At 46.3% G+C, this 247995-nt stretch overlaps 13 protein-coding genes and 1 non-coding gene across 26 annotated transcripts; 6 read left to right on the forward strand and 8 right to left on the reverse strand.

The window, feature by feature from the left end:
- Positions 1–14927: 14927 nt before the first annotated feature.
- On the reverse strand, positions 14928–91956 carry LOC120893337 (BMP-binding endothelial regulator protein). 6 transcript variants are annotated; one of them, XM_040295148.1, is made up of 10 exons: positions 91510–91956; positions 91238–91425; positions 91022–91122; positions 81110–81518; positions 60154–60387; positions 55113–55189; positions 39295–39394; positions 39006–39182; positions 19398–19834; positions 14928–19313 (listed from the first exon to the last, which is right to left on the reverse strand). In XM_040295148.1, exons 5-10 carry the CDS (start codon positions 60251–60253, stop codon positions 17994–17996), a joined length of 2211 nt encoding a protein of 736 aa, XP_040151082.1. In that variant the 5' UTR covers positions 60254–60387; positions 81110–81518; positions 91022–91122; positions 91238–91425; positions 91510–91956; the 3' UTR covers positions 14928–17993. The 6 variants fall into 6 exon arrangements, with proteins under 6 accessions (XP_040151082.1, XP_040151081.1, XP_040151080.1 ...); XM_040295147.1 differs by having other exon boundaries at positions 91238–91956; XM_040295146.1 differs by lacking the exons at positions 91022–91122; positions 91238–91425; positions 91510–91956 and adding an exon at positions 82661–82822.
- A 12141-nt stretch (positions 91957–104097) lies between these two features.
- On the reverse strand, positions 104098–106788 carry LOC120897765 (odorant receptor 4-like). The gene is made up of 6 exons (XM_040302849.1): positions 106364–106788; positions 105850–106298; positions 105680–105776; positions 105124–105225; positions 104899–105057; positions 104098–104835 (listed from the first exon to the last, which is right to left on the reverse strand). Exons 1-6 carry the CDS (start codon positions 106706–106708, stop codon positions 104776–104778), a joined length of 1212 nt encoding a protein of 403 aa, XP_040158783.1. The 5' UTR covers positions 106709–106788; the 3' UTR covers positions 104098–104775.
- Positions 106789–111395: 4607 nt separating this feature from the next.
- LOC120894491 (protein PTHB1) lies at positions 111396–116095 on the forward strand. 3 transcript variants are annotated; one of them, XM_040297106.1, is made up of 6 exons: positions 112260–112591; positions 112656–113129; positions 113209–113342; positions 113415–114565; positions 114631–114806; positions 114886–116095. In XM_040297106.1, the coding sequence occupies exons 1-6, from the start codon at positions 112260–112262 to the stop codon at positions 115478–115480; spliced, it is 2862 nt and encodes a 953-aa protein (XP_040153040.1). In that variant the 3' UTR covers positions 115481–116095. The 3 variants fall into 3 exon arrangements, with proteins under 3 accessions (XP_040153038.1, XP_040153039.1, XP_040153040.1); XM_040297104.1 differs by having other exon boundaries at positions 111396–112591; positions 113209–114565; XM_040297105.1 differs by having other exon boundaries at positions 111396–112591; positions 113209–114565; positions 114937–116095.
- A 191-nt stretch (positions 116096–116286) lies between these two features.
- On the reverse strand, positions 116287–143803 carry LOC120894489 (helicase domino). 4 transcript variants are annotated; one of them, XM_040297100.1, is made up of 17 exons: positions 143447–143803; positions 142098–142207; positions 140989–142025; positions 140505–140676; positions 140143–140374; positions 139132–139233; positions 136973–138447; positions 135882–136894; positions 135410–135596; positions 134760–134896; positions 134458–134644; positions 132792–134360; positions 131516–132430; positions 130737–130961; positions 124065–124100; positions 120553–123846; positions 116287–120458 (listed from the first exon to the last, which is right to left on the reverse strand). In XM_040297100.1, exons 2-17 carry the CDS (start codon positions 142194–142196, stop codon positions 119727–119729), a joined length of 11412 nt encoding a protein of 3803 aa, XP_040153034.1. In that variant the 5' UTR covers positions 142197–142207; positions 143447–143803; the 3' UTR covers positions 116287–119726. The 4 variants fall into 4 exon arrangements, with proteins under 4 accessions (XP_040153034.1, XP_040153035.1, XP_040153036.1 ...); XM_040297101.1 differs by lacking the exon at positions 143447–143803 and adding an exon at positions 143226–143349; XM_040297102.1 differs by lacking the exon at positions 139132–139233.
- On the reverse strand, positions 135699–135804 carry LOC120899241. The gene has a single exon (XR_005739044.1). It is a non-coding gene; the product is annotated as a small nucleolar RNA Me28S-Am2589 (small nucleolar RNA).
- A 597-nt stretch (positions 143804–144400) lies between the features above and the next one.
- Positions 144401–145578, forward strand: LOC120895486 (DNA repair protein RAD51 homolog 4). Its single transcript, XM_040298926.1, has one exon. The coding sequence runs from the start codon at positions 144568–144570 to the stop codon at positions 145555–145557; it is 990 nt and encodes a 329-aa protein (XP_040154860.1). The 5' UTR covers positions 144401–144567; the 3' UTR covers positions 145558–145578.
- On the reverse strand, positions 145567–146612 carry LOC120895488. Its single transcript, XM_040298928.1, has 2 exons — positions 146252–146612; positions 145567–146179 (listed from the first exon to the last, which is right to left on the reverse strand). The coding sequence occupies exons 1-2, from the start codon at positions 146398–146400 to the stop codon at positions 145732–145734; spliced, it is 597 nt and encodes a 198-aa protein (XP_040154862.1). The 5' UTR covers positions 146401–146612; the 3' UTR covers positions 145567–145731.
- Positions 146613–146841: 229 nt separating this feature from the next.
- Positions 146842–148172, forward strand: LOC120895487 (putative deoxyribonuclease TATDN1). Its single transcript, XM_040298927.1, has 4 exons — positions 146842–146973; positions 147030–147209; positions 147298–147895; positions 147983–148172. The coding sequence occupies exons 1-4, from the start codon at positions 146925–146927 to the stop codon at positions 148092–148094; spliced, it is 939 nt and encodes a 312-aa protein (XP_040154861.1). The 5' UTR covers positions 146842–146924; the 3' UTR covers positions 148095–148172.
- On the reverse strand, positions 147948–149163 carry LOC120895489 (protein SGT1 homolog). The gene is made up of 2 exons (XM_040298929.1): positions 148568–149163; positions 147948–148471 (listed from the first exon to the last, which is right to left on the reverse strand). The coding sequence occupies exons 1-2, from the start codon at positions 148925–148927 to the stop codon at positions 148286–148288; spliced, it is 546 nt and encodes a 181-aa protein (XP_040154863.1). The 5' UTR covers positions 148928–149163; the 3' UTR covers positions 147948–148285.
- A 445-nt stretch (positions 149164–149608) lies between these two features.
- LOC120896867 (deubiquitinase OTUD6B) lies at positions 149609–150922 on the reverse strand. The gene has a single exon (XM_040301367.1). The coding sequence runs from the start codon at positions 150639–150641 to the stop codon at positions 149724–149726; it is 918 nt and encodes a 305-aa protein (XP_040157301.1). The 5' UTR covers positions 150642–150922; the 3' UTR covers positions 149609–149723.
- Positions 150923–151198: 276 nt separating this feature from the next.
- On the forward strand, positions 151199–155859 carry LOC120895287 (vacuolar protein sorting-associated protein 21). Its single transcript, XM_040298483.1, has 5 exons — positions 151199–152295; positions 154559–154686; positions 154760–155047; positions 155136–155259; positions 155331–155859. The coding sequence occupies exons 1-5, from the start codon at positions 152253–152255 to the stop codon at positions 155474–155476; spliced, it is 729 nt and encodes a 242-aa protein (XP_040154417.1). The 5' UTR covers positions 151199–152252; the 3' UTR covers positions 155477–155859.
- A 1365-nt stretch (positions 155860–157224) lies between these two features.
- On the forward strand, positions 157225–165083 carry LOC120896963 (TBC1 domain family member 31). The gene is made up of 9 exons (XM_040301503.1): positions 157225–157467; positions 157536–157655; positions 157725–157873; positions 157951–159056; positions 160296–161493; positions 163941–164143; positions 164351–164539; positions 164646–164822; positions 164901–165083. Exons 1-9 carry the CDS (start codon positions 157388–157390, stop codon positions 164979–164981), a joined length of 3303 nt encoding a protein of 1100 aa, XP_040157437.1. The 5' UTR covers positions 157225–157387; the 3' UTR covers positions 164982–165083.
- A 27312-nt stretch (positions 165084–192395) lies between these two features.
- On the reverse strand, positions 192396–194337 carry LOC120894449. The gene is made up of 3 exons (XM_040297043.1): positions 194048–194337; positions 193823–193960; positions 192396–193680 (listed from the first exon to the last, which is right to left on the reverse strand). The coding sequence occupies exons 1-3, from the start codon at positions 194265–194267 to the stop codon at positions 193673–193675; spliced, it is 366 nt and encodes a 121-aa protein (XP_040152977.1). The 5' UTR covers positions 194268–194337; the 3' UTR covers positions 192396–193672.
- A 28058-nt stretch (positions 194338–222395) lies between these two features.
- Positions 222396–223752, forward strand: LOC120894012. Of its 3 annotated transcripts, none has more exons than XM_040296329.1 (2): positions 222396–222519; positions 222700–223752. In XM_040296329.1, the coding sequence occupies exon 2, from the start codon at positions 222727–222729 to the stop codon at positions 223591–223593; it is 867 nt and encodes a 288-aa protein (XP_040152263.1). In that variant the 5' UTR covers positions 222396–222519; positions 222700–222726; the 3' UTR covers positions 223594–223752. The 3 variants fall into 3 exon arrangements, with proteins under 3 accessions (XP_040152263.1, XP_040152265.1, XP_040152266.1); XM_040296331.1 differs by having other exon boundaries at positions 222405–222519; positions 222697–223752; XM_040296332.1 differs by lacking the exon at positions 222396–222519 and adding an exon at positions 222540–222619 and having other exon boundaries at positions 222697–223752.
- The last annotated feature ends 24243 nt before the right edge of the window (positions 223753–247995 follow it).

The following is a 247995-nucleotide window of genomic DNA, read 5'->3' on the forward strand; positions in this document are numbered from 1 at the left end:
GCGTGACCGGAACGACATGTGTGAGTCCCACCGCTGTTTGGGGTCGTAAAATACGGCCGTACTCTGCAGAATGTAGCACAGAAGAATTAATAGCAACAAAAAAGGAAGCCAGTCCAACACCCAAAACCCATCCTATCAATTTATGGTACAATTTTAAAACCTCACCACACACCTCAACACCCATGCATGAATGTGTGTGTGTGTGTGTGTGTGTGTGTGTGTGTGTGTGTGTGTGTGTGTGTGTGTGTGTGTGTGTGTGTGTGTGTGTGTGTGTGTGTGTGTGTGTGTGTGTGTGTGTGTGTGCGTAAAGCTGATGCTGCTGCTATTTTACGAACACGCTGATGGACAAACGACACTGGTTGCAGCTCTAAATGGGGAAAAAATGCTGCAAAACTGCAAAAAGCTCAACGCGATGACAAAAGAAGTGCGGAAGATTAATGCTGCAAATATATTATCATTCCTCCCGGTTTTGTGTTTTTTTTTTTTTGCCATGTGATATGGTACGGGGGAAAAAGGAAACATACGCAAAAAAGCAATGGCGCCACATTTTTACGTGCCTCGCGTATGGTCGCGTAGCCTCAAGCTGCGAGGTTTGGAGTGAAGTGGATTTGCATTTTGAGTGGAGTGAGCGGCAGCAAAACCTTCCCATAGCAAAAGCGTGTGTATGTGTGAGTATGTGGATGGAAATTTTAAACGAATTTTACACATTATTTCTTGCCACCCATGCTACTACCAACCTACCCACTTCGCTATACGCAGCTGTCTGGGTAGGTGCAGCGTAGTGCGATGTAATTTAGGAACAACCGTGCCACTGGTTGGCGGGAACGAGCCTGAAGGGGCCGCTGTAACCCACCGAGTACCGAGAGGCAAAGTAACCGACAAAAAAAAAATGCGGCGTATGATTCATGTCCCCGAGCACTGGGGAGCACTGTGAATACCCCATAGCCCCCTCCAGTGAGTTTACGCGAGCGTAACAGAACGGATAATCGAAAGCCAACGGAAATATTTATGAACATTACATCCCTGTGCACGATTTTATCGAAAATCCGTGTTTCAAAAACAGGATTTGTAATGGAAGGTGAGGATGATGGGGAGAAAGGAGTCGTTCCACCCCACTTTTACTACTGCGCCGCAACGAAACGAGACAATAGACAAAGTGGGGCGAAAAAATTCGTGCTTCTGCACGGGAAAAGCTCGTCCTAAGCTTCGCGGAGCGATGTGTGCAGAACCACACAGTGGGATCGAAGCCAGTAATCCAACATAATTACTGCAAAACAATTCACACAGCCCGGTTTCCACCCCCGGTGAATACTGATTTCGATTTCGATACGGGTAGTAGGGAACATAAATTTCTCCTTCCGCACCTGGGTTTGGAAACTCCAGCAATCGAATGGATGCTGCACACGGTTACCTGGTGGTAGTGGTGGTGATGCACAGCACTGTTAGTAGATGGGTTTATCTTGTTGCTTTGCTGCTACGGTGTAGCGCGCCCAACCCACAGCCATTCTACGGTGAAAGGTGTACAATGAACTCTTAGTGCTAAAACAAGTCACCGGGATTTGGCCGATTTCTGCCCCGTTACCCACTGACACAGCTCAGGCGGTTCCCGGTAGCGTACAATTTCCAGGTCAGCCTGGGTGATGGGGCCAACAGTTTTGCTCCTGTTTAAATCGCGCACACAGTCGAGCTACAGATGCCCTACTTTGTACTGTTGCATACAAAATTACATCCTTGTGCAGTGCCGGCTCAAAAAAGGGTCGAAGAAAACGGTAATGGTTGGACGCTGGCAGCTGGCTCCCTCTCTCTCTCTCTAATTTGAAATAAATTGCCGGGGCTGTGGTTTTGCACAAGCGGGCTTTGGGTTTGAAACAGCTTTAACGTTAACGTATCCCACACTATTACTAGCCAGGTATTGCTAGGGTGAAGTGGCTTAGTTTCTGTGCCCCTGGATTCACCGAACGGAAGGGCCTACGCAGTGGGCTTACAGGTAAAGCCAGTTTTTTTTCCCCGGGGACCGTGATTGAAGTGGGCTGTACGCAACAGGTCATCAATCATGTTTTCGTCGTAATTGATCGACCGTTTTGGGGAGGGAAATCTGTTTCAAAGTTCTAACAAAAAAAACCCAAAAGGGAATGATTAACATGTTGTAAGACGCTTCGGGGTAATATCGTAAGGCGGAAAGTTTGATCGGCCCTTTACATATTTCTCGGTACGCAAACGGACATATCCTTAATGATGATGGCTTGCGTTAGGGTGCGTTTACACTGCTTGAAATTGGGAAGCACAAGCTAATGCTGTCAACAATCGGTGTTGTGCCTTTTTTTTTTGGTTATTGTATGTATCTTTTAAGGTTCTTTTTTAAATATTCTAAGATAACGTTATTTCTCAATGCTCTTAACCGATTTTGTCTCTTTAGATGATATATTAAAAGTTTGGCATTTTCATTTCTTTTAATTTGTAACATTTTTATATCCAATTGGAAAATAATGGCCCGTTCGAGATTTCAAGTCAGAAAGCTGAAATTTTCAGCTAGCCATTGGAACAGTACTCATCATACAGGTTGTATCCATGTGACAGTTACTGTCCGCCATATTGGATTTAACAAATCTTGACAAAATATTTATCGTTTAACAAAAAAAAAAATCAATCCTTCCAGAGCTAACCTGATTGCGCCCGCGGCGAATAGGCGTTTGTTTACATATATTTCATGCTGAGCTGAGTTTTTTGTGGGGATTTGTATAGAGTGTTGACAAGATTTCAACCTCCAACTGTCAAAATCCATATAAAACAGCTGGCTGATATCATAAAAGCTCCCAATAGGAAATAGAAAATATTGCATAACTTTAGGCGTTTATCATTGCTTCATTTAATAATGTCGTTTGTACATGCCGTTGCTATGTCTTTTATCAATTCCGACCTCTTAAAAACCTCCCTTAAATCGTTTCGTGTAGTGTAGACGTACCTCGAGAAAAGCCCAAACTCTTATTCTCCATTAACGCTAGCGACCGGATTTCCAGTGGCATGTTAGCTGGCTGAACAGCGAAATGCAAACGGTTTTAACAAGATCGCCGGCCATGCGATCGATTAAAGCGTGCCGTGTTCTGTTTTGTTGATTTAAGCGTCCGCAGCCGCACAAATAAAAGCCGAAATACGTTCCACCACGCACACTTATTAAAATAAACAAACAAACAAACAGCAGCCCACAATCCGCAATCGATAATAATTCCGTTAGCAATGCTGGGGGATTGGGGATTGGGTTTGATGGGGGCCCTGGCGCCCTTATCTGCCGCTGCCGATGGTACCAGATGCTTATCCCAGCGCTGGCGCGTACCGGCGCTGCGTGGTTTTGATGTGGAAACTCAATTTATTTTATTTTCTTCGTCCCTACCCCGGCCCCACCCTGGACAAGCATCTTCCGGAAGAACGCAATACCCCGCGAACAGGTACGTGACGCGGGGCCTCTTCGTGCCGCAAACTGTCGTGAGCTAAAGTTTGGAAACGTCAGCAAAAGCCGAAGAAGCACGAGAAGCAAAAGAAACAACTAAAAAAACCTTAAGTGACATGTTGGCGTAGAGATGGCAAAATGATGTCAATATTTGCATGCCCTTCACTACCACACCACCACTACCATCAGCGGTTTGTTTCTAGTCAGCGCCCGGCTTTACGGAATTTGACTTTCCGATCCGATCTTATCGCGCTAGATGGTGCTGGCAACGGCTACATGGGCTGCAAGAGCAAGAGCTTGGCTACGGCCACGCCGCTCGGATGTGATGTAATTTCCGGATAAGAGGCACGCTTTCCAATTATCGAAAAGTTATGCCAAAAAAAAAAGAAACCCCACTACCACTACAGAATGCTTGGAGTGCTTGCCCGTCCGCTCGCGCCCGTTTCAATGCGAGCGATGAATGCTAATTCATTGCAGCAGTGTTTTAAGGTGGAAGCTTTTCGTGAGCTTAAGCCTTGCGTGGTTTTACAATTAATTGGACGCCGCTTGGTGCTGTCCGGGGCATTTATTTTAAAGCGACTAAAACTCGAATGATCTAAAAACGAGGGGAGAGTATAATTAAAATAATTGATTGTGGGGCAAACGGTGAACAGTGTGTTTAAAACGATTCAAACGGTTCTAATATAATTGGTGGGTATTTTAAGGTTATTTTATTGTCAGTCTTTTAAAGTTTAAATTGCTAGTAGAATTATTTTTTTCAATTGCTCTAGAAAGCATAATTAATTATTGATCAAACAACTTATATAAAGATAACTTTTGTTTAGCAATCTTGCGAGTAATTTAAACTGCTTCTATTTAATTTGGATTCACAAAATGTTTTGCTATAACTTCCCATTTTAAAATGAATTCAATTTAATGGTCTTGCCAAAGGTTCTCAAACTCTTTTACAAATGCTTTATTAGCTTCCTCAAACTTAAGCACATTTAAAGAGCCACCAAATGATACGATGTTTGTGTGACAAACTTTGGCAGTAAAACACACTCAACCTCCACCGAGTCGACAGACAGGGCAAGGAATTAATTTCCTTCGGGCGACGGGTACGGGACCGGGCTTGCTGTATCCAACCCTATCATACATCAGGCGCAAAAAGTTTGCTCTTGTACCCCAAAACATTCCGTAATCAGAATCCGATCCGGCACCCCGAAATCGAAAGGAATCGCCCGTGCCTCCGATCGCGGCGCAAGTGGAGCAAGTGAAACAGATTAATATCCTCGTTTTATGCACAAAACCCGTCAAAACCATTCGAGATTGTCGTTTCGCTTGCGGGCAGGTGCTTTAATTTTGCTCCTCCTTGTCGTCGTCGTCGTCGTCGTCGGCTGATAGCAAGAGCTTGAGACTTGTGAGCGCGAAACGTTAAAAAGGGATAACGACCGACTCGATTCGAATACGGAACGGAAAATACGGGAAACGATTAACTTTCGCATCGTTCGCCTTCAAACACATACAATCATTCCCATTTTCCCAACCATTTCTTATCACGGAGCAAGCGAGGCGGAGTGTACGGGGGACGGGGGCCGTCAGACAAGGAACTGTCTGAAGTGGCTCTCCCTCTCACTACCTAGCCCTTCTAGCCCTACACTAGCAGTGTACAGTGAGCGGGACCCGAAAAGTTTGGGCGGGAAATGCGGAAACTTTGCACATATTTCGCCCTGCCGACAGTATCGTAAATAATTTATAACCCTCCTCAATACACTAACTCCCCCCTTGCTGCCACATCCAGCTCTGTGTTTGTGGGGTGAAATTCATCGACAAAAACACACCGACAAACACACAGAGAGAAAACGGCCAACGTCAAAACAGAGGGATCCAAATCGAAGAAGTAACGCGGTCCTTTTGTCGGCTGCCCTCTCTTGTTATTACTGTTTGTTCCGGGTTTTTGTGCAAGGCCACCCCCTTCCCCATCCGGATAAGGCGGGGGGGGGGCTGGAAACATATTTTATTTCCAACTAACCTTTGTGGAGCTCTCGCCCTGCCATGCTGCACTGTTTCTGGGGGTTGGATGGCCCCATCTCTAAGGGTACAGTACGAGCTGGAGCGAAACATAGAAAATTCGCACCACCTTACACACTCTCCTTGTTTGCTTCGGGCAATTGGCCATTTGGGAGCCGATTTTCACCTCAAATTCTCAAGCCGTTTTAATACATTTTCTATTTTTTTTGTAATTTTGTAAAACGCATTTGATTTTAAATGGACCCTCCAGCTAAAGCAACCTCTCATTTCAAGATGCTTTTCCCGAAAAACTACTTCAACTGCCACTTATTCCGCTGCCTTGTATTCCACGGTTTGTTTTGAGCTTTAAGCTACACTACGTGCAACTTCAACAGTAGTCCGATAAACACACACACACACACACACCTCCCAATGCCCTGCTGGAGTGTTGCCTTCTGCCACCATCACCATCGTTCGATGTGCACCAAAAAGCGCACACGGAAAACGGAACGATGATCACGATTTTTTCCCCGCGCTACCTCCTCCCGGAGGAAAAACAAAAGGCACCCGCAATAAAAATGGTAGCTTTGAGCTGGAGGTAAAGCGAAACACCATTCACCCCCCACACGCCCCATAACCCGGAAACGATCCGTCCTCCAAACCGTCGTCGTCGATCGTAAAAAGGAACAACGAACGGTGCTGGGAAAGCTTTCTTCCCTTTTTTTTTCGTTCCGTTTTATTCATTCGCCCTTTAGTAAAATTCGATTGGTTGTTGGTAGTTTGGTAGGTGTAAGGGTTGTAATGTGAGTTTCGGTTTTTTCTGTTTTTTTTTTTTTTTGTTGTTGTTTGGTGCTATTGAATGGTAGGGAGGCTCATTTTCCGTTTCGCCAGTCGATTGATATTTACGTGATGTAACGTAACCGCCGCTTTTCCGAGATATGCAGGGCGAGTACCGGCTTCGAACGACGAAATCCGTTCGACGCTCATGAGAGAATGAGAATCATGAGATACAACTGTCAAGCATTTAAAGACGTTTATATCTACGATTTAAGGATAGTTATGTTTTGAATTTAGATTTTTTTTTGCCGTTGGTATTGGATTTCATTCGATACATCATTATTGGATGGCAGCTTTATAATTATAATTATAAGGCAGCTTTACTCACTTTCTTGAAATATATATATATATATATATATATATATATATATATATATATATATATATATATATATATATATATATATATATATATATATATATATATATATATATATATATATATATATATATATTTATATATTTATATTTATATATATTTATATATTTTTATATACATTTTCAAAACTGATGAAAATTTATTTCATTGGAAATTGATCACAAAACATTTTCAAAATGTTACATACCTCTAAGTTCAATTCACTTCAATCATTTAAAGCAAAATTTAAAGCAAAACGTTACATTGAAAACAACATACGTTCCAAATCCGCAGCGCAAAACCTCGCGGATTTCTCCCCATACAAACGGGAACGTTCGACCCCGGCAGGTAGAACTCATTCTTTCACGCGCTTCTTACAGGCTCTCAATGGTACGTTATTTTAAAACTGAGCGCCAAGTGAGCGCCTTCTGACAACCGCGGCGAACGGATCTCGTCGTTCGAAGCCCATAGTCGCCCCGATGGTTAAAAAATACCGCCCGAAAGTCGATTGGAAAGGTGGAATAAACCAGGACCGGGCGATGCTTGGAGTGGAGGTGAAAGTTTCGAACAAAAACCAAAACGAAAACAAAAAAACAACTTCCAACCTCCCGAAATGAAAACGTGTGTGTGTGTGTTTTGTTGTTGTTTTCGTTCGTTATTTTCGCTAGTGGCCGCTTACCCTCTTGTTTTGATCATCACCACGATGCGTTTATGCTTTAGTTTTATGCTACTCGAACGCAGCAGCAAAAAAAAACAAAGCAACCTCCAAAGCTACCTTTCCACGAACAGCACCCTAAACTAACATGGCTGGCTGTGTTAGGGGCGTCTTTCTTTTTTTGGGCCACCATTCGGATTGTTTTTCTTCGGCCACACACACTTTCAGAACAGAGAGGACGTTTTAAAAACATGGTAAGCGCGGCCGATTTCGAGGCAAAAGTTTGCCTCGGCCGGGCATATATTCATTCGAACGGAGCAGTTGTCTTCAACGCTCCAGAAAGCGGTAGGGGTTGACGGGGCAAAATGGGCACCCGTTAATTTAAACATTACTTCACAGCATGTAGAAAGTGCAAGGCAATTAAATGCGTTTTTTTATATATAACAAAACACAAAAAATATCAAAATGCTGCACGTGGGGTAAAATGGTCAAATGCTTTACGACACATGGCGCTTGGTGAGGCGTTGAGGTGTTGTATTTACCACATTTGACACAATGATGTTGCCAGTCACAGGATCAAAATAATCTATTTCGTCGATTGAAACGTGTAAAAAATGTTTTAATTTTAATAATTTATTTTTGGATACATTTAAATTGCTTTCCTGAAGAGCAAAACAAAAGATAGGAAGAGGAATGCATTTCACAAAACGTGCGCAAAATCTTTGACCTTTTGATCCATCTCGTGAAACATCAACATCAACATCAATCATATTTTAAGGCTATGTTGCAATTTTAATCCAAAGATAAATGGTGCATATGCATATAGTAATGTAAGAAGAATTGTGTTTTGTGGAAAATTCAAACGAATATTCACTAAACTGCTCAACATGCCCATTTTGCCCCGCTTTCCCCCTATTCCCTGTTCACCGGTAACGCATTCGGTATGGGGCCGATTTTTGCCCGTTTATTCAAACTTTAAGTAAACATTTCAACCTGGGTCGGGTTCGGGCTTACCTGGTCGGCGGGCGAACGGGGAAACGGTTTGTTTTATGGATGTTTGTGTAAATTAGCCAACAGTAGCTCAACTTAAAATTGTTAATTTTGCTGTGGCAATTTTCCGAGCGTGACAATCTGTTATTATATGGCGAATTTTACAAACAATCCCTTGCACAGACACAAATCGAATCTTTTCTTTCTTTAAAATTCTGTGGAAATTCAGATACCAAGCCATCTAAATTATTCATTCAAAAATTGATATAAAACACACACATAAGCGCATAAAACGAAGTAGAGTCAAAACTGAAGCCTGTTCAAGCTTAAAGGCTCAAGCCCATCAAACTTCACCTTAAATCACCCATGCAAAGGCGGAGCGTGGTCGGGCGCAATAGGGGAAAGCTTCCATTTCCCTACGGGACGTTGCGTTTACTAGGTTGCCTGGTGGTGTCTCTGGTTAGCTGGAAATTGGATTGAGTGAAATAAGATTTTTCCGCATGTGGTGTCCCCTACTGTCATCGTGTACTCGAGGAAAAACACCCCGTCGCGTGTTTTCCTTTACGTGTACAGCAGCAGCAGCAGCATTTCGCTTTCGTTGCCTTTAATTCCATTAAGAACGGTTCCACAACTTGGTCTGTATCTATTGGATTTGATCTGCGCCTTCTGAAAGCTGCGCTGTTTGATCGTAAAGCTTGCAGCTTTTATTTCTTATTCCCTTTTGAGACTCTCATTACGGTATAATTTTATTCCTTTCTTCTTAATTGTGCCGCCTTCTTTAAAAAAAAGAAGAACAAGGCAAAGGTGACACTCGCCTTCAAAACCAGTTAATGTGGAAAATGTGTGGATGAGCAGAAAAAAAAGGAAACATAACCTGGAAAGCTGGTACGGCATCATGTTTATTTTATCTCTCGAACCCTCGAGTTTCGTTTGAAGCCCGGAAGTGTAACAAAATCAGTTAAATCAACAGCAAGCGCAAAGCATGGCAAAGATGTAAAGATATGAAAAATGCATTGCGCATAGGGGGGGGGGAGTGAAAAGAAGGAGGGGAAAAGGACACACCTCACAGCCTAACGGTGCCGGTTTAAATCAAAAGAAACCCGTGCAAACCTACTTCGGCAGGCAGCCACGCGTTGACCGTCTCCGCACATTTGAAGGCGTTTGAAGTCACACGCTTCAGTTTGGCTCCCCCCCCCCCGCATTCAGGTCCCTCTCACTTCACCTCACACGATTACTCCATGTACTTAGGGCTCCCGTGGCAGTGGGTTCACATTCCGTCACGTTTAAGTGGCTCCTTCATCCTGTGTGGGTTTTTTTTTTAAATATTTCCCTTCCTAATACAGACCCTTACATCCCATCTTTAACATCGCATCTTGCCACTTTACATTATTGGTCGTTAAATCATACATAGATTTGAAATGTTCAAAGATCTTCTGGCGGAAGTAAATGGCAAATTAAAAAAACTGTGTTCGAAAGAAAGGTAAAAAATACAGCCCACAGTTAATTTCACCCTTAAAAAGCACCTTCCACCTTCTCAGCGACTGATTTTGGGGCCGGCTGCTTCTGCTGCTGCTCTTACTCTGCTGGGCGCTTCAAAAGAAATTACGTTGTTGAGTAACAGCAACAAAATATACATATCAAAAGGCAAAAGCTATTAGCAAAAAAAGAACGGAAAATGAGACAGTGCAAAGCAAAGCCTATATTTTGTGTTTCAATTTTTTGCTTCCTTTCCCGGCTAATGATACTGGTTGGAGAATGATAAAAGATTAAAGGGCGGGGAAAGATGGAGTAAAATATGAGAGCACAGAGAAAAAAAAACACACACTCACACACATTCGTACACTAAGAGTTAGAAAGGAAATACGAACGGAAAAGTAACAGCTTTCGGTTGTTGTGAAGGTTCGAAACATGTGAGCAATAGAAGCATTTTGAAACGGTGTAATTAGCGTGTAGCGGCATTAAGGCATTATTACGCGATATTATATTAGGCGATAAACCAAAAAAACAAACTTGTGTAAAGGAGGAAGATTGGCAATCGAGCTGGGGGTTTATCAAAGCAAAAACGAAAAAGTGTAACTTGATGCCAGTTCTATAATTAATGAGGAAGAGGATCCGTGTTCATTGCAATGGATTTCAGTGTTGCCAGCTGGTAAGCAACCGGCGACAACCTTTAGCGTGTAAGTGGATCCTGTTCGATCGAAGCGTGCGATCTTCATTCGTGTTCGGGTTTTTTTTCTGTTTCATTATTGCCATTTGTTAACCATTTTAAGCTTTTTAAGCGTAATATTTCATTGCAGCTGCGCTTCGGTTGTTTCTTTTTTCTTCCTCCAAGTAGTTAGCATTCAAAGTCGCTCAAAAACATTCCAAAGAAATGGCCTTTGGAAAGGACACCAAGCCATCCATCGCTAGTTTTGTTTCATTAAACTGTTTTTGTTGAGCACTGTTTGGGGGGGATTTTGACCTGAAACTGGCACACTCATCACGAAAAGTCATTATTCATACTCAATGGCTTCGTTGTCCTCGTTATCAGCAACCATAAAGCATTCTGTTTGTGAGACAGACAGCTCAAATCAAAGGCAGAGATAACCCTTCTATTGTTTCTCGTTTTTTTCTTTCCTTCCAAGAACATTGAATCGCATAATCGTGCAGGCCCATTGAAAGCATGAGTTAGCAAACGCCAGCCTAGAGAAAGCAGAAGGCCAGCAATCAGAGTTCCTACAAATGTATATCGTTAGCGTTTAAGTCAACATAAGGCGTCCCCTGTATCCCCCAGGTCCCTTTGCGGCTTATCCTAATGCTGTAGTTGGTTTGATTTTGTTTCCCTTTAATTATTTTAATTGTAAACGATTTGTCAAAGATTTCGCTATTTCCAGAGCCTTAAAGAAGGGTTTTAGTTTACTGGATTTGATTTTTAGAATAACAGAAGCATTCAGCATACTTTCTGCCTCCACATTTTGCCAAACCTTCTAAAACACTATTCCTTTTCGTGCAATCACTGTATTAGGTTAGCGGTAGAGCATCGTTTATTTTGCATCGAATTTCGGAAGCAAAACAATCACAAGAAGTATCTGCTTTATTGCTGCTGTTACGATGGTGGAGCTGTAAAAAAAATGAAACAAAAACTAAACCACGATAAATGCTATTTTTGGATGTTGTAATTAACTGATGTAACTCTTCAAACATTTTCACAAAACTTTCACTGTGCTAGTAATGATAGTGTGGCCGCAATGAAGCAAAAGATACAAGCGTGTTGTTTCGAAATTCCCTCCCAACAAAAAAGAAGAAAGACAGCAGGCAACCGAAAATTTAAACTACTATCACTAAACTATAAGAAATCGCTTTAGAACTATAAGAAAGACTAGATGTGCAGATGTGGTTCGGAATTCGCATGAAATGATTTTTGTTTTGTGAAAGTTCCAAAGCAAACAACGTGCAACCTTGTAATACATATCATTCAAAAGAAAACATAGAAAACGGATCCAAAAGATGGTCCGTTGCAGGTGATACTATATCGGAAAATGATTGGAGGAAGCTAAGGAAGAAGGAAAGGGAAACAAAACTCTCAAAAATGGAAACGAAAACATATCATAAAGCAACCCAAATTGCGGCAAACGAACAAACAAAACAAAACAAACAACACAGACATATCAAAACCAAACCAAATGATTTAGCTTTCTATCAAATGGAAAGAAGAAAACGCATGTACATATACACATATAAGTATATATATACACACACACGCAGTATTGAGCCATAAGAAGTGTCGTGCGTTTAACGTTTTACGCACCGTAATCGGGTACGGTTAAGCTTGTTAAGACAAAGAGAAAATCGATGTATAGCTTAAGAAAAGACGAGAAAAGAGAAGAAAAAACAACCACATGAATGACACGTTAGCGTTTAGTGGTACGATTTATTTAAGCTCACGTTGCGATGGCGACGATGAAGAAAGCAAGCAAAATGGAAAATGATCAGTAGTTAGGGTTAAACACTATGAGAACGAGAAAAAACAAGGATGGAAAGAGAATGGTAATAGAAAAATGAACATGTTGGATAGTTTCGTTGGTATTGTAAGCAGAGAAATTTAATAGAAAAAAATTAGAACGCAAACAAAAACAACCAAAACGACGAGAGACCGCAAACATACAAAGTTGAACGATATCTGTTAAATGCGTGGAAAAATGTTTGAAAAATAAAACGGAAACAATATAAAACAGCAGAGAAAACGTAAAACGAAGAAAAAGAAATGACGAAAAACCAAACAACCAAACAAACACACACACACAGACATGACAGGACACATCAGCTTCAGCGAATGTTGAAATGTGATGCAAAACACCTTTTTGTACATTATTGTGATTGAATTCATATTCATATTGAATATAATTAGGGCCAAAAGGGTGACGGTGGAGTGCGATAGTGTGTGTAAGATTGGAACAGATTGGCAGCGGAACACTCACTACAAGTAGGCATTGGTTTATTGCAAAATTGAAAAAAAAAAAAACATTAAGCAAGTATGCTTTAAGTAAAACAAACAAGGGGGCAAACGGGGAGTAAGTAATAAGAAGACGATAGAAAAAGAAGAAAAAAAACAATAGAAACTAAACAGCCCAAACACCGCGTTGTGTTTCAGTTTCAGCAATAAGGCATGTTTCCGTGAAATCCCCCCTTTATCAGAATTAGGAATTTTTCAATTACGGTGTACCCAATAAAATGCAATGGAAAAGCAATGAATAGCACAATTTTTACAACAAAATGAAATCAAATCTTTAACGGAAAACGAAACCAAGCAAGCAGCAAACAAAAAAGGGGAAAATCCCGCGTCTGGTGAATGCATGTTCTGTTTCTGGAGGTCCAAAGCATATCCTGTTGGATTTAAATATATTGTTGCGTTAAGGCGTTTGTTTGTAGACAAAAGAGAGAGAGAGAGAGAGAGAAGCATACTAACAAGCAGATTAATCAACACACGTTGTGAGATGATCGTTAATGGCGTTGAGTTTATAAAATCAGTACATATCAGATGCATGGTTCGTGGTGTATACATAATTTATAAGCAAAATGAGGCCCGTTAAACTGTCAACGCGCGGAATGAGAAGCGAGAAATCACACACTCCATACACAGTGAAGCGTTTTGCTTTCGTTTGCTCTGTGCGTATGCTCTGTACTTGTTCAATCACTTGTTACAATCACTACCAAACCGGCCGGGCTTCGGGCGTTGGTTGGGTTTTTTTAGATGTATGAAAGCTATTCTATTTACCTGTTTGCTTAAATTTCGTTCGCTGGTTAGAGGAGTATATGAGTCGTTCTAATGGATGCAATAATGTATTATAAAAAAATTGTTTTTAAGTCGTATTTTTCAATAGAATATACAGATTTTCCCCTTATATTTACCCCTCTTATATTAGTTCCGTTGATTGAGGCGTTAATTGTGCTGTTTTGGTGTACAAAAGTTTAAAAGAGCACTTGGACGAACGCTTGACCGTTTAAAACGAGATTAAACACGAACACATATACACACACCCACAGCAAGACTTCTGACTGCTAACTTAAGCTTAACTTCTTGTCTCTTTACTCGTTGTCGTGAATCAAAAGGAATGAAAAGGAAAATTCAAAACCAAATGGAAAAGCTAGAAGAAGGAACGATACCAAAAAAGGCTATACTCTAAACCTTCGTGTTTCACTTTATGGTTTTGCTTCGAAGCTGTTTAATGAAAACTAAAAAAAACACCTGTTAAGCATTAACAAGCCCGAACGCAAACAACCCGCAAGAACCCGTGTACAGCACAAACAAAAAAAAAACAAAAACAGTGAGCAAAGTATTCGACAATGCCTGTACGAAAAGTGTAAAATAGTTTCAACAACCTATTGCGATGCGAACATTCATTTCTTCCATCCTATAGCGACTCGAGCGCATGCTTTCGGTACATCTCATCATTACCTTACTCAGCCGATGATCACATCATCTACAGAAGCAGAAGAAAGAAAAGAAGGAAAGCATACACGAAACATTCTAGCGAAAGTATCAGAAAACAGTAAGGTAAAAAGAAACAAATTGCAAGCGACCCCATACATATCTCATATCTCGTCTTCGTAGTTATGTAAAGAATACTATTACTAAAACTGCTATCAACTGTACGGTGCAAACGGGCAAGAGGGAAAGAAAAAGGCAGAAGAAAAAATAAAATGAACCACACGAGGAGAATGAACATTGAAAGGTTTTCTTTTTGAGTGTACCGGGTGTAACGAAAGAAGTATGGATATAATAATGCAAATAAGTAAGTATTTTATCATGATAAATGGTTAATTTGCATGTAATTAACTGGGTAAGATTTTGATTAAAAACATACATTTGAGTTTGTTAAAAAAAATGCATACAACCAGGCGCTGAAGCATTTCATTGCATACTCACAGGGTAGTAGCGAAAGCGAAAGATAGATGGCGTGCGGCTATATTCTCACATTCTCACTCATAGATGGCGCTAGCCTCGTTTCATTTTAATGAGACGTTTGTGCCCATGCAGCATAAGGTACGAGCTCTTTCTTTTTTTTAAGCATAATTGAAAGGATTCTAGTAAGGTTATGTAATTTATATTAAGTGGCCAAAATGTGATATAAACACAAAAACAAAAAAAAACTTAGATAATACAACAACAAACATGATTTTGTCACATACACTGTATTTTATTACTGGTTGGTCATTTTCACTCACAATACGCACAAGAGCGCCCTCCTCGGGGCAGTTTATCATTGCCTCGGGGCCACGCTTGAACAGAGCGCCATTTTCCTATGCTGGTTTTGGCAAAACACCAGGAAACAAATACCGGATCAACGGTGATTTGGAGGGGGGGGGGAGAAGGAGACTGTTTCATTAAATTTAGCTTCTTCGCTAACTTCGAGTCTGTACAATAAATTAGAATAACCTTTACTGCTTTTTTATGTGTTCTTTTCTCCATTAGTTCATTAGGCTTAACCGTACACTGCTCGCTTCTTAAGCCTAGTTTTTGTTCCGTAACTTTTTGATTTTTGAGTGTAAGCATGAATGTGTATCGATGTGTGTAATGTGGCTCCTACGCGCTTGTAGCCGCCGCTTGGCTCCGTGTTTATGTGTGTGTGTGTCTGTGTTTCGGTGTGCAATGTTGGTATGTATGTAGGAACCATTAGAGATACTTTAAAAACAAATCATCGATCACCAGTTCAATCGTTGTAAAAGTTTTGCATTTATGGGTGCGTGTATTGGTGCGTTGCACGTTTAACATGTTTGCGCTTCTCATTTAATTTTCTTTTTTTAATCGAACTCGCTCGTCCCTTCCCTACATTTTCCAATTTTAACATCATTACCTACGCATGAAATTTGAGTAACGTTTTTTGTTTTTCGAAATCCTTTTAATAACCATTTTCTCCCTTACAACCCGCAACACACGTACGCAACACATTATCGTTCGATTTTCTAGCTTTTCACCCAGCTTTCGTTCGCCCATCTTTCGCACGCCACGCCACGGTTTTGTTCAAATTCAATTAACTAATTCACTCACGAGATCACATATTTTTTCACGCTCCGCTTCATTGCCAGCATTTACTTCTAGCTTTTACCTTTTTTTCACATTCTCTTTCGCTTCTATCTTTCTATTGTATCTTCTTTCCTCTTGCCTTCTTTATCCTTCCTTAAACCTCCTTACCTAAAGCAGTTTACACCTAGAACAGTTTAGTATCATTTTCACTGGAGAGTTGGTTTGTGGCCTTGTTTGTAGTAATTTATTGTTTCTTTAATGTTATGTTTAATAAAGTCGTACCTTAACTACTTCTAACACGTTCCGTTCATCCTTTCAGCATCCTTTCAGCTCGGCCCCTTTCTAGCTCAGCGAGATTGGCTTAAGTAATCATTCGTTGCGCCTCTTCAAACTCATCGCCCTTTACGCAAAAAAGCATGATGCGCAGCGCAGCAAATTAAGTATCCAATTAAGTATCAGCAAAGGATTGTTTCTATCCTGTTGGCACGCAAAGCAAAACCAAAACAATACAGAAAATGCAAAGAAAAAAAAATCCCATGGCAACGGTCAATGATGGAATGTTGAGATTTTCTTCTCTTTTTTTCACACGTGCACACCTCATTTTTCGCATCCAAGTAGCTCTCGCTATTGTTTCCAAAATTGCTAGCTAAACATTTCCTTCCCAGCGTGCGGGCGCTAGAGGCGGTCGATTCTTTCTACGACGGGGAGTGGCCCGGCCCAAGGGGACAAGATAAACTTCCGGGGGCCAAATAATGGCCAGACTAAACACGTACGCAAGCGATAAACACAATGTAGGGGGGAGGGGGGGGAGGGTAAAGGAAAGGGGTAAAGGTAAGATTAACCTTTTCACAATTATAGCAATATCGTCGGAAAAGCGCGACGAGCCAAGAAAAAAAAGGATGTTGAGCGATGAACGTAACGGTTATGTGTTTGTGTGGACAGTTTAAAAACACGCAAAAAATAAATACTGATGAACTGTCACAAGAGTAAGAAGTTTACTAGTTAGCGTTCTTAATCGTAGTAATAGGCGCTTAGCAACCTTTCACAAAACTTGGGGCTGAATGTTTCGCTAGGATGAGTTTAATATAAAACAAAATACAATTACATACTAAGATAATAAAGTTACTAAGCTAGGCGCGATTCGAAGAAGCAGATAAAGCAAATGTTGGAAGGCACAAGGACAAATTGTAAAATGCTACTAATAATGAAAAACCATTAAAAGAAGGCTTCTATATAGAATGTTTCCAGAATATAGAATAAAAACCATTACAAAAAAAAAGATTTAAAGTGGTGTAATTCCGAACCTGAATCGCAAAACCATTCTCAATCACCTCGCGACGGTCGGTGACTGTTCGCTTTTTTTTGTACTTAAAAATAGAAGACTTCCAGCCCCCGCTTCAATCCCCTATCCATATTTCCTCTCCATTCCCTATTTTCCTCTAATCAGTACGGAAATTAAAAAAAAAGTAAAAAAAACGGACGAATAAGCTCCCTAAATGCTCCCCTTTTTGGGTTGCTCTGGCAACCGTTTTGTGGGTTACCTATTTGAGGCCGGTTAAGGACTGTGTTTGCTTGGATTGGTTTTGGTCGTTCATTTGCACTCTTCCATACATACAAACATTCATTCAAACACACACATACACACACACATTCATTCCCTTTTTTCATTCTGTTTTGTTTAGTGAGATTATTCATGTTACTCGCGCAGATTCATCATCGTCCTATTATTTCCCCCCTTTTCTTCTACTTTCTTCGGTGTAAAACACCACGAGGGAGGGAGAGGAGAGCAAAACGGGGCGGGGGCCAGATTGTTCACACAAACACACATGTTTTCCCTTGTTGTTAACTAATATGTACAAAAAAAAACCCAGAAGTGGCCGGGTGTGCCTGACGGCACATTAAACTACGGACCTTAGTAAGCAAACAAATAATCCTAAACGATCCTGCTACAAAGTGTTAAAGTAAAGGTGCAATACAACACAAGCGAGAATTGCGGGGGAGGGGGAGGAGAGAGGGGGGGGGTCATTTTCTTCTGCTTCGGCAATGTGAGTAGAGAGAGACAGAGACAGAGAGAGATAGAATGAGGGAATATACTGGGGTTGATGTATGGCATGAGGAGTTGTTGCAGATCAGATTGACCACCCTGTGTTCGCTTCCAGAGCAAACCAGAGGGGAGGGTGAAGTTCAGGAAAGGAGACGACTCTGGGAAGGGACCTTAGCGCTGCAGTGGTGGCGGTGTCCGACGATTGCCACTGATCGGTTGCAATGGGATGTTGTTTTGCTGTTGCTTTTGCTGCTGCTGCTGCTGCAACTGCTGCTTCCGGTACAGTGGATGATGCAGCAGCTTGTGATGCTTCCGGTCGTGCGTGAGATGCAGCGGCAGATCCAGCTCCAGCCCCTGCCCCTGCTCCCTCTGCTCGATCAGCTTCGGCCGGCGCAATCGCTTCGGATGGCGCCGTATGCTGTTGCCACCCGGCAGCTGCTGCTGCAAGATGCCGGCATCGATCGCGTTCGGCTCGAGCAGCAGCAATGGTCCACCGCCTGCTCGAGCTGCCGGTGGCAGCAACCCGGACGCATTGCGGCTGCACCCGGTCAGCGTGCGCCAGTCGGGCAGCTGGACGCCCTGCCGGACGCACTCGTGCGCGTACGCCGCCATACTGTCGCAGTAGCACTGCCGATGCGGACACTCGCACATGTCGAACTTGCAGGACGCGAAGTAGTTGTCGGGGTTGAGCAGCGAGTTGCACCGCCCAAACACTTCCGCCGTCCGGAGCGGCTTGCACAGCGGGTACAGCTTCTTCGTTTTGCACTGCGGATGGCGGGCGGCCAGCTCCTTCTTGCGCTGGCGCGTACACGCCTTCGGACCGCCGACGGCCCACGATCGGGCAAAGCGCCACACGTTGTGCGTCATGTTGAGCCCGGCCCGGGTGAACAGATCGTCCCGGAAGATGCTGTTGTAGTTACCGCACAGCCCGCACAGCTTGCCCTTGTACGCGGTCGGTACCTGCACCTGGATGAAGTTTAGCCCGTCCCAGGACAGCTTCACGCCCAGCGCCGTCTCCACGATCACCTCCGTGCCGTCCGCGCTGCGATGGATGTCGAGCGTTTGGTTTAACCGGTACGGTGGCTCGACCCGCGTCCCGTTCACCTTCACGCGCATCCGGTGGCCCAGGTTCACCTTCACGCCCTCCAGCTTGAGCGTGACCGTTTTCGTCCAGGAGGAGTACTTCGTCAGCCGCGCATCGTTCGTGACGCGTATCGAGAACGTGTGGCCGACGCAGTCCGCCGTCAGCTGGTACTTGCACGAGCCCTGGAAGCTGTAAAAGTTCCCGTCGAACGTTTTGTAGTGCGGATCGCCGAACACGGTACAGACGGCCGGGCTTTCGACGCACCGCGGGCAGCATTCGCCCGACACGGAGAGGAGCGTTTCGTTCGGGCCACACTTTTTCTTCGGACACTGGATGTTGGCACAGCGGACCTCGCCCGCCCGGCACTCGCAGGACGTGCACGCGTTCAGACTCCAGGTCTCGTTGTTCTGGGGCGGTTGTTCGGGGAAGAGAAATTTGAGAATTCAAAATGAGTAAAGTTGTCTTGCTGATTCATCTCCACTCTCACTCACCTGATAAACCTTCCCTGCCGCAGCACAAGTGCTCCGGAACTCGGCCGGCATCGGACAGGACGGACAGCATTCGCCCGGCTCCCGTTGCTGATCCTCCAGCGCACACTCCAGTATCGGGCAGGTGCTCTTCTCGCACACGGACGTCCCATTCTGGCAGGTACAGTTCGAGCACTGATCTCCATGGTACGGTTTGCCCGGGAAGTGAACCGCCTTGCCAAGGATGCACATCGGCGAGCCGCGATGGATTTCCTCCCGCCGGTCGTTACACCGCGGACAGCATTCGCCCGGCGTGCGGATCTGCTTGGACAGTGGGCACTGCAGCACCGGACAGGAGCGCTTCGTGCAGGTCAGCTTGTGCCCGCTGCACGTACACTTCACGCACGGATCCTCGCTGAGTGTCGCCTCCCCAAGCACCTTCTGTCCGTTCAGTCGGCAACCTACAAATAAAGAGAGAGAGAGAAGAAAAGGGAAGGCTAAAGCATGAAACTCGACTCTACACGAAACGAACGGTACGGGATCGACCTACAACGAAGTAGGCCTTGTGCGTCTATGCCCCAAGCAAGCAAGCAAGCAAAAAAGGTCACCGTTAATAGGGGAATAGTGGGAAAAGAAGGGGCACGTGTTGCTTGGATGGAGTGTTGCTCTCCTCCCCTCTGGACCGACAAGTTCAATGTCACACGGAATTGAATCAGAAAATATGCTAAACATCTAACCAGCCGTCGACGTCTCCGGCTTCAAGTTGTTATTGAGTGTCTGTATGCGCGCGCGCGCCTGGCGCGTCTCAGGATCGCTGCGTAGGTGTCACCGATGCCAGAGCCGGCCCCTACCAGAAAGCACCGGAGAGCAGTTAATCAATCTTCATCTAATTTAAATCGATTTTATAATCGACGCCGGTGGCGCGCACTTGAATCCGCCCTCTCCCCCGTTTCCGAGCGCGGTGGTAACGCGTGCTGACAGATTTGGTCAAGGTAATGGAGGCGATTCCGGGCTGGAATTTCGAGACGGAACAATTTGACATTTTGCCTACAAGCAGGAAGTCTACGGGCCCATAACTACCAGCCTACACACAAGTACGCACACGGTCGTTGGAGGTATTACAACTGCCCGCCCGGGTCGGGATTTGGAGAAAGCCAGGCCACACTGGAGGAATGTGTTTGCTGCTGCTGCTGCTGCTGCTGCTGCTGCAAGTACTTCCAACCTGCTCCGAAACCGGCGGACTTCCTTAAGACTACCAAAATAGGGGGATTATGTCGCACAAGATCACGACACGGCTGGTTCAAGAGCGCGCTACATTGTTGCGCGGGATGTGGGCTTGAACTTTTTGAATGTCTTCCCCTTGTTTGGGTCTGACTTAGTCGGTTAAGGTATGTGATCTTGGAGTTGGATCTTCAAGAGCTTTGGCTGACAAATGACACCATCGTTCCAGTCTACGAAAGGATTCCTAAGCTACTCCACATAGAAAATCAGTGCAGAATGCTCGAAAATCTTCTGGAAATTGCAGATTCTACCTTCTAACAGTGCACAGATTTTGAAGAGATCTTCATATTATGATCTCTGTAGCATTGAAGATCACCAATCGACGCAAACAGCGGTCTCAAGAAAAGACCTACCGGACTAACAATGAGCCATTCTGAGCAAATCTGAAGCAAATGCAAGAATTGCTCAAAGCAAGGGCAAACCTGACTTAATGGCCCTGACTTCGTGTCTGTGATGTTGGAGTTGTCTTTTCTAGCGTTTTGGCTCAAGTGACACCTTCAAATCAGTTGCAGAATGCTCGCAGCTCTGTCATATTGACGATCACCAATCGACACAAAAAGCAGTCTTGAGAAAAGACCTATCAAACAAAGAATTATAGATGTATTCTGACGAAAGTGAACGAATTGAACTTTTCGTTTTCAAGTTTTCAAGATGTTTGAAAGAATTGCAATTAGTAGGATAAGGTCTATGATCATGAAGTTGGATCTTCACGTGTTTTCGCTCAAATGACACCATCCTTCCGGTCTACCAAAGGCCTCCGAAGGTACTCCACGCAAGAAATGTGTGTAGAATACACGAAAACCTTCCAAACATTGCAGATTCTACCTACAGCAGCGCGCAGATATTGAAGGTATCTTCACAAGCCATTGAGGATCACCGATCGGATGCAAAAGGGTGGTGTCATGAAAGGACCTACCAACCTTCCAGGGAGGCATTCTGGAAGAATTGCACAAAGCGGATCTCCAACAAAACGGTACACAAAAAAGAAAACCCCCAGAAAGCAGGAAAAGGCAAATAAAAACTATTTCAATTCCTTTCAACAAGACCACCTGAAGCTGCCTTTACGCGTGTGGCGGATTCCCCTTCCCCGTATTCGATCTGGCGAACCGTTGCATGCGAACACTTTGAAATATGTTTCGTGTGCGCTAAGCTGTGCGCGATGTCTTTTTTCTTCAGTTTTCGTTGCTCATGGATTGTTGCTTTAATCTTTTGCTTCCCTCTTCCCACTGGCCAAAACGAGGCGGTAGGTCAACCGTTTTCGGTATTTTATTGACTGCTTAAAACAATAGAGTGAAACACTAACAACAACAACAAAACAAACCCCCCGAAGAACATTGAAGCCCATCCATGGGCTCCACGAGCCTGCCAAAATGAATGGACTCCCAATCCCAAAGAAGCGGGAAGGCGAGGTCTTTCGGGGGCATTTCACCGACATACCGACAATCGAGGGAGAGGGAAGTGAGGGCAGTGGTTGCACCCGAACGAAACAAGTCCCACCGTCGTACCCGGTCAACCTGTCTCTTCGAACCTTTCGGTGGGCAGTTCAGGCGGCGAAACGCAGGACGAGATGTCGTGAGTAACGCATCAGCGCAGACCACCGACAGCGCAGACTGCGGATTTTGTTCTGTCCCTTCCCATGTTCTGTTCCCTTGTGTTCCTCCTTCCCTTCCCCGCTCCTTCCTGGTGAGACTAGCACACACGAGGAGCCAGCGCCATTAAAGGAAGGGCGCAAACGGCAAACAACACACGTGAGGGCCCCCGGTGAACTGTCAGTACCGGGTGGGTTCGGGGCGTACGTTTCGGGCATGGGGAGGCCCCGTGTTCTACGTCCAGCACCGGACACTCGGAACGGACGACACAGAGGCAAAGTACAGGCAACAAACAAACAAAAAAACAAGAAACAAAACGCCACCATCAAACCCCCGGCCCGGCCAAAGTTGGCTAAAGAAAACGGTTAGTTACATGCTTTTCCAAACCGTTTGTTTTATTCGTTCTGCTCGAGCTGCGCTTATTTTATTATGTGGTATTGTGTGGTTAAGGGATGACGACTGAGGTGAAGGATGGGAGAGGGCTCTATTACGGAGTCTGCCCTTTCAATCTGTTCCCACCCCTCGCAGGAAGGGAGCAGAGGAGGGAGGAAATACAGTGAAGAAACATTCCACCTGGGTCTCGACGCGGCCCGTACTAAGTGGGGAAGCAGGAGCAAACAGGAGGAGGCAGAACAGAAAGAGATTTTACTTTATATCTTAATTGCATGTTTCACGTTCGACCACCACTCACAGTGGTGCTTCCCCCGGGTCAGGGAAGATGGGAAGCAATAAGATGGGGGGAGCGCCAAGCAGACCGGCTTTCACAATGGACCATCGGAATCGGTGGGACTGTAACTGACGGTGGACCATGGGGCGTTTCGGATAATCCAACCACGATAATACGGAAGGAAGAGCTTTTAGTGGGGGGGGGGGCACGTTTGCTTCGATATGACTGTAATCGGTGCGCCGATGAGCACAATTTTCCAACCGTGAGCGGCTCGAACCTTTCTTACAATGTATGGTATTGATACGATCACTGCCAAGGGATCTTGAGGATGAGACTTTGCAGACTGTAAAAACTGAGCAAGGTAATCAGGATGTAGTGTAGTAAATATTGCTTTTGTCTTACAGCCAATCATCAGTTGTGTTGTTAAAAGTATTATAAAAATTCCCTTAATACTTAACAACCACTTCTCAGCTGAAGAAGATCATGAAGATCAATTTCACAACCATCCCTTAAGACATCTCCTATCCCATTCCGGTTGGCCCGGCACAGCGCAACGACCTTCAGCTGATGGCTCTATTTGCATGTCGCTCCCTGGTCTCACCCTCCTTCGCTTCACAACCACTCTGCCCACTTAATCTACTTAGAGAGTGTGCAGCAAAGCAAAACAAATAACATAAAATGTAACAACATGCCACCCCCTTGCGTGCAATTCCCCGGACTTAAAAGCACCTACCGCAAAGCAAAAAACTGTGTACAAAAAAAAAAAAAACCACAAAACCGCAACTTCGATCTGCGGTGGAGGGCAGCTTCCCGGGACGACTCGGGACGACTTCTGCCGGTGCGTTTTTCCACGCCACGACCGCACACGGTGCTCGACGCACACCGGGGTCTGCAAACACAAATCGGCGCGCATTGATTTGATATGCTGATTAAATATGAAAAACATAAAAAATAAATCCACCAAAACTGCCCAGCCAACGGAGCCAAGGGAGCGCAGGACACGACCGTTTGGGGGGGAAAATGGTATTTAGGAATTTAAGGCTCTAACAAAAAAAAAAGAAAACCTAACAATAAAGCGGCATCTGCGAATCGATCGTGCAACAAACTTTGCAGCAAAACGGCAAAAAGGAAAGCCGCAAAACTTCTTAACAAAAAAAACATGCAAACAAAATAAAAGTCTCAATCTACTTAAAGGATCAGCTTTTTAGCAAGCGGCAACTGGGGGTTATTTTTACAACTTAAAGTAAAATTAACGACACAGAGAAGCCTGCGCCCGTTTGGCTCGATTTTGAATGCCAATAATCTCGTAATGGTAATATTATGGTAATGATATTATAATCAGTCAATCACCGTTCGAGTGATGAGCGAGAATCGTACTGAGAGATCAATTGGTCCATTGTCCAAAGCGTCACCAAAACACACCTGTCAAATTGTATCCTTTTCGCTGCTGGAACTAGCATAATTTGGTCTTTTTACGGGGTCAAAAGGTCGCTCGATCCGATTAATGCTAGCGCTAATTTGCACAGGAATGCTACTCCACCTTCACTGATAAGGCGGGAATTGTTCCTTCTCCAAAAAACAGCTTATTGAATAACACGTCGTCTTCCTCCACCGTTTGCCTGCCTGACTGCCTGCCTGTCTCCGACAAAAACCGGTACGGACGGGTGTGGAAGAGATATTCGATTTTTTATCGCTTTTATGGAGATGTTTATCATAAATTAGCCGAGTCCGAGAGCGCGGTCTCGGCTACACGGCAACCTACACCCGCACGGGCCGCACGGAGCACGAGCGCGGGCAGGCGGACATTAGCAACATCACCAGCCACAGAACAGTGTAGAAGTTAAAACATAATCATAAAATACTCACTCACGAAATGGCAACCCAAAACAAAAAAAAAACGACAAAACCGATGATCGTTCGGGAGGTGACAACCACCAACACCCTCCCGGAGCCGGAAGAATACTTGCCCCGAAGGTGGTGGTTTAGGTGTATGGAGGGGTGTATGGTGCGATAAATCTCGCCAACTCCACTCCACACACGCACTGTACACATCCGCCAGTAGTGTCACACGTGTAAGCTTGCCGGCTCCTGATTTGTTTGTCATATTTGCAATCAATTTTTCGCGCCCCGCTACGTCGTCGTCGTGATCGCGGCCTTTATTTTTTATTAAAATATTGCATCTGGCACGCGCTGGGCCCACATCATCATCGTTAAATCATCTGCCGCAACCGAACTGGAACCCGGAGCGCTCCAAAACCGTCCAATGGTTGCTCGGAATGTGGTTCTGTTTCTCCACTCTCTCCCCCCTCTCTCTCTCTCTCTCGCTCCTTCACTTCGTCCGAGTTGTCACGATCTGCACAGTCAGCCAGCCAAAGCTCATTCCTGTCTATCGGCGCGCGATCGCGCGGTTTGTTTTCTTCATCATCACTAAACGGGCTAGAGGGGTATGAAGGGCGGGACACAAAACACAGAACGTGCACGCGAGTGCTCGGGAAGCTCGTTAGCGATAAAATATTATCACTCGCTGGTTTTGGTTTTTCGTCCCGCCTTTACCGCTTCCCTCCACCGCAACGTGTTCCCACAGGGTGCGTCGGCAAGGTGTCGAAACGAAAAATAGTCTCATTTCACCGGTGACCGGTGGGGTCGTGAGTTTTCCCGTTTCCACCCCACCCCGCCCCGTCCTTCCATGGAATTCCAACACACAAACTCCGAACACACGACCCGGACACACGAAACACACAGGCTGCTCTCCGGCTGCTGGATTTTGGTTCTATTTTGTATTATTGCAAGATGGTTGGGAAGATCTCCCAGCCGAGTCCGGTAACAACCGGCCCCAACCGGCCGGCTGACCCCACGTCGCATGGCAACAGCGCACATGGAAATGTCACCGCTGCTCCTGGTGGATGGCGGCAAACCGGCGAAAAACAACAGCAAAAACATGCTGCCCGTGTGTGTCTTCTACCTTTGGAGCGAAATTTTGTTCTCTAATTTATGTGCCAAAATTTATCATTCCACTCCGAGGCGAGGACTAGAGTAGAATAAATGTGCTCGTGTGTGTGTGTGTGTGTGTGAGACGAAACGATAAGCTTGGAATGCAAAAAAAGCAGCCAACACGGACGACGAAAAACAGCTGAAAACACTTTCGCCGTATCAGAGAGCGCTTTTTGAGTTTGTTTGGAAATGTCATTGGGTTTGGACAGGATCCCGTGCCACAGGGATTGCCGTGCCGAGAAAACAATTCCCTCCGGATGATGAAGAAGTTAAAGAAAGAGAGAGAGAGAGATCAAGAGAAAGAGCAGGATGCTGGAATTTCGTGAAATAATAATTCTTAGCAGCACTTATTTTATTGTTGTGTTTTGTTTTTTTGTTTCCTTTCCCCTTTGGCTCGAGTGGAAAGAGGAGAAAATTAGTTTCGTGCCTTATTATGCCATCGTTTTGGAAGCGTTCATCCGTCCACTCCACATGATCGATGATGCAACGCGTGCTTCCAAAAGTGCACCAACGACACATCGTGCCAATTGCAGCAAAGCAGATATTTACAGGGGCTCTCTGCCCAACCTCGGCAAATGGTTATGGTCAACATTGTATACTGTTTGCTCGAAGCAGATCCAGAAGTAACCAGATCGCAGATGCATTTTCCACGATTAAAATTGAATTACTTGTAGTATTGTGATCGAGAAACCCTGTGAATCTCCTTTGCGTTCCTTCTTGCAAGCCAAAAGGCAATGGTAGCAGCGAAAGCAGTATTTACTGCCCTAACCACCTCATAAAAGGGCATAAAATCGATCACCAAAACCAGCGCATACAATGTTGAGACCAAACCCCCCCCCCCCCACTGGTTTACCCAATGGTGAGGGGAATCGTTGAACCTGCTGCCCTGTTTGTTTTGTGCAAAACGGGGAGTACAATCACGTACACTGCGCAATTAACATGTGTGTTAGCGGTGGGTCCCGCCTGGACTGTGCGGACGAAGATGAACAGCCAATCCATCAAACGCATCTGCCGGCACTTCGGCCCCTGTCCCATCGAACCAGAGGAGCAATAAACAGCGATGCGAAATTTATGTTTGTTTGTTTGTTGGTATGTGTGTGTGTGTGCTTTTTTGTATGGGCAGTGCAACATAATAAATCATTACGAAACATAAATAACTTGTGAGCATGATTGTTTGCAAAACATCGCGCAAGCACAAGCAAAAGTGCGATTCATATCGAGGTGGTCGTTGTGTGCGATTCAAAAATCATACAAAATTCGTTCATAAACATTTAAAAGAATTCACTCAATTGAAAACACGAATAAATATATAAAATTTAATTACAGGGTTTCTCTGCCAATGATTTAAAAATATACGCTCGGATATTTGTGATTTTTGAAGAAAAAACACAAAAAAGTGTAACAAATGTACAAAAAACAAAAAGTTGTATTATTATAACCCTAGATAAATCATTTGAAAAGGCGTATAGCTTAAGCATTTGTATTAGTTTCTAAATATTGCATTTTTTCCTTCTTACGTTCTTGTTTTCTGATATCATAATGATAACTCTAAATCTGTATTCTTTGGTTCTCATTATCATCTTTTTCTTGCAAAATTTATACCAAAACATTAAACGCTAGCATTCGTTTGGATTTTTTTTCTTCAGGAATGCCAAGCTAAGAGACCAAGAAACGACCTTATCTTACAACATTTCCACACACCACACTCCATTGCATCAAACAGATTCAAATCAGTGCTTAACCGAATCCAAACAAAACAGCTAACGACACCATCTAACGACGATGACAAACCGGCGATAAACCCCCCCCTCCCACTCCCTAGTCTAGTGGGCCACCTGTTCGGCCCACTCGCCCCATACCACCAACCGGTGCGTGCGTGTGTGGTGAGCTGGTATGCGCCTTATTTTATCACTCAGCCAGCCGTTTTGGTGGCCACCCTCTACGCGCAAGTGTGCGGTAATTCGGGTTCAGCAAACATTCGAATCAAACCCCCCCATCCCCCATCCCACCACTAACATCCTCCACTACCTTCGCCCCGCCAACCGGTTCGGCCTCATTAAAAGCGTATAAATTATAAATTCATAATTCGCTTCGCCGCCCCGTGGTCGTCATGGGGATGATGGCTAGAGCCAACGGAGCCAGCCAACTGGGAGACAGCGCACACATATAAACACACACACACACATGGGTGCCCCCTCGAGCTAGCAGGAAAAGGGGGGAGGGGGGAGCAAAACTCCTACGGCTTATCAACCCCCACGGGGTGGACTCAGCAAACTTGTGGTGCCCCGAGCCGTTGCCGCAGTCGCGCTGTCTGACAGTCGCCGGTACGCCAACTGTGCCGGGCCGGCGGCCGGGTGTGCCGAAGTGGAGACGCAGCTTGGGGAAACCCGGGTTTCGTCAAGTGGAAAGATAACGCCCGCCTTTGACGGTCGTTGCTGTTGCTGTTGGACTGCCCGTCAGATGTCAGGAGAAATTAGCGTTTCTCGTTGGAGCGAGGCCTGCTCCCAGGGGTCTGCTGCGGACACACAAACTCGAGGTAAGATTTCGACGAACGATTTCCAACTAATTGGTGAGCGGGAGGGGGGGCTATTTCCACCCAACGGAGGATTACCACGGACCACGGATCACCTTTGGGAGGATGTTATGCGTGCGGACCGCCCCTAAAGGATGCCCCACATGTGCGTCCGGTACGAGAGAATTAACGACCAAACAAGCTACAACAGCCCGTTAGGATCCGTCTTCGCGCGGAATGCGGTCTCGCTCTCACCCTTACATCCATTGAAGCGGGCGACATTTTTGGCAGGCTCGTCCGAACGATCCGTTGTTGTCGTCTGCGCTCGAGAGAGCTTTTCCGAATGGATTTCAATAAATTTCACCACCAACGAAAAGAAAAAAAAAAGATCAACATGTTCATCAAGCTTTATGAGCGCGAGCGGGCGCGCGCGCGCCCAGCGACCCCCGGTGTCTGGCTGGTAATGTGTTATTTTGCTGCGCTGTGTTGTCCGGGCCTTCTTCTTGATCCCCTTCCACCCCCCCCCCCCCCCCTGCCGCTTTACCATGCGCGGGCGCGGTACAATTCAAGCACCCGAGAGCTTATGGGTTTTCGCGCCAAAACCGGATCGTTTATCGGTTTTGAAACGACCGCAAATTCGCTGTTAAAAATCGGCATTGGTGGTCTTATGGTGCGTATTTTTTTTCTTATAAAAAAGGGAGAAAGAGATAGAAAGAGAGAGAGAGAGAGAGAGAGAGAGAGAGAGAGAGAGAGATGGCAGTGGAGATGTTCCAACCATTTTTTGAGGGATTTTTTCAATAAAAATAAGCACCAAAACACAAAAAACCATTAGCCGCTCTTCACATTTTGCTGCCTGTATGTGTCTCTATCTATGTATGTGTTTGTGTGCGTGTGTGTTGGTGCAAAAGCAGCACAAAAATACCACAGCGAGCTTAATTTCTCAACTTAAAAAGATTACAGCACACAAAACAAACAAGAAACTTTTGCGGCTTTTTTTGTTGCTTTTCTCAACTCTCCATGGTTCAAGCCTGATTGGAAATTCATCAATCTCTTCCAAGCATAAAACAAAACAGCAACGAAGAGGAAAACAAAAACGCGCGCTAAGGAGGCTTCAGCGCAAGCAAACGAAAATCAAATTCCAGAAGCTACAAAAACTACGCCAAAACAAATTAATATCATCGGATTAAATACGCTAAACATGAAAAACGCATCGTTTGAACAAGCGAGCTAGCAAAAAAAAAAAAAAAATACATGCGAAACAAAACAAAACCAACCAGACAAACCGACAGCACGGAACGCGGTTTCCTACCGCCCCATAAGCTTCCCATTATTAGCATCAAAAGCCTTTCGCTTTGCAGCGAAAAGTTTCACCCAAGGAGGCTCCCAAATGGAGGGAGAGAAGCCACAACAAAAAAGACAGAAAAACAAACCCTCCTCGAAAGGTATTTGCATTCATTAAGGGCAAAAACAAATGATGGGCCCACAGGGACCACACGTTCCCGTCGGCGGCGGGCTAATGGATCACCCGGGATACTGTTTTTTTTTTTTTTTGTTTTGCGCCCAGTCGGCAGTAAATCGCGATAAAGCTTTTTCCACTTCACCCACCGAGCTCATACGTCAATAAATCGGGTAATTTGTATTCAATTTAGATTGAGAGCTGCGAGAATCCTTCAAAACTGATTACGCGCACTGGATGCACTGGGAAGTCCAGGGCGGAATGCGGAAACTATGCTGCTAAGGTCAACCTGCGGGCCTGTGATCGTTAATTCTTTCCCTGGTCCACACAGTTCCCTGCCAATCGACTCGATAAGCTGCCAAACCCCGCAGAGCCCGCTGGGACGGGGGGGGGGGGGGGGGGTCGTGTAATAAATGATAATCCGTTGCGAGCGCACTGAAACGTTTGCCATTGGTCGACAGGAATGCAGTGTCGATTGCGGGAAAGGATATGCACGAATATCGGCACCCGCGCAAATGGCATTTGCCTTTTATTGGGTTACATTTTTACGATCGAGCATTCAAACGATCGATCGGTGCGCGCTCGCTCGATCAATCGGTCGCAGGAAGCTCTGCACTATCTGCGTATGCGACAGCGATGGACGGTAAGGGTAAGAGCGTACGTACTTGCCGGTATGGAAATCGGCCGTAAAGTGGTTTAAAAAATAAACATAATAATGCCGTTTGGTGAGTGTAATAAAATTGTAATGTGTTTTTAAATGCTGTGGCGCACAAGGCGTGTAATACTGGGTGCTCTTTTGATTAAATTGTGCTACAAAGTTTGTATAGAAAATATGAAAAACCGTTTTCAAAATCAACTTAGTGTTTCAAAATTAACTATTATTTATTTTTTCACTTATTAGAGCGTGTTTTACCAACAAAAATTAATATAAATTTCAAATATTTTTATTTTAATTTAATGATTTTCATGTTTTGTTATTAATTTAAAGGTGTTTCTATAAAAAGGAACGTTTTATTATTTCACAAATCACGAACATTCCATTTAAATTAGTACTTGTATTTTCTGCTGATTTTTTTTACAAAAACCTACCAATAATCGATGAAAATTTGAACAAAATATGATTTGAGAAAAGATATTGAATATCATTTAAAATAAACAAGTAAATAAAGAATAGTAAAGAAAAGAGAGTAAGAATACATTAAAAACATTCAAAGTCATCAACAGAGAATTATGCAAAACTTATTACAACAAAGACAACTTGTTAAAAAATATCACAAGAAATTTCTTTAAACCTCAAAGCAAAACCAACAAATCAAATAAAACCATAACCAAACGCAAAAGAAAAACTCCTGTCTGTTCATGTTGAAGCATTCCTCTCCTTATAATTTACCAAAACCGCACCACAAATGCCTCACCGAAGATACAATCGAAATTAGTTAATGACTTCTTCAGCGGGTCGTCCAAAGCCGCTCATTCGAAAACACTGCCACTTAAGACCACACCGACCGTTCGCTCAGGTCGGTCTCATCTCGCCGCGGCAGCCCAGAACGTACGACCCTGCTTGAGAATGCCCCTTTCTCTGCGTCTTCCACTTCTAAGCGCCAACCATGTGCATTTGTTTTACGACTCCCATAATTTTCTCCATAATCAAACAATCACCTCACCCCGCTGTTCGTCCGCCCAACGAATGACGCATGATTCATCCTGCATCGGGACCGCCAACCGACCGAACCGCTTGTCGTAACAAGCGGGCCGACGGGCGGACAGCAACCATAAAATCGATTCGTAGCGCGTTAGACTCCCCCTCTCGGCCCGAAAAGGGCATCCGACACACGGGACGCACAGGTTGGACGAAACAAAACGGTCAGAAAAGATCCCAACAAAAAGCGTCTTCGTTCCGGTTTTCGGTCCGGTCGAATACGGGACGGAAAAAGAGGCAAAAGCTCATCGAAAAAAAAATGGTTCGTTTCCATGCAAGATAAGCCCTTGGAGGTTTGGATTTGCCCGATCGGTTTATTATTAACATTTCTATTTGCTAAAATGAGCAATAATTGAGGGTTAGCGTTGTAGTTGTGCGGTGTCCCTTGCGGGTAGATGGAGCAGACAGCAAACGACAGCAGCAGCTGCTCCATTGAGGATTTGCCATTCCTCCAGACTGTTTCCCTCGTATAAACCCGAATAGTGGTTGTGTTTGTCTTGGTTTTGAAGGATACGATCAAACTCAAAACGAAACCAATTGCCCAAACATCCCTCGTCCAATCGCGTGGTTCACGCAGGTCAACCCCACTGCTGCTTCCCTTACAATCTGGTATCTCAATCTCCTCAATAGTCATCGAGGAGGATGGACAGGCCCGAAAAGGAACTTCGGACACATCGATGCAAAAATGTTAAAATACTTTCCGCACTACAGCATCCCCCCGAGCGGCAAACCCATTGGACACGCGGAACCCCAAGAATGGCCTTTTAATGTTTTCATCTGCACACGACCCAACATGACGGATTGCCGAGATGACCACCGGTGGGCTCCTTCCCAAAACAAAACCCAAAAAAAGAAGAAGCACATAATGATCTAAAGAGGAACCACAAAAGAACGGCCCAAAGCAAACAAACGGACCGACCGCGCAGCCAATTTCGGACCGCCCAGGATGACTTGAAGGATATGGGACCGGAGAGAGGCCCATGCCCCGGAGCTCATAATCATACCTCAGCCTCTCTTCGCTGATTTGCCTCTGATTTCACCGCTTCACGTCGATTATTACATGGTGCGTGTGCGTGTTTATATGCTTTCGGTGCGCGCCGTACCCCTTGTCGCTCGCCTTGTCCATCTTGTCGATTGCATTAATCAGATCCTTATTTTGTTCAATCGGGAAGAACATCCTCCCCTCGTGATTGTTCTTGGAGTCCAGTGAGGGCCAGGAGACCGGAGGGGGAACGGGGAAGAAATCAAACAAATCATGCTCATCATTCTCATCATCATTACGCGAATCGCGATGATGGTGGCTGCTTTCAATCAACAGCAGCAGAAGCTGTAGCTCACTTATTGGTAGTTATGATCCAATTATGTTCGGTGCGTTTATTTCAATTAAAATCAAGAGCTCGGGAATTGGGACCGGCCCCTCCGGCAATGGAACGATGAGAAAATGGGAAAACATGCAATAGAAGGGAGATCAAAAGCCAACAAAGAGCTTCATATGCACACAGAACTTCTCATCTCCATCACATTTCGAGTTGGAGCAGCCTCGGAGCAACATCGCGAGGAATTATTGCAACCTGGCTAAAGTGTGGCCACAAAAAAAGACACCGTTTAACAGCCACATAAACTAGCATTAGGTAATATCGTGCCAAAAAGGCGAAGGCTATCGGCGCACACACACACACATAAAATCATGATGATTTCCATATTTGTCCCTAGGTGTTTATTACACGCCAGTATCGGAATTCCGGATTTAACAGAGTTTTGTTTTTCCCACACCTCTTACACTACCCCATCCCCAACCCAGCACCTTCGGGCCCCAGATGGGTTATCTCCACCCCATCCGCAGAGTGGTGCGCATAAATTAGCGTGCGGAATTCCGTACGAGCCGCCAAGGTCGCACAAATTCATCACACCTCGTTTCTGAACACTCCACGCCTCCGCGGACATTTTTAAGCGATCGTTTGCGTGTGGTGTTGTGTGATTGTTGCTGTTTTGCTTTCCATCCATGATGCTTTTGGGCACACTCTCTAACAATATCTCAATATCGATGTGATCACTGGTTGATCGTAGGGGGCACACGGTCGCGTAGAAATGGCAAGACAAATCCATGCGCCATGTTGCTTTCCCTTCTTTACCCAAAGCACAGCATTTCATTTCTATCTGTCAGACGCGAAATGTTAAGTGATAAATCAAGCAGAATGTGTGTTTGTGTTTGTACGCTGCTGGAAGCACAAAACAAATCCACTAAGGCGCAGTTGCGCGATTAGATTGAATCATCAAGCGACTTGCTGAACGTTTTGTCTATTCTCGAACAAAGCATTCTCCCATGCTGCGCACAACAGCAACAGAAAAAAGCAGCCTCCCCCGTTTGTCACGAATCTATCAACGGGGCTGTCCCGATCGGAGAGGGTGCGTTGAAAACCCTGACTCCGAAATCGATTAATATTGCAGATCACCCGTGTCCGTCCGGCTGTCGACAGTAAATAAATCGATAAATAAATGTCAAACATTTATGAGGAATCTATCCCGCTGCTCCGGTCAGAGTGTCTCTGTGTATGTCCTTTTGTTGTTTCAACGTTCCAGTCCCTGGAGATGAAGGGGAAGCAACGGGGATCAACAACGCTTGTGCAACGCGCTGGGTAAGAGAACGGAACTTGAAAAAGGCCTAGGCCCTCGACACACTAGCTCGGACGGCATGCGCGGCCGGACCCCGAATCGTATATTAATGCGCTTGTTAATTATAGATTAAGCATATAATTAAGATCTCGCTCGGGAGATAAAAATCAATTCCGAGAAAACGGAAGATGCTGTCGAGGAACGATTTGTAGAGCAAGCGCAGCGAACCATTCATTTCACAGCCCGCTGGAGAACGGGGCCGAACTAAACTATTCCCGGGACGGGCGAATAGAAGTTCGAATGGAATTCTCCATGATCTCCCGTTCGTTCGGTGCAACAAAAGCTTGCATCGTTTGTTTTTTCACTAGACCCTGGATAGATTCCAGGTATCAAGCATCTCACCGCTCACCAACGGGAGGTCCCTGCTGCTTGTTGGAATGTCCGAGCGCCCGGGCAAGAACACACGCGCAGCACCAATCATAGTCAAATTAGCCTGACAGCTTGACAAAGCCCGAGGCGCAATCGGGTAGGTAGGCAGCAAGATAAAGAAACACTAGAAATTGAGATACCGAAAGAGATGAAGACAACGTAAGATCTAGCAGTTGCAGGTATCGACGATACGGGAGACCCCAACATTCGGGCAGCGATACAATCAAACGAAAATTAATGATAACCCAGGGAGCGTAGAACACACCCTGGAGATACTTGGGTAGAAGAACGGGTAGGCTCCTAGCTGCTCCCATCAGAAAAGGGTGCCCATCGTTGACATGATGATGGGAAGAACTGCTTCTTCTTGTGCCGGAGCCGCACCCGCGATCCCGCGCTGGCGGAAGACAAATTGAGGTCTCGAAGGTTGGAGGAGCGGAACAGTTCAACACTGAACCAACATGAAACTCCGCAAGGTTCTATCTCAATTTCGGGTGTACCGCACCGAAAAGCTCAAGCTTCCAGAGCCTCCAGAAATGAATTGATGAATCAATTTCGTTCGGTGAAGGACGGGGCGCGTGTTTTATGAAATTCACGGTCGTAACGGGCGCGTCCGTGTCTGTCAAAGGCGAAGGCGCTTTTGTAGACGCGTTAGTTTTCTTCCTGCTCTTCACCCATTGGTGTCGTTTTTGTGTTACTAGACAAATGCGTTGACAAATTGGAAGCCACGAGGAATTGGTTGTGTGCCTGTGTGTGTGTTTTTATTGCCATATTTTGCCCCCGAACCGAGTCGTGTGTGATCTTACGAATCGCGGCCTGTGTGGCGTGACATTTCGCAGGGTCAGCAATTGTTAACCCCATCGAAAGCGGTTTGCTATTCCACTGAAGGTTCTGAATTTCGTGGCTTTTTTCATCCCTGTTCCTACCATAGCTATTAGCAATATAGCGTGATCATCACTAGACAAGACACTTGTCATTGCACGAACACGCTATGAGGAAGAAATCTTGACGTTTGCAGACCGTCTCTAGGGGTATTCGTTTTATTGCGTGTGTCAGTGTGTGCAGGACCACATCAGGGTCGCCCTGTACCAACCTGCGCAGATCTTCAAAGACATACATTTATCTGACAACCGCATACGCGATAACTAACCCGCAATGCTGACACACTATCAAACCTGCTCTCGCCAACCTATTCATTTACAACACCGCCACACACCGCCACACAAAGAACTATCAGAATCAGAGAGCCTGGTGAATCGACACTGAAGAAGCGGAAAGAATCATCTTAAGGGATTGTCTCACGAGATTGTCACGCACTTTTCTTGGGTGGGCCCCAACAGTGCCAGGGTGAAAGTGTGAACAACTGCTGCCAAGCGCAAAACCGTCAAAAATGAAGAAATGAAACAAGAAGCGAAGAAGCAAACCGATCGCAACCAACCAACCCAACGCGGTCATACGCACGAAACCAAGGGAGATTACCGAACCCCACCCCCCTATTCGCCCTGTACAGTTTGCGATAGGAAATATTTTATCGCAGAAAGATATTTCTTATGTAAATACGACATTTTTATAGCGCGATCTCAAAGGCAGCGGAGCGCTATCGTAAATTTTACCATCTTATTGCCCGCGCGCACCGACCTAATACATCCCAACCTGGGGGGATAGGAACTCCACGCACGGGTTGGGGGACGGTTTGTTAATGGTTGTGCTGGTCATCGAGGAGCGCGCGAACTTGTTTGAGGCTTCGAAGAGGCCTTACTCGAGGTCCAATTGGTGATTGCGATAAAAATTTACAGCCTCAGCAATGGGAAGACATGCTGCTGCTGCGGGTTAGAGGGCGCTGTGAAGGCAGACCCAAGAACTCTCTGACAAGAACCGAGGAAATAATCAATATCCTTTCAGCTCGGGATGTCCTAGAGAGGGAATCCAATGAGATATCACCAAACGATCAACGAGCAAAACACTTAACGATCGACGAACGTTGCAAGCGACGAACTCGATCGATCTGTCCTCTGGCCCTCCGTCGTCACCAAAGCATCTCTCCCGCGCAGGCGTTCGGAAAAGGTGTTGATTTAATTTATCACAAATCGATCTCTTGCTCACCTCCAGCCAACCTAGGCCGAGCAGAGTGATCAAATAAAACATATTCTACACCCTGTGGTTGCTGCGATCGTTTTGCTCCGACCGCGTCGCGATTAGCATAGTAAGTGTGGATAATTACTTCTTCGAACAAGTGCGAGCGGGAATAATTATCTGCTGGGCGCGCACACCCTGAAGAGACACCCCCCTGCCGATCGAGTCTCCAAGATCGAGGTGTGTAATAGAACGGTGTGTTGTGGGGAGTTTTTTTTTATTATTTTAATTTATAGTCCGTCGTGTAATGGGCACTCTTCAACGAAGCAATAAATTACCGCATTATATGGATTACTCTCGCACACACGCGCGCGCGTTTTTTACGCAAAAGGTTTTGCATTTCGATCTTATCGGCCAGCATGGTCAGCACGGTTGTGATCGTTCCGTTTGCGACCAAGACCAAGGTGGTAAAGTTCACAATTTATTCCGCGGTCTTAAGCGGCACACAGCGAGAGCGAGGAGAGGCTACAGAGATTACATCTTGCACTGATCTTGCTGTAGCACTGTGGCCGTTAATTTATCGCACTGGACAGGTATTGAATTTATTGAAGCTACACTTACGGGAAACATTGTTACAAAGCTGCTAAGGCACAATGTTACAGGACAAAAATGTTACAAATTTCTTTTGTAAAGAAAGAGTTCCCTTTCAGTGTAACTTCTTTATAGGAAATAACGCTCCAAGGTAATGGCAAATCGCCCGATCGCTCATCTCATCATGTGCGTAAGCACTGACCCCACCACCACCAAGCACGTGCTTTCCGTCGTGCTGTCAGCTCGCAGGAACGGAGAAAGGCCTTCAGCTGTCACGCGGGGCTAACCGGCGCGAGATGATGCGCGTGATTTGTTCTCTCTTTCTCTACAGATTTTTTGCCATTGCCTCCAGTCGCTTAATCATCACCTCATTGCAGGCGATAGAGAGCCCGACCAGCAACGGTGGCGTTGATGAGCCGCGCACAGTTTGAAAACAATGCGCCAACGGCTGCTGGACCACCCAGCGCGCGCCAGGTTCAAATCGAAAAATTATCAACATAAAAACAACAAACGCCATACAAACTGTTGCAGCGAGCGAACGAACGGTGGTTTGCCCGCTATAAGGCGCGATACCGTTTGCTGCGGAAGTTGCTGCTTAGCGCTCTGTGTGTGTGCTATGTGACCCTTAGGGGAGACCGGTAACTGGCAACACTCATCACCAGCGGCGTTCAAGCGTACGCGGAGCGGTTTATTTGCTAATTTCTGCCGACCCTGCCAAACGTTGGAGTGGGTCGGCGGGCAACTGGGGCGTGCGATCGCGCTCGCTACTTCATAAATCTTCTTCGACCCCACCACCGGGTCGACAGACTTTCCCATGGCAAGCTGCGTGGTCATAAAATCGAAAGCTCTCGCACAGTTCTCGTAGCAGATAACGATGGTTCGGCCAAATGCCATCGAAATACCTTCTTTTAAAAGGTAAACCGACCAACCGACCGGCCGGCTTGCTCGCGGACATCAATCATCAAACGCGGGCCTCCATGGGAGCTTCCTGCGCCTCTCGGAGGTCGTTTCGGAGGCTCACTCGGGGACACCAGAGAACGGGAGGCTGCGAGGGGCTGATTAGAGCAGATTGGTTAATAAATCATCGACTCGTGACTCGGGACCAAGGATTTGGAAAGCTTTGCCCTCTTCTCCCATCAAAACATTCCAGAACTTCGTCCCAAAGAAGGCACAGCCTAGAAAAGGGATTTAGAGTGTCTTCTCGAGCGTCCTCCGCTTTCCTTTTCCCCCAGGTGTTTCTAGCTTGTTCTAGATTAGGAAGAACAAAATTCCATTCCACGGTTTTGGGTTTTATTGATGATTTTACGCTTTATCTAGTTATCTACACCTTTCTTCCAAACTCCACTTCTTCCCCAGCATCGTCACTAACAGCACCGAAGAACATGAAGAAACTATTCCCATTCTGGTGGCGCTTGTGTTATGCTTATTATCCATTCTCACCCCAGCGGGACATTCCCCTGGTGCTCTTCCGCCAGAGTGATCCATCCATCAGCAAGATCTTTACGCGGCGACCAGCACGACGAGCTAATCGATGAGCGTAATGACCCCTACGGAGCAATCTCGAAGCCTCCCCCCCTCACTTTTCCGGTGCATTTGGGCAGCCGACGTGATAATGAGCGCACACTAGACCACCCAGCAGGAACGAACGCTCCTGACCTTCTAGGCCGGGAACGCACACACACACACACACAGAGCGAAAATATGATGTTCTGGCAGGAAATTTCTGCAACTCACCTAAACAGGTCGGACAGCACTGGCCTTTGCGCGGTGGACTCGGATCCGAGCACGGTGCGTAACATTTCATCTCCGAGCGCGTTACCACACCGGAAACGCATTTGTAGTGCATGCAGGGATCGTCCGGATCGGTCCACTCGGTACCGCTGTCGATGTGTCGGCCCTGGTATAAACATCCTGTCGTTTGAAGGAAGAGCAAGAGCCGAAAACGCCAAGAAAGGGTGTTAGCGAATTTTATGGTTTTTTTATAGCTTGTGTCTCTAGATTGCCCCATGGAGAGCTAACTTACCGATACACTTGTCGCAGCATTCGTCCGGACCTTTCTTTTTGTAGATGTAGCAATCGTCCACCGCCGGGCAGCTTTCCTGCTCACATTCCACGAAGCCGTTCTGCCGTTAAAGAGAAGAAACAAAAAGTGCGAAAGAAAGGAATGAAAATTTGCTGTCATATTGTTTAATGATTTGTTTGCTTTTCCGTGTGGTTCCGGAATTGTTGTTTTTTTTTTTTGCTGCACTTGCTTGTGCTTACAAGAATCTAAGTACTATAAGAGATATGTTCCTTTCACTGGCGCGCTCCAAGCGCGTTTGTAAACTCTTTTATTGCTGGCGACAGCTTGCAGTAATAAAGCGCATCACCATGACAATGCGTCGCCTCCCTGTACTACCATTACTACCACATTGCATCGCATGGCTGGAGACGCACTGAGCCATTCCGAGTATTCCAGTAGCGAAATTGGACTCCTGCTGCCAACTCCGTATGCTTTCATGTGAAATGTGCATTTTTCCCCGTAAGAACGACTGGCACACTTTCAAGCAGTACTATCCCCCCTTTTGCGGCACATACACGAGGTTTATCTCGCAAGTTTATCCGTTTTGCTTTCAACCCCTCCAATTCTGTGACAGCTTCCGTTCGGATCGAAACTCACTGACAGTGCTGCAGTATAATCAATTGGACGTGGTCATGACTACCGAGTCCGTAAATCATCCCTTTCTACGGTTACATCTGTGGCACGGTACGTTGAAAGGTTTGCTATTCATGCTGCTCATGCTTAAGGAAGTTACTGGGTCACAGTAGCGTCCGTGTATCTAACAGCTAATAGGGCTTCACGTCTTTCTCATCGATTGTTCGGAGCATGCAAAGTAAAGTTAAAATTTGAATCCATTTAATGCTCGTTGTCAAAAAGTTTTCAATTCATTTGCATCACCAAATCGAATCCACTGTTTGTAGCCTTCCTCTGGCAACGAACTTCCGGTAAAAAATACACACAAATCGACACTTTTCGTGCCCTGCGATTGCGATATTTCCACATCAGCGAGCTTTAAGCTGTGAATGTTTGATTGAACTTGCTGCTTTATGATTATTTTACTGCTTCCCAGGTCAGTGAGCATTATCCCAGATGTGGCCCAGAAACTGCTCCGAACTTTTGCCAATCCTTGCTGGAAGGACTACAAACAAACACAGGCGACAGTTGACAGTTTCATTGGTTTCATGGCATTACTTTGCAAACCAGTTTTATTGTTCAATTTTTTGAATAACAATTAAAATGCTATTACCGTCATTAAATTGTATCTTTTGTCTTGATTTAATTGAAGCAAGCAAGAACATCTTCCCCAAAATTAAGCCACCGTTTCAAAAGCTCCTGGTCCAACTTTTGTCCTTCACTGTGTCTCGTCCGCTTCGCTTCGATTCGGCAGGCGGCAAAACTCAAAAGACTTTGCTCTTACGGGGGCAATAAAAGGCAACCAACACTGGCCTCTTCCACACACGCCCGCATTGTCATTCCGCACGCATTGCCGCATCCGTAATTGCGAAACACTTTCCGGACCAACTGGCCACCGCCGCCGCCGCCGCCGCTAGGACTGTTATGAAGGCAGCATAACCGCTTCGTACGCTTCGCGACATAAAATCTCGTTCTGCCAGAAGGCATTATTGTTTTGCATTAGAATATTCTCTTTCCCTCAATTTTTCTCCCCGATCTGCTCTTCACCCCTTTTTTCGGCTATTTTTCCATTATTTCTACTTCACTGAGCCCAACTTGAGTTCGTCTTTAATCGTGCGGAACGGACAAAGTTTGGGCCAAAGTGTGGGGAGGGATGATATTGGAATAGATGTTTTGTTTTATTGCGCTCCTATCCTCCTTTCGTATTCCCAGCACGTGCAATTTCTCTGCCTAAATCACAATCCTTTCGAGGGCTCGCTCGTACCCTATCGCTCCCACGACTATAATATGGAGGAGCGCATTAAAACCGAACGGACACCATCCAGACACAAAAATGGGGAGCAAGAAGTAGGAAGACAACCGTACTGAGAAGCATCTATTTCAAGGTTTTTCGATTAATTTTTCTTCTATAGCCCCGATGCGTCTGTATTGTGAATGTTCTTGGCCTTTTGTGCTGAGTGATAATGAACCATAAAGTGGTAGTCTAAACGGCAGAACGTGCCACACAGCAAAAGCTTATCCAAACGCAACACACAACACACCATACACCACGCCAATCTGCAATCGGAAGTTTCTTTCGTTTTTTTTTTTTTTTGCTGGACTCATAAAGTTCTTCTACTCCCTTTTTAGCACTGATAAGCGTCCGGTCCGATCCAGTTAAGCATTTAAACTTGACCCGTCGTTAACCGGGGGGGTAGAGAAGGCCTTACTATATGCTTTGCCTTTCAGAAGAAAAGAACAAACCAAGCCACCCTCGCAAATGTGCGACACAAAACGGGATGGCGCCATTTTTGCTGGCCGCCGCCGGTAGTGTGGTGCGTTATCATGACGTCGCTTTGCAGGCGTGCGATGGGTCGAAAGGCATGAACCGATGCAGGCATGTGTACATTGTAGATAAAACAGGGGCAACCATGCAGCATGTGGAAGACAACGAGCGGAACTGTGCACTGCTAGTGCAGTGCATTGCTATTAACCAAACTCCAACGCTCCATAAATCCATCAAATGCGACTTTTGTTGACTAAACATTTGCTTTCGCCCATGAAACACAGCTTAATTTCCCTTTAATCACCACAACAAACGCGCATTATCGATCCGACGGATCTTGGACGGTTCAGGCCGACGATGGTGTTGCCGCACCATGATGATCATGATCAAGTGTTTTGTGTGTGTGTGTAATTGCAAAATTTATATGAATCCTAAACAGCGCCAGCCTCGCGCACACCTTCGCACCATCGGGTGTGTTTAGTAATTTATATTACAACATTTTTACTTCTGTTGTGCCGAGAGACTGTGTATGATGCTTCACAAGTAGCCTCCCGGCGGCGGTGGCGGCGGCGGCTGCTACCACGTTATGATTACTTACCGGTAGGAGCAATTACGAGCGATTTTAATTACAAACAACACAATCTTTATGAACCCTGTGTGTTGTTGCAAGCTGCAACGATTCCCCGATCCGTGCACCAACTGTGCAACTTAATGCAGTCCGAAATGGCGAAACCCCGGGTTCCTACTGTACAGCAAATCTAATCCACTTCGGAAGATCGAGGGAACGCCACGGCGCCACGCTGGAAGGGAAGCGGTGCGGCCAACGGGTGGCACCTATTAAGCCGTCACTTTAAGCTGCGCTTAATCGTACATGTATATCATCATCATCAGCAGCAGCGGCAGCAGCAGCGCCGACAACTCCGCAACAGGATGACGATCATTGGGTCGGCATCAATAACATCATCATTATCATTATCGCCAACAGCATCGAAGGTGGTGGTGGCGAGAGAGAGAGAGGGGTAGGAGATGGTAATGCAGTCCCTTTTTTTTAAACCACAAACCGCTCCTAGAAAACGCATGATCGACCGTTCGATATCGCGCCCATTAATAATATTATCAACGTTTTCATCGTCGTCGCCGTCGTCGTCGTCGCTGTCGTCGCCAATGTGCCAAGAGCCAAGTTCGTCGTCACTACCGGCACCATAGTCACCGGTCGCCTTCCCTTGGTGGCGGGTTAGGGTGTGCGAAGGTAGGTGTACGGTGACGAGCCTGACACCGACAGACAGGCCACCAGCTCGGATCAAATGGGGCTCCGAGAACGAATGGGGGTTTGGCAAACCCTTCTTCCATTTTCCCTGTAAACACACATACACACTTCGCACACACACACACACACACACATACACAGGCACATATTTGACGCCGGGCTTTGCGATTAACGCGGGTGCTACCGTGCGAAACTAATCGTGTCGTCGCCGTTTGGCGCGGAAACTGTACATTAGCGTCATTCCAATGCAGATCATATATCGGGTCTCCAGTGGCGGGAACGGGGGTGTAAGTACTTACCCCCCCTTCAGCCTTCCCCAGCCCTATCCCACTCACTCACGTCTGTGCTATCCATTGCTATCTTTGCCATCTCATTACGGGCCGGGCCGGATAGTGAAGTGGAGAAGGCAAAGAGTGGAGCGGGAAAAAAATGCGCGCAGAGACGGGACAAAACTAAAACTAAACACCGAGCGGGTAGATTAGTGACAAGGAGGGGGGACGCGGAGGGTGGTAGAGATAGACAGGCCGATCATTCCAATGCTATCACGCCGTGGTGGTAATGGAACACTCGGTCAAACTCAACATCGGCTGGCAAGGGGTAAAAAATGGACCTGCTGGTTGCCCTTTTCCCGTCCCACCTACTGGTTGGATAAAACAATCGCGGCGCGAGGTTCTAGCACAGGCCCGTTAAATACACGCTCGTTGAACGGCCATTTCCCCCCCCCCCAATCCGTTCCCACCCCTGAGAGCACCACTCGTTTGTGCGCGGGTGGTGGCGCCAAGCCGTGAGACTAATACGCGAACACAATACGCAATTCGAAAGGGAAACCCATAATTGGCTCGGGGACGTGTTAGTAATGCACCACACAATCAACACACACACACACACACACACGGCAGCGGTCGGTGATGTGTTGCTGCTGCTGTTGCCAGTGCATAAGCAGACGTGTACTGGGTAATTTGCAAAGTGGTGGTGCTTCATTCAACTGGCAGTGGGAGGAAATAATTTGATCGGAAAAAACATTCAATTTCCTATTCAATTGATGCACTTTGTATCGAAAATATATAAATTAACTAATTTACACTCGTTTTGATTCAGCCAGCAGTGAATACAATATTCATCGTCTAGGGTATATCCATGTGACAAATACGTTCCACCATACTGAATTTCACCATCGTTTCTTTACAAACAAAGATGCATTTAAAAATCGTTTTATTTACGTTTTTTCTATGCAAAATGGGTTAAAGTACTTTTAATAAATTTAAATATAACGATTCAAGCCATTTGAAACCTTTCTCGACGAAATATTACTCTTGTTTGGCACAGCAACAGTTGTCGATCAAGGCCTGCCTCTACCACTGACTGGGCATGGCTTTCAGTGACTTACTTACACATAGCAGGATAGTCAGTCCTTCGTATGGAGGTCCAAGTGGGACTTGAACCCATGACAAATCATGTACATTTATTTTTTAAAAAAGCTATCCTAATCAAAACGGTTTAAATGAACTTAGTACTCCTATCTGCTTTATTTTAGACTTGAATTCAGGAAAAAAATCATAAACTTTTTCGAGAATTTAACTCAATTTTCCGATGAAATCAATCAAAAATCAAAAACTCTTCGTAACCAAGAATTATGTTCTATTTGCTATGTTTCGTTCACGCAATGGTGTGGTTAACGGTTTTAAAATGATGATAAACTGAGATGTTGACCCCCAAAGACGCTTTTTTACCGCTTAATCTGTTTAGTTCACCTTGAGCGAATCGGCGTTTGTTAACAATTGATTCAAATTTGTGGCTAGTTTTGCGTGTGGTTTTGTATGACAGTGTTGACAGGGTTGCGGCCCCCAACTATCAAACTCCATATAAAAAAGTCTGGCTAGTATCGTAAAACTCCCCTTAATTAGATTTCTTTTTCGATTGTGTAATTTTGATGATGTTTACATCAACTGATATTACATGTTTCCTTGTCAGTATGTTTTTTACTTGTTTGTCAATCTATTTTTAAATTTTTAGACCACTTATATTTTTAAAAAGGTATTTTCTTATGTTCATAAGTTTGTTTTGCGTCATCTCTAAAAAGAGGTATAGGTTTTCATGTTAATCCGATTAAGATTTTTTTTAATTAAATTAAATCTTTTGAATTATTCCACTTGTTTGTATTTATCAGCTCCTAACAGCAAACACCATTTCAAATGATAAATCATTTTCTGCAGTTGCTACGAACCCCTGAACCCCCACACCTCCCCCCGCCCAAACATCAACTTGTTCATGTCCTGTCAAACTAATTTCTATAAAGTAGCCATTAACGATGGAGCGGCCTGATTGCACGATGCACTTCACTGCAGCCCGCGTTCAAGCAATTCCCGCTCATCCAGTAATCACCCGAACAAACACACACGCACGCACGCACACACATTCCATCGGTGCTTTGATTGACATCCGTGGAATTAAATATGTTAATTGCCCGCACGTTCCTCGAAACTGACTACCGAAAGCACCGCCCTCGCGCGCGCGCCCCCCGGGAATGTGCACACTACAAACGCACGTTCGCGAAGAAGAATAAGAAGAATAAGAAGAGGAAGAAGAATAAGAAGAAGAGGTTACAAATTATATACCTCGCTCACGTAACTCATCTGCGGGCAATCAAATGCAACATTGCAGCAGGCCCCACGTCCGTGCACGGTGCAAGCGTGTGGTGCTGCATCGTACCACAGCACAGACCGAGGGGGGGCCGCAGCAAAGAGGAAACGGTACGGGGCAGCGGAGCCATGGTGTGGAATGGAATTATTCATTTTGCTGTCGAACGTTTGTCCCATTGATTGAAAGCGACATTTGTCGATTTGCTATTCAATTGCCTGCTAGCGCAAAACCGATATTAATCTAGCGGCGGTTGTAATGGCATATTAAAATCGGCAATATTTCACAGCACTGGGCCACCGAGAGAAGTTTGTCGTTTATTTTGCTCACTGCTGCTGTTGTTGTTGTTGTTGTTGCTGTCACCCTGTCGCCTAACCTTGTTCGACTAGAAAGAGCTGCTGCTGGTGGTGCAAATCGCTTTGCCTGCGTTTTTTTTTTTTTCTAAGAAGGACACCGGACCAATACACAAGCGCCATAACGCCAGTGCTACAATAAATACGCTTAATGTTGTCGTAAATATTCTATGGAAGAAGCAAACACACGATACAGAATCGATTTGTGTGTGTGTTTGTGTATGTGTGTGTGTGTTTCTTTTTCCAGCAAAACTTCATTCCCTCTACAGCCAGCAAGATCACTTAAACTATGAATTCTCGATAAAAGGAATCCACCCAGCTCGTCCTTTGGCGGTTCACAGTTCTTCCCGCACTGCCAAGAAGCTCCACCGGAAGCTCGGGCTAAACTACGAGTGCACTAATGCTAAGTGTTATGTTCTTGGAAAAACCAGCAGGACCAAACCCCCGGGACGAGGGTAAAGTGCTTTCGGTGGAATCGTTTTTTTCTTATTCTTATCCTTCTCCCACTCCGGCCACACCCCTAGTACACGAAGAAGACGGGCGATATTTATGTGCTGTAAAATGGATTTAAATTTTACCCGGAAATACGCAGCCTTCAGGAGCGCAGCCTTTTGTCCTTCGATGGGGGGAGGAAGGGTTTGTCTGTGCCACTTCGGTGCCAACTCTGCACGGGAACGCACGCACCGCTCTGCCCCAGTGGCAATGGTGCACAAGCGTGCAAAGAACTTTACTGCCCTGGATGGTGGATGGGTTTGTCCCGTTTCTTCGGGCCACCACTTTATGACGCAGTGCATGTTGCATCCGGCAACCGGCATTTCGAGGCCCCATACAGGGCCTCGCGCAACAGCCCCGTCCGTTTCGATTCGATGCGCCTGGGTGAGCAGTGACCCAGATGGGGTTTGCCCGATGATTTATGCACCGAAAAAAAACCCGTACACTTCCGACATGTCCAGCCCGGGGGGGTGAAGTATTCCGTTTTGGTCACAGTGTGTCCTTCTTGGAAAATCGAGCCTCCTTGTGATCAATGTCTAGAATTACAGTTTTAAGACTGTCAATAGAATGGTTCCGGTGGAGCTTTCTGCAAGTGGTTGAGTCGTTTTTCAGAAAATTCCAGGCAACTTCTTGACCAATGAAGGTTTACTAGTCACTTGATGGGAATTTAAAATGACAAAATGGAGTAGAATTTTCCTAATTTTCAGATTCATGAAATGTACCATGCGTCTCCACGGAGCACTTTTAAAGATCAAAAAACCCAAAAATGCTTCTAAGAAAATCGTTTCTTGGCATAAATTGAGTTTTTTTAGATACAGTGAATTTAAAATTATTTACTAGTATTTGAAACTTCAATTTTTGCTACGATTCACGCAATAAAGAGGTTTTTTACTCTTTTGTTTATTAAGTGTTATTGCATACTTTGCTTGTTTCTTCTTTTTATCACTTTCAATTATTACATATTATGCTTTATTCTAACATTATCTACTAAACTCTTCCTCTTACACATTCTTTCAAGCGATACAATCAACCGCAAAGCAAACTTCGCACTTCCTGTATCAACACACCTGCGCAATATCGGCTAAACCGCTAAAAACGTGACGCCAATGCCGCTTCCGTCAGCGCGCTGCAATCACTGCTGCAACTGAATGCAACCCGCATCTGCATGTTGCACACCGGCTTCACCTCAACTACCCACCCACCCACGCAACGTGCTCCCCATGCGAGACAATACCGCTCGGCAGGCGGGCGAACGGTTCAAGCGTCGCGGCTCCAGACGTTTGCGCCTGACGTCGTTTCGCTGCTTGTTGTAGCATTCTTTCCGGCACACTAGCACCTTCCCCCACACGTCTCATATTCCACTCGTAGGGTGTAGTGAATTTCCTCCTCTCCCAGCCCATCGATCAACAAGACACCTCTATTCATCAGCGAGCGGGCGGATGCAACGCGCAATCAAAAGCTCTTAACACGTCTGGACCGACGAAGCTTAAATGTCAGGTCCGAGCCATTTCTCTGTGGACCCTGGGCATGGTTCTCGGCTCAGCGCGAAATTACAGGTGCCAATGAAGTGGTGTCCGCTAAAGTGTCTCGTAATTTTATAAAAAGGGTGCTGCTGCTGCTGCTGCTGATACCTGGTGGCATTTCACGAAACCGAAGGTGTGCGAAACCGTCGCCATTTAATAATGAGCTCGGTTGTGATAATCGACTCAAAACAATTGCTCGATACACACACACAGGGAGGCGTCAGGGATCTGTATCAGCCAGACTCTCGTGCGAAATGGAATAAATTCGTTGCAAGAATGCCTTTCTCTCTTCGGTGCTGGAAGCTGGCAGCTCCACCAGAAAGTCACCAGACATAGACAGGCTTGCCAGACGGCTATCGAACACGCTATCGACATTCTATCAGAAGCATTGCTATCAAACACCAATCCAAAGGCAGTCCGAGAACCACTGGTACCGGAAGCACCGGAAAGGAAAAGGAAAGTTTCGCTCGTGGCTGGCTAAAAATAATCCTCTGTCTTGCAGCATCGCTGCAGCTCTCGCTCGTCTGCCAATCAGCTGCAATGGCTGCTTGTGTGTATGTGTGTCTGTGCACACCGTCTATCCGTCTTGTCTATCTCACTAGCTATCCTCTCCCGCTCCTTCCACTTTCCCCCGCAGCTCTTTATCTTCCACGACAAGGCCACAACAACAGCGGACAAACGGTCCCATCGCCGGCAGGCAAGAGAGACCGGATCTTGCCAACCGATTGGTGGTAAGCTCGATGCTCCATCATCTTCCAGCGGGCTTATTTTGCCCTTGCAAGCACACACACACACACACACACACACACACACACACACACACACACACACTCTTTTTGCGCCCTCCCAATCTCCAATCTATTCATATGCGTGCATGGGTGTATGGGTAGTCTGTGTATTTATGCTGACCTACCGTCAGTCCAGCCTTCGCGCTCTCTCTCTCTCTGCGCGAGACAGTACGGCATAACTCGTCCAAAGGGGGCTTGGGGCTTGGAAATCATGATATGCAAATGACTTTCTACGAAATTTATTTATTTTCATACAATATTCATCAACGTCAATCATTAATCGTTACGTCGGGGACCGATCGTGGCCGGGCTCGAGGCCGCCGTGCTTTGCGCGTCGACGTGAGCGCGGTGGCTTACACATGCATCATATGCCTAGCATAATCTCCCGCTCCGTTCCATGCCGCTCCCTCTCCTCCACACAGAAGGTGACATTTTGTGGGGCAGCGTTGGCCGGCTTGGAGCCTTTTTTTCTCTGGACAGGAAAGGATGGCGAGCGAAGCCCCACAACGAAAAACACAAACATGGCTGTGATTGGACGCGCTGAAAGAGTGTCCAGCCAGTCGAAATGTGGTCCACCAGTGTTTCGTTGGCCAGGAGAAATGGAAGGAGGTAATGCATGTAAATGAATAGCAATTGTTCAGCCATTCGATTTTGTGCATTGTGCCTTTTTTGAGTGGTGAACGTTCCAAAACGTCAAGGACTGGGGTGCCCCCCAAAAAAATGTTCTTGTTACCGCAAACAACTTTGTTTTTTTCTGTAAGTTTATGTTCATTACATGAAATAATAAAAAGCAAACACACACACACACACACACACACACACACACACACACACACACAAATGGCAAACTCAAAGCTCGTCTGTGAAGGGATGGCGATCGAGAAACGCAATCACAGCATCAACCACAACTGGCAACTAGCCGCGCGAGTTAAACTCAACAGTGAGGTGAAATGGAATGCGCTACCCTTTCCCCTTATCAGTGGTGGACCCCGCTTAGTATGAAACGATCGCACCAGAAGTATGCACAGCCCCGGCAGGGCACGGTATGGCAAAACGAAAAACCGAAAAGCATTAAAACGAAGCACAGCAACATTCAAAACAAAACCGCACACGCACACGGGTAAGGGAAACCCGAAAATTCGATGACCCACATTCTCGCTCCGCTTTGACTTGATCACTTGGTTCTCCAGCACCACCAGCAGGGATGGCAAAGGGGCGTCTGGAGAGGCAGTAGATCAGCGGCACAGAACGCAGCAAGCGAGCAAAGCAATGTAGCCCCACGGGAAAGAGTGTGGCACCAGCATGGCTCAATCGGGTGGAATATGTAACCCAAAGGAAGGGCGGATGGGGTTGAAAAATGGCGCACATGGGCCCCATTAAGCGCAAAAGTAACTCAACGCAAACAAATAAAACCACGTGCTGGATGCAAAAAAAATATATTTAGAGCCCCTCACAACAAATCACAACATCTTTATCAATCCAGTTCGCCCAATAAGCACGCGGGGGCTAGTCTAAATCGGCCTAGTTTAACTCCCCCGGCATTTCATCCCAACCACAGCATGATCTTGGAGAAGGTTGATCACACACACGCACACACCTTGCAGATGAGCCACCTGTGTGTGCCTGTGGTGCGATTGGGGAAGAAGGCCCGCTTTGCTGAGATGAAAGCGAGACGGTCCCCCCAATCCCCGGGCGACCAAAGGCGGGCAAGGGAAATGTGTTGCATGCCTTTCGCATGTGCACCGCCACCAGTGCCTTCCCCTCCCCGCACCAGGGGTTGTTTTCACCCCTCTGCAGAAGTGAAAAGAAGAGAAGAGGGAAAAAAAATACGCAACCACCACACAACCACCACGTCGACCCCAAACGGAATGGCACAGCGCGGAGTAGTGTGTGTCTGTGTGTGCGCGCGCGCGCTCGAACGGCCTTTATCGACCTTGTTCATTGTATAATAACACTCGGCCATATTTTTATGTGTGTTTCTCTTTTGCTGCCTTCTTCTACTTCTACACTTTGCCGCCCCGCTTGGTCCAGCCCTTCCTACCAGCTTGTGCGTTGGGGTTTGGGGTGTTATGGACCGGTTTTTTGCTTTGCACCTATGTGCAGCGTCGCTCCGGGAAGGGGGTTAACCTTACCTAAGGGGGGAGGTGAAAGGGGTGGTCAAGTCGTACAGCAAGAGTCATATAAGAGAGAGAGAGAAGGAGTAACTCTTCACTGTCGCGCACGTGGCCGTTGCGATCGTGGTGTCCCGCTCGCGGCCGACGCGACGCTCGTTTGCGCTTACTCTTAATGTCACTACCGTCGCACCCCGCCGCCCGCTCCCTACGTGCATCCCTTCTTGGTGGTTTCGGTTAAGGCCCTCGCCGTGTACTAGCGACACACACACGCACAGCATGCAGCCATAAAACCTTTCTCTTCGCCGGGATGCCGAGGCACCTGTTTCGCAGATTCGCCCGTCCAGCTTATCGTGCGCGGCCCTCTGTTGTTGCTGCTGTTGTTTCTCTCCCCCTTTTCCTAGGTTCTGCTATTTCGCATTCCAGGCGTGCACAGCCCCCCTCTGATGGCTGATCTTTATCGCCCCGTCGGCTGCCAATTGCATTATCATCGTCCCGACCGCGAGTTCGCGAGGGTTGTTCGCCCAATTTGCGAATTATTCGATTAGACGCTGATGCAAAGTCGCGGCCACCCTGTGCCCTGTCCTGCGTATGATAATCGCGTGCGAAAGACGCACGTCTTGTCGAACGACACGATAGTGGACGGTCCCGAGCGATCGTAAAACCTTTATCGGCTTTATAGGATCGCTTCGAGCGCGCGCGCGCGCGCTTGTTTTCGAACCCGCCAGCAGGAGGTGACTATGACATTTTCCTAGTCGCTGCCTGCCGGTGGCCAGTGTTGCCAGGCAGAAAAAAGCACACACACACACACGGTAGCAGAAGAATTGAAATGTAGGGCGGGGGGAAGAGGGGGAGCGGCCCGTGGGGAGCCGTGATTCGAAACAATTCCGAGCCGCATAAACATAAATAAATAAATAAAACCTATCCGAAACGATCATCATCTGCATGCCGGCGCGCTTCGCTTTATCGAAATAGGGACGGGGATAGTAGGAGAAAGGGAATAGAGGGGGTGTGGAATAAAAATCCCGCGAGACACCTGTGCCTCTGAAGCGTCTTTTTTTCCTCAAGAGCACACACATGGTGAACGGATGATGATGATGATGATGATGGGACCGAAGCGATCTCGAAACCCCGCAGGTGGATCGCGGATGTTTTGGCTCCTTTTGTTGTTGTTTTTGTTGCTGCTGCTGTGCGTTTATCCCCTTGACACTATCACGCTTTTTCTAGTTTTTTTGGCTGCCTTGTCACCGACACGTTACGCAGGGAGAAACATCTTTCTCTTCAAAGCATGCGTTTTTTTTCGGCTTTTCAAAACATCGTCTCCGTGTCTCGATCTTCGAAAAACACGCACGATACGGCTTAATTTCCCCCTTACCCCCCCCCCCTCCCCTGCTAGTCGACGAAAAAAAACACACATTCCCAATCTGCTAAATAGCGTGGAGCAACATTCTTCTTCGCCGTCGGTAGTAACAATGTGTGAGACCTGGACTGGACTAGCCGGCCGCCCGAACGGTTTTGGCTCCCTCGCAAAATCCGGCTTTGCGTGCGGAGTTTCACCGTAAGCGGCTGCCGGCAAACCCAGCCGTCCAGACACACAAACATACACACGCGCAGAAGGATTGTGTGTGTGTATGTCGGTGTGCGTTGGCAGAGCTAACGAGAAGCAGCAGCCAGCAGCCGCACACAGGAAGCGAGCGAAACTATCGCCGGAACGGGACGGGAATCGTGGCCCGCACGCGGAACATTCCACCCGATGAATACTAATGCCCGTGTGTGTGTGTGTGTTTTTTTTAAATGTATGCAAAGATTTTAATTCTCCCCCAGCGATGGGGTAGCGCGATGCGCGGACACATCGATAAAAAGAACATTCTCTACCTCAAGCGGCCCTCACCCACGCTCTCTCTCTCTCTCACACACACAACGGGGAGGGCGAAACAGCTGGCCGAACACCTCCTCCGATACACGGTTGGTTAGTCACATGATCTGGATGCTGGCTTTTCTTTTCGACCGGTTGGGACCGTGGGCCAGCTGATGATGCTGATGCCCTGCGACACATAGGGAGGAAAGGTTTGGGGCTGCCCCCGGAGCACGATCGTACATTCTTGCGCTCGTCGTACCGCGCATCAAGATCAAGAGAGCGCTACTGAAGGCGGACGACGGACGGACACACACACACACACACACACGACCTGATACTCTTTGCGTTACTACCGTCGAGGGTTGGGGGATCTTTTCTGCATGATTGCCGATCAAGAATCTCTCCCAAGACATCGCTGAGAACACTGGCGCGTAAACATTGGAGCTGGATTGGAATGCTTGTTCAATGAAGGCAGCGATCGGTTTGCAAGAGGCACACAGACGAATCGCTTATCGTAGTAACGTATACCTAGACCTATTGGCAATGTCGAGTTGAGACGCTTATAATAAGAAACGTATGTGCTTAGTACCTCTGCATGCAGTCCGAATGTAACGCTTTGAGATCCGAGCTGCTCCTTAGCAAAGATGGTAGCTCTCCGTTTTAGTAAGAACACGGGTATGCGATCAAATCTCAAATATGAACTAGATCCACAACTAGTTCAGAACTGCATTCAAAATGGTTTTAGGGTGTATGATATTAGTTTCAATTGTTTCGAGGGAAGTTTCAAAACCGGTACGGGTTTAGGAAAAGGATTGCTATGAGTTCTTTATAAGATCCAAGGACAATGTGTGTTCAGTCTCAATTTCAAGGTTGGTATGGATTGGAAATCTGTTCCAAGATTGGTATAGGCTAAGGATCCAGTACCATAATGAGTTCAAGCTCAATCCCATGAAGAGATTAGGAACAGTTTAATTTCCGCTGATAAAACAGTCTGTGGAACCAGGCCAAAGGAACTAGTTAAGAATAAATAGGATTTTGAGGTAATAATACATTGGAACTTAAGGATCTTGGATGATAGACTTCAACTTAAGGATCTTGGAATTTTAAATATCCAATAAGAATAACCTGTGCTAAGTAACTCAAGCGTAGGTAACTCTCTCTTTTATTATTCCTTTCATTTATTCTTTAAATTGTAATACAATTCCAACACATATCATCGAGCAGAGAGATACCCAAATGCCGTTCCTTCTTTCTTGTGACAGGTCCACACTGAAACACATTAGCTCAAAGCTGCATCTACCTGCAACGTAAAAACTCGGCAGGAAGGGGAGTTTGCCTACAACCAACAACCGGGGCGTTGGAAGGGAACCACATCGGTGTGCTACCGCCCAACGCGTTCGGTCTGTTGTTAGCTTTTCATTTAGGTTATTTGTTCGACACAAGTGGCAAAAGGAAAAAGTTAACACACTACCGTCTCCGAACCGGTCGGTGTGTGTGTGTGTGTGCGTGTGTCTGGCTGGCGCGTCATGCGTTGCCCATATTTACCGTGCGGTTGCTCCTGCTCCGCGCGGTGGTCCGAATGTGTGTACCCGCTCTGTCTGCGCGTTTGTCAACAAGCGGCAACGCCACTGTGGCCCTCGCCGCAGAACGTGGCCACTGTGGAGGGTCCCCGAGCGCATCGCGCTATTTCAAAAGGATGGAAAACAATAACGAAACGGAGATGGCGCCCAACGGATCGGGGCTCGGTTGCGATCGGTTCGATCAGCTGCAGCGGTGTGCAAGTAGTAAACAGTTTTTTTTTTCTTGGGATAGAAGAGAAGCTCTAGGAAGGAGAAAAATCAACAACTCAACACATGAGAGATGAGTTTCCACAGCTGAGCGTCGGCTCAGCGCCGTCCGGCGGCTCAGGTAATAATGGGATAACTGTTCCGTCCGAATCTGCCAGTTATCAATGAAATGGACAGAATGAAGGGAAACACGCCCTTTGCAAGAAGGTCCACAGGCAGGAAAGGTTTCGGTCATTAAGATGCTGGCGCCGAAGCTGATCGAGACCTGCCGACCAGCGGGTGCTGGCGTCAGCAAACAAAAACCCATCCCAAACGCCACCCGCTGAGACGTCCTGAGGTGAATCCTTTTTGTCGTCTCTCTACCTATCACACACCGATTGTCTCGAAAGTCCTTAAGCTAATAAAAGCACAGCAGGACAACAACAACCTGCCCGATGCGATGTAAGGAGCAGCGGACTTTCCACTTGACTTTGGCAATTACCGAGAAATCCTCTTCCTCTCTCTCTCTGTCTCTCAAACCGGAATGAATCGCTAGGGACCTGGGGGGAAAATGGTTAAATCAACACTGGCGGCTGTCCAGACTTACCTTGCAGATACACTTGAAGCACGGCATGCTGATCCTAACCTCTTCGCCCTCGTTTGTGCACGGTTCCCGATATCCAGCTGTGAAAGAGAGTGAGAGAGAAACAAAAGCAAACGAAGACATTAGACAACATCCTAACTATTCTCGAAAAAATAAACCCTTGGGACATTCAATAAACAAACCTAAACGAGGGAGAAAAACAGACTTGAATCAACAAAGACGTTCCTACCGGAGTTGGCAGAAGGCTCTTTTTTGTACTGAACTATTAGTGCTTCATTCATAAAAAAGGTAGGTCTGCGTTCGACAATAGGCATCAAAACCCGAAACGCCGACTCGTAAATTATCGCTACAATTCCGTCACACCAACGAACGATTTGCACCGTAGCGAAAACTTCACTGTTGACTGTGCCGTGGCTCAAAATTCTGAATAAAGCTGCCTACCGCAACAATGTAACAGGGCCGTGCTCCTGGCCACAAAAGCCGGTCTTACACAGAGCCGCTAAGTAGACACGGAGCATTAGACGGGCGTGCGCACATTAGCACATTAGCACACGCTCTGCAACACACCCGATTCGCCTTCACCGCAAATGATTGCTGACAGTATGGGGATCAATTCTGAATTTGCTCCGTTTTTGCAGACAATCCTACCGAAAGCCACTTCAACCTGACAGTGACCAAATGACCGAGTTGAGACTTCAAAAAGCGAATGCCGCCCGAGCTGCACCCGCATATTAGCGTATTAGTTAGCAACTTTTTGCGGCCGAACAAAAAACTACTGCCCTAACACGTGAACTGGAGTGGAATTGGAATTGGAATGCATCGGGAGCGGATGGCCCATCCCGCCATGAAGTCATCACCGTCCCCGGGAGTCTGCAAGGTGTGGTTCTTGCTCCAACCGAGTCGTCCAATCGTGATCGGGTTTAAGTTCAATCCGATTGGGCGTCATCGGGCCCAGCTGGACGGTTTTGGCCACAGCACACAGCATCCAAGGAAGATCGACAACAAAAAACACGACCCGATGCCATATTCCCGTCCCCATGCGGTCAGCGTTCCCTGTTATGGATGTACTGTCGAGACCATTTGTCAACTTCTCGCCCATGTTGGAGCACACAGTACGGGTTTTGGTGACGAGCTGTCACGACAAGTCAGGCCAAACGTTGGTGGTGGTGGTGGTGGGCCTGGGTTCACCTGCCTTCTCGCCATATTCCAACCGCGGCCGATGACGACGATATTTCGGGGTTCCGAAAATAAATCAATGTATTTATTTTTAATTCTCCGTGGTCGATATTTTTAGCGCATGATACAGCGTTTAGTTTCCATTTCGAATAGGGAGAACAGCGGAGGGCGGTGGTGGCCAGTTTGCTGACGTTATGGTTTGCTGTTCTTCTTTTTGTTGTGATTTTATACCTCCCTCGTCGGCTTGTTTGTTGCTTTCTTCTGCATTCTTCGATACATGGAGTGGGTCGATTGAGTTCACGCCGTTCACGCTCGCTACGCGTACGGAGTTTTGTTTCTTCAAACATTACTTAAAGATCAGTCTCCAGAGGGGAATAAGAAGGCGGGGGGGGGTGTTTACAAGCCCACAGGAAGAGTGTAATCCCACACTCCCGGACATTTAACCCGTTTTGCCAATCCCGTTTGCCTATTGTCTGCTGACGTCACACACAAAATACAACAAGGTTCGTCATAGCTTCGACGCCACCGGCAAGGCATGCCTGTTTGCGGTCGGGTCTACGTTTGCCTCCCCCCACTCTCTCCACTCAAACCCGTACGAGAAATTCACTATCACGCACGCACGCCCAGCAGCGCGATGCGATAGCGATGGCAAACAAGATTATCCTCAACCGGCGGGATTCTCCTCGGCAGACACCACCGACCCGGATTGGGAAGAAGTAAAGGTTCGCACCAGAAGACATTTGTGCACATATTTGCTGTTCACACTTCGGGTGGAACGCACTGCAAAACGGGTGGAGGGGGGGGGATAGACTTATACTGGGTCGGAAGTTGAATTCTCTGATAACGAACCTCCCTTAAACACACCTATCTCTTCGCTCCGGCCACACTTTCCAGCGAATTAACGACATCATTCGTGCAACAAAGTGCAGCAGATGAATGAATGAACCGAACGACATCCTCAATTCCGGTTCCGGTGACGCCAACGCACACCCCTTCCTTCCTCTACTACCTCTTTCTCTGTGTGTGTGTGTATGTGTCAATACACACCTACAGAGAGCGCCATGTTTACCGACCGGCACGTCGTCGTCGTCGGTGTACAAGCAACGTTTCGGGGAGTAAACAAAACCCACCAAGCGATGACTACACCCCGGTCGAGGGGGCAGGGAGGACACGCGTAGAAGCAGGCAAATAGTAACGCGGCCACAATAACAACAACCACACACACACACACACACACACTGGTTGTAACTGTGTGAAATAACGCGCAACAACACACCGCGGCTGTGGTGACTCACGGGACGGTGGATGACGTTGGCCGGAGGACGTCGGTCACACATCGCCGTAAAGCGCCATCTCATCGTCCAAACGACCGCCACCCATCAGCGCCGTCAACAAGAAACTGGCGGCATTTTTGGCAAATATTTACATCCTCTTTGCAGGCCGCTTCATACTACGCTTCCTATTAAGCGGGGAAAGGGGTTTAGGAGCGCTTAGAAGCAGCTCCGGCAAGGGCAGCTTCTTTTTTCCCACACACCGGAACGTCTACCTAGACCCAAACCGGAAGCAGGACCCAAACAAACGTGCGCCGGAAGTTTGCACAAGTTTGCCGCGGTTTGATCCGCGTCAATGGTCACGTTTATCGTCACGAGCTCATCCTCTGGAGGTGGTGAGAAAATGCTTCTGCTCGTGTGCTTGTTTGTGCAGCGCCATCTAGGGCACGAAAGACACCAGATCGCACACCTGCGATAGTGCACGATCGCTGGCAAGAAAATCGTGATAGGGCTGGCATATCGTCTTCCCCCTTTTTTACACGAACTGGGCAAAGTGCAATGGACTGTCACCGATGCACCGGTGCAGATGTGCAGAGCGACCGAAAGACACTGAATTACGGCTAGTTGGACCCCAAGATAAGCATCGCGGACGACACCAACCCCGGCGGGGGTTTTGCAACAACATCCTAGTATCCAGCACCTACTGGTACTTGTTTATCATCACTGCCCGATCTCTCCATCTCTCCGCACAAGGGGAAACACACCTCATTGGCAAGTTAATTGCCAAGTTTCCCGCCCAGCCCCTGCAGGACCTGCAGCAACTGGTGAAAACGGGCGTCAGCGGGACATGCGAAATGTGGTTTTGGCACAAAGGCACAACGAGTTCCATCGATACCCCGCACAACATGCAACACAGCAAACGGTCATTAAAAGTAGCCTTCCATCGTCACCTACCATCAGGGCGACAAAAACAACACACACTCACACAGACACCAAAACCCTCGAGGTGCTGTACCTTTTTTTTAATCAAAAAACATTAACCATCTTTACGGCGGTTACGTGTAGTTTCCGCGCGGGTTCCCAATGAGGCGGGATGAATCGGCCAACAAAAACGGGCTGAAATGCACGTACACGACACATTACGGATCGTCGCATGGATGCAGCTTGCGATAAGATGCTGCAACGGATAAGGCAGCCAGTTGGCGGCACTGGGCGCTGGAGGTTCTCTAGTAGTGAGAAACTGAAACAGTGGATTCATCACTTCAGAAGTGCAAACATTTTCTTGGAATTGTAACCTCTTACTAATTCATCATATCTTAACGTACCAACGACAATTTAGAGCAAGAGTGACTCATCAAACTTCCTCCAAAACTATCCCAACAAAAGCTCTCTCCAATAGTCATCTCTCTGGACCCTTCCATCTAGACACGAAAGGCACCTCGAAATACAGCTTCCACTTCAGTGATTAATTTAAGCGTCCTTTTTTCCTTCCAAATACGTCCTCCACACGGCACAGGTGTGTGTGTGTATATGCACAGCACAACAGCTGCACCACAAACGGATTCACAGTAACCGTAAGAGCGTAAGAAACCACATTCTTCAGCCGATGACGATGCCCCGCGATGCCTGAGCAGTGTATTCCCTGGCAACGAGAGAATCTCATCCGGGACGAGTTTTTTTTTCGGGGGGTTTCGTCGCAGTTTTGTACATTTCTTTGTTTTTTTTTTCGTTTTTTTGCTGCGCTTGTTGTCGTACACATTATTGGACCATCATGCGCGATTCACGGTGTGCGCAATCGTTCGCTTGTCACCAGGATAGAAAGGCAACATGCAATCGCTTGCGCCCAAACTTCAGCAACAAAACTGCACCCAGGTACTGGTTACGAGAAGCGAATGGCCGCTGGCAGCAACAGGATCCTGTTTGAGGATATATCTGTGTGTGTGTGTGTGTGTGTGTGTGTGTGTGTGTGTCTGTGTGTAAGTGAGGGCAATATTTTCTCCAATCCCCGCACCCAACCCTACACACTCCACACCAACATCGAAGTTGTATCGAAATCGCGTTGGCTTTGGTTTCAGGATCCAGCACCAAAAAAAAACGTACAAACTGTCGTCAACTGTCCGCCAAGGGGCTCAATTTCGGGTTCCCCAATTCACCTTCAACTCCGGGTCGTTCCTCTTCCCTCATACACTACGCGTCGGATGGGGAACTTGTCACCGACATCCATCGACGAACCTGTACCTGTGTCCGTGGAGACGTCATTAAGGAGTTTTATTTATATTTTCAGATGATGTTTTTTTAACCCCCCCCCCCCCCATTCCTATTTTTTCTCCTTCTCTCTCTCTCCTTCTCTTTCACCTTATTAACTTTCATGCACTTGTTGAAACTTTCGCGCATTTCCGATGCAAGGCAGTGAAAGGAATGCAACGCGTGTCTCGATTTTTTAGATTTTTTGTCGCAATGTTTTACTTCCGCCGTTCGCCGTCTGTCGTTTGAGCAAAAAGAAATTACTGTAAACTGTAACAGGTACCACAAGCCAAGAGTCTTTTGATCCCAAAAACTTCCCGTAAAAACTGAAAAAAAACCCACAAAATACTTACACAACGAAGCGCTGGCAGTGGCTTGTCGCATCGAGATCGCGAGGATCACGATCGCACCGAGCAGGATGCGACTGTTTCGGGATGCGTCGACCGGACGCATGGTGCTGTACAGGGGTGTTGGTTTTTTGTGGCCGCTGGTCGAATTATTCGTTGCCACTCGTTACACGGCCCGTGTGCCGTGTCACGCTGGAAATTAATGGCCCGTTGTTCCGTCGTCGTAGCCGTCTCGTCGCACTGTAGTGATGGGAGAGAGATAGAGCAGAAAACGGGAATGATTAGTTCACCTTTTCGGTTCTTGTTCTTTTCATTAATTAGCGGAAGTTATCCCCCCGTATGCCTTCTTTATATGCCGCCATCGTACTGTATGCAATTCCCTCTGGACATCAAACCCGGTCCAAGAACCGGCTAGCATCATCATCGTCGAGCGAACAAGAGCCAAAAAAAACACCAAAAAACAATTACATAAATCTGACTTTTCATCGCCGTCAATGAAGATTGAGCACGCTTGAGCCGGAGGCTGATGGGCCGGCACCGTGCCGAGAAGTACCATCCAGGCCCCACAACAGCCCCGCTTTGCCGTTATAGGCGCACTTACAACCTGGAATTCAAAACAAATCCTCAAAAAAACAGCGCTTCCACCAAACCCCTTTCGCCTGCATTCGTTTCTGAAGTGGCGAGAAGTTTAAACGGAGGAACTCATTGAGATTTCGGTTGCCGGCTGGTTGCCGGGTTGTTGGGGTTTTTCCACCAACCGATCTACCGGATGTCAGCAAACGCTGGTCGGGTGTCGAGGATTTTCGAGTGACTTTTCGAACGCAAATACTCCAACCGACCAACGACGTTGGGTTCTTGAGGTTGGCTTTAGTGCCGTCTTTCCAGCACCGTCTCCATCGTCTTCATCGCCTGTTTCCCCGTGTTTTATTTCCGCTTCACACAAACGGCGGCCGTCTAATTTGGCTGCCAAAACCGAACGCCAACGTCGAAACGATAGATGATTAATAGGCCGTAACCGAAACATGCCGTACCGCCCTGAGGCCGTAGAAACCTCTTGAGCCGCTCACAGTGTCCGCCGGTACAGCCCTCGAACCATATTGACATATCAGTGTCAAGGCGCAGCGATAACAAGTGAAATAAACCGCACAAAAATCGGCGTATTGAAGTTGTCCGTTGCACCGTTCTCTAAAACCCTTCTAATTGAAACGTACGCAACCCTACGTAAGCGAGAGCACGCTACGCGACCTTTCAAAGAGTTGGACGAGGAAACACCTGTACCACCAGTGCCAATAAAAAGGCTACCATTGCCGCCTAGAATGGGAAAATCAATCAAATGTTTGGATGACTGTAAACCTGCCACCGATCAAGGGTAAGAGAATGCACACGCACACGATCACTTGAGGGAGAAATAAAGGTAAAAGAGTAATGTCCAACACACTATAAGTACAAAGTAGCTATGAGCACATGAGAATTATGATGCATTCGTCTCTAACCAGGCAAATTTACATCCACGACACATACCACACTGAGCGTAAAAACAATTAGCAGCGAGCACGTTGTCTTTCCGTTGGATTTGCTAATAACCTCCCTCTCTTACATAATCTCTCAAGCCCACCGATTCGGTAGGCTCGAAAGGTGACTTCTGCACTGCACTGCTGGTAGTAGTAAGCATCCAGTATGCATCGTTTACTAACGCAAAACGAGCTGCAGTGCACACGCGGTCGGCGGTCGGCACACAGAAAGCAACGATTAGTAGCGGTTTCCAGCTCCAGCAGACCCCGTGCAGAGTCGGTGTGCGGTGCCAACACACACACGGGAACATGGGAAAAGAAATCTTGTTTCACTTGAAATTTATTATACCGCGTGCGTGTGTGCGTTTGATGAAGAAACCGTACCGCGACGGTTCGGTTTTACACTGCCACGGTATTACAAGCCGTGGTTCTAACCGTTTCGGCAGGCAAATCTCAAGTCTCACCGACCAATTCTACGTTCACACGCGTTTCTTCCCTTCGCGAGCATTAACACAGTTCGGGGCAGGAGGTATGAGAGAGGCGGTGTGCGCATTAAGCCACACACACACAAAAAAACCCGGCTGAGCTGCCGCGAGGTGTTGTTTTCCCTCTGTCGACACTGTTCTTGCTTACTGCGAGGCCTTCCCCATACCCTATTTTCAAGATGATGACCAATAAATCGTCGACGATTAGACGATGCGGATGCGGGCGCAGCAGCGGGGGTTGGAAAATCTAATACCTTCACCTAGCCCTTCCCCTTCTCAATCGGTGTTCCAATAATCAAATCAATTACCGTTGCCGAGCCCTGAAACTACCGACGTACCGAGTTGGCCGGTGATTGCCGATCGGCAAAGACTCCAAATATCCGGTTGATGGAAACGATGCGAGCTGATGGGGATTGGGAGGAAAGCAGAATCAAACTCCTTCCCGGACAGGTGAATGCTTCGCTTGGAAACAAAAGCGGCTCTCAAACTCAATGACCAAATTAAGCCTTGATTGCCCAGTGCTGGCTCAGTTTCAGCGTGCTATTAAGCGACGAGCCGCACGGCTCGAAACACCGGAATGGAGACGCGGATCTTGCGCACGCTACACCATACCATCGTTTGCGTCGTCAGTTCGCCAGCCTGCAAAGCGTGGGAGCCCCGGACACGGACTACTAATCTCCGGGACAGGAAACCATACTCCCGAACCACCAGCGCCATGTGTCCTCCCCCGGGTGTTCTTTGTGCGATCATCCTCCGTCCTCCTTCTGCGCCACGGTCACAATGTCTGAAGTCATACAGTCTCGCTGGCAAATCAACTATCTCATCAAAACCGAGTGCGCACACACACACACACCAAACTGCACGGGGCCCTGCATGGGGGTGGCGTGCGCGAGCGCGCACACACGGCGCACAGATTAGAGATCGTTTTGAAAGCCCGACCGGGGCACAAAGAACGAAACATACACACATCCAGCACACCCACTCTCTTTCCCTCTGGTCTCGAGCTCCGCGTGTGTTAAAAGGCGCGCATCGTAGACTAAACACCATTTCAGATAAGTGGCCCGGAGGGTAATTACAAGCAAATGACTGGGAGGAACTGAGCGTTGAGGTGGGTGGCGCTGAACAACGAACGCTATTTAAGACACTGTTTTGCTCGGAAGGCACGTCGATGCCCCGCGGGCTGCGGACGACGCTCGGTTAATGTCCTTTGTCTTGGGTCCTCTGCTGGGTGAATGTGCATGGGACATTAAGTGTTGCTAATGTTCTACGGCCAATAGCTAACGCAACGCTGTGCAAGTGGTCGCTTCCACAAGGTGCATTCTGTAAGCAACAAGACCCATTGAACAGTAACACTAGTGCCTTGTGACATCAAACATCAGATATCTTGGTAAATTGGGAATATACAGTGAAGTTTTGTCAATTATATGATCAAAAGAGGTCATATTTAAATACTCGGTTACTTGGATGCTCCATAGCAACACGTAAAGTTAGCCGCTCTTAACTGGTGATCCATTCGAGGATCACCTCCTAATGAGCTCGCTCTATTCTTCAGTATCATCTGGATGCTTCCTCACACAAGCCTAAGACACATGGACATGAAGACTTAAATTTAGTCTTAAATTGGTACTTCAACATTGAAACAAAATAACTTTATATTGATTCCAACGAATTCCAACCCAACCAGCATTGTTGTATGTATCGTAACATAATGTATCGGGAGATGTATCGTAACAGAATAAGAATTAATGTCTACAATTATGGCATCCAAGATTTCGGTCGATCTGGAAATCAGTTTTCTTTCCCTACCGTCCCATGAAACACACAAATTGCTCACGCCCACCGTCTGAACAGTGGATTAGATTTCCTAATCTTCCCAACGCAAACGCAATAGCATTCCAGACAAACACCACCGTAACAAAAAAAACACCACGCTTTCAAGCAGCAGCTGCCGGTGAAGAAAGTATTGCTTTAGCTGATTACCACGCCCGGGAATGTCTTACACCACCAACGGGACGAATGGAATGCTGCCGCGTGTGCAACGAGCGGAAAACATATTACCAATAGTGGCCAGTAGTAACAATAAAAATAACAATTAGCATTAAAATCTCTGCTTCGTCTCTGGTCCCTGCCATTTCTCTCATCCACGCCATCAGCCGGCAGCACTTCACTCTCCTAACACAAATCTCCCGCTTCACCACGCATCTTCACCGACCGGGGCTTGTCGGGGTCGTTAATTAAGACATTAAATGCGAACGAGTGTGCATGCATAAATGTATCTCGTCTCTGAAGCATCATCTTAATTGCCGTTTTGGGGTTGAACCGGGTCGAGACGCACCATCCATCCATCCATCCATCCATCCATCCACGGTCGCTGTACAGGCGATTATTGCTGGGACCCCGAAAAAAACTCCCTTCTGTTTTTTACTCACTGGCACACGGGTTCGGCGGTTTTACTATAGTTGCCCTATAGTGCAGTGCTAAAACGGCCCGGGCATTTCTCTGCACACCGCCGTCTCGCAGTCTGTCTCGGTTTTGCACAGGCGGCACGTTCCACACCTTCCTCACGCCACCCCGACGCTTTAGCGTTTTGATAAGTTTGTATGCGGCCATATTTTCCTGGGCCGGTGGCATCGCCCTTTTTCCCATGGCGGTTCATCATCGCCGCACTGCTGCGAAAGGCCACCGTTTGCTTGCGCGCTTTGACGGAGTCATCGAACATGGCGAGGTATTTTGCTGGCGGTGTGTACACATTTTTCACACACCATTCTTTTCTTTTCCTGATCGTGATCTTCCGGGACCGCGGGAAAGCATGGTCGGCAGCGGGTATGATGCTGTTGTTTCACATATTTTCTTCATTTCCTCACTCACGCTACGTAATAAATTGTGCCCTGATGTGGCCGTACAGGAAGGCTCTGCGGTTGCGAGATGGATTGTTTTAAGCCACTACTCTCACGAGAGGCATGCTTAATTTGACAACACTTGTTAGAACACTTGTCTGATCAATCATCAGAACCGGTGACTTGCAGGTTTTGGAGCATTCAAATGCGACGAAACAGAAAAGACTGATTGCTTCATCACGATTTATTGATTCTTACTGCTCTCTGCCTTTTTATTCAAAGATGCCTCATCCACCAGAAGCGAAAATCAATACACTCTTTCCTACACGTACTCGTACGCAATGAAAACAAACACAGCCTGTTCTATACCACAAAACACTTAAAGTTTGTGCTTGACTGGACATTAAATGTCCCCTCCCTAAATAATTTACATTGATTAACCGTCAGCTCTGCTTAGCGTAGCCGTGCGGTCCTCCTCGGTGGCGTATCGAACCGATTAGCAAAACGTAGCTCCCCGCAAAAACCGCCAGCCCGCCAGCCACGAGGCGGCTGATCATCTTGCATTAAAATTCAGATAAAATACGACCCGGGTTGGCGACTCTGCCTGTATTAGACACACGCAGACACACACACGCACATACGCTTGGGTTCATGTTTTCGCATCGGTTTTACATCATGCTCGTGTCGTCTCGTATCGCGCAGATGAAAAGATGATACCGCACATTTCCCAACAATCTCAGCCTCCTCCTCCATCATCTTGGTCTTGCAACGATCAGGAAATATCAAATCGAATCATAACTTATGCCGGTTTCAGTTTTATGATACCACCGAATAGCGTGCGCGCGTGAAATAAATGCGTCGTGCGTCGTGGCCACGGTAAATCAGTGCCGGCTCGCAAAACCATCCACCAGCCAGAGCGATATTTAACGAACGTATCCTCGCCAGTTTGTGACACAAGAGGGAGAGAGGGAGGGAGGGGGGGAAGCTAATTCTGCCGGATGATATTTAGCGTGCCATCTGTGTGTGCTACTGTTGTACGCTGTACGCACCACGGTCGTAAAAGGGTCGCATCGGCCACGTTAAGACGCAGACGACACGACGTCACCTCTGCACGAAACGAGCGCAACGCAAACAGGATCATTCATCATCGGGAAGAGAGCGCGCGAGATGAGAGAGCTAGAGAGAGAAAGAGAGAGAGGCAACAGTAACCACTCGAGACGACGCGGCAGAACACCTGACCGTGCGAATCATCGCACCGAGCGCGCGTCCTCTTCAGCAGCTGAACCCCTGCATCCAAACACACTAGCGCTAACACGATCTCCTTCCCTTTGCGCACAAACACACACACACAGAGCACACAGTTGGGCTGCAGGAATTATGAGGAAGTAAATATTTATACACCTGTTAATTATTCCACGTCGCAGCAGTCGTTGCGGTTCCTCCCGGCCTCTGCACTTCGGCTCACACCACCATCCGGAGCAGCCCGGTCCTTCGGCCAACACGTTTCGCAGCGCGTTAGGATGGTGCTAGATATAGGCGAGCTTGCTGTAGCACAGACCGCGGCAGACAGTGCGTAGCCGGTGCCGTCGAGGTCAGTGCGAGCTCGAGGCGAGTTGCGACGACCGTCGCAACGGGGTCAACATTACGACTGCTGCTATCGTGATGGCAGGTTCCCCCTGTGTCGAAAAAATACTCTACCACACACTAGAAAAGTGTACTCTCCAGAGACATTGAAAAGACCCGTGTCTGCCATCCTTCAAACCGGACCAACAAGTGCCACACTGTTGCCCCCTTGCGGTGCGGTACGTGACGGATGCTGAGCTAGTAGCACCGGCACCGGCAACCGCAGAAGGTCAATGTTTATTTGGAGAACACGAGTGTGTGTGTATGAAGATGCGCACCCCAACGCATATCATCGGGCCGAGTACGGCGGTACACGGCGGTGTTTAGAATGCGGCTGGCTTACCTACTTCGGCTGCTAATTCGCAACAACTGCGCGAAGAGTGGATCTCCCACCGGCAGCAGGCATTAATGCAGCACTTCACTCAGCCAGTCGGTCCAATTTGCTTACGCTTAATTAGGTACCGAAACACGAGTTGCCCATCTCCTTGGCTTTCGCCAAAACAAGGTGGTAGACGTGGTACATCCGCGTTTGAAGTGTTGTAGCTCCGCGTAGGTTCTTGCGCGTGCACTGACATGCCATCTCGCAACCCTGCCTCAGTCTCGGTCATGTTAAGTCAGTCCCCAACTCTTCCGGTCGAGACAGTCGTTAGTGACCGACGAAACATCTTTTAATGGCCAAATTTACGCATCTCCACTATAGCTTTGATATAGCTATAAATCTGACCCCGCACAGTTTACTACCGACTAGTTTGGCGTCCTTTTTATCAGACTTTTATCGTCACACACAACTCACTCTCCGGACCCGTGCTCACGTTTGCAGAGAGTACTAAAACTTTACTCCATAATCGACCCCAACCCGAGATGGATGGTGAAACTTTTTCGCCCATTTCGCTGCACCGCATCACTGATAAATGACCAAACACAAACACACACACACACACCGAACCTTCCAATCGGGTCAATGGACGTGAGACATCCGGAAAGTTGGGGAGAAGCAGTGCACTATTTCGGAGTATTTGGGAACCTCAAAAATACTATCGATATATATGTCACCGGTCGTTAATGGTGGTTACGATAGTTACCAATTCCAGCACAAAAAAAAAACTGGAGTTCCCTCCACAGTCGATAACGAATCGCAGAACAATCGCTACCGACCCGAACTGGCGCTCATAAATTGCGCTTTCAGCATGCATTTGCTCGTTCCATAAATTACGCGTTCTGGGTGCAAACACATTCCACCCGACATATTCCGCTGGGCACTGGCTGGCCCGCTGGCTGGGCTTTGTCCACTGCCGTTTCGGTACAAAGTAGTCAACCGTTGGACTAGCTCGTAAATTGAAACGTACGTCGTTCGAACCAAAAAAAGTAACACTACAAGCGCATGGGAGTCCCTTTTTTCACCAATGCCAGAGCTGTGCACTATCTTTACATTATTTATGGAGCTTTGGCAAAAAGGAGGAGCGACACGCTACTCGTTGGACCACACCATCCATAGACACCAACCATCAGCCACTTTGTAAAGATAAACGTTGACTTTCTGCCCGATAGCTGTGAAGCATGTTTCTACGTCTTTTTTAATGCGCTTTTCTGACTTCGGGACACATTAGTGGGACAATGCTTCTTTCGCATTGCTAGGACAGTATCACCTGAACCTAGCCCCATAGTGCCTCTTTTGCTTTGTAACTACACAACAGCGTGACACTGCTGAGTGGAGTTGGAATTCAATACAACCAGTACCGTGTTTCCATAGCTTCGTGCCGTCCATCAAAACCGATCATCTTCCAGCAGGCGAGATGTTGCGATGGGAAACATTTGTAATGTTTCATCGCACCGCAGACCACCACAGCGGTACCATGGGCCGAGCTGGTTTTAGTACATCACCGACACCGGTTGCTACTGGAGAGTTGCTCCTGCTGTCTGCATTGACAAAAAACCGCAAAACCAAGCCAAATCCAGTTTGATAGGGAGCAACTCTGGGCAGGTGAAAAGGATATCATCAAACCATCAAAACCCGCACTGCCCGGGACATTCAAGAACGTGCAGTCGAGTACAAAAGCAATGACACCTCGCCTATCTTCTCGCCTGCTCCGGTTGTCCTTCTTGTGGTGCTAACTCTTACAAAGTAAAACCTTGCCGATAATGAGCAGTAACTCTAGTCGGACCATTCAAACCAGAACAAACTCCATTAGCGCACCGAGCATCGCCCCGAGGTCAAGTGTGCGCTAGAGTTACTCCTAGCGTTACCTGGGAACCAACCCCATCTAGTATGACCTTTATATGAGCTCCCGCTCCCGATTGCTATTTGCACTAGGCCTTGTGTTTATTTTAGTTTCCTCCCCCATCTGCCCTAATGGTATCAGATTAACACCTTCACGGGGCGAAACCATGGCCACGCAAAAACACATTGTGTATCGCAACAAAGTCTGCATCGGTCGCCTACGTTACACACCGGTTTCACCAGTACTGTAATTCTGTGCTGTGCGTGTGTGAGTGTTTTTTTTTTTGCTTATTATTTTGCCAACCTCCCCCCACATTCCCATTAGATCTTTCCCTTATAGGTTATAGCGCAGTTGGATACACGGCCCCCAGGATGCAGCAGTGGCTGTCCGGATCGGCGGGCCGGGACCACGCCCGGGTGCGAATTCAATTTTTGGCCCCCGGGCTTTGCCCATCTGCATAGTGTAAATGTTTAGATAAATGGAAATTATCTAATACCGGACCCGAACGGTGCCGGAGGAGTGAATTGTTTTGCCTGTGCCGTTAGTCTGTGTGGCTTGCACAAGTGTGCATGTCTGTTTTTTTATTTCGTATTTGCTGTACGGTAACATTCAGTTTGCTCTTTGGGAGGAAAGGTGAGTTTGAACATTAGCTTGAAATAGCACATCAGCATATCTTGCTCCGGAATGCTCCGGAGTGCAATTTTGTGCATGATAAGAGCATTTGTTAAGTTCACATTCGCATGATATATTGTTCGATTAAGATTAGAAATCTTTTTATGAGAACAGAGTCATTTTGTCTGGTAGACGGTGGCATACTTTGGTACATACCAGACTAGACTTGAGCTCTTATCGATTATTGTTTGCATATATTCATGCAGCTGTGTGACATTTAATTTGCGATACAGCTGAATTATGTTATGCACACAAACATTCCTCCAATTACCACAAAAAAGACATCCTTTGTTGTTGTAGCTCCAACTTCACCCATACATCAGGGAGTTCAGAATTGCTGGGAAATCATTAAAACAAAACTTCCCCATCATTTCTCAACCTTACGTACGCTCTACCAATCGCAAAGGATTTTCCACTGTGCTGCGTGGTGTGTCAATGCCAATGAATTGCACTGTCTTGTGACGTCACTGTTCGATCGACCCAAAATAAAACCTGCCACCAACACCAACACCACAGCAGAGAGCAACATAAACTAACCCGCCACACTACCGGGAAATCAGTTGGCTTTTCTGCCGAACTCACCCTACGAAAAGCCGATAAAATACTCGGAACAATCGAAATAGAAACACACACACACCGTGCACCCGGAGGACAGCGCCCCGTTTACCGTTTCGTAGTAAGAAAACTTTCTCACGTGTAAACAGCACCGCCATTACACGCCACGCTGAGTACGCACAGCAAGGGAAGCTAACGCTAACCAGCCAAATCTGGATGGAGGGGGGAGGGGGGTCTCGGGGCCAAAACCCCGTGAGGGCGGAACTTTTGTAAATCACTTCTAATTGCTTGTTTACACCATTAAATTAGTAGTGCATTAGAGAAGTCCACTGAACGTACACGCGGCTCCGGACGCGATTATCCATCCTCGTGCGCTGGTCGCGTCGAGCGCGCGCGCGCTCAAGCTGCATTCGTAAGTGCTCAAGTGTCTTGACAACCCCCGTAACATACCTTCTCGGTCTTTTCTGCACACAAAAAACGGTGTGCAATTGAGTCTTGTGCTTTTACTTCCCCCTTCTCGAGCTCAAATAATCACACTTTATAAAACGCAATATAGAGAGGACTCGGTGCGCACGCGGTGCACCACACGTGCACCACACCGATGAGATATGGTTGTTTTGGCAAGAGGATGAAGAGAGAGAGAGAGAGATAGATAGAGAGCGGAGTATAAAGAGAGCAAATACATTATGGTCCAGCTGAGGCGAGGGAAATTTATCGAGTAAATAAACCGAACAAAAAACCGTGGTCTCTACCCAAGATGTGTTTCCCATCAAGCGTTGGACAGTCGAAAGCTGAGTCTCGAGTCTGCCCTCTACACCAAAGGGACGTCGTTCGCGTCGAGCGAGCTGACGGTGCAAGTGCACCTGATGATGCTGGGGCCAACCGTTCGTTCGGTCTCCCTCCCGGAGGGTTTACACAGTTGATTTCAATCGCTACACACTTTCGAACGTACCGGCCATCGTGTGCCTCCATGTACACCTTTGATCATTTTTGCTCTCGTTCACGTTTATCGTTCACACAGCTCTACAGCTAAAGCTACGATCTGATCAGATCTGATCCGTGGCAGTGGTACGTTCGCTAGGCTAATGGGGGACGAGACAAGCAATGGATGCAATTGATCAATCGACGATTTACGGGCACGGTTTGATCGGAGCAGAAAGGGAGCAAAAATAGCTACGATCGAGTAGCCGTGTTTCACCCGCCAGCCACAGCAAATAGCACCAGGAAGTGGTGGTTGTATCAATTTACCATTACGATCGCTTCGGGCTCTTCGTCTGCCCTGGGACAAGCGGCTGAAGATTTACCTCGAGCTCTTCTCCTTGACCAGTCAATCTGCTACGGGAGGCGCGCAATAAAAAAAACTTCACCTGAGCTTGCAGTTGACAGAGCGGAGGGAGTTTTAGCACGAGGTCGATAAAACATATTTAATGTTTTGCATTATGTAAAAGGGGGGTTGAATTATTACAGCCGCTATTACGGGTGATGACTTTTGGATGGTAACAACACCTATATGGCAATAGTTTATCTGCGCATAAAATGCTTGTAAGATCATAAAAGAAGCCCAACTCCTTGTCAGATGGCAACGTAATCACTTTCAAAAAATAACTCCAATCCGCCCTCAAACGTCACCGTAATCTGTGACGAATATCTGCGAAAACTAGCAGCAAAAACAACGACAACTCCTATCGACTGCGGCAACCAAAAGGGAGCGCGATCAAGAGCGCTAAACGGTCCAAACTCCGTTCGCCCCCAAAAGATTCCCGTTCCCACCCGCGAGATCTCGAACCTGCGGATCCGTAAAGCGCCCCGACGCGGCATCGTCTCACTTCAAACGCAATTAGTGATATTTATTTTCTCTAGATCAGTTACTAATTTATTCTGCCGTGCGCGCATCAAGCAAAACCAGACCCGAGCCGCCGAACTGCGTCGTCGTCGTCGTCGCCGTAGTCGTCCGCCAGCCATCCATCGTCATCGTTGACGCCAGCGGATACACTACCCCGGTCAGCCGACAAGGGGGGAAGGGTACGATTGTTTACGATTCTTCGCTCGGCGAAACCGACATCCATTTTTTTTTTTTTGTTCGAACGGAACGCGTATTCCCCCGATCAAGGGCACCTGATCGACCACACATTGCTATATTACCCACAGTTTGCTGCAGCCGGCAGGTTACGCGCGATCGGACGCTGCAACGCAACGGTTATGTTTGTGTGTCTAAGAGAGTGTACGTGTGGATGTATGTGTGTGTGTTTTTTTTTTTTCTTCATCCAATTTATGCTCAACATTTGACGGACGAAGGTGTGAAACTCAAACCCCATATCAAACACACCCGCACGCCGCTTCAAGATTGCTCCTCATAAGGGTTTACCATTTGTTAATCGCTTTATTTAGTAGTGCCTCGTCTTTTTTTCATCACACACACACAGAGAGTTTGAGATTGAGAATTCATAAATTTCCATTCGTCGACGTGTGTGCAAGCTGCGGTTTGAAAAACGATAATTGCCATTGAGTGTGGAAAAATTTATGAACCCAACACAAGACAGTGACTTAATTATGAACCGATTCCATCCTGTCGATAGTCGATATCTGTGGACGTTTCGGTGGCAGGAAGGGAGAGAACTGAGTCCCTCTACACATGTACAGATCATGTTTCAGTTTAATTGCAAACAAAATTCTCCCCCGGGGCCTACTGATAAGCGTTTTTCGGGGGGAGAAAAATAAGATATACATAGCGCCAAAACGAAGCGCCAACTTCAACAAGAAGCAGAGAATTCAGATTTAAGTGAAATGGTAATTAATCAACCAGTCAACCAAAAAGCAAAGGCCTGATACGATAAGGTAGTACCTTTCCTTGTTAATACTTTCAGGAGCAAAAGATCATTTCTCAGGGAAATTATGCTTATGATTTTGAGTATGCACAGAGCTCTCGCGCACCAAGCACGTCCCATTGGAAGTGCGATTTCGTGACAATGTCTAGCATGTGGTCAAATCAAACCACACTATTGATTTAGTTAATTGATCATACAGCGGACACACACGCGCACACAGAAACGTTTGATCGTGCTTTACGAAATACCTCCCGGCACGCAAGTTCTGGTCACGAGAACTCCGAATCCAAAATCGGTGTGAGCTGTCGATAGTCGGCCTTCCTAATTGTTCGACACTCTGGCAAGCTGGTGCACTATTGCCGCCCCGGTAGCCAATTAGCAGCCCGATCACGTACACGCACGGATCTTGAGCACTGCTCCTGGCCCATCATCCCCCCTTTCGATGGCACGTTTTCGGATCGGATCGAGGAAGCATTCGGTTAGGTGACAAAATTCACCCACCACGCGTGAAACAATGAAGCGATAAAAATTCAAACGGTCTCCCGGCACCCGGTTTTGGAAACAACCCCACGGGACCGGGACCGGAGCTCTTTTGGCCAGCTTGTGACGCAACGCGGATCCGAAACATGGTGTTCACTGCCGCGTGTAATCTCTTCGCCTGGATTAACGCTCTGAATTTGCCAGCACTCGAGTGCGGTTCCCTCGCCCGGCCCTGATTAATGAGCGTTATTTACCGCTTCGGGGCGGACATCTATCGGCTTTTCGCCGTTTCCCACCGCCGGCACAGCAGCAGCTTGCGCAGTGCGGATGATTTGCGCGGCATTCCAGAGAGCGCGTAAAAGCGCGGAGCATGTGTGTTGTTTGTTGTTTTGCTTTATTTCACATGTTTTAATTTGCTTGCCATTCGAGCCACGCGGGATTTGGTTGTGTTCATTGCACCGTGCCCTTTTTGTCGTTTGTGTTCACATTGCCGCGATTAACCTTTCACCCCGCTCGGTGTAATTCTCCGACCAAGCGAGCAAAGCAATACCCCCAATTTCGGCGCTCTCGATCATTCTGCCTCGACCGTTGCCAACACAACACGGGAGGACAGACGGGCAGACGGCAAATCAGCTGTGCTAATCGGCCGGCAGCCTGGTGCGCATGGGTGCAATTATGCTCCCGTCGCGTTGCGCGGAGGGAGGGCATGACGCGCTCACTGGCGACTGGTGTGCGTGTGCCAGATCCGGTAACATTTGCTGCGGTGTGGTGTAATTTGTTACCGGCGGACCGATCAAGTTTACGGATGTGACTGCTACTGCTGCTGGGAGCCAGAAAAACTGCACCGATCAGCTGGAGAGCGCAGCTGGAGCTGGCTGACTTGGAAATCGGAACTAGCGCACGAGGACGCCAGACTACGTCAGACATTTGAGCTGTGCGCTGGGACGTTTCGAGGCATATCTTCCGATTGTTCCAATTAGGTGGCACAGGGGACAAGAAGGAAGAGCCCCAAGATCCGAGACGAGACTGACATCAGAATACATCTGATCCAAATCACTTTCCAATTTGGACGATCTAAACCAGCGAAAAGGAAACGATCGGACAACTAAAGGACACCCCCCCCCCTCCTCTCACACCCATCCAAAAAGTCCCAAGCCCTCGCATAATCGTAATTCATGGTAATTTGAGCGCTCGGTACGAGTTTACGTCACCCTGCTTCTTACCCACGGTGAACCCTTTATTGGGCGCTTTTTTGTTTTCTTTTTCGCACAACAAAACCTTAAGTTAGCACAATTACTTGCGCGTGCAAAATGCAACCCCCGCGCGGAAGCGGGCTGGCCCCAAGATGGCATGCGAAGTCACTCCGCCAGTCGGTACAATACAAAGTCCGTAATTTGAGTCCCGCGGCTGGATAAAGTTTCCTGTAGTGAGGGTTTTCTTTTCTTTTTTCGCTTCGCTTCGCGCTTGTTACCCTCTTGAGCGCCACCAAATGTTCATTGGTAGCATCCAAACTTCTTCAATCGAGCGTAACACACGCGCGCGCACGATAAAAAAAGGGAATTCCTTCACCTCAGCAGGGCGGCAGGCTTCCAAGTTGAGTGGAAAACTGATGACGGCCGGTGTTTACTACCGGAACTGATGGACGCTGCGTAGGCAGCGCACGACGTCACACACGCCTCGTTTGCGTGAGGAGGCAATTTTGTTGCAATGCTTTCAGCATTGTTGGCGATTAGCATTGCAAAGGGATGTCTCATCCTTTCGGAGGATGTGCTACTGAATTGAGTGACCCCCCACACAAGTCGACAAATCCCACTGACAAGCGAATGATAAACGAGCCCGAGCGGCTGGGAGCTCGTTTCCATCTGGTCACTCTGTGTGCTCCTGTTTGCTGCCTCTCCAGTGCGCCAAAAATAGAACCAATTTCCTAGGAACTTTGAGCCTACGCTCACGGAAAAGCCGGCAGCTTCGCGTAATGTAAATCTTCCTGCTCTAAAAGCTTCCCAAGGCTGTTTGGCCCACGCAAAACCATCAACAGGGAGGAGACAATCTTGCTGCATCATCATTTGGAACGATTTTTCTTGATTTTTAGGTTCTTTGTTGCTTTTTGGAGAGTGATCTACCCCGTGGTTAGCTGGACCTCTTCTCGGGCGTCATGGAGAAGCTCGTTTTGAGGGCCCCCCAAGCTAATCGTTAGGAAGTTAGACGGCCGGAAGACACGTCCTAAAACAATCAACAAGAAAGACAAAACTTTGCACACACAAAAGAAGCAAAAGTGCAACCATGCTCAGGAGAATTTACAGAAAACACTTGGACATAAATAAACCCAGACACAATCATAACAAACAGTAGTGCCACAGGACAAAGCGACGCAGCAACAACAGTGCCCTGATGGCAACACAGACAGTTGTTTTAAACTTTGGCTTGGCTTTGGAATTCTTTTCCAATCTTCGGCCGTCTGGTGAGTCGCTGCCCTGTGAGGTTAGGAGCACTGGTGGGTTCCCGCGTGACATCATTTGCGGCTGTCTTAAACTCAAATACACAGAGAGTGAGAAAGAGAGTGAGAAAAAAGAGAGATATAGAGAGCTTAATCGCGTAACGCTGGCGGCAGACGAGTTTGGTTTAGATTTCCTAATCCCAGCTCTATCCTACCGTTCTAACCTTCCCCGCCAGTTGTCCAGTATTCCGGATCGGGTCCGACTGTCAAAACAAAAGCTTCAACCTCAATTCCAGCACACTGCCGCCCCCTCGGCGGTTTTGTTGACGATGGTGTTGCTTGCTTTTTGTTGTATGCGCTTGGGGGCGCTTCCCGACAGACCCCGTCGTCCCCATGGTCGCGGTGAAGATGAAACCGCGCGCCGGCAAAAGTTCTCCAAACTGGATCCGGTGGGACTCACGTTTGGCGCCAGGCGCCAACTCAACCAGCGTGACAGCTTTTAAGTGCCCGGTTCTGCTGCCTCCCCGTCCTTCCCAATCGGTGGAATCGACTCCCAGCCGTCGGGGGAGTTAGGGTGACAAGAATCCAGTGAGTGTCCCCCCTTTGGCCGTGCTAATAAGGGGTTATATAAACACTACCCCTAATGCTATCACTGTGCACCAAGAAGAGGAGCGAAGGGGAGGTGGGATGTTGGGACGATATCCTCTTTCATGAATGTTTGCTGCGAGGCGACCATGGGGACCACTCTTTGCAGTCATAATCGCAAATATTTCAATATCCATGATGAGAAGACCGACCCAGTGCTTTTCTACAATCTTGCAAAACTCCCCTGGAACGGTGAATCATTCGTGTCCGTGACAATCGAACCAGTTCGATTAAATAAACACCACCGCGAGGAAGCGTCGTCTGGAAGCGTGAAGCGGGTGCAATGTGATCCAGCGATCTCGATCCGCCTGCACCAGGCACCGGCATGAGGCTTGGTTTGCCGTACAATACGAGCTGCGAGATGCGAGAATCAAAGCACACGAAACGCACGGTGACACATGAGTAAATAAACAAACAAACCCCCTTCTTACACGCCACGCTCGCCCAGAACATGTCGGGAAGATGCGCGGCTGGCGCGGCTGACACGATTAGGAGGTGCGAAACGGAATAGGAAGGCAGGAGGCACCCGGTACACTCTCGCGTGTCGCGTTCCGTTAATAGTTAGATGGTGAATCAATTCGATTGAGGCGTCCACACCTCCTCCCCCACCCCTTCGGATGGTGATACATGTGTACTGAGGGATGGTGCACATTGCACACACAGACACACACACACACAGACATGGTAAATGTTAGGATGTGGTGAACTGATTTCACTCCGGCATCGAGATGGCGCTAATTAACAATGAAATAGTTTCAATTAATGGACGAGCGAGAAAACAGGGCCATCAGCAGCAGCAGCAGCACACACATATAAGCAGACAAATCACGGACGAACCCTGCTGTCCACCGTCCTTGGTTTAGAACCGTGAACCGGTCAACCGGTATTGACTGCCCGTGTGCGTATGTTATACTAGTTTTATAGGGCTTTTGGGGTTTATGTAGTAATTTTGATCATTTCTGGAGTGAATAACTTTGTTGCACTGTTACGAATATGATATCTGGAGCTTTAGAAAGCAGTAACATATTAAGAGAGCAGTTTGGAAACTATATTATTGACTTCTTCTACTTCTTTACGACCCACGTAAATCATGGTCGTCCTCTATACAGTCTTCCTTACACCACACCACAGTTGGATAGACACACACAGTCCATGCTCTTGGAGAGAATTGAACCCATCCGACCTTGTGGGTGCCGGCGCGCCTATCAAACAGACCACTAGACCACACAGGTACACATGGAGTTATAATTGCAATAAAAGACATTCAGAGTCCATCTAATTAGTTCTAAATACCATTTAATGCTCAAATTACTTGTGTTAGAAGAGGATTACTTATCCAAATTTAAGAGAAAATAGTTCTATTTCTATTCTTTATGTCTTTAACCTGGTAAGCTATACATGTCATGTACATGATAGAGGACGTTTTTCAAGAACAAAAATAACTTAACATCCAAAAGGTTTAAATGTATATTTCCTGCTGTGAAGACTCATTACCGCAATGTATCTCTGGTTCCAGGATTCATTTAGATATTCAAGAAGTATATGGATGTTTGCTGTACACCCATAGACAGTTATCTTATTAAAATTTTAAAAAAACTTTTGGCTCTTTTTTTCAAATGTTACGTTATCATTATCCAAAAGCTAGACTACATCTACAAGCAGCACAGTACACTACAAAAAAGAACCCTCACCGAGCAACATGAATAAACATGTTTCGCTAGTGCCCCCGGACAGGCCCTTTAGGAGTTCACCATTTTGCTGGGAACCGATTTAAAAAGGGTAAACGCAACAAACACGCGAAATGTGGAAAAAACCAACTCACTCCAAAATGAAATCCCTCCCTCCTCTTCTTGTCAACCCGGGACGGACCTTGCACAAGCATTTGTCACACAGCTTCCGTGCCGCGACTGGCAACTCGTTTTCGGCACAAACATTCGCCACGCTCACGCTTGGTCACTTTACTAATTTGATTAGAACGTCTTTGTACGCACTGGGCGTTGTCGTGCTCATCGCCGAAATTGAGCCGGTTTTTTTATTTTTTTTTCTTCATCATTTTTGTTTCATTTCACATCTAGCGGTTGTGGCCGCTCCCGAGAGTGGCCGGTCCCACCACTTAGCAACTCGTGGCACGTTTTTCACGTTGACGCCCCTGGGGGAGTCGGGCTGGAGGTTTTGTAGTGTTGAGCGCCACGCTAAATCCCGCCACAAAGCGGTGGTCCCACATGAATTCCGGGGTCGGCTGGGTTTTTCGTTAATCCTTTGCTCTATTTGTTGAATAACACATCACAGACACGGGCGGGGAGATGGGGGATCGTTTTCACTCGACATTTTTGGTGTGGTTCGTGTGAGGATTAAACGGGTTCTTTATTTTCTCTCTCTCTCACTCGCTCTGGAGTGTGAGAATAATTTTCACGATTATATTCGGAGCTGGTTGAAGGTATGGGGGCATTTTTCGATACACCAAATTAAGGGTAAGCTGTTAGTGTTTCCCCGGTGGACACATGTGTCGGAGCGCAAAAATGACAACACAATCATCTTCTAAGGCTAGGCGCTTCACGGAACGGCACTCGGAAATCTCATTCAAATCATCCCAATTTGCTCGATCATACTTCAACGTCGTATGTTCTCGAAGCTGCAGATTGAAAGTCCAGATGCGTTCCTCCACATGATAAGGACCCTCTGCCCGCTCGCGTTTCGCTCAACCCTCGCCAAACGTTCATTTTGCGACCGTCTTTCTTGTATAAATTGTGTCCCCATGTTATAACCACAGCCACACCATCGAACAGCTGTTCCAGAGGACATCGGAGCTCGTTTGCGAACACACATACAGACACAAAGACACACAAAATCTTGTGTCCCCCAAGCAACCGATCTCGACGGTTTTGTCTCCCTCGTCATATGCGAAAAGAAATTAAGCCCGCGATAAGGTTCCTGCCTGACGCTCGGCCTGACTGCGGTTACACGCTGCACAGTTTTGATAGTGCAAGCCGAACGACACATCACGAAACTGTAAGCACCCACAAAAAAAAAACAAACAAACAAAATTCCACCAGCCAACAACGAGCAGCAAGCAGCAGCAGTCAGCGGGCACCCAAAAACCGCACCGATTGCGGAACGGCGAAATCACTGCAAACGGGCCCGCAAATCGCCCGCAAAGAAGCACCAAACAATTTGTTCAACATGGAACCTAAATTGATTGTTTCCATATTTCATCTCCTTACGACCGCCAGATCCCCCGCCCCTCCCTTCCACCACTCTCAAAGGTACATACCACTCATTGGGGGATGACGGAGGGATAGGTCAACGCTTTCATCTTTTGCGTTCGCCCCAAAAACCATTCGATGCGGCGATCGCATCCAGAGGGCGCCAAGATCACCCAAGCCACTCTCTCTTTCTCTCACACACCCTCAGGCGGCACATTCATTGAATGGTTTTGGGTGGTTGTGAAATCGGGTAAGGGCACTGGCCCACGATGTTGATTACAGTGCGCCCCACAAACATAAATCAACCAGGAAGAAGGGCTTCCTTCCCTGCTTTGAGTTGGGGCGGGTGACCCATCGAAGATGAGCTGGCCGGCAGGGCCGGTGTTATCAAATTCGCATGACCTGCCTATTGCCAGTGCCAGAAAAGCCGACGGCAACTCGGGTCGATCATCACATCACGATTCAAAAGCGACAAAAATCCAAAAATCGTTGCGTCAAACTAGTTTTTTTGTTTTGTTTCCTTTGTCCGTATTGTTTGCTCGTTATCAAATTCCAAACAAGTGAATGACTTTTGCGTGACAATGGTAAGGTATTATCACTGCTTTGCGAAGCTAATTGTGAGCCATTTTTATTTATTTTTTGCTTCGTTTGCTAGCTTGCTTCTTACCGTCTTCGCCGAGTCCTGGTGGAAGCTCTCGCGTTCCCAGAAAGCAAACCACAGCAAAGCTAGTTGCTCCATCGGCATTGGCCCGCCTCGATTGAAAGGGGGTGGAGCAGTTGGCAGCGACCCTAGCGCTACGGTGGGCGGGATCCCGCGAGTCCTTGTAAGGGGCTGCCCAGTTCTCTGGGCGGTTGTGCCAATCGGTGGGCCGTTTGCGGTCTCGCACGCGCGCGCGCACGTAGCCATTGTGGCAGGTCGATCGTGCTGCTCGTGATCACCTGCTGCAATTAAGCCGTCCAGGGAAGGCAGTTCGCAACAGACAGCTCGATCAGCACTGCTTGGAGCATCCAGACAAATGACGAGAAAAAGGATTTGCCGTTCTGTGACCTGTTCTTGTGTGAAACAGGTACCAAGGTCCCTGATGGTTGAGCCTTTACCAGAAATAGTTCTAACAAGTACCTGTGTGATACCAGAGAAAAGCTAGACACCTGTACCCTTCGAGTTGGGGTAGACCTGTATACCTCCAGCGTTCCAGCGTCCAATTAACGTATAACACCTTCAAATCAATGAAGTTCGCCCGCACCGGGGAACAACGGAGCGTACTATTGAGCGGCCGGAAAGCGACCGGGAGGATACCATTGCACCTCACACACACACACACTCCTACTTCACTGCAACAGGGTATACATTCCTTCCACCTTGCTCTAATCTGAAGGTCTCAGCAGTGTTTGTGTGCCTCAGCTGCCGCTACGATTACAATTACCATCATGTCAAACATGACCCAACACAAATCGTCCTTTCGGGTGACTTACCTTCGGTTTCGGTTGACGAGAGCGTTCGAGCGAAGACGATGGACGAAGAAACATAAACCGGGTACGGTACGAGGGATCGTTCCGGTAGACTACAGATGCGATCTCGGCGATGCAAAACCGAATCACCTGCAGTCAACCGGCGGCGGCGACCGCAGCTTGATAGAGAGAACTCGCTGCCGATGCAAACACTGCACAATCGATCACTTGTAGCTTTACACACACACACACACGCACAAACACTCGTTTTTACACACTAGCACACTAACACTTATATCTCCCCATTCACGCGCACGCACGCACGCACGCAAAAAATGCACAAATTCGCACACGAGACAGGGGAGCACAAACAGGAACTACAATAACTTCACTACTGACAAAAAGCGCAAGATCACACACTGTGTGCAACCGGCTGGAAACATGGAAACATACAAGATACATTAAATAGGTATACTATAACGTCTTTGCCCACTTGCTCGAATCGAATCGCGCAGCTCGCAAACCAATTGTCCGTTCGTCGCCTGATGACCCCGGATCGGAGGAGCTAACCGGCAGGAAAGTGGGCTGAGGGGGGGGGGGGAGGGGTAGATTCAGGGCAGAATCAATCAAAATTACGGGCAGGCCGGACGGATTCGGGCTGTCAATAAACGTCACTCTTCATTAAAGCGAGCAACCCCACCCCAAGCAACCCCCAAGCATTTGGCCGGTTTGGGCTTCCTTCGGGGGCCCGTTTGCTGACTGGCTGCTGGCGATTGATTTGCCTCTCACAAGACACCAAGCACAAGTTCCAGGTTTCAGTGGACCAACGAAGAGACCTCGTTTAGATCTTCCGATGGGTCGATTGGAGGAAAAAGGCGGTTAAGCTACCAACGAACCGATATTGGAGCAGTTGCTTGTCGAGGCTGTGAAAGATCACCTTAACACACAGATGCACTCACAAACACACGCGCACACAAACACTAGCAGTACTCACGCAACACTTAGCGCCGAACGAACTTCGAAACCTCGCGATCACGTGTGTGAGTGATTGTGAAAGGGTGGAAAAAGTAACACCCCGTACGGAGCCGCCCAAGTGGGGAGCGAGAGAAGAAAAACACAAGGGAAGGCCTGCAGGGCTTGGCAGGTCGGTTGGCGCGAACAGGTCTGTGCGCGTATTGCGTGCAGCTTTCGTGTCCGGCGCTGGGAGAGACTTTGCCCGTCCTATCAGCGAAATGTTTGATAATTGTTTAAAGTATCTATTTCAGATCACTTATTAAGGAAAGCGCCACTGTGAATCAAACGCTTCGATACCAACACGAAACCATCACACCAACTGCTGCATTATCCAATCTTTCCCACCGACGCTACGCAATGTTTACCACCGTCGACGTCCTTAAAGCTATCGAGCCAGTGCCATCGCCGGTTTGAAAGGAATCAAAACAAAAACACTACGCCTCCATTACACAACTTTTCACTTTACAGGGACGGTGTTAAACAGTTTCACCCACCCGCGTTCTCAAACGAAAGCTTTCGACGTGAAGAAAATCGATGTTCGGTTCGGTTGGGTTGGCCTACCCCTTTTGCAGGCGACAACGATGGTGACCGGAGTCGTGCCCGTTCTGTTCACAATCAATTTTTTGTTTTAGTTTACACGGAACGAGCGCGCGTCTACTACACACACCACACACAACGCGCACGAACGGTGCGTTCCGTGTCCGCCGTGATGAAGAGATAAATTCAAAATGAATGGAAGAATCGCGCCGCACCGCACGAAGCAAACCGTTTCCGAAGGGAGCCCGCCCCGAATCGAGCGGCTCTCGCACCGACCGGTTTCGAGCAGTTTACGCTCTCGCGGAACGCGCACGTTTCTCGCCCGCCGCTCACTGTCTCGCTCTAGCGCGTGCACAGAGCACCGAGAGCAGTGTTGGCGGTGATAGGTTGTTTGAAAATTTTTGTCACAATCACCTTGCCATAATGCGTACGAGATGATGATTGTTTTGCTGTAGAATTGTAGAGAACTATAAAAATCCCATTTTTTTTACATGTAATTCTCATCCATAACGGTACAACAGCTCTTGAATTTGATCCGAATTGCTCTAGCACGTAAACCCGAAGCAATGAAAGCGATTTGTTCCCACTGAAACGTTCAATTTTAATGCAATTGGCGCCAACATTCCAAACCGCTGAGCATGTGCATGAGCACAAGCCAGGAACAAAATTAGCATCTGGTAATGATGGAATCGGTCACTCGCGACCGATCGCCTTCATCTGCTCAAACGATCATCAGCTGGGCCTAAGATCATCGGGCAATCGGACAGACAACACAGCAGCGAATGGAAAGCGAATAGCAAACAGCAGAAAAAAAAACGTTTCGAAAAAACGCCAACACCAGCATCATCCTATCGTGACACATGCTCCGAATTCGTGGAAAAGTGTTCACGGCACTACCACCACCCCAAAAGCAAGTGCTGGAGCGCCAGCGGTACACCAAGCGGTAGTATGAAGTCACATGGAGTCGCCCTGTCGTTTTAATCGATGAATCATCTGCACAAACCTTCGATTCTGAGCGAGGGATTGAGCGTTAAAGAGTGCTGGCATGTGGCATATTACACAATATAATACGGTACCGGAGGATGATTCACGGTCGGGTCGCTCCTGCGTGCGAACAGGAAACGGTGTGTCCCGGGGGCAGTATATTCTAGCGTCCAAAATTTTCCCATGAATCCACAATATTCAGGTGGCTAACGTGAACGTCTTTGCCACCTCGATTAGTTACTTCGTGAGGAAATAATCTGTTCCACTTTCCAATGGCTAACGCAATCTAGTAGCAGAACAAAGGTTGATGATCAGCGTAAAAGTGGCGAATCATCGCAACAAAGATAAAAGACAGTGTTGCCCTATTTTGGGGACCCTAATGTGCCTAATCTAACTTAACCGAAATGCACACTAATCATCACTCCGTCGTAAACGGTGGTAAAGTGCTACGTGTATTTAAAACAAAATTGATTCCAAGGTTGTTTTAGAATCTTGTATGGTAAATCACTCAACAAACTGCTTTATTTACTATCGTTGTTGGCTCTAAGGCCTACATTTTTAACTGTGTGCATCAATTGGTGTATCTAAGGCACCAATTTGTGGCCTTAAGTCATCCAAATTTAATCAACAATGTATAATAATTAATTTTCTAAGCATTTTAATAAAATTTTGAAAATTTTAAGGTCGCATTTTAAAAGTAATAATATATTATATTATGTGAAAAATCGGCAAAATTTTGATAATCTTAAACACGGTATTTGAAAACTAGAAATTGCATGATAGCTCAGAAGACTACAAGTATTCCTCTATATACGCTATAAGCGATAAACGCGATTTTTTTAATTAGACTTTTCTTTCCTGAAAGGCTAAAAGCCAACCCCATTCACTGAAAGCCATGCCCACAAGTGGTACAGGCAGGCCTGGACCGACAACAGTTGTTTAACCAAAGAAGAAGCTCTTTCAGCAATTTATACTGATTTCACACATCAAATGTCAAATGCAAAACAAATTTCGTTTTGTTCGAATTTTTTAAAATACACAAATTTAGTAAATGTGGTAGCTAAAATCTACCACTTAAAGCAAAAATATACTAAAGTTAAAAATATACTAAGACCTACGCTAATATTCGAAATACGCTATTGCCTCCGGTCCGTATCTATAGCGTATATCGGAGAATACCTGTAAATTGTTTTTTGTAAAAGCACGTATAAATTGAAATACTTTAAATTGCAAATCAGTAAACTATTGATTATATGACTTGAACTGACAATCTTATGGACATAAATCCCAATATTGACCTAGACTTTAAAAAGCCTCAGAGAGGAAAACTGATAACATCGAGAATTAAATTGGTGCCTAGGAGGCAAAATTTGGGACAAGATGCCAAAAATTAGCGCAAAAACAATCAATTTAACATAATAGTACAATCAAGCGACGCCAAAGCATCAAGGCTAAGTATCAATAGGATAAAGTTAGTAAAAATTCTGTTGTATCACTGATATTTGGCTAGCACATCTTTAAAATTCCGAGAATCATCAATATATTCTACATGCTTCTTTTGGAATTTTTTACACCAAATCGCTCCCCAAAGCAATGCAATAAATCGTTGCACATTCGCATGCTTTCCATTGATGTCACCCAATCATCCCCAGGGTACTCTCGCCGACCCGGAACAATACAAAAACCCTGCCCGCTCATTGCGCACAGCTCATTGTCTTATCGCGCCTTTGCAATTGGATTTCACGCAAATGACGTTTTCGTGGCAAAACATTTTAGCCCGCTAGACGCAAGCGGTGCACGTAACCGTAGCATTGTGTTTCATAGCTTAATAGTTTTGCCCCCTTGAAGGACATCGGTTAATTAGCTGACGGGTGCAAAACTGCGCATAGTGCTTTAACAAGGCAAGATCCAAAGGGCCGCCCCCGGAACCCAAAGTTCCCAAGTTCAGCCATAATATTATTGCCGTGCCATCACTTGGCAGACCGCGACCGACCGCGACAGCACCACTATCACAAATCGATGCGCAAGTTTATTGTTTAAAACGAAGAGAAGAAATAACAAAACAAAACCGTTGACAACAACACCCTTTCGACAGGGGAGGGTGGACACAAACAATATAAAGCGTGACCCGGCGCAGCAGACCCTTTACGCGCGCGCCCTATCGCGGCTCACACAGTGAGAGGCGGCGCGGTGGATGCTGCAATCACGATCCAATCCCTCATCGCCCTGGGTGCCAGAGTTCGATGGCTGATTACAAACACACCACAAAGCGGTTCGCGGCAAAGTGGTTGCGTCTCGCACGGTGCTGACGACTGTTTGTCTTGCCGCGACCGCGCGCAACCAAGACGCGTGCAGGCAATAAGTGCATCCAGTCGCACACCACGGACTACTACTACGGACACCGAGAGGGCAAGCAGGGGTGCCAGCAATCGGCGGGTGGTTGCACGCAAAAAAGGGTAAATAAATAGTAAAATATATCACTTCTTGCGCTGGGCGTTGTTGTCCCAGGTGTGTTCATCCTGCGCGAAATTGCACTTTATTGTTACTGCCAAGAACACACGCTTCATCTAGGTCGCCCAGTGGGGACCCGCGTACGAGCAAATGGGGAAACCCCCATCAATAAACCAAACACGAAATTGCAGTGCATTTTGGACGCGGAGGTTTTATTAGTAAAGTCCCCTGAATAAATAATCGCTCACCGTGTAGTAGCACTGAGGGAGAGAGAGAACGTGCTGTAGCGTAGGACCCGCTATTGCTATTGGTTTGCCATAATTTATCCCCATGTTTGCAACGTTTCCTCACACTTTGGCACAGCATTTGTTTACCTTACCACCAACCTGTAACGGTGCAAAAAAAAAACGGAGTAGGGAAGGAAGGCTCTATTTGAAATTTGATTGATATAACTGGTGGTCTGTGAAGCGTGTAATCGTAAATAATACAACATGCGCGGCACAGTTCATGCCCGACCTACCATAGTCAAATAAACTTATTGCACCTGATGGAAGGGTTGAACATATTTTCTGCACCCTACCCACGGGGAAGATGGAGGGAAAAACACAATCAATGGTCAGTGGCTGTTGATTGCCGAGTCGCAAACGGCAACAGTTCGATGCATTTCACCGATAGGCAAATGGCAGAAATAAACTATCCTTACTCTCTCTCTATCTCTCTCTCCACTCGTTCTTTTCTATATCTGCACACGCATTCAAAATTAAATTTAAATGTAAAACATGGTTTTCAAATTCTCCCTGTTTCCTCCCTCCCTTCCCATTCCGCCACCAACTAAACATACAGAACGTAATGCTGCCTCTTTATTAGCCTGCATAGGCTCATTATTAACTCATAAAAATCAATTACACGTTGCATTTGTGTTTGCTACACCATCGCGTTTCCCGGGGGTTTGTTTTTTTATGCTTTGCTCTATTTCATATTCAACGACAGGAGAGAAAAAAAAGTCAACAAAAACATGCCAAAAGGTTGTTTTCAGCCTCTGCCCTGCCTGTAGCCTTGTTGTGGTAGGGGTAGTAGTTGTTCTGCTTTCTGCCCTGCAACGACTTCTTTCGTGGGCAGCAGCAGCAGACACACAAATGGAACAATAAATTTTCACACCACAGTACAGTACGGTGGGAAGGAGAAAATCGTTTAAAAATAATGCTAAATATTTTATTAAATTCGCAGCTATTTGTATGATCTGTTTAATAAAAAGGAATTTAAATAAGTTTGATAAAAAGTAAATGAAATGCAATATTTTAAGCATTGAAAATAAAAATGCTCGAAACATCTCTATCACTTACTGTGTAGGGGCAGCCTGCTGTAGGGCAGTAGTAAGCAGACCGGTGCCTTGGGTCAACAATATTCTCCCGCTTCAATCCGCATTAAATCTGCCGCTCCCAAGTGCTCCAAGAAGGAAAGCTGTACGCTGAGGAGGTGCTAATTTATCTATCCCGCTCCTATCCAAATAACCCATAATTGCAAACCGATCGCAATCTGTGTGCCAGCCACGCAGGGCAACGCGGCTTTCACTACGCCCACAAGCACCCACAGCAGGGCCACTAATCCAGAAGGGTCCAGCCGGGCCAGCAATTTCTTTTCCCATCCGATTCGCGGTGAATGGGATTCTGCTGGCGCGAATCGATGGCAAACAATCGGAAGAACATCGGCCGCACCAAATCGGCTCTATTAACGATACGTAATGACACTGAATCACGCTCATTTCAAATTAACAATTTAATGTACCCTCGTTTGCTATGCGCTCGCCACATAGTTAAGATGCAAAGGATACCGTCCCGCAACCCTTGGTGGGTCGGTTAAAAAAATGCTCCCAAAGGGACGAAGGTTCCCCAGCTTTCAAATAAAGCACAATAAATAAAGAACGCATCGACATGAGTGCGTTTATCATTTCCATCACGTCACACGTGTTTCCCCCAAGGAGGGGATGGGGCAGGGAGAGATTGATTATGTCCATTGTGATGGTTTGGCATGTTGCATTTCACTGTCAAGATATGTTTTTGGGGGCGCCCGGTGGATGCGCCCCAACTCCGTGGCCGGCGTAGCAAGCACATTAATTTGCAATATCCCGCACCCCGGTGGGATCGTGCCGCCGGGACATACCGGCCGGGAACTGCTTTTATTATCCATTCGACCGGTCTCATCAATTATTGGCTTTTGGCTCGGAGGGGGTTATGGGGGCTCTTGCTTTGCTTCTGGTTTTGTTTTTTTGGTGTGCATGATTTTTTTATTTGTTTGTTTGACATGATTGACGCATTTTGTTGGGCGTGCAAAAACAATCATGCCAAAAGAACAGACACAAAAACAATGGAATGCATAAATATTCTTTTATAATCGCATGTACGGCAATAAATTTAAATTAATTTCCAACTGCTTTGTATAATTGTCAATTTTTCTTATTAGAATTAAACATTAGATTCAAAAATAGCCCTTACTATATTTTTTTTTGGGGTAAAACGAACACAATCTTCCCCTATTCAACATCTGGTGATCGCTTTCCACGTACCCGTTGCCAATGGTAACAAACCGTAGTGCACACACAGAAACACACAGACACGCCGCAATGCAATTCCATTTGCCTTAAAAGTGCATCCAAGCGCCAGTACGCTTCATTTGATACGACACGAACAAAATAATGGCTCGCGCCACAACCCTGCAATTGCATTGTGGATGTGCGCCAGAGCTTTCCACCCTCCCACCCACCCAGGACAGGGTGGGAGAGCGCGCGCGCGCGTGCTAAGATCCACCTGCAACCCACCACCCCACGACCATCACCCTCCTCCCGCGCAGACATGCTCGCTCCGAAAAAGGCTAATTGTTTTAAAATTCAACAAGTCACCTGACCGAGCTCGGCTCTCTTTTCCACTCCTCTAACAGCACCCTTATCCATCCCTTTCCTTGGATGCATGGCATGCGTGCACGCGCGACACTTGAGCGCACCAAATTGTAACGCATCATGTTCCAGGCAGGATGCGCCGCTCTTTATGCTGCTGCGGGATGCTGCTGCTGCCGAGTCGAGTGCAGTTGCATTCTTTCAAAGCAAAATGACGAACGGCTTCGCGCAGTGCATCGGGGGAGATCCTCTTTCCCGGGCTGCAGCCCGGGTTCGGTCCAAGCCGGTATGTCTGGGGCCGCTCCAGAATTGGGCAAAATATGAGCCTCTTGTGGAGTAAATAAGGGTGCCGAAGCTGGAGGGCTGGAGCCCGGGGTACACCTTTGCTGGCAAGATTCACAGCGAATGGGAAAGAAGGTGGCGGATGGTTTTTTTCTTTCTTCTGCTGAAGCTCGCTTGTGGAACGATTTGCCCATTTGTGGCGAAGCGCCACGGCTACAAATATGGTACGCGATGGAGCGGTTACCGTCGCCCCGGCAGACATTGGCGACGGGGTGTAATTTTATGTCTTATGTGGACTTTTCCCTCTCTACGTCTGTTATAATTTCTCTCTCTCTCTCTTTCCTCATTTCCATTAAACTAAGTCCTGAACATGGTTCGGGTGTCGTGTTCGTGCCCTGGTTCAAACATATTGCTCAATTGTGTGCTGTTGGTTTGCCGTTGTTACAACTGTTTTTGTGTTGTACCCGACCTCATGTAGGGAGCTTGGTGGTTTGTTCGACACTGTGATGGTGATTAATTATTAATTACTTTTTTTAAAGCAAGAGAAAGCATGTCTCATTACATATTGACAAAATTTGGGAAGAATTTTGAATGAACTTTAGAATTGAAGTTTTTAATTGATCATGAAATTCTAAGGGGACAGAATCGCTACATTGTCTGTAATTAATTTAGTTTAAGAATTCTGTTTTAAAGGCTTTTTACTTGAAGAACAAACCTTCTATTGCTCTCCCGTTTGCTCTCCTTTTTCTCGTTCAATTACTTTACATCAAATGCTATAACTTTTTAAGTTCTAACAAAAATAAACATGTAAAACACTGTTATCAAAAAATACCTAACAATTATGCGAAACAGTAGATGTTTGCGATTTAGGAGTTCGTTGTTTTAAGAATCAAAAATATTATTTTGTCCATTGTCATGTTTTTAATATTGTACAACAATGTACAACAAATATTCATCCAAAGAAAGAAGAGTTTCATATCAAATGATAGTGTAGAATCTCTATCTTACATATAAAAAGGCATACATTTCTGTCCGTTTTCAATATTTAGGCCTTTATTCCTCTACGTATGTATGGGCTCATGGTAGGGATTGTGATTCAGCAAGAGAATTTAGCCATTTAGATCTACACTAGTGTTGTGCCTAATAATATTACGAGACGATTAAATGATTTAAATCTTTAGTGATGAGTGATACGAATCTCGAAACAAATCTCTAAAGTCATTCATATATGTACAGATTCATGTTATTTTGAAAGATGTTTCTTTGATCTCTTGTTCTTTTTTGAAGTTTCTTTTTTGAAAGATGTTGAAAGAAACTTTGATCTCTCTTTATAAAAATCTCTAGAAATTTATGAATATCATCAACGTCAACATTTTCTGTGTTGCTAATAAAAATAGGTTTCGGACGAGCCTATAGTTCAAGCCCTCAACCTAGCACTCGTAACTACTACTTCTAACTAAAACATTCAGTTTCAATTGATAATGCTGAAGATTCATTCTGATTCATGAATCAGAATCAAAATTACCCATCTATAACCAACAAAAATACAGTTAATGATACAAGATAACTGAACACAAAACAACATTTGCTGTAGCCTATATTGCATCCTTTTTTCACAATATGCTCCCCGATTGTTTTATACTTCGACTTTTGTATACAAACTACTACTCAAATGTTCATAAAATACTTCTTACTATTATCAGGTTGTTGCTCACATCGAAACCCCAAAGCTTCCTCTAACATATTTATCAACAAAACAAACACACACAGAGACTTACCGCACGAATGCGCTGGATGACATCCGACAAACGCGCACCGGTGCAACCGTTTATCATTCACCATCAATGGATCTATCGTGCACGGGCCGGCAACGTACGCACTGGGCACGCACCGTGTGGAAAACATTATGGTATTGCAGCATCCGGAGGGAATAAAAACCAAAACCAAAGTAATGTTAGCTGTTGCAGTACCGCTGCCCATCATCATTGCCTTACCTTCCGCATCATGGTCAGATGGAAGTACAGGTCGAATTCAGGCACCATGCACCGGTTCGATCTTCATCGGTGTCACATTAGCAAGCTGAGCACGCGTCAATCGAACGGAGATCGGAGCGGTGATCGAGAGGGTTGAGGGGGTTAGATGTATTCCCTACGCGGGATGCAGCTTCACCGCACAACGACAGCTGGAATATACAGTGAGACACACCGACCAGCGATCAGTGTGACAGTTTGATCGCAAAAAAAACAACAAACGGACGATGACAAACCGGTGGGGCACGAGCGAATCACGCATCACAGCGAAAGAGAGAGCGAAAGGGCAGGCAGTGAGCCTTCGTGTACAATGATCTGCAGTAGCAGCAGCATCTCACCACCTCCGAAGATGTTCCAGTTTTGTGTGGTGTAGAAACATTTTTTTGTTCTATTTGCTTGCTGACGCAGTTAACGCGTGCCAATGATCAAACACAATCCACTTGCAGCACAGTGGCAGGCGATCCGAAAGCAAGTGGCACCACTCTTTCGGCAGATCCGTGTGTTTGATCATCTAGCAACCATCTGCCACCACCTTTCTCCACTACCTTCTCCAACAACACTCTAGTTTTGGGAGCATTTCGCACAAGTCCTCCACAAAGAATAGATCGCTGTCGCAGGATGACACTGGAGAACGATGGATATCGATCGAATGAAGGGTTACACTTCGCAGCACACACGCGTACCACACACTACCCACACCTTAGCGCTTCGGACTGATATCTAGCCGCTCTCTTCAACGCTACGCAGCTAGGAGAGCTACCGTGATTTGATCCCGCTGCGTTACCATGGCAATGAAGCTGACAGCAGACCCAACAGGCACACGCTTGATCAATGTGCACATTTTCAATTGCGACATTCTTCTGCCCCAGCTGCTGCTGCTGCTGCTGCTGCTGCTGCATCTCACCACCCGATCCCGAAGGCACGGATGCACCATCACGCGGCGGAACGCGCAAAACGAACGGACAGATGAACGCTTTCGAAACATGATTTATAGTGTTTGGGGTTCGGGTTTCCTTTCGCTCCAACTGATTTTAACGGTGCTGAATCTCCTTCTCTTTTTCCCATTCTTTCAGCATCTGATCAATTTGCTACCCAGCATTCCCAACCTCCCAGCATGTTCCCTTTTGGGACTGCCTGTGTATGTGTGTGCCTATGCCACTTGATGCAGCAGATTGAACGCATTGGCCACGTTTTGCGAACGTTTGATGCATGCTAATATTAAACAGCCTCTCTCTCTCCTTCTCTTTCTGTGTGCGGGAATGCCTGCTTCCCGAGCAGAATTAGTTTCTATCTTAACTTACTTGAAGATAACAAGCAGATCACGCTTCACGTATAAAACATATCGTACAAGTACATAAACAAACAGCTTAGTTTTAAGTATTATATTATCGATTAATCACACCGAACAGAGACAGCACAATTTATTATCTCATAGTCTAGTTGTTGAACACATCTAGCCAAAAATGAACGCATGAATAACCCCTCGTTTAATGCGTGATGGGCAATCCCCAAGTGAGTTTGAACTTGGCCCCAACAACTTGGCCCCCGGGAGCTGACGGTCAGAACAGAAACAGGGCAATAATTGGCACAGCGTCAAATGATGAGCGTGTATCATCTTTCTGACTAGCTGACCAATGGCACAGCAGTAGCGTCATGCTGCAACCAACCAGTAGCTCCAAGATATTATTCCCGAGTTATTATAGAAGTTAGATATTAGATATTATTGCGTCTCTTTAGGATCTGGCTCTAATCCGTATTTGAAATAGCATAACAAAAGCGTACCAATTTCACACCGAACGGACGTAAAACAGAGTTCCCATCCGAACAATGCCATCCAATAAAGCTATATAACCGGCTACGGCGCTACTGGTGATTGGTAACCGAAAGGGTTCGGGCTTCGGGCACTCGGTAGGTGTGAATTACTCGTCTAATAAGGGAAGGAGCAATTTCAAGCGAGGTTTTACACAAAGGGCGCCCTCCCTAGTTGCTCTCAATTCACTTTATGGGTGTCATAAAACTAGAACTTCTAGCTTTAAACATCCTTCAAGGTCATGCTAGAAACGTTCGTTTCCATTCTTTAGCTTCTCCAAGATAAGGACCTAACCTTGAACCATGGATCAAAACATCAGAATGCTCCTAAGCGTCGTACAGGGGATACGTTGTTTTATCCTTCACGTAGCGACACGCGCATCCCAAGCATCGCTAGTAAAGTGTCATTTTTTCCGAAGAAAATTATGATCACGTCTTTCAAAAATCTTGAAGCAAAACGTTGACTTCTTTGACTCCCCAAAGTCGCTACCGAATGCGGTGTAAAGCAGTATGCATGGTAATGATTGTTGAATCAATTGCACTCCACTAAAGTCAGCAGACTTTTGCACACCCAAAATCCTTCTCTACACATCCGAAGATGAAGAAGGGATATACAACAAAAAAAAACTATACCAACGACATGGTAAAGCACAAAACAATGCCACACTGTACTGGGGAAGGTTTCTTACTGGTGCTGCTGCTGCTGCAGCTGCACTCTCGGCGTGCTCGGTGGCAGTCAAGTGTAAGTCGTGCTCCAGTTGTCAGATTGGCTTTATTTAGTGTCGTTTGAACTGGTTCCACTGGCTCGTGCTGGAAGTTGGCGAACGTTTGAAACAGAGCGCGGCAATGGCGAGAATGGGGTGGGTGCACTGTTTCGACAGAATGTGAAGAATAAATGGCACACCATTGGGGTGTGAAGATTGCAATTGAATTTAGTGTTTCTTTGACATCTTACTCTCGAGCGACGAGCATGAAGGGGAGTGACTTTTTTGTTGTTGCTGTTATATGCCATTCAATGCTGGTTCTTTATCGATTATTTAACGCTTATGCCCGAACGGGCAGCATTTTGTGCTCACGTCCACACAGAAGGTCAACGGTTCACAATCACAGATACATATCTCACTATATTCTACGGCCAACGGTCTTGAACCAAGATAAGATTTCTAAATGCGCTTTGCCGGATAAAAACCGAGCAAACCATTTAATTCCGTTGCGTGTGGTCATAGGCCGACGATTAAACCACCTACACCTTCGTGCTAGAATGCGCTGCCAGCACTTCTGGCAGTCTGTAGGCGGTTGTCGCTTTTTGCACGAGCCAGCCACTTCCAGAAGCCCCGGCTCAGTCAGCGGGAAGTCGCAGGTTATCTTGTCCCCGGGGGCGACGTCTAACGCGTCTAGCTGTCCAGGTGGACGGACACTGGACGGGAGCGGGGCGGAAACTTGCTTCCTTGCTGCTGTCGGTCACGGAAACGGTGGGATATAGCATTGGATGAAAATGTTATTATTTTATATGTAATCAAGTACTGCCATTGTTTCCTAATGTAATATCAAGTAATACACAGTGTTTGAGAAACATTTTCAATAAATTCGATTTTATTTACCTTCACAATTAAGTTTACACCTTTTCACTCCTTCGCTCTATAAATTATGACTTTTTAAACGCTGGCTTCACCACCACTGTGTCGTACGAAAGCGTCGGGGCACGAATTCGTCGTCCGCCATGGGTTGAATTATGAGTTTATGGTCTCAACCTTTTTGTCCCCCGTTTGCGTCGTGGAAACCAGCTGGCGCTGTCCGACAGATCTTGAACGGACTCACGATCAAACTGCAAGGGAACACCCTGCCCTTCCTGCCCTTTCCCTTACAACTGTTCAGTCGAGCCGAGCCAAGCTGAGCAAAGCCGAGAGCAAAATATCAATTAAATAAAGGCAAAATTATGAACACAATAAATTAGATATTCTCACATCGATTATACATTCAAATGTCAATTAAATGCAATTACCCGACGACGACGTATTCATGTTATCTGCCAATATGTTCGGTTCCCCGTTGATCGGGGCGACCTAAACGTGCCCTTCTTTTCTTTTCCGATTCTACCCTCTTTTCCACCATTCCCAACGCCGCCGTCGCTGTTCGATCGTGCCCCCCGTGAACTCAACAAGCCAAGCGTCGAATTACCTTAAGCAGCCAGGGAAGGAAGAGGAAAAAATACACCAACCCATTCAATGCAACGCAAACCGATGCATGCACAAGTGCATATGTGATCGGCTAGGTTGCAAAGATGCAAAGCGTGCCGCACCCCCATGATGGCCATTTTCAAGACGCGGACAGGGGCGAAATGCTTGAGATGGGAATGAAATCGAGCCAAAACGCATAAGAGAGCGAGAGCGAGAGAGAGAGAGAGAGAGAGAGAGAGAGAGAGCAAGCGTTGCCCAGATAAACCCAAGCTCATCTAATAATGGTGAAGATGGATTTCAATGTACCAAGCCGCACCTGCAGATGGTCGATCCAACGGGGGAGGGGGATTGGGAAGAATCGTAAGGAGAAATCGCTAGGTTCGTTTGTGCATTGATCAATGGAAAACTACGAACGGATCGATCACGAACCACTACAACCTCCCCCACCCATAGAGGATCGCGCCAAATGTCACCGTCACCATCTGCAGAGGGGTTGAGTGCACCACCTGATCATGATCATCATCATCCGCTTTTCCAATCGGCTCGTTAAAAACTGAACAAGCCCCATCGTCGGCATCGTTATTGGGATAACCTACAACATTAACCTGTGGTACCTGGCACCGGAGGTACTACAGCTGGCCAGGGTTGGCGATAAGTTTTAATTGAACTACCATTCTGGTGCCCCCAAACGGACCATGGTGTAAGTAAAGGATGATTGTTAGCATTTTGTTTACGATCCGTTTTAGACGTTGCGTAAAAGGCTTTCAAATATGGTACCTGTTTTGTAGTTTTGTGTAGGGAGATGATTGTTTGGTAATGTGAGTGAATAACTTTGAAGTAAACAAATCAAATCTCTCTTCACATTTATTAAATTTAAATGCACTAGAACATCCATATTTTCCAGAAGACCTCGCAGGTTCTGAATGATAATGAAAGCCTGTACTACTTCGTATCCAGTAGTTCTCGTACTATTAGTTATGATTAATATATTTAGTACTCAATTTTGCATGATCAAGTCCTGATCATGCGATCCTGTCAATCATATCTGGTACAGCATAAATCAGGAAAGAGACACATCTAAAGAAACATATATGATATAGTGAAAGATTGACTAGGGGAGATCCGGTACTTAAAGACCGTAGGTTCTACCAGATTTCTATCATTTGGGGGGGTTTACGATACTAGCCAGTCTTTTTATGTGGAGACTTTGAAATTCCTGGATTTGTCCAAAAAGGGTGCTATGCAGTCCAATTCCAATCACATCAAGGGATTGTCCCAATACTATGAAAACCCCTGAAAAACCCTGTAATGATGAAACCTCGGATGATAAATATTGTTCCACTAACAGGATGAAAATTTAGCTTTCTAATCTTTGGATCTTTGAACAAATGATCTTTGGATGCGTCGATGAAGACCAGAAACATTTCAAGTTATTATTACAGTATTTTACAGCTTTATCATTATTTCTGGTAAATTTGAGTCCAAATTCAATTCAATTGTTATCGCATTTCATTCCTGTACTTCAGTGAACCCATATTAAAGGACATTTTACTCATTGATAGTTATTGAAGTGACAGGAACTTAAGCCATTTCTTATAAAAGCACAATAAATATATGATCTTTTGCTCCTTTACGATGTCTTATTATTATTTCCATCATTCAAGCTATAATAACTGTAGGTTCCATGTTTTAGGTATCATAACTATCACCAATATATACTACGTATTATACGTTGGCTACCTCCTGCTTCACGGTCCCTTTGACTACATCAACATCACATCGAGGATATTTCTTACGCAAAGCACATTACACCAAAACAAAAACCATAACAAAACGAACATAAATTCCACCCACCTTTAAACACGCACTTACATCGAAAACATTTAGCCTTCTGTCAGTTATTGCGGCTCAGCTTTACATCGCAGCACAACCATCGACGCGAGTGTAATCACTCAATTGTCCCGCTTGATTACCATCGTTACCGCACACACAGGCACTTCGTACTCCGTTTGATTATTCAAGCACATAATTCAAGCCCCGGACAACCTTGCCCCGTTTAGCCTTCGCATTTGCGGCGTACACCTGATTACTGGCCCTTGCTCTTGCTCCTAAGCGACCCTAGCCCGCGTTTAGAACCGACGCGTGTACTTGGTTTGAGGTGTAAACGAAATTTTAATCCCACTTTTATCCTCAATGACACACATGTTGTTGGTGTTATGCTACTGCCCAATCATGAAGGTTTATAACCACACACACCAGCAGCAACTAGCTACTCAAATCGGGCCAGCCAGCTAGGCTCATCACACATGCCTCAAAAAGCCCGCACTAGAAATCGTTCGAGTGGTCCACCACTCCATTAATTATCCACGGCGTACTACGCCGGAAACCACGGGACGTAACCTCATTGTGCCCAACAGCGACCACTACGAGCAGGACGAGGGGTCTGAAGTAGTATGGCTACCGTGCGGCCGCCGCGGCGGTTAAAGAACAAAAGGCGTGCTTCGGCGGAACACTGCCGTCCAAGCGAAACCAAACCGATTTATGTTGACCACGTGAGTGTCATATCAATGTGTCCACCTCAATGGGGTGGTGAGGGGCAAATCCATAGCAAAACCATCATCACCACATCAGCACACAAATCGCAACACGTTCAACCCCTGCGTTGCCCTGCTGACGGGCTAGCAAATCAGCTATACACCACGCCATGGATCGTGTTCCGTGTTTTATGCTGCCACAGTCTCGGTATCGCCCCGAAAGGACTACACTGCTGGCCCGGTAAGCAAATATGAAATCGCACACTGCAATGATGATGACGATGATGATTGGTGGCGCGAGCAAAAGTGGAATTATTTATTATTACGCGAGGGCGGTAAAGTTGATTGATTTAAATTTAAAGATGTAAGGCCACGATCGTCGGGCACGCCGCCACAACAACAAAAGGCAAATAATGTTGCCGATGTTAAACTGATGGCGGCAGAGGGAAAATGTGTAAGCTTATGGAATAATAATTCTAGCGTACGAAATTTGTGCCGCCACTGTGTGAACGCTGCTGGGGTGAGGCATGATGGATAGGAACCGTATCGATCGAATTGGTGATGAGGGGAGGAGTGGGAGGGGGCAATTTAGACGTCTGGAAGATCCTAAATTGGGCATATTGGTATGCTGATCATTCGATCGATTATTAGTTCAATATTAAATTAGAGCCGCACGCTTTCACGCATGTCACGTACGCATGTTTGATGAGGATAAGGCTTTGGGAGTGGTTAAATTACCATTTGGCTTAATCGATGGTGAAACGATCCGGTTGATTCCAGGTAGTTGGGAATTAAAAATACATGTCGCTTTTTTGTCGCGTAATTGAAATTTTATCTCCCTGAAAGGTAGTTTAATCGTTGGAAAAGGTACTCAGATAGGCTTTATCTTATAGCAATAGTGAGATTATTACAACTTTTATTTAAGTAAAGCAATACTTAAGAACAGTGTCACTCCAATGGTTGTTTTGTTGTAATATCTCTTTCTATTCAAGCTAAGAAGGGGATTAATGGACCAACCGATAATAAATGACATTGTCTTGGGGATAAACAATCATTATTCTTAAATGTTTCTAAATTTAAAATAATTGGATTTCAATAAACATAATAACAGTCATAGAAGAAATTTAGCCCATAAAACTAACATACTTCATTTACAAAAACCATCTGTTTATGAAACACATTTTGGTTGTAATATGTGATATTTGTGATATTCCAGTTACGAGATGCCTTCGAAACGCACTAACCGCATAACTCGGGAACAAACGGTAATTGAAACGTGTCGTATGTTGTACTTATGAGTAGGCCAGTAAAGAAACTTTATGTCGTGAAGAACTTTAAATTAGAGACAAGACTTGGAATTTGACACAAAAATGTCCCAAAATTATATCTCTATTTGCGCCATAATCAGTTCTGCACAATGTTACTGTCATTGTCATAAAAAAAATCTGACTGAAACAAAATCCATTTCAGCCTCACGAACTCAATTGTGATAATCAGAGGTGATACTGAAAACGATTGATGTGAACAATACATGCTTCGTGACATTTTTGCGACCATCGCTTGGTCAGTCATTTTGTTATGATTTTTTTTACTGTGATCAATTCTGTAAAATGTCACTGACATAGTCATGAAAAATTCCAGATGAAACAAAATCATGCCAGCGTCACGAACTTATGTTGATGATCAGAGATCAGAGACTCAAACAGTTGTTGCGACCATCACTTGCTTGGTAACATTTTGTGCAACCAACTTACTTTTATACTTTTCCTACTTACTTTTATACTTTTCCTAATCCTGTCTAGTCCAAAGTATTTTCAAGTAATAACGACCTACAGACAAACTAACAACGTTTCTACAATTTCCTTACACCCGCAATGCACAACTACCCACACAGTAATGATAGATATATTTGTCCTGTTATCCACTTAAGGCAACAACTTCAACTTCCAACATATCGAGTTTATTAAGATGATAACGATGCTTTTGTACAGGCTGCTGCTGTAACCAGAACCAGTGCCTTATCCTTGCCAATTCCCCAGTTGACATATCTAGTTCGATTGATCTTGCATGCGCGTTTTAATTGCTCTCAAAGGCTGGCGGGTACCCCCGGTACGTATTGGTCCAATCAACCAATCAACAGCACAAAACCTGCCCGCGATCACCCGTTTAATCACTCAATTTACACACAATCGTAAAAATTAAATTAAGAGTTATAAATATTTAAACACGCGCTGGCATCTGCATCTCAGCTCTCCAGCAGGCTAAGCCTCGCACCGTTCGCACAAAAACAAAAACGCTATGGCTATCAAAACGGTAAGCAGCGTTAGATAAGCACGTCCACCCCCTCTCCCTCCCAAACGAAGTTTAGTCTTTGAATATGCATTACCAATTAGTTTTATGATCCACTGGTTCAAACCGAACGCAACCGGGCCCGGACAGTTGTTGTAAATGGAAATGCACTTTTGCACAGTGAGAGAAGCTAAATGGGGAGGAAAAAACCAAACACTCATACGATTGGTTCAACATCATTTGAAACGTTTGATTTACGGTCCAGTGCTCCATTTGGTCGGGAGGGTAATTTCCGCCCTCCCCTATGTCACTCTCTCTCTCTCTCCCTTTACACTTTCGCACTAATTTCAGTTAAGTTGTTACCATCCCGGCGTCCTCGCGCTTTGACGTCTTCGAGGCTGTGTGTTCCATTTAATTAAATGTGTTCAGCCGCGAACACGCTAATACAAAGCAGCAACAACAACAAAAAACAACAAAGACAGACTAGGTTGAGGCAAATCCATCGTATAGCGAAAAAAACATCCAACCTAAGCTCCAGGATAAACAACGCACGATTGCACACGATGCACTTCCACGCGAATGCACTTCCAACCGTGTCGTTATCCACCCGGCGTGCGACGTGCATACGAAGCGACAATTCAAAACAACCCACACTACGTGGGGTGGGGGGAGGGGAGGAGAATGATGGTGACGGGGGTGGGAGGGTCGGCGGGGTGTTATGAGTTATGATCTGATCTGGAAATTGAACATTCTACCAGCCTGCGAACAAGTAATTGGACATTGGCAAGTGCTGTTCGTTTGCGGATTGTTTACAGTGGTGCCAACCGCTGGACTGGACCCATTAGAACCCCATGCTCCCCCCCCCCGCCCTCCCACTTGCCGGGATCTTGTTCTCGCGTGATTTAAATTCTATCCCCCAAACGACATTGCTGCTACACACAAAAAGCCACCAAAGCTAAAGTGGGAAGGTAGTATAAACCAGCGCAAAATCTGCACCAACCGATCGACCCACAAAAGCCCCCAAAAGGCCACTCTTCAATCGGTTCGGTTCCACAATCGATCGCTATTTCCGGAATGTTGCCCATGATTACAATCTTGGGCCGCGCTTTATCAATTGTTTCATCAAACAACAACAACAACAACAAAGTACGGTGGTCATGGGGAGAGGGAAGTTTGATTACATCCTCACCCTGCTCGGCACGTCCGGATGACAGCATGGCACTGGTATTTCGATACCATGAGTGGGTGGGTGGATGGGTTCGCTTATCATCCGGAGCGGTCGGTTAAATTTAATATTGTGGAGTGCTTTATTTCGCCTTGCTTTAAAGGTTATGGCCGTTGACTTGGGCACTTTAGGCCCGAAAGTCGATTGATAAGCATTGTCACTCGAAAGAGACGCTCCAGAGACGTTATGTCATTCGGGCTGGTGGCTGGTGTCGTTCATTATCGTGGTTTTAAGGATGAAATAATGTAAAAATTTAAGGTATATTTGGTTTTGAAACAAGATCTTGACACAATTTAGCACACAAATCGATACTAAACTCATCATTTCATGATGGAGCAACTTTCGGATTTTTGGTTCTATTATCGCTACTGCAGCACAGACTTACAATAAACGCACGACCTTGGATTAAGATAAGCAGCTGCCGCTGTTGTCCTTGTTTTTTCGTGTCCCCTTACACACTCTAATTGCGCTTCCCAAAGCCCTATCCGGCCCTACCACCTGACAGTAATTTCTCCGCCAGCCAGGTTGACGACATCGGAAATGATACTATTTTAAGCGGTACACAACACATACAAAGACACACACACACAGTAGCTTCTTGCGTTCCTGTTGGTATTGTTTTAAGCATTGCTATCGCCCAACAGGAACGACGAGGCACTTTGAACAGATCCCGACAAGTTTGTTACCATTTCTGATAAGCAGTGTCTGCTCCAGTGTGCCACAGGTAGGGTCAAAATCCCCCTTTTCCCCCTTCCCACCGCCCCATGTGTAACACCGGAAGGGCCCAAAGTTGTGCTATTTAATTAGTGCTTGTAATTTGTATTGTCGCGTAGTAGGCGGCGGCTACCTTCCACTTCACCTCAATATCGGAGGAATTTATTCCTGGAATGTGTCCCGCGTGTGTTTCTATTTTTCCCCAAACTTCCTTTCACCGATAGCGATTGGCGGTTCGGTGGTCTGACAAAAGGGCTTGTTTTACATCGAATACCTGTCCCGGGGGAATAGGTACAAAACAACAAGATTGGCAATAATTTGCAATGATAAATCATTTTTATACGACTTTTCCGGGTGGCGGTTAAGGTGGCGGGCACGCTGATGCTCGGCGCACATTACATCAGCTGATAAGGGTGAAATCTTGCAGGTTGGGTGAAAAAACACCTGTCGGACACCCGGGTGGACCTTTTTCCCTTTTTTTTTTTCAAGATAAATTTGAACCTTAATAAAAATATCAATTAAATCATGTTGTAAATACTTAAAAAATTGCAATTATTTTGAACTTTTAAGTCAAGGTCCTTTTTCATTGTTGTCATCTTAATTTGTTTCCCAGGAGAAGTTTTTTATAGTTGTTTTTTCACACTTGATATCTTTGTTGTTTTCGTAAAACAATCATTAAATTGAGGCGTTAATTCTTTAGATTTGAAATATTTGGATTTTTTTATGTCAAGATTCTTCTCTTCATGGTAGTTCTTTAACAAATTCTTAGATCAAGACGATGACAATGATCTTCAAAGTATTTTATGTTTTGGTATATGTGTAATGTTATGCTGTAATGCTTTTGAGTATTAATATATGATTCAACTATAGCTCTCCAGCGAGTCCAGGGGATCTCTGTAGTATAAGGAGCAGCCAGACGTTGAGTAGAATGATGGTAAAGTATAGAGCAGTAAGATCGCCAACGACTTGAAAGCGCTATACAATCTGTAGCCTCCTTATGATGAATTTTTCTCTAAGAAAACAATTTGACAGTAAATTTCACAAAAATAACTGTGTATCTTCAAGATGAAAATTCTTGTCCTAGAGTGAATACTTCAAATCTGCACATTAGGGTTGGCACGAGCTCGATCATTTACAGAAATAAAGTATGCAACGATCGAAGAATGCCATACTTTTGGGCTTAGCAGACATGGCAACATGGTTAGTTTGATCGACTCCTTTGATTCAGGTGCCTCCTCGGATTCAGGCGCCTCCTTCGTTCACCGTAGAGAGTCGTCACTGTATGTCAAGCATCATTGGACTTTTTGATCACGGTCCAATCAAAAGAAGAAGATGATCAGTCTGGACTACACAGGACGTTTTGTGGATTGAACCTTTTCGTATGAATGCTGATTTGAAGTGTTAATGGAAATTAATGTTAGGTATCTAAAATTTAAAACATCCTATCTCACTGTCACTTCAAAGTCACAATAACCAATACCCTCAAAAACAGGATTATCCATCGAAAAGCTCGTTCTTTGATTCACTGCGCGTATTGCATCACTGTAATTAAACTGTGTTTACAATTTCTTCGATTTCTCCGAATCCATATGACTTTGTCGGGCAGGAATTATCAGGCGCGATAAAGTCCACCCTTGCATAAGATTGCATTGTGCGGCAGACGTCCGCCGAGGGGGGTGGAAACGTCAATAGCAACCACCCTCACTCGCACGCTTCACCAACCATTGGAATGTGCATCGTCTAGGGCTCGAAGGTCCCCGGGTCAAGATAAAAGCACCCGGGCGGCCCCGGCCAGGCGTGGATAGCGGGCAAAGACAAAAGGAAGCGGCGTTTGAAGTACTTTTTTTGAATTTACCGCGCCAATCGTCAATGTGATGTAAGGACCTGTAACTGCTTATCAGAAAATTCCCTCACCGCTTAAGAGTCAAAGAATCCAGTTCCTCCAGGATAGGCACGAATGAACGGACAAATTAGGTCATCCGAATTTCGTAACTCTTTGTAAAGCTTTGTTTTTTTTACGTTTTTATTGATTTCATCATCTAATTTGTGCTGTTAATAAGTGCACAAAGCGCACCTTTTCTGTTCCATCCCAAATCTTAGAACTTTTGATTAAATGTGTGTGTATAGGTGTGTAGTGCGCTTGTGTGGTTGGAATCTCTGTGACGTGGTGGTGGTTTCCGATCGGGTGCGCAACGCGATTAGATAAGGGCGACCACCACTTCGACCCACCCAAAACTCGTGACTTGACCGGCGAAACAGTGACGAAAGCAAATCAACCCTGATAAGCTTGTGGCTCGCGAATAGTTTTCCCATTGGTCATCGCACTTTTCCTCATCGCACTCGCTCTGTCGGCCATTATTGGGGTTTGCCGGTGCGCGCCGGTACGCGATAAGGGTTTGCTTGGTGTTGTTTGTTTTTTTTTTACTCTCCCTATTTTTTTACGACTACCCCACCTCAACAGCTGATAGACGGCGGTGTTGCGGTTAGTGTTTTGTTTTTGTAACGTTACGTTACACAAACGGTGAGTCAAAGTGTTATGTTTGCCACCTTTACCATCCAGCAGGTGACGCGCCTTGTCGAAACGTGTTTGGTCCTGATGCAACAAACGCTTGGTCGTGGTGAAGCTGTATAGAATGGAACAATATTGTGCAACTAGCAAAAATGTTGATTCATTTTTCAGTGTTTCTTGATTAGAAATTGTATTGATTCATCCAAAGGGTGAACGATACTGCTCTTTCTCTCTCTCTCTCTCTCTTACTTATTCCCGTAGACGGTCTTCAGGAGGGTAAAGTGGGACCAGGAAGCTTGCAGGATCTAAGGGAAAGAGCGCACTCTTACTGAAATATTAACGCAAACGGCAATCAAGTGGCCACTCACCTGACTGAAAGTACTCATTTGGATGGGCCAGATTTTCCACGCGGTCAGTATGACGGGCTGCTGGCTGCGGTGTATAATTTGCAGCACGGATCGATGGAACGCCACCGACCCTTCCCGGTACCATTCGCAACCGTAAGCGGCATCAATGACCGCAAGGCTCTAATGTGTTTTAAAAGCAAAAGTTTCAATTACTCACGACTCGCTCATCGCCGCCTGGTGTCTTACCGATTCCACAATATCCTCACCGTACGCACACAGCATCAGCAGCTCGATCAGAAAGCATAGCATGAAGAGGACAAACTTTACCAGCATATATCCGCTAACCGTCTGTGGGGTCAGGAAAGGACCAGGATATTGCAGGAAATAAAAAGGTCTGACTCACAGCAGACGACGGTGCGCAGCAGACGTCATCACCACCACCATCACCATCAAGTGTGCACTGGCGTATGCGGAAAAGCACGTGCGCGATCGCAACATCCGGTAAGCATAACTACGGTGTCACGCAGAGAGACAGAGAGAGAGCCAGGAAGGGAGGCCGCTTTCAAACGGTAAATACTAATTTGCCGATAAGATAAGCTTGGGGTGCGTGTGCGCGCGCGCAATTTGCTTGAGATGTTGCACGTGCCATGATTAGATCGATCGTGTATATCTAACGCCAGGGAATTTCTGCAATTCCTGTACATTCACGTACAACATTTTGGGGGTGTTTTGGTGGTGGGCGCTGCTTTGATAAACAGACTCCAGACGTCTCCAGGTGCGTCACTACAACACTACATGTTACCGTTATCATAAACGCCTGGATGCAGATTATGATGGAGCTGCCGAGGAAGTTTATAAACAGCGCATTGCCAAACACGTTCTGCATGAACACGCTGCAGCTGCGGATGAAAAAGGAAGATGCATTACTTACCCCATTGATTTACTCCCGTATCCAATGTGATTCCTTCTTACCCAATCAACTCCTGATGGATTCTGATCGCATCCTGTAGCCGACTCGTACTGCCACTGTCACCTTCACCAGCACCATTGGCAACCTCTACCACATGGCCAAAGTTGTGCGCCAGGATGCGAAACTGCATACAGAGATGGGCGGCCAGTATGCAGAACAAACAGTCGAACGCCATATGGATGATGATGCCCGTGAACCCAATCACCACGTACAGTGGATAGACGAACCAGTAGTACTTCACGCCCCCCAGCACATCGAACGGCCACCAGATGTTGAAGGCAAGCTGACGGTTCCACCGGCCCGTGTAGTGATGGGTGTAGATCATCTCCGCGATCGGCAGGATGGTGAACGCTATCCCCATCACGACGTTCGCGAGCGCCGTTACCGAGGTGACCCGAATGGCGGGCCGCATTGTGTCCTCGCACACCGCCCAATGCTCACCGGTTACAATCTGGTGAAAAGAGATTTTACATTATTTACAAGGATTTTCCAGAACTGGCACAAGAAAATGCTTACCGCGGTGGTCCACTTTGCGCGAAACAAACCGACCAGCTCGGCGATCGTGTTCCTTCCCCGGGCCAGTATGACCATCTTCAGCACACCGATGGTGCAGTACCCGATGCAGGGCGCTTGAAAGGTTACCTCCAGGAAGGTAACGTCCCGCTCGAACATCTGCTTCAGATAGATCAGCTCACCGATCGTGGTGTAGGCGAGCAGCAGGAAGGACGCGATAAAGCCCGCGTTGCGTTTGAGCGACGGCAGTACGCCCGGCGGGTACGGCTCCTCGCACGGTGGAATGCCCATCATCAGTAGCATCAGGTTGGTGTTTCGTAGCGTTTCTTCAAAGCTTAGACGTACCATCTTTGTCGACTTTCCAGTGGCAATGTCACAACGGATTTAGTGGTTATTCTCATTCTCGACATTGAAGATGTGTGTTCGGTTTGTTTCGCTTTCCCTTTCAACGAGGTAAATAATTGAATCGTGCATTTTACATTATTAATTGATCTCTATATTCCATTATTAAGCGATTAAATTTAGCATGTGACTGCATGCTATAATTAAGCCAACCAGCAAGCCAGCAACCAGCGTAACCGCTCCGTTCGATAGTATACTATTTTCAGCTCTTCAAACACACTGTTCCATGAATAGGAGAAAAAGTGCAGAAAAAGGTTAGCACAATAAAATCGAACAATGTTTTTTTACTCCGATCTCATGACCTTGGGATATATGTGGCAGTTATGGTATTAAAGCTGAGGTAGAAATTGTAACACAAATTCTAGAGAACGACATTATAGTTTAAATATATGTGCTAATATGTTCAGTAAAATTAGTAAATTCTTTCAGTAACTACCAAGCACCGAACCGAATCTTTACTTTTAAACTCTCTAACTAAACTCTAATTGCACAGCTTAATTCATGCTGTGAGCTAACGAAAATAACTGTAGCGGCATCATCATCATCACATGCTAAGTAGAGATGAAAATACTCATTCTTTTCTGGTGATTTTAGCTTTAAATATTCGTCTTACTCTTTAAAAGTTCGTGAAAATGGACTACAAAAACCCTTTTACTACTACTTAACGGGTTCACCCCACTCTTTGTCTTGCTGCCTTATAACTAATATAACTAATGACTCACTATTTATGGATTAAACACTATATGTGCTGACTAGTGACCTACCATTTATGGGATTCGACTCCCCAACAGCAGTCTGAATCAAGTCAGTGATTTGAATCATATAAACTCTTCTTGCTGAGTTTAATCCACACATTCAATCGGTAGAATTCAACTCATTTATCACACAATCGAATAGACTAGAGAAGTGCACACTGAGTAAAAGAGTGAGTGAGTGAGTTGTCCTTCCTTTGAACAGTATATTTGATTCTCTCAATAACTCACTCTTTTCAGATTCAACTTACGCACTCTCTGCGGAATGACACACCCTATTCGAATTCAAATAACTCGCCGGCATATACTAATACTATTCACCATTGAAACTATTGAAGCGTATTCAAAGTGAATGTACGTACCAGGTGAGCTTATCCAGTGCAATTTGGCGTCTAAAAACGAAAAGAGGAAGAAATCCCAGTTATGCAGTTGGATCCATAACAAATTGATTGCTTTGATGGTTTTGACCAATACTCACCGCTATGTCTGAAACATCACTATTTTCCACAGTTGTTGAGAAGAATGTCGGCCGTATCGGGGAGCTCGTTCGTTCCCGGGAACGTTCGCCGCGACGAATGTTTCTCGACGAACGAGTTCGCCGGTACGGCTGAAAAAGATGTTGGGAACCGAAGCATATTTAAACTGGAACTCTGATGAGCTATTGGTTACAACTCCCCATTAGCGTAATATCGTTTTTTTGTTCAATTGGTACACTACTCCTTGCTCCCTGGTTGAACGCATCGTTCAAAAACCACTTCCTCTGTACCGTATATTGCAAAGCAACGGTTCTATTAGGATCCTTCTTATATCTTGATATCATTCCAAAAACTGGACAGCCAACACCATGTTAGGTTTTGGCTTCTTTATTCTAACAACTTCTATCTTCTAACACACTCATCGGCACTAGTATCTCGGGAACTCACACTACCTGGGTACTCACTTGAGCTACTTTGTGTGACCGCCCAATTATCGCCTAGCACTATCTTTATTGGTGTTGCTTACAACCCGCTTACCGTGCCAACGATCCTGATTCCTTTAAGGTACTAACCACTAATAGTATTAGTGTGGCACTCACGAGAACCAAACATCACGATATGACCATCTGATTTGGAGATTTTAATCTCCCATCGATTACATGGTCACCCATGTACAACAAAACTCACATCGTGGCTCGAATTATGGCACTCACCATCATTTACGCACTATGTTCCTAATACATCTTTTATGACTGCATCCAGTTTCCTCGACTTTATATTTTCAAATGACCATTGCCAATTGAGCAACATAACAAATTCGCTTGGTAGGCAACTTGGCCTAGTGCTTGGTAATTGCACAACTTCAGTATGTAATATCGTTCTGTGTTCCTGCCGGTGTACCTATCGTGCGTACTGACCATCATCACACTGCTATCGAAATAATCGTACGTTGTTAAGGTTAACCATATTCAATCACCATCAATGCAGACCTCAATGCATAGAAAAAACTTGCATAAACAACCGACTTTTCTCAACTTCACAGATAGATTACCGAGTTCGATAATGAACTGAGCATGGACCGTTTTACCTCTATTGAAGAGACCATGGTATCAGCTTATCAGCTTCTGGTTATCCTCGATTGAAATGTTTGTACCGTCGTCTCGTATTAAAAAAGGCCCCCTTGCTCCGATCGATATCTAAATCTGCCGTATATATATATAAATGTGATCGATGCCCTACTAACAAAAACATACTTAAAGAAACGTTATGCATGTACCGCCGTTACAATAGAATTCGATACGGAACCTTGTTATGGAGATTGGAACGAAACATAGGAAGAGCGGCTAAAGCATTCTGGGCGTTTGAATTAAACTGCCTTCTTCAAACGTGAGCGATTTGAATCTTGTTAGAAAAGTGTGAAATCAACTCGGTACGAAAACTCATTGCATTTCTTTAGCAATTCAACGCTCTTTCTCTCACTCGGTCTCTTTCTCCATGCCGTTATTAATCCCAAACGAGTGAGTAAAACACTCGAATCCTGTTAGCATTTATCTAAATCTTTATTGAATAACAATCATAAGTTCTGGGGAAATCCTCTTAGGCCGCGGGGCCATGGGGTTTCTCAACGCTCATTTTCTCAAGCTCTCATGAGTGCTTTTGAGAAACCTACGTTCTAAACGTTTGTCGAATCGGCACAAAATCGGTTTGAGAATCTTTGAGAATCTTTGAGAAAGTTAACAATGCAGCGATCGGCTAACTGAAATATGAGCAATTGTGCTATTTGTTTTTCGGTAATCGCTTTGGAAAATGTATTCAATGTTTATTAATGAAAAAAAAATTAAAAAAATATGCGACCAAAAACTTATTTTCTATTTAATGCTCCAAATAAAGCTTGAGTGGCTTTATCAGTTTCTCAGAGCGAGAAAAATTGACGAGGGCCACGAGCTCGCGTCTGAGAAGCATTTTTGAGTGCTTAAGAAACTTAAATGAGTGCTTGAGTATATTTTCTCAGCATTGAGAAAGTCCCGGGACCCGCGGCCTTTATGTATTATTCTTGCACCGTCAGTTTCTTTCGTAATTTTTAAATAAATTTGGCTTTCCTTAACTGAGCTACATCAATTCAATTCAATTTATTGATTTACTTTAAACACTAAGCAAACCATTAACACAGTACATTACCTTCCCAAAATATGTCCCATCCTGTATAGCGTTGAATTCCAGTGTCATAAGCGATCCTCCATTAGAATGCATCCTCACAATACCTCACACCATTGCACTATTTGTCGCTCTATACCCACTACACCCTGGTTTGTGTGCATACCTCCCATACCTGACGCTGCGTAATTTATCGCTAATGTGAGCGCACCTAGCGCGATGCAATGCAATGCACTTTCCCCAACCCAACTGTGGAATGGTATGCTGAACAACATCGTGTGGAAGGACACATCAGTCCCCACCACTCCTTCCGAAAAGACGCATTAGTAGTACCACTTCTAGTGCACATTAATCATAATGCAGCGGGGAAAGGAAATGGAGAGTTGCAGTTTTCACATTTTTTGCGTGGTCTAACCTAAGTGTACGTGAGTCGCTTCTTCGCCCCACCACCAAAAGCAAGAACGCAACAGCAATGGGTTACAATTGCTCTTTTTTTTTGGTTGTTGTTGTTGTTTGGCGTAGCGAAGGGGTTTTCCCTCCTATCTGGCGCATCGCGAGCGCACGTGTTCTATCAGTTTTGAGTTTGATTATTTATGGGAATAATTACAGTCCCCCCTTCCATCGCCCCCGAAATGGCAGTCCAAGGGTAGCGCAGTAGAGCAGGTAATATAGCAGTTACCACAATAAAGAAGCGCTTCTCCCTCTTCTAATACGTGCCCAAGAATGCATTAAATCATCCGGCATGATAGTTCACCCGTAATGTCGTGTGTACACCGATTCTGAACCCAAAAAAAGGGGGGGGGAGGGAAGAAGCCACTTATACTGTAGGAAAAACCCATTTACCAGCACTGTCGTGACGTAGTTTAAGCTAAACCTAAACACACACACACACCCAGCGTAGTTTAAGCTGGGTGTGTGTGTGTGTGTGATTTTATTCATTTTTCAAAAATCGCATAAACCAAATCGTCCCACACACACATTCCCTTTGCACCGAAATCCTGACCCTCATCAACCCTTTCCTTCCTTTCCTTCACGATGTATGTGTGTGTGTGTGTGTGCTGTGATTTGTGAATCGCAAGTGTGTCACGAGCCACATAAATCATCCCCCGTCAGGCCGAGCGAGCGAGCAACTGCACACGAAGATCCGGTTACGGGTCCGGAGGGAAGTTGGCAAACGCCGGCGGGACAGCAACAACAGCAAAAAAAGAAAGAACGGTAGTAGATTTTTCATTTCCCAAGCGCTAATGAAAACGTAAATATATATATATATATATCGAACGTGTCCCTCTTCCCGTTCTTGCTATTGCTGGGTTCATTTTTCACCTCATCAACGGGGTGAAAAGTGTGCAAAAAAAAAAACAAGGCGCGTGCGAACGATCCACCCAATCAGCTGCTGGGTCGGTCTAGGGGGGTAATAACATTGCCCAATTTATTCGAAGACAACCGCGAACATGAAAAATAAAACCACATGTCCGCCGGCGTGCGTGGCCTAGCAAAGATGGGAAGAGCGATTTATTGCGGTGTGCTATTTATTGGAATTCGATTTCCGTCTCCTGTTCGCTGAGTGCCTGAACACATATCACCTGTTTCACCTACTAAACCCCCCCCCCCCTCATCCCCTTCCTCATGTTTATGGCTCCATGGATGCAAGAAATTGATACAGTACGCGCGGGGGGAGGGTGTTATCGGGCCCACGGGACGACTCTGACGCACTCGATGCGCATTTAAATATAGCTCACATGCGCTATCAAATCGCTCACATATTAACATTTACGCATGGCACTGAGTCGCAGAGATAAAGAATTGAGCGTCTTCCGTTGCCGGGGTTTAGGATTTATGGAAGGTAGAATTACTACTAGCGCTCTTCCACCAAGCTCCAATGTCTAGAAAGTCACCGTTTAACGTCATTTACTTTCGAATCGTTGCGCACCAACGGTTTTTTCAAAATAAATGTTCAATATCAAAATAAACCTTCAATATCGTCCCTACTCCATCGCCATGGCAACGGAAGCAACCAAACAAAGCAAAGTTTATGCCCGTGGCACCTGTCACGCAGAGCATTAGAGACATACAAAAGTTTGCCAGTTCGTACACACTCCCTGCCTGTTCCTAGTAATGTCACTGTTTAAGGTAAGAAATTGGTGGAAAACGCAATGCCCAACGATCGAGCCGGCGTACGACTCGTTCTCGCTGCACTGTGCCCGGCTGTGCATTGAGGAGGGCGAAAAGGACAGCCTGGTGGTCGGGTCACACTCCGGTCAGCTGTGCATCTATCGCCCGTCGGGTGGCACCAACCTGCCCGACCTGGACGCGGAGGATGATGAGCAGGGCGGCGCGAACGGTAGCGCGAACGAGCTGGCCGAAAATGTGTTCCAGCATGCGGACGTCATACTGGAGGTGCAGCTGCCGCTTCCAGTGCTCGGTGTTAGCAGTGGCAAATTTACCACGTAGGTATCAAGGTGCGATTACCCCGATAAGCGCTTACCAAATAGAGCTTTTTTTCAATTTCAGCACGAATAAAGCCGACCCCCGACTGCAGCTCGCCGTACTGCATCCGATGAAGCTGTGCATCTACCAGCTCGTAACGGTCGATGGGCTCGCAGACCATGGCGATCACACGCGTCTGGTCGCCCTGTACGACCATGCACTGTCGAAACCGGCCTTCTCGCTGTGCCACGGCCCGTTCGGTGGCGTCAAGGGGCGGGACTTTCTCTGCGTGCAGCATCTGGACGGGTCGCTGCGGTTCTTCGAGCAGGACGGCATTAGCTACGAGCGTACGCTGGCCACCGATCGGTACATACCGGCGCCGCTGCATTATGTGCCGCGGGTCGATTGCTTCGTCACGGTCGCACCGAGCTGGGTGCTGGAGTGCTACCGCTACCAGGACGTGGCGGAAGCGCTCGAGACGTTGCGCCGCCACGACCCGATCTGGGCGCTGTGCATCGGGGAGTATGCGCTCGATCTGCAGGTGCATCAAATTTCCAAGTAAGATTCTTCCTGCATTGCCCCCCTAAAAGAAGGAAAAGTGGAATTAAGAATTATTTTAATCGCAAAATTCCCACAGCACGGAATCCGTCATTGTGATCCTGGGGGAGAACAATCTGCTGTGCGTGTCCGACACTGGCAAGGTTCGGTTCATCAAAAAGCTCGACTACTCACCGGTTTGCTTTCACAGCTTCGTCACCGGATGGTACTGGGGTAGGTTAGGACCAAGCCTCTTATATCCCTTTTCCCCAATACTCTCACCCCAATTCCACCCTTTTCCCACAGAACCGGGCGCTCGATTGATGCTGGCAGTCGTCTCGGAAAGTGGATCCCTGCTGCTGTACGAAAGCGATCAAATCATCTGGTCGGCCCAGCTCGGTCACGTACCGGTAGCCATCGGCCGTGCCAATGTGGCCGGCCTTCCCGGTGCGCTGGTAACGCTCGGGCCAACCGGTGCCCTTGCGGTAGGCTATCTCGGCTCGGAGCCGCAGCTGTTCCGTGTGCCGGCCCTCAATCTGGCCCCGTTCGAGATTGCCCGCTGCCAGAAGGAGCTGCTCGAGCTGGAGCGCGAGATCCGTGCCGGCGTGGATCCGAGCGACGCTAGCATTGCGAATGCTGCCGCCGAGCGGGACGTCCAGCTGGAGGTTGCAATCCAGGGCGAGCCGGTCCCATGTACCGAGCATCAGGTGACCGGGCTGCTGTCCTCTAGCGAAATGTGCCAACTGAGCGTAACGGTGCGGGTGGAGCCGAAGCTCGAGATGTTACAGCTGACGGTCGCTACCGATCAGGCGATCGGCTGTTCGAAGGAGGCGTTCCTGTTCCGCGACGTTGCGGCGCACAGCACGGAACGGTTCGATGTGTGGCTGTACCCGGCCGTACCGACACTACCGGCCAGTCGTACCGCGACCGTCTACTGTTCCTACACCAGCAAGCAGGGCATTACGCGTGTGCTGGAGAGGAGCGTTCTGCTCCCGGTGCGGCTGTTCCTCAAGCCGGCACAACCGTCCAAAGAGGCACAGCACAAGCTAACGCTAACGGTCGTACCGCCGCCAGCACAGCACACTGCCGGCAGCGTGCTCGGACGATTGTTTCCAGAGTTTGCGCCCGAAGGCAGTAGTGCTAGTGCACTCGCCCTGCAGCCCGTTGCCGGTGGAGGAGATGGACGGAAAGTCACGATAGTTGCGGCCAAAAGTACGAACCGCTTTCGGGTCCAGTCGGACGAGCTTGGTCTTATGGCACTCGTGCTGGAGTGTCTCATAGGACGGCTCCAGGGCCGGGAGAGTGTGGGACACGCGACCGAACAGGATGAAGCTGCTGGTAGGAAAGATCTTTCCTCCAGGGTACAGGTAACCATCGGTGGTGTTCCTTTGGTAAGCGGTTTGTTACGTTCGCTGCAGGTGCATTGCGATTTGAGGAAAGCGGTAAAGCAGTTAGAGGTGAGCACACACACAGTCCGGCAATCTTCGGGACACAAGCGATGAAATTCTTTGCCTTGTTTCAGACTGATCTCGAGATTGCCACCGGCCAGATGCGACTGTTCGAGCGGCGGTTCGTCGTCAAGCTGCAGGAGCGCTCGCTGCGCGCACTCGACGGCATACTGATGCTGCTGAAACGGAACCACACCGCGGTGGCCAAAGTGTGCCTGCAAATAAAAACCATGCGTCAGAAGCTAAAACTGTAAGTAGGGCCAGGAATTGCAACGCACTCACCCCCCCCCCCCCCACCTTAACACATCTCTTTCTCCTTGTCGCATTAGCGCGCAGATTGATCTGACCGCCATCCTGCGCCTGTTTCATCTCTGCTACAGCCATGCGGCAAATGCACCGGGCGGAAAGTATCTCGAGCACCTTACCGCACTGCTAGCCCACTCCGTGCTGGACAGTACGGAGCAGAGCTACGAAGAGATGATGCTGCCAGTGGTACGCTTTCTCCACCAGACGGGACCGCTGAAAAACGCCACCGAACAGTCGGAGGCAACGCCGTTCGATGAGGCGTTCTTCTACACCGCCAAACAAACCGACCGCGATCCGGTCGACCTGTCCGCCCACAGTCAGCTGCTGCAGGGTCAGCTGCAACGTCTGCTCGGCAGGGTGAACGATCGCATTACCGCCGCTAAGACGGCCCGAACGTCCGGAAGTGGCAGCGGTCGGAACAGTGTGGACTTTGAGGATCAACCACTGCCGGAAGCGCACAACGAAGAGGCAGAGGAGGAAGAGGAGGATGGAAAGGGGCAGAATGAAGAAGCGAACCGCCCGACCGATGGCAGTGCCGGTGTAGAGGAGTTCGCCCAACTCAGTGCCACCGCTAGTGAGTGGGTTAACTACGAAAAGATGTCCGATTTGCCGCTGTAAGAGTCTTTCTTTCCACCTGGAATGAATTTTGTTATTTTGACGATGGTTTTTTCTTTTCTTTTTTGTTTTTATTTTCACTCCACTTTCCTCCCCACACCGACCACAAACTTTGCGCGGGTATATCGCCCTTAGAGATAGTAGGGGGATTATTCACCCCGATCACACCCGCGATGGGAGTGTTATCGTCACACAATGATGTATTATATCCTTGCTTGTTTGTTTTTGTTTAAATTATTTACTATTAATACTTTACGACAGACTACACCTAGTATTAACATATTCCCTTGTGTGTTTTCATTTATGCATATTTTCATGTAAGTAGAGCGCACGAACCAACGCCTTCTCGCTGGTTTCGGCGCTGTCCTGTAAACTAACTATGGCGATAAATAAAGAGCAGTATTTAAACAAAAAGGAAGAACACGAACGCTTCCCGCAGTAGAACGTGCTAAAGCTTAATGTACAATTTACAGCTCACCGAAACCGATGCGCGAAAGATGATTGATCGTAACGTAACTACAAATGAACACGTGGTATATTGTTGCGCATGAACCCGGGGGGAGGTATATAAAGAGAAAACGTAATTGTTCGTCTTTTTCCCTTTTTTATGTTGAAAGAACACACACCTTACTATTTACGCAAACGTAGCGTTGTAATTTGATAACAGCATCAAAAATATGCCTTCGTGTTTCGTTGTTAGCGGGTAAGAAGCTTCTAGTTTGCTTTCCATTTGCAACATTATCTTGCCGATAATGATGGAGGGTGGGGTTCCCCTCTCGTAATTATAGAACGATGATAAGATTCTGTTCTTTTACGCCATATTCCCGTTTCCTTGCACATTTTTGTCTAAACTATTTACAAAAAAAATATCTTATGCTAACTGGCGCATTCACTGATCGCCGTACTGAATAAAGCTCAATTCAATTTCATTAAAATAAGTAAAACTACACACTAAACACACACTAAACGCATCCTATCGAACCGAGAGTTGTTGCAGGGTAGGAAAAGTTTCATCGTCGGTCGTAAAGTGTTTATGTCATCGAACGATAGTAGAGATTGTTTAAATTTCCTTAGGATCAGATCATCGTATGTATGTAGTGTCCGTCGGAATATTATCTGGTTGGAAAACTGAATTTACGCAGGACGGAAACGCTTTCCAAATAGAACGATTAACCTAAAAATGAAAATAACAATACTCTCGAACAGCTACTACACAACAACGCAGGAATGGTTCAAAAGATGCACCCAAATGCAACTGCGCTAAAAAGAATGCATCAGATATTAGTTCCTGAATAGACGAAATACCATCATTATGGATAAGACATCCCATATAAAGGAAGAGCTTACCAATCCTTTCTCACAAGGTGAAGAAATTATGAAGAAAGGAGAAGGAGCGTCTTCTAAGTCCCAGTACCCAGTCCCAGTTAAAAACATAGAACTCTAGTTCATGGTAACGCTGAATTTATTCACGCGATTAACAGCAATAGAACTTGTACCTCAGAATTTAGTGAATGGATTAAAATAACCGCCAATTCCAAGGATAACGAGATAATTTTTTTATTTCGATATTTAATTACATTATTATGACGATTCTATGAACATCTACGATGTTACCCATCCCGATATGCTCCGGTGCCCCATTACAGTGGCCCTCAACTATAATGAACTTCTAGTGAAATTATCACTCGGGAATGAAGTCACTAATGTCTTCATTTATAGGAATTTTTTGTCATAATGAGGCGAGGTCATTATCTATCAACCATATCCTATTTACAAATGAAAGATATTAATAACTAGGAAGCTCAGAGAGCTCAATATATACTGGATTCAATTCATAGAGACTTTGAACCTATTGGCCTCATTCGGCTGCACGAAGATGACTTGCATGCCCCAATCATACGTGAGATGCTTCAACAATGTACGAAGAGTTGAAGCGACTGCTCGAGAACAACACGGTGCAGGCTGCTGAGGTGCAAACATCAACACCTCAAGTCATGGATAACGACGGGTTCACGGTCTACGCGAGAAAGGGCCGAGTGCCTAAAAGAAGTCAGCCACAAGCTGACGACATCTTCCAGGTTCCTGAAGGAGGAATAATAAGGATGAAGCCCACGAACAAGCTCCTGGTGGACACTCTTACCGATGGATTAGAGATGTACTCATTGACATCGACTTTGAAACAGTGATTGCAATTGCTGAAGCAGCCGAAAAGGAACGCTCAAATCGAAAATCAATCATCATTGGATTCCACACGGAAAAAGTTGTGTGTCTCAAGCCCGAATGCCTGCACAATCACGATTTAGTCGAGATTGCTTCCAGTTTGATTACCACACGAGGACGGTGGTAATTAGCCAAGTCTTTGCTGCAGAATATGAGCAAATGTATGGAGATATTGGAAGGCAATTCGCAGCCTACGAACGAGCTCCTAGTGGACACTCTTACCGATGGATTAGAGACGTTCTCACTGACCTCGACTTTGGCAACCAAAACTATGCTGCAGAATATGAGCAAATGTATGGAGATATTGGAAGGGGATTCCCAGCCTACGAACGAGCTCCTAGTGGACACTCTTACCCATGGATTAGAGACGTACTCATTGACATCGACTTTGAAACAGTGGTTGCAATTGCTGAAGCAGCCGAAAAGGAACGCTCAAATCGAAAATCAATCATCATTGGATTCCACACGGAAAAAGTTGTGTGTCTCAAGCCCGAATGCCTGCACAATCACGATTTAGTCGAGATTGCTCCCAGTTTGATTACCACAGGAGGAGGGTGGTAATTAGCCAAGTCTTTGCTGCAGAATATGAGCAAATGTATGGAGATATTGGAAGGCGATTCGCAGCCTACGATCGAGCTCCTAGTGGACACTCTTACCGATGGATTAGAGACGTACTCATTGACATCGACTTTGAAACAGTGGTTGCAATTGCTGAAGCGGCCCAAAAGGAGGGCTCAAATGGAAAATCCAACATCACTGGATTCCACACCGAAAAAAATTGTGTCTCAAACATGATTGCAACGAACGGATCTTTCCAAGGTTCCACCAAAGCCATTTGTGGAGCTCGGAAAAGATGTGACGATCGGAATCAGTCTCTGAAGTTGGTATTGGATAATACAAAATAGAAAATGATGATGAGTCCCACCTCTCCATGATGATGAGTCCCGACAATAAGTTGAGAGGAACGAATGTATCACTAGGATATGTGCTAAAGATGTAGATTTATAAACTCAGTTCACCGAATTTTAATACCAAGGACTGAATATCCTGGCCATTGCTAATCGGATCATGTTAAAGAGTATTTAAGTAAGATATCAGGATGTGAACAAAGGATATCACCACACATCGATGATACTGCTATTCCTGTGCCGAGGCAACACTATCCATTCCAGAAGCTTAAAAATACTTATGAATTTGGCTAACATTGTAGAGATCGTGGAGAAAAGACTGCCATTGTGGAGTAATCGCAGTGTTTTATTCTTTAATGGCCAGCAGAATGATGAAATCCACAGAACGGGATATCTCTAGAACAGTGGAGTGGTATAGTCTGCTGCAGAGATTGTAAAAAATTCCCAAAGTGCATGCAAACTGTGGATCCATTAACGGTCAGTCATGGTGGGACCCCGACCCGAATCTTCTTTAAGCTTCTTGGAGACAGTCGCCAATTCGAGAGACAACAAGTCCACTTTAACAATAACCAGCAAGTGCTGTCAAGAACCACAAGAAATAGTATGTAATGGTGAGCCACAATTATTTCAATCTTATGGAGAAGACCTGATGTCCTGCTTAGATCCTTCAATTCCCATTCAAGACTCAGGAATATGTCGAGTACGCCCGGGATGATAAGATGCCTATATCACATCTCCTATGCATTAAGAATTGTATGTAGCGCGATGAAACTGTTATGTTTTAATTTCTAAGCAATACACTCTATTTGGAAAGGTTCCTTCTGGTAAAAAAGAAAATGAATTGCACGCCAAGTTGACAACGGTTATACGAATGAATGAACTGACTCTCCCTCTCTATTTTTCTCTCTCAGTTGATGATCGCGATCTGTTTTATCCTAATAGATTTGTTACTAATTTAAAATCGAAACGATTTTATTTTTTTCGCTACCAACGCGTCCCCAAAACCTTCCTTTTTTACCGATGTTCTCTTGTTTTCTTAAATTTTACAAACTAAATTATCATTAATCTCACATGCTTACAACTACACCCTCTATAATTACCCTAACTCTCCACATACAACTTTACTTTGCAACATTCGGTGACTGTTTCTTCTTGATCATACTCACCTGGGACGCTTGCTGCCCCTGCTGAGTGGCGCTAGTTGCACCAGCACCCGTGTTAGATCCACCGCTGGCCGCCGAGCTCACGACTACCGCAGCAGATGACACTTGTGTGGCTGCCGGGCCGGCACTGGCGGTAGACACGGTAACTCCACCATCACCGACAGTCGCACTACTGCTCACAGTAATATGCTGCTGAGCGGTTTGCTGCGCAGTGGCCTGTTGTTGTTGCTGCATGGCTAACACTTGCTGCTGCTGTACGGTTGTGCCAACTTGAGCGGTTGATCCACCACCGCTTCCACTGGCGCCACTGCCTCCAGCAGCTGTCGATTGGCTAGAATCGGTGGAACCCGAGCCGCTTACCACCGTCTGAGACACCACGTTCGGTGTGGAGGTCACAGACGTACCGACCACCACTTGTTGCTGCTGCTGCTGTTGCTGTTGCTGCTGTAACTGTTGCGGAGACTGCACCGTGACTGCCACCAGCGATCCACCGGGTGTGGTTTGCAGTCGTACCGGGCTAGCATTCGAACGGGCGGCTTGTTGCGATTGGATAGCGTTCAGTATCACCTGCTGCTGCTGGGCCGAGGTGGCCCCTCCCGCCACCTTAATCGTACCGATGTTCTGCCCCGGCACGTGCGTCCGTATATTGCCGGCTGCAATTGCCTGGGCGGCGGACGTTGCTGACACCACCTGAAACAATGCATTGAACGTATGAAAATAAAACTCATAGCTTATCGAAGGATTTCTTCGGGCGCTGCTACTGCTGCTCCCAAACACTGCCTACCTGTATCGCCTGCCGGCCTTGCGACTGCGACATGGACACGGGAATCATTCGGCTGACACCCGTCTTCCCGAGCACAATCTGGCTGCCCTGGTGCGTGTGGCGGATGACGTGCTGCACCTGCTGCATCGTCATGGTCGTGCCGGAGGCAATATTTTTCGGCCCCTGCAGAAACACCTGCGTCGGCTGTACCGTCTTGCCGGCGACGTGCGTGATTTGCGTCATCTTGCCGGCCGCGGCACCCTTGCGCTGCTGGGTCAATATTTGCTGCTGCAGATGCACCTGCCGTACCTGGCCCTGGTTGGCGCCGATCGTTTTCAGCTGGCCCGGCTTCACCTGGGACAGCGTCATCCCGGTGGCCGCCACCGTACCGCCGGACGTTTTGACCAGCGTCATCTGCTGTGCACCGGACGTTCCCGCCTGCTGTACCTGCAGGTTGGCGGCCTGAGCAAACAGTTGTGCCTGCGGTATGAGCTGCTGTTTGTTAAGCGCGGCCTGCTGCTGTTGCTGCTGCTGCTGCTGCTGCTGGCTGATCAGTTGCCGCTTCACCATGAGCTGCATTTCGTTGTCCGTTGCTGGGCGCGTGATCATGTGCTTCGTACCGCCGAGCTGCTTGATGTACTGCATGCGCGGCTGTCCCTGTACCATCTGCACGGTCGCAATCGTACTGCCGGCGGCACCGGTCACCGTCGGCGTTTGGGACACGATCGTACCACCGGTGGCCGAAACTACCTGCGTCACCGCATTGCCACCGGTGACCGTGGTCACGCCGGACACCTTTTGCACCACGGCCGTACCAGCGGTGGCCGTGCCGGTCGCACCAGCAGCCGTTGCCTGCTGCACCTGCACCGTCTGCCCGACCGTGCCTGTCTGGATGATGTTGCCCTGCAGGATGGCCGGGCTGACGATCGTCGGTTGGCCGGAGGCCGTTTGCAGCACCGTCGCTCCGCCGCTCGTCGCAACCTGGGCCGCCGTCGCCGGATGCAGCACCTTTACCGACTGGCGCATCGGGGGCTGGCGGTAGAACTGTATCTGCGGCGCGTTGCCCGGCTTGCCGGTGCTGGACACCGTCCCGACGGAGATGGATTTGGCCACCACACCGGACACCTGCTGGCCGCCGGCCATCGAAAGCCGCAGCTGGGCGGACTGGAGCTGCGCCTGGGTCAGTCCACCGCCCAGGCTGCTCACGCTGACGACGGTGGGGCTCTGGGAGCCCGATCGCTGGTGCAGCACCACCTCCTGCAGCGTACCGGTCGGCGCAACGATGCGCTGGGCGCGCAGTGCCGACGTCGTCAGCGTGGTTACCTGCGCCGGCTGTATCGTAGCACTGCTGGCCACACCCGACGTCATCACGCTGCCGAGCTGTGCGACCGAGACGACATGCGGGATCGATTGGTTCACGATCGACGTGGCTTGCGAGGCGGGCGAGATCGTTGCAGTACCACCACCCTGCAGCAGCTGCTGCGACGATGCGGGCTGATGGATGGATACGATCTGGGGCTGGGACGTCAGCTGGACCGAGTTTACGCCCGACATGGTAGTGACGGGTGTGGTCAGCACGACCGACACTTGTTGCGTTTGGCCCGCCTGCCCGATTTGTTGCTGCGCGTTGCCGCTCTGCTGTGCCGCCACCTGTGCCAACTGTTGCGAAAGCAGATTCTGACTTGCCGGACTTGCAACGATGGCTTTAACGATTTGCTGTGTTTGCTGCTGCTGCTGCTGCTGACTGGGACTGGCGCAGATGTTGACGACCGGTTGGCCGACCCGACCCGCCTGCACGATCGTAGCCACGGTTGGGGTCGCATTGGTCGACACGCCGCACACGACGATCGTCGTTGGCTGCCCTGCTGCCGAGGTCACAATTTGCTGACCCTGCACAGTGGTCGCCTGTTGCTGTGGCGAGATGGCGTGCGCTTGCAGTTGCAGCTGCTGCTGAATGAGATGCTGGGCCGGTGTTGCTACCGTGACCGCTTGCACAGTGGCGGCAGATGGTTGCTGCTGCTGCTGCTGCTGCTGCTGCTGCTGAACGACCGTTTGAATGTGTGCCTGCTGCTGCTGTTGCGCTGTCACAATCGGTTGCACACCGACCACCGTCGTCGTGCCCACCTGTTGCTGCTGGATGGTTGTTACGACGGTGCCTGCTTGCGACACTGCCCCAACAGCCTGCTGCTGTTGGGCGTTCTGTTGTTGCTGCTGCTGCTGAGCTTGCTGCTGCTGCTGCTGCTGCTGCTGCTGCTGCTGCTGCTGCTGCTGCTGCTGCTGCTGCAGTTGTGCTTGCTGCTGCTGCTCCTGGGCGACCGTTAGTTTGTGCTTTTCCTTCAAGTACCGCTCGGCCCGACGCGTCGCAATCTCGACCGGTGTCAGCGGCGCATCGTACCCGGTGATACCGTGCTTAGCCAGCACGAGCGCGTGCTTCGGATTCTTCAGCGCTGCCGGCAGCGTGCTCGAGAGCGACGATTTGCCCGGCACCGGCTTCTTGCCGAACGCCGTCCGGATGTTCTCGAACTTCTGGCGCATCAGCTTAATGAACGAACTGTTCGCATCGCTCGTGTACAGCTGGCCGGTGCGCATCGACCGTATCTGCTTCGGAGGCGACGAACCCGCGGCGGCTGCGACGTTCGATGGCGGGGGCGGCGACGACGACGACGTCGTGGGCGACTGTTTCTGCGGGTTTTTGTTCTTTTTCTGCTTCTTCGGGCTCTCCAGCAGCTTGCCCTCCTCGCGCGGCATTATGACGGACTCGTACCGGTAGCGGCACTGCTTCGGCAACCGGTACGTGCGCGACGACTGGTTGACAATGTCCGCCACCAGGTCCCAGTTCGGCACGTGGCCCGGCGAGATCAGCATCAGGTTCAGCGGCAAGCCCTGCAGGTTCTGTATCACGTTCAGGATCGCCATATCCTCGTACACCGTCCACTCCGGTATGCCGCCCTCCGGCTCGACCGGCGGCTTCATCGGCAGCGTGGTCGGTTTCATCGCCAGCATCGGCGGGAACGGCTTGATGATGCCCTTGTACCGCTGCAGCTTGTACTCCTTGCGCAGCTTGGCCATCTGGGGCGTGGGCCGATCGAACAGCGAGCGCGGCGCGTAGTACGTGTCCTCGCGCCGTATCTTCGGCGGCCGGCGCCCATCGGGATAGAAGCCCGCCTCCGAGCGGCTGCGCTTGTAGTCCTTCTTGATGTACACGGGCGGCAGCTCCGCCTCCGGGATGATGTCGGACGTGTCGTACAGGAACGTCAGCGAATGATCCACGTACAGATCGTTATCATCTTGCGGGGGCGTTGGGGGACACCACATCTGTGCCGGCGTGAGAAAACACATTCGGGCGCGCGCGAGGAAAGGGAGTAGAATGAGATTATTAGCAAATGGAGCACACACACGCTGCGCGTTCTGTACTAGGAGAGAGCGAGAGATTTAGCTTTCTTGGGGGAGCGAGTGGAGGTTGGAAACTAAATCTTGCACAGTACAAAAACACGCACAAAGAAGGATATGAAAGACAGATCTGGAGTACTCACCGGCATCTTCTCCATCGTGCTATCCGATATCCATATCTAGAGCATTTTCCACGGTACGCACACATCGGAAGAGCACGTGTTTCGAGTGAACAAACGAGATGATTAAGTAAAACAGAGAGAAAGGGAGAGAGAGAGAGGTAGGGAGGAGAGAAAAGAGAGAGAGAGAGATATTACAAATCCGTACAATTATTTTGTTAATTTTTGTTTGCCAACACGCGCGCCCGTTGCTGAAACCGATCAGGTCAGGTCTGTGGACCGTGACACACAGCCACGTACTTCTTCTCTCTGTGTGTGTGTGTGTGTGTGTGTGTGCTGATTTTTGCCATCTTTCCACAGCATCGTTCAGCACCGGGCGCGCGGGGTTGTTTGCTGCTTTCGCAGCTGCAAGTCGAGCAAAACTTCTCTTCTTCTTTATAAATTTCTGATGCTTTCGAATTTCTGATGCTTTCTGATCCTTTTACGATGTAGAGGGCGCGCGCGACAATTACATCGGATCTGGGGGGGGGGGACTATTGTGTTTTAGCTTCGATTTCTTTTTTTCCGATTCACGTTCAATTGCTTCACTTTTTGATTTTCTCGAACTAAATTTGTGTGTTTGTGGCAGTACATGGACAATAAATTCTACCACGAGGTTGTAACGTAAATACAAAACAAGGAACCACACAGCGTGGCCCAGCAATCCTAATAAATTTGAAAAAAAAAAAACTCAAGAAATTTAGCTTTCCACTACCCACGCACACCACACACATACAAACCCTCCAACGCTCATTTCCTATATTTTTATTTGACCGATTTATCAAATCATTGCTATTCGAATGCATCAGAAATTACAAGAAAAAATTAACAAAATAAATCATCACCTTGCTGTTTTTGTGTTGAGTTGTCTGAATAATGTTGCTTATATGTACGTTCGCAAACAATTTCAAATGATTTTTCGCGTTTTCTTTTTTATGATTTTGATGCCAGAAAATCTAATATTTCTTTTTGCTTTGGTGCCATTCAAAAGGACATTCTAGCGTACACTACTCGTTATCAGAAGTTTACAAGCCACGCGCGATTGAAGTAATAATTTAGATTTTTGGGTCTTGCGTATGTTTTGTAACGGTATCAGGAGTGTAAGAATTATCGCGTAAGAACGTACAATAAACAGCAAGTTATGGTTTGGATTTTCACATCTTCTCTTTAGCATAGATAATTAGTATTCTCTCTCTTTCTCTTTCTCTTTCTCTCTCATGTATCTCTCTTTATCTCTCCGTTTGGCGCATCATTTCCGTTTGTACTCTTCTCCGTCTTTCTTTTTCAAGTCTTACTTTTTGCATCCATATTTCTTGCTCTCTAGATATAGAAGGTTATCGATAGCAACAACCACCACCCCCCAGCAACCTAACGACTGTAGTAAAAAGCAGCCACACGCGGGGAATGTTGTGTGCTTGCCTTTTCTTTCTGTAAACATCAACAACATCATGGCACATGATGTATGTTTCACGTGCCCGCCGACAATTGCGCACTCCGACACACCGGATGAGGAAGCGTCGTGCGTTCTTGAAAATCTGTACGAACGGATTACGCTTCTCTCTCTCTCTCTCTCTCTCTCTCTCTCTCTCGCTTTGTTTTGTGACACCAAAAGCTGTTCACATTACTTTTCAACGGAAAATATGTGCAACGTTGTTTTGATGAAGCTGTTCAGTTCAGTTAATTGTTCCTTCTCTTACTCTTTTCTTCTTTGTTTGAACGTTGTGTAATAATCGCTTTCTTCTCACATTATTCGAATGAATTCATCAACTCAAGCATTTCATTTTTTTTTTTTTACTCAGCAAGGATAATTTTTTATTCTATTAATTTTTTCTCGCAAACATGCAAACACACCTCTCCTCTCTGCCTTGTTCTGTTTGCAATATGTGCGGTTTTGTTTGTTTGTTTTTCTTTTGTTATGTTCTTCTCTCTGTGATTGCGCCCGCGCGCTGTTTACTATTACACGGCGGCGCTTTTATCGATCGATCGAGCATTTTGTTTTCCCTGGGATGTATTGTTATGTTCGTAATAGTAATATTTTCTCTTTTGTTTTCTTCTATTTTCTCTTCTGCTCTCTTTCTACTATGCTGCCTTTTACCGTGCGGAACACACGGTTTATACACACAACAGTCGTGAAAACATTATCATGTGTTCGATCTGCCTACAACAAACCTGGAGGTTTTCCTTATTGATCATCGATTGGCCGGTCATAATTGTCCCCTTTCCGAACAGGAAAACTGGTAAAACTGGTACTTCACTTATTTCTTTCCCCCGTCCGTAAATAGTCAACTAGTATTCGTGTCAGGGGTGGGGGGGCTCACTATGTTACAGTCTCTGTTTTGTTGTTGTTCTGGGCTATTCTGTTGTTTTCCATTGTCGATTATTTTTCTACACGCACAACAACGAGGATGGATTTTGGGATGCGCACAGTACTGTATGTTTGGGTAGCCATATTGATAAGCGATTTTTAACCGCGATCAACAATAGCCAGCCACATATGTTAACCAGCATAAATGTTAACCATGCGGAGACTACAATGCGCCACAGACATTGTTTGCTTAAATAAACATAAAACCCAAAATCTGATGGTATTTTGGGACGAACCAATTGGAATCTAGGCGAACTAATGGCTTTGTTTGTTCTGATTTTCTGTGTGCATCCGCACTGCATATAAATCCACGATAAATCCTTCCAGCAGTCGTGTTAACACGAACTCAGCTTTCGTGGATGTGTGTGTATGTGTGGTGTGTATATTAAGGATAAAATATGCACATATGTACTGCGTTGATCAGTGATTTCTAATGAGCTGTACACCAACACCCCCTAGAGGTCCGTAGAAATAATCTCGTGTCCTATTCTACATATATTTACATCTTGAACTACACCGAGCATATTTATAGATTTGCGAAGATTTGCAACCTTCAAACACAATACACACACACACACACAAGTATGTGTGTGTGTGTTGATTGTTTTGGGTAGTAGATAGTGTTGTTTAATGCATAAAAGTATGCTACTTCCCCCCTTACTTAAACAACTGAACAGAAGAAATGTAACATTTCCAAAATCTCTCACTTTCAATTTCCTTAGCATATATCTTTTTAGTAAACTAACCTGTGGATACGGGTGAGGGAAGGGTATGGGATGTATACGAAAAAGAGCTGCGTACAGAAAACGCATACACTGAGTGATACACACTTTTGATCGTGCGTCCGCGACTGCTGCGGCGAACCGATCGATCAAAAAACGAGTTTAGTACTACACCTAATTCTCTCCTGCACATTATTGTGTGTTAAGCGTGAGGCGGCGATGACGCAAAACGAAGGAGCAGGATGTACGGGTGGAATTATGTATGATAGGAAATAAATAGTGACGCGCGCCCCCTCCAAATGTACATTATTGAATAATGCTATCACAATTAAACGATACGATAGGATGTGTGTCCGCACAAGTTTGGCGGCACTTGGCCCCTTATTGAGGGGAGACAGTGATATGGGGAGCAGGATCGATCATCAAGGGTGGTGCAGAGATAGTAGTCGAGGATAGGGATTCAAACAGAGAGAGCACATGTTTAACGCACACACACACAGATACACTGAACAGGCATTATTGCCCGACACTGGTAAGACACTGGGCCAGACAAGCTGTCAAATGCTGTTACTATAGCAATTTGGTGTGCACTATTGCTTTGCGATGTATGCAAATTGAGAACCTTTGAAACGATTGGCTTTTCTGTGTATGTTATTTCCAAGATAGAGCTTTTCGCACTATGATCAAAGTATGAAACAAATTTTCAGTACATGAGGGGAGGGAGAAACGGAAAACATACTCTGCTAAGGTAGCTGTCCATTTATGATTTTTAGATGACAACACACAAAAAAAAAAACATAAAATAAACTTCGATATAATATAAAACATAACACACATTCCTTCCTTTCCTATCGTGATCGTGTCTCCACTCTTGAGTCGCTTGCCCTTTTATGTAAGCAATGCTTCGTTAGTACTGGATGTTTTTTTTAATCCATTACCAGTCAGTGTCTAACAGTGCGTGGTGATGATGCGTGATGGTGGTGGGTAGGTAGAAGCGAGCAAACGAAAGCCCAATTGTCAATGTGTGAAAAAGTCCGTTCAAATAATACACTGTGTGATGATTCTCCGGGTAGGCAAAATAAGGTGTACAAAACCAAATGCCATCCAACATTCGGAGGAAATACTCTTCTGCTTTTTCAGCCAGCAAAAGTAAAAAAGTAGTTTAAAAACATAAACCCAATTCGGGGTTAGGCATTAAGAAGTGTCCATTTACACGATGGCGGCAAGTAGCAGCAGCAGCAGCAGTTTGGCAGACGACGGCAGTTGCCACCATCAAACGTTTCCATTTTCTAATGGATCCTTTTCCTCGTGCTGCTGACCTTCTCCAGCAGCTTCGATCGCCGCTCTACTACGTGCCACGGTGGATGCTAACTTGGAGGCGGATCCCTCCTCACCACCTGGCAACTTTCCACCAGCACCACCACTTCCGTGGTTTTCGCTACCTCCATCTGCTTCCTCTTTCCGACCAGTAGCGGTAGTGCCTCCCTTCGTTAGCCAACCGTCCAGCGTGCGATTGTAGGTGGCTCCACCCGCATTCATCACAATGGGTGGGGTTGCACGACCGCCAGCGCTGCCAACCCCTCTAGACAGTCGCTTCAAACGCCGCAGCTTCGTGTTCGTGGGCGTTGGAGCCCGGAATCCATCGCTCACCTCTGCCACCCTTTTCGCCGTGTCGGGGGTGCGCAGCAAATCGTTCACAACGACCTTCAAGTTTCTGATTACGTTGGTGGTTTTTGGGACGATCGAGTTTGCGACCGTTTTTTGTGGCTGCTGTTCGATGGTGGTAGCGGGAGGACGAGGAGCCGCCGATGAGTCGGAACTATGATTTAGATGGTCACGATGATTATCGACCACTGTCGAGCTACTACTACTGTTACACTCATTCGCTTCCGCTGGCTTGGAGGAGCTGCTTTCGACCGCCGACGACGAAGCGTCCTTTTTGCTACACTCTGCACTTTCTCTCTCCTCATTATCGCCACCATCATCGCCCAGATGATGATGATGATGATGGTTCGGTTGCTGTGAAAGTTGAGGCGTTTTCGAGCGATTGGGCCGCCGGTTGTACACCGGCAGCATCGGACTGTCGTCCAGCGTCCAAAGGTTGATCTTGACCGTGCCACGCGATCGCGTTCGGGGCGTGGTTTTGCTAGCATTGGACGACTCGTCCACATCGTCGGACGTTTCATCGACCGAAAGATCGCAACTGGCCGGGACGACCATGGGCGAGGTCGAGCTGACGACGGGCGTCCTGCTTCGACCGTCCCGTGCGCGGCCAACGCGAGAGGTGGGACGGGAAGACTGATGGTCCTTGGTGCTACTGCCACCTCCACCGCCGTCCACCGTCCCTCCTGTCCGCGCGTCCTCATCGTGATGCATTCCCGGGCCAGCGGAATTACCACTATTATAGTAGCTGTTCATTTGATTCGAATCCGAATCGGGCGCATCGTTCGAATCGACCATCACGTCCAGGCTGCACTCACTGTCAAATTCGTCCAGGGGCTTGGCCAATGATGCCGTCGTCACCGCAGCAGCAGCATCACTAGCGGATGAACTGCTGGCCGAGGAAACGGTAGAACGATCGGCGGCCGCGTTGTTACTGCTCTTGGCCACTCGAACAGGACTTGGCACCTGACGAGTGATCTTAGCACGCGCACTACCACCACCACCACCACTACCACCACTGTTGGTAGTGGTGGCGGCTTTCGGAGACTGTTTTACATTGACTCCTGTCTTTTGAATCATCGAGCCTATAACTGCTCTTGCTGCCACCGACGCTCGTCTAGGCGTGTTTCTCAGCATAACAATGGCAGCATTTTCTCCACCTTGCACAGCATCATCTTGCTTTTTCGCTCGATCGTCCTCCGTACCAACGTCCGCCAAAGGATCCTGCTCTTCCTCCTCTTCCTCTTCTGTTCCATCTTCCCCACTATCAGCCGCTTCCGAATCGGATCCATTTTCCTCCCGATTTGATTGGTCCTCATCTTGTACCGTTTCATTCGAACTTTCGTCCGACTCGAGCTCATCCTCATCCTCATCCTCATCGTCTGTAAATGAAGCTTTGGAAACATTCCTTCTAGCGTGCTTGGCGTTGCGCGTTGCACCTTTCGCTCGACGCTGGTTTGCAGCTGCCGCCACCGCCGCCTTGCTGCTCTGTGAACGGGCACCACCTTTAGCAACGGTGCTTTCTTGATACTTTCGTTTGCCCAAAATACTGCCGGCGGCTTTGTTACTATTACCAAGGCCAGAGTGTTTTGCCCCAACACCACCCGAATGTTGCTTCGGCTGCTGTTTCGCCGAAGCCAACACCCTCCTGCCGGTTGCAGTCGTCAGTTTCTGCCCACCATCGGCTCTACCACCACTTCTACTACCACCGTCGTACTTGCTTGCCACTTGATGGCCCCTGCTGTTCGCTCTATTCTTCAGTGTCCCTCCGTCACGGTTCGTCATTGTCTTTGCTGTCGTCGTCGCTGTCGTCACCCTCGACGTCCGGTCGTTGCGGCGCATTGTGCGCAACCTGTGCTTACTACTACCACCACTACTAACTCTATTACTAGGATGAGTTTTATTAACCTGATTTTTGGCATCCTCCCGGGAGAAGGTGAGCAGGTCGGCGTGCTCCTCTGCTTCGCGCTTGCGGGCCGCCTCCTCGTTGCGCCGCTGCTCCGCCAGCCGGTTCGCTTCCCAGTCGCGCTTCTGCTGCTCGATCTCCTGCTCCACCGCTTTCAACTGCACCGCAGTCCAGGTACCTTCGGTGTCCTCGACGAAACGCATCGCGTACCGCTCGACAGGACTCAGCTGGAGGGAAAGGAAACGAAACGAGGGATTTTGTTATTCATTTGAACGGGCGGTGTGTGTGGTTGTGATACATTGATTCATACATTACAGGGGTTTCCAGCGGTTTTCATACTTGTGAGACACTTCCAAGACACTTTCCTATTGGAAGTGAACTTCATATGTTGGAAATTGAACTCTATAGGAAATTCCTATTGTATTTGTCCAACCAGGGTGCTATAGAGTCCAATTCCCATTGCATTAAGTTCTTTTTGCGTTAGAAAGAGTCAATAAAGTGTCCCACAGCTTTGATAACTTTTGGAAAACCCTGTACAATGAAAAAGAAAATAATCTAGCTGTACGAGAACTATGATAGCACACGGCTACCTGCAAACGTTGCAAGCCGGGTGCGGTCTGGGACGTCATTGGAGTATTCTATTCCAACCTAGCAATGAACTGAGCGCAATACATTATGATGCTCAACCCGCCTTTCCCCAATCCCGAGGGATCAGAGAAAAAGCTCTACTAAAGTTGGAGTGTTTTTTTTTAATCAGGCGACATTTCAACTTTCCACCTACCTGTTTAATTAGATTCTGCACCTCCTTCTCGGCCTTGCTCAGCTCCGGCTCCTTGCCCTCGGCGTCACCGGCGGCCGCCACCTTCTCCTCGTCGATCGGAATGGTTTCGTCGAACTCGTCGAGATCGGCCGACGCTTCGGCCTTGGCAAACTTAGCCGCCTGCACGTCCTGATCGTCCTCGGCGGCTGCCAGCGCAGACTCGAACACATTGATGGCCGATTTGCTGCTGTCCACCGCCGGCTCGCCGCCTGTCGCCGGCTGCGGCTGCCCCGGGCCCGTCGCAAGGTTCGCGTTCAACCGCTCCTTCCGCTCGCGGTCCCGGTCGAGCACCTCGGCCAGCCGGGCCGACGCGTCCTGCTCCGCACTGTCCACCGTGAACAGGTCCTGGATGGTGGTGGAGCTCTTGAAGTAGGCGGTGGTAAAGTTGCCGCCCTCGATTGCCAGATCGCCCAGTATGCGCTTCTGGTTCGCCTTCTTCAGTATGTTCTCCTCGATCGTCTTCTCGCTCACCAGCCGGTAGATGTGCACGTCGCGCGTCTGCCCGATCCGATGGCACCGGTCCTGGGCCTGCGCGTCCATCGTCGGGTTCCAGTCCGAGTCGTAAAATATCACAGTGTCGGCGCCGGTCAAGTTAATGCCAACGCCCCCGGACCGGGTCGACAGGATGAACGCGAACATGCGCCGGTCGTTGTTGAACCGCTCCATCAGCACCTGCCGCTGCTCCACCTTTGTCGTGCCGTCCAGCCGCAGATAGATGTGGCCGTGGTAGTTCAGGAATGCTTCCAGCACGTCCAGCATGCGCGTCATCTGGGTGAAGATGAGCACGCGGTGGCCTTCCGATTTTAGCTTCTTCAGCAACCGGTCGAGCGTTTGCAGCTTGCCACAGTCGTACTGAATGAGGCGAGGATCCGGAAACTAGAGTAAAAGGACAGACAAGTGAAGGTTATTAAAGTGGATTGAAACAACATACACTTATAAAAGTCGTTCAGAAGCTTCTACAAGTGCAATTACAAGGATAATTTATGTTAATTTGTACGACAATTCTAATGCTTTCTTAATATACAGCTAAGAAAGCGACGTATATACGCCAAAAGGTATGAAATGCCTAAAGCATGATATAGCTCTATTGCAAAAACCATTCAAATAAAGACTTAGAACGATTGATTTGTAGAGCAACACTCCCATCCTCTCCCAAACCTAATCGGGACAAATTGAGATCAAAATTTCACTATTTTTAAACAAATTAAATCATCTTTCCCCCTCCTGGCTTACTCACCTGTGTGCTCATGGCGGAAATAATCGGATGCAGCAGCTGAATGGCTGGCTGGATTTGCTCCGCCATCGTTGCCTCCCACTGCTGCTCGGCGTTCAGCTTGGATGGATGCGGATGGGACACCTGCAGGTACGGTGTCGGCGCACACACGGCCGGTACGAACAGGACAAAGTTTGAGATCGTCGCACGCAGCTCGCCCGCCCGCTGATCGATGCTTTTGATCGCTTCCGACAGGCACGAGCTGGCGGCCGCAAACAGCGCACCGTTCTTCGTTCCACCGCCACCGCCGCATCGTGCCATCGTTGCGCGCCGGGTGTGGTACGAGCTGGCGACACCGAACGGAATCAGCTCGTCCGGCCGGTGCCGGAACTCTTCCTCGATCAAAGCGCACAACGTTTCGCGCAGATCCCGCCCATAGATCGGGGTCGCATCGCAACGCTTCGCATTGATGCGCCCGAGCAGCTCCAGCACCTCCCGGCGCCGCTCCTTGCGCGACTCCTCGATGCAGGCCAGATAGAACTCGGTGCGCTGTCGTTCGTCCATTTCGGCCGCTTCCGCCGATCTGGCCGCCGCGTCACCACTACTGCCGGCGAGGCTCTTCGAGTGCTTTAGCTGCTTCATGATCGTGGCGGCCAGCGTCGATGAGATCTGCGTCTTTTGCCCGACGTTCTGTACCATCCGGTTGGCGGAGGCACCGCTCACTGTCGCTGCTGCTGCCGCCGCCGATGTGGTCGCAGCGCTCGACTGCACTCCCATCGACTGGAGTGTTGCTATTCGCTGCGTTGGCAAAACATTAACACCGCCGCTACCACCTGCCGCTAGTGCGGGTCGATGGAATATGGTCTGGCTGGTGCCACCGCCGGCTGCCGGCTGCAGTCGCCCGGTGATGATGTACGACTGGGACGCATTCGAGCCGATCCCACCACCCGATGACACCTGAGGAATGATCTGCACCACCTGACCAGCATTTAACCGGTTCTGCTGTTGCTGGTGCAGTGGACTGGCCATGGATACGATACCGCCACCGCCGGCAATGTCGCTCCGCTTGCGCAGGAGTAGCCCGGGCGACATGCTTCTATTGCTGCCCGCCGCCGCTACCATACTGCTGGAATCGAGGCCCGCCGAACTGCTGCTGCCGCCCATCATCATCATCACCGTGGACGAGCCGCGCCGCCGTATGTCGATGACCCGCGACTGGATGCCGCTGCTGCTGCTACTGCCGCCGGAACCGATGAGGGATGATTTCTTATCTAGGGATGCTTCATGATTTACAAGCGGAACAAACTTTGTCCCTTCAGTCTTCATCGCCGGGCTGGTGCCGACGCGCACGCCCGTCGTGATGCTGACGCCGGCCCGATTGCCGCCGAGCGACTCCTGCACGCGCACGTCGGGAATGCGCACGTGCAGCCGCAGCTTCCCGGTGGGACACCGGGGCGGTGGCAGCGGGGTAGAATCGATTTCCTCGATCAGCCGCTTCGGCATGCACAGGTGCTGCGTACGGTGCGCCACGTACGCGGGCAGCAGCAGCTCCAGCTGAATTAGTACTAAGTTTAAGGAAGACAGATCAATTTGCTGCAACGGGAAGGTAAGAAAGGCACGAAATTAGATCATCTTTCCGATTGGCGCGAAAGCGCGAAACAAAACGAAGCAAACGGTGCTAAAAACTCACAGTGAATGGATCGTAGCTGAACATGTTGTACACGAGCGAGGCCGTCTTAATGCTGATGCCCTCCATGCGGAAGGGCGATATTGTCGGTCGCTCCTCGAACATGTTCGGATGGTTGCACACCTTGCGCAGCTGCATTAGGACGTTAATCACGCTCAGCAGATTGCCCGATGCTAGCGTTTCTCTCGTTCTAGAGGAAAAGAGATAAAGAGAAGGTAAAGAGCCAATCATTAGTACCATACACGAACTCTCCTCTTACTCTCTCACACACACCACACTCCCAACTACACCGGTGTACTACTCACTTTGCTCGACTCATAAAGTCATCGTAGAGAAAGCGCTGACGCTTGGACAGTCGACACATGACCACGTGTTCGTACTTTTTCGGCATCTGCTTTTCCACCTCGCATTTCAACCGCCGCAGCAAAAACGGTCGCAATACCTGAAGAGAGATAAAGGCCCGTCAAAACGGCAAGCGTTAATTAGTTGTTTAGGAACTAACCACACCTCCAGTTAATATATATGTAAACATTATGATTATTCACCACCAAAACCTTTAAAAAACGAAATCACATTTTTTAAAAAACCATAAGACGCCACAACAAAAAACGGGTAAAATTATATGTAATGCTTCTTTTAGCAAACCCCAAACCAAACCGTACCAATTTTCTTATGAATTTCCACCGCCAGACTACATGTTTTCCTCCTTTGAACAACACATACAATAACAAAGAAAAGGTTACGATCCACCAAACCCCATTCCCAAAAAGACAAACAAACGCACACACACACAAAATTATGAGAAAGCACCGTATAAAGGTGGTATATGACACGATAAAAGACGCACGCACGTCCGCACGCAGCAGAGGAAGCATCAGCCCCCGGCGCGCACAGTATGGGGAGGGGTGATGATGCGTAAATAATCATAATATTACATTACGTACAGGGTACAGACCTTGTGCAGGCGCTTGATAATCGTTTCATTGTACTCGGAGTTGCCTTCGATCATGCCGGTCATCGGGTTCGAGAACCATTCCTTAAACTCGCGGTGCGATTGAAACACGTGCGGCATCAGGAAGTGCATCAGCGACCACAGTTCCATCAAATTGTTCTGCAGCGGCGTGCCGGTGAGCAGTAGTCGTCTGTAGAATGGAAAGCAAAAACATGTTCATTCAATGGGGAATTGCGCTCGGGAGGATACAATGAAAGAGTAATGGAAACAGTTCGCTCCCTGTTTCATGCGTTGTTTTATCAGACAAATGCCTCGTATAGGGGTCATCTTGCAAATGGAAAAGGCGCTCTAGAACAGATTGCCAGCTCCAATCAGCTAGAAACGTAATAAGTTTAACATCATGGGTAAAACGCAACGCATACAACGGGAAGAACACGCTTGATACCAAAAGAAGCAATAAACCACGCATACTCACTGTTCGGTTTGAAAGTTGAGCAGCAGTTGCCAGCGCTGAGATTTGAAGTTTTTGATGTTTTGCGCCTCGTCCAGGATCAGGTACTTCCACTTTTTCCGCCGGAAGCTCTGGTGGTCCTGTATCACCAGCTTGTACGACGTGATGCACACGTGGAAGGCGTTCACCTTCGTCCAGCCGGTGCGCTTCTGCTTGCGCTCCTTCGGCGTGCCGTAGTAGGTCAGTATCTTGAACCCCGGGCACCACTTCTTGAACTCCATCTCCCAGTTGAGCATCACCGACGACGGTACGATGATCAGATGCGGCCCCCAGTTGCCCTTCACGCACGCCAGATGCGCCAGCAGCGAGATGGTTTGGATCGTCTTGCCCAAACCCATCTCGTCCGCCAGTATGCCGTTCAGCTTGCGGTCGTGCATCGTCACCAGCCAGTCCAGCCCGATGTGCTGGTACTCGCGCAGCGAATGCTTCAGCAGCGTCGGTATCGGCGTCACGACGCTGGTCGACGACAGCGTGTTACCCTTCGGCTGGATGCTTTCCGCGATGGCAGCCGCATCGTTCAGCATATCGTCCTTGTCGCTTTGACTTTTGGCCGCCGACGATGCCCCGCTGGAGCCTGCTGCTGCTGCTGCTGCTGATGTAGCAGCCGTCTCGCCGGACCCGGTCTCATCGTCAAGCAAATGCTTCAGCCCGAATGCGTCCTCTTCCGCGTCCATCGCTTCTTCGCTTTCGTCCGACTCATCCTCGGTAATATCATCGTCGTCGTCCTCCTCCTCATCGTCGTCCGAGCCTGTCAGACCTTCGCTTTCGTCGTTGCCGTCTTCCTCCTCCTCCTTGTCCTCATCGTCCGACGACTCGTACATGGGCTGACTTCGCGTTCGTCGCCGTTTGCGATCGTTCGCCGGAACTGCCGGCACCTCGTCTGCATCGTCATCGGAATCGATGTCCATCTGCTCGCCCGCGGGAGGAAGATTTTTGTACTTTGCCATCAGCTCCTCGATGGTCAAGTCGTTGTCGGCCTGGGAAAAAGAAGTTAAATAAGGGAAATCAGTATCATTTTCAGTATTGCACTCCATTCCATGTTTGTACACACTTACATTCAACTCATCGATTTCCTTCTTGTGATCCTGGTTCTTTTCCTTCCTCTCCTGCTCCCGGATGGTATCCTCATCGTCCATGCTATCCTCGTCCGCACTGAAGTCCTTGTCTCCGTCCTCCTCCTCCCCCTCCCTGGTAGCACCCTGCTTCTTCTTCCTCCTCTTCTCATCGGCCTCTTCTTCCTCCTCCTCCTCCTGCTCTTCCTCCCCGTCCCCGTCACCGTCGTTCGAGTCGGACAGCACGATCTTATCACGATTCTCCAGATAGTCCTTCGGCAGATGCTTCAGAAAATCGTCCAAATCCATCTCGGACTCCTTCTGCAGGGCGGCCACCTCGTCTTTGGTTCCATCCTCTGCCTCTGCCGCCGCCTCGGCCTCCGCCTTCGCGATCGTTTCCTCGTCATCGTCCGAGCTTTCCGCCTCCGGGCAGAACTCATCGTCCGAACCGCCTGCCAGCCCACCGCTACCGCGCAGCGGGGAGGAAAGGCGCGACGAGTTCAGGCTTTCCGCCTTACTCCCTGGTGGGAGGAGAGCAGCAGCAGCACCACCCGGCACCGGGGCGGCCTTGTTCATGCCCTCGACCAGCTGCTGCGAGTACTTCTCCGTCTGGTCCACGATGAAGCTAAGCTGCTGATCGAGCGCCTTCTTGCGCCGCTCGTCCAGCTTGGTCTGCTGCTTGTACTCGACCAGCTTTTCCGCGTTCGACCAGAACGTCTTGATTTCCTTCGCCACGAACGCGGCTATCCGCTTCAGCTGCAGCTCCTGGGCCTTCTCCGCCCGCTGCGCCGCCAGCGCCTTGTCCTGGAAGTGTTTCTGCACCATGCGGGCGCACTTTCGCGCGGCCGCCTTCTTCCACTTTCGCTCCTGGGCGAAGTCGGCCGCCAGCCAGACCATCTCCTCGAGCAGATAGTCCCAGTGCGCCTTCGGCCGGGGCGGCTCCTGCACCTTCGGCAGGCGCTTCTCCGTCCACAGGCCCTCCTTCTGCAGCTCCTGGATGCGCTGCATCACGAACACCTCCTGCCGGGCTTTGTTGGTGTACTGGTCCGGCGGACCGTTGCTATTGGTTCCGGCGGGCACCCCTCCACCGAGTTGCTGCTGCTGCTGCCCAGCCAACGACCCGGACGACAGTGCGGTGCCGCGTCCATTGCCAAGCGCACCGTTCTGTTGGCCGTTGTTTAGCCCCCGGGAGGACGATGAGCCGGTAATACTGGCGCCGGCCGTACTGCCGCTGCCTCGGCTACCGCCGGCCCCACCGGTGAGGCTTCCACCTTGCCGAACGCTCGGCACGTTCGGCCCATTGGTGCCAATGGTGGTAAGACTGGGCGAAGCATTTGCCGTTTCGAGCAGTTCGCTCTTGATCATATGCCCACCGAGGGCACTGGACGCGGAGGAGATTTGCCTTTTCCGATCGACGGCGGAGGCGGCGGCGGGCGAGATGCCGATACCGACCCGGTCGGGAATGATCGGCGTACCACCTAGAACAGAATCGGAACAAAAACGAAAAACGAAGTTTTAATTCACAAATAATCACAGCTATTCGGGTCAACATATATAATACAAAAGAAGAAACAAGCAACAAAAACAAATCATTTCCAGTAAATTCCAAAACAAATTTTTCACAATTATTAACCGTTACAGAGCAGCCACATCCACATCCTTTGCATGGAAGCAAAAAGGTGTCTTTTAAAAGCTTGAAGTAAAACACATCGACGTTTCTAGTACTAAAAGCTACCGATAGTGCCATAAAATTGATAAGACATTCAATTTGATTTGATGCATGCGTTTCCGAACGTAAAGTGTAACACACTACGGAACATTAAAGGCGAATGAATAAATAAAATAAAAACGTTTAGCAACTGATAACCAAGAAAAGGCAACAATTGAATATGCTTTAGAAAAGGCCATGAGTTAATAATCAGCATGCCCCCTATAGCGGCCAACAACATCTGGCCAAAATGTTAAAAAACCATTCGCGGCATAAGGTTACATCATATTCCAACAATGAACATAAAACCATAACAAAATGTAAAAACTAAGCTCTAAAAAAAAGTAAAAACAAACGTAAATATTGTAAAATTACATATGCATAACACAGCTATTGTAACAATGTAATCAATGTAAAGAAAAAACGAAGTAGATAAAACAAGGGTGCGCTCTACCTGGCACCAGCAGTGGCGGAGAGGTTCCTAGTGTGGATGGTACACTAATTTGCCCAAACACCATCCCATGGCGACCACCCTGCGGTCTACCGGGCACATGTCCTACACAGAGATTCCGCGCCCAGGACCATTACAGTGGGAAGGCATTACCGTGGTGGTGGGTGGTGTGTTTCAAAGAACGGTTGAGCAGTGTGTGTGGCAAATTGGGGGAAAACAGGCAGGGATCAAATTGAAAGAGAGCGTGTTGATGAGAAAACAGGAACAAGAGAAGAACGGGATATAAAAAAATACGAAATAATTTTGATTTGCTGTAGGTTAGTGTTAGGGTAAATATCTAATCAAGTTTACGATATGAAATGGAACACATTATTCAATTCCGAAAATGAACGTCATTTCATTGAAAATCCACCGGGATTAAGGGAAGAAAATCCTGAACGTGGAGAAGAATTGCAAAGAAGGGCTATGTGTAGGCATTGGGAAGGTACTGCATATGGGGTCTATTTTTGAACTAGGAATGTAACCTCCGCAAGAAGCTTCCAAATCCCTCTCTAGATATCTCGGAATCGGAACAGTTGAAAGAGATTTTGCTTTCGTTAGGTTCAAATATCAGACAAATGCCTCGATTGTAATCTTGTTAACAGATTCCGCTCTTCCAGAATAGAACAACGGGCCGTTCATTACAAAAGTAAGTAAAATGTAACATCATAATAAGAACCTGACGTGTTTTCTCTTTCGCCTGTCCGCTGCACTAGAGCAGGTAGGTGGAGATAGGCAAAGAGGGATTATGTAGGCAGTGAAAACGACTGCATGTATCATCTATTTTTAAACTAGGAACGTAACCGGGAAGCTTCAATGTCCCTCATCAATGTCTCGGAATGATGTCTTCTGAGTAAAGTATAATTCCTTCCTATTCGTAACTCTCATGATACGAAAATGATTCTTAGAGACGCGGCCAACAAACGTCTTATCAAAATTGAGGTACACAAAAATACAGCACGAATATGATGTTACCTTGCTGGCTGAGCTGAGCGACAGCGGCAGGAAGTGTGGTCGAGACGGCTACCGGCGTGGCACCGACACCGGGTATTTTAATTTCCGCTCCCTGTGGCAGCCCGGTTAAGGTATCGTCCCCACCACTGCTGCTACTACTACCATTGCCGCTCACCACCACCGGTGTCACGACGCTGCCAAGATTGGTGCTTCCGGGCGTGGTAGAAATTCCGCTCAGCGCACGGGTCGACTGCTGCAAAAGTTGAAAAGAAAAGCAAGAAAAAAAAACACCATTATTTATCCGATTGGATGGGTCTCTTCGTTCGCCTTGTAATAGTTGGGCGGTTAAAAACACCTTTCAAAACGCAATTGTGTGTACTGACCTGCTTTAGCGCTTCGCCGGCCTCTTCCAGATTGCTAGACAACGGTTCCAGCTTGTACGAGCGAACGAAGCTGGTGAACGCGGGCGTTGGTGGCTTCTTTCTCCATACGGGATATTCCATCATATTGCCACCGGTTTGAAGAAAGAACAGTTCCGCTACATGCTCGTTGTATCTGCGAAAAACGACAGCACACAAGGGGGAGGGCACAATAAGGTAAGCATGACGACATGTGATGAAATTCCATCTCAATTCCACTGATACACAAACAGAGGAATGTGTCTGTGTGTGTGTGTGTGTGTGTGTGTGTGTGGGTTGTACATTCACTACAAGAGGAGTTCTCTGATTTTACTGTTTTTTTGTACAAAAAGATTTTGTTCCGTACATCGAAATTTCAAAGTGACAAATGGAACAAATTCGACTTGCTTTTTTTGAAGAGAATATTTAAAGTTGGGCTTTCACATGTGTAATCACACGCGAAACTTACCTCTCTTTGATACTTCGTAATCGCATATACTTGTGCTCTAGAATCAGTTTCTTGAGCGCGCTGATATCATGTTCCGGTTCCGTTTCTAGCTTGATGCGCTTTTTCGACACTGCGGCGGATCCGCCGGCCGTCGAGCCAGCAGAAGCAGCAGCAACAGCGACGGCAGCGGAAACAGTTCCCTGCCCTCCGACAGCAATTCCACCAGCAACCACCGGCGTAAAGGACGACGATGATGACGTCGACGCGGTAGTGTTTGTTTTGGTGTACAATTTCCCAACCACACCACTCGCACCAACGATTGCTCCTTCCTCACTAGCACCACCACCACCACCACCACCCGCCACGTCCGTTACACTACCCGTACTATCCTCTATTGCTCTTTTCTCGCCCACCACGACACCAAACGTACTTTCCTCACTGCCGGGGGTTTCACTTGTACTACCACCGCCACCACTTGCACCACTCGCTGGCACTAGACCGCCCTCCGCCACGCCACCGCTCGCGATGGATCCGCCTCCCCGTCCTCCCCGTCCTCCGCCTTCACTTTCCGAGAGACCACTTCCTGTTCGTTCACCACCCGGCGTACTGGTAATGTTAGCATTATTAGCCTCAACACTGCCACTGCTGTTACCACCACCACCACTACTGCTGCTGCTGCTCGCACTGTTGGCGACGTTTTGTTGCTGCTGCTGCTGCTGCTGCTGGAGGTTATGATGAGACGGTGCCGATGACGACAGCGGCACACTAGATGCATCGGTTGCGACCGTTACGTTGCCGCCAGCAGCGTTACTGCTGGGAGACGGTTGCTGCTGCAGCTGCTGCTGTGGTAAGCTTTTGTGAGGTGACGACAATGACGATGACGACGACGTCGGTGTGCCGGCAGGCTGCATTTGCTGACCCTGCTGCTGCTGCTGCTGCTGGTGCTGGTGGTGTTGCGGCTGCTGCTGCTGTTGCTGAGACTGTTCCAGTTGCTGTTGTTGGTCTTCATTTAACGAGCGCGACATTGGTGTAATGGAATCGAGCGTGCCAGTAGGTAACTGTTGGAGATGAAAAAGAAAAATACAATCAAACAAAACGAACATTATTGTGCACACACGCCGCTCACTTACCTGGGCAGTGTTAGTTGTAGTTGCTGTGTTTCGATCAATTCCAGCAGGAAGGGCCTGGTTTCGACCACGTTGCCCTCCCGCCGTATCGCCTTCATTCATTTTTTATACATCTGTGTGCGTGTGTGTCGCCGGGGAATGGGCAAAGAGTGAGAAAGAATACAATTAGGATGTTTGAAGATAAGTTAAATAAAATAGTTCAAAATGATTGCTTCCGTTAGGTTCAAAAATATCAGACAAATGCCTCGATTGTAATCTTGTTGACAGATTCCGCTCTTCCAGAAAAGAACAACGGGCCGTTCATTACAAAAGTAAGTAAAATTTAACATCATGGTAAGAACCCTAACGTGTTTACTCCTCCTTGTGCCGCCTGTCCGCCGCTTGGGTTGCGCTTTCAATAATTTTACTTACAAGCTTGAGAATAAATTCATTAAATAAAATAAGCCGCACGCTACCATCGTAGTTGGCCGAAGCCTAGCCTTATTCCTCTGTAAACAAATCATAATGCGGCCGGACGGAGCCAGCCGCTCGGAACACAACGCCACAGCCGAAAAGCCGCTAGGCGCGGTATGTGTGAGTGTGTATGTGTATGGCGGCAGCTGTCAAACTGTGAAACGCGCCACATTTTCTCTCTCGCTCATCTTCCGGCCGCCCTATGCTGAGGAGAGCGAGAAAGGGGGGAAAACCCCGGGGACGATCGGGAGCGCATGCAGAAAAGAACGGTCAAAGCCATTCCGGGCGGCACTGGCAGTTTGCTTTTGCTCTGTAATCTGCCTTCCGGAATGGCGGATGTGACACACACACAATGACACAATGAGATGCTGGACCCGTTGCTATATGCACGCGCAAGAGACGAGACTAAAAGCCACGTACGAGAGCACACTTTGAAATTTGTTCCACCTTTGCTTCCGCTTCATCACAGCATTTGTCGTACTAATTCGCACGCGGAAAAAAACCAACCGATTAAAAGAACAGATGCCATACATTCACCGGTCTACCACCCTACACTCTCGCCCATACTACCACCTTGCGGCGCCTTACAAAACCATATTTCAGTGACCGAAAGAGGGAAAATAAAAACTAATCGTGAATTAAATTCCACCATTTCTCGCACACCCAAGCACAACGCACCAGAAAATTCATTTTCTCCCTGCACACGCCATTATAAGCAACGCGCCGTGCGCGAGCCTAGCAGAAAGCACACAAAACCCCAGCGGCAGCCATCTTGCTTTTCGGCGCAGCGCAATCTCGTCTGTACATTCGGGCGAGTCCGCCGCGGCGCCCGCCCATGTAGTTGTGTGTATGTGTGTACATAGCAAAGAAAGAAGAAAAAAACGGCGCTGCTTCCGTACCTCAACTGCAAGGCAATTTCGATCCCGAGCGGAAGAGGGTGCACACACTCATGCTAGTGGCTGCACCAGCCAACAACGACGCACTTTTACGCTTTCCGCCCGCATTCGCATTCAATTCCGCCTGGGACCACCGACCAACCAAACCGAACGTTCGCACTTTTCTTTGTTTCCTGCGTCGGGGAAGGGCTGCCCGCAGAAACTAATTTTCTTTGCACACGAACGAGAACGCACGCACGCACACACACACGCGTCTCTCTGCCCAGCACAATGTGCGAAACTAACGCGACGGCAGCAAAATGAATGCTTCGTTCTTTTCTCCTGCTGCTGCTGCTTGCTGCTGCTGCTGCTGCCTTGCGCTGCCCCCGGAAATGGTAGCGATGGGCCGAGGTGCGCTTCACCAGCCGGAACGTATCGCTCCTGTCAGTTGGATGTGTTTAGCGCGGCGGGTTCAAATCTTGGTAGAGTTTGTGGCAATGATTGTTGATGAAAAATTAGACAAACACAGGAAATAAAACCAGATTATTAATAATAAATATTAATTTCCATAAAACAGTATGTTTTTGAATGGGAATAAACAAATATAATTTGTTAAAATAATTAATTGTCATCAAGATTCGTTCCGATCCGAGAAGAGCTACATCCCATCCACATCCGCCATTTCAAAAATGACGTTTGAAAACCCGGGAAACTTAATAAAATCGGGCATTTTTATGGTTAGCTCTATTCAGCTCGATTCTTATTAATTATTGTATGAATAAAAGAAATTAATTGATATATGGAATTGAAAAATGACGAAGATCAAGAGCATAAAAAATAGCTGTTGTATCCACTTCAAAGTGACCACGACTATATGTATTACCATCAAAATGACCTTCAACTAGAAAAACACGAAACTGATTTGAATGAAAGCATTCCAGATCTTTAACATTAAAACGAATAAACCACCTTCGAATCTTTTTGATTTGTACCCGAATCGTGTTATCTTGACATATGTTTAGTTGTGTTTGGTTTTCTGTTTTGTTTTGCTCCATATTTCGTCTCACTGCCAGTCACATAAAACATCAAACAAAAATTCCCAACGCACCACCAATCCACCTTCAACAACATTCCATGCAACCTTCATGGCCGCCACACAGTTAACCGCCGATCTGCACCCGCTGCTAACCGAGTATGTGATCAAAAAGCTGCAAAAGAATCGTCTCACCACGGTGTACAGCTTCGTGAAGGTGGAAGTCGAACAGCTGCTCAAGATCACCAACCTTCCCGCCGAAAGCATCGTGCTGGTGAAGAATCATCTGATCGACCAGTTTGCCGGTTGGTGCCAAAACGCTCTATCGTACCCGTTGCAGCCAGCCCCCAGCCCACTCAGCACGGGAGTTCCATCGCTGGATGCGCTGCTGCAGGGCGGAGGACTGCTTCCCGGCCACATTTACGAGCTGTGCGGTGAATCCGGCACGGGCAAAACGTTACTCTCCCTGACGATGGCGTCGAACGTTGTCAAGCAGCCGGGCAGCATGGCCTACTTCATCGACACCAAGTGTGACTTTTCCGGCAGAAAGGTACAGCAAATCCTGGACAGCGAGGATCGCAAACTGTCCGAGCAGGAACTGGGCCACGCAATGGCACGTGTAAGGGTGGAGCGTATATTTTCACCCGACCTTCTCGTCCAGACGGTGGAAGAGCTTGCGGCGGGAAGGTATGTGGATGAGGGGACGAATCTAAAGCTGCTCATCATCGATTCCCTGCCCTCGCTGTGGTACCTTTACCAGGATGCGCAAAGCTCCGTAGAACCGTTGGGCTTGCTGACGAAGCTAATCTGCTCGCTGCGCAAACTGGCCGCGCAACGGGCCGTCGCAGTAGTGTTGATTAACCTGACCGTCCGCATGGTGGAAGGAATGACGGAGGGCAAGCGAAAACTGTGCCCAAACGGTAACTATTCTGCCCTGGGACGGTACTGGGAAAGTGCGCCCGGTACGAGGCTACTTCTCGAGCGACACGAGCACCATCCCGGATCGTCCGCACGCTACCACACGGTGCAGGTGTGGAAAAGCAACTATCTACGATCGGGCGAGCGGGTGATCGTTCGGATGACTGAGACGGGTGTTCGGTAGTGGGCGGAGTGCGATAGAACATAAAAAGAGGGTCTATTTCTAGCTCGACTGTAAATAAAATTCACTCCCCCGCCTTCGGGGACGCTACAATATATCTTACAAAAGCGTGTAAAACGTAAATCATTAAAACAAAACGCGCGCAAATGGGGGAGATTTACCCCGCACAACGTCCCCCTACTTAAGCATCCCGTATTTTTCCTTGTGGTACATCTTCAGCACCTTCTTCGGTGGCACCAGCTCCCGGCTCAGCCCGGGCCGTTTCTTCCGGTCCGGCGGATTCGGCTTCTTCACCATCACCACCGGCACCTCGTCCGGCGGTGCACCATCCTGCGCATCATCTTCCGCCTGCTCCTTGCGCAGTATCAGATCGGAATCGTGCGCAAAGTTACACTTGCTGCCGAACCGGCACCGGCCCTTCTTGTAGCTCCAGCACACCTTCCGCTTCTGCTCGGCCGCATTCGCCTCGGGATCGACCATCTTGACGTGCCGCTCGAGGCTGGCCAGTTTGGCCTCTTCCGCCTCCCGGAACGGGTTGCTAAAAACGCTGCCAGGGAGGATGCGAGCCGTGCCGGACTGGAACAGGGCGCTGGCACTGGGTAGTGGGCTGGATTGGTCACCATTTCTGTGAATTCGAGAAGGTTGAGAGTTTAGGGACCAATGGGTCAATGGTATCAAGCGTTTCTTTTTGTCTCACAAATCACTAGACTGCTTTTGAATGGTTTCGTCCGTCTGCAGCTGTTTTGATTCCTTCTTTCCGCCACCGTCGTCCGAGGAGGTGGAGGAAGAGTCGGACGATGCGGACGATTCCTCACTATCGCCATAATCTGCTACCAGCGAGAACATGTCGCGTGCAAGCTCATTTGCAGGAAGAGTGTATTTTCCGCCCCGGTAAAAGGCGCGTTCGTTTGCCTTTACGTAAGCGCAGCGTCCGTCGTCCGGCTGTTGTGGTTTCTTTTTATTGCGATTTTTGTGTTTTATTTCGCTGCTTTTAATTACAAACAATCTCGGATGTGTTTTGTTGATGTTTTTTTTTCTTTCTTTCCCTCCCACAGCTCGATGACAGTTGAGCGTTACGGGTTCGAACTTCGTAACGCCGTAACTTTTCGTTTTGGTAACGGTTTTTATAACACCGCCTCGCTTGGGGACGTTATTTTATAAACTTTTATGTAAAAATTGGCAAATGCAGTTACAAAATTAATCAATTGACTGACGAAATTATACAGAAAATAATAAATTAAGTTCATAATGCAATTTTAACGATGATAATTTGTTTTAACCTCAACATACACAAGTTTTCTTCCACTGTGCCAACCGTGACAACGAGCAGATGACCGAGGGGAAAACAAAAACACGAAATACTTTCCCGCATGGAACGACTGCTGGCCACAAATATAAGCAAAATCATGAAGTTTATCGGTAGGAAAATACAAATGTAGAAAAACCGTTAACTACACTAATGTCCGTCATTTCAGACATTGGCGCCAACTTAACCGATCCGATGTACAAGGGAATCTACAACGGATCGGCCAAGCACGAACCCGATCTGCCACACGTGCTAGAGCGCAGCTGGACCGGTGGGTTGGACAAAATCATCATCACGGTCGGTACGCTGGCCGACTGTGCGCCAACGTTTGAGATAGTGAAGAACGATGGTAGGGTTGGAATTGCCATACAATTCTCGCTCAAAAACACGTCCCTAACAATCTAACTTCCATTTTCTTCCCACCCGATACCTCAAAGAAAGACTGTTCGCCACGGTCGGTTGCCATCCGACACGGTGCGGTGAGTTTGTGCCCGATCCGGAAGGTTATTTCGCCTCGCTCTGCCAGCAGATCGAGCAGCACCGGGAGAAGGTGGTAGCGATCGGCGAGTGTGGCCTCGATTACGATCGGCTGCAGTTCTGCGACAAAGCGATCCAGCAGCAGTACTTCGAGAAGCAGCTCGAGCTGGCCGCCCGGTACGATCTCCCGCTGTTCTTGCACTGCCGCAACGCGCACGACGACTTTGCCGCCATACTGCGGCGAAACCGGGACAAGCTGCCCCGCCGTGGTGTGGTGCACACGTTCGACGGTTCGCTCGAGGCGGCGGAAGCGCTTATAGCGGACGGGTACGCAATCGGGATCAATGGTTGCTCGCTGAAGACGGAGGAAAATCTGTCCGTGGCGGCCAAAATTCCGGACGAATCGATCATGCTCGAAACGGACAGCCCGTGGTGCGAGATACGGCCGTCCCATGCCGGCTCGAAGTACGTGCGCAGTAAATATCCTACGGTGAAGAAGAAGGAAAAGTGGGAAGCCGGTTCACTGATCGCGGGACGATGCGAACCGGTCATGATCAGGTAAGGAGGGAGGGAGGCTTTCTTTCTGCTGGGCGTCGTTCGCGGTTTCGAATTCAATTCATGTTTTTTGTTTGTTTATTTCTTTAGCCAAGTGCTGGAAGTGCTTGCGGGCATTAAGGGGAAGCCGGCGGCCGAGCTGGCCGATCAGTACTACAAAAACACGGCGAAAATGTTCTTCCCAGCGAAGGGTAGTGACTGAACTTCACGATCATGCTGATTCCCCCGTCGGAAGTGTGTTTGGCAAATAAATAAATCGAGATGAACGATATATTACTCACGCCCAAAATGGATGAAGGAAACGATTTTTAAACAGCACACGCGTTGTTTACACAATGCGGCGATGAGGGTGAGAGATTTTCCTTTTGGAGGGGTGGGAGGTGCATCTCCGCTCTACCACTTTTTGTATTCGCATCCATCCGGTGGCTTCACTTCGACCTGTTTGGCACCGACCTCCGCCCAGTTGGTGCTGAGCACGGTGCCGCCCGACTCGTAGTACGACTTCATCATCGCCTTCCGCGTGTCCTCGCTAGCGTCGGCGTAGATCTTCTTGAACAGGTCGCTCACGTCGTCCTTTGTCTAAAATTAGCCCATTTACCAAACAAAACAGCATCGGTTAGAACAAAGCGAGACGACAAGGAAGCCGTCGTACAACGCGGAACAACAACCACTTACCTCATCGTCCTTTTCGATTTCTTTCGTGATTTTGTCCCAATCGTGCTTCTTCTTGGCCGCGGCCGCACTGCCAGCCGCCGCCGATTGCTCCGGCGCCTTCCGCTCCAGCGCCTCCCACCGCTGGCCGATCAGTTTCGCCAGCTTCACCTCCACCTTGCTCGGGGTGGCTTTGTGCGTGCTCTGCTCCGTGTTGATCGGGTTCCAGAGCGTCAGGACGAGCGGTTCGGTATCGTCCGCCCGTAGCGTGAGCGTGTTTTGCTCCAGCTGGACGGAGTAGTTCTTGTCGGCCGCATTTTTCAGCAGAATCGTCACCGTGACGGCCGTTTCTGTTTGGTACCAGTCGTATTTCACCTTTGCCATCACTGTGTGCTGCTGTAGGGTTTCGTGTTTCTTTTCACGCACGCACACACCACACAAAAATGGCGACACTTATTGTAAAGCGAACGATAAAAGCTAATTGTCTCACAACGCAGTAACTCTTGCGGGTACGGATCTTGAGCAAACAGCTGCTTCTCGGAACTGCGACGACTGCGAGATGTTTTGTATTTTCTAGAAACTGTTTTTTCTTCCTCCTCCTCACAACTGACAGTTCCCGTGGAGAGCTCTGTGTTGGTGTGTGTGTGTGTGCGTAAAACTCCGTGTGAGAGGGATGACGTAAAAACGATAAGTTTCTCGGGCAGAGCATGCTTGCTCGCTCTACCCGACATACAACGAAACGTGCTAGAGCGAGAAGGCATGCTACATTTGCTGCATGGGTTTGTTTCATCCAAAAAAACAAAACCTTCCAGAAATATTTAAATATCTGTTGATGTGTTTGAAACAGTTTTCATTTAACTTAAATGGTAAAATTCGCCCTTTTCACGAGAAATGTTCTTCGATTTCCATCTTTCAATAACAGACCACATAATGGGACTCAATAACTATGATGCCGTACATCGGAACGATCTGTTCACGCTGATGCGACAAAACCGTTTTGCTGAGAAACTGATCCGACTGTGGAAGTCAATAATGGGGAATAATTGAAATTATAGAATTTTGAGGTCAAAAACAATTAACCACGCTCTTCTTACAATCAGCCATCTACATTGTGCTTAACATTTAATTAATTCTTTTGACGTACAATAGTGTTTCGTGTGTAATTTGAAGCAATCAATCCTCATTCTCCTTCCGCCTCCTGCACCGGGATCGGTTTGGTCGAGTTGTAATGCTCCCCCAGCCGGTACATAAACCGATGGTACGTCAGCACCAGCTTCCGATCCGCACTTTCGCCCTCCCCGTGCACCGTCGACGGTCCCTCAGCCTGTATGACCTCGATCGGGCAGCGCAGACTGCTCGCCAGCGCCTTGATCTCAATCTCACCGCCCCACGCCTTGGTCGACCGCACCTGCTTGCAGTACTTGTCGAACTCGGGCTCGCTCAGCATCTCGCCCGTGTCCGGATGGCTCATGTAGCAGATCAGCGTGTCCCGGTTTGCCTCGATATAGTTCGCGGTCATCTGGCGCAGCTCGGGCACACTGTACGAACCGATGCCCCGCTGCACCAGCTGGTGGTTGATGGCCGTGTAGAGACAGTCACCGTCGGCCGGCACGGCGTGAGAGAGCATGCCCCGTTTCAGCAGCAGCCCATTGATGCGGTTGTCCTCCAGCACCCGTGGCGAGCTTTTCTGCAGCAGCGCCGACTCCTGCTTGATCTGTTCCTCGCGCTCTCGATTGTCCTGCGCTTTCTTGTCCCTGCGGCGCTGTGCCTTTGAGAGTCGCGTTTCCGGCTTTTCCGGGTTAGATTCTTCGTTTGCTTCCTCGCCGTTAGTGGCCGGTGTGAATGGTGGGAGTTCTTGGGCCGCTGGCTGTTCCGGAGCGTCGGTAAGATTCAGCCGGTTCAGCTCTTCCGCGTGCCGCTGCTCTATCTCCTGCTCGAGGTTCGCAATCTCTTCCTGGATTTCTTTCTTCCTTTTCTTGTCCACCTTCAGCTTCTTCATCGATTGTATTTTGCACTGTAGCTCCTTCTTCTCCTTGCGGTGGCGGGCCATCACCTCCTCCCGGTCGGTTTCCGATTCTGGCAGTTTTAGATCGCTCATTGCGGGGCAGTTCCGATGCTGATCGCTGTGCCGGAAGATGGGTTTGTGTTTTCGGCTGTAAGTGGTACGGATTGTATGATGATTCTGTAGGATAACCTGATTCTCCGATCAACTAATACTGCTACAAAGGAACATGGCACCGAACAGGGCAGGGAAAACCCGATTTAAATCACTTTACAAAGCTTTCTTTATCAGCAATAATACTGTCGAAAAAGGAAATGTTTTGTTGCACACAGAAACGGGGCAGTGAAGACTTTCGCTGCGTGATGACAGGCATGTTGATTGAAAGGTTTGACAGAAAAACGATAAGAAATCCTTCCGAGAAGAGAACATAGATAAATTGTGTTTTAAAACTGAAATTAATATAAACAAGAAAATAAAAGAACGAAATTTAACAGCTGTTCGATTTAAAAAATATAAAACTTAAAAAAAAAACAATCCTGAAGAGCAACGCTGGTTTTTTGAATCCTACATTCCATCCGTTCAACTGGCTGTTTATCTGTCAATCTCCGTTCTCGCTCGCTCGCTCCTTTGTTTACAAAAAACGCTGACCCACGAAGAAACGAGAGTGCTATTGTCAACACGGAGAAGGAAGGATTTTCCACACACAAGAAGACGACTGGCTGGCTCGCAGCAGAAGGAAAGCGGAACGTGCGTTTGTGTGACTCCTCTCCCCCACCTCACGGCTGTGTGAAAACGGACCAAAAGAAAAAGAAACGAAGTGATTACGGGAAAACCGTGAAAAGAAAAAAAAACAGTTTTTCGTGTGCCTGCGTGAAAATTCAAGCGTGATTTTTGTGTACCCAGTTTGATAACCTTCTCCAAAAACTCCGCTCGCGGCGGCCTTCTCCCCCCTCCGGATGTGCATGTTTGTGAAGCTCCGTGTGTTTTGTGTTCCTGTTGCGCAGCGGAGTTTCTAGTTCTCGAAGTTTTCTTTGGTTGCTGTTCGCTGTCGCTACCCTTCCACACCCCCGTTTGGCACAAGTTTTCCGTACGCATGCTGGCCCCCGTGCGCTATGAGTGAAAGGTGCCGTCGGTTGGCAGGCATTGGCAGCAACAGCGCACCGAGCGGAGCAACCGAACTGCGAATTGACGGCATTGGCAGGTGGTGGAAACGGTCGAAGCAGCAGCGGAGAGGCGAGGGCGCTCCACCGTGTAACGACGGGTTCGTGTTGGCATGGTTGTGTACCGCGGAACGTAACGCCTTGTGTGTACGGTTGTCGTGCTCGTGCTCGTCGTGACGTGCTTCGATGTAACTAACGTGGATGCTGGGAAAGGCACCTCACATTCACTCCCAATAACTCCCGCAACTCCCCCACCCCCAGTGACTGGTGCTTTCTTAAGGCAGTGAAGACAGGGAAAGAGAAAGGGAGAGAGAGAGTGAAGAAAAGACTCCCCAGTCAGTTCCTTAGCCTTTCTCGCCACTAATCCGGTGGGTGCCCAAAGCAAGGAGGTGGCGATTTGGTCGAAGCGTAATTGAATTATCTACCCTCCCGTGTAACTGTAACAGAGGGGGCAACCCGTAAGAGTGTGTGGACCGGCGGAGAAGATACACTCACACACACACGGGCGATTTTCGGAGAGGACATCCATCCACACAAGTTCACCAGCATGAAAGCGATCGAAGCAAAAATTGTCGTACTTGGATCGCAAGGTGAGAGGAAAATTAGGGAAACTTTTGGAACCACAAAACAGACAGACTGACACACACACACACAGAGCTAGGAAGGCCCCTGGGTGGGAGGGGTTGACCTTCACCTTGAGACGCGTGGCTTTCATTCTACGGCCCCTGCTTTTGAAGCTGCTGCTGCTGCGTACGATCCAGCACCAAACGACGGTTGACGACGGCGACCGCGCCGACGGTCCATCATCAAATCGCTGTTTGTCCAGCCGTAGCTTTCGCTTTCATGGCACACTAGATTCTTCCACAACAACAAAAGAAACAAAAAAGACACGCGATACACGATACATCTTCTTATCTATCTGACCTGGGGATGAAAGATAAGCGCCGCTAGCGTGGCCACCATCATCAGCAGCATTAACCGCCTTGCCTTTTTTCGTACATTTTGTTTCTTCTCCATCTTTCTTCGCGTTCCGGATTTTCTAACCCGCTCCGCGTCTACACTTTCTGGTGGAGTTTTTTTTCCCCATTCCAACAAACCCCTCTTTCTCATATCCACCTGCCACGATATCTCGCTCCATACGGGTGGAATGGTGGTTGCGGCTTTACTTACTGCAAATTAAGTTTTTTTTCCCCCTTAACCCACCTGCCCGCAACCGTGTTCGCCCCTTGGATTAAGTATCGGATTTTTGTTATTCGCCCAGTCTCTGTGTGTCGGTCGCGCACACCTTCCAGCCAGTACCCGTGACCGTGCTTATCAGTGCAGAAAGCGGCTCGCAGAAACGCTTTTCCCTTTACTTCATTCCTCTTGCATTTTGGTTTGCTTGCTGCCATTGCTCCCGTATCCGAAAGCATATCGGCTTTCAGCGCACGGTTTCCAGGGTGTTCCCTTTAGTTAGACTCCGCATTTCTTATCTTAACACGTGTGAAGGAGAGAGAGAGAGAGTCGTATGAAATTAACACTTTGGCAACATGTAACAGAGTTTGCGAAATTGATCCGCGTTTAAACTAGTGATGGGTAAGGTTGGCAAAATTCCAGAGTCTACTCCGATCCGACTTCGATAATTTCGTAAGCGACTCCGGAAAGGACCTACTAGCTTTAGTCGTTTGGAATCGTCCGGAATCGCCTGGAGTCATCCGGAGTCGTCTAGAATCGGTTGGAGTCATTGGGAGTCGGAGTCATCTGTAGTCGTTCGGAGTCCTCCGGAAGCGGTTGGAATCGGCTCTCGAAAAAAGGCCTATGCACGAAGTGCATACGCAAAGTGAAACACAAAAAAACACGACGAATTGAAATCCCTGATCACAAGCTCATTGCACTGGACGGTTCCTATTTACTCCGACCGACTCCGATTCCGGTCAACTCCGATCGACTCTGGACGATTCTGAATGACTCCGACTCCGGTCGACTACGGCCGGCTCCGGACTACTTCGACTCCAAACAACTCCGGCCAACTCTCAATGACTCCGGACGACTCCGGACGACTTTAGACGACTCAGGATGACTCCGTACGACTCCGACTTCAAACGACTCCGAACGACTCCAGACGACTTCGGATGACTCCGGATGACTCAGGATGATTCCCATTTCAAACGACTCCGGACGACTCCGAATGACTCCGACTTCAAAAGATTCCGAACGACTCCAGAAGACTCCGGACGACTCCAGACGACTCCAGACGACTTCGGATGACTCCGGATGACTCGGGACGACTCCGACTTCAAAAGACTCCGAACGACTCCAGAAGACTACGGACGAATCCAGACGACTCCAGGAGACTCCGAACGACTCCAGGCGACTCTGGATGATTCCTGATGATTCCGACTCCGGGCGGAACTAGTACTTCGGATTTTGCCGGAGTCAGTGTCGGACTAACAATAGCCGGAGTCGGATCGGAGCCGTGGGTGTGCTTCAAAGGGCACATCACTAGTTTAAACCACCACATTTTCTAACGCAAGAGGCATGCTCATATCGAAATTCACGTCAAAAACCCTTTCATCCTTGGGGGGGAATGGTTATTACCGACAAGCATCATAAAGACAAATCTAATCTGGCTCTCATGTCATAAGGAATGCAGAAGCACTGCTGCGTTCGGAATTCATTATCTCATCAATAGTATTGTCTCTGTAGACGTAATTGGGCTGAAGGGAATGAAAGGAAACACAACACAATTGCTATGTTGCCGCCGCTGAATGTTGAATGTTTGCATGAGTGTCTTGCACATTTAATTGGAAATGTACATTTTATTATTATTTTATATATTAATGCTTTTATTCTCCATCCTTCTCATCCGTCCAGGTGTGGGCAAAACGAGCCTGGTGGTGCGGTATGTCTCGAACGTGTACACGAAGGAAATATCGCCCACGATCGGTGCGTCCTTTTTCACCTGCAAGGTCAATCTGGAGGACTTTAAAGTAAAGATGCAGGTATGTAATTTAATTAAAAAAAAAACACACACACTTCCATTACTTTATTTACAATTTAACTTACCACGGCCAGGTTTGGGATACGGCGGGCCAGGAGCGGTTCAAAGCGATGGCCCCGCTGTACTATCGCAACGCGAACGCCGCCCTGCTCGTGTTCGATCTCACGCAGTACAACTCGTTCAACGAAATCAAGGGCTGGGTACAGGAGCTGCAACGGAACGTGCAGGAACCGATGGTACTGTCGCTCGTCGGCAACAAGCTCGACCTGGAAGCGAAACGTGCCGTCTCCCGGGAAGAGGCTATGCTGTACGCGAACTCGATCGGGGGCAACTACTTCGAAACGTCCGCCTTACACGATCAGGTACTTCCTATTCTCCGTGTGTGTGTTTATTCATTTGAAATGATTTTGTAATGCCCTTTTTTCTCTCTTTTCGTTGGCTTGTGCACAGGGTATTGAGCAAGTGTTCATATCGATAGCGGTAGGATTAATTAAACTGTCGGGCGAGGATGTCTGCTCGTCGCTGAAGCGGTACGAATCGAACGATTCCCTCGTACTGTCCGGATATTCAACGAGTAAGCCAACGCAAACGTTCCGTCTTGCTTTCCTTCGCACACAAAAGCTAATCTATTTTTCTACTTTCCAGGAGTAAACGGTGTCGTGCAGATGGGCATTCCGGTGGAAAATGACAGTATATTAAGCGACGGTATGGGCAGGCTGGAGACGCCTTCCTGGAGCCGGGACCACATAGCGCACGGTGACGAGCAGCGGGTCGGCTGGTGCTGCTATTAACACGGTTACTCCTCTGGACGACAGCACGGCTTCTCTATACCGGGCACACCGGCATGACGCATAGACAAGAGCGCCCGCGCGCGCGCGCCCACGGATCCGCGCGAACCTGTGAAGAACGAGGGGATTTCAGACAGATTTGTGATAGCTTTTTATATTTATATACACATATATACACACACAGACACACTCCAACACACCCAGCACACATGAACAAAGGCGAGAAACACTACCCAACTCTCCTAGATGACATAGTAGAAACGAAAGCAGGGGAGTCCCCCAGGGTGTTTGTGTTTGCTGGCTCGGTGGGTGACGATGACTGGAACTCGCTTTGTAAAACTGTTTGTTAGAGAAATTGGAAGCAAATCATTTCATTGAACCCGCTACATTATGTGTGATAAGCAAATGGGGAGCAAAAGCGCGTGCTCTGCGAGAAGATAGATAAACTGAAAGAGAAAGAAAGAGAGAGAGATAGGAAAGGGAGAGGGACATGCTGCTAGCTTATCGTTTCGCAGTTTCAGACGCATGTGAGTGGGATTTACAGCAAGAATTTAGAGCAGAACGAGCTATACGCGACACACTTCCTCTAAGCTTATTGTGAGGGACTTAGGGTTAAGGGTTTCGAAGGAAAACGGGGCAGGTGTTTCGGTAGTTTTCCCACCTCACAAGCGCACCCAGCGTATGACGACGCAGTACTATCGGAAGGGGCGGGGACGCAGATAAAGCGGGCGAGCTGTGTTCGGGTCGAGTGGGGCAACGATGTTTTGTTTTTGCAGCTGCCACCACCGCGACAGTGACCACCGTGACACGTGAATAGATCTCTTCCACAAGTGTGTGTGTGTGTGTGTGCAGATTAATTCGATCCGATGCGTCTGTTGACGCGTCACACGTCAAGGGGAAAGCGAAGACCAATGCCAACACCAAGTGCGCTCATATCGATATATTTATTGTTTAAGTCAAAAAGTCAATTATTTTCCCAATCATCTCGATGTGCTGCTGGACGCTGTTTCCGCCCCATTCCATTGTTGACCCTTCATCATTGTATGTATATGGCTTGCATTTTCATTCATATTATTCCGTTTTTCTGCGGCCTCGTTGTTCGGATTCGTACAGTCTTTTTTTTTTAATAAACATTTTGCGAAGAGCTGTATTAAAAAAAAAGCAAGATTGTTTCAATAAATCGAAAGAAAAAATACCGTTTTTTACAGGTTGAGAGGTCATTCGAAAATATTCGATTCTGGAATCGATTCCGAGGGAGAATGATTATCGATTTCGATTCTGGAATCGATTTCGGTTCTGGAACTGGCTTCGTTCCAGGAACCGATTCCTATTCTGGAATTAATTCCAATTATGAAACTGATTCGGATTGTAGAACGGATTCTATTTCTGAAATCGAATAAGATTCTGCAACTCTGGGTATTTTTTTAAGCGAAGAACTGTAATAAAAAAATAAGAACTTTTCAATAAATCGAAAAAAAAAATTACATAAACACTACTACATTGTTCAAACGTGTTGAATGCATGAGTAAGCGCCACACTTCGGCTATTGCGCTGCGCAGTATACCGCGTACAGACAGCGTCGCTTAGGGCTATTCCTAGCGACAAGGGCCAGCATCGGCAACGCCACTTGCCGCACATAATACAAGCACCGCGTCAGCTGTTTTCTTTGCTGCGTGTGTATTGGTGTGAGCGCGGCGTGCAACGCATTTGCAAACCGTCCGCTTGCCACCTGTTGCCATGACAACGACGCGCGTCAACAGCGGAACGTCACCTTTCAATGCCCCATTCGTTTCCAAGGGGCAGGTCAGTGTAAACAACGCAAAGTGCGTGCGTTCTTGGATGCTCCGCTGTTGAAGAAATTGACGCTTTAAGCCGTGCTGAAGGAAGTGAATTAGATTACCAGTAGTCAAGAAGATGGAAATGGAAGTGAACGCCGGCAAATTGGGTAAGCGAACCGGTAAGGCGAGCTTTAAATTCAACTCCTCGAACGATGGGTAAGTAGAGTATGATATTGCTTGTTTGTTTTGTGTCTCTTCATATTTTGGGTTGTTTCGTTTCGTAGTGTCCTGTTGCGGCTTCACCATACCGTAAAAAACGAGACGGAAGGGACGGTGGTACGGATACGTTTCACAGCGGCCGGATTCACCGCGAACAACGAGCGGCTGGTGGCAGCAGATCATCGGTAAGACGAGAAAAAGAAGCCCCATTTTGCCGGTAAAAGCAGCTAATAGTCCTTTTTCGCCGTTTCTAGGGACAATGTATTTGTGTTCGATTTGGTTGGCCAGCGGTTTTGGACGGTTGCGGAGCAGCTCAAGCGCATAACCATCATCGAAGGACTCGTCGGTGGTAATCTAGTTGCCCTTGGCAGCAAGGACGGGATGGTGTTTATTGTTGATTTGGGTAAAGTTCGCCACTGTCCCAAGCATTTCCACCTGATTACTTATTTTGAGGTATAATATCCTTTTTTTTTTACCCAGATGAAAAGAATTGCGTCCGGAAGCTGAATGCCCATCCGGGTCGGGTTGTGTATCTCGCCAGCTCCTCACCGAACCACGCCACCGCAAAGTTACGCTCCAAAGCAACCGGCATATCCTCACCGGCCGATGCATTTGAACGATACGATCGCACCTATCTGCTGGCAGCATCGCAGGACTGTGCCAAACTGTACTCGCGCGAAGACTTTGCCGAGCTGGCCTGCCTCCGGTACGGGCTGGCGGCGGACAACTCGTTCTGCCCGAACGCTTGGCACTGGTTCGGGGCACCCACCGGTCCAGCCTTGATTACGCACAGCACCGAGGGGGTTATCCGGGTGTATCGGCCCAACTTCAAACTCGTCAAAGAGCTAAACGTCACGCGGCTTATCGAGCTTTATCGTAAGAACACCCCAGCCCAAACGATCACCTTCGAGCGGCAGCGTTCTGAGAGCGCTACAGACGAGCCCGATAGTGTTGAGCTGACTGTAAAGCGTCTCACCGAAGCGATGGTATCGTCCGGTCGACGCATAACGACCGCCCAGCCCACTAAGGATGGGCAGTACTACGTGGCGTTGTGCGGGCACAGCACGCTCGCATTCCTAGCCCTCGACTCGTGGCTCGTCTGCCGGGTGGTTACGCTGTCCAATTTGTTTATCGCACAGTTTGCATTCCTGCCGGCCGGTGAGAGTGCCGGAAGTGGTCGTAGGGCACGCTGCTGCACACTCACCGTGCGTACTACGGGCAATGATTTAATGCTGCTAAATTTCGGCAACGATGCCGGTCTCGACAATAATCCTTCCGTACTGCGACCGCTTGCGAGTGGCAGTAGTGGTGGTGGTGTGGTGCATAATTGCTATAAATTTGCCCTCGCACCCAACGGACGCATGCTGGCGAACGTTCTCGGCAGTGGTGAGGTGTTGCTGCACAACTTGGACTCGTACCGGCGGATCGATGCAGCAGCATTGGCAATGGGACACCACCGGAAAGCGGCACGGAACATTGAACGCCCCGGAAGCGGTACGTCGTCCTGTACGGGGAGTTTGGGTCGGCGACAGCGGTCACCACGCAAAGCGAAGCTGGAACAACAAATAAACGCCCTCCAGGTGCAGGTGAGTACGTTTTGGGGTGGGAGCCCGTGTTAAGCCTCGGTTCTGGCGGATATTTGGAATTTATTTTGCATCTAATTACATGACGTCCAAGCGACACCACGTCCGGTCGGCTCGGTGTAGTGATGGGCGCTCGAAATCGGCACTGGAACAATGTAACTAACTTCTATCCGGGTACTGAATTCGAATCTAGGTAATCGATTCCGATGGGCAATCGAATTCTATGCTGGAACCGATTCCGGTTCTGGAACCGACTTCAATCCTGGCACCGGTATTTATGGAACTGGAACTGAATCCCTGGAAATGATTTTGTTTCTGTAACCGAATCGGTTTATGAAACTGATTCCGATTCTGGAACTGAATACGAATTTTCCAATTTGCGAGCCGATGATGCTTCTGGAATCGTCCACGATTCTTGAACTGAATGGGACTCAGGAACCAATTTCGATTCTGAAGTAGTTTTCGGTTCTGGAACTGAATTCGATTCTGGAAAGGAATCCAATTCTGGAACTGAATCCGATCTTGGAATCGATTCTGTATCCGGAACCGATTCCGTATCCGGAACTAATTTCGATAATGGGACCAATTCTGATTCATGAACTGATTCCAGTACCAAATAAGATTCTGGAACCGATACTATGTGTGGAACCAAGTTGATACTAGAATAAATTCCGATTCTGAAACCTATTCTGATTCTGGACCCGATTCCGATTCTATAATCGATTCTGATTCTGGACCCGATTCCGATTCTATAATCGATTTTGATTCTGGAGTAGATTCCGAATCTGTAACTGAACATGATTCTGGAACCGATTTTGGTTCTGGATCAATTTTGGAATCGATTCCGATTTGGAAACCGATTTCATGTTCGGAATTCTTTCTATATCTGGAGTTAATTTCAATACTAAAACCAATTCCGATTTAGGAACCTTTTCCAGAACCGAGTACAATACGGGAACCGATTCCAATTCTGGAACCGATTCCAAGGACGAACCCATTTCTTTACCAATGTCGATACCCGATTATGTACCCGAATGTCGATGTCGCTTTCTGAAGCCGATTCCGAATCAAAGACCGATTCCGTTTCTGAAACCGATTCCGGGCGTACTCTCCGGAATCGATTCCGATAAATACTTAATTTTTCCCATCACTTATTCGATTTACACACATTTCATCCGCATTACAATTTTGTATCTTCTCTCTCTCTCTCTCCCTCTCTCTCTATCTGCTTTTAATTTGCAGCTCTCGAAAACACTGCCCAAACATCGGCTGCTACCGATACTGCGGGAGTACGGCGAATATCCGGCCAAGCATCGAGCGACCATTTGGCGCACACTGCTAGAGCTGCCGGGTGATCGGGCTAGCTATGCGGCACTGCTGAACCGAGGTTCCCATCCGTGCGTGGCCGCCTACGAGCAGCGATTCGCCGGGCTCGATCGGCGTACCGTGCGCAATCTAAAGCGTACCGTCTCCTGCCTGGCCCACTGGTGCCCAGCCTTCGGGCTCATCGATTATCTGCCGAGCTTTGTGCTGCCGTTCGTCCGCCAGCAGCCAACCGATGCACTCGCCCTGTTCGAAACGGTGGCCACGGTGCTGATGAACCAGTGTCAGCACTGGTTCGAGTACGCACCGCTCGAACCGTTCAACTATCTGGCGATGGTCGAGAACGTGCTGGCCGACTGTGAGCCCCGGCTGATGGCATTCTACCGGCGGAATGGTGTCGCGCCGCGAACGTACGCAGTGCCGCTGATGGAGAGCGCGTTCGTGCGCTGCTGCAGTGGTGGAACCGATGGCGACAACCAGTGGCTAACGCTGTGGGATCACGTGCTGTCGAACGAGCCGTGCTTTGGCGTGTTTCTCGTCGCCGCGTACAGCAGCCTTCATCGGGGCACGCTGCTAAAGGCCACCGCCGATGGTGGATCAACAACGGTGGAACGGATTTTCTTCCACCAATCGAGCGCGTTCGGCGATGTGCGGCGGTTGGTAGGGCGGGCGCACGACCTAATGGAACGTTGCACCGCTGCTGCCCATCCGAGGCATTACTTTAAACCGTTCACCCCGCTGAACATGCCGTCCGCACTGCCGACCGTCAATGACCGATGGAAACCGCCGTCTTGTGACAGTGCGGCCAGTAACGCTGTCGATTGTTTCTCGCCCGCTGGGGAAAGTGAGGAGCTTTCGGCACACTCCACTGCCTCCCCGACACCTTCCGGCGAGGCGGCTAATGCGTCGGAAAAGGGATCTTCCCACCGTACGTACGCGAGCTTTGGCAACTTTCCGCACAAGCTGACCGAAGTGCGGCGCACAGAAACGGACACGCTGCGAGCGGAACAGCGCCGGCTGGAGGGGAAAATTATCGAGCTGGAAAAGCTGGAGCACGGTCTGCGGGAGCGGCTGGCGAACGATCTGGTGCGGCAGGAGCATGAGCAGCGTGTGAAGGGTAAGTCCAGGTAAAAATCCACGCTCTGACGAAGCGTGACCGCCACGTGGATGTACGGCAAAAGGGAAAGAACGTGGTGGAGGGGTGGTCATTGGCTCTCCGTTTTCAGGCTCATGAGCAATCAAGCTTAGTTGCCGGAGAAATGGGTTGGCCTTTCGGGGGTGGTCATCTCGCAACACCGTGAGTGCCTCGGTGGAGGTGCAGAGTGGCCGTGGGGAGTTTTGTTTTTAATCGTATTAAAGTCAACCGAAAACCGAGAAGCATCCCCCTTTCGTCGCCCGCGGATGTTTCTTGTCCATTGTCCAGGCTCGATGGATGCATTGGCATGAAATAAGAGGCTTACGTGATGTGTTGCGTGTGTGTTTGTTGTCCATCCGCGAACGTGCTTCTCATATGCTTTACTAAATCTTCTGAAAAGCGGCCATGTTAAAAACACGTTTTACGGGCAATTCTTGTCCATTATAGAGATAGGTTCTCTGGATGTATTGACAGTTCCACTCCGATCCCGGCTAGTGTGATTGAGGCTCCGCCACATCTGTCCGGAATCGTCTGTAATCGTCGGAATTGTCGGAATCTTTGGAATCGTCTGTAATCGTCCGGAATCGTCTGGAACGATCCTCCGACCGACCGGAATCTTTCAGTATTGTCGGATTTGAATTGTTCAGATTCAATATCCGATCGTCGTTATTATACAGAATCGTCAGATTTATCGGAATTGTCGGAATCTTCGAGTAAATGTCCGGAATTGAAAGATTTCCCCGAACCTCGTTCGGTTGGAATCGTTCGGAAGTGTTTGATTTTTTGGAATTGTTGGAATCGTCTGGAATTGCTGAATTATGTCCCGAATCGTGCAGAATCTCTTGGTACCGTCGGAATTATTGAAGCCTTTCAGAATCTTTGGATTTGTTGGAATCATCCGGAACTGTCGGATTTATCTGAATTATTTGGAATCGTTCGGAAAGAATATCTGATCGTCGGTATTTTCCGAGTAGGTTTTGTCGGAATGGTCGGTATCATCCGCAAACTTTGGATTTGTCGGAATTTCCGAAATAGTCGGGAACTTTAGAGATCGTCTGGTATCATTACGAATCGTTCGGAAAGGCTTGGGATCGTTTGGATCCGTTGGAATCGTCCGTAACTGTCGGAATCGCCCGGAATCGTGTAGAATCGTATGGAATCGTCCGAAACCGTCGGATTATGGGAATCTTCAGGATCGTTTGTTATTGACCTGAATTGTCGGAGTTGTCGGAATTATTGGAAACGTCGGAATCTTCGCCATTCTGATGGCTCCGGACCTACCCGATTGCGATTCCGTGTTCCGAATCAATTCTGGAGCCAATTCCGACTCTGGAGCCGTTTTCGATTCCAGAGCCGATTCCGATTCCGGAGCCGATTCTGATTCTTGAGCCGATTCCTATTCTGGAGCTGATTTCAGAATCGATTTCGGAAACTGATTCCGAACCTACTATCCGGAATCGATTCCAGAAAACTTTGGAACTAGCCGGAATCGATACCGACAAAAACATCATTTTTCCCATCTCTACTCCGGACGATTCTGAACGAATTTGGACGATTCCGAACGGTTATGGACATTTTCGGACGTTTTCGACAGTTTTGATTGACCCTTTGGAATTGGTTGCGATTTTTTTCCCAATCATGTCTAACTTTTGCCCATTATTGGAGTACATTGGTTAGGGGGCGCACAGTAACAGCTTAAAGCTATGGCGTTTTTCCTACCGATACCGAACCCCAAATGCGGAATGATTGCGTCGTTTGGCAATATAAAGTTGAATGCGCTTATAAGCGCATTGGTTGCCTAGCTTTAAGCACTGGGCGCTCCCCTACCCCCTTTTCTACCAGGAATTTGCTACACAATTTCATGTCCAACAGATTCAAGGAAATTGGATGTACTTCTCAATGAAAACATGGACAGGACAGGATGTTGGCTGTCCCAGTAACACAAACACTGCTCCAGCAAATTGAGTGTGCCCATTGGTAGCCAAGATTCCTGAAAACTTCCCTCTAGAATGTACCCTTGTACCCTGGTGCTGTTTGTCTTTGGCAAAACCGGGGACATGCTGTCACTTAAATCTATATCATCAAATATGTATATTTTGTCTCTTCCCGGGAACTCACGACATAAAACATGTCGTTAAGGTTTAACAAGGCACTTGCATTTCCCTGAATTAGTAATACCAATAGACTAGGCCGGCATACAGCAACTGTTTCCTAAAAAAAAGGCATGCGAAACGCGTTATTTGCCATTCTTCGAAACGGACAAAGAAGGATCGAAGTGTGCTGAAATATTCTCAATATTCTTGGTCGTCCTTCAACGCCCTTTCCCTGATGCTGATGATGATACTTCCGTGACGAGAAATCGAAGAAGGCCTTCCCAGCAACTAGTTGCTAACACGTTGTTCGTTCGGTTCTCCTTTTTTTCCCCGAAGCCGTGGAACGCAACCTCGAAGAAGCGATCGCCCGGGAGGAGCAGCGGGTCGAGATGCAGCGGAAATTGTTGCTGCTGCACCGGAAGCAGCTGCGCGAGCGGGAAAACGAACTTTCGCTCGACTTGGCGAACGCGAAGCTCATCAACGACGCGACGGTGCGGGAGCGGGAACTCGATGCGCTGCTGAACAAGTTTGCCCGTGAGGTAGGTCAGAATGGTTCGGATTCATCCCTATTTTCCACCAGCGCGGTGACAAAGAGTGTTTGGTAAAAAATTAAATTTCTTTGCGTTCCATTTCCGTTCCTTTGGGATTCTTTCTTTGCTGGTATATATTCGGGGTTTCTTTGTGTCAAACTATCTGCTCCCTGTTACCTTAATGCCCTTTTTTTCTCCCAATTCCAATTTCAAAAGCGACAACGGGAGGAAACCGATCTGCTGTTTGCCGAGGAGGACATTAAGCTGAAGGAGCTGGAACTGTTGGGCCGGTATCGGACGGAACCAGACGCAGCGCGAGTGCCCCGGCCGCTCGATCAGCGGTACCAGGTGGCGCTCGAACAGCTGGCAGTGCAGAAGCTGAAACTTTACGACGAAATTGATCGGGTAAGTTTGGCCACTCGTGTTTAGCAAAGCGACCCCTATCGGGAGGGTTTTGTTTCAAGACAAGAGCAAGTTTTAATCGCGTATCGCGTACCGGTGCATACTACAGACATACTCGTCGCTCGGTATGCCGGCGGGAGTGAACGAGTACGCGTACCGGACGGTGTCGGAGCTGCGCAAGGTAGCGTCTGTTGCGGCGTATGGCAGCGAGCGACCGCGCGACAAGATGGAAGAGCGCTCCCGAGAGCGGCCGCCAGGGCTGATTGGAAGCGATTCCTCCAGTCAGGTAAAATAGTTCGTTTTGCGGGTTTTACGGTACAGTGCACAACTAAAATGGCTTCCTATTTTCTCACAACGATTTTAGGTGTACGCGGACACGTTACGGCGCATGGAGGAGCAGGTGAAGGTTTTGCAGCGCCTCAAACATGACGTCCAAAGGAAATGAACGTAGCCGAACGTGGCCAATTTAAGTGCTTGTGTCTGTATTGTTTTGTCTTTCGTAACAAAATTGGTACCATTTCCGAACGAAACAAGCACAAGAAATAGCCTCACATCATCCATAACTGATGACAGCGATGCCCGACTGCCCCAATAAAAAAAAAACACACACACACACACACTCCAATGGCCCCCGGGATTGTGTGGCAGAGACGGGCCAATGCAAGCGATGAAAAATGCACTTGCCCCAGCACTGCTCTGTTGCACATATTTTATCCCATTTCTTGCTAGTTAGTTAGCCCATCTCGCCCATTCGTGTTACAATCGACGGTTGGCACGGGTAAAGAGGATGCTCACAGGTGGTGGCAAGATCATCCCACAATAAAGATTTATTGCATGCCGAGTGCCAATTGGCACACAGGGGGGGGGGGAAGGGGTGTGGAGCAAAGCCCGGAGCGAACAAAAGTCCTGCACCGCACAAGGCGATCGGTATGACCTTTTTAGCTTTTCGAAGCCAAATGGTTCGGGATGATTCGGTGCAAACGGTGTCCTTCTTCTTCGCGGGACATTCCTGCTGCTTGGTGCACTGATATACTATTCTTTTTGCAATCACCAGCTGGTGCTGGGTTACTTTCAACTTTCTTGCACTTTCCTTTGCCCATTCGATTGGGTCGCAAAACCCCCCTGCCCTGGTAAAGAAGCAAATCCGTATGCCACACGATCCATACCGGTCGGTGTCGGTGGTGCGACCGAATGGGTTGAAATATTTGCATCACACATTTGGGGTTCATGATTTATAATGCTTCTTGCTCTGGAAAAAATCTCCATACAGGGTTTCCCACGATTTATTGGTCAGTTCCCATGATTTTTTGGTGCGTTCCCACGATTTTTTGGTCGTATCCCATAGATTTTTGGTTCGTTCCCATAATTTATTGGTATTTTCCGATTGGATATCAATACAATTGCACCAACAAATTCTGGGAAACGACCAAAAAACCGTGGGAACGCACCAAACAAACATGGGAACCCACCAAAAATTGATGGGAACCAACCAATAAATCGTGGGAAACCCTGTAAAGCGCTATTGGTGGATGAATGGAGGACAGTTTTTCGCTTGCGACCAGCTACACACCTCCATATGTTTCTTAACCCCGTTGCATTAAAGCTCCGAAGCTTGTGGGGGGTAAAGGTCTGATAACAATTCAACAATGGGCACGTAACTTGCACCAATTGCCACGTGATTTTTGGTACGTTTGTTGCGATGCGCCAGCTTTGCGGGATTTATTTTAGCAACGAGCTCGCATTAGCCGGAAGACGAGCGATCCGTGTAGCCAAATCAGCTTCCCCGGTTCATTTCGTGTTCTCCGGTGGCAAATATGCAAAACGTGTTGCTATGGGTGAACATTATTACCATCAATCTCTTGGGTTGGGATGACAAACAGACCCCGGTGGTTCGGGGTGAACTTTGGAACGGAACGGTGCACATCCGCGGGAACCTTCTCACCTTCTGCTTCCCCTGAACGCTTGGCGATGTTTTATGCATTCACGGTGATGCTTCAATTTGCAAGAGCCAAGCAAAACATCAACCAGCAAACCATGTCCACCGTGTCCATTGCACCCATTGCCACACAGCTGCGATTATTTGAACTTCAATCACGTAATTTAATAACGTTACAGTGGCACCGTCTCCGTTGATGCTGGTGCTGTCTGACGGCTGATTTATTATGGATGCGAGCTAGTTTTTCCTCGCAACGTGCTGCGTTCCGGTTCCGGCAACCAAATGGTGTTAGAGCATTAGAGCTTTTGATCCGTGGCGGACCATATCTCGGTGGACGAGCTCAGGTGTGCTTGACGGATACATTTCACCATATATCATTTTAATGCTTCAAATTTTACACTCAAATTCCTCTGTCGCAAAAAAAGGAAGATGGACATTGAAATTGATTAAATTTTTGGCCTGCATTACCATGCACAAGGATGACACAAAAGGCCATTAACACCTTCCATTCCGATGGGCGAACGGAGCGACGAGCATCTGCCAATCGAAGGATTATGTGAGTGTGTGTATGTGTGTGTGTATATGGCTGGATCTAAGATAAGAGTACGTTCGTACCGGCAACTGCTCACTGACCATCCGGTACGATCTGAGGACCAAAATTTTGCTCGCCCTGTCCCGTGGTGAAGCGAAAGTGGGACAAGACACTAGCACATGTAATAAAAATTCATTGCCACTCACACTAGCTGATTAATGCAATAAAAGCTATGCATAATGAATGAAGCGTACCTCTCCCTTACACCACACATCACCTGCGAAGCGACGGGGACGGTACATCATCATTTACAATTCCCCATTTCGGAATGTCCCCCTTGGCTGAAGCGGTGTTGAAGGACAAGAAAAGCCACACACACAAAAATGATCTCATTCGCTCCCCGATAAGCGGATTGCCAAATCGAAAGGATGCTCGAAAGGTCTGGGGCTGAGGTTCGTTGCCAGCAGGATGCCTCCCCCGTCGGGCGGATGGCACTAGCGAATGGCCATAAGCTTCTTACACAGCCATTCGTTCGGTTGGTTCGAGGAATGGTGCAAGAAAAAAACCCTGTGCTCAGTTTTCACAAACGATCCACAAAATCGACTGCAGCAGTAACGGTGCCGAGATGCAGATGGCGCTGCCCTTCAATGTCCGGAAGCAGATTTCATCGTACCCCACATTGGATAAAAAGGGGGTTGGATTTTAGACGGGCATTGAGTTGACTTGGGAGCGATAGTACGAAGGAATCCTGTTGCGGATGATGATCTTCATGATAGTGTTGAGATACCATACTAAAGCAAATGTTGTCTCTTTTAAGCTTTCCGGAGTTTGAGTCCTAATTAAGGGAAGGTCCAAAAATGAATCCTTCGAAGCGTATGTTATCGTTTTTTTTTCTCTTCTTCTCTCTGCTAATGTATTTTGGGAAGCAAATCTTCAAAGAATACCGTGCATCATGTGATGACCCGGAATGACTAATTAATACTGATTTTATGGGACAGGTCCATTTCTTTCTTTTTGTGCAACCTTTGATGGTTTGTTGGTTAAATAATTATACAGTTTTCTGGGTCAGTATCCAGTGTAAACAGCAGTATTTGAACGCTCGCGAGATGTTTATCAACAGCAGCCATACGTTTGACACAGCCGTGCTGTTGGAACACATTTCGTGAGCTTTGAATTTAATTTTAGACCATTTAGACCGACAGAATGGAAAATAGTTGCTGGTTTTACAAGTTTTTCCTTTACTTATTTTTGCAGAAATGTGACAGTGAGTTGTAGTTTTGACAGTTTTTTTCTCAAAGGAGGCGTTGAAATCTTTGTTTTTAAATTATTCGTTAGTCGTGCTTTTAAACAACTCACAATTAAATTATTAATTACTCTTAGGAGTATTTTGTTTCGAAAAAAGTGGCTGAAAACATGTTTGCATTACTTTTTCCTAGATATTTATTGGATTTTGGAAAATATGTTTCATTAGGAAACATTTCAGCTCGTACAACAATTCCTATGCACGAACTATCTAACGTCCACCCAGAAATGGGTCAATCTGTTTAGATAACCTCCTTGAATTTGTCCATTAACTTTTTACTGCTTATCTTCTCTCTCTTTCTCTCTGTTTCTCTAAGCTATATCATCATCATCATAATAGCTATTCGCTGTCCCGCGAGACATTGACATTATCCCGTACCGTGCGCGCGAGTCCGAGATGCGGAGCAATACTTAATGTGCTTCTCGTACACTCGTACACCCGACACTGCAGCGGGCGACACGGGAGCATTAACATTAGCAAAGTGGCGAACATCGACAAAATAGTATGCAAATTTGGTGAACCTCCTTCTACAATCCTTCCCCCGTTTATTGTTACACAATAGCTGCAGTTGCAGTTGTGGTATGCAGTAAGTTTCGCATGCATCATATTACATCTGACCATTGGCAGTGCGATCGGGTCGGCGTGAGGAGGTTGCACGCGGGGGCGCGCTAATCACTGCCACATTATCGTTAGATTTATGACAGCATTTTGTAATGGCAATCGGCAATTTATATGCAAAACACGACCTCTCCGTTCATACGAGCCACCCAGCTCCCCCACCCGTTTAGGGGGGTGGGGCGGTTAAGCAAACGTTCGCTGCGTGATTCCATGCTGCGAAAGGATGCGAATGGAGCTGCAGAGGCAAGCAAAGAGGACGTTTATGCGTTGGCAAAAAAAAAAATCAGTTCGTTGTGTTGAAGATGAAATCATGTCCCACCCTGCGTTTCTGCGTTGGCACGATTTGGTGACTCCCGTGAGGGGGAGAAGGAAAATTGGCTCGGCACTTACAATGTGAACTGTGTTTCTCGCTCCCCCTCTCTCTCCATCGCTCACTCGTTCGGATTAAGATGCAGTTGGTGTTTTCGGTTGTGGTTGCCTTTGGGAGGGAAAATTGGGGACACATTGGAACGATTCCGATGCACCATCCGGACAGTTAATTGAAAGGACACAAATGTGAAGATGCCAACACCAGTTTATGTTGCGCTTGCGGGGATTTGAGTATTTGCAAAAGTTGCTCCGTTGTGCTTGCTGTCTGCCTTCCATTTCAGAGCACTATCGAATGGTGGGAGACGAAATTCACGTTATTTACGAAATAAGTAGGAGTTGTTGCAATGGCATTGCTTTTGAGTGTGGTGGTGCATCGAAATGTCAAATGATAAAGTGCGAGTGAAAATTGTAGATATGATGAACAGTAAGCAGTGTGTGGGTGCTCTATGATCGTTGCTTCTACTGCCTTATCGTGGTGTCCTTGCGCGTTGACCCCTATATGCCATTGACTTTTGAAAAGTAAAATGAAATCTGTCACTTGGTCTGTTTAAATTGTGCTATTTGATTTTATTTGTAGTTCGTTTTTGTAAATATACATACATATATATTTATCCACAAAGCATTGTAAATTGGATTATTTATGCTTTATTTGTATCACAATATGTGTTTCTCCATGTGATTGTCAACGCACTACTGTTACAGTTCAACTGGAGAGCAATTAAAAGTGAACTTGCTTAACTTGGTTCATGACCTATCTATTACGTAGGAATGGGGCGATCCCGTGGTACAGTCGTCAACTCGAACGACTCAATAACATGCCCGTCATGGGTTCAATCCTAGAACGGACCGTCCCCCCGTAGCAAAGATTTGACTATTCGGCAGCGTAGTAATGAATTAAGTCTCGAAAGCCTGTATAGGCCGGCATGTCCACGTAGAACGTTACAGCCTGGACTATGTCCAGGAAGTTCACACTGCTGAGGCAAAGTCTGCTGTGTTTAGTAGGCATAGCCTACTACATCTCCCTCGCCATACGATGACACTCTGCCACCAGGTTTTCCAGAGTCATCTGGTCACGGGTCCGCATCCCGTGGCGATTGGAGTCCACATACGAATCAGAAAGCTTTGAATTGGTCTGAAGTGAGCGGCGCTTCAGCTGAGACGCTTCGCAGTGCTTGTTGGCCATGGCAGACCATACGAAGTCACTCTTGGCATACTGTTGGCACTGGTAACGGGAGTGGAAAACGAACTTTTGGCGACCAACAATTTTTTTAAAGTTTTGTAATGGGGATGCTTTGGCAGGATAGTGTTGACGTACTTATCGTGCACAGGGGCTGCTTAATTTGCGTAGATGCAATCTTACACGGGTGGTGTCGTTTAGAGGATGACCGTCCTGAATGAAGACGTCTTCGTATCGAGCCTAAAGTCTATAGAATACAGAGGTCGATGCATAGCTCGATTTTGGTCCACCATTTTAAAAGCTTGTTTTTGACAGTTAGATGAAAAAGAGTACCAAACGATTCCAAATAACCAAACACTTTTCAGAGCTATTTGTGCATTTTGTGCACAAAACTTAGTGCAACTGCATATTTTTTTCTCATGAACATGGCATGGAGTAGTTTTTTTCAGTAATTCATCACTTAAAACGATCTTATTTAGAAATGTAGCCTCTTAGCTTTGGTCCTCTTGAACTGCACATGACTTCGTCGTAATTTCGGGCACTGATCTTGTTGTAATTGATAGCTGCACTATAATTTAATCTTTTTTATATTCGTGAACTTTTTCAAGAACAAGATTATGAACAAACGTTGTAAAAATTACCGAAAATGCATTCAGACCACTGCATGTACAACAAGTAAAACCTCAATGTATGCTACGATGAAACTATTGAAGCTTTTTCATCTAGCTGTCAAAACTTTCCCACGTATTTTGATCAAATGTTCTCGACGACTCGACCTCTGTATTATATAGACTTTAGAATCATGCATCTAAGAAAACACCTGCGTCGGAATTGTACAGGTAATCTTGAATTCCACTTGCCATCGACTGGATAATCTTTTCGCTTTCGCTAGCATCCGTCAAAAATGTTCGATTTGCTAAATTTTCGATCTACTGCTGCTGCTACTTTGCGACGAGATTCGTTAGCAGGACGATGACGTTTCGCAGATCCGCTTCGGACATTTTCTTGATTTTTATGCTTTTGCTTAAAGGCCTTCGATATGCTTCGATAACTTTACCTCGTCGCCAAATAGTATAGTCCAGTTGGAGTGCAATGTAAAATCAACTTGCTCGGTGGGAATATTGGGAAGTATGAACTATTTATTTAATATAAGAAGGAATGGCCTATTTTGCCTCTGAAAGTTTGCTGTTTGGGCAGCTATTTAGTAGACACTTGACCACTTGTTGAAAATTATCACAGAACCAAGGTCGCTAGATAGACTACATGTGGGTTCTTAGCTTCGGTTTTAATAGCCATGATAAATGGAGGTTTCTACAATACAAACAATATCAGAAATCCCTGCATGAAATCCAAGTGGCATAGGAAATAGTAGCCTACTACAATCGAACAATGCCTTGAAAGTATCAATGTAGAACAAAACAATTGCTACCACCAGCTCCAGTGGCGTTCAATCAGAGAAGCTTATCGCCAAAAAAAATCCTCAATCCCGTAAAAGCTTTTCTTCTTTGGTGTAGGATCCGCTTGACTTTGATTAAACTCCAACTGTAGCTTTGATCACATTTTTTGCCGCTTAAAGATTCAGAAGAATCCCCCCCCCGCTCCTCCTGCTCTCCTCTCTTTGCTAGAAAGTGCTAATTGAGTCTTATGCAGATTGGGGCGGAATGCACCTTACCTATCAGTGCCCGACCCGCTCGTATGCAGTTTAGTTACAGTTTTCCTTGTTTTTTGCATCCCCATCTTTCACTGTAGCAGCTTCGATCGGATCAATTGACCGAAAGGTGGTAGCTCCCAGGAGCTGCCACGGTGGTCGTCAGTTGGTTGGTAAAATCATACGATAAAGTTTAACCCATTGGTGGTGGTGGCTGGTGACGGTCTACACGTGACGGTGCCGTATGCTGCTTCCGTCTCGTTACCTTAAAGTTTGTCTAATTATGTGCGATTTACTCTAAAACTTGTTGGCCAATTAATCAACTCCCTTGGGCTCCCTTGGAGAGGGGCCGTCGCCGAGTGTGGTAGCCCGAACGAAGGATCAACAAATTAAGCTTCAGCACGGCCCCGATATACCGTCGTGATCGTGCCGGCATTACCGGTGGTGGTGATTCTGCTAGTTTCTGCTGTGGCAGCAAATTGGTAAGCTTGTGCATGGCTCATTTCGCACTTTCGTTCGGATAGGAGAAAAGCAAGAAAACAAAAAATGGAACAAGAAATTGACCACGTAAGAGAGGAGAGCAAAAAAAAAAAAAAAAACGGAAGACAAATTTACCATAAATCACAAGTTGACCTACGACGGGTGGTGTGGCTTGCGGGCAACCGGCTAGTTAGCGGATAGTTACCCTTGCCAACTTGCCTTTCGACATGAAAACGGAGAGCGAAAATTTAACCAAGGAAAGGCAAAAAAAAGCCACACACACACACACACACACTCTTCCCAGAAGTAAAACTTTGCTAGCTGCGTTCCTTTTGGCTTCCTCAAACATTTGTTAGTATTTTCGGGTACATTCAGCTGGTGCATTTAATTATGAGTGATAAAATCCCATCCCGGGCGAGGGTGAAAGAGGGCTGTAGTGTAAAGGATGTATGTGAGGAGTCCGACTACCGGAGTTTTTTTCCTTTTCTCTTGCATTTGCTTGCAGATGCTCTTTTGCCTAAAAACCAGACACTTTTGCCTCTCAGGGAGTTCGCTTCGCTTGTACGATGAAGCGTTGGGTTGGCCCGTTGCTGTAGTTAAACTTTCGCACAAATGTTGATTCCGGAAGCGTACGAGGCTGCATTTTGTGCTCGGTGAAAGTGTAAAAAAGTTTGCAAACGGGGGAAGGGAAAAAAAGGAAAAAGAACTGCTCCAGATTCTACCGGGACAGAGTGTGCAGGAGAGTTTTTTTTTTATTGTATGTGTGTAGCAGTAGGGCACTGGAGTAGTAGTGAAGGAAAGCAGGCAAAAAAACGGGGAACGAATACGTGTTTGACTGTTTGCAATAGTGCTATAGTTGATTAGTGTACGGAAGCTGCCAGCTTATGAGCGAGCAAATATGCTTCGCTTACCTTCGCGCTGTACAAGCAGCTGGGAGCAGGAAGCGGTATGTATGTTTATTGAGCGTAAATGTTATTTAACGAGCTGTCGCGGAGTTAAATTCTCTTTTGGAAGAAAAAAAAATACACTATGGTGTTTCGTATTTCTGTTTTTCACTCTTCGAGTGGCTCTTTAGAAGTTTCCTTTTGCAATTGGTAAAGTTGCTAAGTTACTGTGTCTATGCGATCGGAAGCTAAATACAATCACTTTGATGAAGCTCCTCATAAAAGCTATTCGAGTAGTTTAATTATAAAAACATAATTATCAAGAGTTAAAAAGGCATAAAAATGGCAAATTTTAAGCAAACGATTCTACATAAAACAGTCAAAAGCACGAAAAATTTGATTAAAAGTAACAAAATTCGTCAACACGTTCTCAACGGTTTCTCAAGAGCTGGGTTAGCAAAACCATGCAAGATCGTTAAAAGACATAAGCTGGCAGGCAATCAAGTCCCAAGAATATAGTCGAAATATAGAAAGTCGTTTAATTCAAAACGAGTTTTCAAATAAAAAATCTTAAAATACATCAAAATGTTCTAAAAAACGTTGTACTAATAACACAGACACATTAGCTAAAGGCATGACAAATGAGGCGCTAGTGTTACTAGACGTTATATACGACATTATTTGATTATGGAAAAGAACATAACTCCTAAATATGATCATTTGATTAAAATTTAACATATTTGCTATGTTTTAGATAAAACTTTTTTACATTTATTAAATTCAATATAAAACTAATTAATAACTAACAAGTAAACAAAATCATTTAGGAAATACTAAGCCTATCTAAAATAGTACTGACCAAGCAAAAAATAAAAGAAAAAAAATACAGGTAGAGCGTAGAGACTATCATAAACTAAGAGAAAAAAAGAGAGTGAAAGAATGCTAAGAAGAAGAATTAAAGACAATTAGAAGATGGAAAGAGTTAAGAGAGGAGTCCAAATCAAAGAGATAGTAAAAGTGGTTAAACAATCTAAAATAGGATAAAAGAGAATCATTCAAAGTATAAAGAGTACTTCTAACGCATTACGGTCAGTCGATTCCATCTGAATCTGAAATAAAAAAAAAGTATGATTTTACTACTCTCCCAAGCTGTATTTACTATAACAAACAAACAAAAATTACTGTACATTCCAGTTTACGCATAAGTACTTAGTAGTACAGTAACAACGAAACTCCTGAATCGTAGCTATATTTGCAAGGATTCACTATTGGCAACCGATAGTTAGAACTTTAACAGCCCTTACCTCCACCTGGCTTGATAGATCACTAATGTACGTACCGAATAGTTGCAAAAAATAGATTTTACCGTACCGTAGACCGGTTGAAGACTTACTATGCCGGTGAGAAGAGTAGCCCCCGCTTTGGAAGCCAACCCGACATGCAGACAACGTTCACCGGCTACAGCGGCGGCATCAGGACAAACTTTTGCCAAATGTAACGCAGCAGCAGAAAGCTCCCCTTTACCCATACGAGATCAACGAACCTGCTGAGGGTCTCCCTTAGTAGTGAGAACTGCTGCCCGCCTAAGGGTTTCAGCTGAGGTGATTATTTTTTCGATTTTTAGAGCTACGATTTAATTTCAGCAGAACATAGTGGAAAAAGGGGGAAAGGAAAAAGTTTTTCCTCTGCTACACGCTGTGAGAAGGCGCTTGTTGAAAGTGTTTGAAATGATGATTAATGATAGTGATGAGATGGGGTGGATGATGTTGATGATGATGATGATGATTATGCTGGTGATCATGCCGCCGTGCTGGTACCATGTATGGTATCAAAAAGCAATTAAATGTAAGGCAAAAGTAATTCGTTTCTCTTTTTTTTGTTCAATTCCCATTCTTCGGTGCGTTCAAGCTCCTGTTGACGTATGTTTGCTGGAACGTTCAACACGGTTGGATCAGCACTTTTTTTAGGGGCTCCGCATCCTGTGTTAGTGGATTGGTGGTGCCGGCTACCAGCTCTCGGATATATTGCAAACGCTTGGAAAAGGGTCCTCTCATGGCAAGGCGCCGAAAATTTATATGTGTTGCTAGTTGGAAAATAAGTTAACCTTCGCTTGGCTTTACGATAAGTTGCCGATGGGTTTGCGAAAAACTGAACGATATGAATGGGGAAGGAAGGCGATGAGTTACAGTTGGATTAAGCAAATTGTCGATCAATTTAGTTGTGATCGATGAAATGGCTTCGTATTGGAAGCGAAAGTTTTTATCCATTTTTAATGATATTTTGGCGCATGGGGCAAAAAGTTTGTAAATAATTCGACCCACCATTTCGATGGGTTTCGAACGTTCCGACCTTATTGCGTTGCTAACGATGGTTAAGTGAATGCGAATTTCTCATGGAACGGGTATGTAAAACGAATGGCAGTGTGTGTGTGCAAATGGTCGTGTACTAAATGTGATTAGTAAAACAGCACCAAACTGCACCGCCATGGACTGTTGATTAGTATCCAGCGTGTCGTTTATTTGCGCAATTTAGTTACACATTTTGCATACTTTTAGGCGTTTTTGCGTTGCTTAGATGATTTGGTAAGGTTAGCATGCGAAAAAAAGACATCGCCTGAAATAACAAATTGCAACAACGAATCACATCTTTTTCTCTCTGATCTATGCAGCCATAAAAGACCCGGCATGTAATCAATGGTCCAGCAAATAAGCGGATTGGCGTCCCCCGTCATCATGCCATCCTAACCCGCAGCACCCGTATAATTGTGTGTGTGTGTACCGTTCATGGCAAGATCAAACGAGAGACGACCCGGCAGTGAAATTGAATTCCAATACGTGTAGGATCGTCGCTTGGCTTTGCGTGTCTCGTGCCGCAAAACCACTGTTTTCTGCATTGATTTTGCCATCAGCTTGTTTTTTTTTTCGTGGCTTATCAAAGCCCTGATGTATCCCGAGTTCTTTCCATCAAAGAGACGGCAAGACACAGTACATACCGAGATGACTAGACGCGGGTGCTATCAGTGAGGAATTTTTCATTACACCGGCTTTGCTGGTGTTTGGGGGGCCAATTGCCAATGAGGCATGGTAGCAGCAGGAATCGTGGTAAGATGAGTAGGAAAAACCTCCCTCGCAGAGCCAAGAGGGGGCTAATGCTGTGCAAAAGGTGACAACCTTCACCGATCGGCACCGGCAATACAATTGAATGTCCCCTGTGATGTGGGATTGGCCGATCATCTTTTTGGCGGATAATATTGTTCATTATGCAAATTTCGGCCCTTATTATGCGTGGGATTGCTCTTGGTGTGTTTGGGTAGAAGGTCTAATTAAATGGCAAAATTCCAACAAATAATTGGCCTTTAGAGGAGGGCAAATTTATATTAAAGACGTTTGATTAATTTCAGGGCTGTTTTAATGAATGATGAAAGATGTATTTAAAATTTGCAAAATTCACGGGAAACTGGCCTAATGCGTATCATCTGCCAATACCAATGAATGCAAATGTTTTTGTAAAAAAAAACCCAACAATACATTAAACATGCAGTATGCAACTTTACAATAAACTGTTTATCAATTCTGAAGTACAGAATTTAAACCACAAACCCAATGAGCGCAAGCATCATGCTCAATTAACTAAAACACTTCCGCGTTTGTGCTGCAGAAAGTTCGGGTAATTGAAATTTGTGTAACTTTTGTACGTGTTTGTGTGTTTGTAAAGTTATCCGCGCGTAATCTATCAGGCACTTGTTTACATCCTTTCCCTTTTTTCACCTTTCTACACCGTGAAACCAACGTTGTGTACACGTGTTTACTTATCGTTGACGGGGCTCCGAAGCAAGCAGCATTTCCCATCCTTCCCATCCAAGCAACCCTTCTCATAGCAACACACGTGTGCGTTTGCGCGTTTTTCGTTCGCGCAGCAGTTTATGCAAATGACGGCTGTACTACGGACTACACCAGCCCCGCTCCATCCACTGGCAGAGGCAGCGGTGGCGCAATTGTTTGTGTCGCTTGCAACACACTTGCTTACTTGGTTGATCTTTGGGGGTTTGTGGAGCCTTTTTTTGTGTGTTGCTTCCACGGTAGGGCACGGTTGGGTCGGATGGACGAAAAGGACGGCCGCATGTACGGGGACAAGGAGTTAAATTTGTTTGTGTTTGGCAAGTTTTACGACGATACGTTTGCACTTTATTTATGCAATTCGTGCTGGAGCGTATGTAGGGGGGGCTGGATATTTCAAAGGGAAGTCGCACATCCCCTCCAACCCTGCACAAAATGCACAAAACCGTTTATGAACATAAATACGCAAACATAAACACACAACCAACAACAGCACAAATGTGCAAACAGAACAATCGCCTGCTCGTAGCTCTTTACAGTACGTTCTTCGACTTTGGAGATTTGTTGTGCGTTTGCCTTTTGCTGGCAGTTTGTTAAACATGAAGAGGGAATCCGTTCGTTGCCCGTTTCCGAATAAAAGGGGTCGGCGGCTTAAGGAATGGGATGAGCGCAAGCAATAGCGCAAACGGGATATTGCAAAACCGAAAGCACGTGGTGGCAAGGTCCTATTCCACTGCTTACGCTTTAATGCACATTTAATTAATTTTTTCTGTCTTTCAACCCCTCGACGTAAGCTAAATATTTGCCAGCGATGGTGTTGATTATCGTGTTGTTTATCGTGTGCCCGAGTGAGGTTTAATTATCTCATTCGGGATAGAACGGGCATGTAGAGCTATGCTAAACTCGACACATGCTCGCAAGAGAGCGAGGGAGAGAGGGAAAGACACAGCCATACCACGCATAATAATCGTATCCTTCCGGTGCGTTACTTCCGGCAGCTTTGCCATGGCCGGCAGCTTTGTCTAGCGATGGTAGTGTGGTGTGTAATTTCCGACGGCGAAGAAATCTAAATTTTGCAACACAAATGAACGTGACGCCCACACACACAAACACATTTTGAAGGTTGTGTGGGTGGCTAGTAAGAAACATTCTTCGCTTTAGCTGGATTTACTGGGATCTCTCGGACTGGTTGTACAATGTTGCTGCTAGGCGATTCGGTCTTGGGCTAAAATAGTAAAAGGATACATGTGTTTTATGCGAATCTGTTTCGAACTGCTTCGATGTGAAATTGGAGAAGATTTGCGTGTAGCAAATAAATACAGAAACAATCCCGGTACGGATGACATCGCATTAGAGCAAGGACAAACCCCGGGCAAGGAGAAAGGGTCGATGATAAAGTTTTGGTCGGGCAATAGTTGTAGAACGACGAGTGAGTGTGTCGTTTTCCCGTACGATGTATAACAGTGTGAGATTGTAGAATGGTTTTGAAATGGAATTGGACACACTTGGTCCAGTGGATTAGCCTGGTAATTGGACAAGACGGGTGTGCTTTGCTGTGATGTGCTGTCCCACAATCTATCGTTGACAAATGGGCGAGTTTTCAATTATCACTCGGTATCATAGGGAAGGGAATGGAATGATGCTAATACTGGTTTATTGTGAGAACAATTAAAGTAAATACGTGACGACTGGGTGATAGTGGAGTGCTGGTTTCATCCATAGTGATGGATTGCTTTAGATGGCAGTACAAAGTGGTAAGTTTAATACAGTAGAGCTACTAATATTACTCACTTTTCTAATGTGAATTGCCTTTTTGGGTCAGATGTCACTAACCCCAACGAATGCTACGATTGTTCAAGTTTTATGTGAAAAAACTACAGTCTTATCCTACTTGCTTGTTGGTTTTTATTAAAGATGTGTAACTCTGATAAGGAATCTATTAAATTAAATCTCAAAGCAAGAGCTTCTACAGTTTCTTGAATCTATTAACTCTTGAAAAATCAGAATATTTGATTCTGTGAATCTGAAATTAATCCTAAAAATTGAGTATCTTGGGATATAAGGTTTTTGTCTTGAAACTTAAAAATCTTTAAAGAAGGTCCTTCTCATCCGAAGATCACAGTCGGATTTACGATGGATTCTGCACATGAATGTTACATGAATCGGTAGAGACTAGAAACCCATTGGCAACTCATGCACCATTACAGATTCATAACTCTATAGAAATGCATAAATCTTTGGAGTTTCAAATATATGTTGGAACATTCATGAAATCAGAAAGATGCATGCGTATGTGAAGATTTGGTAGGTGATTGTAATCACTCATCATTGTGAATGAATCTCAACGAACGATGAATTATGAATCACAACTCTAGTTTTTATCACGTGTTTGCTATAGTTCATGCAAAACTATCGGATCTTATCTCTCTCTGTCTCTCTGTCTCTCTCTCTTGTTGGCCTGCTCGCGATAGAGCACGGCGCCGTGGGAGGGCCCGGTCAACAATCATTCTCCAGGATGCCCGGTCCCTGGCTGTAGAGTCCCATTCATGTAGACATCCGATCTCCGACAGGTCTGGTGTTAACTGATCCAGCCATCGAGTTCGCTGTACACCTCTGCTGCTCAATCCGAACTACCGAACATGCAGATCTAAGGATCCACTAAGAATCAAAATTAAAATGCCAAGGTAATACTCCGAAATCAAATATCAAAATCAGGTCAGAAAGGTTTCTTCAAGGAACAAAATCGAACTTCATTAAATAATCTCATAACGTGCAGGAAGCAGGTAGGAGAGCCATTATTCAGAACAAGAAGGAAGGGTTCAGGAATTACTGTAAGCCATTCCCGATCAATTAGGGAAAGCACGAATAACTAAATTCAAAAACTGAAGCACACCCAATGGATAATCAAGGTCCAACATGATACCCAAGTATGAAAACCTATGATTATAGTAGGCAAGTATTGAATTTTGTTACAATAAGATAGGAACCCATCTATAGGATCTACTTTTAAAGGTCATTGCAGAATCCATCAAAACTGATTGTTCAATACAATGAAGCTCATTAAAACGATCCACCAGTATTACCAGGTCGTAGAACTAACTGTGCGCTTCAAAGAAGTGGAAACAATTCCATCGAAAGCGCTAAGTGGCTAAAGAAATGATCAATTTCCCACACAGCTGCGTCACTCTGCGAATGGGGGCGATAGCATGAAACATCCTTTTCCCTGCTTTACGCCAACAAACACCAATTCCCCCCCGGTACGCATCGCTCGGGATTAGGGGTGGATTTATTTTTCATCTGAAATCACCAATCGTGTAAATGTCACCGTATTGCTGTTGTTGCTGCTATGCCAATGTACCGCCCAGAAGCTTTCGATGGCAGATGAAACGATTTGTCTTGTCTCGCTACAAGGCGGAAAGTGGCAAACGCTGCCCAAGGGAAAGCTATTGGTTGCGAGGAGGAGTTCCGGCAAATGGATGGTCTGATTGATTTAGCGCTAATGGAACGCCATCGGCCCTCGGATCGGGCGAGTGAGTGAGTGAGTGATGCGTTGGGTGCAATATCTTAATCAGCAGCCAAGTTTACAGTTTCACATTGCGCGGTGTTTGCACTTGGAGGAGTGCATTCTTTGTTGTGCCATTTAAAACGCTCCATTGTATTGTTGCATTGGTGGCTGCTTCCTTGCAGACTGCAACAGCAAACCCATTACATACGGCTACTAATTGTATCAGCTTCCACAGTGCAGCGGTGCAAAGCAATTGCTGCTGTCAATTGTGCAGCGTCTGCATCATCGCTAGCAGCATCTTCAGCGTTGCGTTTTAGTCTTCGCGGCTCTCGCGATATTAGTGCCCAAGCAGCTGGTGCATGAATTGTTGCCATTCTTTTTTTTTCACCCATTTCTTCATCACCGTGCGTGCCTTTAACCCTGTAGTGCAAGCAATCGGTCGATTGATGGGAGCTGATTGGAAAATTGAAAAGTCTGTAGCAAACTGTCAGGCCCAAGCGGAAGCGCTGTCTTTTGAGCATCGCGCGTATTGAGTCAGGCTCTCTCCTCTGGTACCGCGAACGGGATGGAAGCAAAAATTGTATCTTCCTCACTTCGAGTTCCGTTCAGCTGCAGCGTTCTCGACAGCAGGATGCACCACCGTGTACCGTACTGACTGCATCGGGACCGGCTGTATCGTATCGCATCGGTGTTTGGAGATGGAATCTCTCCCCAAGATGAGATCCAAACCAAACCCAGCAGCAGGAATAAATGTTCCCGATGGCCTTCGGAAACCATTCCCTTGCATCACCTCACCCCCCATTTCCTCGTACGGCAGGGGTTGCTTCCACTGGTTTTAATCCACCGAACCGGTCGATCGGAAAGTCCATCGGAAACAATGGGAAATTTATCTTCGCTTCCGCAACAACACAGCGCCCCAGCGAGCAGGAGATTTACTGTCTGAGATTAATCCAAGAGGAAATTCAATTTCTTTTGGCCCAGCCCAGCCTCGCGCGAGAAGGGTGAAGCTGGGAGGATGGATTTCGTGGGAAAATACAGCTGACGGTGCAGCGTGTGGCTGGCCGGGTTTGAAGGGCAATACGAAGGGGAGGGGAAATGGAATCGCTTGTGCATGGGTTGCGAGCCAAATCCGGAAGACGCTCGTTACGATGCGTCTTCCCTTAGCTCTACCGGTGGAAGGATTTCCCATTTCCCAACCATATGGGCCAATAATGGAAGGTGCCCTTGGGAGTCCTCCGGCAAACCCGGCGTTGGTGTCTATCTTCACCCGGCTGGTGTCTATTTGTTATACGGCAAAGATACAGACTGTGGACGAGGTTCGCCCACCATCCCCAGTGTGTGTGTGTGTTGCTGCCAACGGCGCGCGTTCCTGGAGCTGGGAGACAGCGATTGATGCTGGTTTGGAGGGTGGTGGTTGGGCTGGGTTGAGCTTTGCCTGTATGCCGGCAAATGTAAGAGTGCACAGGGTGGGCATTGTTATTGACGGTGGGATGTATATTCATTTTACTGAGAATGGAGAAGATCGATCGAAATGACAGATGGTGAAGTTTTGCTAATGCACAAATTAAGGGTGCCGTGCTTCCGAACAACATTTGTTCTATTGCTTAGTAGCTCACGGCACGTTTACTGGCGTAATTTTGGTTGAAGTCGAGAATAGATCTTGCTTGGAAAGAGGACAAGCAATAAACAGCAAACAGATTAACGGTGAATCATAAGATAAATCCATAAATTGGATAATCAGTTAGATGAATTGTAAAAGCGCCATCTATGCGTAAATTTATAACTTAACGTCTTTTATCTTTTGTTTGTTAATTCAATCTATTTCAATACTACTTTGTCTGTAGCATGAAAAAACAATATTATTTTTTTGACTGTACTTTTTAACTTAAATGGTTTTAGCGCTTTAACCTTTAGCTTTCAATTGAAATAAAAGCGATCAAAGCAGGTATTTTGTTTCAAATTGCCCGTTGAATTTAACACGAAGAGCAGTTGAAACTGAATAGAACTAAAAAACTTGCAAAATTAATGAATCAATCAGTCTCTTAATAACAATTTTTAAAACAAAGAGGATTTTGCAGAAAACGAATTAGAAAAAAAAAGGAAATAAAGGCAAGCAAAATCAAGATCAAAGCATTAAGTTTGGAAAAGCTATCAACTAAAACTATTTTTCTCTGCATTCGCTACCAAATGTGTTAAATCCACGTCGGAAACATCAAACAATTGTAAAATAAAACCTATTAGAGTTTGTTTTTGATTGAAAGCTGATAGACTCGTTAGAAAGTTGCTATACTACGTGTTCAAAATATTCATGGGGCTTAGATATTTTTTGTTTATTCTAAAAACCCTGATACACCCCAGAAATAAATGAACAATTTTATTTGTGCTCCGAAATGCATCAAAAACATCCAGCAACTCTTACAGCCCTTTTATGTTTTGTGCAAACCAAAATCTGCATCTGAAAGCTCGATTAAAAATGCATCAGCATCAATCTATGAACGCTGCCCAACCGGCTAACGGGAGATGCACTGTAGGACGCGATGCTTATGGTTTGCAGGCCATCTCGTGCGCCCACTACCGCGTTAATTATGCATCCGGAAAAGTGGACCGATTTCGACATGTTTGGCAGCTCCCCCGTTTGGTGTAATGGGTGCAATTTGATTTTGTTGGAGTTCAGTGCAGCGCTTTTTCCTGCTTTGGTTCGGTTCGCAATATTATAGTTCTTTATAGTTCGCTGGGAAGTGAGCATTTTTTTGGTTGTTGTTGGCGATTCGATTAGCCGGTGGTTGTTTTTCTTGCTCCGGCTCTGCTGTCCTAGAGTGCCAGCAGCGTCGATTGCAAAATCGGTATGTACACCCGGTGCTTGGATGTTATTTGCCGCACCCAGCTGGGGCCCTTGGACGGGCGCGCGGTGTAAATTGCATTACACTGGATAACCAGGTTAGGGTGCTAAAAAATGAGAAATACGGGCTCTACTCCCCCCAAGGGCGGTTGGTCAGCCGAGCTGAACGAAGAATGGACCACGACTAGGGCGAGGATGTTTTATTGAATTTGATCTCGTTTTATAATATTGCTTTGTTCCGCGCCGTGGGTTGATGGATTAGGATCCGTTTCCGCTAATCTGCTTATAAGCGCCCACGGGATACCGGGACGACGGAAAATATAGTTTGACGGGTGCGCATACACACTAGAGATGGGTGCTACAAAAATGAAAAATAACCAAAAAGTAACTAGTTCATTTTCTAAAAAAAACTAGCTACAATAACTAGTGACAAGAAGTATTGAAAGAAATTCATAAGAAAGAAATAATAAATGGAGATATTACCTAGTAAGAGTAACTTAATACTTACATCGAATTGAAATAAACACATAGAGAGCAAGTTTAAAAAAAATGGTTAGTGGCAATATTAAGTAGTTGGAATAACTAGCTACAAGTAACTGGTCGTCGCATGGAAATAAATTGAAACAGTAAAAGTAGCTAGCAAACATAACTAGTTATCAGTACCTGGTTGAAACAACTAGTTACAGTAACTATATAACAGATGTAAGTAACAGATCGTTGTATAATAATAAATTCAAAGGGTAAAACAAACAGGCAAAATGAACTAGTTACGAGCAACAAATTACAAGCAGAAAGAAAACTAGTTATCGCAATGGATTGTACAAAATTGTCAAAAGTAACTAGTTACAAGCTTACTTATCTTGCGCTACAAGCGCTTTGCAGTCTTGGCCTGCTTCAGGAGTTGTCCGAAACCGCTCACGGTCTCACGCCTTCGTCTGCCTGTCCGTTATCTCGGCCTTAATGGTGGACGCCTCCACGCCTCCATCTTGCCACCTCAGTTTGGGCCTACCACGCCTCCTCTGTCCTTGTGGAAGGCCTTTACGGGCTCGGTCGTCCGTTTCCATGCGTACAACATGGCTAGCCCACTGGAACATGGCGAGCTTGATACGCTGCACGACAGTGAGGTCACCGTACATCGTCGTTATAGCGGTTCCTCCATTGTCCTTCCACACATACGGAGCCTATAATCCTTCTGAGCATTTTCCTCTCGAACGCGGCTAAGAGGGTTTCGTCAGATTTGGATAGTGTCGATGTCTCAGAGACGAATGTGAGTACCGGTACTATATAGGTACTATACAATCCCAGCATCGTCCCTCGCAGCAGGTTCTTCGAGGTAAACTGATATTTTAGGCTGTAGAATGTCCTGTTGGCAGCCAGCATCCTTGCGTGCAACTCTGATTGCATGCTATTGTTGTTGCTGACCTTTGACCCAAGATAGGTGAATTTTGGGCGAATTCGTCCTGGCACAGTTGACAATAACCTGTTGCAAATAAATGATCGACGGACGTTATTATTATTAGTTGAAAAGGATGAGTAACTAGCCGCTCCGATTTTGTGTTACTAGGTACTTATTCATAACAGATCAGCTGGTTATTTTTACCACTCCCATCTCTTATATACACACACACACACATTCAGAGCAGGTTAGTTGCTCTATCTGTGTGCCGCGTGTTGACCGATGGAGTTACTGCCGGGGAAACGATTCTGGATGAGTTGGCACGTAATGCTTTGCGTAAATGCGTAGTGCGCTTGGCGGGAGAAGGATTAAACGTGTGGCTCATTACATTGTTGCAGGTAAAGGCAAACAAAGACACACACACACACACACACACACACACACACACACACACACAAACACGAAACACAGCGTGGAAAATTTAATATAAAACCGTTCAATTAATTGATCGTAAATGGGCGATAATGGGCAATTAAATAAATTTATCTCGTTTTCCCTAGGCTCGCAAAACAGTGCGATCCGCGGGAAGCTGGAGCTTGATTGACTTTTAATAAAGTGATTTATTTTCATTAAAGTCATGCCATATCGGACCGGGGGACCGTTAGTGTGGGAGGGGGTTAATTTATTTGAAGCATTCACAACATTCACCCGCACTGCACATTGGAATTGACTTATGTACGGGATAAATGTGGTCTTTTTTTACTCTTGCTTCTGTTTTGAGAAAAAAAACAGAGAGAAAAAATGAATACGCCCTGGATACATCAGGATTTAAACAATTGATCGATTATGTTGTCAGATTGTACCGAAACGTACGCTGACTTATTTTTAACCCCTCTACCCCTGCTACCGCCTGCGTTATCCGCAACTGGGAATGTTGGGATTGACTTTTATTGTTGCTCTATATTAGCACATAAATTTTAACCGATTCCATTCGCCCCCGGGGGGAAGATGTATGGCAGTTTTTGAGGTTTGTGTGCTTTTTTTATCTTTCTCTCTTGGTCATGCGTTTATGATGAATTCTTTCGATTGTTCCAGAACACAATGGAGCTTGAGGCGAAGCGATCGTGGCAACATCGGGGCACTGAAATGCCAATCCCTCATGACCTCTTGTTCACCATGCTCGAGGCGGTGGTAGTAGTAGTAATGAGGTCGATTCAATAAATTTAAATTCTCTCTAGCTAACAGTGCGGAGCGTCGCATCACCATCCGTCCTCGCTTCCAGCTACTGCATTGCGGGAACATAGAGAGAGAGAGAGAAAACTGGTCAAACCGCAGAAGTAAAAGGGCAAATAAAAGGAAAGCAAAGCACGACAAAAAAAAACATAGCGACAAGTAAAAAGTAATATTTGTCCCGTAAAAAACAATTTACGACATAACTTTCCTGTTATACCGCTTTCGTTGCTGGCGTTCCCAAACCTTTCCCTCCCCTCGGAGGGTGTCGGGACAGAAAAAAGGGGTTTTCTCTCTCTCTGTGTGCGGGGTTAATGCCGTCGAACGAGATGTTCCACACTCACACTCACTCTGTGGCATAACTTTGCACCCATACCCGTGGTGGGTCTGTCCCCACCGTGTGCCTTTTGTGTGTGTGTGCGTCCATGTGGCCCGGCGGTTGACAAACATTACCGGTGAGGGCGGAGAAGCGAAATGCGTTGGCCATAAACACAAGTCAACCGGACAAAATGGTTGGTGCCACATTGGGTTGGTGATTGGATCCGGAGCACCGGCCACAAGCACAACGGGTATGGTTGCATGCATCAGCTCCTGCCCGGGAGGAAGCCACGACAAACTTTGAAAGTGAAAAGAAGAAGTCTTGCGGACATTCACTTTTTTTTCTTATTTTTCATAACGCTCAGTTCAAACCGTGCTCTCGAGTTCGATGTTTTAGCCATGTTGTTCGCTATTATGTGTGCCGGTTGCGTTCATGCGTTAAAGCGGGAAAGATACGGGCGGAACCGGAAGCGAAACCTTAATCGCAATCGACCAGAGCGTGTTTGTGAATGTGTGTGTGTGTGTGTGGTCAAGACTTTACGGCACGGTACGGTGGCAAAACTTTTCATCCCCGAAACCCCCAAAAGAAAGCTGCCGGTGCGCAGGATGAAGCACCGGGACAGGGAAGAACCATGTGTTGCTGCACCGAAGCGGGAGGTAATTTTAATATTGGCCTTTTCCGGGAAAGTGGCACGATTGGCTACGGTCCAGCCGGGCGCCAGGAAGTGAAGTTGCTGCAAGTTTAGTGCGGACAGAAGTTTCCTGTTTTGCTCTGGCTCGCTGGCTCGCTGGCTGGCTGGTGTGGAATCGCGATTGAAACAAACAGGCGGAAGCAACTACTATTATTTCACAAAACTAACCACGATTGCAGCCCGGTGTTGTGAGGGCCAAACTTTGGCGAGGACAATGTTGTGCCCGTCAGTTTGTTAACTGCTGGCTCGTTAACCTTTCGGTACTTTTCCAACTGCTTTGTTGCCAGCGGTCACCGGGGGAAACCCGCCGGCCGGAGATTGTGATCTACATTAAAGCTAATCAGTGCAGCCCGCCGCTGTTGCTCTATATATGCAAATTATACTCTTTCAAGCAGGACTCTGTGGGTTCAATAGGTTCCCGAGGTCTCGGGGTTTCCGGGTGGAAATTGTCTCTGGCAGCAGGGCGGGTATTGAAATTCGCTCACCCGCATATAATACAGCGAAATGATTTTATGCACGATTTAGTGTCGATTAAAATTCCAACTTAACTCATTAAGCGTTGCCGTATGTTGCGCTGTGTGCAGTTGGCCCTTTTGGTGCATTTGCCGGCTGCAAATAATCTATTCATTGCTGCGTAATGCTGATCGGTTTAGACCCCCTTCAAAGGGAGATGGGGAAGCGGGAGATTTTGTTTGACCGAGCGCACTGATGCGACAAAATGCCCGAGTGCCTCTTTTACAGGGAAATGGGCAAATTGAAATCATCGTGCTTCACCAAACGGGAGAGTGAATGCATGGCTATGGTTGCACGTTGTGAGTGTGTGTGTGTGAGTGTGTAAGAATAGATGAAAGTTAATTAAGCTTATGCCATTTGGAAACGATTAATGATGCATACACTAACAAACCAGAGCATGTTTATTCAACACTTTGGGGCACTGTTTGCCTGAAAGATTAATTTAGTATTTTCAATTTATGAGTGTTTATGTGTTCACATGGAGTTTACTATTAATTTGTGTACCACTGCATGATAGTATTTGATGTAGGTATGACTTTCTGTGAGCCGTAATAACCTTCACAGTTATACTGAATTTTACAGGTTTTATAGACTTCGGTAGAACGAATCGGTTGATAATTTTGAAACAATGTCCCAAATTCGTTCGTAGTGAAGCGGAAGCATTGATTTGCATTTTGAAGCCCAGTGGATATGCGTCCGTAAGTTTTGCAGTTGTTCATGGTCGTGTATCCTCAAAAATTTTGGTCGCAAAGTTCTTGGTCGCAAAAATCTAGTTCGCATACATCCTGGTCGCAACCATCTTGTTCTCAAAATTCTTGGTCGGAAAAATCCTTGTCGCAACCATCTTGTTCGCAAAAATCCTGGTCGCAAACATCTTGGTCTTAAAATTCTTGGTCACAAAATTCTTAGGCGCAAATTCTTGGTCGAAAACATTTTGGTCGCCAAAGTCTTAGTCGCAAACATCTTGATTGCAAACATCCTGGTCGTAAAAATCCTGATCGCAAAATTCTTGTTCGCAAACATCTTTTTGGCAAAAACCTTGGTCACTGAAATCTTGGTCGCAAAAATCCTGATTGCAAAATTCTTGGTTGCAAAATTCTTGGTCGCAAGCATCTTGGTTACAAAATTTGGTAAAAGATGCTTCATTGACTTATTAATTTCCCATAGCATGATATTCAGTCCGACGTATGGGAGAACGTCCCTCTTCGGGGCTTGGAAAGAAGGACACCATGCCTGCAAATTATTAGGCACAAAAAATATGTTGATCTGTGATATTACCACTTGAGGCATCTTGCTCCATTCAATGATTTCATTTCAAATTTTAATTGAAAACACAGCAAAAGGGTTTTCTTGTAGCATCACATTACTCGTCCTCCGCCTATCTATCATATCTAGCTTTGCATATTTTAATTACACTTCGTGTGCTGCCCTAGGGGTACGACATGGAGCACATACCCACACACACAACCACACACACCCGATTCCCGATGGGTGAGCTTAATTGACTTTTACGAAAAAAGTATCTCCACCCCCTGTCACATTGCATGTAAGCGAGAAGCTGATTTCTAAGCCCTCGCATTTGTTTGCGCAACCCGGCAAAGCTTGCGCGTACCGAGTACCGCGGGACGACTGGACTCGCGTTTTCTCATTACGTACTTCCGTGTCCAGTGCCAAACACTGCCGCCAGAGCGTTGGGAATGCTAGAACTAACCTTTTCTTTTTTGGTACTGTTGTTGTCTACATTCGGTTTTCGCTTTTTACAATGCTCACCCATTTTCGGTGCCCAACGTGTGTAAAGCCACGTATGACCCTTCGGCGAAACTGCACGGGTGCTGGTGCAAACTGTTGACAGTGATTTATTGCTAATGAAGTTTGGAGTGCAAGCGGGACCAGTGCAGCCATCGGTGCAGCATCCCGGCAACGCTCCCCCCGGAAACGCTTCCAGGCGAAGCTTTGAGTGTGCAGAACTCGCACTGAGCTAGGTCCGGATGGGCCCACTGGAAGGCTGACCGAATGGTAACAGTTTCACTCCCGCTTTGGCTTACTCTACAGTGTAAGGTGGCTGTGAGGATTTTCTAGTGGCACTGAGCCCATTTTAAAATTTCGCTCAGGTACAACAGGCTGCACCTCGTCAACTAGCTGGGTTGGGGCCTTTGGGTGTCTTGCAATGGGCCGGTCTCGGCTGTACCTTGGCAGCTCATCCGGCCATTACAGCAAAGTGTTTCCGTTTCGTACCGGTCCAGCGGAGCACTGTGACGCACCGTGGCACTCCGGTGTGTCGTTTCCAGCATTGGCGGAGCAGTGAACGGAAAGATGGGCTGAAGGACAGGAGAGCGACTGAACAAATTACACCCGAAAGGGGTGGAAATGAATGCACAACAGCACAGCGAGCCTCGCGCCAGTAATCGCGATCTCGTAATGGTCGTTTCGTGAAGTGTGTCCCCAAGCGAAATGTCACCTAGCTGTGCAGGCTGAAGGGGCAGACCTGGTGGGTGTCTTTTTACAGTCACGGTAAGATGTCATGTTTTGAGAGTCCGAACAAAACGGCCTCTCGTGTTTGAGCGTGTACACCTACACACGGAATGAATGTGCTGAATGAAAGCGTTCAGCGATTGAAACAACGTGCAGGGAGTTAGTGCGGGCATGGCTGCTTCCATCCAGCCTCAGCACCAATTCCCCTTCCTGAACATCCGGTACCACCGCCGCGGGAACCAACTAAACCAGCCGCCTGTCGACACACGCGTTTGCAAATTGAATTTCGCGTACCGAATGCGTAATTGGTAACAAAGGCCGAAACCGGTGGCGCTATTCGTTTTGTTTGGACCGAACCGTTTTGCAAATTGGACAGCGGCTAGAATTTCCTTTTTTTGTTTGTTTGTTATACTGTGTATATTTGATTTTCACTGCAAATAACGAGGCATAAACGGGGGGCGTTCAACGTCGTTGAGCGCACATTGCGCGAAACGGAATCTTGAGCCTCCCTGCTTCGCCTCTTTCCCTTCGCGGTTCGCCTGTTCGAAAGGTTATATTTGTAATGATTTGTTACAATTTGCACGCACAATAAACATAGCTATTGAAATTCGCGCCTAGCCGAGCACTGTTTGACTATTTTGGGGAGAGGGGGGGTAGGGTGTAAATCGATGATGCGCCTTGTAACCGTTCGGCAATGAAATTCTACACCATCGTAGTAGGCAGTCTCTCAGCCGAACCAGCATATCAGCAACATGTGTAGTTGCGCCGCTAAATTGAGCCGTTTTGTAGCGCAGCTACTTTGTATCCGCCGTAACCCCGGCCCGATGCCGATTAGTAGTGGTACACCCCGCTGCACATGAAATCAAAACTAATGTGCCACATGATTGGAAATTCAATCAGCAGGGTTTTTCGCCGCCACTCCCATCCTTCATCTCTAACCTTCAGTCCTCCCGGTCAGTAGCTTAATGCTATCGTTTGCTCAACCCGTCCGGCGTAACAAAATACTGCTGCGTTTAGGATTCGCGAATCGTTTACACGGTGGTATTACATGCACGATTAAGGTTGTGGAGAGGGGTGAAGAACAATTGGGAACAAGGGATGGCCAGGGGATTTGGAAGCTAATTGGTGCTTTGCTCGGTGCACCGTTGAATGGAACCGAAATTACATCATTTTCTATTGAATTTAATCAATAAGTTGAGAATTACGCGGTTTTCCAAATTGAACGAGCAGCTCTCTCGTGGGAGGTGTGTAGCGTTGGATTTGATTTCATGTGGGCTTGTTTATGCGTTTGATTGGGGTAGAAACAGGGTCAGCTTCGCTAGTGAAATTTGCATTAATACTTGATTCTTAATTATATTTAACAGTACAACGCCTACAGATGAAGTATCTTGGGTTCTGAATAACTTCCAGTATTGGTATGAGTTTAGTACCAATTTCAAGGCCGATATAAGTTTGAGATCCAGCTTCAATATGGGGTCTGGATATGTTCCAGCACGAGTATGAGTTCAGGATCAGTTCCAGGACTATTATGACCAATGTCTAAAATCCAGGATCAGGCTTAAGGTATGGACTAGTGATGGGTAAAGTTGGCAAAAATCCGGAGTCGACTCCGATCCGACTCCGTTAAATTCGGAATCGACTCCGGAAGGTAGGTCCGCGCTGCAATATCCGGAGTCGTTCGGAATCGTCCGAAGTCGGAGTCGTTCGGAGTCGTTCCGAATCGTCGGAGTCGTTCGGAGTCGTCCGGAATCGCCCGGAGTCGGAGTCATACGGAGTCGCTCAGAGTCGTTCGGAGTCGTTCGGAGTCGTTCGGAATCGTTCGGAATCGTCGGAGTCCCCCGGAGTCGGAGTCGTTCGGAGCCGTTCGGAGTCGTCCGGAGTCGTTCGGAGTCGGAGTCGTCCGGAGTCGTTCGGAGTCGTTCGGAGTCGTTTGGAGACGACTCCAAACGACTCCGGACGACTCCAGTACAGTCCAGTACCGACTTCGGGTGGATCTTGTGGTTCCATTTTGCCGGAGTTGGAATCGAACTAACAATAGTCAGAGTCAGATCGGAGTCGTGGGTGCGCTCCATACAGCACATCACTATTATGGACTTAGGCTGGTTTTCAGGATCTATAAGGCTTCTGAAGCATTTCCAGGACCGGTATGGGTTTAGGAACATTTTGAGGATCAGCCATGGAGTCAAAATTAGTTCCAGCAACATTATGGATCACTTTCAGTACCTATATGGGTTCGGGATCAGTTCCATTATTGATGTAGGGTCAGCATATGTTCCAACATCTGTAAAGGATTACGATAAGTTCCAGGACCTGTATGGGTTCTAAATAAATTCCAGAACCAATATTATATCTGGATAATTTGCAAAAGTTGTATAGGTTCAGGTTCAGTTACAGGATCGATATGGTTTCACGATCAATCACACGATCGATATAGGTATGGGAATTTTAAATGAAAATTTTAAAAGGGATATTTCAAAACCCTCATTAAAAGACCACTGCTGAACTTTTGAGCTATTTGGAAGGGGTTTTAAACACTTCCTGCCTTTAACAATGTCCTATTTAAGTACAATGTGGACTGATACATCCTCCTTTAAAGCTCTGCTTCCGGCGTTGCTCTGGGTACACCACAAACGCAACCGCTCTAATAATGCTCCCTGATTTAAAGTGAAAGTGTGTGCAAGTTAATTTAATTACATCGCATCCGCATGTTGCTGTTGCTGCTGCTGCATCGTCGTTGTAGCATCGTCCGGGAATAAATTTGCATTCCAATGCGGTCCCGCATTCCTGCGCTGCTGCTCGGTAGCGCACGGAAGCGCAACGGGACAGCAGCGATGAAAGGCACGGGCTATGGCACTGTCTTTGGCAGTTAGCGTATTTGTGGTACCGTCAGGAAGTGAAGGCAATTCAACCTCCCACGTCAACGCACCATCACACCACCACCACAGGTACCAACCAAGCAGGCACAGGTAGGTAGGGCGCAGTGTGATAAACGATTCCACACTCATTTGTCACCACTTCCTGCCGCGATGCCGCGTGACAATCCGGGCACCGCCAACACACAGTCGCGGCAGCGCGGCACGTTGGCCGGCCATCTAGCGACCGTGCGCGGCACACGCATTCCGCACGTTTTCCGCTTACCTAAGCTATGATTAATGGCCGCATCGGGATGACAGCTGATGATGAGGGTGAGAGATTTCAATTTTAACACGGCCCATTCACACGCACACACGCGACCCGGGCCGTTTTCATTGCCGGGGTATCAGCCGGAAAGCCACCACGGGGTCACTGCAAATGGCGTGCCGTGGTGCGACGGGTGATTTGGTGAAAGGTCAGCACGGATGTGAGGCTCAATTTGATGGTCCTGGCTCTCATTCGCCGTACCCACGCATTATCGTGCTGGGAGGGCGATAAGGAAAATCGTTCCAATGTTTGATCAATGATCCAGCGTGCTTGTGTGGCGGGGGCGACGTGACGCGAAATGGCGCTCCGGTTCGGTACCGAAATCATCCTGTCGGACAAGTTTTGACAGCAACTTTACCTTCAGCGGTGGTGACAAAGCGGCCAAAGCGGTGTGGATTACATGGATCGATCGGTAGCGCACTAGCCATAAGGTTTGGCCACGATGGAAATGGGTGAATCTGTGAAGCAGAGGTCCTTGGAAAAATAATGGTAGTTTCTTTGGATTTTGAAGGTGAAAAAAGAAACATACGCACAGAAGATTAATTATGAGTTCCAGTGCTAGATCCTACAACTATTTGCTTACTTGGTGTTGCTTTAATGTTGGAGTATTCGCCATACGCCATGCACGTTGTGAGATGAATTTCGACGCTTTCTATGATCTTGCAAATGTCTTGTGCTGACTTTCTTCCAGCTGGCTGCACCAAAGCACCCAAACGCACACTTTCCACTATCAACCCATCTTGAAGTATGATAACAACACGCTTCCTAGAAATTCCGAATGCCACTTTCAAACCGTATCTCATTGTGGGCTCTCTCCTGCCATCGCTACTTGGTAATCTGCCTTCGTGAAAATCTCGTTCTACCCTCCCGACTTCTTTCTATTCCCAAATGGTCAACAGAAATAAAATCCAAGGCCTGCTAGATGGCTGTCAGCTCGCTGGACAGACAAGCTGTTGGTTAGCGTGTCAAGCGTGTCAGTCACGCGTTTCAAGTAGCCGCCGTGGTTTACCGTGTACCCGTGTAACTCCCCGATGGAGACGAGCTGGACGAGTTTGGCCCCTTTTTTGGTATTAACGGAAGTTCGTCCGGCACTCGACGATCACTGCAGAAGAACAGATTCGTCACCGAGCAATAGAGCATCTACTGGAGAAGTGTCGGAAAGTGTGTGAGAAAACAAACATCTCAACTTTGTGTTAGTGTGTTGGTGTAGAGGAGAAAAAGAAAAGAATCATAGTGGATGGGCTTCTTTTGCGGTTTTGCACTAACTACATGACCTCTAGCAGAAGAAAATGGACATTAAGATAATGAGGACAGAAACGATGACAAAGCTTTCGTGTGGAGAGGGAGGAGGGGGGGAAGTAAGCAAGAAAGATGAGCAGATCGTTATGGTAGAAATTCGGTTTTACCATCGAAGGACGAGAGCATTCTTCGTCTCTTCCCAAGCGTTGGAGTGGCTTCTTATTTATTTTCATTTTCATTCTGGATGTTTTTTTATCATTTTGCTGGTTCCAGATTCCACCTTCGCTTGGATCTTGTGGTAATTGGATTTGCATTTGACAGTGTGCCGCTCTCCAATTGATGGGCTCGTGTTTTTCGTTCCTTTTTAGGGGGAGAGTAAGTTCTGTACCGTGTACACCGCAAGCGCCTGTTGTTCGTTTCCATTTTTTTTTCGTTTTTTAATGAGGCTATGCTGCAAATGAGATGGTGCCATAGAGAAATGTGTGTGAGTGTGGGTAGCTGTGCGTATGCTTTTTGCTGTTGTTGTTTATGTGTATACCTCCCTCCTTCCCCCTCCCTCTCTTCCCCATCGCACGCTTAGTACAAAACGGTTCTGAAAAGACAGTTTAAAACCTGACGCTAAGCGCTTTACCTTGAGGGTGTGCGTTAATGTGAATAATTGATTTGATTATTTTGTCTGCAAAATGTACCACCGTACGTGCCGTCGGTAAAGTTTGGTGTTTTCGTGGAATTCTGTTCGACAGGTGAAAAATTACACCACAAAATATGGTTTGTGGGATGAAACAAAAAAAAAAAAAAATTACGCAGGAAGAGCAGTTGGTCAAACTTTTACTACGACCAAAGCAAGATTTAATATACCCGGGCATACAGTTGAACACAGTCCAAGAGAATAAAGTGAACGTTCATTTATAGAGGCTTTGGTCACTTTTCTTTGCTACAATTTAATTTTATCACTTCCGCAATGAAGCTGGCAGCAGCAATGAGTTTTAACGTACCACTACCATTACTCAATGCAGCTGTAGAATTGGGCTGTGGAACGGGAATGCTTAAACGCACGTTTACGACGCTTTTAGAAGTAAGGAACTCAACACCGTTTCAAGAGCTTCTCTTTAAAAATAGATTTTTTATGATTTAAGCAACAACAAAGTGGGTCAATTTGAATGCTCGTTAAACGAAAGTGATCCAGGAAAGCAAACACAACTACGCTTTGTTTTCTTGCACACCAATACAATTTAACGCATTGTTGAACTTTATACCAAAGTGCACTTCCTGTTTGGATTTACAGAGTCTTTTTCGCCGGGTTTGTAAGCGTAACGTTATACGCGGTCATGCTATTGTAAGCTTTGCCTTTGTAACAGGACTGAGGGTGTTTAATATATTACACAAGGATTTTTGTAGACTCGGTTTCATATGTATGTTTAATATGCTCACACCAACCAACAAAGCTGGATGTCTTATAATCTAGCTCCAGTTGAAGCTATAATACGGTCTCTGTACAACCTTCCGACAGCTGGCAATTAAGTTCTTGTTACGGAGAGACAATCCAGTTTGGATACGATTCCGGTTGACATTGTAGGAGCCAACGCATCTATCGCATAGCCCACTAGGATGCTAGTTCTGAATGTGTGTATATACTGTACGGTTCAGTTCCCAGGCACCAAATACAAACTCCAAATTATGGGGTCTATATCGTACAAGTTTTAGTTTAAAACATTCCAAGAACACCCTTAATCTGACTGCGGCTCAGCAAAGCGGCTCGTTCAGTATCATATTCCACGTGGTACTGAAGAGGACTGTAGTAGGTTTGGAAATAGCTATGGTTGTCATATAGTATGTTCGGTTTTTGATACGGTCGCCATGTAATCTGATGAGCGTACAACGGTACAACTGATCAACGCGTACCATCGCGGTAGGTCAGTGTTTCGCTGACAAGTATCGAGGTTGAATAACACTTTGTTCGAAGCGGACTTTTCGACACTTGATCGTCCAGGCGATCATAGAAACCTTTAGGAGGTTTCCCTTACTGGAAACGTTGGAGTTTAGAGGCCTTACCTTGGGTAGGGGGACATAACTAAACTCTTTAAATGAGAAGTCGATAGATGTTGGATGGGCATAGTCCTATCCTGACAGTCCGAACGAATCTGACTTGCCATGGTCGGAATTGGTTTTATTTATACTCAATGGGCTTCGTACATTTGGTTGTGGAATGTGTTTTTGTCCTAATTAAAGGTTATTGATATGAAGTACACTTCATACATTGTATTGGAGTGAGGTGTCTATCAATTTGTTCCTATGTTGCGCTTTTAGTGTTTTTACAAAGGTTCTGGAAAGTTTCAACTGTTCTAGCCAAGGAACGGGTGCGTTGGTCGATCTTTGCCTACACTGCGCTTTTTAGCAATAAGTTGCTATGCGTTCTCTGTTTGTCCACTTTGCCGCAGTAACGCTTGAATTGCTTATGTTGCACGTTTCGGTTGTTTTCGATAAATGTGTCTCAATTGTTTTTTCTATGAACGGTATGGTCTGGATGTGTTGCTATGGTGTGGATTGATTTGCTGATGTGTTATAATGAATGTGTTGCAATGGTGTGATTTGGCTTTCCGAAGTGTGTTACAATGTGTCTATAGCTGATAGTGTATATTATAATAAGTTCTGTATAGCAGATATGCTACAGGACAATCAATGTCAAGAAAATCAAGCCCTCAGTCACATTCCTTGGAGTCGACCGGTCCTATACGTTGCAAATCTACAGTCGATTTGAAATGATTAGCCGTAAGTTTAGACATCAGTTAATTAGCACCACGATCTCCAGCGATGTTACGGTTCCATGCCTTCAGATTGCCTTTCAATGTAAAGGTGCTAGAGCAAAACTTGGCACACTGGTACCAATAACTTTACTTTCGGGATGAACAGTAACATTTCATGAGTTATGGAAGTCCACAGTGAATAGGTTACATTCATTTATGCCTTTTATTTTTACCTCCAGACTGTCTATACACTACCAAACACAGCTTTTGAGTTATGGCCTCAATTAATCAAGTCAGTGCGCTATTTCACAGAAAGCACATTAACTCCTATCTTAAAGTCCGACAAAGATAAGAAGAGCACTTTAAATGCCACGCCACGGTGTGCCATTATTTTAAGACGATCTTCACAAACCATCCATACCAAATAAATAGCCTTCTTCGAACGTGTGTGTGTGTGTGTGTGTCTGTTCAAACCGTTCAACGGCAGCGCTCTGGGGCGTAGTTTCGGTGTGATTAATGAACCCGATGTTGGGCCGCAGGACAAATGAACCGACCCGGGGCGCCCCCCGGACGTGGCAATGCACTGTGCAAAATCTGTCGAACCGTTCGATTTTGACCTTCGTCTACCGTGTACAGTACACGAGAACGGCAACTGTTCGTTCCCGATTGTAGCACATCACTACTATTGTCCCGATTGTAGCACATCACTACTTTCGCGGATCGCTACAAATTGTTCGACGGGTCATCGATCGTTTCGTCATCACGCACACCATTAAAAAAAATGCATTATAAATAAAGCGGCAAAAGCCAAATTCTGACTCCTTGTCATTTCAAATCATCGGCAAGCAACACGCTTCGCTCATCTCACCAGCAACTCCTTGGCACACACAAGTGGCACAGAACTCCAAGCAAACCACCCAGCTTGGTACCACGAAAAAGCACACCATCGGCTCTTTTCAGAGCCACCGATTCTTTATTAAGAACATCTTCAAAAAAAAAAAAAAAAAATACAAAACACAACGTAGGGTTCCGTACCCAACATTTTGGTGCCGACAAACCAGGATTAGATATCCTAAAAAATTGTGTGCGTTCTGTGGCCACCGTGTGTGTTGCAAGTGTAAAGTTGTACACCGGTTTGTTTCATTCGCGGTCGTTTAAGTTTATTCGCGGCACGTAGCGTTTCACAAACGGCACATAGTGTGTATGTGTGCGTTCGCGAATAATTGTGTACCATCCAGGGTACAAAACGCGTACCACAAAGTGTGTGTTCTGTGCGCGTCATTCTCAAACTCATTCGCGGCGCGTAGCGCTTCTCAAAGCGACACATAGTGTGTATGTGTGCGCTCGCGAATAATTGTGTACCACTCAGTGTACAAAACGCGTACCACAAAGTGTGTGTTCTGTGCGCGTCATTCTCAAACTCATTCGCGGTACGTAGCGCTTCACAAGCGACACACAGTGTGTGTGTGTGCTCGCGAATAATCGTGTACCACTCAGTGTACAAAAGGCGCTTCACAATTCGTGTGATCCATGCGCATTATCCTTGGTGCGCTATCTCGCGGCGCATATTCTTCGCAAGACAATCAATAATTGTCTGTGCATTTCGCAAAATTTGTGTACCTCCTCCGAGTACAAAGGGTGCCTCACAACCTGGGTGTTCAAGGCACATTGTTTAGTGCATGCCATTTGCATCGCATACAATTCTACGAAACTTCGCATCAAAGCCTGTGTTTTCAACAATTCTTACTAACCGTGCAGTGCGCGTTGTACTAACAAAGTAAAGTGATTTGTTTTCTCTCAAGCAACCGTGTTTGCTCAGTGAACATTAAAAATGACAAAAGCAGACAAGCTTAAGTCACGGCAAGCCAAACGGCAAAGCCTCATTGTGTCTATGCAGCGGCTTGCGCAGTTTGCAAAAGACTATACTCCTCAACAACAACAGCAAATACCCGACCGACTTGATCGGTTGTCGAAAATTTGGGAATGTTTCCAAATGGTGCAGGAAGACTGCGAGGAATGGGACGATTCCGAGAATGCTACCAGCGAAAACGAAGCGTTATTGTCACAAGCAGAGGAGCTTTACTTCGAAACAAAGGCCGCGTTAACAAGCTACATTCCGGAAACAGCAGATCAGGTAAAAGAAGAGGTTACCCGCCCAGCAAACGTAAGTGTTAAACTACCTATCATTTCATTACCTGAATTTTGTGGTGAGCTCACAGAGTGGCTATCCTTTTATGACACCTTTGTTTCACTTGTTCATAATTCTGAAGAAATTTCCAACATCCAAAAATTTCATTACTTGCGTGCGTCCCTCAAAGGGGAAGCTGCCGGAATAATACAACCAATTCCTATTACAGCAGAAAACTATCAGGTGGCTTGGAAAGCTCTTTTGAATCGATATTCCAATAAAGTACATCTTCGTAAAATGCACATACGTGCATTGTTCGAGCTTCCAAAGCTAACCAATAGTCACGCCCCAGACTTGCGACAATTGGCTAACCAATTTCAGCTACACATCGATATTTTAAAACAATTAGAGGAGAGCATTCCTGACAACAGCACAATTTTTGTGGAACTTCTTGCTACCAAATTGGATAAAGCAACATTACAAGCATGGGAAGAACACAATTCCCAAGACATCCAGCCAACTCATCCAAATATGACAAACTTCTTGTTGAAAAGAGCTCAAACAATTGAAGCATTAGCGTTGCAGACAGGCAACCGCCCAACCACATCTCATTCGAAAATGGGTATACCTAACCATAAATTTTCCAAGAAAATGAGCACTAACACAATTAGTGTGAAACAGGACAACACACACACTTGTCCTGCATGCAAAAAAGATGGTCACACGTTGCATCAGTGTCAATCCTTTATCGCTATGCCATGTAAGGCGCGTCAAGAGTTTGTATCACGAAACAAACTTTGTATCAATTGCTTGAGAAGTGGACATTTCTTTCAACAATGCCCTTCTAAGTACTCTTGCCGAATTTGTAAAAGGAAGCATCATTCTATTTTACACTATGAAACGCAAACAAATAATAACCCTGAATCAGAAAGCACCACATCTGAATCAAATATCATGGCAACTTTGCATACAATTAGTTCTGAGCACAGTCCCCAAAACGTGCTTCTCGCAACTGTACTACTACAAGTGGTCGACAAATATGGCCAAAAACATTTTGCACGAGCCTTATTGGACAATGGTTCACAGCCAAACGCAATTAGTGAAAGATTGTGTCAGCAGTTACATTTAACTCGAAAAAATGTTAACGTTTCCATTGTCGGAGTTGATGGTACAAAAACAAGCGCAAGGTATCAAATACAAGCGGAAGTACAATCGCGAATAAATAATTTCGCAACAACAATGAACTTTCTAGTTTTGAAAAAGGTTGCTAGTGACACACCAATTACACCAGTACCAGCTCATTTTTGGAATGTACCTGCTTCATATCAACTTGCTGATCCTCACTTCAGCACACCAGGGCGCATTGACATGATCATTGGGGCAGGACATTTTTATTCATTGCTAGGTCCAGGAAGACAAAAATTACCAAACAACAACCAACTTGTTGAAACTGTGTTTGGATGGATTATGACCGGCAACATTCCATCCAAAAATCAAAACGAAGTTACATGTCACGTAGTAACCATGCATCCCACCATTGAAGAACAAATAGAACGATTTTGGAAGATAGACGAACTTCACAATTCAAGTTATAGTCTCAACGAAAGAGAATGCGAAAACCATTTCAAAGATACAGTCTCCCGCGACCACAATGGTCGATATATAGTTGAAATGCCAAAACATCCTGATATCAATCAAATGCTTGGTGATTCTAAAAACACAGCTATGCGCAGATTTCAACTACTTGAAAAACGATTAGAATGCGATACGCATCTCAAGGCTCAATATCACAAGTTTATACATGAATATATAACGTTGGGGCACATGACTCTAGTCCCAAGAGAACGGGAAGATTGTTCAGGAGCATTTTATCTTCCCCACCATCCTGTGCTGAAGGATTCTAGCTCTACCACCAAGGTCAGAGTTGTATTTGACGGCTCTGCCAAAACCAGTACCGGTAAATCACTGAACGATGCCTTACTAGTTGGGCCGGTGGTACAGGAAGAATTATTGACATTAATTATCAGATTTCGAAAATATGAAATAGCACTCATAGCTGACATCGAAAAGATGTATCGGCAGGTTACTATGAATCCAACTGATCGACACCTACAGAGAATTTTGTGGAGATTTGACAACTCTCAGCCCATTCGAACTTATGAGTTAGGAACCGTAACCTACGGCCTAGCTCCTTCAGCCTTCTTAGCAACGCGTACTCTAATTCAACTTGCCAATGACGAAGGTGATACGTATCTCAAAGCTCGTTCCGTGATTAAAGAAAACGTATACGTAGATGATTTGCTAGCAGGAGCAAATAACATCCCAGAAACAATTGAACTACGCAATCAACTGAATGCTTTGCTACAGAAGGGTGGCTTTCTCCTTCGCAAATGGTGTTCCAACGCTCCAGCAGTATTAGCTGACCTACCACCTGAACTTGTTGCCACCCATTCTTCCGTCAATTTTGATCCAGATGAAAGTATCAAAACCTTGGGCATATGCTGGGAGCCTATGTCAGACAAATTTCGTATCAACATAAACATTAATATAATCAAGAGCCCTTATACCAAACGAAAGGTTCTATCAACCATAGCACAACTATATGATCCACTTGGATTGATTACCCCTATAACTATACGAGCTAAAATACTAATGCAACAATTGTGGCTATTGAACTTGGATTGGGATTCAACAATTTCCCCATCATTACAAAATTCATGGGCAGAATTTCTCGAGCAAATCCCTACACTTACTAACTTTCGAATTGACCGTTTTGCTTTTCAACCACACTATGAACAAATTGAAATCCATTGTTTTTCCGACGCTTCTGAAAGTGCTTACGGTGCGTGTGTGTATGTACGCACAGAAGACAAACACGGTTCCGCACGCGTAAATTTACTAACATCAAAATCGCGAGTTGCTCCATTGAAACCTTTAACCATTCCACGATTGGAATTATCTGCTGCATTACTTGGAGCTAGACTATTCAAAAAGGTACAACATGCATTAGATATTCCACTTGACACATGCTATTTCTGGTCGGACTCTACTGTTACTCTTGGTTGGCTAAAAGCTACTCCTAGAACATGGAAAACTTTCGTAGCTAATCGAGTAGCTGAAATACAAGAACTAACTCATGGCTTCCAATGGCAACATGTTTCTGGCAAGGAAAACCCAGCTGATATGATATCTAGAGGAGTGGCGGTGAATGAATTCCTCAGTAGTGATCTATGGCGGCATGGTCCCTCCTGGCTTCGTGAACCCAAAGACTCTTGGCCCTTGCAAACCCCGGATAACAACATCACCGTAGAGGACGAACGAAAGGTATCTGTCCTAACAACTCAAGTGACTGAAATAAATCCAATATTTCAACGTTTTTCTACACTACAACCATTACTTCGTATTATTGGTTTCTGTTTGCGATTCATCAACAACACTCGCAAATCAAATAAAAGAATATCGCTAAATGTTCTACTGGTAAAGGAGATACAACATGCTAAACGAGCCCTATGCAAAATGGTACAAGCTACTGAATTTTCTGTTGAACTACAAGCCTTAAAAAGAAATGAAGGGTTAGCTAAGGTTTCTTCTATTCGACTTCTTAATCCATTTATTGGCAACGATGGATTAATACGCGTTGGTGGCCGGTTGCGCCATTCTGATCTGAGCCACGATGCTAAGCATCCCATCCTCATGCCAGCTTTCCATCCTTTCACTCGCCTTCTAATCATGGATCATCATCTGAAAACAATGCACGGCGGAGTGAGCATGACATTATCATCTATTCGTGAAGAAATATGGCCATTGAACGGCATGAGAGCCGTTAGAAGTGTAACTCGAACTTGTTTTAATTGTGTAAGAGCTAATCCCACCCCAATAATCCAACCTATTGGTCAATTACCAATATCACGTGTAACAATAAATGAAGTTTTTTCCTGCGTTGGTGTGGATTATTGTGGTCCACTTTATTTGCGTCCATCTCATCGCAAGGCTGCATCTCCAAAAGCATATTTATGCGTATTTGTTTGTATGAGCACCAAGGCTGTACATTTAGAACTCGCAGGTGACTTGAGTACCACCACTTTTTTGATGGCCTTGGATCGATTCGTATCACGACGAGGAAAACCGAAAAACATATACTCAGATAATGGTACCAATTTTATTGGTGCAAAGAATGCATTACATGAAATTTATCAATTCCTTCATAAAGATAATAATAAAATAACTAATCACTTGTCTAACGAAAACATTCAGTGGCATCTAATACCACCACGCGCTCCTAATTTCGGTGGACTTTGGGAAGCCGCAGTTAAGGTAGCAAAAACTCATCTAGTTCGGCAGCTTGGCACAGCTCAACTTTCATACGAATCCATGTGTACTCTATTAACAAAAATTGAAGGATGTATGAATTCAAGACCACTATTACCACTTTCACAAGATCCAAATGATTTATCACCTTTAACACCAGCACACTTTTTATTACTCAGAGATCCCCAGGCATTGCCTGAATCCGATTTACAGCATATACCAACTAACCGACTATCCCACTATCAATTGATACAGAAGTTATCTCAAAACTTTTGGCTTAGATGGACCAAGGAGTATTTAACATCATTGCATAATCAACGTAACATCAGCCGTAAACAACATAAACTTTCCATAGGCGACTTGGTAATCATGAAAGACGATCAACTACCTCCATTGAAGTGGCCTTTGGCACGCATTGTATCATTGCATTTAGGACCTGATGCTGTGGCACGAGTAGCTACCCTTCGGACCGCTTCTGGAATCATGAAAAGACCAGTCTCCAAGATATGTGCCTTAGAGTGCCACAACGAGGACTAAGTTTTGGGAATTATTCCCAAAAGGTGGCCGGTATGTTCGTTCCCGATTGTAGCACATCACTACTATTGTCCCGATTGTAGCACATCACTACTTTCGCGGATCGCTACAAATTGTTCGACGGGTCATCGATCGTTTCGTCATCACGCACACCATTAAAAAAAATGCATTATAAATAAAGCGGCAAAAGCCAAATTCTGACTCCTTGTCATTTCAAATCATCGGCAAGCAACACGCTTCGCTCATCTCACCAGCAACTCCTTGGCACACACAAGTGGCACAGAACTCCAAGCAAACCACCCAGCTTGGTACCACGAAAAAGCACACCATCGGCTCTTTTCAGAGCCACCGATTCTTTATTAAGAACATCTTCAAAAAAAAAAAAAAAAAAATACAAAACACAACGTAGGGTTCCGTACCCAACAGCAACCATCTTGTAAAGTAAATGTGGTTTGGTGGGTTTGGTCCTTTTTTTTCCCCCCATCTTTCTTTTTGGGTGGAGGATACGGTCCACCAAGATATAGCGCACATGTAGGAATATTTACAGAAAACGTTCTCGTAGAATTGACTTGACCCTTACTGGGCGGAAGGTTAGCTTTTGCCTTTCTTTCCCATTGGCCTTTCCTGACAGAAGGCACACGAACGTTTCCAAAATTTTCTACCAAAGCTGGTCAATCTTCGGCCCGTTTCGAGTTGGAGATGCTCTGTTACGCTTCACCAGTAAACCCTTAAATATGTAATATCCGGATGCTTTTTCCCCCATGGGATTCCGAGACGCTGTGTGTGTGTGGGAGAGCTTTTGTGGGATAAGGCAAAAAAAACTACGGTATGTATTTTAAGGAAAATGTGTAACAACATACTGATGACAAGGGAGACACCTGTCAAAACTTGTCAGCAAAATGGTACCGCTTGCAAGGCAGTCCACTTCACCCCCCAAATTTCGGTACCCACAATTTGCATGTGCAAAATAACGAGTTGAAACAACAAACCCCTTCGCACAGTGCTGGGTTCGGATGGTTCTGTTTACCAACGCTCTGAAACAGCTGTCGATAGCAGCCGTGGCGGAGGAGCTAAGCCAAGGTGGAAGCGGCAACCAGCGGCGGTCTGTGTCTGAAAACGTTGCAAACCAGTTTGATTTGGATGCTTTATCAACTGAGAAATTGAGTTTCCGGAGAGTTCTCGGAACGACGACGACGACGCCACGGTGGGCCAGCCAGCTGGTGCCGCGCGCCATAGCAAAAAAGGTTTCATCTACGCTAGGTCAATCGGCATCAATTATGAGCCGGAGACACAAATTTTGTGCCCGACGTCTCAATCGTGTGGCCCCAGCCTGGGCACGCGGGTGGAGTGGTATGCGGGTACGCGGTAGGACGGGTTGAGAAGTTTACCGTTCATCCGAAAAACTGTTCTGGTACGGTCTCGTCTCACTCTGTGGGCTAATTTCACGCTACCAGACCGAAGCCTGCGATAAGTTCCGGTTCCCAGACGTCAATCGATGTTTTCAGAATTTGATGTTGTTTTAGATTAGTTTATATATTTACAAACTCCACTCTAGCGGTAAGGTAGCGGTGAGTTGGAAAACGGGGACATAGAAAGTCTCCTCTTGTGCTGGAAAGTTGGAACTAAACCGAGAATTGAGGTTCCAAAATTGTCACGAAAGGATGCCATGCAACTATGCTACTGTTGCTTGTTTAGGATGATGCGATAGGTTTTCGAATAACATCAACATGTCAGTGAGCGTCACGTCTGTGTGTAATGTAATCGGAACAACACGTGTTAGAAAACAAGTGGAATTTTTTATTCAGTCAACAAAGCTCCTTTTGGAGTGGGGTTTTTTTCAGGGAAGGAGAAGAATAAATTGAACCAGAAGAGTGGCAAAAACAATGAAAAATGGTGGAAAAAATGGCCTCCAAGCGCTCAACAATGCTTGCAGGCGCTGGCGAACTTTGAAAGCGATCCAAGAAAAATGGCCTACGTTGTAATTTTCTCCGAAGCTGGCCACTCTGCATTCGTGTTTGATGTTATAATGTTTTAATTTGGTTTTTAATTTGGTGGTGGTTGGAGGGGGATGGAGGAAGTGGTAGCGGCAACAAAAGGTAAGGGACAACAGCGGCACTTTGTTTCTGGCAGTGGTTGGCCTGGAAGGTGTTTTGCAAGCGGTGCCTGCCAGGCGGTTCGAATATCTTTTGAAGCTATGCAGAGCAAACAATGTTTGAGTTTGTGTTTTGCAGAAACCCAGCATTATGTGGGAAAATGGACATGGAAAAGATTTTTAATTATAGCAACACCTACCGATGGGCCATGTTCCAAAACGTGCTACACGCGTTGCCTGACCTGAGGAGATCACTTGAAAAGTTTCTGACGAGGTAGTACATCGTTTCATTCCATAAAGGGCGGCCATGTACATTAAAGGGCCTGTTTCGATCGCCATTCCGGACGACACACTCCGAAATGCTGTCTATGTTCTCATTACATGTTAAAATATGTCTTGAAAAGGCCAAAAAAACCGCAAAAAAGGTGGTAAAAAGCCTTCCAATCAATCTCACAACCAAGAGGATGACTATTTCCTCCTATTTTTAACTACAAGTTTGTGAGCGGGCGTGTAAGAGTTTGTTCTTATTACACAGTTTCCTACAGTGGTTTGATTAAATTCACGATTCCTGCAATTCTCCATCCAGCGGAGTCTTCCTTTGATGTTGTTCCCGTTTGAAGCGCAGTTTGGGACGCGCAGTATCATCACCCATTTCCGATTGAGGGTTTAGCCGTTAATTGCCCGCCGGCTGCGTCCTCAGATTATGGTTGTATTCAAATCGTTGGAAGCTTTGCCATCGTTGTTTTTCGTGTGCTTCGGCACGGTTCAGTTGGCGGAAACCCGTGGCATTTTGTTACGGCGTCTGTGATTTCTGTGATGAGGAAATGAAACATTCATTACCAGCGTTACCAGTGGGCACTCGCTGTGCACGCGAATGCAAGAAGTCACCATTTGTGGAATGCTTGGCTACCTTCGGTTGGTCAATGCTGCAGCGAGACATTGCTCTGCGCTGCTATGGTAGATAATCGAATGAAGAACAGTCAAACGGCAACGACACAACCGAGTCGGTTGGTGGACGTCGATCAATGTAGCCAATGCTTGGGAATGTTCGGTGTGGCACTGTCGTAGGTGCACAGGAATCTTTTGTAAGCGCGCCTTCCGAACGTAAGTTCTCTAATTCTCGCTATTACGGCGAGGGGTTTGATAATTACGAATCCATTACGTCGGATGGTAGACTCCGCACGCTAAAGCGTCCGATAAACACCCGCGAGCTATAAACGGTCACTGAGCTGCAGGGAGCATGGTCGTGCAACTCGTGCAGAGGAAATGTGAAGAATACCACCTGCCACGAATGTATATCTGCGTGTGCATTCGGGCCTTTAGCCATGCTTGCATGCCCTTTCCGTTGAAGATCACAGATTGCATGCATGCGGATGTAGCAGCAGGAGGGTAATGTGGCAATGTGGCAAGATGCACCAACATCAGGAAACCTTTGCCAGATTATCCTTCACCGGGAACGTAACACGAACAGAGTTCGCACAACAGAAAGTGTTGCTGAAAGTGTGCGAATGTGTGTGTGTTCGTCCGCTCGACTTCATGCCGTCCAAATGTTTCCATTCGCTGAAAAGATTGTCCCGGGGCACACGAGGGTTGGCAGCACATACAACCATTCTGCTGAAACAGCTTGGGAACAGTCCGGTGCAACAGTGCTTCCCCACAAGGAGATCCAACGAAATGGAACGGTCCTCCTAGGGCAGCGAGAAACGCTCCCTTTATGGTACGTGTAATGAATGCAACGAATGCAGCTCTCACGCCATCTCTCCATCCAATGGTATTAAACAAATGGCTCATTAGAAGTTTTACCTTCTGGCGCTCTGTGTGGAATAAGTGACGCGGCGCTTTCCAGGCGCCCAGGTAAGATGGTGCCAAGTTTTGGCGTATTTGGCGAATACGGTGCTGCGAAGTCTTACTTAAGCGGATCGAGGTAGTAGGGACTGGGGAAGGATAATTAGAAATACGCATCCTAGGGAATGGCTGGCTGGTGTCGAATAATGGGATTTAGAGAATTTTGGAAAGGATACATGTCTTATGCATGTGTGCTGGGCGAGCAGTGCTGCGAAGCAGAGTTGGAACAATGTTCCAACGCTTTTCGCAATCAGTATGGACGATAGTAGTTTCTAGCGTTGTTGCGGATGTTATGTGTACGCGGGATAATACCAGGGTAATGATTGTTTATGCGTAGCGGTTCATTTTTGGCAGTCGCCGTTTAATCCCTTTTAGCTTTTCTTTAGTTTTGGTAGTGCTTAGTCTAATGAGCTTTGTTGAAATTTGATATACAATAGGGGTTATTTTTATTAAGACTTACACAATGATCACAACCTGAATGTAGGAGAATGGCAGTTTCATATATTAATTAAGTTTTACAGCTTGTACCTATTTGTTTTCAAGTTATTTTGAATTTATCTAATTAAATTACTCGTATTGTATGAGAGTTTTGTTCATTACATCAAGATGATTTTCACTAAAAGCTCCTGCAAAGCCGTGTGCAAATCTCGATGGAAAAAATTGATTTTTGATGCATAACAATTTGTTCTCATTTTTCTTACAGTTATTACCGCAAAATTATTTTTCCAAAAAATAAATTATTGATAGTGTGTTTAGATTTTGGCCTCTAAAATATATCTCTTATTACATTTACCATGTATTTGAGCTAAATCGGGAAAACTTTACAACTATTTTGCTGTATGAAAGTAATAAATAATGACGTTAAAGCTTTCAAAATTGGCATAATGATCGTAATATATTAGCACCTGGCCATGAAGTTATTGCTCTATCGACTTGAATTGATATCAAACAGTTTCAAGGACAGTTATTACAAACAAATTAACTTTCAGTAATTAATGCCTTACTCCTCAAAAATTGGTTACTGAAAGTATTAATGCCATTATAGTACACCAGAAGAGCAAAATCAAATGAAAATCTTAATTTAATGTGTGAAAAGTTATAAATTGTAGCTACATCATCCAATTTAAGCGCATAAGTTTGTAGAATATCAACACCCAAGGGTTAACGCTAAACTGCATCATTGAAATGTTTGAATGTTAATAAGCTCGTTGTCCGGTCGTTTCCTGCTGTCCCGGGGATTATCTAGACGGAATTGAACGTTGCACAAACAAACGTGTTACCGGTGATTAAGAGTGACTATCGATCCTTGCTTCCTCGATGGGTATATCTCCGCATGGATCCGATGCATCTCCAAAGGAGGAGTTTGGGAGCGGAGGTAGGGAGGCAAATTGTATCTCGTCCACGATGCAATCCTTACACACGATGATCCTCACGATACCTTTGTCTGGGAAGCTGCTGTCGCATGCGACGGTGATGTCTTGTGGTCTCGTGAACACAATCGAATTTGTGCTACCAGCACAACAGGCAAAGGTTGATGGCTCAGCTCGTTTCAGGTGCAGGTGCGATCACTCGTTGTCGCAGCACCGGAACTACGCCAATACGTGCTGCAATTATGGCGATGGGTCCGTTGTGGATAATTCCGGTGCCGTCCGGTAATTCTAAACACGGTGCTAATGTGCTGGTATGATGGGGCGCACAGTGACTACGATGCGAGACAGTACGCTGGACGACGCTGGACAGTGTGCCCTCGGTGACAATTGGATTGTCTCGTTTGACTGATTTTCCTGTGTGTGTATGTGTATATATCTATTTTGTCCTGCTCCATTGTGTGCTGGCGGTAATTTGGCGAACAACTTGGCTGCCTGGCTGCAGTTGTTTGCAATTTCATTGGCTTAAGGTTGGACGGATTGATCAATCGAAATTGGATTTCGAGACAACATCAATCTGCTTGTGATTCTGGGAGCTGGGAGGGTGTGATTTGATTTGTAGTTTCCGGCATTCCCAGTTACCTTGGTTGGTAGAATTGCAGAAAGCAAGCACTATTGGCTGATTGGTGTTGATTTTGGGAAGTAGTAACCATCGGATAGTCTAGCTCTAAACACGACTCCAATATGCAAGGTGTATACTGAAGTGCTCTCAATAACGTTTCAACTCATCTACCCATTATCATTCAACAACGTTTTGCTACTACAATCTTATACAAAGACAATCATCAAAATAGGACAACGATAACCGCAATGTGTCCGTAAAAAGTACACTCGGGTGTTGCAATAGCAGCAATTAAATAAGTATCGCACCGTCTCATGCACCGCTGCACCACCATCGAAAGCCACAGGTCGTTAAAGCGAAAATTGCATTGATTTTGTCACACACACACACGTAATACAAAATACACAACCAGTGAGCGTGATGGCAGTGATGGTAACGGTGGTTTTTCATTATTTCCTTACGCGGTTCCCTTTCGGTTGGACGGCGGACTGCATGCACGAAACAAACGCCATGTCGCTTGGTGGAGATCAAACCAAGATCTCCATCCACCCATTCGACCGTATCCGTCCAGATGCTATGTATGTTTCCGGGTAAAACCACCACCGAATCGAAAGAAAGCTTCGTCCAAACTCACTAGTACACGTTCTAGTTTAACGGCTCGTTGCGCAACAGCATTTTCCGGCCGATGCCTTGGTTTGGTTTGGTGCAAATGTGCACTTACCTACTGCATTTGGAAACGATTTTTGGTCGCTTTGCTCGGTTTTCGGCAAACGCTGTGCTGTGGGACAGTTTTTCTTTTGGTTTTTAAGGCTAGGATCGTGGTCTCATGCACTTCGTAGTGATGGATTCGTGCTGGTCACGGGTGTTTGATTCGAGCAAATATGGAATCAAATGAGCGTACGTGCTATAGATGAGGTGGTATTTCTTTGAAGTTTGAAGTTCGTTTGCCTGGTGCAGTGAGCACAGTGTAGAATTTGGTTAAAACATCCCGCCTTCCAAATCGCCCAAATGGCACTGACCTTGAGCATATCTGGTGCCAGGATTGGTGTAGCTTAATTTACATTTACACACACGCACACATCTTCTCCACTGCTCTCCCGGCTAGGGAAGTGTAGCTGCACATTGGGGACCACTCGTTGCCCACTTAGACCCTAGCACAGTTACACATTTGCTTGAAAAAGAGATTGATCATACCGTTATCAGACCTTTTGAGTGCGTATGTGTGTGTGTGTGTGTCTGGGAAAGCACTTTCACACGCAGTCCCAACGCTGTTTCCAGATACAAATTATGCTAATTTATGTAGCGTGCGGAGTGCGAAAGGAGTTGAATGCACGCTGAAAAACACCAGCCAAGCAGCTAAGCTACTTCACTTTGTGCGTGTGTTAGTGTGTTGTATGCAAATTTTTGCATATCGCTAGAATTGTTGCACTATTCTCCCTACCCCTGCGGGTTTGGGTGAGTGGTTTAGGTGAGTGTTGCTGCTGCCGTTTGCCGGTTTGGAGCTGGACATAAATTATCGGACCCGTATCTGTTCGGTGTGCTCGGCTGGCGTGTAGCACCGTTTCTGGATGCATGTGTGCCTCTTGGTTAGTTACATCGGTTTTTTGTTGTTTCCTCAAGTAGCTTTTTTGTTTGATTTGTGTACAAAAAATGGAACAACTTTGTCCGCGTGGTCTGTGGCGCTGGCCATTGGAAGTGTGATCGTAATTACACATTACGCGTTCTCTTTGTGCTCTTTAGTGAGAAACAATTGCCATGAAATCCCGATATTCGCCTATAGATCTGTTCATTTGCCAGCTGTCACTGCCGGTCGGTTGCGGCCAGTTGCTAATTTAAACTATTTGTTCAAAATTCGCAGGAACAGAATTATGCTTGCACACTTCATATTAATATGGATGAAGCGAAGGAAAATACGACCAGCTGCAATCAGGATGCTCCTTCCGATGACTGATTTAATTGTTCCGCTGCATAAGCATTTCAGGAGCATAGCAAGCCGCTTCGCGCAAGCAGCATCATTCTCACATTAATTGGGATTGGTTATGCGATTCCGATTAACATATGCATTGTAAATCATTAAACATAACAAAGGAAGGATATTGCGTACAGAATTTCAATTGTTATTACTGTTATCTATTTGTTCCGAACATTTTTTATTTATTGTAAGGTATATTCTCTCTTATGTTAACATCATGCAACTTTTATTTGAGTATTTAATATCGAAAGAACAAAACATGCTGTAATGTATGCTTTTAAACATATTTTATACAAATCTGTAAGAAAATTGGGTAATTAATTGAATATAATGTGCAAAACAGCTTGGATTGAGCTACAACCTGCACCATCATGGTAGATGCTATTATGCAAAGTGAATCATTATGCTAAGTAAAGGAACTATTCCTCGCGTAATGATGGAACGATTAATTACCCGCGCGGAATCAAATTACGGTTCAAACGCAAGCCAATGTTTTTGGCTATAGGTTAACAACAAGCTGGCAAGCTGTCTCTCGACTGCTCCAGGTGTGAGTGTATAATTATAGAGCAAGTTTTTGAACCAAAGCACATGCTTAATTATTCTTCCTCGATTCCTCCCCCCCCCTCCGCATCTTCCGTCGGAATGTGTGAAGACACTTTGCACACAAGCAAACGTCAGTTTGATTGTGTCGGATAAAGTTTGCCGGCCCTTAGGGTGCGCGCGAAGATGCGAGCAACTGTTCGCAGTACACATTCGCTTTACCCGCCAGTGCATAGCGCCGTAAGCGTCATTCTACTTATGCAAGACTTTTGCAAGTTTTGCAACTCGTGACTGATGTACTTTGAAAAGTTTGATTGAGTTGGATTCGGGATGAGGTTGAGAGAACTTTTCCTCGTTCGCAATGTGTTGGGTGACACTTTGATGCTTGGAAGATGGCTGATGAGTGCGTCGTAAGGTTGGCTAGCAATGGTTTATGATGATCTTCTTGCTATTGATGTGAAATATTTGACATCAACAGTCAAATTGTTATTTTAAGTGATTTTAGAGATACCATTCAAAAAGTTGGTAGACATTTTTTTCGGAGCATTTAGGGTAAACGTACCTATAGTGGTGCTAGTACCAATAGTGGTGGTATTGCACTAAAATGCGTCTAATGCGATAAATTAACAGTAGTTAAGTTATTTATGATAGTGTGAAATGTTCTCTAGCCTTTTATAAAGGATTTAAAAATTAAATGGGGCCATTCCGTTTCTTAGTGACCGAAATATCCATTCTTTTGTGAAAGGTATCAACATTTTTCCAAAATCCTTAGGATTTCATAACGATACTTATATTTTTGTTAACGTTCTAAATGACCACATAACAACGCAATTATTAGTTATTTCAACATAATTGTTATCAAATGATATTGTTTTATTCAAATTCATTGGCTTTTGACCATATTTAACTATTTTTAAGTGTTTTTATTACGATAGTGTCATTATAGATACACCAAACAGGCATGTTCCTATAGTGGTCCTAGTTCTAAAATAAAAAAAACAAGTAATTTTAGATTTTTTTTTCGACGACATTTTTGACATGTCGTACTGTTTTCATTAAAATAAGCAACAGAAATGAGTTTTCTTTTAGGTATTTTACCAAACAGAGGCCAAAATTCGCTTATTTGGCTGAGTGAAAAAACGACTTCAAATCAAGCAAACTTTTCTGGGTATGGGCTGACGACAGGTGTTATTCAGTACTTTAGTCAATATTTTCATCAACCAAATTCATACATTTTTTACGATCAAATTACGAAAGAAATCATTATTATGGCATCTTGCCATAATGTTATGTAATCCTTGCTATTCACACGAAACGATATTATTCACTGTTTTGAGGCATCCTTGTTTACCACCACTATAGGAACACAATACGACGACTATAGGAACCATACCACCATTATAGGTACAACGAAGCAGTCACAAAAATATGTTTTTTTTTTCGTAAATTTGATGTGTTTCATGGTAAAAATGGTTGTGATAGCGAAGATAAAACATATTCCAACTGTTATGTGTTAAAATATTCAGAAATTGTCCTTCCTGACACTTTAAATCCATCAAAATACATCTGTACCACCACAAATTGCACCACTATTGGTACATTTACCCTATGTTTAAAATCTTTGCTGCTTGGCAATCACTTTATAGAATCTTTTTTCTACAGAAGCCCTGTACAAAACTGTGCTAAGAAAAATCTAATTTTAAACATTTATCCTACGGATCCAGGGTAACAATATGGCTGAAGGAAGGCAATATTTTGCTTACTCGTACAGTTGTATCGTATTTTTTTTTTGCTTCAATTTTTCAATCTGGTTTGAAACGTTTAGTCTGGAATTCATTGCAAAACAAATTGACATGCACACTTGAAAGCGCACAGTACAATTCTCCTTCTTCTTTTCGGCTCACTCACATACTGTATGTTGGGTTGGGTTGCCGTTGTTCTTTCTCTCACTTGTATTCACCACTGCACGCGTATCGCGTAGGCATATCCGAAGAAGGATCCATTTTGCCGATATAAATTTACCAAACGTACGATCACCGGAGGAGCGCACGCATAGCTTTGTTGGAGCTTTTTCTCTCTCCGTACGAAAATTTTGCTCGTATCTTGCATAGGCGTTTCTTGCCTGTTGTATTAGGACCGTAGGCAGTCCGCGGGCGTGCCCGGGTAGATAAGTGAGACCCCGACCAAAGACTGTAATTTAAATGCAAATAAGGTGCAGAATGGAGCAAAGCGGGGAAAGATGGTTCGATGGTTCATCATTCAATTTGCTTGCCTCGTAGTGCTGGGCCCACTCGGTGCGCGGTTTCTGCGTTAATGCGCTGCAGGCTTCGTATAAATACGAGAATTAATGATATGTATTACATTGGTGACATTCGATTATCGTAAATTCGCTTTAAAACCCCGTTTACGCTACTCCGCTACTCGGAAGTGTTTTGTTTCATTCGAATAAATGTAAATAGCGCTGGCTAAAATATGTCTACCTGTGGTGGCAAATGGATAGACAATTGAATGCGTACGGTGTGCGGGTTTGAGTAATGTTTACTGCTGTTTTTTTCAATAATTTTAAAACACTCTTGCAAAATCTCCCACATTTCTTGTTCTACTACTCTGCCCATCGTATCCAAAACCGACGACCCTTTGATCGTACGGGCCACTATTATTACTTCCTTTTTATTCCTTCCACCAACTTTGCGACACCACCTTTGAAAGAACGAACGTACAGATAAGAACTTGTGCCCTTTTACCCCCTGCCACTTTCACCGTCGCCGGGAAGCCAAACGGTGGCTTTACGGTCGGTAGTAAAGGTCGTTTGATAAAATGAACCCGATAGGGATGTTTATAGGCATAAATGGTAAGAAGAATCCCGTTTCCCTTACCCTGGTGTGTGAGAATTTGTATTTCTCTTTTATCTAGGCAGGCAAGCAACGAAAAAAAAGGGAAATGGAAAACCCTATTTCCCGTGCCCATTTTTCCCAACTCTCCACGGGATCACGATGCAAGATTGGGTGCGTTTTTTTTTGCTGTGCCGTGCTTTTGTTGATGTTGCTGTTGCTGTTGCAAGAAGCTTCTGGTAATCTTTTTATCTCATTCGTCGCCCCATCCCATACCGTCCTCGAAATGCGTATTGCCGAGCATAAACGTGGCAATTTTAGGTTAATAAAATGTAATTGAAAACCTATTGGAAAACCTTTCCAGCCTGCACGCGCTGGTTGATCAATTTAATTATATGTTTTTCACTGGGGCTGGACGGTGCGCCGAATTTGCTCGAAGGTTTTGATAATGTATGTGAAAGAAGGGACGATTTTGTAAGTGAAGATTAAGCAAGACTTTGAATTAAGCCATATTAATTATTTACTTCACTGTATCATGCAAACTTAAAGACAAATACTCTATCAAGATTTGGTGGCTGACGGGATCATATCGGGCGGCAGGGGCTTATTTGATCTAATTAATAAACATTTTAATTACATTTTGGCGCACTTATAGTTTGCCTAATGATCTTCATTTCTTTCTCACTTCATCATCCGCTCCGAACTGTAGGATTCATAACCGTTCTGGCAATGACTATAGTTCGCGATTTAATTTCTCAGTCACTTCTGGCATACCCGACCGGTTCCTAATGGCAAATAGGTCCGGCAGGCAATTTGGCAACGGAGAGAAACTTGTACGCTCGCTTGCGTCCGGTCCGAAACGAGCACGTTTTATGAGCGACTGGCGACTTTCTCGAGCTCCCCAAAAGTCTCTTCGTGGTGTGTTGGAAAACGATTTTAGCTTCTTGTTGTGTTTGGTTGTCTTTCCCGTTGTTTGCTTTTTTCAAAAACTTCCTACAGAAAAGACAACACAAACTTTATCACAACAGGATCCGCAGTAAACCAAAACTAGCAGCCCTGCTTGTGGCTACTGAAAAGTGGGAAAGAATTTCCCGAATATTAACACTAATTAACAACCCGTTTCGTGGCCAGTTTCGGGTGAAAGTTTCTCGCTTCTCGCACTCGGCGTTGGGCAGGGGATATGTGGTGCGTTTGCGTTTGGGTAGTAATGAGGTGAAAATGAAGAATACTATTTCCGAGCGTTTCGTAGTCTAGTATCTTGGGCAATTAGAAGGTAGCCTTGAGCTGTAAGCTGCACAAAGTTTAAGGCACTCGCACCAAATGGCCCCATTATGGTGGCGTGAATATGCGATTATAATGATGATGACTTCTTGAGAACGTTATCCGGAGCATATGTGCGGTGATTGTGGGTTTTTCTTTTCTTTGCTAATCTAAACCTCACACGGGTGTGACTTTCAAATTGGTGTCGGGTGAAGGTAATTATGTGATGTTTTTTTGCCTCGATAAATGGTGCTCAAAGCCTCAAATCTAGCCAAAGCCTCAAACAAGACAAAGGGCTTTGCTTGCGACTTATTTTACTCAGTATAATACAAACGAAATCCATTCGTGTGCTTTTGCGCACGGTACAACCAGGAGGTGTATCTGTTTGCTGTCATAATATTTCATTCGACTGACGATCATTTTTCATTCGACGTCGTGTGGTTTGGCAAAGAAATAGCTGCCAGGAGGCATATCTATAGTCCACCGGTTGTCTTCGTCAAGCCAAACGCAGGCCGTGGCGTTCAGCTGCTCATTGTAACTAGTCGCTTGATTAATGGTGTTGAGATGGGTGGGAAAGTGGTCCTTTTTCATATTGTTTTGTTGTGTGTTGTTTCTCATGTGGATTTTTGTTGTTGTGAGGACACATAAAACCATAAGAAAGGGCAATACCATTTTGAAGATCTCTTCATCTGTTTTTTCCCCGTTGCTGTGTAAGATGAGTGGATTCGTTTTCCTTTTGAAGGAGTTTTGCCTATGTTTAGTTTGTTCAGATATTTCGATATTTTTTTCCTATTTCAGCTCAGAATTGAATGCTATCAGTGCCAACGTCAATGCTTGCAGGATGTATTTTTAAACTGCAATTCGAAGCTGCGGAATGCTTCCGGCTGGTATTGAAATGAATTTAACGAGCAAAGTCATGCACATACAGATTGATATTCCCATCGCTTTTACCCTGGTTTGTTTCCACCGTGACTGCCCTCAAGGTGTTGTTTATTTAAGCTCCATGAATGAATGAAACAACTCGCGCCACTTGAACGTAGAGTGAGTTGTAGAGTGAGGCCAACGAACAAAACAAAAGCACAATAACTTCCAATGGCTGATTGTTCATGTAAAACAATACCATTAATAATTCCATTCTTAAAATACCTGAGGGCAATTTGATTGTGGGCTTTGTTTAAAGGTTCGTAATGTTTGATTGAGTACTGGCTCTTGTTGGTTCCAGGCTATTTTTTCAATAATACTGTTTCCATGTTATATGTTTATTTTTGGTACAGTAAATATTATACTAAGATACGACAAACATAACTGTTCAACCTTGAAACAAACTTGAAATGAACCCAATAATGAATGCCACGACTATACGTATACATTAATAACCCTCGCCAAGACAACAAACACTGCCCATGCTTTAAACAAACCATTGCACTCCGATTAAGAAATCAAACATTTGACTAATGTGTTGTACCGGTTTTGACGCGCCGCGAACCATTGCTCGCGAAAAACGTAAACCAATTTCGGCTACAAATCGACCGAAAGCGATCGCGCCAAAAAGCTTACCATGTTGCCGAAAAGTACACCGCATCGCACCCACGTCTCTGGCCGTGGGAGTAGTAGCAGTAGTAATCCACATTTTTCATTAATTTTCCGTTGATTGATGATGTGCGGGTGCCGACGACGAACGGGCCGCGAAACGGTCCGGCGCGCCAATGGTACATTTTTCATCGTTTCATAATCATTATATTAAGAACCTAATCTGCTGTCAGTGGCAGTGTCACTGGTGTGACCGGAGTTTCTGGGTGGTTCGTTTCGCGATCGATTTAACATTCTCTCTCTCTTTATTTCTCTCTCTCTCTCTTTTGCACGCTCTCTCTCTCTCTCTATCTCTTTCTCTCCCGAAAACAACATAATAAAAAGGAAGCCTAAAACAGACCGACAGCGAGTACGCCTCGGACGGGCAGTTGCAATGCCAGAGGCTTTGGTTATTGTTGAGCGATTAATCAAATTTTACAGCTAGATTGATCTCCTCATCTCGTTTCGTTGCCGGAAAACGTGAACACCGCAGTACGTTACTTGTTTGTGGTAACGATTTTCCCGTACGAGTTAAAACAACGGTTTGATTGCATTGTATCAATAGTATACTTGTTTTGCCTACATTCAGGCGCCGACGCCTATCCAGAGGGCGCTGTCGCTGTTTTTGCCTCTCCATTTGACGTGCAGTGGATACGATTGAGGTTGACACCGCCGAAGCTTTGCTGACTGACGCATTAGTTGTTTATTATTTCGTGAGTATCTTTGGCGTGCTTCGGGGTTTCACTCGGATGAAAGCCACCGCGTGATATGGATACCGTGTAATCCCCCCCCCACCCCTCCCTCTCTCTTACCTTCCAACGACAACGAAAGGTACGTACGATCTGCCAGTAAAAATAGGAATGTTACGTCGTGTGCACCGTACTGTGATGGCATCATTCCGGATGGGGTTTGGGACCGACAGATTTTGTGCTTTGCATGCAAAACTCACTAACGGCGCTGTGTGCATCACAACACACAGATATGGATAAGAATGAACCGTGTGTGGCGTGTTGCTTACATGGTTGGATTTTCCGCTGCAAAGCTCGTCTGTCACAATAGAAATAAGGGAAAACGGGGCAAAAAAAACCCAAATCGGACGCATAGCGAACGCTCGGCGACACTGGTTCCGATGACACACACGTACCAGACAGTGTTGCCAAGAGTGACAGACGGCGCAGATTTCGATCCGGCTGGTTACGATGAATTAGTTCTATCATACTATTTTTGTTTCTCACTAAAATGTGTAAATCATCTTGCTTTGTCAGCAGCGCTTTGAATATCCCGGACTAGGTGTGTATACAGAGTCGCAGGCTTTATCACGTACCATGTGCAAAATCCTGCCCAGAACAAATTCAGTGTACGTAGAGGGGATCCTGCTTATATTTTATCAAATCCATCTTAAAATCCGAAATGTATTCAGAAACTGTGGATTTACATACTGCAAACCGGGAATTGTGCAACCCGAGCGCAAATGATTATGCGGCAACCGGGTGAGGATGACGCATGCACCCGGGCACGTTTTAATTACGGGATGCACAACTCGGAAAATAATTGCCGATTGCATCGATAATGCAACGCGGTGAAATTTAATCAATCGAATGTAAACTCGGCGTGCATGCACAACTCGGTGTGTATGGTGGCGCCCAAGCCCGGCGGTTTGCGATGCGCTGATTATTGAAATTGAAATTTATGTTCAACTTATGAAATTGACAACGGGGTTTTGTGCTGTTATAGATATAGAGATAGATTTCACGCAGGTAAATACTGTCCAGAGCAGATAACGGGCATAAAAATGTAGTACTGTTTTTGCAGCTGCAACATTGTAGCCAGATGTGAATTGATTGCAATTTAAATGCGTTCCGAGATGCGTTCCCAAAAATGCACTCTTCAAACATTCACAATCTGTGTTTAGCCATTCGAGCTTTTGGTACTTTGTTGCTATTATGAGCTTTATGAATCTCTCCGAAAGGCTTGCATAGCTCAACTACTTTCAAATTCCTGATAGCCCAACGAGTGGCACTGGCTGAAAGACGTTATCAAATTCTGCAACCTCCGGCTGCTCGGGCCTTTGCTATACGATGAAAATTTCATTGTAGCCCATTGCTCAGCGAGCAATGCAACAAGAAAAGGCTCAATTATTCCAGTTCAATTGCTGTCTCGTATGCTGAAATGTTCTCGTGCAAAGACCAACTGTGAGGAATGTACAACAGTACTGGGTACTACTGCTAGCAATGCTGATGCCACTCGTCAACGAAGTGCTTCCGTTCGTTGCTTCAATCAGCACTGCAACGTGTTTGAACAGGTAGCTTAAGTAGAGGGGAAAAATAAATAGAATAAGTTATCCAAAAATGTTCATACACCCTTCAGTGGAGCGCAGTGCTGGGAAGAAGCCGAAAAAGCTGAATTCAGAGACAAAGGCTACAGCACGCGTCTACCTACGTGAATTATCTTATACTAAAATAGCTCCAGCAGCAGCAGCCGTTCCAGCTAACGTAATCCGCAGCCGCGCAGTTTCGCATCAGCGGCTTCCGACGGCAAATTCGACCAATTTCCTGTCGGCGTCGGGAGAAAGTAGGCAAGGCTCATGGAATGTGATTCCACTGCCGACGTGGAGCAGCGCGCAGTCGAGCGGCACGCAGAAATACGAGAGTGGATTGGATTCTAAGCAGGACAAATTGGCGCTTTTGGCACGGTATACGGTTGCATCGCCACGGATCCCGGATAAAATTCGGCTTTCCCAAGCCAAGCGGTTCACGAACGGGTGGGCGGTCGGATTTCGGCCGTATCGTAAACCGTGAAAATGTTCCGAGTAGTTGAAAGAGAGCTGTGTGAGCACGTGAGAGGGCACCCATCCCATTCCCTTGGCCATCGTCATCGTCATCGTCAAAGACAAACTTTTCCAATTCTTCAAAATGGTGCGTTCCCCTCCTTCATGGTCCCCGGTTGCTATCATAACCGTCCGTTCTATTCGCGTGGCGTGAGGGTGTAGAAAATGATGACAAATCGATCGGGAGATTACGGGCTGCGGCTTTACCGATGAGGGGCAAATGCGTTGGCAGAAGTGGTTGATGGGTGGCATTGCTTCTGGCAACGAAAAACGCTTACCTCAAAAATCATCCCTACGGCCTGTGCGCCTTTCCTCCCGCTACCTGACAAAGCTTGGCATAAGCTTTTTTTTTGACAATTTAGAACCGAGACGCATTTCTGCAGCATTCGAACGGTCGCTGCCTGAAGTGTGTGGGTCAAGAGCAGGCTGTCGAGCTCCAGAGTTCCAGTGATTGGAGCATTTAGCGAGAAGCTTTTCAATGATGCTTCCCATCGCCACACCTACACCTACTTCTGTCACGTGGCTGGGGAGCGATTTACTCCTGCAAGGCTCACCAACTTCCCGACAGTCGTATGACGACGTAGGATGCTTTTGGGTATGGGTACAGAGTTTTCTCAAACTGTCGAGGTTTGAAGCATGATAAATTTATTTCTTGCTGCACCGACCCCACCGACCTCCCCCCCCCGTTCTGCGCGCCCGTTCGCCTGCATACAAACCAAGAAACTTAAAGCAACTTTTCGGCTAAGCGACTTTACATTTATTTGTTTCATTTCGGCAACGCACTTGAGCTTAAGCGTCGCTATGGTGACAGAGTCTTATCGGCACTCTGTCCTGATGGGGAAGCTTTCAAGAGTTTGTGCCGGTGTGCGTGCTCTGCCGTTTTGCAAAACAGCTAGGTGTGAACCGTTTGGAGTGAACGGTGCCAGGAGGTGAGCACTTTGCAAAACCACTTCTCTGACCGCTGAATGATTGGTGCTGAGCTGCCGGTCACAAGCAAACCGGCACCCAAGTGGTGTCGGGAGCGTACGGTGTCAGTCGAGTGACACTGGAGAGATATCTTAATAGTTTTGCAGATAAAGATTCTCAAGTGGGTAGAGCACCCCGGGGCGACCATGTTGTCAGTGTGCACAGGTTGGTTAGTTTTCAATCTACTTCGCAGTGAGTCGTTTCTTGTCAGGTATGTGTGTGTGTAATACAGTGTAAAGTTGTTTGTTGTTTGGATCGTTGTTACTGGATATAAGTAAACATCGGAAAGCTCTCTTTATCAACAATTGACAGTTGTTTGCTAGACCGACAAGTTTTAGTTGACAGAGCATAGGCAAACCATTATACCATTTTTATGTTTGATTTGTAGCAGATTGATCGTGTGACGTCAGACTCCACAATGGCATCCATTTGCTCGTACTGCGGTTACCCTATCATTGCAGAAACTGTTTATAACACATGTAGCTGCTGTGACAAACTATTTCACATCCAATGCACCCAGCTTCCCGCTACACTCGCCAACGAAGTAAGACGGCGTATCGATTTACATTGGAGTTGCAGTCGATGCACTACTGTCTTAAATATGCCTCACAGTATGCCACTTACGGCGGCTTTACGTGCGGTACAGCCTCAAACAGAAGCATCGCAGCGCATACACTCCTCAGTAAACAACTCTCAGCTGTCGCAGAAACGGCATACCACCGTCACCGCTACCAGCGCACCGTCCTTCCCTCGCACCATCATCGGTACCAACTTAAACTGCACGGCACTGCCTGTTGCTCACAAATCATGCCCACCGGCTTCATCCCGTGCATGGCTTCATCTGTCCGGATTGGATAATAGCGTTACTAGCGAGCACGTTACTTCCGCCGTTGCGTCGCTGCTGGGGAGCGACGATATAATTGTCTTCAGTTTGCTGCGAAAAGGTGACGATGCCGCTACCGTACGTTCGCTCTCGTTTAAAGTAGGCATCCCGGGTACGCTGCGGGCTAAAGCTTTCCTACCCAACACTTGGCCACTGGGATTGCAAGTGAGGGAGTTTGTGTGCGGCAGTGCTTCAAGCATTACGCTGCCACCTTCCAGTGGCATGGATGAGCCGGGGCTCAAACAGCAGTGCCAATCACAACCTGTCGCAGCACGCGCCGTTCGTATGCCGCGTACGGCGAGGCGCAAAGAAGCTCCGCGAGAGATAGCTGCTAATCAGCCAACGTTGGAGCGATTCTTTCTTACACAGGCGCGGCACGACGCAGTCAATGATAAGGATTAGGTAGAGGCTTGGGACTTGGTTTTGAATTGAGTGGTTCTTTGAAAAGCGTTGAGATCTTGCAAGAGAAAATACATATGTTTTATTTGTTTTTACTTCTTAATTATCTTCCCTGTTATTTTATGAATAAAATGTAGTTAACATCGCACTTTATGCACTTTAGTTTTGAGATGTTAGTTAGTTGATGTTTTTTGTATTAGGTTTGGTAATTTATATTTTTTGGTTTATTCAGAACGCTTCTTCAAAATGATTTTATTGAAATTCATGCCAAAGAGTGTGAAAGTATTGTAGTTATAACTAAAAAAAATTGGTATTGATTAAAACTACTTGGGTCCAGCGATACAGTCGTCAACTCCTGACACGACCTGACAGCACATCCGTCATGACTCCGGTCCGGGAAGTCCAGTAAGGGCTCCTTCATTTGTAGGACTGACTTGCGTGCTCTGGATACACCAATCATTCACAGAGAGCCTAGCCCATCAGTGGCATAGACCCGTAAGACCAACATCTGTTGGTGCGCCACAGAAGAACAAGAAGAAACTGACTTTGATTTCTGTGCAGTACTTTCGCATCTGTATCATAAGCCCGTTTACGGGTTTTATCCAGTTGGATAGTTAAAAGTATGCCAGAAAGCTAATCCTCTCTGCGTACGATGACAATATAAAATCCACATTTCCACATATCCTACAAAAATCTGCATACTGCAGGTCTGTTCGAGCAGGATATAAGTTTACGTGTGACCATCGGAACGTGTGTGTGTGTGTCGTTATGTCCACGTACAAAGCTTAAACTTCTAGACAGATACTGCTGCTGCTGTGTACTTCGACGTTCCTTTGTCAATGTGACGGCTGTTGCATCGGTTCGCCAACAGTGGAAAGCTCCTTTCAAAGCACCCCAGACAATGTCTGCCTGATTTGGCCAACTTGCTCCTCCCGTTTTGCTCCAACACCCCATGCACAACCGCGCGCCCTCCAAAACTCCCAAAACTAGCGCCCGAAAGCTAAACCGTAAAGCACAATCTTTATTGTGTTACGATGTGATAATCCAGCGTCTTTGCCGGATTTAATGTTCGCACACAACTGTGATGGCATTGGTAGTGGATGTGCGCTAGCTGAGCAGACACACAGCCCAACTGCCGGCTGTCCATTCATGGTGCTTTGACAGCAGCAGCAGCAGCAGCAACATCAGTGGCTGGAACGGTGCCCGTGTACAGATCGCCGTGATTTATGACGGTGAATAATCTTCGGCCGGAGGCGTTCAGCTGGCAAACCGAGTACGGTCAGAAAAGTGACTTTCTCTCGATCAACTTTCGACCGGCCGGATGAGCTTTTGTTGGGTGCGTCGTAACATCCCCCCCCCTCCCTGGGACAAATCCAATCCCCAGTGTCCATGTGGAATCGCAGAAGCCGGCAATCCTTTGGACTGGGGCACACGGCGCGAATACAATCAAGTGCGTTGGGCGGTCGTGTTTGATAGGCCGAACCAGGTCTGGTGTTGGCTTGATGCTGATGCTGAGACTTTGAGGCAATTTTGTTGCTTTGTAGCAAGATTATCTTCATAACGGCTCGATGAAAAGAATATACGCTGAACTGTGGGAAAAGCAAAAAGCATACCGATGGGAGCGTAAAAATCTTGTAGGCGTGTGTGCGTGTGTCCTGGATCGGTTCGTCGTAGGGTGTGGAGATGACAGTGACACCACAAACATACAAGGTTCGGTTAGCTGTCGTGGGTAATATCGATATTTTACGATAAAGAAAATTGACTCTCGTCTAGCAGAGACGTCCGACAGGTTGATATTGAAAGTTTCTTGTGTTGTAGTTTTCTTTTGCAACACGATATAATGCATGCAAAGAACTCAAGTAAATGAATGTAATAAGTTAATGATTTGAACATTTCCTTCCACCGGTGGTATACCAATTATTCAATTCGCTAATGAATCGATCCAACGCTAACCTTATCAGCCCATCGTGATAGTTTACCTTTTGTTGGCGTAATTAATTACCCAATTAGTCAACACGTTTATCGATGTTTTATTAACATCGACACCTAATCAGAACACAAACTCAACACTCATTGTCAATCATTGGCTCGGGATTGGCCGGAAACCGCCGGAACACTTATTTCAGCTGATGTTATCAATCGAGCGCACTTATTTACAACCAGCCATTTCCCATTGCTGTGTTTCGTTTGAATAGCGGATGACAAATGCGGCACCATTGTCTTGCCGTAATGTACGACAAATGCGCCCCGCGGGCTGCGAAGAAACGATGCTTGGAACCTAGCAAGCGCTTTTCGGTTCGGATTTTGAGGTTGGGTGAGATTGTTTGCTTAAGCTACCATTAAGCTATTGACTGGTGCTAGCGTGGGGTTTTGTTCTTTTTTTTCCCCTGCCTGCTCTTAAATCTCAAAATCCCAGCTCAACACTTGATGCTACGCGCTGATTTCTTGTTCTTTTCGTTTCGACCGAAAGAGAACCTCCGAAAGCGTCTCGGAGCATAATTCACGCAGGGATATATGGTATGTATTTGAGGCAGCATTCGCAAATGCATTAATCACGTTGATTCATGGCACCGACCGGTGTGATGAATGTGGTCGATGTAAATACATTAGTTAGAGCTCATTACCTTTACGCAGCAGCGCTGGCTGTACGTGGCGCCGTTGTTAAGCTGCAAAAGGGTGCTTTAAGAAATGTTGACTGCTTATGCCATGTGGGTGCGTCAGCGTGAGTGTGTTTTAGGTGTTTGGTATCGATGAGCTATAGCTTAGCTGAGCTCGACGTATGCTTCGCTAATTATGAAGCTCTGCTCCCAGAACCGATGAGCTGCAGGACAATGAACACATTATCCGGACGGTTGCAGGCTGCTCCAGGCGTGTCCCCGGCCACCATGGCACAGGGTGAATTATAAATTAGTGAAAGGATTGACATGAGTTATGAGGTCGGCGGATTATTACTTCGTTCGGTGCCTGATTAACGAATCCGCGGGACGTAGCACTACCACGGTATGCACTGCTCGTGCGCTTGGCGATGCGATACGGGGAAAACTGATTTACGGGCTGAATGTGTTTTACAAAACCAGGTCCCAGATGGCGATCCGCTCCGATCGTTCGTTTTTAATTGGTCTATTTTTGAAATTAATTCTTTCTGTTTTTTTGCCATTAAAACATTTAATTAAACAATAAGTTTTAACAGAAAATATTACAGAAAATACATGTTGATTTTTTTTGAAAAACTTTAAATTATACAGCATTTTTGAATTGAAGAAAATTAGTTTGAATTTAGAATTTTAGGTAAAAGCTTATACAAAAAAAAAGAAGATATTAGTTTTATTAGTTTTTCCTTCATGATATCTTGTGTTTTCTCCTGCTCTTATTCAAAAGTGCCACAATGAATAAATATACAAAAAATGGTTTTTGATTATCCCTTTGTTTTGTTCATAGCCATGCAATTTTAACTGCTTTCTCATTCTTTTCGCCTTTCTTTTTGGCTTTTGAGGAGTTTCCAAATCGATTTCACAAATCATAAAACATACCTCGATTGATGTTTCATAAAAGCTCTTCATTTTACTTTATTATGTTAATAAATCAAGCTAGTTAAGAGCGTAGATAGGCTTTCTGTTTATTAAGAGTTTTGTGTGTGCGTGTAAAAAGTCATCTCATACAAGTGGTTACATCGTCGGGGAAGCATCTTGATTTGAATACAACATCACTCTACCCCTTTTGCTATAAAGAAGCTCATTTTATTTTTTTACAGCGCAGCTGATAAGCTTGCGCCATTTGGAGTTTATGGTGGCGTTTGGAAAATGTGGAATCAAATACATCTTATCATAACCTCAACCATCACCAGTGGCTGTCCTCATATTCGCGCTGCTGCGTTGATGATGGTTGACCGCATGTTTCACGGACATTTGGTATTCTTATGAGCGTTTGGGAGGGAGGAAAACGACTACATGGAGCTATTTTTCCATCATAGCCCGGCTCTACGATCCATAGAATGTGGTCCACAAGCAATCAGCTGTGAGTGGGGCGAAACCGTCATAGCGTCAGGTTGTCCGGATTGTCGATATGGGAAAGCACATGCACGATCCCGGAACCAGATGGCATGTTTTATCGTTGGGAAGAAACGTGATACTTTATTAGTCGTTTGGAAGCTGCAAAAGAGCGTGCTTTCCTAGAAGAATGTGAGGCGTAAAAGTTGTCAAAAATATGGTCCAGTTAAGCATGAGCTGTGAGTGTGGAATTCGAATCAAGTGAGCAGAATAATTAAAAGCGCAAAACAAATGCTTCGATTTGCTAAACATCGGTCCAGCGGTCTTCGAAAAGCACCGTTCCCCCGTCGTTCTCATCGACACGGCTGCCTGCCTAAACAGTTACCAGAAACAAAAGGGGTGAACACCAACCAGCCAGAAAAAAACGGCCCCATCGTAAGGGAAAAGGATGCCCGATGAGCCGCGTAACGGTGGGCGAGTTAATTAAAAACGTAAATTGGGTCCCGATAAAGTTGGAGAAAAGATCGACAGCCACCTTATCCTCCATTCCCACCGCAGGTAACGAGCCTCCGGTGCAACTGTTCGGCGCGGACCAGACCAGACCAGAAGTGGCCGTATTTTACCCACGTTGCCGAGTCCTCTTCCGTCCCGGGCGGGCGTTCTGGTACACGCGTCAAATTAGGCCCGGTTTTGGAGGCCCTCACCTTCCGGCAGTGCGCCGAGGCGTAGCTAATTTAATTTTCACCAACGGATTTCCTGCTGTCCCAGAAAACGCCACTACCATCACCACCACGGGCTCCTCGAGCTCTGTCGAGTTATGGTGCCGTAAAGTATCGCTTACCTGCTCATTAAATCCGGTAATGAAGCTCGAACGAAGTGGGACGACAGGGCGTGAAGAGGAGTTGAAAACATAGAGAAATAGAAAGAGAGAGAGAGACAGCAGGGAGTGCCAGCATGTTGCCAGCGTGTGATCCTTTCTCCAGTGACGGGACAGGATCGGGCTGGGGACCAGTTAAAACAGCCCGGTCGGTAACGGGTTTAACAATGTGCAAGACAATCATTTCGGTTTGCGGGAAATGCTTCAGCCTTTTGGGAGCCACCGGTAGACTAGGAAGGAGCCTGGGGAATGAAACGAAATCAATGCTAATGTCTTTGGAAAACCCTTTTTTCCACCCGGGTTGCTGGTGGCATTAGAAAAAGGCCATTGAAATTATCTCATTGGACGGTGGGAATGTCGCTTTTTTCTATTTCCAAAAATGTACGGCAATTGGGAAACACATAAAATTGACGATGAATCGTTTGTACACTTCTGTACAAAACATTGAGCTTTTTTCGGGGTGAACTACGAAACGAAATAAACGGTTTCGTTTAGGGTTTTATTGATTTGGTTTATTGATGAGCTTAGGCTATTGGCTAAAAATACACTTTGAAGTACTTTGAATTGTTGCCTACTTTCAGGCGTTTTTACAATCGTGGAAAAGGGATTGGTATTTAGAACCTTTCACACTTTTCTTTATGATCGTGTTGTTTCTTTTCTTTAAGTGTTGTTTCCTGAGTACTAAACACTATAAAAAAATCAGAATGTTCTTCACTGTACGAATGAAATTCAGTGTGTTGTGGTTAATTTTAAATTTGTACAGTCTGTAATTAATGACGAATGAAGTATAAGTTTAACTTGTAATATTTTTTACAAATAACATGTATAAGAATATTTAAAAAAATGTAATAAATACTAGGATTTGAAAGATAAGTTGTGCATATTTTTTTATAAAATTTCTAACGCAAAATTTTCCATAAAATTTATAACGCTTTCCTATTTTTCGATACATTTTCACACTTCATAAAATGAATAAATGATCGCATTATTTATGAATCGAACAATACTGTCCGCGCGAAAAACAATAAACCCACCAAAACAACCGACCCTCAATATCTCGCCCACCTAGAGCAGACACGTTGAGAGGTCAATTATCTTAACCTTGGTGCAATTTAGAGGCTAATTCGAGGCCCATAGCCACTACCGTCCACACCGACGTACCTGAAAGCTCCCGGACTGCCGGTCGAGAAAAGCCATCCAAAGCGCTCGAACAAGGGAAGTGGCAACTGGACAATGGGTGCAGCGGGGTAAAAACACCAAAAGATACAACCTCAACACAATGAACCTCCTTCCATCGTTTATATAGCGTGCGCCCATCCGTCTTTGAGGCGATGGGCGCAAAGGCAAAACGGGAAACGAGATTCGTGAATCTTTCCCTGGGTCCCCGATCCAGATCCCCTTCTCTCAGCCCTCCCCAAAAGACAGTGTTAAAATTACGTTCCGTTGGAACTGGCCACAGTGCTGGCACAGACTGCGCAGAGGCTGAGAAAAAGGCAGCAGAACCAGAAAAAAGGGGTGGCAAATGATGGTAATTGGCGGCGAAAAGCGAGCCGAGTTTGGGCCGTGATTTAGATGGGTTGTCAGAATGTTAAATTTCCTTGTGTCCATGCCCCCCTCCCCTTCGCCACCTTACTCCACCTCATCCTCCACTCCCTGCGGCTGCTGGGACAGCGAGAAGGCTGTTGTTGTTTTTCCATTCGGCGTGCGTTCGGTCGCGCAAACCATCATTGCCCCGGCGTCGTCGGAACCAACAATCACCCGGGAGCCGTTGTTTGTAAGCCACTGTGTGTTTGTGTGCGTGTGTGTCTGTCGACATTAGTTTTGGGGAGGCTTCGAGACCGATCCACAGCACGATGTAACACGTTCGCGGACGATGCTGAAGCATCTGGCGATGAAAGGTTTTGGGGTGGATGAAATTGAATTTATTTCTCGTTACAGCGCAACGCGCTACTGCTTTATCCGAGCTTTGGTTGGCTTTTCGCCCGGGTAGGGATGGGTTGGTGCAGGGTGGCAGAAGGACGAGTCGGTAGTCAAATCCGGTACCGGCGGATCATTTCGCTGGCGGGAAATTACGGGTGAAAACTTTCCGATTCCCCTTCGCCGGCAATGGTTCCCGCTTGTCCCGATTGTTGCACGCGCGCCCGAAAGTTTTACTACGCCCCGTCAACTTGTGCTGTGTTTCGTTCCACTGTTTTTTATTTTTGTTTTTGAGACTCACTGTTTCGTTCGATCAAGCTCGTTGTCTATTGTCCTCGCATCGTTCGAGAAGTTGTGGAAAGTTCTGCTGCCCACCCAAAAAAAGATACCCATCCGGAACGAACGCTAGATGGTGTGGATGGGTAAGCTCATGGTGTTCGATGGTGGTATTAGAAATCAATCAATCCCAACCGAACGCCGGGAAACGATCCCCGAAAACCGTGTCCGAAGCGCCCGAATGCTCCCAGGGATTAGCAGTAGCGTCCGTCGGTATGTGTGTGTTTCGGTCGGCGGGCAAGTACCCCAAAGCGAAAGGCATGGAAAACCTATTTCACCCTATAAATGGTTCGATGGAGAAGACGAACCGATCGGTAATGGATGCCTGATCTTCTTCGGACTCGGGCATCCGCAAGCAAACAAGGACGAGGAACTTTGTGCCAAGGTGGTGGTGGTGGTGGTGATGTGCTGTGTTAATAAAAATGCGAAACCTTATTCGAATGGCACAAAAAGGCGAAACAAAAAATCCAACCTACCAAGCAAGTGCTGTCGAATGGATAAATGGAAACGATGGGATTGTGGGAAAACGTGTTGGTGAAAAAGTTTATTTGTTTCTGTTGCGAGGGGTTCCCGTTCTTCAGACAAGCTGTCGGACTGTGTGTGCGTAAGTTTGATATAAAAGTAAAAAAAGGAAAGTTTTTTCCCCACACACACACACATATATCACGATCGATCCTCTCGATCCAGGAATCCATTACCGGGAATGTTGGTGCGTCTTCTTTTATTATTTACCCGTTTTCTTCGTGTTTATTTTATACCGTTACAAACAGTGGCACTAATGGTCATTACTTTCCCCCACGGTAATTGGCGCGTAGTAATTAAACGTTGACCTCGGTGTGGCACGTGCCACCGATAGGTCCCTGGGGGGAGAGGCAGTACAGTACAGTTCGGCACGGGACACGCCGTGAATCGACAGTCAAGTTTTTACCACCACGCACAACAAACTTTAGCGAAACGATTGTTTTGGTTTTTGTTGTTCTCAAATCTACCCGAATGGATGAATAATTGACCAAAGTCTTATTTCCGCTTTCCGTGATATACATTTATTAAAATCCCAAACAAAACAAAACATCCCATCCCCAAAACACTTTAGGGTGAAAGTTAATAAAAAAAGCAGGGCACGTGGGGATAGAAAGTTTTTCGATTAATATGAAAGTTAGGGTGAATATCGGTGATACAGGGATGTCTAGCAACATTTACTTCCTCTGTTTCTTAGTTTCAAGCTATGAGAGGTAGTGGGGAAATGGAATACCATTTTGAACTAAGAAGAAAGGCGAATAAAAGAAAAGAGTGAGAAAAGTATCTTAAAACGAATTCTCAAACCCCGAAGACGATTGATTCTGACGGACCTGAGGATACCTTTTCCCGGGTGATAAGTTTCGCTCTTAACTTTTAGCTCTTGTCAATTTAATGCTGGACGGGGTTAGTTTATTTGTTTGGCTGTGATAGAACCCCTCAAGCAACCCAAATCATTTCTCGGCAAGGCCGACAATAATGGTCTGTATGTGTGTGTTCGGCAGCTCGGTGAGGTGGAAAATGACCGTTTTTGGAGAAGGACAGTAATGTACAGAGACAGAGAGAGAGAGAGATAGAGAGAGAGAGAGAGAGAGAGAGAGAGAGAGAGAGAGAGAGAGAGAGAGAGAGAGAGAGAGAGAGAGAGAGAGTGATGGAGTGAGAGATATAGTGTATGCTGTGGTAACTTCGATATACCCCACTAGTCCAGGAAAGCTGTTTAGCTGTGAACACTTCCTAGAAAGCTTCGTTTTAAGGTAATTATAGGAAGGGACGATTAAGTTCTTGTTTTTTGTTTGTTTTTTGTCTTGTCAGAAGAGCTTCTCAAAATATTATAAATCTTATTTCGTCTGTTCCTATATGAATAATATATTTTCGTCGATTTACCGGTTTACTGCCTTTAAAGCATTATGTACTAGTGATGTGTTCTGTGAAGCGCACCCTAGACTACAATCGAATTCCAGTTATTGTTAGTCTCGTTCCGGCAAATTCACTAGTTCCGTCATGAGTCGGAGTTGCAGTCGTCTGGAGTTGGATTCGGCTGGAGTTCGAATCGAGTGGCGCCGGAGTCGTCCGTAGTTGGAGTCATCCGGATTCGGAATCATCCCAAATAGAAGTTGTGCGGAGTCGGAGTCAGTCGCAGTCGACCGGACACAGGACGACTCCGGATGACTCCGAATCTGGACGACACACGACGACACCGTACGGCTGCGACTCTGGATGATTTTATATCCCGACGACTTTTGAAGTCTCTAGACGGTTCCGGACGGCTCCAGATAATGCTGGTTGAAACTTTTTCCCGAGTCGGTTGCAAACTATTCGGATGTAGATTGTAGTCGTCTGCGGTTTTTTGCTAACTTGACTCATCACTTTTGTGTACATCTTGGGATGAATACAAGAATAGATGAGAAATGGTCTACACTTATTATGAAATCCTATTCCTGTTTTCTAGTCTGAATAATGTTTTATACCCTTTCAGCAACAACTTTTCAGATGTTTGATAAATACTTTCAAAACTGTCCATAATTACATACCTTTTTGGCATTTTCTTTTATCTTCACACGTTGAAATAGCTCATATGCTACCACATCATGGCATAAAACACTTTTTCTACTTTGTAAAAAACGACCATCATCATCATCTTGCTGCTGCAAATTGTTATTTTCAAACAGATTATTTACTTCTTCCCAAGATTCCCGGACAGAGCAGACAAAAGACTCCGGGAGAAAGACTGTCCCCCGACAAAGTTGCGCCGGTCCCATTTCCCTACCCGTTTGCTGTTGCTGCTTGTTTTTGTTGGGATGACTTTTAATCAATTTTCTTATCGAAACTCCCCCCGCTGGAGCCGATACAGGAGGAGAAAGTTTTCCCGAAGCCCGAAAGGGTTAGGGCTTTGCGTTGAGTGATTTGCAAACCCCAGGAGACGCGGGCAAAAGTTTTACAACAGCAGCCCTTGGAGCTTTGGCTTGAGCGGAATGAATCTTATGTTATCAACTCCACAGCGCTTGTGGGTGTGTGTGTGTGTGTGTGTGTGTAGGTAGTTTTTGTTTTATCCTTCGCTCACACTCTCTTTTTTGGCACGATTCCGTTCAAGATACTTTGTTTCCCTTATTGCAGTCATTCGGAGGGGTTGATGGGACTATTTATTGAAAAAAACAAAACAAAATGGAAAGTTTCATCCTGGCACGTGTTACTACTTCATCAACCGGCATGAAGAGTGTCCCTCGAGGGTGTTGTAATCGTGTAGCGTAATGTTCCTAGACCAAATTAGAGGAGCGTTTGCAGTGGGTCGCAAAACGTGCGATGAATAAAGTTTCATCACTAATAGAGACTGAGAATGGAATGAAATGATACAGTTTGTTGTAACGAACCCGTAAGTGATGCAGAAGAGAAAGACAATCTTTTGTAACAATACACACTATCAACCGGGAGCAGCAGCAGCGCATTAAAGACAATGTAGCAGCTTTATTAAATTACACGCTTTCATCAAGTTCATTTGGTGTGGAAGACAAATCGCCACCAGCACGGTGAGGTTTTGTATCGAACATAGATGCATCCGACTGTCATAAATTCAACCCCATAGAACAGGGAGAGCACATACACCCAAACCGAAGGAGACAACACACACACACACACACACACACACACACACACACACACACGATTTCCAAAGTCAGTTGCCTGCGTCCAGAAGAAGGGTTGGGTGTTGGGCGGGTGTGCATAAAGTAAATACGCAGGCTAGAGATTAACAACTGCAGCTTACCGTAAATGAGTTATGAGTTGACTTCCTGTGCACGGTGGTGGCACAGTGTGCGGAGTCGACCGTGCTTCCGATGTGGGGGGAGGGGTAAATGGGGTGTCGTTTGGGTACGCGTGGCCCGCTTTTTATCAACACGGTCGCACACGATGATTAATGGTTGCTGATGGACAACGGGAACGCGTTTGCTGGTTTGCCCCGTTTCCTCCGAGAGCTTGGTGCCGTGGCTCGCTGCTACACTGCACGATGTGACAATTTATCTTGTCACTCGCCAGAAAGTCATTCAGCTATGAAGATTTCAGGCGGAAGTTTCGGGAGACGGTGGATGGAGAAGAAAGAAACGACATTTAATGTTTTTCAATACATTGAACTATTGAGCTACTGGGAAGAAGCAGAATTCTGCGGGCAGCAGTAATTTCGTTGCGAGTTGCATGTTTCCCGGTTTTCCCCGGCAATGGCGGTCGATGTGAGTGTAATTATTTCCGGAATAGTTCAACTTTTTCACGCCCGTTTGTGTTGCTTCTTTATCCTTTGGTGAAAGGGGAACGAATTGACGCTTGCGTGACGATTCATTACGCATTCCACAATCGTACGTGACACTGGTGCTAAGCTGGAAGTTGCGGTCTGTGTATGCGAATAGCACTGACAATCAGAAGTCTGTGCGCCAGCAATCTGAACACAACTGCAAGAGCATAGCATAAATTATGTACCAAAGAGGTGTCATCGAATGTGCCATTTGAGTGAATATAAGCTCTATGATTATTGAATTGAGACGCATTGAGACGCAATTGAAAGACATTTAAAGTACAAATTTACGGCTCGATGCTCATTCTGACTTGTTTGGTTGAGGAAATTTTCTCCTTTTTTAACTAACTGTGTACGTTTTGTGTACGTCCTTCTTGAAAAGTCGATTCAATTCAGTCTTCAGCCTGTTAACCTTCCCACATTTTGACCAAAAACTTTGCGTTGAGCTTTTGACCAAAGCGAGCAGCGGTGCAATGAAGAGGAACGCAAATGAGAATAAAAGCGAAAAGTACAAACCGAAAAATGAACTTTTGTTCAGCATTTTATCGTCCGGTGGCTTTTCGCTTTTGTGCCATTTTTTTCAGGCTTTGAATTATGAATTAGTATAATGAAAAAAGAAAAAAGAAAAAAAGGAAACGAAACAAAGGCAAAACTTTTATCGCAACAAACAACGATAAAGCCGAGCAAGGGATCCTCGCAATCCTTTTCTGGGCAGCCAAAATTCATTCACACTGCTATTGTTTGGTGTGTGTGAGAAGAAGAGAAGATAAAAAATCGCATTTTGATGTAAAAATGGGAAAACAAATAACTCGACCAAGGTGCTCCGGATCCCTCTCCGTATCAAGAAGATCTAAAAGAAGGCAAAATAATAATAATACATTTCTGAACTGAAAACTGAAAGATGATGAACAGCCTTACCCGTGCTGTTAGCAACGGTTTTTTGGCTCTCTTGCTTTCTTCTGACCATTGATTTATTTAAATTTTATGCTTCTTTCTTCGGTGCTGTTTGGGAAGGAGCGGCACCCTTCCTCCTAGGGGTACAGTTAGGGTAGGGTCTCGATCGGCTCGTAACTGTATGCAGCGGGCGATGAAATATAAATGAGCCATATGATTGCGGAGAAAACGTGTGTGTGAAGCGAAGAAAATATGACCGACGTTGGGTTGGAAAAATGGTAATATGTTTTCACGAGTTAGCACTTCTGGCGCGCTTAGCACGTTCGAACAAATGTTCTGCCCTTTTGTTTGGTTTTGCTTTTGCTTCTTTACGTAAAAGAATGATGAAGAGTTCGAAGGATGCTGCTTTGTTTCTTTGGAGATTTGTTGAGAAATGTACTTGGTTTGCAAATATACAAAAAAAGCCTTTTCTGAGCTTGCATTGTAAGTGGTTGTGCATTTTTGTTTTTAAAAAAGGCTTCATAGAACATGAACCTGGGCTAAGTGAAACCGGTTTTTTTAGAAGGTCATGTTTACTGAATCACTCAAACAGCAGAATGCAGAGAATAAATGAGTGAAAGAAATGAGTTAAATCCACTTCAGAACAAAATGGTCTACTAAAGCTTAAAGGTAAGAGCTTATGAAGTATTTCATGATATTTTTTTAATATCAGGTTGAACAAACATTATCTTCGTTTGAGCATTTGTTTCTTCCGAAAGTTACTGGAAGTTTCTCGCTTATCTCGCTCTCTGCCAGCCATTGTCGTTGCGTTGACGAGTCAAATTTATAACTTGTATCCCTAAAACCTGAATCTACTCTTCACTGTGCTCCCTACAAAGCTTCTCCCAAAGCACACAAAAAACTTTCATCCAAGCAGACAGTATCGATAGCTGCTCGTAGGAAGCAAGATTATCTCATCCCAGGAAATGCGTTTGGAAATAAATAAGCCATAGCTGTTGGCAGCCCCACGTGTCTCTCCGTGCTCGTATTTTCCACAGCTTAGTTAATTTGTCTAACCAGAACGGGCCAATGCTAATATTCGTACCCGGTTTTGATCTGTTCTGTTTCAACGATTGCTTATGGATTGCTGCTGCTGCTGCTGCTGGTGAGTGATGATACCTGCAACAGTTGTGCCGTTACGTGCAATACAGATACCGCTAACGATGTACGATTTCATTTTATAGCCCGGTGCAGCAATAGCAGCTGTCAGCGGCTGGCGCAAAGTCTGGTACAGCAAACGCAACAGGCAAACCAAGCCAATCCAGCAGCAGAAGCAGAACGGTGTATTGGTGTATAAATTTGACCATTTAGCGGTTATAAAATTGGGCGTATCAATAGTGCCTCCCGGCAATGGTGCTGGTGGTGGTAGTCATTTCGATGCTGCAATTGAGTGGATTTAGCCCAACGCTCGGTGGGTCTGGAGTGACGTGGGTCTGATTTTACGACCGCGCCGCACCACGGTACTTGACGGTGGTACGGAATATTCCAGTATTCCGGGCCTTGTTGCTGCAGTGGTAAAGCTTTACGACTAGCGAACGGCATTGATAAGGGTATAATCCGAAGTGCAAACTACGATTTAGATTATTCTTACGGTACTGGGCGGTCCCGGTTGAGTGTGTTTTAACACGATGGAGATGTGTTTTGTGTGTTGCTGTTAGACTGTAGATCATTTTTGCTCCACCGGAAGTTTATGTGTTTGTTTGGGGAAGAAGCAAGTGATGCACTTTATACCTTTGTTTGTAATGGAAAATAGACACTTTGGGTCGATGTCAATTTTACGATAAAAAATTAAGTGAAAAGTACATAATTTCACCATTATCCATTCCATCCTAGGAGCTTTAACCGTGTATAAAAAGCTTCTAAGGCCCTTTTTGAAGTATTTTGCTCTCTTTAGGAGAGATCTAAAAGAAAAAGAAAGGAACAAAAATTGCGTTCAACTGATTGTATTTTAATTTGAAACGGGTCGCTAACGAGACATCCTCCATTCAAACCATTTAATGTCAATTTGGCTGCGAGATCTAATCATACCCGTGGCGCGTATAAATGCTTGCCAGTTTTGTGCAGGGCCAGTATTGTGACAGTGAAACGAACAAAAAAAACACCTTTAAAAAACAACTTGACAGAAGCGAAATGAATTTACCGCACCGATCGTTCGCGGTGCGATTGTTTACCGGTCGGATAACGAAAATCTGATTGAGACATGCCGATAAAAAAAGTGGTTCTGTTATGCGTTCGGTTTTTTGTTTGTTGTTGTTTGCAGCTCTGTCCGGCTCCCTGGTTGGTTGGACGATGCATAGAAGGGGAGTGCAAATTACGATCGAATTTATGCTTTACATTCGCGAACAAATCACCCAAACGGAGCAGCGTCCGTTCGTTAGGGTATCGTTTGTCTTGTTTTGTTTTCACGTTTTTCGTTTTCTTGGTAGTTTCCAGCATAAGATTTAACAGCATCTTGCCGGCACTTCGCATGTCTCTTCGGCCACTGGTGATGCTCATGTTTGGGTATAAGATAAACCAAACACCCTTGAAAACGCAAATGGACCCACGGTTAAATGGGGCAGCCCATAAAAGCTCCATTGCTTCGCCAAATAAATGGATGGCCGGGGAGAGAGCGAAAGAGAGAGAGTGAGTGAGTGGGAATCATGGACAGGGGCTAAGCAGCAAGCATCGGAAAGGGTGGTCAAACTATCACAAAACCGGCCAGAAATCCTTTTTCTTGTTGGTTACTAATTTATTGGTCGTAAGACACAGGCATTCGGGCCAACGCCTTCCGCTTCCACATTCCTCCGAACTGGGGCTCAGTAAAACGAGCTTCCTTCCCTCCTCGTAATTCCACTTCAACCCCCCTCCCCCAAACAAGCCTCCCAGTGGACTCGGCCGCGCTGTTCCAATCACTTTGGGGCCGAATGCGCTGTTGTTTATTGGGGTGGGTTTTGTCCACCGTTGAAGTAGCCCATTCATTTGGACAGACTGGTTTTCGGGAACGGATGTGGTGGGGGAAAGGCAAAGGCGATCCAAGCGGTTGACCTTTCCCGAGGTTTTATTGGTCCAGCCCTTTCCGTTTCGCTTGGTTGCGGCACACATGCGGGGGGGGGGGGTGGGGGGTGGGGGGAGGGGAGGAGGTCGAAACGGCTGCTAGGCGGTAGATACGGATCGAGTGACCAATGATTGGAACCTGGGCAAATGGTTCCAACCCGGTACCCGGTGGTAGGAAATTAGCTTCCATTCCGCTGTCGACAATCTGATACGACTCAATCTTGCCATGATTTGTCGTCCGGGGTTGGGCGTTCGGTGTTCGCATTTTGTTGAACATCGGTTAGGACACGGGCGGGTGGCGGAGGGATGGAGCGGTGGATTTAAAACATTTGTGTTTTTGAGCAGAACACGTTCAGAGTAAGGTGTAAAACGCTACAACCTAAAATTTGTTCGATTGTGTTCTCTCAAGCTGTTAATGTGCTTTTTCTATTTGACAGAAAGTTTCACCTTTTCTTCAACTTGAAACAATCGTTTTTTTGGCCATTTTTAGAGCAAAATATTTAAGGAGGCCATGAAGATTTGTACAGTACACCTCGGAGATCCACACATGATCATACAGATTATTAAATGATGTTTTGATGTGTTTTTTAAACTTCTTATGTTTGTCTCAGTTCATGAGTCAATTATTACAATACATACATTTTCATGATGTACAAAAAAGCTGTAATTCTAAAAATTGAAAAATATTTATCTAGCACTGGAGTCTGGATGCATTTTCGGGTTTTTGGCAACGTTTGGTCATACATTTTTACTTACAAAAGTTGAGGAATATCAAGAAAAGATAGAATTATTGTGCAATTATCGATTATAACACGATCAGTGATCAAAATTAGGAAGAAATAGTGTGTAGCTTAAGAGAATCAGAATTTCCTGATTGTGGTAGTTCTTAAGTGATGAATTACTGAAAAAAATTACGAAGAATACACTAGGTTTTTATGCAGAAAATGCACAAATGGCCCTAAAAAGTGTTTGGTATTGTGGAAACATTTGTAAACACTGTTTCATCTAACTGTCAAAATCAAGATTTGACAATCGTTTTCTTCTTTTTGTTTTGGCTCAACAACCGTTGTCGGTCAAGGCCTGTCTGTCCCACTTGTACCAAAGATAACAGGATAGTCAGTTTTACGTTTGGCGGAACGGTCCATTTGGGACTTGAACCCATGACGGGCTTGTCGTTAAGTTAAGCTTTGAAAATGGGGGACCAAAATCAACCTATGCATCGACCTCTGTATTATATAGACCTTAGTCCGGATTATGGAGCGTGTGGATTATAAAAGTGCGAATTACTGAGCGTGAACTGAATACGAAAGCTTTGTGGAATCGTTTATTCATCCATTTTGTTTAGAAAAAAGGCGATTTAATAATTATAAAAACATTAAATTAAAATGAAAAACCAAAACATCTTCAGTGCAGTAGGGTTTTCTAATTAGACCTATTCATTTTGAATTAAATTTCATCATTTTCTATATTTTTTTATACCTAATCTCAAATTAAGTAATACTGTGAAGCAAGTTCACAGGGAAATATGAACGTTCAACCATTTATGCGCCAATCACTATCGATCCCAACCTGTTTCTAACCGGATGCCAGGGATGATAAAGCCATCCCTCACCCGTACTGAAGAATATTTTAGCCCCCCCCCTCACCCCTTTATTAGCCTGTTTGTCCATCCCGAGCACGTATGTTCCAGTCGAGCAAGTATTATCCATTGTGACACAGAGAAAAGAATAAAATAACCCCTCCAGCTTACCTCTGCCCTTCCCATCTGTCCACGATGCTTTAGTTTGCAATTTGTCAAAATTCGGATCGTCGCTTTTTCACACACCCAGCGACTAGCAGACCCTTAAAGGGGAGTGTGGAGGAGAAGGAAGCAAAAAAAAAATAAGAGGAAAATAAAAATGGGAAATGTACCTTGCATAATTCAATTCGTTTGGCGCAATAATTCAAAATAATGGAACGAAATGAAGCTACATTATCCCCAATGATTTGTCACAGCCAGCAGCTGAGCTGAGCCCGGGGGCTGAAACGGCTAAGCTTTGCTAGCAGGGAGCATCTACCGAAAAGGGGGGAGAGTGCTGGAAGTTCTACTATCGGCCAGGAATTGTGTACGCTCCCTTGAGGTACGCGCTACGCTTGCTAGCACGGCAGGCTTTAGCACAAGATTTGACCTCCGATCCCGATTATTGCGATGGGATAACGGCAAAAATCCAACCAAGATTTAAAACCTGTCCCTTACCTGTTTTGATTTGGGCAGTAGGTTGGCCCTAAAGTTACCACTGCTCTAACAGGCGCTGGACAGAAAATCCACAAAAATCTCGGTTTGAGCTTTTTTTTTGTCTTTTGGTGCTCTTCTGTGTATTCCCTCCCGTAGCTCAATCTCTGATGCGTTAGTGTCTTGTCTTGGCTTCAGCTCGCCATTCCACCCCCACCATCCATCGGGCTGCAATTTATTACTGCCATGTCCATTACGGCGAAGCGCGCAGCATGACGCCGACGGGGGTGTTTCCACCGAATGGGCGCTGTAAATCATTTAACCTTGACCTTACCCGGGAGGGGCATTGGTCGGATGGGATGGCCTACGGGAAGAAGAACACGAACACGATTCCTTTAACAGATGCACGCCGAGATGCGCATAAAGTGAGGTTATAAATAACGTGCTAATGTCAGCGCAGACATACAGGCGCAGCAAATGGCAGCAAAACCCGTGTCGTTTCCATTGATGGTTCGTGGGAAAGGTTTTGCAGGAAAAATCAGAAACACAAATCAAGGGCCGGCAACTTACACGACACCGAAGTTCCATCAGTGTGGAGCCGTCAAATGTGACACCTTCTCATTTTCCCTCGAAAAAAACAAAATGGAAAACACTTCATTCAATTAAGTCGACGGGGCCGTGCATGTCAAATGCTTTTCTTGGGACAAGGGACACATTCTTGACACTAATAAGCCTGGGTCTGTTTCGCAAAAGGGAAGGCAATGCGAGAACAATCTAAAAAAATTTAATCTCTTTTCTTCAACTGTTTCCAGTGGGTGGGGGCGGTGTTGTGGCAACTTGAATGGCAGCAGCCAAGACACTAATTGTTTGAGGATGATGTGTTTAATTTCATTAATCGGTTTGTCGGTTTTCATTAGCCCTGTTTAGGTTTGTTATTATTGTTAAACCAATCCCACTGCCTGCAAGCCTGTTTTCCTATCCTTTTTAAAAAGTCCCAATCCCCAAAGCAGCTGCCCGGAGGCGTAACGTAACATGATGTTAATGTTGTGATTAAAATCAGATAATGCTTACTCCCCGTTCGCTACGCAATTCTGGTCCCGTCTTTCGGCTCTTCATTTGCTTTAGTTCCGTTCCACCGACACGCCACGACGACATATGCGTGTCAAATTACCGATGCTGGGCTTGGTGGGCACGTGGAGAAGTGAGGAGGGGTTAGGAGGGGGCGTTACCAATATTCTGCCTGTCAGCGCAGATCGTGTTGCCGCGTGCCATTTTGGGGAGGATGGATTAATGGTGTACCGGGAAGTGGAGTCGAGGAGTCATCAAGATTGACGTTGTTTGATAGTGTGTACGCGTGTGTGTGTGTTGGGTGTGGGAGCAAGGGAGTAAAGAGAATAAAACACACACTCTCACACACGCACACACGCACATATCCGATCGAATGTTATTTACATGCAAATCAGAAAATTAATGTAAGCTTCACTTACTTTGGACGTGTGCGTCCTGTGTGCGTTTGTATAGCCTTTATTTTTCGATCAAACACTCACGCACAAAGCTTTTGTGTACTGCTGCTGCTGCAGTACAAGCTTTACTGAATTGGCTTTTGGTGTTTTGACTGGGTGATGCAGGCCCCCCTCAACAGGATCCTTTTTTTTTTGTTCGGACGCCTCATTTTTGGGAGACAAATGAAGGAAATGGTAATGATTTTCTTTTTAAGAACCGACTCCGAGAACAGAACAACACTAATGGAGGAGGTGCCAAGCTAATGAAATGTAAATGTTGTACCACTTGAGGCACCCACTCCCGCACCCTTATTAAAAGCCTTTGCGTTTGGTTGGATAACGAAAGATTCTTTCTTGCTGACAGGTTTCGGGTGCCTTATTTTTTGGTGTTGTCCTTGCACTGTTTTTGGGGTGAAGATTGAAGTTCATCACTTTGTGTGTGTGTGTGTGTGTGTGTGTGTGTGTGTGTGTGTGTGTGTGTGTGTGTGTGTGTGTGTGTGTGTGTGTGTGTGTGTGTGTGTGTGTGTGTGTGTGTGTGTGTGTGTGTGTGTGTGTGTGTGTGTGTGTGTGTGTGTGTGTGTGTGTGTGTGTGTGTGTGTGTGTGTGTGTGTGTGTGTGTGTGTGTGTGTGTGTGTGTGTGTGTGTGTGTGTGTGTGTGTGTGTGTGTGTGTGTGTGTGTGTGTGTGTGTGTGTGTGTGTGTGTGTGTGTGTTGGAAACCAGACACCGAATAAACAATGTAGCTTGGGGGTTTGCCCTGGGTCGGTAAAATATCGACAGATAACAAGTGCTCGTAGCACTTTGCGTTTGTGGCGTAATATCTTCACTGAAATGGATGGGTGTGGAATAATGCAATCGGAAGGAATGTTTGTGTATGAAATTTCCTACCATGACCTTGGGGGAGGGAATACAAATTAGTTGGAGTTTTATTTGGTGGTCATTGAACATTGATTATCAGCTGCTTTTAAGATTGTTCATTAATCGCCTCAGTAATAAAATGATCCTTAAATATCCCATAATTTAACGGGTATCATACAAACTGGTGACGTTTCATGATAATGTATCAATTTTCGTTGTTGGTATGCTTTTTAAATTATTTTTTTATTTATTATTCACCCCTTCTCTTTTCCTATCCACCAAGCTGAAATTTCTACCTGTCACTGGAACAATCATCCGAGTTCTATCCATTTGACAATTCCGCCATATTGGATTTCAGCATTTATGTGCAAACAAAGATGTATGTTAAAATAGTTTTGTTTCCCTTTTCTGTTTTTGAAACGGGTTGACGTACTTTTAATAAGTTTTAAAATTACGATCCAAAGAATTTTTAAACTTTTTTGACAAAATATGTATGCTTCAGCAAAAAAATCAACCTTTCATAGGCTGAACCTGGCCGAGTCTGGCACGAATCGATCTTTGTTTGCATATTTTTTAGACATGTGATTTTGTGTGGAGTGTTGACATGATTTCGTTTGCCAACTATTAAACTGCATATAAAATAGTACAGATATTCCCCGATAAACGCTATTAATGCGGACCGGAGGCAATAGCGTATCTGAACTATTAGCGTAATTCGAATTTCGAGGTTTTCAGTTAAATTATAGCAAATTTTCGTATAATTTTGCTTGAAGTGGTAGGTTTTAGCTACTAAATTAGTTAAGTTATTTAGGTTTCACTGAAGATTACAATTTTAAACCATTCGAAATGGTTTTTAAAATTTTATCAAAAGGGAATTTACTTTGCATTTGACATTCGATGGGTCAAATTAGTACAATTTGCTCAAAGAACTGTCAAATTTAAAACATAGCGTATAGCGAAATCGCGTATATCGAGTATGTTCAGTTATTCAATTTACGTTGTTTGGATTCGTAGAAACTATGAAACTTAAGTAGTCGTATTGTATATTGTATTTATAAAAATCTGCCTTTTAAATAACAGATATCGTATTCTTTTAGTCGTTTCTGTAGAATTACGTGATGAAATCATAAACTTTTAAAGCACCAATTGAAAATGCAACCGGTAATAATAAAATTATCGTTGCCTATCTTTTTCCAAACAGTAGAAGGGAAAATTTCTTCGATAAATGGCTTTTTTTCCGAAAATTTTGTATCACCTGCTACCTAAAAAAAGAAAAGAAAGATACCTACTGAATGTGAATTATTTTGTAAATATATGGAAACGGTTTTAGTGCGAACAAATTAGCCACACTTGATTGGCGTGGGTGTGTACGGCGCACGGCACGGAACAAGTTTATTTTATAAAATTCCCATAAGGAAATGGTTTCTCGGTAAGGCCGCGGTGGAAAGTGGTTCCCGAAATTCGTGTTCTTGTGAAGGTTTTTTTCTTCTTCGGTTGGTTCGATTTGCCCCTCCCTCTCCAATTCCACGACAAGGGAATTGCATTAGCATTTGAGTTTCGGTCGGGTCCATCTCTCCGCTTTCCTCCCCGTCTAGCTTGCTGCTTCAGAGGTAGTATGGCAGCAAAACTCGCTTCGGCTAAGAAAGTTTTTCACAGAAACACAGTCAATTTCTAGTCAAATAATATTAAGCACTTCTTTGCTGGCTGGGCGACGCCAAACTGGGACAGTGTGCGCAACAATTTTCGTAACTTTTCTTCTTTTTTTTCGTTGCCAATAAAGCTTTCCGCTCCATAAAATCCCGTATTGCCACTCCCCATTTCCCCCCTGAAGGCACATACAATAACATTGTATCCTTTTTCGGAAAAACGATTCACCGGTGGCTGCATAATCACGTTCCGCCACAAACCGATGACTAATAAAACTGTTGCAATGACAACGCCGCCAAGTTTGGGCCGCCATCTTGGCCACCCTCTCAACTTGTTGCACAAAGAAGAGAGAGAGAGGTTCAGTGGGAGCGATGAGGAAGGCAAAAATCAACATGTTGGATTGACTGTGCTTTCCGCACCGCACCGGCAGGCATTGTGTACAGCGCCTGGAAGCTGTTTTGTAATTTCGTTTGAATTTTCTTTCCTCCCCGCCCACCCATGTTCGCGTTAATATACTCACAATTGATGAATGATTGTGCCCAAAGACAGCGGGGGTGGGAGGAGAAGGAAAATGGAGGGATTGTTAATCTTTTTTCTCTTCCGAGTACGTGGTAAACTCGAAAAAGCACACGAAACGCGCCGGCTAACCAGGGAGGGTGATGAGCTTCGCTTCGACCGTACAACGACGGTCCGGAGGAATCCGGTACTGGTTCCGGGCAGGCACAATGTGGAGTGTGTTTTCTCAACAAACAAACAAAGTCTCGGTGAAGGTGAATGTGCCGGTGCCGTGGCGTAAAAGTTCAACGGCCATCAGCCGTGATTGGAACGATGCCAAAATCAAATCTCAAGTTTAGAGCAATTTTACCGGGACAGGAAAATGGTATAAAGCGAAAAGTGATTTAGACACTGAAACGAGTGTGTGGGTGTGTATGTGTATTTGAGAGTGTCCTACACACACACACACACACACACACACACACACACACACACACACACACACACACACACACACACACACACACACACACACACACACACACACACACACACACACACACACACACACACACAAAACATGCAAAAATTCATTAAATTGTCTCTTCGCATCAAGTGGCACAACCTGTTGTTTGACTTTCTTTCTCTTTAGCAAGCAATTCTTTGTGCTGGGGTTTTTCTGTGTGTGTGTGTATGTAGCAGTGTGTCCTCTCAATGGTAGCGCAAATATAAAACAGCGCGTGCGGTAGAAACAAATGCATCAAAGGGGTAAAAGCTCTCGAGATTCCGCAGCTTCCCACGGTGTCGCACAGATCAAACACGCCTCGCGGCCACGAAAGAAAGTAAATAAAAATGTAAAAAAGCCCAAAAAAGTGCTGTCTTTCCTAGCAAATTACATCATACAGTTACATCGCGTCTTCCTTTTGTTTCGAGGGGGGCTTTTTCTTTGTGAGCTTTTGCCCAACAGCCTCCCTGGCCTACTTGGTTTTACAAAACAGGTTATTGACGTTCGTACATGCGTGTGTGCTTGTGCGCTCGGGCTCTAGAAGGTTAAAGCAACAATTTCCTCATCAATTGGCTCAGGGGCGGCTGTATTTGCGTGCGGGATCTCGCGGGATCGAAAGGCTTTGGAATTGATTGAGAAGCATATGCTTCAATGCCGCCGTCGTCGTCGCATCGTGTGCTCCCGGGGGCCGGTTTTTAACGAATGGCAAATGGTTAAAAATCCGATTGGCTTTTCTTGGAAAGCGCTCATCGGGTTAGCTGACGCAATCCCGGCGCGTTGCGTAAAAGAAAGCAATCAAAACAGCGCTGGTGTTTATATTGATGCGTGTTTTGTTTTCGGTTGGAGGGGTAATTGAATTGGAACCTTTTGTGTTTTTTAGTACGATTAAAGCGATCCAGTGAGTGGGATTGAATAATGGTTGAGCGATAGGAATTGGGCATCTTTTGTTTATTAGAATAATGATGCATTCAAACTGTTCCAAGAAATGTGTTAATTTACTTTTTGAAAAAATCTATCTAAATGCTGCCTTCTTCAAACATACCTGCATTTCATCAAACAGTGCAAAATCTTCAACGGAAAATCTTCTATACAAAATCAACACAAAAACCTTCCAAAGATTTTCCCCATTCCTAATGAATTCACTCAAATGGAGCGGTTGTGGTGGTTTTCGTGAAACAAATAGGGTAAAACTTTTGGAGCCCATTCCCGTCCCACTCGTAACGAAGTGCAAACGGGCCTAGGGAATGACCGAGTGGTTTGTGGTGCAAACTTTTCCCAAATGGCAACAGCAGCAGTGTTCATCCAGCTGGGAATATAACAGCATATTGGCAGTTTATGTAAAGTGTCAAACTCACATCCGGTGTTCACCATGTATGTATATGTGTGTGTGAGTTTGTTAGGGCATATCGGTAGAAAAAGGTGATTGTGCCATTTCAACAAAAGGTGCCAAACAACCCCCCCCCCCCTTGGTGATGGCTGTGGTTGGGACAAAGGGAAAACGAAAAGGGAACTAATCAAGGTAGTAGATTGTGTCGTTGATGTTTGTGACGTTGTGACGACGGGACGTGGGACGATAAACGATTCGCGCCGGTGTGGAGGAGAGTGCAGGCAGTTACAGCTGTTTCCCCGCCAACAAATCGGGTCGTTTGGGAATCATGAGCTTTTGCGGATAGTTTTGCTATTTCTGTACGTACGAGCTGCTCTGTTTGTTGTGCTGTTCTTGTGTGATGGTAAAAGTAGGACAGTGTGATAAAAAAATCAACTGTGGTTGATAAAGTTTCTTTGCATTTTTTTTTGCTTTTCCAAAAC

Source organism: Anopheles arabiensis, chromosome 2, assembly GCF_016920715.1.
Source record: "Anopheles arabiensis isolate DONGOLA chromosome 2, AaraD3, whole genome shotgun sequence".
Classification (NCBI taxonomy): Eukaryota; Metazoa; Arthropoda; class Insecta; order Diptera; family Culicidae; genus Anopheles; species Anopheles arabiensis.

Excerpts from the sequence above, each read along its gene's own strand:
- LOC120893337 (XM_040295148.1), bottom strand. The coding sequence starts at position 60,253 with ATGCGTCCGGTCGACGCATCCCGAAACAGTCGCATCCTGCTCGGTGCG. Across the intron at positions 39,395-55,112 it reads GCTTCAAGTGTATCTGCAAG|AACGGCTTCGTGGAATGTGA; the intron begins GTAAGTCTGGAC and ends CTTTAACGGCAG. Across the intron at positions 19,835-39,005 it reads GTGCTGTCCGACCTGTTTAG|GTTGCCGACTGAACGGACAG; the intron begins GTGAGTTGCAGA and ends CTTTATTTGTAG.
- LOC120897765 (XM_040302849.1), bottom strand. The coding sequence starts at position 106,708 with ATGGTACGTCTAAGCTTTGAAGAAACGCTACGAAACACCAACCTGATG. Across the intron at positions 105,226-105,679 it reads TCCAGGCGTTTATGATAACG|ACGGTTAGCGGATATATGCT; the intron begins GTAACATGTAGT and ends CTGACCCCACAG. Across the intron at positions 104,836-104,898 it reads AAATGAGTACTTTCAGTCAG|ATCCTGCAAGCTTCCTGGTC; the intron begins GTGAGTGGCCAC and ends TCTTTCCCTTAG.
- LOC120894491 (XM_040297104.1), top strand. The coding sequence starts at position 112,260 with ATGTCACTGTTTAAGGTAAGAAATTGGTGGAAAACGCAATGCCCAACG. Across the intron at positions 112,592-112,655 it reads AGCAGTGGCAAATTTACCAC|CACGAATAAAGCCGACCCCC; the intron begins GTAGGTATCAAG and ends TTTCAATTTCAG. Across the intron at positions 114,566-114,630 it reads AAGCGGTAAAGCAGTTAGAG|ACTGATCTCGAGATTGCCAC; the intron begins GTGAGCACACAC and ends GCCTTGTTTCAG.
- LOC120894489 (XM_040297100.1), bottom strand. The coding sequence starts at position 142,196 with ATGAATGAAGGCGATACGGCGGGAGGGCAACGTGGTCGAAACCAGGCC. Across the intron at positions 140,375-140,504 it reads CCGGCGAAGCGCTAAAGCAG|CAGTCGACCCGTGCGCTGAG; the intron begins GTCAGTACACAC and ends CAACTTTTGCAG. Across the intron at positions 120,459-120,552 it reads AAGGCCGGCAGGCGATACAG|GTGGTGTCAGCAACGTCCGC; the intron begins GTAGGCAGTGTT and ends GCATTGTTTCAG.
- LOC120895486 (XM_040298926.1), top strand. The coding sequence starts at position 144,568 with ATGGCCGCCACACAGTTAACCGCCGATCTGCACCCGCTGCTAACCGAG.
- LOC120895488 (XM_040298928.1), bottom strand. The coding sequence starts at position 146,400 with ATGTTCTCGCTGGTAGCAGATTATGGCGATAGTGAGGAATCGTCCGCA. Across the intron at positions 146,180-146,251 it reads CAAAAGCAGTCTAGTGATTT|AAATGGTGACCAATCCAGCC; the intron begins GTGAGACAAAAA and ends TCGAATTCACAG.
- LOC120895487 (XM_040298927.1), top strand. The coding sequence starts at position 146,925 with ATGGAACGACTGCTGGCCACAAATATAAGCAAAATCATGAAGTTTATC. Across the intron at positions 146,974-147,029 it reads CAAAATCATGAAGTTTATCG|ACATTGGCGCCAACTTAACC; the intron begins GTAGGAAAATAC and ends CCGTCATTTCAG. Across the intron at positions 147,210-147,297 it reads TGAGATAGTGAAGAACGATG|AAAGACTGTTCGCCACGGTC; the intron begins GTAGGGTTGGAA and ends GATACCTCAAAG.
- LOC120895489 (XM_040298929.1), bottom strand. The coding sequence starts at position 148,927 with ATGGCAAAGGTGAAATACGACTGGTACCAAACAGAAACGGCCGTCACG. Across the intron at positions 148,472-148,567 it reads AAATCGAAAAGGACGATGAG|ACAAAGGACGACGTGAGCGA; the intron begins GTAAGTGGTTGT and ends GGCTAATTTTAG.
- LOC120896867 (XM_040301367.1), bottom strand. The coding sequence starts at position 150,641 with ATGAGCGATCTAAAACTGCCAGAATCGGAAACCGACCGGGAGGAGGTG.
- LOC120895287 (XM_040298483.1), top strand. The coding sequence starts at position 152,253 with ATGAAAGCGATCGAAGCAAAAATTGTCGTACTTGGATCGCAAG. Across the intron at positions 152,296-154,558 it reads TGTCGTACTTGGATCGCAAG|GTGTGGGCAAAACGAGCCTG; the intron begins GTGAGAGGAAAA and ends TCATCCGTCCAG. Across the intron at positions 154,687-154,759 it reads ACTTTAAAGTAAAGATGCAG|GTTTGGGATACGGCGGGCCA; the intron begins GTATGTAATTTA and ends TACCACGGCCAG.
- LOC120896963 (XM_040301503.1), top strand. The coding sequence starts at position 157,388 with ATGGAAATGGAAGTGAACGCCGGCAAATTGGGTAAGCGAACCGGTAAG. Across the intron at positions 157,468-157,535 it reads TTCAACTCCTCGAACGATGG|TGTCCTGTTGCGGCTTCACC; the intron begins GTAAGTAGAGTA and ends TTCGTTTCGTAG. Across the intron at positions 164,144-164,350 it reads TGAACAAGTTTGCCCGTGAG|CGACAACGGGAGGAAACCGA; the intron begins GTAGGTCAGAAT and ends CAATTTCAAAAG.
- LOC120894449 (XM_040297043.1), bottom strand. The coding sequence starts at position 194,267 with ATGAGATACGGTTTGAAAGTGGCATTCGGAATTTCTAGGAAGCGTGTT. Across the intron at positions 193,961-194,047 it reads CAACATTAAAGCAACACCAA|AAACTACCATTATTTTTCCA; the intron begins GTAAGCAAATAG and ends CAAAATCCAAAG.
- LOC120894012 (XM_040296329.1), top strand. The coding sequence starts at position 222,727 with ATGGCATCCATTTGCTCGTACTGCGGTTACCCTATCATTGCAGAAACT.